General features: G+C 43.4%; 2 protein-coding genes across 2 annotated transcripts; both read left to right on the top strand.

Moving 5' to 3' along the window:
* The first annotated feature begins 38,543 nt into the window (after positions 1-38,543).
* LOC308345158 (methylsterol monooxygenase 1) lies at positions 38,544-40,350 on the top strand. Its single transcript, XM_080807111.1, has one exon. The coding sequence runs from the start codon at positions 38,648-38,650 to the stop codon at positions 39,527-39,529; it is 882 nt and encodes a 293-aa protein (XP_080663237.1). The 5' UTR covers positions 38,544-38,647; the 3' UTR covers positions 39,530-40,350.
* Positions 40,351-159,186: 118,836 nt separating this feature from the next.
* PLEKHG1 (pleckstrin homology and RhoGEF domain containing G1) lies at positions 159,187-287,219 on the top strand. The gene is made up of 16 exons (XM_080805229.1): positions 159,187-159,459; positions 197,721-198,229; positions 229,992-230,092; positions 244,106-244,175; positions 251,703-251,749; positions 255,740-255,890; positions 259,424-259,555; positions 261,982-262,164; positions 262,250-262,345; positions 262,537-262,623; positions 267,813-267,846; positions 270,458-270,553; positions 272,270-272,308; positions 274,377-274,399; positions 276,517-278,161; positions 283,697-287,219. Exons 1-16 carry the CDS (start codon positions 159,342-159,344, stop codon positions 284,758-284,760), a joined length of 4,395 nt encoding a protein of 1,464 aa, XP_080661355.1. The 5' UTR covers positions 159,187-159,341; the 3' UTR covers positions 284,761-287,219.
* Positions 287,220-288,358: the final 1,139 nt, after the last annotated feature.

Genomic DNA, 288,358 nt, shown 5'->3' with positions numbered 1-288,358 from the left:
GTGTTAGGTGTATTTTCTTTTACTTACTCTCCGCCCCCCACTCTGTGTGTGTGTGTGTGTGTGTGTGTGTGTGTGTGTGTGTGTGTTTTCCCCTGTTTTCACATTCATATAGAATTTTGACTCATTTGCTGTGTGGCTTTGAACTAGCTACTTAACTTCTCTGAATCTCGCCTTCTCTTCTGAAAACAGGATATATAAATAGTACAGACCTCACAAAGCTGTTGTGAGCCATAAATTAGGCGGGGCATATACAGTGTTCAGTATAGACAGTAACACAGAGTAGATGTTCATCACATATTAACTTTTTTCTCCTCCATCCCTGCTTCTCTTCCTTCTCCTCTTGCTTCTCCCTCCACCTTCATGATGATATAGCCTTTCTCAAATTGCTAACCTTATACCTTATAGAGTTGTGCAGATAAAAGGGATAATGACCAAAATAACATCTTTATCAACTGCAGGCTCCTGAATTTATTTTTGGCACATTAAATGCCACAGATTTACAATAAAGAAGACCAAATGTTTCCTCTTTCAAAAAACATTTTGCAATCACCACAGAAGATAGGTGGATTCTAGGGGGAATACAAAAGTATCTAACACTATCCCTTCCCTTCACTTCTAATAATTGAGTTCCGACATTATTTTAAGGGAAGATTCTGGATATCAAGTCATACTCTAAAATTAAGAAATTAAACACTGTCTTATTGGCACAGATAGAAGAAAATAAATCATCAGAATGCATTAGAGCATCTAGAAGCTAGCTCTCATGCATATGGGAATCTGGTTAATGAAAACCATGGCATTTCAATTCAGTGATGAAAGAAACTTCAATAAATCGTGTTGAGAAAATCAGCCATACATTTAGTAAAATAAATAAAAGCCCCTTAACTACCTCACCCCAGTCACAAAAATAAACTTTCTATGGATTAAAGAGTCAAGAACAAGAAAAAAATGTTCCAAGAAAACACAAGTGAATCAGGTATTTACTGCCTCAGAGCAAAGTACCCCCAAAGTTTAGTGCTTTAAGCTATAATCATTAGGGCGCCTGGGTGGTTCAGTCGGTTAAGCGTCTGCCTTCCACTAAGGTCATGATCCCAGGGTCCTGGAATGGAGCCCCGCACCAGGCTCCCTGCTCAGCAGAGAGTCTGCTTCTCCCTCTCCCTCTGCCTGCAGCTCCCCCTGCTTGTGTGCTCCCTCTGTCTCCCTCTCTCTCCCTCAAATAAATAAAATCTTAAAAAAAAAAAAAAAAAAGTAAAGCCGCTATCATTTACTATCGCTCACGTGTCTGCAGGTCATCTGGGCCATTCTGCTGATCTGGGCCAGGACCGGCTGAGGTCAGTCGGCCTCATTCAGGAAGCTGCCTTCAGCTGCGGGGTGGGCTGGGGCTGCGTGTCTTACGCGGCCTTACCCACAGGCCTCTTGGTTGCCCGGATACTGGCATGGGTTGAGGGCAACTAGGCCACACGTCTCTCATCTCCCAGTGAGCCAGCCCGGATTTTTCACATGGTAGAGGTAGGGTTTTAAGAAAAAGAGAAAACTGTGCCCCTTGTCACTTCGGCGGCAATCCACCAGCCCATGCAGGGCCCGAGTGGGGAAACAGGTCAACCGCTTGCCGGGAGCCGCAGACAAAGTGCTTTGCCGAGGACACAGATGAAGGAATGAAAACCTGTGGCCCTTTTTGCGATCTTCCACAGTATAAACTTCTTTCTTTTTATTTTTATGCTTTCGGTATTGATTTCATAAAAATGTAAAACTTAGGCACGGTAAAAGATTCCATAAAGTTAAAAGAGAAATGTCAAATTGAGAAAAATGTGAAATACAAACAGTGTATATAGCAGAAAAAGCTCCATTAAACTCTCTCTCTCTCTCACACACACACTCAATAGTTGTCTCAAAGAAAGACAAAGACAAATAAGTAGCAAGCAGTGGTGTTAATAGAGGAAACTGGGATTGATAATGTTTGAAGTTTTGTGGGGTTTTTTAAATAATTTTTTATAAACCTATAATGTATTATTAGCCCCAGGGGTAGAGGTCTGTGAATCCCCAGGTTTACACACTTCACAGCACTCACTGTAGCACATACCCTCCCCAATGATGTTTGAAAGTTTTTGATCAATGTTAAAAGAGACTATGAAGGGTAGGAAATACTTTCGCTTATTGTTTGGACTTTTTTTTTTTTTTTAATTTGGTTCATTGTCTTGTTTTGTTTCCTGAGGGACCAATCCCCTAGGCTAGGACTGTGTGGAATGCATCTCCCAGCAGATGCCTGAGAGAGCTCCGGGGGACACCGAGCAGGACACCGAGCAGGAGTCTGCGAGAGCCGGGTCTGCCAGATGCTGGAGTGTGGCCTTGAGGCCACTTACCTGCTGTGGAAGGCTGAGCCCCTCCAGAACACACATGGATTTATCTGGCATAGGAATTTTATTACTTTTATTTATATGAACTAATCTACTAAAGCTTTGAAGTTCCTTTAATTCATAAAAATTAGAAGGCACTTAGAGTGTGCGGGGTGGGGGGGGGGGGGGTAAGGAGTCTGTGTGAATTATGCCCAGGAGAATGGAGTGGGAACAGAGCTACAATTCCCTGGGGATGGAAAGAATAAAATAAGGTAACCCCTCCTCGCAAGAAAACCTGGTTTGAAAAGAAAAGATAATTTTTGTGAAATGAGGTCATTTTGTGTGACACAGAGAAAGAACGAAAGAAGGAGAGAAAGAAAGAAAGGAAGGAAGGAAGGAAAAGAAAAAAGAAAAGCAAAAGAGAGGGAGGAAGGAAAGGAGAGAGAGAGGGAGGAAGGAAGAAAATGGGACCACGTCAGGAAAAAAACACATATCACTCATTATATGTGCTAAATAACAAAAATTTAACCAAGTACCTTTGAAGATCCAATTTGCTTTACTAAGCAGTTCATGAATCTGGCAGCATCTCACCTAGCAAGTAGAGGGGAGCTCTGAGAAGTTGTATAAAATGGAAGGTTTTTATAGACAGAGGGTAGAGGCAAGAAAGTTGTCAGGAAAAGAAAAGGATTGTTCCAGAACGTGCTGTTTGCTAGGGGGGAAAGCAAGCTGTCTTATCACACAGATAACCTCATCTTTCTTCAGGGGATGGAGAGGACCCAGGTGACAGACTTGTGGACGCTGATGGAGAGACAAATTTTCCGGACTGACTGGTTAAGGCCACGTTTCTGGGGAGGGTGGAAACTACAATTAGATTGTATTTCAAGCACCATTTTGGAAACCCGGTCTAAGTAACACCATTTACGGCCTGGGGTTTTCTTTTTTGAACATACAGAAGTACAGAATTCCTGGTACACTGCAGTGTACAGGCTTGTCAGTGTCCTGGCTCAAAGTATGTGTCTGTACATTTCATTAAAGTGTAACCAGTATTACTTCCATATCACCCTACCTTGCAGTAGCTTGTATGTAATGGTTACATTTTAAATCATGTTTTCTCTTTTCCCCCACTAGTGAAAACCCAAGAAAATAGTTAAATGATTTTTCAAAGTACGATCATGCAGGAACTTGTATCCATTTCCAGACATGACACAATATTTTAAAACTACTTCAGGCATAATACCTATCAAATATGACACTGGTTTGCCTTTCAATTAGAATAATAACAACGCATGTAAAGTCTACAGTCTTTACTTGGCATAAAAGTTACAGAAGATTAACTAAAACATGCCAGCATTCTTTAAATTTTCTGAGAGCATAAGATTTCGTCTTGACACAAGAATGAACTTCTCCCCAAATGAAAGCACTCGTGATTTCTCCAAATCACACACATCAACTTAAGCTCACTGGATTACTTAAGAAACAGGTACTTTTTACTTTTAAATGCTACAGATTAGCTGCTGACTTACTGCTTTTTAAGGATTCCCAAAGGGTGGGGTTGCTATGCTAAATCCATATTTTCTGAATATTCCTTCTGAGTGTTCTTTCAGGGCTGAACTCTGCCTGGAAGGGACAGAAGCTGCATAGTTTTGGAAAGAAATGGAACTAGCATGGGGACTGTTACCTCCTGATTCGTGATTTAAAAAAAGGGGGGGGGGGATATGTTCCTTATTCTTAAGGAGTTGAGAAACATCATCAAACATCAGAACAGGGATCACACACACGCATCCAGTTCCTCAAAGATCTTACACCACTCTGCCCGAGTCTGCGTAGGGAATATTTCTGCAAAGAGCGACTTCAGCTTCAGCCTGTGCAGTAAATTCAGCAGCCTGAAAAGTTTTAAAGGATGGAGACGGAGTCCTTTCAGAGGTTTCTCAAAGATGGGGGTTTCCAAAGCCCCCATGGCCATGAACTTCCCATCAGAGGTCTGATCGATTTCATTGAAGGATTCCCATCAGAGGTCTGATCGATTTCACAGAAGGATACACCAGCGTCAGGTGGATGTGCTCTCTTTGCTGTGTTGAAATTGTTCACATCCCACGTGTACACAGCTAACACTCTGCACCTTCCATCCCATTTGCATCCGATGTGTGTCCCTTGCCAGATCGGGGACATTCAGAAAAAGCCATCACCACACCCACTGTTCCGAGAGCCCCTCCAACTGAGGAAGCCAAGAAATCTGGTGGTGAAATGGTTTCTCTTATTTGTAGCCAAATTTTGACACCTGATAAAGCCAGAAAGTAATATCATCCCCACTGTTTCGGGAATACTTACTGAATAAGTTCATTCCAGTAGAAACTTTAGCATCAACGAGTCTTGGATTCTTCTGTAGTATGTCCTCTAGCAAAAGCTGCCCTCTTCCCAGACCTCCTTGAGGAGAAAGGATCAATCAGCCCATCAGTCAGTCTGAAGACAAATTTTTCTCAAGGATGATGGCAGTTTCTGGAGTTTGCAGGTTTACAGCCAGTGAGCGCTTACCTCGATTCACAAATGAAGTATTTTGGTCCCAAACCATGGGAATCGCCTGGGCTCCAAAGGCAACTGGGGTCAAGCCACCGATGGGAGAAGGAAATCTCCCCGCCAACTCCGGTACCAGCCCTGTGCTCAAGGCCGTGTTCACTTTACTCACAGAGAGCTGGGAATAGTGGGGTTAGCTTCAAGCTTTGTTTTTAAATGGAAGCTCAGGACTTTGTGGGGAGGTACCAAAGAGAGAAAAAGCCCCACCCATCAAAGAGTCAATAAATAACTTTTAAAATTAACTTCATGGGCCGTCTTCCAGCTTCCCCTGCTTTTATAGCCGATCTCCTTTCAACTATTATGTACAATTACCAAATAAAGGCAAATACCTTTCTTCTTGAGAACATTTTCTGGGATCATAACAGTTCCTTGTCCTTTAGACGTTTAGTGTAAAGATAAATCAGAGACAGAGGTACCCTTTTATTAGCTAAAAGCCACCACTGGCTCCCTTTGAAGTGGTATGACCCTTCTGGGAGGGAGAGAAGGGTTTTCTGATGGATATTGCCAGAAGAGAGGAATCGAGCACAAAATTTCTTTTCCCATCAATGCCAGCGCCCGGTGATTGTCAAGTGTTGCAAACGCTCAAATGTTCTTGAGATCTATCCATCTCAATGGCATGACTTCTGCACGTATTAAGTTTAAAAACTAGGCACAGAATGTACTGTTAGCGTGCCACCTTTATCTAAGAAGGGGAGGGCATAGAAACGGTCTAAGGCTGAGCTTTTATTTTTGAAAAGTAATAGCAGAATAAAACAAAAACCAACGAAAATATAAACTATTTCAATAATATCTTACATTGGTTACATGTTGAAATACTAACATTCTGGTACCGAGTTCAAATAAAAGAGATTATTAAAATTAATTCCATCCATTTTTTAATATGGCTATGAGAAAATTTACTTACATATGGGCTTTCCCATTCATAAGAATATTAATAGGGTATCTCATGCTCCTAGACCTACTCAGTCCCCAAACCAGCCTCGGAGTCCCACTCTTTTAAAATAGAAATCAGGAGGGGCACCTGGGTGGCTCAATGGGTTGAGCCTCTGCCTTCAGCTCAGGTCATGGTCTCAGGGTCCTGGGATCCAGCCCCACATCGGGCTCTCTGCTCGTGGGGAGCCTGCTTCCCCCCCCCCCCGCCGCCACTGCCTGCCTCTCTGCCTACTTGTGGTCTCTGTCTGTCAAATAAATAAATAAAATCTTTCTTAAAAAAAAAAATAGGAATCAGGAATCAGAAAAAAACAAACAGTTGATGAAAGAGCTGCTTTTACTTCAGAAATTAGAATTCATGTGAACAGTGTTAGACTTGACAGTGGGGCTTTCAACCCACAGAGCGATACCTCATGAGATCTGCAGGCTCCGCCTGTTGGTACAAACCCGCCACACATCCCTTGTTTACAGGCACCGAATGTCATCTGTGGAAGGACCGAGTCTCTGTTTTTAATGTTGATGTCACAGAAAATGTAGCAATGTACCCATCACTGCTCACGTCAAAGATTAGCCAGGTTTGTCTGAACACTGGGGTTTTCCCTAAGAAGTGATCAACTCCTACCTGCATTTAAATGTTTATGAAGCTTTTTTTCTTTTTTGTTAGTTTTTTTTCTTTTGAATGAAGCTTTTGCTTTATTATTATAAAAATAATATAAAGTTGCCCCAAATTTTTATAAAATCCTCAGTTACATTAAAAAAAAATCTTCTGGAAGTCCACTGCTCAGAGGTAGTCTCCGTTAACATTTAGGAATACCGTTTTTGCTGGTAATTTTCTCTGCATATTGTAATAATTAGACCTAGAAACCTATTTTTTAGTAAAAGTGGTATAATAGGACCCATCTGTTTTCTATCTCATCCTGATGCTCAAGAACATATTGTGGAGATCTTTTCGTGACATTAAATTTTCATTCTACTCATCACTTTAATAGTTGTGTACTATTTCACGGAACAGATGATGCTTATTTATTTAAAGTGTCTTGTAAATGAACATTTGGACTAATTCCATTTTTTTCCTGTTATAAACACTTCTGGAATGACTTCTTTTCCATTGGTGTTTTCGTTGGTATTTATTCTCTCAAGTAAAATAACCATGTGACATGTTATTGTTTTAAGACTTAGGATACAATTGCTTTCCAGAAAGTGTTCCATCGTTTGTACTTAAACCAGAAGTAAATGCTTATGTTTGTTTGTTTGTTTGTTTGTTTTTAATTAGGCTCCGCACCCAATGTGGGGCTCAAACTCATGACCCTGAGATCAAGAGTCACATGCTCTACCAACTGAGCCAGATATCTTCCTATTTTTTGAAAGAGATGCGCATCTGCCCTGTTATAACATAGTAAGGGAATCATAAAATTTGCTGCTACTCAATGTTTGTTGCCTATAAATGATCACTTCATATGGGTAAACCTAAGAGCAGTTTCTAGAAACACACTTCATTATCTCACTCTTACATATCCTATTTTGTTAACATAAAGAAAGTAACTCAGGCACAAAGTCTTACAGCTTTGCCTTCTTAATAGCCACCAACTCAATTCCCTCCTCTCAACTGTAATTCCTGACCCCCCATTGTTTCTAGGATGATGTTCTTATAAACAAATAAAGTTAATCGTGCCATTTTCTGATAAAAACCCTTCGCTGTCTCCTTGGGCCCTGGTGGTGCCCTCTGCTGCAGTCAGAAACAACGGGGAGGATCGTATTTCTGGAGGTGGGAGAATAAAATTAGAAGTTTCATCGGGATGCTTTAACTCTGAGACAGTGTAAAGTATCCCAGTGGAGATGCCAAATGGCCAGTTAGATAGAATTCAGAGCAGAAGTCTTAGCTGAATATGAAGATTTGGGTAACATCAGCCTAAGGATGGTATTTATACCTGTAACCATACTTGTTCCTCTCTCTCCCACACCTCCTGTGTGAGCCAGCTCGGTGAACTCATCCTCAGCAAACCTGTGCGGAACCACGAAAGGCTTTCTCCTAGACTGTCAACGAGTCTGATTTCTTAAGGAACATTTGCGTGCACAGAGGAAAGGGAACATGCATTCTCCCACTGGAAGGAGACACAGTGATAGTAATTGCAAATTCTAGCTAAGAAGTTGGCCAAATCTGCAAGAAAAATCCTTGAAGAAATGTCCCTTGTATTCAAACTTCATCACTAACTTTTACATCTTGAGAGCCACTGTGCTTTAGGTTGGTTTGGAAATGACTCCGCTCTGGTTTATGAGAAATGAAGCAATGCTGTGTGTCAGGGAACGGAGAGATATTTGGTCATAGAGACAGCATGAATTCTCCATCACCTGTCCTAGCTCTGTGGTTTTGGACATTCCTACCTGCTCTGCACTCCTCACTTGTACACTCAGAACAATCTGCCTGCTCTCGTGGGTGGGTAACAGGTGTGGTGTGCCCACCACCGTTTGGGAGTAGGGGTTGAAGGGATCCTGCTTTTGAGGGTGGAGATGAACTATCCTCCTTCCCTTAGTCACAAGGGTGTTAAGAAAAAGTCTGCCCCGTCCTTGGGAAAGATCTGAACCAGGGAACAAATCTAAATGCAGGCATTTCAGACAGTGAGTGCTGACATGTGGGCAGAGCAAAAGATCTCCAGAGATTAGGAAGATGCCGGGCATCCCTCCCACTTTGGGCAGAGACTCAGGACAGGGACAAGGGACTCTCATTAGAGAGTCCTCTTTAAAGAAGTACAGCCAGGAAGACACTCCTGGGGAAGGCATGACTCACGGATTTTGGTGGTGAGACCTCATTTTGACTTGCTTTCCTTTTTTAGCAGTTCTACAAAACTGCTACCTAATCACCATTGACAGCGGTAGTTATAAAGGTTCACCCTCCTCAAATGCTGTTCTGAGCACGTCACATAAGTGAGCCCATGCAACCCTCATAACTCTAAGGGGGAAGGACTCTTATCATACCCATTTTTCAGATGAGAAAACCAAGGCATAGAGAGATTAAGCAACTTACTCTAGGTCACTCAGATAAGGTGTGTCTTTCCTGCATTATAATCCCCATATACATTAGAGCCAAGCCTTTGTTAAACTTCTATTAATGGCTGAGTCTACTGTTGAAGCTGAGTTTCAGGGAGCTGAGGTGAGACCTATGTCTACATTTTGTGTAAATCAGTGAAGGGCAAAGAGCAGGAGTGAAAAGGAGATGAATAGTTATAGAGAGAATAATAAGTATAGAATATTCTTTCCAGAAACCTGGGAAAAGGAAATGGGAGAGATGGGGCTATAGCCAGGGGGGCACAAAAGGTCAACTGATACCTTTTTAGGATAGGAGGGACTTGTGCATTTTTTAGAAGCTGAAAAGAAAGAGAGAGCAAAATGGGAGAAGGGTTGGAAATATAAGAGAGAAAGGGAATCATTACAGGATCTTCAGTTGGAGGCAGGAAGGAGTGGAATTTAGAGTGCAGGTGATAGAGCCCCTGGACAGGAAGTGGCATGGCTCCCCCAGGGGGCCTGCAGACAGGGAGCAAAAGAGGGTCCAGGGCCTTCGTAAGCTGATATGACTTTGGAAATTTGATCTAATTCACACCTGATGACTTCAGTTCTCTTGATAGGACACATCTCTTCCGAAGGGTAAAGACTAGAGTTTGGACAGGGAATTAGAGGACACATGTAAAGATTTGAAATGGTGACTGAGTGGTAAGAGCCAACATAGGTCAAGAAAAAAGACTTGTGAAATATGTTCGAGGTCCAACTGAAGGAGGAGACCAGGAGTTCATAGTGAATCCAGCATATTCTCTTTTGGTTCGCTCCAGTGACACTCAACAGCATTAGCAACAGACTGTCAGACTGGTCCAGAGGTTTTGCTGGGCTGGGCAGGGACTAGGAAGGACAGAGCCTAAAAGATCTGAGATAGAACGTAGTTTGGGGATCCATGCTGTGGCCCAGTGTAGATCAAGAAGTCAGACTAGGAAAGAGCTACTAGGTTAGGAGATGTGAAGGGATACAAAGCAGGTACAGTCAAGAGCAGGTGTAGGAGGGACAAGGCTGAGAGAATGTGAGCTTGTGGCCAGAGATGGGGGTACTAGAGCTTAGATTTCAGAGGTGAAACCATTCTGGGTGGTGATAGGGCCTGAGACGTGGAGACACACCGGGTAGCAGAAATGGAAAGGAGAAGAAACCACCGGAGAGAAGACCATCGTGACTCTGAGGATGCCGCTGTGCATGTGTTGTTCACACAGACACTGCAGTAACCAGGAACTGGTGGCAGGACCTGAGACAGAGAGAAGGCCTATGCTCTTCCCCTCTAGAAAGGCCGAGAGGGACTGCCACCCAGGGCAGCGACGAGCCAGGAGGCGGAAGCCACCAAGGAGGCAGTCTTAGTGATGGGAAAGTGGGGAGAGTCCAGCAGAAGGGCCATGTGGTAAGAGCATGGGTTTGGGAGCAAAGTAAACATGAGTTCAAATCCCAGTTCTGCCACTTAGATGTTGTGGGACTTGCGGTCGGTCCTTTGTTTCCTCACCCCGGAAGCAGGGATAATAAATAATATATAGTCTGGGAGTCCTTGTGAGAACCCAGACCACACGTGCGTTGCTGGCAGCAAAGTCCTGACCTATGATAAGCACCCGATAGAGGCAGCTTCCCACTGTCTGCAAGGTCCTGATTTTTCTCATTTATCGAAAGTCTGACTTTTCTGTTAGTTTTCGGTTCCAATGTCAATTCTTCTCTGGAAAATCTGTATTTCAGGAGTTCAAACTACTCCTTCTCCTCACTGAATTCCCCTAGAGGTCTCCGATTTCCCCCCTGCAACCAGAGTTCTTATAGCTCTTTCTGGGTGTCTTTTGATCCTACTAGATCACAAACTTCAGGAGAGAGGGAATAAGGGCTCACTTGTCTGTATTTCAACTAAATGATTCCTAAATACTTGTTGTGTTTTTCCTCTTACCCTGTCAACGTTATTCTGGTTATTCAACTTATATTCCAAAGCCTTATCAGTGATGAGGGAAAACACCAAAAACTTTTTTTTTTTTAAACATTATGAATAAACACCAAAAACTTTTGAAGTTGTGGACAAAAATCTTGGGGCCGTATCCTCTAAACACAAGGCCTAAGGATACGAAGAGAAAGATTGTGAGATCGTACCCATGAAAGCTTTGGGTGGTTCCAGGCTCAAAAGATTTCACAGGACAGTCAAGTCATTCATAACCTTAACCGACAGCAAAAATCGGTTCTAAAATCAGTCAGTGCATTACAACTCCACACATATGTTTTATTTTAAGCTGGTAGTTTAGTTGATTGTCCTGTGTACGTTAGCCATATAGAAATCTCCATTCACTTCAGACAAAGGAGACATTATGGAATTTTATTCTGTCTTACTAGGATCTGCAAGAAGCCCCTGAAAGACAAAAATCAGATCGTCACTAAAATCTTCTTACCAGCAAGTATGCAGTTGCACAAGGAAGCCTCTTTCCTCCTGTATACACATAAAAAGCCACAAAAAGGAAGGAACTGCTGATAGGACATGGATGAATCTCAAAAACAGCGTGTTGAACAAAGGGAGCCAGACACAAGAGTAAACACTGCATGATTGCATTTATAGGAAGTTCTAGAAAGGGCAAAACTAATCTACAGTGACAGAGAGCACTGGCTGTCTGGGGGCTGGGGAATGATTGCAAAGGGGCAAATGGAACATTTTGGGATGATGGACGTGATCTGTATTTCAATAGGAGTGTAGGTGACCCGGTTATGTGCATTTGTCAAAATTCATAGAGCTGCACATTTCTAATGAGTGAATTTTATTTTAAGTTATACATTAATAAAGGTGATTTTAAAATAAAATTTTTAAAAATTTGAGTATAAGTCATATTAACCAATTCTCTATGTCCCAGGAAACCCGAGACCTCGTGTTACTGGCAATGTTTGTAGATAGTGGAGGAAGCTTACAATGAATTAATTAAGATGTTCTAAAATGTTTATTTTAAGTGACAGTAACTTTCCAAGCCGGAAACTGTCCTTTCTCTTTCAATCAGACCAAAAAATAAAATGGAGGAAAGCAACTACTAAGGGTGGATGAGTGCTTTCCCCTAACAAGGTTACATGTATGGGTCCTTCCTCATCCACAGCAGGCCCAGGCTGGATGGAAGAATTCTGTGGGTGCTTTGGGAGCAAAACGGCATGGGAGGACCCACAAGTTCAAGAGCTAGAAACAAATTTCCAGGCATTCTGTAACACATTAAAAACAGAATGGCTGAACTGAGCAATAATTGATAACAGCTGAAAATTAGAAAGCTGGTTCATAACATCTTTGATGGGTGTCTCTTAAAATTTTTCTATATAGGGATCATCTGGCTAAATATAATAGAGACTTTATCAAATTTGACCTTAGTTGGTTTAACAAAGATTTTTTTTCTTTCTTTTTCCACTTAAAAAAAGTCCTATCTCACTGGTGGAAAAATTCTCTAATTCTGTGTCTGGAAGGAATCCACCTGTCTGGACCAGGAGGCTTTAGTCCAACACCACCAAGAGTTGCTACCCAGTTGGTGTAGACCAGGATGGATGGGCTTTAGAAAGATAACCTAGCAAGTCTTAATTAAGGAAACAGAATCATCAGACACATAATCTGGTACTTAACAAAATGTTTTCTGTGCCATCCAGTGGGCCTCATTTGTGTTTTATTAGTGTTGTCTCCTAAACTAGAGGGCGAGGACCTTACTTTGCGTCTCCCACTTACCACTCTCAAATTTGGCTCCTGGCCCCATTGTGCTCTCTTTTTAATGAGTAGTCTATGCATGGTGTCATCTCAAACCCCCTACCTGCTTACCTACCTCCAACCTTGGCCGTGTTGGTGTCTAACATCCTGAGAACACGCTTCTCCCTGATTCACCCAACCCTAGGACTCCACATTTCTACGTCGTCCTGCAGGATTTCCCCAGCCAGATAGCATGAGGCCCACATCTTTCCCTTGATGCTGCTAGTACTCCCTGTGTGCATCTTTAATTCTCCAAAGACTTGGCTTTGATAGACAGCATAAACGAAATCGGGTTACATGTGGCCCTGTGCAAACGTATGGAGCTGTGAACACCAGAGGGGGTCCCAGAATACCCACATACAGATTTAATTTTAAGGAAGGGATATTACCCGAGTCTAATGAGTGCCTGTGAGTATACTTACAGCGGGCGTCCATACCCAGGTGCGTTTGTGACCCTTTACGGCCCAGCAGTCTCCCCGTGGTGAACTGAATCACACCAGGCAGTTACATTCCTGCTTCCCAGAGGTCCTAGAAGATTTGGGTTTGGAATAGCTCTCAAGTACCCACACAGTGCAGATATGCTGTACCTGGATGGTTTTCTTTTTCCAAAAAGGAATCTTCTCTCACCTAATGGAATGGATTCCGAAATTGATTCTGATTCTCAGTTCTATACCGGCAGTCTCATCTACAAAGCAGATACATAATCATTTTCTCTCCTCAAAGGCCTCATTTCCACTAATTTTAAGGATTTAGGGAGTTGATAACCATCCCGAGAGAAGTTATCTTCCCTCTTGAAAAACAGTTAAGATGTTTTCTTTCTATAAAAATTAGAGATCATCAAATATTCTTTCTGCTCTATTAAGAACTACATGATAATAAATACTATATAAAATATAATATATAGTATGTATGTATTATTATTATGTAAATCATTGTTATGGAGCTATATATCTCTCTCCCTGAAATAGCTGCAATTCCAGAAAAGAAGAGACAAGCTCAGGTTCGCTATCAAATACAAGTGGGAGGCAGGAATCAAGTAAGAAACATCTCAAAAAGAATAGGTTTGCCTCCTTACAGTGTTTGACAATGGGCACGTGCTTACAAAGAGAAATGTGTGGAAGAAATTAATCATAAGGGCAGAGACCTTTGCCAAAAAATTTAAAACCATGGCATTTGGGGGTTCCTTCATGGGCTGGAGGACTTTAACTGAGATGTCACATCATTTTATGATGATCTTGCTAGCAGATATAAACCAAGAAAGAGGAGTCCTAACCAGCAATTGTAACCTAGCCATTCCTCAGGCTGGGGACTCAAACAAGTGCTTCGTGGGGTTTTTAGAAGACAGTGTGGCCACTCTCATCAGCTCACTGTACATGCAATTCACCACCAACCAGACAGTGGAGGAAGCTATACAATTGTTTACTAGAGCAGAAAAGAGAAAATAAGTTTCCTCTCCATGTGAGATGCCAAAAGCATGTGACTGTTCCAAAAGAAAACGGATTTTTAGTCGTTTCTCTTTTCTCTCCTATGAAGGAAGCATGCGTATGGAGAATCCAAACAAATGCAGATCGTTTACAATTATTTCCAAGATATTTTCTGTCTATATTCAAATAAAGGTGTGTCTTAGGTTCTAGGAATTCACATTTTTGCTTGCCATAATCATTTCCATACAGGCATAGAGCCTTGTTTCATCCAATCAGGGCTTGGTGTTTGACAAAGGCTACAAGCTACACCTTGTAAGAAGACATGGTTATCATCTCTCAAATATTAGGATTAGAAACTTAAAAGTACCCATTTTCCTTAATAATCTAACATGGCCCTGAGATTCTCCATATGCCCTTCCTCTCAGCCCCCATATCCGTATCATAAAGGAGAACTGAAGTTTATGACCTTAGTCCTGAACCATCATCTTTGATCCAAATGGTTCCAAGCTCCTGTCATTTTCCAGTCCAGGCTGCGCTTTCTTGCCATCTCCATTCTGACTTTATTCTTCTAATCTGACCTTCTGTACAACGTTCCTACCCCTATCTTATCTCCTTTCAACAGAGATTCTGATTCTCCATCTTGGCTGCCCTCCCTCAAAAAACACCCCTTCCAAACTGTCTCTGCTTTCGACCTTCCTCTTCGAGGTTTATCGTTGTCCTTTCTGTCAAAATAAGTTGTAAAAATATATTTATCTGTGCATTCTGGTCTTTTCTGGAAGTAATGAATACAGTTTATTTATTGTAGTATTTCAAGTGTATAGAAAATTACGTAGACTGAAACAATTGTATTTTTCCAACTTTCTCCCTAGTGATGTTTACTGTTTGGCTTTTTTTTTCTTCTAGTTCCAGCAGACGAGACAGGGTCATTTCTCTGTCTGAATTAACTTGCACATACCCACAAGCAAACTCAACCCTCCTCTTCTGGCCGCTCTGTGAGTCTCTGGTGATTTTCTGGTTTATTAACCTCAGATCAAAATTTGACTGTATAAACATGATTAGTACCATTTGTATACTTTGAAAATTTATTGTGCATCTTCTCTTTTCTTTCTAATAAATATGTGAAAAATTCTAAGGTTCTGTTCCAACATCATTTCCATTTTTAAAATCTAGCCTGTTCTTGGGAAAGATTCCAGTCCTTTGATCAAACAGTCAATCTACTAGAGTTTGTTGATAATGAGCATTAATGTGCACGGGATTGTGGAGATCAGGAGAATATTTATGTCTGACCAGCTCGTCGAGACTGGAAGTTTGAGTCATAGCTTTTGGCTCACAGGGTGCCCCTGAGTGCCTGCCTAGGGATATAAATAGCACCGATGGTTCAGCAGTTCTCTATGAAGCACAGTGTTCCTATAAGATTGAAACCGCATAATTTGGTCAATAAGTCAACAGTTTCATTACACCCCCTCCTAACGGTTTAATTTCACCTCTTCTTTTATTAGGTCTACTACATCCTTTTAATCCACTTACTCATTTCAGAAGACGATTTGGGAGTTAGTATCTCCCTCTAGCTTTTTCTCCAAGGGTAATTCTGGAGAAAAGCACGTTCCTCCTTGCGTTTAAATTAAAAAAAAAAAAAAGTCAGAAAATGAGCAATTAGCAACACCAAGTGCCAGCACTGGGTAGCTTCTATTCTTTGAACAGCCTTTTAGTATTATATTTGGATCCTGCTGAAAGACTATTGTCCTTTGGTAGGGAAGCTAGCCTGATTTCTGGTTGTTCCTGACTTGGAACATATTCAGAAGTTCTTTCTCGGGCCAACAAAGCATGGTCTCCAGCCTCCCTGGAGACCCTGACAACACCGGGAAAGCTCTCTGCATTTTCTCAGAAGGCGTTGTCACTTGTCCTCCACAAGAGCATTTCCAACTGAATTCCCTCTTTTACAGAGTGAAAACAAACTGCAGGGTGAAGTGGTGGTTAAGACTGTGGGCTCCAGAGCCAGGTTACCTGGTGTGAATCTGGGCTCCGTGTGACTTTGGGTAAATTAGTTAACCTATTTCTACGGTTCCCTTTCCTCTGCTTTCGTGGGGATATACTAATAGAACAGCTTCTCACAGGGCTGTTCAGAGGATAAAATGAGTTAATATAGTTAAAATGCTTGGAATACGGTAATACATAGCAAGTATTAATTGTTAGTATTAACTCGTATGAAAGAGAATAGAACATATCAATTGGAAAACCACTCAACTCCTGACACCAAACCAACAAACTAACTTGCATGCCCTTACATCCTTTTCTTTTTCTCCATTGTCTTCAGAGGTTCTTTTAAGTTGTTTAGATTAATTCTTCCCCTGGGCTGCAGATACATCCCATGACCCCTTACTTTCTCATGGACCTAATCCATTGTACCCCTCACCCTCTTTCTCACTTCACAGTGTGGAGGCCTGGGAGGTCTGGGGAGGGTTGTGGGATAGTCCTTCCTTAGGTGATGTTTTATGAGAGTGCTGTCTTATGTGGGCAGACAAGTCATGTTGGGGATCTTAAGAGGTATCCTTGAATGGATTTTAAAATTTCAACTTTCTGAACTTTCAGGCTTCTAAGACTGTAGATTATAGCTTCTATTTAATAAAGGAAATTTGTTTAATTAAAAAAAATTTTGTTGGGATTTTTAAAATTGGGGTTGAGATTGCATTAAATACATATGTCAACTTGAGAAAGACTCATCAGTTTTAGTTCTTCTTCTTCAGAACTTGTACATTTTGTTTCTTTATTTTCCCTTAACACACCAGCTTGAACCTCCAGTGAAATGTTGAATAGAAATGATGACAATGGGTATATTTGTCCCTTTCCCTAATATTATTTTTCTAATATCATTTCCTCTAATATTAATTCCTTGGTTAATTCCAAAGAATAATAGTAGACTTACAGCCTAATAGAGCTGGAAGAAGCTTTGAAGATCATCGGTTGAGATAGGAAGAGGTAAATTGAATTCCTTAATTGTTCAATGTGAGTGAACAGGGATCAGAACACAGATACTCTCACTTCTAGTTTAGTATTCTTTTCTCTATAGCAAAAAGCCTCTCCAGAAAAGAATACAATTAAGACAATTTCTTGTAATCTCCTGAAGTTAAGGAGTACTTGAAGTTAAAAGTTTTTAGAGTTGAATAACATGTGGGCTATGCCATTAACAAAGCTCCCACAGCCAGGCCAGAAACAGGGATACCTCATTGCCAAGTCCAGCTCCAGGCTTATTTAGCCTCCAGAGAGCTTCCAGAATGGGCAATGGTCCTATTTGATCTGAGAATCTCTAGCAATTTCACTGACCTGTCTTCTTGATCCTATGTCCGTCCACCTGTCCTGGCACCACAAGAATACTTGGTGTGAGCAAAGCTATTTATATACCGACTCTCCTTCAGTCTGATTTCCCATGAGATCAAAGGAAATGATTTTTTGTCCAGCTTCCTCTTTTCTCTTTGGAGTTAAATTCCTGGCAGAGCATGACCGGTGAAACCTCCACCTGTCCTCCTGCCATTGTCAGCACCTTCAAATCCGTGATTTCACTACTCCTCACAACCAGATTGATGGTGCCTGCTGGGACTTAGCATGTCAGTAGTGTGAACAACCGCGTAACTAATTGATTTCAAGATGTCACTGCAAAAGGCAGTATAGGTATCGTACGTAGTGCTAGACCTCTAAGAGTTTATAATCTAGTTGCAGAGACAAGATAAACTCACATGAATTAAAGAGCAATAAATGACAATGTACATATAATCTCTATTAGTAAACAAATACACAAGTACATGTATCAACACACAAATAAATAGCTCCAGCCACTGAACAAATTCAGGAATATTAAAGCCTGTGCCCACAGTCCTGACGTCCATATTGCAACTGCTCCCACATTCCCACACATGGTTACCCTTCTGTCATCTCAGCTCCACTTACCGGTTCTTTCTTCCCCTTCCCCCACCCAAGTCATTAAGGGAAATGTTTGCTCTGGGTATTCATGTTGGAACTTGGAATGCATTTTACTCTGGGAAACAGTGGTTAGGAATGATGTAAATACTTCAGCCACATTACAGGTTAAATGGGCTTTTGTGAATGGACTGTTAACTATTTCTTTGGAAAAGCTGTTCTAAATAGAAAGTGGCCTGCTTTCAAATGAAGTTTCAGAACACAGACTCTTCTCTAAATTCCAAATACTCAAAACTAAGCCCTCAGGAAGGATGTCCTGCCAACGTGCCACAATGCTCTCCTTCATTAGCAATGTTGATTGTCTTCTTATTGTATACAAGCAAAAGGATAAATGTGGATGTAATGAGCAATAAAACACATTCTTTGATTTCATGGAGACTAGCACTCTTCAGGTCCTCCTGCACAAAGGCAGGAGATTAAAAGCGCTGCTGGAGAACTGAGGATGAATTGCACATGCTTTGTATATAATCACAGCTCTCAAGTCTGTAAAATGAACATATTATCTTAGTTTGCACCCTTGGCCTTACCTGAGGAAAAGAGCTTTTAGAATAGATATTGTTCATAATCCTGAGGCTTCTAAATAATACAAGTCAGAACAGAGAAGGACAAATTCCCAGTGTGGTATTTGGCAGTGCTACTCCAAGTGTGGTCCATGGATCAGTTGTGTCCACCTCATTTGGGAGGTTGCTGGAAATGCAGATTCTTGAGCCCCCCCAGAATCAGAATCTCTGGGGTGAAGCCCAAATATCTGGGCTTTGACAAGTTTCCCAAGTGCTTTTATGTACAGCAAAGAGAACTGGTGCTAAGTTTGTCTTCTCTACATTCTGTGGGACTAGCATTGGTAGTAGATGCTAGAACATGTAAAAATCCCATAGCCCTCAAATGGACTTTATTGGGCCGTGATGGGTCCAACAGTCCCTGGAGCAAAGAGCGTGGCACAAACAGGCACCCAATACTTGTCAAAGAATAAATGTAGCACAGCTCCCATGTATGTTCTGCTTCTCCTTACACTCTATATACTTCTTGTAATCTGTTCCCCCGCCCCTTTCATCTGTCGAAATGCTGACTCCTAGGACCTCAGAAAGTAACCATATGTGGAGATGAAGTCTTGAAAGACGTAAATAAGTTAAAATGCACTCATTAAGGTGGACCCTAATCCAATAGACTGTGTCCTCATAAGAAGAGGACATTAGGACATTAGAACGTTAGGACAGACATACACAGAGAAAAGACCATGAGAAGACACAGGGAGAAGATTAACAAGGAGAGAGGTCTTGGAAGAAACTGACCATGCTGACACCTTGATCTTGAACTTCTAGCCTTCTGGAACTATGAAAGAATAAACTTCTGTTGTTTGAGCTATCCAGTCTGTGGTAATTTGTTACAGCAGCCCTAGCAAACTAATACATTATGCACCTCTGCCCTCACACACCGGGAAAGGTTTATACAGAGCTCTACCCAGAGCTCTAATATAGAGCTCTACAGAGCTCTGTAGTAACTGTTAATTCCTATAGCAACACATCATTGGCCTTTGGGGTGGGAATTGTGCATGAGATTTTCTGTGCTGGGCCATTTGTGCAGATCACCTCTGCCTGGTGCTGACTCAGGTGAGAATGTGTTCCTCTGGGCTGTCTTGTCCAGCTGGGGAGGGAGGGCATCATCAGCCCAACACTTAGGGTTCCAGGATTTACCATTAACTACACGTGTGTCTGAGGGCAAATGCCATCACTCTGGGTCTGTTTCTTCATATGCAAAATGGAAACATTCATGACCTTCATAATGTCAACAATTCTTTTACAGGAATGTTGAGAAAGTCAAGTGAGGTAACATGAGTGAGAGCATTAAAATGCATTGTTAATGGAAGGTGGGGATGTGGACTATTGTTTTCACTTTATTAATAGAGCTATTATTAGCAAATGTGCTAGCTCTACAGCTTGGGCAGAGCAACAGCTGGGAGCCCACAAAGAACCATCTGCTTCCCTGAACTCAGTCACCTGGTAGAATGGAAGGGCTTTCAGATGCAACCCAGCAGCCACATGTTGGAAATTTGCCAAAATGTCATGTAAACATCATTTCTGTAATGTTTGTCACTGCACACTTTTAACTCGACTTTAGTATGTGTCCATGTGCCTGCGTCCATGTTAACTTATCTATGATTGGGGCTCCATCTCACCTGTCTCCTTAATTTAAATCACTTTCCCACCTACTCTCATGAAAGAAGGCTTGAATCTTGGATCCTTAAGGGTACAATGTGATTGAAGATAAAGGCCCCTTATTTCTGATTTTAGTCATCAGAACAAAGAAATCATATCAAGGACTCTGGTCAGCCAAGATATGGAGCAGATTGAGTGCTAAATGACACCAGACAAAACAAGGGGATGTTTTGAGAGCTCATTGGTGGAGTTTAGACTCAAAGACTTCTATTTAATTCGAACCACATAACAAATGATGGTGATATCATTAAAATAAATATCCCACACGGGCCGTCCCTTTCCCTCCCATATCATAGCACTGACATCATTTTTGCATATTCTATCAATGGCATTTTCCATATTCTGCTGAAAGGTCACAATTATGTCAGTAATGAGATGCAGCCCCCAGTCAAGCTGTCCAAGACACCGCCGCCCATTTCCAAAACAATTTTGAGGGCGGCTTCCCAGCAGTATGAATTCCAGAGAGCAGATGTCTCCTTGGGTGTGAGCCACAAATTAAATTGGGGGAGTCCACCCCAGATCACTGTGGTCGTAGGAGCTGCAGCCAGGCCACCTAGGAGATCACAGAGTGGCATGCAACCTCCAGGAAGATAGATGGAGTGGATAGAAGGAAGCTGAAAGGGCCTCAGTGGTCCTATCTCCCTCAGCCAACCCCTAGAGTCCTTGCTAAATACAGTCTTGTTAGTTGTCAAACAAGGAATCCTTAAAACAAGACTGATAGGCATTATTTGTCTAAATATTGAGAGCTCTTTTAAGTGAAGAAGAATTGGGACAGAGACCTGGCCCTGTTCCTTGCATAGCTGTGTGGCTTTAAGCAAATTGTCTACCCTCTCTGAGGCTTCATTTCCCTAGCTGTAAGATAGGGATGACAATGATGTCTCCATCACAGGGTTGTGAGGATTAGCATATAATGCATGTAAGTCAGCCCTCCATGAATGCTGGCTGCTGTTATCACCATTAATGGGGATTTTAGGGTTGGGCTAAACTTGAACATCTGTAGCAACAGGGACCTAGCACCCCTCCAGTCCCTTGCTGGGGCTGAAAGAAGGGACAGTAAAGTGCATTTGACATTTGCTAAATCTGGCGATTTTTAGAACAGAAGGGGAGAGAAGGGCATATTTGTGAGCATGTATGGGAATCCTCAGAGGCTATGCAATCAGTTTCATGTCTTTATCTCTTTGTAAAGGTGGGTCTGTGCCTGGGTCCATTCTGAGCTCATTTGCTAAGTCAATAAGATTTATTATCATTCTCCATTCTGCTGTAACTACACACTTTCATGCTTAGATTAGCAACCCTCCCTTCACTTCCAGTATTTAGCGATTTCTTCACTCCCAGCTGAATCAGTTAGAAAGGGATCTGTTAGATCACTACCAGGTTACTGTGAATCAAGGCAACATGTTAGCTCTCCCGAGAGGGTTTGCCTTTCAAAAGAGAATGCATGGGAGAGAAGGGATCTTTTCATTACTGTATCAGGGGAATGATCTAGACATAGACTATCTGGATTTCAGCAGGGCAATTGACAAAAGCTCTCACAATATTCATTTGGAAGAGAGGGAGAAACATAGACCAGAAAAGAGCACAGTTCTATTTACAACTTGCTCAATGTCCCCGACCAAGGAATGCTTATTAAAGAAAGAAGGCACAAGAAGATGGTGTCCCTATAGAAGGTCACAGGGCTCTTTCTAAGGCCACATCCTGGCCAATATTTTTATCAGTAACTTAAAGTAAAACACAGATGGCGTGTTGAACAAGTTCACAGATGGCTGGGTTTGTGGCTGATATATTTTGATAATCAAGACCCTTCCATGCTCACATTTGACCTAAAAGCATGGCATAATGGACCCAGTTATTCTCAGTGATGGCCCACCTGCTCGGCCCAGGTGAGGTGCTAGGCAGTTTGCACATATTGTCTCTACCCCTCCAAAACAGAGACCACTTTCTCCATATTACAAATAACAAAATCGATGTTCATCATGGTCAAGAAACTTGACTGGATCCTACAGCAAAATGGAAGCACATACTGGAACTTGAATTCGGATCCATGTAACTCTCAAGTCGTCCATGACCTCACTCAGTCTAAGGTGAGTTGTACACTTCCCTTTAAGAACCAAGTGTACATGGTGTATAGTGGAGGCAAAGGCCATCTAGCACAGTGACGAGCACATACAGATGCAGAAATATTATGGGGAGAAAATCAGCAGCAACTAGGAAGAAGGGAAGGGGGAGGATAGTATCTGCTTTAATCAGGGCTGGTAATCATGACCATTGGGAAACAGCTGATAATATTTTGCTTGGTAGATGGAGACACACTAGTTCTCTTCAAGTATTTACAAGGCTGGGGCGCCTGGGTGGCTCAGTGGGTTAAAGCCTCTGCCTTTGGCTCAGGTCATGATCCCAGGGTCCTGGGATCAAGCCCTGCATTCAGGCTCTCTGCTCAGCAAGGAGCCTGCTTCCCTTCCTCTCTCTCTGGCTGCCTCTCCGCCTACCTGTGATCTCTGTCTGTCAGATAAATAAATAAAATCTTTAAAAAAAAAAAAAAGTATTTACAAGGCTGTTGCATGGAAGAAATATGAAATGTAAACCAGGGGGGTGGATTTTAATTCAGTGTGAACTGGAACTTTGTAAAATAATGAACATTGTCCACACAGCAGGCTCCCTCTCGAGGTGCTGCCTTGTCCCCAGACATCCCCCAAGCAGGACCAGGTCATGGCTCATTGGAGGTGATAGGGATGAGCTAGGAGCAGGAGAAGCAGACAGAAGGCATCTACTTTATGAGGGTTGGAGCAGTATACCAGATCCTTCAGCATTGGGGTGGGGGGAAGGGACACCTTTTGGAGCAGAGGGAGTTTTCTCCATCCTGATTATACCACACAGATTTCTGCCTCCTCCGTGGACTATGCAAAGATTATAAGTGTGAGATAGAGACTGCCCTTCCTTATGCCAAACACCAGCGAAACAGTGGCCTCATTTAGTTCATTGAAGGGAAGGGCTAAAAATTCCCTCAAGCAGCTTCTGGGGAAAAGAAAAACCCTCGAAAGTACAGCAGGGGTGCTTTGGAAGCACAAAATAGGCTTTGTTCTGCCCCCTCGGGCCTGGGCCAGAAGAGCAGTGAGCAAATGGAAAAAAGTCCTGACAGACTGTGTTTCTCACCCATGCCATCCTGCACTATTCAGATTCTTACAGACTTTCTTGCTATAAGAACTCATGCTCATGAACTTGAGCTATATGGAGATTTTTTTTTTTTTTCCATGTTCAAGGCAGTCAACCAGGAAGAGCTTGAGACATCCTCCCCGGTAACTGGAATACTAACAATGAAATGTACCAAGAGCACAGCCTACTTGATTATTTCCTAATTTTCTCTTTATGCTGGTTCCAGCCCGGAGACCCTGCCAGATGCAGAAAGCTTCCTTCATGGCCGCACAAATAGTTTCCATTTCCCAGCTGAGAGCCAGCATCCAAGAGAATCTTCTGATTTGGGACTGAATGAAACAAAAGATGGCCCAGAGCTCGACTGCAGCCAGGAAACAGAGGCTCACAAGCCAGAAACCTTCTGCGATGTCCCAGAAATCCCCATGAGGCAGAGAGGGCACACTGGCTACTCTCGCCAAGTTAGCATGCTTGCAGTCCGTTCCGCTTCTCACCTACTTTTCTATCAAAGGTTTCTTCAGGCTCTTGGTGGAATTTTGCAAAAATGCATCCACATTATATTCCCAATAGTATGCCCCCAGTCTGACTCTCTTCTCACTTATTGTTCCGGGACTTCATACATTCATCATCGAATCATTTGGTTTTTTATTTACTCACTTAACAAACATACATTGAGCGTCTCATTATTCACTCATGTCTTTGTTATTTCTTGAGCACCCCTCACTGGCAAGAATGGGAGTGGGTTTAGGAGATGTATACAACAGGGTTTGTACTCAGGAGCATTTCCCACACGCTGAAGCCATTACTAAGTGCCATGCACTTTCTAAGAGCTTTCCATTACATGCAAAATGTTCTCAATTGTGTCTTTCCAACTCTGGCTGCTTCCCAGAGTTGCCAGATTTCAACACGTCTGCTAGATTCAATCTCATCAGGAACGTCCCATTGACAGCCGCGCTTCGACATGGTCAGAATTGAACTCATGCCCCACTCCTCTAAGCCCGCTCTTCTTTGTGACTTTCCATTTCTGTTCAGTATCACCGTCTTCACACCGCATGGGCTCAGGCTAAGATACCTTCAAAGTTCCTCTTCCCTTTACCCAGGACAATAGTGACTTTCACCTCCAAAATGCTCTCAAATATTTGGGTTTTTTTTTTTTTTTCCATTTCTGTTGCTACCATTCAAGGACAGGACAGGAACACAGTAGTTCTTACTCAGACCATTGAAATAGCCCTTCAACTAGTCTTCCCACCTTCATATTACCAAATTCTGATTTAACGTCCCTAACGCCTATGTTCTCTGTGCCCACCCAAAATGGAAAAATGCCCTTTGCCAGATATTCTCTAGCCTGTCCTGCCTCTATTCCTTTTCTTATGCTATTCCCCCTAGCTAGTGCCCCCTTTCCAATTTCTGCATGCAGAACTTCTCCCATATGTAGCCTTCTAGTCCAGGTCCTCCACGAAAACTTAGCTGCCTCTCTGGTGATAAGTGCCTTGCCCTTCCTTGAACTCTATGGCATCTTGTGTCCATGTAGCACTAACTTAGATCCCATCTTCCCTTCTGGAGTCTGAGTTTCACGATGTCAGCACTCTGCTAAATAAGTCATTGAAATGGAAATGTCACTTTGCACAACGGGGTAAACGGACCATACCTTTATCATGAAAAGGAGTGAGTAGAGAATGAAAGATCAAAGGTACAAAAAAGGAAATGTTCGGAAGAAGAACTTCATAGAATAGAAAAGAACTGAATCAAGGGAAACAATTTTTGTTCATTTTAGACGAGAGGGGAAACTTCTCTTCTCTTCTGACCTCTCAGGGAAGGATGAATAGTGGAGGACATGTTCAGATGGTGATGAACAGCGCTCCTGTTCTGACGGGGGAGGGTACGACGGAGTCAGGAAAGAATGTGCTTCGTTCTGTGGTCTAGGCAAGTCACCCTCCAAGCCTATTTTATCCTCTGTGAGATGGGAGAAGAGTAGTGCCTATGCATTTGCCGTGAGGAGTATGTGAAATAATGTGAGGGCTTAACACGGAGTCTAGCCCCAGTCACGTTAACTGGTGTGGGTACTTGCTGTGTTGTGGCCCAAAAGCAGTGGAGCTGAAGGTTCTGGATTCTAGAAATGGAAGACAGTGTATAGGAGAGGTAAGTTACAAGCTGCAGTAGCAGATGGGAAAGTTGAGAAGAGGTATGATCCCAGGTGGGGGAAGGTGTGCTTGGGCAGAAAAGGGAATGATTGAGAACTAGGACAATCTTTGTCTGTATCTTGGGTGCAGATCGGGATTAGCTATAAACTACCACTCTCCCACGATGATCAGGGGGTTCCTATGGGCTTTCACTAGAAAAATGGCTATAGTTGGAAACTGTTGTAGAAAATGACACAAACAAAAGTGATAAGTTCCTTCCCTCCTGAATGCAATTCTTTTGATTGCATCATCTATACACCTTCTTTCTTAGTTCTTTCCTTCTTAGGATTCAACTCGCTCCTCTCCTATGGCCTCTAGGACTGTTATAAGCACTTCTTAGTGTCCGAGGAATAGTTCAAACGCCATATGTTCCCAAACACCTTAGCTTCTCCATTCACTCACATGGAACTCACACTTCTCTATAGCATGGTGTGACTTGGGGAGTGAGCAGAAGAATAAAGACCTATGCCCACCCAGAGGATGACATTCAGCTAAGCATTAGTCAGAAACAGGAATTCTAGGACATCTCTATAAAGGGTTATTGAGGTAGCCCCTAAAAGAAATTCCCATCAGTTTGTATGGGCCTGGCTCCTTGTTAGATTTTCAGCATTTGGGGGAGGTATTTGGGGGTGATCAGGTGGTTTTCTAACCTATCTTAGTACAACTTGATTACAGATAAAAGCTCTAAACCTGGGATTGTCTCAGAGACCTAAGTGGTGGCCTGATCTGTTGGCAGGGCCCTGAGAAGCCAGCAGACCCAGGATGGCCTTCTTTGCCTTAGGAAGCGATTCAGTACAGGACCCATTTTCTTGCTCTGACTCCCTTGTCAGGATCGAGAGTAGAAAACAACTCTGGGCAGTCACCTCTTTGTAAGTATTCTGGTTAATTGGTATCTAAGGCTAGACAGATGCCAGGTTTAGAAGGCAGCCCCCTTTCAATCAAAACAGGTGGCTGAATTAGGACTGCAAGTTGCTAAAGGGCTCATTATTTTGGCTTTCATTTCATAGATATAGAAGAAAGAGTAAATTTCCATGGACTTTAACCTAGAACTCCTGGGAGTTGTTGCAAGTAGCATATTCTTTCTCTCTCAGTTTCATTTTCTTTTAATATGTGCCCAAATCTTTTGTTGGAAGGTCAATAACAAGGAGCTTGTATTCTTTTCCTGTCATAATCTCTTGTCCATTTTTAAACACACACACACACACACACACACACACACACACACACACACACACACACGTTATATATTAGTCAGCTTGGGCTGCCATAACATCATAGACTGTGTGACTTCAACAACACCAATTTCTTTCCCACAGTGCTGGAGACTAGAAAGTCCAAGATCGGGGTACCAGGATGGTGGGCTCCCGGCGAACGCCATCTTCCTTGTTTGCAGATTTCAGCCTTCTCGTGGGTTTTCACATGGTGGGTCAGGGGAGGGCAGGGATGGCTCTCTGGTGTCTCTTCTTGGAAGGACACTAATCCATTGAATCAGAACTCTACCCTTAGGACTTCATTTAACCTTAATTTTTTCCATTAAGGCCTCCTTTCCAAATATAGTCATCTTGGGGGTTAGGGCTTCAACATACGAAACTGAGGGAGGGAGGGCACAAACATTTAGCCCATAACAATATATAAATTCTTATTATGAGTTAGGGATGCTGATAAGCATCTTGATTGTTAAGAGTAAGCTCATTACTTGGGCTCCTAGTACAGCTTCTCCTTCATCTCCAGTTCTCAGATAAAGACAAACATGAATAAGTCGTTAGATGAATGCAAATCCCAGTCTCACACATTTTTTCTTCCCTGATTTTAATGTGATTCTTTGTTCATTTGATGATTTGTCGACCTTATTTTATTCAATACATATCTGCCTGGCAACAATAACAACACCAATTTCTTTTTTATTGTTTATTTCTACCTTACCCTATTCCAAACAGAAGTGTGTGAGGAATGCAGAAATGCAGACAGGACAATAGAATTTTTCAGTGAAAGGATGGAAAGGGAAAAGCAGCATGGGGAAGGAGGACGGAGCCAAGGATAATGCAGGAACGCAAAATGGTTGCCATAAACTCGTGGGTAGTACCTGTGACAGGCTCCAATTTTGTGACTGAGCTCCCCACTAGTTAAAGCAAAAAGAAAAACAGGAAGACAGTTTTTTCTCTCTTGATGCTAAATGGTGAGGCCACGTTCTTCGAAGGTTGACCATGTTCTTTGAAGGTTGCGGGGAAGGGAAAGAATAGAGTGGACATGTCCTTATGGAAATTAAGAAACCGGGTCAGAAGAAAAACTAACCACAGGGGTCCTGAGAGCATACCTGTAGGTAAAGCCAAGATTTTCCCAGAGAAGACTGTCTTTTCTGACATAGTGTAGGCATTCTCAAGCTTTCACATGCAAAAGCATCACCTGGGATTGTTTGTGAAAGTGCTGAGCACTGTGGGACCCATCCTCAGAGATCTGGGTTTAGGAAGTCAAGGGCAGGACCTAGGAATCTGTATGTTTAGCAAGTTTTCAGGTGATGCTAATTCTGGTGGTCCACAGACCACATGGCAAGAAACATTACCAGGTAGCTCTCATCTGTGAAAACTTTGCCAAGACACTTTCTCAAAACAAAATGTACAAATTGCTTACTGTGCATAGAAGTGTACATGGTGTGTGTGGGTGGGTGTGTGTGTGTACACAAAGAGTCCATAGAAATCTAATCTTAGGCAGTGCTCCTCCTGGTTAACCTTCCAACATAAACCAGTTGTAAAATAAATCCCTAGGAAGTTAAATAAGTTGATTTGCTATACATGAATTTTGGATGGAAGCCAATTAAAACTCCCAGGTTCTTTTCACATGAGCTGCCCTTGAGTTATTGGGTCTTTTTTTTTTTTTTTTTTAAGCTCAAGCACAGAACTTTACATTTATTCTTGCTATTTTTCACCTGTGATTCCATTTGATTGGCTGGCCTGAGTCCACGGAGTTGGCCCCATTTACCCTATACTCTAAACTGCTGAATTCATAAAAGGAACACCCTCCCCTCAACATTTAAGCCCTTGGAATATTTATCAAAGCCAAATTTCTTGAATTGACAATGAACAACATACTCTATTTAAATTTTTTTAACTTTCTTCCTAAATTCAATTTCTTACTAGAGCAGTTAAGAACCAAACAAAATAACTTAATGCTTCCAGAAGTCTCTCAGCACCTGAAGGCAATAATTAGACTTTATTTTCTTCCATAGAACTTATCACCAGGAGACCTTTGGTTGCTGGTGTGTTTTCTGTTATTTCCCACTAGAATGAGTCAGACTCCATCATGGCAAAGAGATCTGTAATTTTGGAGGCTTCAATAGTGCCAAGCACTGTGAGCAATAAATATTGAATGAATGAATGAATGATTGGCACAGTGCAAGAGAAAAGTGCTTTGGAAAACATGAAGATCCCACCATCATAAATAAGTTCTACAAGTAAGTGGCGGACTGGGAGAAGTTATTTGCGACATGTATAATTGACCAAAAATATGACATCTATGCTATATTTCTTATAATCCTATATATTGGTAAGAAGAAGACCAGCAACATCATAAAAAAAAATTGCGTAAAGGGTATTAACAGGAAATTTATAGTAGAGGGAATGCTGTGGCCAATGACTTTGGCAGGCAACTTGATGTCTGGGTCTAGTTTTCCTAACCCAGTAAAAGAGCTTCCTGCCTCCTAGGATTGAAAGCATAAAATTAGTTAATAAAAATTAACTGCTCGAAAAGTGGCTGACACACACTGCTATGCAAGTGCCAGCAAGCATCATTGTCAATGGTGATCAGAGAAATATAACTGAGAATAGAATACCATTTTCCACTCATCCGATTGGTAAAAAAAATTCTAAACAGGTGATGGGGATTAAGGAGGGCACTTGTCATGCTGAGCACTCAATGATGTATGGAATTCTTGAATCGCTGTATTGTACACCTGAAACTAATATAACACTATTTAACTGGAATTAAAATAAAAACTTTTTTAAAAATTTACTAAGAGGGTAGGTCTCATGTTACATGTTCTTAGTATAAGAAAATAATTTATTTGAAAACAAAAAAAAGAAAAATACACATAAAAATGTACCGTATATTTTCTGGGCATTTATTTTATGTAAAATATGAAAATGGGCTTGAATCACACATACCAAACCCATGATACCATTGCATAGTTGAGGTGATGGGAATGACAAAGCTTTCTTGGACCAAGGATGGGAGTTAAAGTAAACTTTCACCACCTCTGTGATGCTTCAGTTTTTTAAAAAACAAAAAACAAAGAGGAGGGAGGAAAAAAAAAGCTAGAAGCAATCCAGTAAATATTAAGATGATGAAAATATGTGTGTGGTATTACATTATTCTTTGTTTTTTTTTATTTTGAGAACTCAAATTTTTTTTTAATATAAGAAAAAAACATTCTAAAGAGCAAAATTTTTAAATTAAGTCATTGCTAAAGTTGAGGGGAAATATTCACATGCTGTAGATGAGCCACAAACAGATGAAGTGATTTTTCTTAATCATTTTAATAAGAGTGGCATTTCTTTAAAATCTTTGTTAATGACTGAATTTGGAGAATAAAATGAAAGAGTAATGTTTGTTACACCCTTCAGCCCAACCACCCACTGCTACAGTGTGCCGCAAACATTCCCTGGACATTCACAATGTCATTTGTTCTATTGTTAGTAGGGAAACTGAAAAAATCTTGTTTTCTTGGAGGGACACAAAGATTGGAGCTCGTCCACTCTAACAGAGTTGCAAAAATTCAGATGCACTGTCTGCAGCCCAAGACATGGCTTGGCCCAGAGGATGCTCCAGCCAACACAATTGACTTCCTGGTCTCCTCACTGAGATAAAGCCATTCTCAAGGAAGGATGCCAAAAATGGGAAGTCTTAAAATACAAAGGAAATAACCACTGTTTTTTCCTGACATTGATCCTCTTGACGTGGGCCACCAGAAGATAAGTTATCCCCCCTTTAAGAGAACATCTCCCAGAAAAAGAGAAAACATTGCAGCTATACCTGTGAGCCATCTGATTTCGGGTTGGACATTCCTGGGACTCAGGAACAGCTTTGTGACCATGGTCAAAAACTCCTCAACAGCTGGATTTTCAGCATCAACCCTTTTTCCTGTGTCTCCAAACACCTCCATGACAGCTTTTAAAGTCTGTAATTTACAGCCAATAATGAAGCTTTTAATTGTTATTCTTTTCCTGTGTATTTGCTTAGCAGTAACAACTACGCTTCTCTTTGTCTACTTAGCTTCCTCAGCCTGTATGGGGAACCAGCCAAAATTGATCAGGGGACTCAACATAAGGAGGGGCAGATTTGTGATCAGGACCTTTGAATGTTTGTTCAGAGTCCCCTACACAAGGATGAACCCATTCTATGTTGGTCTGATGGCTTATGTTTTGTCCAGGAGTCTCTTCTTTGGGCCAGCAGTTGCTTTTTACACTAGTCTTAGGAGAGAGGAAACCCGTCGTCTAGACCCTCCCTCCTAATTCTCTATGGTTTCTTGGTCTCAGCCAGTCTCACACTCATTTTGGAAAATATGAAAATAGATATATCCATCTGCATCCAGAGAGCTGTTCTTTGTCAAGTGCTCCCCACTTCTCCAGGGTCAGGCCAGACCCTCAGTCCAATCCTCCACATGGACCTCGGTTCCACACCAACACCTGGGCAACTCACTTCTTTTAGGCGTCTGAGGGTGCCACAGCTCTGCTGGGCCCCATCCCACCCTGTAGCAGCCCAAGGCTTGGAACCCTGAGGGAGGACAGGGTCAACCTCACGGAGGTTGCATCCTATTTGATGATGCATGCACCATTTTTGTGCCTCTGAAAATCATGACTGAAAAATCCCACCAGAGAGTCCACCAGAAGCTTATAAAAGTCTTGTTGTCATAATTCATCCTCACATTTCAATCCGATAACCCTCTTGGACCTTAGACCCAACAGGCCCTTCTAGCTCTGGTGAGTTGGTGAAACATGAGGGTGTGCATTTTAGTCATCTGCGAGTCTTGGTCAAACAAGAATTTGGGGCTCTGGCTGCCTGGACCATTTCATAGAACAAGGGCTACTATGCTATAAAACCCTCAGTCCTAAGGGCCCAGCTTATTGGGGCCTTTACTCCCAGCCAGTCTCCTCCTCCACCTTGTACTATGACTTGCTGGATATCTGAGTTGAGAGGACCGCACAAGCCCTCCCACCCAACATCTCCTTTTCTACAATGACTTGAGGCTACCAAGTGGCACAGGGTAGCATGGCCAATCACACTGGATCAGTACTACACTGGTGAACTCCTAGACAGAGAACTTTTCTCTAGGTGGCATTCTCTGTAGCTTCTCTGAGGAAAATGTCCTTTGAGAAGAGTGGAAGCTACAGCCTTATTGTGATACTTCGCTGCTTTGGAGGATGTCCTAGGACTAACCTTACTGGAATACCTGTCATGCTTCTTCCCTCCTGCCTACATCTCTTGGCCCTCCTCCTCTTCCTGGCCCCCTCTGAACCCCTTCTTCTCCCATTTTTTGTCCTCACCACCTCTCCTTCTAGCTCAGCATCTCTTCTACCGGTTGCTTGCAAGAGATTTTGAAAGGGGGTGGGGTGAGGAAAAAGCAACAAACAGGCAAAACTAGGGAGTAAGGAAAGGGAGGAAGTACCTGGAGCTCCCCCCAAGCTGTCTTGGTATTATTGCACTTTGAATAAATGACCTCATTTCCCGGGGAGTCTGTTTATGTGAATTTTTCATCGCACTCTATAACAAAGTTCTCCACATTCCAATGGCTGGAAAGCCCATCTGGGTGCTCTCTCTTTAATTAAGTGCACTATTCTTGATCCACTTACAGCCTTGGAAAATTCTTTCGGAGTGACTATCTCTTCTTCGTTGAACCCGGCTGGAAGAGTGGGTGGGAGGGAGGATTGCAAGGGGAAGAAAATGCTAGGTTGCAAGCTTGTGCCTTTCCCTGCCCTGCTCAGGGCCTGATCAGGTCTTCCAGTGATGCCACGTACCACTAAGTTCAGCTCTCCTCAACTGGCCCGTTGCCCTGCCCTGGTGTCCTGTTACTCATTGCCCAAGGTCCTTGCTTTCACTGAATGTGGCCTGTTCCCTAAAAGACTGGCTTTTGACCTCTAATCTGCCCACAGATTGGTTTTGGCAACCCCTGAATTTCTTTTAGCTCGAACATTCTCTGAATCAAAGTAAATCTGTTAAGGGTGCTATGTGCGCACACACACACACACAGGCGCGCACATACCAGATCCTTCTTCATCAAATGTGCATCTAGCATTGCATTTTTCATATATCTATTTTTTTTTGTCTCACATACAGTGGCAATTCTGATAGTGCTCAGCTCAAGCCAGATGGGCAGAATCTCCAGTGCTGATGAGTCACAAGTACCCTTGAGCAGGTAAAACCTTGCCATGGGAATGTCCCCACACCACACCGTGTAGCCACTACACCGTATCTGGGCCAAGATGGGCACAGTACTTCTTTCTGGAGACTAACAGATACTGATGGCTGCTTCTGATCAGTAAGAATGTGCAATGTGGCCAAAGGACCATTCATATCCGCAGGACAAGAATTTATCTTTCTTATTTTCCCTTGTGTAGCAGCAGCGTGTCTTATGGAGAACAGTCCTTAACAATTTTTCTGAAGCTAGAACAAAATTGCAACCTGAGGAGCTGCAAACAGATTCTGCTTTGAATGCAAACGCTTGATTTTACATCCCAACAGAGTGTTCCTTTTAAGGGAAAAGCTGCTTTATTGGACTATTATTAGTTCATTAATTCAGTTGTCCACAATTGACTAAATGCCAAACCTATAGCTTCTAGGTTTATGGTGGTGAACAAAACAGAGTCCCTGCCATCTCTCAACTTGCAGCAGAGTGAAGTATAAATACAGTCAAATAACCAGACATTTAATTGCTCTGAAGTAAACAAATAGGATCCATGATGGATAATAACGAAAGTTCAGTTTAGATAAAGTGTTCATTATTCAGGGAAAGCAAAGACCTAAAGAACGCAAAAATGTCAGTTAGGCATACAGGGGAAGAGAGGATATACTGAGCAAAGGGAAGAGTATGTGTAAAGGGTGGGGTGGGGGAGAATATGGGGAAGATTTTGCTTGTCCGAGGAAAGGAAGGTGTGAAGTATTGTGTGTGACGTGAAAGGTGAGGTAGGAGGACATGACACTGGAGAGGTAGGCGGGGATTGGAGCATGTACGTCTGTGTAAGCCATGGGAATGGGTTTACATTCTATTCAAAATGTATGGGAAGCCATCGTACAATTTTAAACAGAAGGGCAACCGTGTTCGGTTAATATCTGGCAAGGACAACTGGCTGCTGGGAAGAACAGGTCAGAGGGAGACCAGGGTATATGATGGAGACCAGTGAGGAGGCAATTGCTAGGCCTGGGCAGGAGATGGTCACGTGACCAGTGGGATGACCAATAAACTGCTATGAGGTGCTTTGGCTCCTGAAGAAAAACACACAGTAGGATTCACTGAGGCATTAGATTGGGGCGCGGGAGCCGGGGAGAGGTGAGGGAAAGGAGGAACGAAGAATGAGATGCAGGTTTCTGGCATGACAAACTGAGTTCATGGAGTGTCATTCAGGAAAAGAGAAGCCTAAAGAATAGCAGTTGAAAGAGAGCCTAGGGGTCAGTCAGAATTTCTGTGAGGTGTATGTGAGCCATTCTATGTCTGGACTTAGCCTGAGCCTGTTAATGGATGCTTGTTTATGTGAATATGCCCGCTGCTTGAGCACTCCTCAGAAGAGGCGGGGCTGGGGCCAGAAGGAATGCAGAAGAGCCAGCTCTTCACCTCAGCAGACTCACTGTTGAGATGCCCCAGTGTGATTTGGTGTTTTACACAAGATGTGAAATCTGATATTTGTGAAGTGCACCCTAGGCCCCAACTACACCCTGTGGATGAGCTGGGGGAGGAAGACGGTCACTAAAGGGAAACACCAAGACCATTCAATGAGGAAAGGGCAGTCTTTTCAACAAATGATGCTAGGAAAACTGGATAGCCGCATGCAAAGCAATGAGGTTGTATCTTTACCTTATGCCATGTACAAAAATTAACTCGGAATAGATCAGAGACCTAAATGTAAAAGCTAGAAGCAAGATGGGATCGGGAGGGAGACAAACCATAAGAGACTCAGGACCCTCAGGAAACAAACTGAGGGTTGGTGGGGGGAGGTGGGTAGGGATAGGGTAGCTGGGTTATGGACATTGGGGAGGGTATGTGCTATGGTGAGTGCTGTGAAATGTGTAAGCCTGATGATTCACAGACCTGTACCCCTGAAACAAATAATACATTATATGTTAATTTTTTAAAAAAAAGCAAAAAGCTGTGAAATCTTAGAGGAAAACAGATTTTTTAAAGACTTTATTTATTTGACAGATAGAGATCACAAGTAGACAGAGAGGCAGGCAGAGAGAGAGAGGAGGAAGCAGGTTCCCCACTGAGCAGAGAGCCGCATGTGGGGCTGGATCCCAGGACCCTGAGATCATGAACTGAGCTGAAGGCAGAGCCTTTAACCCATTGAGCCACCCAGGCACCCTGGAAAACAGATTTATGACATTGGATCTAACAATAATTTCTTGGATGTGATGCCAAAAGTATAGGTAACAAAAGCGAAAATAGATAAATTAAACTACATCAAAATTTAAAACTTCTGTGCATCAAAGGACACAATCTGAAGAGTTAAAAATAACAACTTACCAAATGGGAGAAAATATTTGCAAATCATATATCGGATAAGGGGTTAAAATCCAGAATATATAAAGAGCTTCTACAGCTTAATAACAATAACAAAAAGCAACCCAACTTAAAAATGAGCAACAAATTTGGATAAAGATTTTTCCACAGAAGATATACACATGGCCAACAAACAAACACATGAAAAGATGCTTAACATTACTAATCATCAGGGAAATACCAATCAAAACCATGAGATATCACTTCACACTCATCAGAATGGCTACTAAATAAACAAACAAAAACAAACACAAAAATAGAAAATAACAGAATCACAAGTGTTAACAAGGATGTGGAAAATTTGGAACACTTTTACACTAATGATAGGAATGAAAAATGATGCAACTGCTATCAAAAACAGTATGTCAGCTCCTTTAAAAATGAAAAATGGAATTATCACATGATCTGATAATTCCACTTCTTGGTATATACTCAGTACTTTTGAGTATATAATTATATTATAAATGAGTTTAGTCCAAAAATTCTACAACCTAGATAAAATGGACAAATTCCTTGAAGTACACAAATTATCAATACTGACTCATGAAGAAATAAAAATCCTGACTAACCCTACATCAGTAAAAGAAATTGATTTTATACTTAACCTTATCACAAAGAAAACTCCAGATCTCAATCCTAACAAATATATAAGGAAGAAAGTAGCATATCTATCTCACAGGTCTTTTCCAGAAAATAGAAAAGTATTAAACACTTCCAAACTCATTTTATGAGGGCAGCAGTATCATGGTATTAAAAACTAGACAAAAATACAACAGTGAAAGAAAGCTACAGACATATATTTCTTATGATCATAAATGCAAAAATTTTTTAAATATTTTATTTATTTATTTGACAGACAGAGATCACAAGTAGGTAGAGAGGCAGGCAGAGAGAGGAAGGGAAGCAGGCTCCCTGCTGATCAGAAAGCCCGATGTGGGGCTCCATCCCAGGACCCTGGGATCATGACCTGAGCCAAAGGCAGAGGCTTTAACCCACTGAGCCACCCAAGTGCCTCCATAAATGCAAAAGATTTGAACCCAATATTATCACACAATTCCCAGAAATATAGGAAAAGAATAATATGTGATGACCAAAGGGGATTTATTCAGGAATTTAAGATTGGTTTAACATTTAAAAATCTATCCATGTAAAGTATCATAGTAACTGAATAAGGGAGAAAAAGCATATGATCACGTTAATAGATGCAGCAAAATTATTTAAGAAAAGTCAGTGCTTATTCATGATAAAAATTAAACAAACTAAAAATAGAAAGGAACTTTGTCATTCTGATATGGAGAAAGGCTTACAATTACCCAATCAAACTTAATCATAAGAGCCTGAATACTTTACTTCTATGGTTGAGTACAAAGACAAATATCTACTCTCAAAATTTTTATTTAACAGTGTACTGGATATCCTCGCCACTTCAATAAGGAAAGAAAAAAATAAAAATCAGATTGAAAAGAAAAATTTTAAACCTTCCTTATTCACAGATGTCATCAATATGTACATAGAAAATTCTATGAAATATATTAAAGATACTAGAACTAATAAGAGAATTTAGAAAGGTCACAAGATATTTAGTTAGTACATAAATCATAATTCTAGCCCAATAGTCTAGTAACAAACAAAACTTTAAAAACAATACCATTTATCTTGGCATCAAAAAAATTAAAATACTTCAGGATAAATTTAACAAAAATATGAACAAGACCTGCACAATGTAAACCACAATGCATTACAGAGAGAAATTCTGGAAGTCTAGTTAGTGGAGAAACATATTCATGGCTTGAAAGTCTCAGTATTATTAAGATACCAATTCTTGGGGCACCTGGGTGGCTCAGTGGGTTAAAGCCTCTGCTTCAGCTCAGGTCATGATCCCAGTGTCCTGGGATTGAGCCCCACATCGGGCTCTCTGCTCAGCAGGGAGCCTGCTTCCCCCTCTCTCTCTGCCTGCCTCTCTGCCTACTCGTGATCTCTGTCTGTCAAATAAATAAGTAAAATCTTAAAAAAAAAAAAGGTATCAATTCTTCCCAAATTGATTTACAGATTTGACATAACTCCTATCAAAATTTCTAGTAGAGTTTTTGTAGACCTTGATAAGCTTTATCTAAAATCTATATGAAAAGCAAGAGACTTAGAATTGGTCCTTAAATATTGACCTACTGATTGTTTCAAAGAACATTTTTGAAAACTAAGAACAAAGGTAGAGAGTTTACAATAATAGATTTTCAAGACTTAATATAAAGCCACAGTAATCAAAAACATGTACCAGCTCTGGCATAAGGATAGACAAACAGGTTAATGTATTACAAGTAAGTCCAAAAATATTACATACACATATAAGTTGTCAGTTGATTTTGACAATGGTACTGAAGGAATTTAATATGGAAAGTTTAGTCTTTTCAACAAATGGTGCTGAAAACCTGGCTATTCAAATAGGGAGAAAAATAAATCCTGACTTGTATTTCATATCATGCACAAAAACAAATTTGAAATGGATTATAGGCCAAAATTTAAGACCTTAAATTTTTTTTAATTCTAGGAAAAAATCATGTGTTAAGGAAAATTTTCTTAGCTAGGACACAAAAAAGTAAAACATAAAAGAAAGAAAGAATGATAAATTAGACATAAGCTAGAATTTAAAACTTCCCTTTCTAAATGCATGATTATGAAGATAAAAATCCAAGACACAGACTGGGGAAAACATATTGCAAAACATGTATCTGATGAAGGACTTGAATTCAGAACATGTAAACAACTCTTACAACTCAACTGTAAAAAGATACCCTACTTTTTTAAGGGACAGAAGATTTGAGTAACACTTCACCGAAGATGTACAAGTGAAAAAAAAAAAAGCACAGGAAAAGATAAATATCATTGAAGAAGACATAAAAATTAAGCCACAATGAGATACTAGTATGTATCTGATAGAATGGCTAAAATTAAAAAGACTGATAATACAAAGTGTTGACAAGTATAAGGAAGAACTAGAACCCTCCTACATTGCTGATGGGTTGCAAGTGATACAATCACTTTTGAAAACAGTTTGGTGATGTCTTATAAAATTAAATATACACTTAACATTACATTATAAATCAATAATTAGGCATTTACCCAAGAAAAAGGAACAAATTATGTCTACAACACATGTGGGCATGAATATTGATAGAAGACTTAATCATAATTGCCAAAAAGTAGAAGCAACCCCAATGTCTGTTAACAATGAATAAGGAGGGCTCCACCCCCGACGCGGAGAGGCAGGTTCCGAGGCTGCAGCACCTGGTGGAGTCTGGGTGGCCGTGGCCTGCAGTTCCCGCGCGGTCGTCCAGAATTCTAAGACTTTCTGTAGAGATTTGAAAAATGGCAACAAATGAAAGTATCAGCATCTTTAGTTCAGCATCCTTGGCTGTGGAGTATGTAGATTCACTTTTACCTGAGAACCCTCTACAAGAACCATTTAAAAATGCATGGAACTATATGTTGGATAATTATACAAAGTTCCAGATTGCAACATGGGGATCCTTGATAGTTCATGAGGTCCTTTATTTCTTGTTCTGTTTACCTGGATTTTTGTTTCAATTTATACCTTACATGAAAAAGTACAAAATTCAAAAGGATAAACCAGAAACATGGGAAAACCAGTGGAAATGTTTTAAAGTACTTCTCTTTAATCACTTTTTTATCCAGCTTCCTTTGATCTGTGGAACTTATTATTTTACAGAGTATTTTAATATACCTTACGATTGGGAAAGAATGCCAAGATGGTACCTGCTTTTGGCAAAATGCTTTGGCTGTGCGGTGATTGAGGATACCTGGCACTATTTCCTGCATAGGCTCTTACACCACAAAAGAATATATAAATATATTCATAAAGTTCATCATGAGTTTCAGGCTCCATTTGGAATGGAAGCTGAATATGCACATCCCTTGGAAACTCTGATTCTTGGAACTGGATTTTTCATTGGAATCATGCTTTTATGTGATCACGTCATTCTCCTTTGGGCATGGGTGACTATTCGTTTGATAGAAACTATTGACGTCCATAGTGGTTATGACATTCCTCTCAACCCTTTAAATCTGATCCCTTTCTATGCTGGTTCTCGGCATCATGATTTCCACCATATGAACTTCATCGGAAACTACGCTTCAACATTTACATGGTGGGATAGAATTTTTGGAACAGACTCTCAATTTGTTGCTTACAATGAAAAGATGAAGAAGATTGAGAAAAAGACTGAATAAGTATCTCATCTAAACCTTCCTGAAGGTACACACTTTTCCTGAATTGAAGCAAGTAGCTAACATTGCTTCTGCAGAGCAGAAATAAACATGTGTCTTGGCTGCTAAGTGATACAGAGAACATTAACAACCTTTAATTATCTTCCTGGTGGGAACTTTTTCTACTTTACATAAAAGCTCTGTATGTGTAGAAATAAGTAAATATGTATTTAAGTACGATTTTTCATGAGGAAGTGGTAAAGGCCATGTTGCTAACCTTCCAGAAGGGTTTTACGTAATGGAAGAAGTATTAATCTATGTCTTTCCCCGGTAATATCATAGGCCTGAAGTTGAAATTGGTCTTTAAAATCTTTTAAATATATAGTGGCCGTTTCAGAAACTCTCTTAGTAGGGTGTTGGCCTCCTATTGAACTTTAAACATTTTTTGGAATTGCCTGAACATCAAAGTATCATGGGTTGAACCATATCAGTTGACAGTGTGAGTGAGGCTGCCAGAGCAGGAGTAGCCAGCACGGAGAACTTCACTCTTGTCCTGAGCCAGCCGGTTTGGGGTGATTCTTTTTCTTTGAGAAGTCCTTTGGGATTGCACTGCAGTACTGGTGTCTATAAATTAAGGCATTTCTGAATTGTGAGTGGAATATTTTAGTCTAAAGGTTTTCGGGTTACTTGAATTTTTTAAAAAATCGAGCTTTATTTCTGCTATTTACCCTTTCATTTTTGTATATCAAGTTTTCATTATACTTAAAACTGTATCTTGAAACGTGAACTGACTTGCTGTATTTGCACTTTGAACTATTGAAATAAATGTGATTTTTTTGTCTGATTATCCGGGTTCAAAAAAAAAACAAAAAAAAAAACAATGAATAAGGAAACAAAAGGTGGTCTATTTACACACTGTAATAATATCACACAATAAGAAGCAACAGAGTATTGATAAATGCAACCACTCGCATTAATCTCAAAAGCATGATAGTGAACAAAAGAAGCCAGCCACAAATTGATATACACCATGTGGTCTTATTTTATGAAACCCTTGGACAGGCAAAATTAATTTATTGAAACAATAAGCTGATCGATGGTTGCCTAGTATCAAAAATAGGGAGCATTCACTTCAAGGAAGCAAAAACTTTGGGGTGATGGAAATATTCCATAACTTGATTAGATTGTGGTTACACAGATGTATACACAGAACTTAAAATAGGTACATTTTTATTGGAGGTAAATTGTACCTCAACAAGGTAGAATTAAAAAGAAGAAAAAACACACATCGAGATATTGCTACCCACTAACTCAAATGGCTAAAATTAAAAACTGGGACAACTGAATTCTTAGCCACTGCTGATGAGTGTGTAAACTGGTAAAATCATTCTGGAAAACCCTGTTGCAGTCATCATATGCATAGCCTTCGACACTCAGAAATTCCTTTTCTAAGTATATACCTAACAGAAATGTGTTGCATGCACCAAAAGAATGCTCATGGCAGCAATAGCTAAAAACTGGAAACAACGTGATTTACCATAAATAGAAGAATGACTAGTGGTATATTATATAATGGAATACTATACAGCAATGAAAATGAACGAACAGCTCCTATATACAGGAAGCATGAGCAAATCTCACAAACTTTATATTGAGGGAAATAAGGCTGATACAAAAGTCTGCATGCTTTATGATTCCGCTTATATAAAATATTTAATGTGTAAAATTAACGCAGGACATTGGAAATCAGAATAGCAATTATCTTTGGAGAAGACGGAAGAGGTCACCGCCAGAAGGGGGCAGGAAAGGAGCTTCTGGGAAAGTGCTAAGATTGATGAGAGATATTTTTGGATTAAAAACATTTCAATGGCCCCTATTCTGATTTATTTAAAGCCAGTGAAAGGGAACAATTAATGCTATAGGAAATAAATGGTTAAAATGATAAAGCACTGTTTTTAAAAATTTCTGAAGGAGAGATTCATGAGAAAGCAAAGAGGGTATATGTGGACATGCTAATCTTTTACAAGAATGACTTTTTTCCCTCCAAGTCTCAAGAAAATGATAATAATGGAAATCCACAAAAGGAAGGAGGAAGCATGAGAAGTTTGGGGAACAAAGCAGAGGGAGTTTGTAACTGATCACAAAGCAAAGTCAAATGTCCAGAAGTTGTGAATCAGGCTTGGGATCTTAAGAAAAAAGTCATCAAACTGGGCATATTCACCCCCCAAAACGTGAAGGGCTGCTGCTAGGGATAAATGAAAGGAAAACTGAGCTGTACTGGGGGCTCAGCTAAATTTCGAAATGACATGCTTCTCCCTCTGCTAATTGGCACAATCATTCTCTTGGACACCCAGGCAGGAGAGCTGGAAGTTACTGGTTTAGGAAATGTTTTATTCCTTCCTCTCACAACATTCTGACGTCTTCCCCTTCAGCTTCCTGCAATGTGGGTCCTACCAGAGACAACCTACACCACCAGCTTCTCACCAGGGGTCTCTATCTGCTGTCTCTACTTTCCATATTTGTATTCTTACTACAAATGTTTAGACCTTTGCATGCCCGTATTCAAAAACCTTCCATGGCTCCTAGCGTTGGATGCCAGTTAAACAAAAAAGCCTCATCAGCTAAGTCCACCTCACATTTCAGACCATAATGGAAGCCAGAGCACATGGGACCTGTATGGACCAAACAGTCACTCAGCAGATTTCTCATTACACAACCCAGCCTTCACCCAGCCACATATAAAAATACTAGCTGACATGGATGACCTATAAGTGTGACATATTGTCCTAAGCACCAGGTGTATGTTGGCCTGAATAGTTCTCATAACCACCTCTGGAGAAATTTCTAGTTTTCTCATTTGATAGCAGGCAAAATGAGATAGAGAGAGGCCAAGAAAATTTTCCTCTTCCAAGTCAACAAATGAGAGTGCAAGGATTCAAATCCCAGGCAGATGGGCTCCAAAACCATACACATACCTCCCCATGCTAACAACAGGCACTTACTTGCCTTGTAACACCTGTGTTTGGGTCTGCTTGTCCAAGTCACAATCTGGGCTCTGCAATCCACCTTCCCTCACCATGGCCCAAGAGAATGTTGTTGTTTTTTTTCTGGTTATGGAAGCTACATGCCATTTTGAAGCAAAACTCTCTCCTCCCCCAACTCCTTGTTGGGGTTCAACCCAACTGCAGCCTTTGTCTAGGATGTTTCTCAATGACGTGTTCATGCTTCTGTCTTCCTTGCTCGATAATGAGAAATGATTACTAATTTTTAAATGCTGGTTATAAGTATTAGGAAGTTTTAAAAAGAAGAAGAAGGAGGAGGAGGAGGAGGAAGGGGGGGAGGAGAAGAAGAAGAAGATTGAAAGGGGAAAGCCCATCCTTGTGATGGGTAAGTGGTTCCCTAAAAGATTATTTTCACCCTTCCCTGTACTTTGTAATTCCAGTTCCAACACAAAACTATCTTTATCTTATTAATATCTTAGCTTACCCTGTTCTTCTCATTTACAAAAAAACTTGTTCTTTTCTTCATCACTTTTCTTAAGAAAGTCATGGTTGGAAAAAAGAAATGTTTGAAGAATCGGTTTACCTTCCTCAGGAAGTTTGTTTCCCCTTTCAAACTCAACGGTTACCCTCCTTCCCCCGCCCCTGCCCCACCTAGAGATTGTTTTCCAGTATCTTTTTCAGCAAGCTAGAGTTGTGACCACAACAATCTTTCTTCTCCAAGACACTTTCAGGATTCCATCATAGATATAACCTTTATCGGTTTGAATATTTTACGACGTCATGTAAAATCAAAGATAAATTCTAGTATTCTCCACACTCAAATCCCGCAGCCTTTGGAAGTTTCTCAGGCACAGCTCCATCCCTCAAGACAGAGCAAAAGGGCTTGTTGTGAAGAGCGTGAAATCCCCACCTTCCCACGCTTCGATGCGAAAGCCCTATCTTAAAAACACAGTACATTATCCTAAAAACAAATTTCTCTCTGATTTCAGTGACACTAAAAGGCAGCGCAAACAATGGTTCTGGCGTAGTTCCAGCGTTCTGGACACTGCTTCTTAACATAAAGTGCACTCACAAAGGCTGGGGTTTTGTTTCTGAGGATAGCAGATACTTTAAATACTGTACACTTTTGTCTCTACGCATACAAAGTAAAGCAATGAACTGGGGCAATTATCCTTGTAATTCAAGTGCGCCCTTTCCTCCCCACATACATATTTTGGCTTCAATTATCTGAATGTTTCAAACAAAAAGTATCTTTTTACCCCCTTGGATAATTGTTTCGTTTCTCTCTTTCGTCTGTATAAATTCGAAGTATTCCCTAGTCTGTATCTACAGATGAAAGAAACGTGTGCAAATAAACGATCTCAGAAGCAACACTTCTCTTTTTTCTGATGGAGAACCATCTAGCACCCCCAATATGGTGCAACAGGCAAAAAAAACAGTTGCCTGTGAGGTTGGAATCCCACACAGGCAGGGCCATCCTGTTCCCCATCCTCCAGCCCCAAGGAGCAAGGAGGACGGGAGAGGACCAGCCACCCGGGATCTGACAGAAGCTGTCATCCAGTAGACAGGAACACCATTCACCTGTGGCCTGAGTGTTATCACCAGACGTGTTGACAGGCGCGGGGACAGGGGAGGGAGGCAAAGTCTTCTATGCCAGCTGGTGAAAGGCTGGAAGGTTCCTTCCCCTCTCACCCAATGGGAGTGAGAGACAGCTGCAGCATTGTTGACCGGCATGAGCCTTTTCAGTCTTGGACAGGAAGTCCCTAGACACTTGGTAGAGCCATTCTCAGGGCTTCAGGGTGTCAGTGGGGGTTGGGAAGTGGGGGAGAGAGAGGGGAGTGGGGGGACGGTGCTCACAGGATAGGATTCAAAATCATGGTCCTCAGCGTGTCAGAGAGCACGTACTATAGTATAAGCCGGTGACCCCCAGACCAGGATGAATTGCCCATCCCAATGCATTCGCATTACTTAAAGGGAAAAAATTTCTGTGCTTTGACAGGTGAACCAAGCTGTCCTTTTTTATTGTTGTCTGTCCTCTGAACTAGACTATGAAAGGAAATGTGTTGCTTTCTTTCAAAACTGTGTAGACAGAGATGAGGACTTTGTTTTCAGGAACACTTAATGGACTATAATTGAATAATAATAATTTAAAAAATGTTTAAATGACCTGGTAAGTTCAATCTCCGATTATACGCCGGAATCTCTGAAAATGACTGATTTTTGATGTTATCAAACATGGGACAAACAGGGAAGTGCAACCCTAAAAGATCTCGCATAATTGAAGGGGAAAACTGCATGGTTTTCACTGTATCATGGCTGCAGTTCCAAGGTTTTGGACTACAGGGGATTCTAAAATAGTCTTGGTTCCCTTGGTGCTGAGCTGGAGAATTTGTTGATTCCAAATGACTGCAGAGTGAGCAAGCGTGGGTGTATTCTGCTCGGAAGTTGATTTCTTTGTAAACCAGCTAGTAATGAGAACAAGATGCCCCGTTTCTGGAGAGCGGGAATCCACGGGGCCATATAACCAAGAGATGTCAAGAGGCTGGATTCATGAGAGCTGTGAAGAACGAGGTGACTGGTGGAAACCGTTTAAGATTAATGGCTCAAATAAGAAGTCTGTTACCCTGTTCTGGGAGTTGTCTGTGGCCACGAGGATGAAAGAAAAATTATTTAATGATGCTAAGGTTTTTGTTTTCTGGTCATAAATCAGTATTTTTTATGTCAGTTTACCTTAAAAGGAACATTTAGTTACATGGGATATTTTACCATAATTTATTATTGCTTTGGGCCACAAACAGCAGGAAGTGGCCGGAAATTCAAGGCCCTGTAGAGAATGAACCTTGCCTAGAGCTTGAATGGTTCAGCTGGGTGGTCAATGGAGTCAGCCACCCGCTGAAGGTCTGCAGCCCTTCCTCTCTTCCTCCATGGATGTGTTTAGGGAATTCCCAAAACTATCCCTTGATGAAGCTTCATCCCTATGTACCTACTTGCTATCCAGCCTCTGTCATTTTCCCACTAAAACCTTCAAGCCTATATCTGTCCATTCGGTCCCCTCTTCAACCCCTAAAATTTCTACCTCCACCATCCAGATGGGACCATGCCTTTCAAAGTCTTCCATGACCTCCCCCTCTTTCTTGCTCCTCCTCTACTTCTCCCTCCTCCTTTCTCTCTTTCTCCCCCCAGCCCCCACCCTGCTCAATCCCCTACCTTCTCTCCCAAATTCAAATGGAGGACACTGGTCAATGTATCCTTCTTCTTAGCTTTTTGATCTTGGACACTTTTGACCACTAGATCCTTCTAAAAATAATTCCTTTGACTTCCAAGTTCTCAGCAATTCTCTGTTTTATCCTGTGACACCTTGGCATTTCTGCTCTTCCTCCCCACCTTACCTGTGGGTACCTTCAAGTCTCTATTGTGTAGACATTCATTCCTCACCCCCCACCCATCTTCTCAAGAACTTTCATTCACTCTCCAGCTCCACTGAAAACCTCACCTCCTGGATTAATCCTTTTCATGCCTCCAACAGTCAGGCCAACCCACTCAGCTGGTATCAGGTACCTGTCTTATGTGTCCAGTTCCCTACGATAGCTCTCACTACTTTTCCTGATGGCATGGGAAGCCAAAAATATCCAAACTGAGCATCTTCCATCCTAAAACTCCCTCTTCTTCTCAATGGCCCCATTTCCAGTACCGCTTCTTCCTCCTTCCTGTCTTTGAAGCTAAAAACCCTGACATGTGATTCCTTTCTGTTCCTCAGTCTACACGTTTCTGACTTCAAGAGGGCTCTGTGTATAGCCTTTCCTCACTCCCTCTCCTTAGTTATCATTTCTCTTGGTTTCTTTCCTCTTTGACAATTATTTCTATGGGTCCTATACTAGTGGCTCTTTTGCTACTTCATCCCCGCACCAGGCTGGCCTTTGGTCCTCCATTTTTGTCCCTTTCGCCATCACTGCAGTAAGCCTGTGTGGCTACTATACCCTCTGCTTGGAAACTCACAAGTCTCCCTGCAGGCTGTGGCCACAATGGCCTGTATTACCCTAAATCTGTTACCCTAATTGTAACACAGACCATTTGCTGTCCATCCTTAAGAGCTGGAGATTTTTGTTTTGCAATGTCTCTGATACTGGTCTCTTCCTTCTCATGCCCCCTCTTACCACCTGAGTTCAGCCCCGCTCCATGGGCACCTGGACCTAGTCCTCATCCCAAATCCCCTTTTCTCTCCATCCTCACCGTAGTCTTCCTCCTCCTCATCATCATCCTAGCTATGGTGTTCTGTATCCCACTTTACCGAAGGTTTTCATATATATTCATATATATTCTTATCATGTCATCCTCGTAATAACCTTTTGCAGTGCAGAAAGGAGAGGAGCAGATGAAGAAACTGAAACATAGGCTGGTTCAGTGGTGGTCCAAGATTTCAGGGCTGGTGACTGTTGGAAGTAGGACCCACATCCCTCAAGTCCCAGGATCTGGGCCTGTGTTCACTTATAGTGCTTGGAAGCTAAACAACAATCATATCACTTACCTGCTTAAATCTTCCAACAGCTTCCTCACTGTCTACAAAATAGGGTCTAATGGCATTAGTCTGGCTCTCAGGATAGAAACCCCATAGCTTGGTTTCAGATTACTTCTCCAGGATTATTCCCTGAAGAAATTAATTTCTCCTGCAATTCCTTATCTGTAAACTCCAGGAAAAGATGCCCCCCTGCAAGTCAGAGCTCATCTCACAACTTTAGCCTAGTGTCTAGTCCTTTCCCCTCTCAACAGCTAGTGTCCTGTTTTAGAAATGGGAGGCCACGTCACTGCTCCATGTCACACGCAGGATAAAATACCTAGTTGTTACTGTTGCGCACATACATCACGTGGTCTACTCCCAATACTCTCTCTGGCCTCAAGTCCTGTAATTCGCCCCCTCTGAAGAACACCCCCCCCTGGTTCGCCTGTGCTCCTCAGACAATCTCAGTATGTTCCCTCTGCAGGCCCTTGGTACCTGCTACTCCCCTTGATGGGGTGTTTCAGCTGCTGAAATCTACTGAGAGCTGCTCTCACATCCATCAGGTTTCTGTTTGTCAAAAGGGCTTTCCCCATCACCTACCCCTGTCACTCTCTGCCCCGTTATCCTACCGTAGTTTTCATTTCAGTGCCTAACACCACCTGGTAGGTTACAGCCTTATTTGCTGGGTGTCTTTCTCCTGCCCCTGGAATGTAAGCTCAGTGAGAGTGGGGACTTCATGTGTCTATTTTATTCCTGCATGCCCAAACCCAGAACCATGCCAGCTGCACAGTAAATGACCAATTGCCCAACAAATCAATCAGTCAATAAAAATGAGGCCACTTGTCATTGACTGTCTCTGTGTTTTCTCCTGTGCTGCTCTTTCTGCCTAGAATTTGTGGAGTGCCCAATTTGTACAGAAACCCCGCAAAGGAATCAATGCCATCATGATCAGTCCATCAACACCCAATTCACCTCCTGAGCCTCCTTGACCTCTTACCTACAGGTGGGCTCACTATCCTCTGTGCTCCAATAGCAATGTCTTTGTGTCCTTTTTGTGACATTTACTGCATCCTACCTGTGGTGTGGGTACTTGTGTATGTATCCCAGCTATGGGATCAGACCAACTCTCCCAGGGGCAGAGACTCCCTTGTATCTGTAATAGCACCTGAAACACCTCTCAACACATCGTAGTTATATAAGTAGAGCAGTATTTTTAAATATATTGCAGGAGCATGATTGCATTTGTAATTAAATGCATACACAAGAAAGTAAATACAAATGAAAGACTAGGATGGTCTAAGAGCATCAGTAAAAAAGGGAAGAGAAATATGGAGGAAAACCCAAGAGAAGCATGGATTTATTATTCTACAAAAAAGAGCACCCCCTTCTTTGGGTTAACCCCTTTCCTTGAGAAAATGCCCTGGGCAACATAATTGGCTAACTTCAGATGACCTCGACTTCAATTTGTTCATTCAAAGTCTGTGGCGGGCCGCGGGGGTGGGGGAAGGTGGGAAAACCAAGATAAGGACAGATAACCATCAGTCCTCCGTGTCAGGGGCCTGCTCTGCACAAGTCCACCTTCATCAGCACTTTTCCCTGCTGACCCACTGACATTGTTCTGGCGAACGTGTGCGCCACCAGAAAGTTCCGTGACCCTCGGCCAGCAGGGGTCACAGGTCCCTTTCCCAGCATCCCCTGGGGCAACCCACCAAGGGGTTCGAGCTGAGCCAGAGTGGGGACCACCAGGGTCAAGAGGGGAGGCCGGAAGGGGCACGGCAGGGGAAGAGGCACAGGACACAGTCCAAGCCCCCCACTGCTGTCCTGCATGGTTGCTCAGAGGTGAGAACTTGGGAGCAGATGGAAGCCTCTAAGGCCCAGGGCAGCAGCAGCCACAGAGTCTGGTTTTCCTGGCCGGGGGGTCATGGGAGGCGGGCAAATTGGCGGGGCCTGGGACTGAAGGCAGAGCAGGAGAGCACAGTCAGACCCACCACCCTGCTCAGCCTGTGGGGGGGAGGGGCAGGTGGCTGACAGCTGTGCTGACAGCTGGTCAGCAGCTGTTCTGGCTAGGGCCCCTGCTGGCCCAGGGCCAGCACCCTCTGGATTCACCTTAAGCTCCCGTGTACCCCTCTCCCACCCACCTCTGTCCTCCACACCTCCCACGGGCAGTTTGAAACAGGCACTACAGGAATCTACAAAAATTCAAGTCTCGGAGAAGAGTCAGGTTCCCCCTGTCCCCCAAGTTTCCCATCTGTGGAATGGGTACAGGAATGTTTATCTGATCTGTGCCTCAAATAAAATACTTATGAAACATTTCCTGGTAAACTATTGTTCTTAGGATACTGACCCTAGCTTCTTTCAACCTCCTTTTAAAGTGTAAAAATATTAGTTACTTAAAATTGAAAGGCAGTCACACGGGTTTTATTTCAAATCACCTTTGGTGGGTACAGGAAATGGGGCTTGCTAAGCAAATCTGAGCACCAAGGGTGACTGTGACAACAGCAGAGTTCCAGGTTGCCCCTGTGGTGTGATTCTAAGAGCTAGCAGGAATTGTTCTGGACCAGCTTTATACCTCCCACCCAAAAACTCTCTCTCCCCCACTCCCTCTTTCTCACCAGTACCTGATTCCTAAAATGCCACCATCACTTAAGCCAAGGCAAGAATTTGAGGCTAAAATGAGAAACTATGTTAAGTCGTTGGAATGATCAAACCCTAACTTCTTTCTCACTAAGGGGAGGAGCCTTCCAGAGAAGGACACAGATGAAAAACAACTGTTTGTGCATTTGACATAGAAGAGGGCATTGTTATAAAAAGTGGAGAAAAAAAAAAAAAGAAAGAAAAGAGGCTATTAGACACTGCTTTTGTCCTCAAAGAATTTCTACAACTTTGAGAGGGTACATAGATGCTGGTACCCTGACTTCAGAATCAGAGTTCTGTCTGCTAAGGGCATCCCTGGCTGGGGGCCCGGGAGGAGAACTTCACCTGACTGGCCAAGTAGACAGCAGAGGGTCCTAAACATCCCAGAGGGTGGGAGGAAGGGATTTGGGGTCACCCCAAAGATAGGAAAAAGCACTCCCACGTCAAGAAGAATAACCTTTCATGCTATTCTTGTCAATAGCTGAATTTGGCCTGATCACACTAGGTCGGTAAGAAGTAGGACACATGATCTCGTATTTATTGTGTTCCGCTCCAGTAAACCAGCTACCGCTGATTGAATACTTACTCTGTCCAAGTGCTTTTTAACCACTTTACATTTAACCCTTTGCAGCAATTCTATGAGGAAGATCTACTTACTGTCCCACAGATAAGGAAACTGAAGCCCAGAGTTGTTAAATTAGCTGCCACAGGGCCCCAAGTCCTTAGGACACAGAACTAGGATTTGAACGCAGGCACTTGGACTTAGCCAGACGCCCGAGCAGCTTGTGCAAGGAAACTAACACAAGGCCAGTGGAAGGTTTTCCTTCTCTTGCGACACTGACCCAGCCAGAAGTACCTCCTTCTCCCCTCTGCCCTCACCTGCCGCCTTCCTGGGGCACAGCCCACTTCATCTCCTTTTTCTCTTATTCTTGTAAAGGTTAACGACGTTTTCAAGAGTGCCCACAGCAAGAAGCTAGTCCCGGAGAGGGCTGAATTCTCCATCTTCCCTCTGTAGGGAAGTACTCCTTCCCTACGGGACAGTTCTTCAATCCCCTGTGGCCAGAACTGGACCTCCAGCCCCCTCCCAGGGAGGAAGGCAAAGCGAGGATTCAAAGCATCATAGGTAACAGCAGCGGTTTCTCTTCGGGAGTGTACACAGGCGCATGCGCACACACAGGGGCATGCGCACACACGGGGGCCTGCACACGCGCATGCAAAAAAAGGCGCATGCGCAAACATGGACACGGAGTGGAGACCTCGCTGTGTTTCACGCGCTTCCAGTGATCACACGGGTAAGTAACTGCTTCTTCCGAGACTGAATTGCTCACTTCCGTGTATTTTCACGTTACTCTCTTCCCTCCTCCACTGGAAAGGGGGGCTCCCCTCAGGCGTTTCATCCAGGCCCGTTGGGTCCGTGCAGAATGAGCCTTCCTCTGTCTTGAGACATGGAGTTTTCAAGGAAGAGGTCAGGCGCCTGTGTTTGAAGAACGGCTCCAAAGGATGGAGATTGAGTTCGGGAGGTTGGGGGTCAATGTTGATAATTATCTGAACCTCAAACCATGAACTCCAAAAGAATAGGGACAGTTCCTTGACCGTATTTATTTCTCCAAATCCTAGACTAAAACCTGGCATATGGGAAGAAAGGAGAAACGGAAGGCGTAACTCAAACACCACCCTGCTGCCTTCATGGGGCACACCCTCTCTCTGCATTTCTCTGTAGGTATAAGGACACTTCAGACCATGACAGGGGTGAGAAGAGAAAGAAATGACATCTGGTTGGACAGATTCAGAAAGACTGGATGAAGACTCTGGCCTTGGAGAGGGACCTTGAAGGACAAGTAGGTTTTCAGTAGGAAAAAAAGGCATGAACAAGGCATGCTTCAGGAAAGCGTGGGAATATTCAGGAAACAGGAGGTGGTTTCCTTTGGCCAGAGCACAAGGTACATATAAAAGAGCAGTAGGAGCCAGAGTGAGGGCGGTGTTTGGACCATGCTGACAAGGATGTGCGCACCCCCAGCAGCACTGCGCTGGATGGCGCAGCAGGAAGGCCAAGGTGAAAGGGCCTGGCTGGCTTCCATGTTGTCCCACCTCCATTTCTCCACTGGTTCCAAGAATCAGTTCCTCTGGGTTAAGTGGATGGAGGGACTTTCCTGGACTCCTTTCTGTGCTTGCAGCTAGGACTTCGCAGAGCCTGCAACGGTGGCTTTCTATTTAGAACCAGAAGGTGGCTTTGGGACATCATTCTCCATTGGGTGGGGAAGGGAATGGATTGTTACTTAACTTGTGGGGAAAACTACCTGGAGGATGTAAAAATTCTACCAAACTCCAATAGTCTGCTTTCTTTATTAATAACAATTAATGGCACAAGACTTTGGTCATAGGTACTCATAGGTAGGGAGAACTGAAGTGCGAGAATAGTTGGCAGTTGGGGGCACCTGGGTGGCTCAGTGGGCTAAGCGTCTGCCTTTGACGCAGATCATGATCCCAGCGTCCTGGGATCAGGCCCCGCATTGGGCTCCCTGCTCAGCAGGAAGGCTGCTGCTTCCTCTTCCTCTGTCTGCAGTTCTACCTGTTTATGCACTCTCTCTCTCTCAAATAAATAAATAAAATCTTAAAAAAAAAATAGTTGTCAAGCCTACATCAGTTTCTAGAAATAAGGCAAATGAGTAAAAACTATTCTTCATGTAAAATGTTACAAGGCTGATGAGGCTAAAGTCCTGTAGAACCAACCCCTGCTCCAGCCTTATTCCTCCAACCGCCCTGTCCCCATGCCTCTACTAAGTCAACCGTTAGGATCATGCTGTTGTCTCTATCTGCAGAACTTTTCCCTATGCATTTACTTATTTAGAAAATTTATACTCATGTTTGGTGTTCACATACCTAAATGTATTGTTTATGTGGTTTCCAAATTAATTTTGAAAAGGTTGGAAGCGGAAGGTCAACAGAACACCGTACATGCTGCAGTGTAAATTTTATATTCCATAAATAAAACATTTGTCCCCTTCCACTGGATTTTCCTTACATGCTGAGGAAGATGCGGCATCCTAAAAGTGATACTGTATGTTCCTGCTTCGGTATCTTACCCACTTCTGGAAATCTCCGCCATATGCCCCACCTCACACAATCATTAGCACACCTAACAGGCATAAGCAGAGGAAGAAACCCACAGATGGATGGGATTGTCACCCATTCTGCTCACACAGAACTGAAGGGACCCCCACCCCTGATACATACCCCCCTCCTCCATTTCAATAGGGAAAATCTGTCTCAGCCTAAGGGCGGGGAAGTTCATCTCCTTTGCTTGCTTAGGTCTCTGGTTTGATAGCGATATTGTACAAGTTCTCTTGCTTTCTTTTAATCTGAAATTTCTTCTTTCACCAGGAGACACAGGGTTCAAATCTTGCAGATAAAGGCTTTCCATAGAGAAAAACAAACAAGAGTTAGATAACTCATAGACTGGAAAAGTTTAGGTGAATTACTAATAAACTTAACAATAAATATTCCTCCCTTGGATGATAAAGCACACATTTTGGGCACTTTTGAGTTCTTTTGCTTTTCCTGTCGCTACTGAAAGTGTTAGCTCTCACAGCATAGAACTTAGAAAGTTCGAAAGCATTCTCACATCACCGGTCCCCAAGGATCAGCTCTCCCTCTGTATGTATTAACTACTGATCCTTACTCTGCTCTCCTAAAGTGACGTGGCTTATGTCACCTATGAGGATTTCATTAGGGGACAAGCTAAGGGCACGCCATTCTCCCTGACCATCTGTCTTCCTCTTTATCTCCATGTGGAGCTCACATCCACATTGGTTATTGTCACATAATTGCAAAAATTTCTTCTGCTTTCATCGCAAAGGCAAATGATGAATTGCTTTGGGGTCAGGTTTTTATGAAGGTGATAAAATCCTCTAATGGGCTTCAGGTGCATCTTTACCACCAGCCATGAGGCCACCTTGAGGTCACTAAATAGATATTGTCATAGTTTAGGGATATGGACAGGACAGGTGCGCCTGACATTTTTCTCCCACCCTCTCTTATGAAGAATTTCCATTAAAATCTGGAAGTCTTAGATGCTGAGATTTGGTATATGAAAGGAAATGCTTTCACCTTTCAAACTTCCTCAGAAATTCTATTTCTGATGTGACTTTATAGTCATCAAGAGCAATCTCCCCACTGCCTGTCCTGTGCCATGAAGCCATGCATCTCTGCTTATCACCAAGCGTGGTTCCCCGTCAGTATATAAATCATGCCTGATGACGGTACCCCAGTGGCAATATTGGCTTTCCATGTCAGGCAGCCTTTTGCCTCCTACAGTCACTCTCTTGCGAGGGAGTGTGGATGCGGCACTGTGTGTTTGGGAATCTGAGGTCCAATCTGTCCTGGGAGCATCAGGAAGATAGATATTAAAGGAGGACCATTGTGCTATGCTAGTCTCGTAAGTTATAATGTATCCATTATGCTCAACTATAACTTTTTTCCAAGTTTTGAAATCTTCATATTAAGACATTCAAGATTTATATTAAAGTAGTTGTCTCCAAGGGCGCCTGGGTGGTTCAGTCGGTTAAGCATCTGCCTATGCCTCAGGTCATGATCCCAGAGTCCTAGGATCGAGCCCCATGTTGGGCTCCCTCCTCAGCAAGGAGCCTGCTCTGCCACTCTCCCCGTTTTATGCTCTTTCTCTCATTCTCTAAATAAGTAAAAATAATAATAATAATAATAAAGTAAAAGAGTTACCTCCAGGGGATCACAAGCCTGATGAGTGAAGGGAAGGGGTTTGGTGTTCTGTTTATCATGCCTCAGAATGACAAGCACATCCAGGGTGTGCCTCTTCTGAGGGGACAGTGTTGCCATGTCTCCTGGAACACCATCCCGCCTCAGGGATTCCATAGCTCCTTCCTGGGCAGAACACCACTCTGGTGCTCTACTCTAGTCTCCTGCCCACCTCACCTCACGCCAGGCTGAGGGTAAGAATGGGAACCCTGTTCCCAGCAGCTTACCCTAAGTGCTGCCTGGTAGCCCCTCTTTGACATCTACAGCCTGTAGTGACAGGGACTGTGGTGTCACCACTCCCCAAAATGCTGGGAGGGCCCCATCCCATCAGGAGCTGAGTCTCAACCAAGCCCCACTCCAAGGGTCACCTGGGTTACGTCACTTGTTCGTCTGATGTGGTTACCTCTTCTGAAGAAAGCCCCTTTCAGTCAGTTCCGTCCGCCTGCAGAGCAAGGCTTCCCTTCTCCCAGGAGGCTGTGACCCGCCATTACGGTGCTTACCATGAGGAACGCAGAAGGCAGTGGGCATCAGGGCCAGACAGAACCACACTCAAACCCAAGTCCAGCACCTTCTAGCTGGGTGGCCCCAGAAAATTCCCAACCTGTCTAGTGCTCCACTTCTCTATCAGGGAAACAGAAGCAAGGACAACGTGCTATCTTTTTCATAGGGTGCTTTGTTATATTAATGGAAATAATGCAAGCAAAGTACTTAGCAATATCTAGCAATAGAGCGATCTCTGAAAAAACAGTAGGCAGAATGAAATGTCTTTTCCCAACTCTCACGTTCTTTTATATATTCTGTAGCACATAGTATGTATTTTTATCCTTTCTTATTAAAAAATGCTAGACAGTAGGATGTTAAAGCTCATGTCAGTTATCCAGACACTAAATGGACCGCAGTTAAATAGATTAACTATATGTGTCCCATTGATGAAGAAAGCAGTAAACGGAAAGAAAACCAATTGGAGATGCAGACGTGTTTTCAAGTGACTTTCTATGATGAGACCCGAGCGTCCGTTCAATCTTCCCTTGGCCTAGTTGTCCCCGGCATTACACAGTTAGAATAAATACTCAGAAAGGTAACCCTGAGCTAATACAATATTGTGTCAGGGAGAAAAGCATCCAATCATTTTAAGAAAACCTTTTTAGGCATCAATATGTCTAGAGATTTTTTACGTAACGTGTTGCAAAAGAAAGGGAGTTCTGGTGATCTGAAAATTCAGTGAGTCCTGTTTCCTGAGATTTCATTTTATCCAAACTTGACTGAATTGAGTGGAGAACATTTGTGGGTCAGAAGATTTGGGGATGCATGGGGCAGAACTCGTATGCACCGTGTTTCTCTTCTCAGTCCTCCAACACTGTGTCATTCGTCATCATCTATGGCTTCAGCCTTGGAGTAGAGCATAGAAAATGCATAATCACCAGATAATATGCTCCACTCAAATCATGCTTTTTCACGCTATACCATTAACCCTAAACATACTTCTACAAGACAAATACTCATATGCAGAAATCATGAATTCCTTTGCATTGCTGGAGAAATGAGGGCGTGCAAGCAATTGAAAGGCCACTTGAAATTGCAACGGGAGCTAGTCTTCTCCAACTAACACCAGAATTTAGGTCCCTGGATCCTTTACCACCTACCACATTGTCTTCGGAGACTTGTGAGGAGCTACAGCTCTGACTCCCCCTAACCCCAACCAGCATATGCCTGACTTAGTGGAGAATGACCGTTTCAGGGAGGGGGAGCTCTGTCTCCTGGGCGGAAGCACAGTAGCCGGTTCACTGTGCTGATCTCCAAGTGACTCAGAATGCAGCTGCTCAGACTTATAGCCAGTTGTTGGATTTAAGGGCTCTCGGCTCTCTTATTGGAACTCATATTATTAAAGAAGGGAACTTTATAAGAATTTACGGTTGCATGGAGCGAATGTAGGAAGCATTGCAGTGCAAGGATTTTGAGGTCTTCACAACTCAAAAAGTAGGGTAGACCCACACTTTCTTTCATCAGTTTCTGCAGTCTTAAAAGCAAATAGGCTTTGAGGGAATTTACCCATAAAATTTGCAGGATAAGGTAAACTCTGGCAATTATATATAAAGCCCTGTTTTCCTCTTCACAACCGCCACTGCCAAGAAATTACTTTTACTGCCAAGACATATTTTTTTTTTTTTTTAGGATCAGACATAAACACCCCGAGGTTGAATTCTGGCAAGTTCTTTTCTTGTCCAAGTTCTTAATTTATGCCTATATGCAGCATACATCAGTTCTCAGCTACTTAAGAGAAACCAAATCCTGGTTATGTCATACAGTAGCATACAACTCTAAAAGAATTTTCTAAACCTGTAAGGGAGAGGACCCATTGCTCTTTTTGACAATAAATAAATAAATAAATAAATAATCTCATCTGGCATTAGGAGTTAGCCAGGCTCTTAATGTATAAAACTGAATGTGAGATATCAGGAAAAGACTATTCACATTTTTTACATATCTGTTATGTCTCGGCCCAGTGTCTATCTTATTTTACTTGTCAACATAATAATGCTTCAAGGTATAATTTCACTCCCTCATACAGATGATGAAACTAAGAGCAATACAGGTTAAATCGCAATCTCATCAGGGTCACTTGAGAAATTGCAGTAGACAGAATTCTGAACATGGATTCAGGGAGTCCATGGCTTCATCCCTGAAACCTGTAAGTGTAATGAGATTTCACCCCCATGGTTATGTCATAAGGCTCAGTTGACCTTAAAATAAGGAGATTATCCATGGGCCTGACTTAATCCCATAAAAACATAAGAGCAGAGAGCTTTCTCTGCCTGTCACTGGGAAAAGAAGTTGGAGAGATTTAAAGCATGAGGAGGCCTGAGGAACCACTGCTGGCTTGAAGATGGAAGATGGAGAGGGCCGCAGGAGGTTCCAGAGAGATGCTTCTAGAGGCTGAGAATGACCCTTGGCTGACAGCCAGCAAGGAAACCAGAACCTCAGTCCTACAATCACAAGAAACTGACTTCTGCCAACAATCTCAATGATCCTGGAAGTAGGTCCTTTGCCAAAAGCTCAGATGAGAACACAGTAGCCCACACCTGGCATGGGAGGTCTTCAGCAGAAGACCCAGTTGAGCGAAGCTGGCTTTCTGACCTTGGGAAATTATATGACAGTAAATAGGTATTGTTTTCATCTGCTAAGTGTATAAAAATCTGTTATGCAGTGATAGAAAATGAATACAGCAATTAAGTAGAGGAGCTGAGATTCAAATTGAGCTCCATTTGGTGTCAGCCAAATAGATAAGACAACTTCTAACCTACTCACAAAACCTGCTTCGATAGATTAATGTGAAGTAAAGAACTATCTCATTTCCGTGACAGTTTAGAAAATTTAGTTTAGAATTTGTGTCCTCCCCATCCTGGCTTCATCTTCAGGAACATCCACATTTTCTGGATGAACAAACTGAAATGCAAAGAAGTAGTTAACTAATTTTTGTAATAGTCACCTGATTAGTGAGTAAGAGGAAAACCACTCTTGGCTTTCTTCCAAAGGCAATCTGTTTTTAGAGATTAGGAAACCGAAACTCAGGGACATGCTTTGGGTTGCAAATCTACCGGCCTCATAATTCCTTGTCTTCATAGCACACTGACCTGGAATTCCTTGCACCTCAGCTATCTGACCCCAACTTCTCTGCCCCCTGCAGCCAATTACTCAGATCAAGCACCCACAGCCTCTGTTCAAGCAACAGCCTCTGACTTGGGTCCCCTCCTCACTCAGCATCCTCCAATCTTTTCCCTGGTGACTGACCATCCTGCCCCAGGGCCTTTGAATTGACTGCAAATGTTCTCTCTGCCTGGAACACTCTGTCTTCATCCCTTCCCCTTAACCATGTTATCTCCTACTCATTCTTCTTATCCCAGATCAAATAATTGGTTTAGGGACAACTCCTCTGAACCTCTAGAGTACATTAATTTCTCAGTCTACATCCTTTGGTTTCCACAGTTGGCAATTTATACTGATTTATACTCATTTGGGGATTATGTCATTGAAGTCTTTTCTACCCATTATATGACAATTCCATGGGGACTAGAATAGCATCTCCTTTGTTCACCTGTGTCTAGCATGGTCCTGGCACATACATGGGCCTCAGCAAATGTCGGATGGATTAATGAATACCTTCATTGATTTGTGCATTAATGCAATAATGTAGCTACTGTCTACATAGGCAGGCCAGTACATCACAGACTGGCCCTCCAAGGGGAAAGCCAGTGAAGGTACTTCAGCAATATTAGACCACATCATTCTGCTTCCACCATATCTGTGCCAACCCCAAGAAGTGAGTGAAGGGCTTTTCTAGCTAAACAACAACAAAAAAAAAAAACCCTCAAGACAAAAAACAAAATCTACTTCACAATCCTGTTAGGAAAGCACACTGTGCCCCAGAGTACTTCCTCCATTTCATGGGCTGGTATAGACGGTATTTCTCACCTCCTCACATTTACAGCTCTACTGACAGATCTGCTGAGAAAGTCCCCCACCCCCAACCACACCACCAGGCGACAGGCTGTAACCCAGCCGCATGGGAAGCCACTGTGTAGACCATTACTTCCATGATTGGGTCTATCTCTTCTCACAGCAGAATTCACTTATAAAAAGCTGTTCCACATATTAGTCATTCATGAATAAATTGGCATTTTTATTTTATTTTCTTGACAGGAGTTATTTGGAAAATTGTTTGAAAAGTGGCACTAGACCGTCTCCAACTTCTTTCCAGTTCTGGAAAATTGTCAGTCTGTGATTTTTCACTTCAGATGTAGCGGCCACAGATTTACAGCATCGTCACACTCATTAAATGAAACCGAACAGCCTCAGATTCCAGAAAGTTCTACGGCAACTGAGAGAATGCCCTCTTCTGTGAAGAGGGACCCGGGTAAGGCACTAAAGTTACTTTTAATCCAGTCTCAGCTTACGTATCCCCTACGCTCCTGCCAACTAGTTAGCTGTCTATTAAAAAACACTTTGGTAGAGAAGCTGTGGCTCTAAGACCCCATCAATAAATCAGTTTATTGGACGACGACCTTCAACTATGTCAATTTAAAAACAAAAATCATGTCCATGCAAGCTGACCATTATGAAATTCAGTGTCTCGCCCGCCTTATTCTATCATTGTCAATAATTACACTTAGAGTGCATAGTGGGTAAAGGATTTGGGTCCTTGTTGCAGTTTGCAGGGAAGGCAATAGACGCAGAGCACGTCCTGAGTGAGGAACTCTTCCCTGGGATTTTAGGAAAACCGGACACAAGAAGTGGAACTAGAGCCGCTCTTTGGAGGAAGAGTGCATGTCCTCAGAGAACACACAGGAAAGCACATTCCAGCCACGAACCCAGAAAGTCACATGCTAATGATACGCTCTGATGTGGGACCACTTCTTATTGGTGGATTTGGTGGACTGAAAACTGTTGATGGAAGAAGAAAAGACAATATGGTCAGGTAGGGTGCCAGGTGTCTCCGTCATTTGAGTGCCTGACTCTTGGTTTCGGCTCAGGTCATGCTCTCATGGGTCGTGGGATCGAGACCTTGCAAGGGGTTCTGTGCTCAGCAGGGAGTCTGTTTGAAGATTCTGTCCCTCTGCCCCTCCTCCCACTTACTTGTGCTCTTTCTCTCTCCCCCTCTCTCAATTAAATAAATCTCTAAAGATAAATAAATAAATTGTGTGTATGACAAAAACTCAGTCCACCATGTTGTAGCAAATCAGAAACTTGGTCATGCTAACTTGAAGAAAGTATCTCAGGGTTAGAAGGATACTGTCTCCAGTCCTCTCTTTCCAAGGAGTTCCGAGAGATGGAAGAGAAATCTCATCTTCCTCCCTCAGCCGTTCCATCACGCTTGCTCCCCATATTGTCCCATCTTTCTTCCAATACTGAGCACTATCGCCCTACTGATAACTTCTTCCTTCATCATTAAACTCTGTTTAAATTTCAGGTCTTCATATTTTCAAGTATTAGTATTCCCCAATCAAAATGAATCTTCTTTCTCTTTTTTGAGAATATCATGGGACTTAATTTTATTTTTAATCTTGCATTTGTCTTACAGGACTGGGTTACATTGAGCTATATTTCAAAGTTCATGTTTTAGCTTAGGATATGTGTAATATGAAAACCCAGTTCTAGATCATTCTATTCAGAAACACTTTGCAGTTGATGTGAGAACAACCTTGAAAGCCTGATTTCACTGGAACTTTTCCTTCTAGAGTTTTTGCTTAGATAATGTATATTTTATTCTTCAGGAAACATAACCTGCCACCACTTAAAATGGAAAGGAAAAAAGGAATAGCATTTTTTTTTAATATCCTAAGTCTCTAAATTTGCCAGTAGCTTCTAAAGTATTATTATAGAGACCTCAGTAGTGGCCCTAGATCATTATTTCTGAGATGATGGGGTCTGAAAGAGCACTGCCAATTTATAGTCTCAAAGACCTTTTATTTTTGATGTAAATGAATAAGAATAATTATGGGGCTTTTCCCCCTTTCTGCTGATCACTTTGTTTTTCATAATTATTCAGTTCCTTTTTTATTCCTTTCTACAATATTCGCATTCAGATCTTGGGTATAAAATTCCTTTCCTTACAGGTAGTGGAGTTAGCCTGAAGATTTAAAAAAAAAAAAAAAAGGAAAACTGGATAATCACTAAACTTCATTTGAACGTAGCAGTATAGAAGGGCTTCTTTGGGCTAAAAATCTTTTCCCTCCAGATGTATGTTGGTTCACGTACTAACTGAGCCTCCCATGTGCTCCTGCTTTAATTCCATATACTCCACACGGCACGTAAGGTTTAAACATCTTGCCTGCTTGAACACAGGAGGCATGGGACCCACGGAATCCTTGTGATTGGCAACATCGCGAAGGCTTTGCTCAGCCTCTGCACAACATTGCAGAGTCCCTGCATTTCTAGTGAGCTTTGGTGAACCATCTTTGCATGGTAAAACCTTAATCTGACCATTTTTCATATCTTCCTCTAAAAAAGAGACAAAGAGGAGGAGGAAGATAAAATTTACACCTGGACCTTTGTCACAACACTCATAAAACTGAGACTGTCCCAACCTGGTGGCGGTAATTCCTCACAATACTGAATTCCCTGGGGAGAACTTGGGTGGACATTCTAAGGCAATTCCATGGGATCTCCTTTTATTGATGCACCAATAAAATGCTCCTCAAATACATAACTTCTTATGCCCTTGTGTCTCCAAATTTCCTGCTGCATCTTACTTGTTATAAAACCTTGGCCACGTTACCCAAGCCTCTAAGCCCTTGTTTCCTGAGAAGTCTCAATCAATGCACTGACAATCCTGTTCAGCACTGTCGAAATCATCCCCAAGACAAAAAGATTGAAATAGTCTGTGAAAAATGTTTCGCTCCAGTGAAACCAACACTACATTTTCTCTTTGTCCTAGACTGCCCCTTAACACCTGCATGCAGGGAGGGCAGACTGGGAAAAGCTCACTGCGTGGCATTTCCCCCCCTTTCTCATCTCATCCCCACTTCAGCGGTGTGCTAGTGAAAGTTTAATAATGAGCTTCAGGGCAAGACAGGAGCTTTGGGGAGAGGCAGAGGAGGGAAGCTTGTTTTGTAGCATTTGCTACTTTCTGCAGTGCAAATATTCCTACCGTGGTTGATTTCTGGCAGATTTCAACTTGACATCCACTGGCTTACAAAATTCTGGAAATGTTAACAGCTCTTGCAAACTAGTACACGCCAACTCTAACATGCCACTGTTTCTTACCATTCAGGAAATAGAGTTTTAATAGTATCTATTCAATATATTATGTGGGCTTTTGGAAGCTCCATATTCATAATCTGTAATTCAAAATTTTAGGGGTTTTTTGATGGGAACTTTTAGAAAGGCAACACAGTGCATATACCATATATGAAATAGTAATCTTGCAGGAGTCTGGGATGGCACCCCGAAATCAATCACCCTCATATTTCTGCAGCTAACTGAAAAATTCATACCCAATGGAATTAAAAGCAAAAACTACAAATAGTCTCCAATCACTGAAGGTGGGTCTTTATTGCATAATGAGTTCAGGTTAGGGCAGGCTTTGGTACAAATGATTTAGAAAGATTTCCCATTTGCAGAGTTACTGGATTTCAGATTGAGGGAAAAAGATTTTGAACTGCAGATGTTTACAGTAACTCCTTATTGGGATTCATGTGTGCATTAGCCCATGAACTTCTGTGTAGAAGTCATGACTACCAGTTGTGAACTTGTAGAAGGTGACCAAAATGGGGAGATGAAGATGGCTGATGCACGGAGAAGCTCATCTCAATGGTACATGGCACTTAGAGCGGGTTTGGGATCACAGACCTGGTTCCAAATTCTGGCGCTGCTTCTTACTATTTATCAAGCCTTGACCACATCACCTGAGTTCTCTAAGCCTTGGTGTCCTCACTTATTAAATGGATAAAATACACTTAATTGTGAAGTTAGATAAGACACAGAGCATCTTGATGTAGACTTAAAAACATGGTAGGAGTTCAGAATCCAGTAGCCCTCGCTGTTATGTCTACTAACTTGTAAGGATTTGTTGTATGCCAGCAACGTCAGAAAAGAGGAGACACAGGAGGATGACAGAACACATTAGAAGCTTCTGTCATCAGTTTCTTATTTAAATTTTTCACTAACTCAATTTTCATGGTTAAAAATGGTCTGATTTCCCCCCCACTCATTTTATCACTTCAATTATAGCACTCATGGCATTGAATTCTTAAAAAAGAAAAGCATTTTCTAGTAATCTTTCCCCAAGCAGTTGCTTATGCCCTTAAGAAAGATGTGGGAGGAGATGGAGGAGGGAAGAAAGAGCCTTTCTTTCATTTTTGTCTGAAAAGTTATCCAAAGCAATGGAAGTGAAAGAGAAGGAGCAAACTAGAGGTCTGCAAGAAGCTCCTGGCTTTTGAGAGTGTATGTTTGGCCAAAACAGTGTTAAAGAAAATTTGAATGATATGCCTTAAGTGTGCACCACATTCTAACAATTTTTTAAACTGGCTTGGCCCCAGAAGGCGTTTAAATCTGTGATGTCCAATCTACAGGGACTGGGTCCTTCAGGAGATGCTTTTGGTGTTTAGGAGGGGACCACTCTACATGGTACAGGACTTTCCCAGCATTAAAGAAAGTTTATCGACCCTGGTACGCTACCACCAGTAGACGCTACCTCCCATAGTGACAGCCGAAAACACCCACGCCCCATACGTACATTTCTACAAGATTTCAAGGGCTATGGTAGTACTCTTATGGAGAACTTCAAAACATAATATTTCCGAGAAATAAAGTTGTAAGCAGCTCCTCCCTCGAACACCTCTGACACAGAGAAAATAGCTCAAAAAATACATTAAATTTTAAAAGCTTCCACACATGGACTGTTATAAACTTGAAAATACAGCTGATTTTGAAGCAGAAGCATGAACTGTCCAGTGTCACTTTATTGCATGTAAGACAATGAAAAGTGTTCTCTATTACAAAGATGTTCAGGCCATTTGCATAAAATAATACTAGATTTCGTTTAACCAAGACATATTAAAAGTTTTGAATTGGGGGGGAATTTTTTTTCCTGCAAATATCAATACTTAGAAAGCAGGTACACGTGTATCTGACGTTGCTATATTGGTCAAAATTGAGGAAATTTAGGCATTAAAGAGACAAAAGGATGATATTGACCGTGAGCAATTTACCCTGCTCACTTCTGTTCTCCACGCAGATTTCTGTTCTTTTTTGGCATTGGTTGGTGCCCCTTTGTTCTCTTCCCAGCCTAGCTGATATCTGGGGTCCTCTTCTTTTCCTGGAGCTTCTTTTACCAACAGGGAATTATGCTTTTTAAGATCAATAGACTAGTTCAATAATGGGCAGGATAATCCTTCACTAAATTATCCTTTGATAGATAATGAATTCGCGCTTGCCTCCTGGACGCCAGGTCTTAATCCACTCGGTTTCTAGGGAGGGGAATTTTGGAGACGGTGCTGCAGACCAGCAATGGAGATATTACGAAGTGTCAGGGTTTCCAAATGGCCTCAAAATCCTCCACCTACTTTTAGACCCAACTCAGCAGGCTTCTAATAATCGTGGATATTTCTTATTTTATCTTCTACTCTTGGAGATCAGCACAGTTTAATTTTTAAATCTTCTAGCTAATTTGATGCTTGAGAAGGATCAGATTGGGGATTCCGCAGCATCAGTATCAATGCTGGTCTCCACTCCTGGCTGGAGAGCATTTGAAGGAGCTTGTCACCCCATTGTGCACTTACACTCTTGGTTTTCTGTCTTCCCTACATGAGACTCCATACCACAAGACACTTCGCTCACCCTAATCTCTCTAACATGGCTAGAATATTCTAGAGCATTCCCTGAAAGCCTCACAAAATCAAATTTAAAATTGAAATAGCTTTTCCAAAAAAAAAAAAATGAATAAATGATACTCATGTTTTTCCTGAGGTGCTCCTGTAATCCAATGGACACAATGTTTCTGATCTTGTGTGATCATAAATTCAGCACAGCCATCATCGGCATCATTAAAATTTATCACCATAAGTCATAAAATGAAAGCAAGGCATGATCCAGCCTTTTAACTCTGTAAGCTTTGCAAACATTAACTCCCATATGTGCGTGGACAGGTGAACTCGAAATGTGATTCTATACAAGGTTGTGTATGATTAAGAGTGCTTTTCATTAGAAACAGCTGAGTTAGTGGGACATGCAGAAGAGCCGAAACCTGCTCTGCCACGTATGACTGTGTGGCCTTGACCAGATCACTGAAACTCCCTGAATCTCTGCGACCTTGTCTGTAATTTAGGAGTTAGAGTATCTATCACCAGGTCTGTATGAGGAATGAATGAGATGTTATGGGGGACACTCGGTAATATCAAAAAGCAAGAGCATTGCTTCTGCAGAAGTATCATTGGTAGATCCAATCCTATTTAAGAACGGAGAGGTATGCTTTGAGGGATATGCTAAGCCTGGGCTGGCTGTCCTCAGATCCTCCTGGCCCTTTTCATACTCAGCATCACAGGATCACGGGGGTGGCAACTGAGCACCCCTATAGGCTGAGTGCTCCAGGTTCCCCTATAGGTTGGATTCAACCCATGTTGGGTTATGGGGCAAGGAAAGGTAAAAAAACAAACAAACAAACAACAAAAAAAAAAAACACAAGGGTGTTTCTCTCCCTTTCTGCAAGTGGCTAAGGCAGTGGATTTGTCTCTGGCTCTCAAAGACACGTTCCATCCGTAACAACCCCTCTCCCTGCCTCTCCAGCCTGCGGTAGTAAGGGGTGGCTTTCTGCTGTTGATCATTCCTGGGCTGCCTCATCATCTCTCCTGGATTCCCGCTTCTTCCATCACGTGTAAGTCCTTGCATAAAAATCTCTCTTTTGTAAATACATTGAGTACTTTCTTTTCCCCTTTTTTGACCTTGACCGATATTGGAATTGATAATAAGAAAACCTCTCACCCAGAGAATTTTCCTGACACTAGATGTGCCATTAGAAAGTCATTTCATTGGAGGGGCCCGTGAGTGGCTCAATCAGTTAAACGTCTGCCTTTGGCTCAGGTCATGATCCCGGGGTCCTGGGATGGAGCCCCACATGGGGCTTTCTGCTCAGCGGGGAGGATGCTGCTTCCTCTCCCTTTCCCTGCCCCTCTGCCTACTTGTGTTCTTTCTCTGTGTCAAATAAATAAAAATATCTTTTTTAAAAAAAAGTCATTCCATTGGGTTCTTTTCCTTAAAGGGGAGAGTAGCATATTACTAACAAAGGCCACATAGTAGCATGTTCACAACTCATCCCTTGCTCTTTCTTTCATCCATCATTCATCGACCCACCCATGGAACTTCGTGTATCTATTGTGTTGGGAGTCGAGCAAAGTGCTGGGCACACACAGATGAACTAGACACACAGTGTGATAGACCAGGTGATTTCAAGATCTCTAGTGATCTGAAGGGTGAACTGCCTTCATTTGGGAAATCAGGAATGACAATGTAGATTAGGTGCGTCGTGCTGGACTTGGCCCTCGGTATCAATAAAAGCGATCTCATGCACCTGTTTACACTTCCTAGCTCCCACCTCTCACCTCATTAATAAACTGAGGTGAAGTGAATAATAACCATTCCATAGATAAAGAATCAAAGTCCACAACTGTTATCTGCCTAAGGGTGAGCAGCTAGGAAGCGACAGAGTCTGCGGCTGAGGGTCAGATCACATGGCTTCTCTAAGTCCTCTGTGCACACAAATGTGTGAGGATGTGAGGTCAGGGAGTAAAATAGCAGAGAGAGCATTTTCCAGGAATCGGGAAACCCTAGTTCTCGTCCCTTCTTTTCAGAGTTGTCCCTAACACCCTATCCAGCAGACACACACACACATCAATTAGCTTCTTTGAGCCTGAGGCTTCTTGAGTGTCAAGTGAGACCAGCACCCATCTCACAAGAGTGATAAAGACCGTCCATGTGATACTAGGTCTCAAATGTGCTGTACACGTGCTCACTTCTATTGCGAGTAACAACAGAAACAGATGGGGTAATAGGCACTGTTTTGTATGAGCTCCATGTACCGGAAAGGGTTGTGATTAAACACCTGTCCTGTCGACCTCACAAGGTTATTGCAAGAGCATCTGAAACGATGCTTTGAGGACTGCAAAGATCTGTTTTGGTCTCATTGCAAATCTTCCGTGGTAGTGTAGTCCAAGCATAACCCCGTCTCATCGCTTTAGGTAATACAAGTCAGTCACGGAGACAAAATAAATTGTAAAACTGAACATAAATTGGGCATTGTTGGGAGAGAACAGTGACACTGTGTAGCCTTACTGCACAAAACCTTATTTTGTTTCCAATCTTTATTTTACTCTCCATAATCATGTACATGCACAGAAGCAGATGAAAAGGGAAAGTAAGAAAAACAGTAACAGCTAACATGTACCTGGGTTTTATCATCCAGGCTTGGACTCCTAAGACTTTTCTGTGCATTACCTTGCTTAAATCACACACAGCAGCTCTGCGGTAGGCATTACTATTATTTATCCCCATTTTACAGATGGGGGAACTGAGGCACAGAGGGGGTAACTAATTTGCTCAAGGTCATATAGCTAATAACTGGTAACGCTGAAGGTCTGTAAACAAGTAATATGAGAATGCATCCCTACAAATTACAAAACCTAATGGAGTCCATAGGCACACACGATCTTGGATGGGACAAGTGTTAAGAAATCACTTCGCATGCCTTTGACCGTCATCCTAGGCACCTTTGACTGAAGTCATAATTCTACTACAGAGCCGGCGCCTTTAAACACTTATCAGGCTATTTCAAAGGTTAGTCGTCGTCTTCGCTCCTTTTCACTTTTACTTTCTCTAAGCAAAGGTTATTTGGTACATTAACTTAGGTGATTAGGGTAATAATGTCTGGAAACCTGAGCTTCTCCCCTCTTTTTACATAGTATAACCCCAAAGCTTCTGTGCAGTACTAGAATGTTGACTTAAAAAATGATCTTTGGTATTATTTTAAGGAAATTGTATGGGAAATTATCACGTCCAAGAGAAAGCTAGACCCGAGGATCCCGGAAAATGAAGAAAAATGATGTGTCTGCGAAAACGGTAGCTGGGATTTAAAAAAAAAAAAAAAATCCCCCAGGGGTTGTAATTTGACTGCACTCTTTGGCAACGCTCCAGGGACAAGTCCAAGTGCTTAATCTCGCTCTTGGGCTCTCCCCCTCCTCCTCCCCACCTTGCTCGCCCGGGGGCTGCGGGGAGGAGGGACCGAAGATCCGCTGCTCTGGGCGGCGGAGCCGGCATCTCCGCGCTGGGAGGGGCGGGCCCGGGCGCGGCCGAGCCGGGGAGCGCGGCGGAGCGGAGGGGCCGAGCCGAGGAAGAGGAAGTCCGAGCCGGAGCCGCGGCGCAGGGCGCTCGGCGGCCGCGCGAGCCGGAGTCGGAGCCCGGGCAGCGCAGCCGCACCTTCCCCGCGACCTAGAAGCTCGGCCCCCGCGCAGGAGCCGCCCCTCTCCGGGTAAGCGCAGGCTTCGCCCCGACACCCGGGGTCCTTTTCCAGGGATGGGACCGCTCGGCGGGAGCCCCGGGGAACGGGGAGGGGACCCAGGGACCCTCGGTCCGGCACCCCAATCCGCAGGTGGCGGCGAGCGGAGCGTCTTGCCCCGGCCCCCTCTCCCCTGCGCGCTCCCTCCGGGGTGGGAGCAGACGGTGTTCCCGGAGCGCGTCCCCGCCGCCGGGACGCGGGGCCGGTCGCTGCCTTCCGCCGCCTGGAGGGGGCGACCCGCGGCCTCCCGGGCTCGGGGCTCCGGGTTCCCGGGTCCCCGGGTCCCCGAGTCCCGGCCCCAGCCCGGGCGCAGCCTTGATCTGCCGACCCCGCGCTCCCGCCCCTCCGCCTGATCCGAGAAGGAGTTTCTGCCTGCACACAGGAGTGTTACAAAAAACCCAACCCCACAACTCAAACTGGATCGTCCGAAAAGGGGACGCGACTGCCAGACACCCGAGGTCAACTCCCCAACACCGGTCCCGGCGCCTGGCCTCCCAGGACCGGCGAGCTGCGGTGGGAGGAGGAGGCCGGGGCGCTGCCTTTGGCTTGGGGGACCCCTGCCTTTGTAGGAACTAGCCTTGGTGTCCCGGCTCTGCAAATAAGCTCCCGGGGGGGGGGGGTGTGGTGGCTCGTCCGTAATGGGGGTAAATGGCAGCACCTGGTCCGCTGGGACGCTGCGGACCTCCTGGCCTCGACAGGGTCTGCGGGGGATGCCCGAAGCCCAGGCCCTCTTTGTGTCCTCTGTTGAGAGTCTGTTTCCTAAACCAGAAGCCTGAGGAGGTTCTAACCGGGAGAAGTTAAGCGGTTACATTTCTTTCGGTTCCTTGGAAACAATGAGATGGATGACTTTTTTAAGCGCGCTGTGGAGTCTTGTTTGTAGAGCCGGCCTTGTGTTAAGTTCTGGTCCTTAACGCTCTGTTTGTACCGCCCTCAGGTGGCCCGGGCTACTGCACAGATTTGTGAAATCACTGAGTGGGAGTCCCGGGGAAAGGCAGTTTCCAGCAGGCGTCTAAGCGGAGCTGGGTGTGTGTGTTGGGGGGGAGAGGGGGGTCCCGCGAAGTGGATACCGAGCTACCTTGCGTTTCCTATTTAAACCAAGAGGCGTCCAGAATGTTGACTCGAGGTCAAATTTGTCATCTCACCGAATTCCAGGCCTAGAGAGGTCGTGTAAATGCTATGAAAATAGTTATCACGTGTGAAAATCAGCTCCTTCTGGCTTCTCAGTTTCTGGAGTTGGCTGACTTTTAAAGAATCTATAGGCTTTGGACTTTGATTAGACGCTGTTAAAACATTTTCAAGCCCGTCGTGTCCGGGGAATAAGAAAACTTGTCTAACTTGGAGACCTGAGCGGGCCGTTCCACTTCTGGTGCCCTTGGCTTTAACCCGATGACAAAGTGATCGACAGGAACCAGATAGTTTCTCAAGCTTCACGCTCACTTCTCTTCCCCCACCCTCCAGTGATATTTATTTGGGTGACAAAATTCAACCCTTACATAGAAAAGGGATGGTTTGACATAGGATCCTTTCCTGTCTTTGAATCTGGATTCCTAATTCTTCACTTTCCTTCTTGTCCTATTTGAGGCCCCTGGGGAGGCCGCTAAACCACTTGAAGATATGTCCCCAGAGCTGTCCCGTCTTGCTGACCTCATCCCTAGTAGGTCATCCACAGCCTGACGTTCCCTTTTCGTCCTACGTGTGCTCTGAAGCTCTCTGTTGAGGGGCAAAGTGGGAAAATCATCTGGCAACCCGATCCGTGACGGAGTCATGCTTTCCCTGATGGGTTTTCCCTGCTCATCTCCATCTTCGCTATGGGCGCCAGTTCCTGTAGTGACTTGAATATGGGTGATGCTACCAGAGACAGGCTTAACTATTTCCCTGGGAGACTCAGTCTGTGCTTCAAAGAGATAAAGCGGTCACTTTGAAACAAATCAATAGAAAGCAGCAATGTCATTTTTCAAAACCAAGAATAACCCGTACTCCTTTGTTCTCCTCTGAGGATGTGATTTTTGAGTGATTTAATTAAGATTTAATGGTTCGTAACCTGACATATACATATGGGGAAAGCTTGAGTAGCCCTGAGTCTTTTGAGCTCTTAGGAAACTAAAAGCGATTTCTGGATCTATGCTCTGAATCTTTTTTTTTTTTTTTTAAGATTTTATTTATTTGACGGGGCGGGGGGGGGGGTGGGGAGAGCAGGCTCCCTGTTGAGCAGAGAGCCCAAGGCGCAGGTCTCCATCCTCCATCCCAGGACCCTGGGATCATGACCTGAGCCGAAGGCAGACTCTAAACCGACTGAGCCACCCAGGTGTCCCTGTGCTCTGATTCTTAACGGTTGCAATCCACTTTTTGCAGACTTCTCCCTCCTGTTTTCATTGCTAGTGGTTGGTCTTTCAAGCAATGATCATCTTTTAATCCTTCTGCAGGGATGTTTAGATGCATGGAATGTTAAGGCTAGAATGGATCCTGGATGATCTAGGTGAGTCCCTACATCTTAAGGGTTTTGGAAAGCACAAGTAGGGAAGAACCAAGTGTCCTGGAACAAACTGACCTGTGAATGAAATTTGCCTCTCCGCAGCTCATTAGCTGAGACCTTGACCCTGCTAAGGAAATTATTTAGACGTAGATTATTTTATAACCAGGAAAATGTAACAATTATAGGTGGTCACTCTGAATTATCTCACCTTTACTCATTTCTTCCTCTGTAAATTTAGGAAATAATGACTCTCCCCTGGGGAGTCATGCTGAGCATTGATGATTATTCATGAGACAATCCATTGTAAGTGTTTGCCACATTGTATGCTTTAAAGGTGATTATTGTTGGTAAACCAAGCCCCAGGAGTGAGTGTTTTTTCTGGAGGTTGCAAAGCTCTCTTCTAGCAGAACTGTGATTTAAACCAGGTTCACTTGTCTTTGCCCCAGATTGTATTATCTAGAAATGATGGTGGCATAGGGATATATGTTTTATTAAATGCAATGGTTCATTCTTTCAGGAGCTTGTCTCTTTTGTCTTCAGAAAAACATGGTTCCTAAAGCAAAATGGTCACATATGTAGGCAGGTATGGAAATGGAAACATTTTCTAGAAAAAGACTGTAAGCAGCCGAGCACTTGCAGGTGGCAGGCATCTCAACTGCTAATGTTCCATCACAGCCTCCATCAATCTTAATAAAACGAAAAAGCCGACACCAAACCATTTGGGCAGTCAGAGCCATGGGCATCTGTGCCAAGTAGAACTTATGATTAGAGAGCCAGCTTTCAAGTAATTAAGAGAAGACTTCACATTCAGCTTTTCATTGCTCATGCTGATGAAAAGCAACAGATGTTTTAGCAAAGATAATAGAAGTGTAGCTAATCCTCCTAGTGGGGGTGGTGGTGGCAGGTCTGCTTGTAGGACAACAGAGCCACAGGTTACCTGGATGCTGTAGAACTTCCAGTATGCCTGGGTGATTCCTCACCCAGGGACCAGGAGTTGACAGTCTACCTAGAATAGTTTTCATGTTTGAGTCATGCTTTGCTGTCTTCTCAAACTGTATGCACAAGGGTACCCCCCAAAAATGTTTTTCTGATGAGATAGAAGCAAGTAGAAATTTCCAAGCCTGAACATCTTCTTCTGGTAAATATTGAATTACTGTTTGATGGAAAGCTAAAGGGTGTTACATTCATGGATCCGAAAACCCATAACCTTCTTCCTTCCCTCATCCCATATAATCCTGGAGGAAAAGTCCACTTGAAGCATGCAAGGTTAAGTTTTGAAAAAGACTGCAGCTATACCCGCTTGATGGACTAACCCGATGGGAGGAGAGTCAGGGTTTTCACGGGTCTTTAATTAAGAAAGTTGTTTTGGTAAGCTTTGATAACCAGGCGGCTGCGGGGCCTTCCGAAGCCACTTACCACCAGCATGAGGAAAGGTAAAACCATTACAGCAGTTGGCCAAAAGCTAGCAAGCCCTTGAGTGTAAGGAGGACATCTTCTTAAAATATCAAAGGCAAAGTTGAAATGGGTGTGAGTCTAACAATTGGCTAAAAATTTAGAATTCTCATAAGAGGAATTCCTAGAGCAATAAATTATCATACCATTGAATTGGCTTTCATTTCTGAGATGGTAAATGGGTCTAGTTCTCTACATGTCTCATCACATTAGACACTAATTCAGATGACCTGTGTCAGAACAGAGATGGAGGAGGATGATAAGAAGTTCTAGATTGTAAATTTTTTTCCATAAAGAGCCAGATAGTAAGTATTTTCTGGTACCTGTATGCCTATGCCACATACTTGTTGTGTTGGAGAGGGGAGTGTTGTCTGTTTACAGTCCTTTAAAAATATAAAAATCGACCTTCCCTTGACTGCCACATAAGACTGGCTGCAGGTTGGCCTTGACCTGTAGCCATAGTTTGTCACCTCTGTCCTAAATGAAATAAGCTATGTTTGTGGTATCCATCAGTATCTCTGCAGAAACCCAAAGCAACAAATGTAATAGGCTCTAAGCTGGCTCAGTAGAAATGGACTTAGAATCAAATCTCCCTTGTCATTCTTTTTCCAGTCATTCTCGATTTTCTCTTTACACTAGCCTTAGACGTCTGTTCCACATGGCCATCAATTGACGAGAGAATGGCCATGCCAAATTTCAATATTTTCCCTTGAGTTGGATGCTGAATGGAAGAGAATCTCGGCTGAGGTGGAGAAAAGCCCACACTGAAATGGGTTGTTGGTGAAGAGTACTGATCCTATGAAATGAAGATGAAGCCCCCAGCATGGCACGCAAAGCCCTTGTATTTACTTTTCTTCTAGCACCTCCCATGTATACTCTCTGTCCCTATCAGTCCAGGTAACTCACAGAGCCCTAAGTGGGCTATGCTGTCTCTCACCGAAGGTGGAACCCTTCCATTCTAAGTTGAAATATACATCACTTCCATGGAGACTCTCCTCGTGCTCGCTTCGGCAGCACACATACCATGGAGCCTCTCCTCATCTTATTAGGCAGAGATTAGACACCTGTACTTCTTTATTAACATAGGACCTTATACTTGAAGCACTTGGAAGGACATAGGGATGTGATGATCCCCAGTAGACAAATATTACTTTTCAAGGGTGGGAGTCTGTAGCTTTAGCGATCTTCCCATATAGCTCTGGACATGCACAGAAGTATTTCCAGGCTTTGTATGTGATGCACAGAATAGCATGGTGCCTACGGGTCTGGTTTTTGGAGTGAGGTTGTGCCGAGGTCTAGTCCTGGCTTCCAATTAAGCTACCATCTGCTGTCCCATCTTTAGAGTAGGTAATAAGAATGACCTCTAAATCACTAGGATTAAATGAGATTTGCCCCCGTAAAACATGTAGTTCAGGGTCTGACATGTAGTAATTGTTCAATAAATAGTAACTTTCCTTTATTCCATTCAGAACTTACCATGTCTAGGATGATGCTTGATCCAGTTCTGTGCATAGCGGTGAACATAAGAGATGTGGCCTCCATGGAGATAGGATACCAAGGGGAAGGAATCAGAGTGTTGGGTGGGCCACCTTAGACCGGGGCTCCAGGAAGCCTCTCAGAGAAGGTAATGTGTGAACTGTGACTTGAATGATAACAGTGAGTTCCTGTCTCATCAAATCCAAGATACTTGTGAAAGACACCATCTTTTAAGGTCCCATTAAGAGCAAATGGTGTCAATAAAAATTGACAACCCTCTCTATAAGGTCCATCCCTAAGTTGTGAAAAGTGTACATCTTAACATCAAGGACATGTATTGATATTTGATATGTATTGATATTTGTTGCTAAGTAACTATTCATGGAATACATTAGGGATGCTCTATGGTTGCATACAAGACTGGAGCCAATGGTTTACATTCTGAGTTTCTCTCTTCTGTTTCATAGCTCTGAAAGGTTGACTTGGATCCATCAAAGATAAAGACTATAGTAAATTAAGACATTGTGAGACACCTCAGACTTTTGTGAGCTGATCTGTTTTTAAAATAGTTTAAAACTTCCACTTCGATCCTTTAAATGAACAAATTGTATTAGAGAATCCTGTCTACGTGGAATTGACCTACACATACCTTGGGTAGGAGTGAAGTCTAGTGGTTTCTGCAGCTGGATAATTCCTTTTGGCAGCTGTCTGCGGGGATTAATGCACATAAGTGCCTTTCTAGGGGCAATGAAGACATTAGCTGGTGCTTATGTCCTTCAGTTTTCTAGAGTTAATTCAACATAAATACTCCTTCTCTCCGCTGTCTCCTGAGGGGCTAATCATTGCTCTGACCAAGTAGGTCCTTTCTGATAATGAAGTGGAAGGGGCTCCATTTAGAATCAGCCCCCTTTTCTCCTTTGGCAAGTCTCCAGGTTTTCACACTCCAAGGAATGTTCTCTTCCTGTATTTCCCTACCCTCCACCCTGTTCAGAGAGTAAAATGCTGCTGAAGTCTTTTCTTTCTGACCACCCTCTAACTCTGAGTCCTCCCTCGTCAAGGTCTTTTTCTGCACAGTGTGGACTCTTCCTGTCTCTCTTTCCTTGTCCAGCTCTCCCCATCTGTCCAAGATTCTTTTAACTCCTTGGTTTCTGAATGGATGACTTCTGAATGGAGCTTTGACAATACTTGGCTATTTCTAGCTGTCATGAAAGTGTGCTTTCAAGCTGTTTTGGTATGAAATTCATACCCAAATCCATAGCACTCAGTGGCATGCTGTTCCCCTGAGCATCGTACCTTCCTGGGATCTGTCCCTTTGGGCCCTCCCCTCTTCCCGTGGTCCACTGCAGCCCCGGTAAAGTCCCCTTCCACGCTCCGCCTGACCGGGAGGGGCAGTCACTGCTTGTCCAAGGAGGAAACAAAGTGCAGACCTTTTCCTCTTCTTTCCTCCACCTTCCTCGATGGAAGCCCTGGGGTTTTAGGAGGTCTTCAGAACCCACACCAACTCCAGCTGAAATCAAGACCTCGCAAACAAGTAGATGCAAAGGAAAGGTCATTCGTACGCATTCCAGGGATGCACATGAACCAGCCCAGCCTTAGGATGATTTAAGGCTGCCCCAAAAGCTGGCTGGGATGGCGGGGCAAAGGAGGGAAACGCGAAGCCATGAGGAAGGTGTGGGGGCACTGAACTGAGGCCATCACAGAGTTCAGCTTCCTGGGGCTGTGTGATTACACGCGGTCCTCAAACACTACCATCTGTGCTTCTCTGACGTGCCGGGCAAGAGGGAAAACTGTAATCTGGAGCATAAATATACCATCCTGTGTTTGTTCCCTTTAAACCATGTAAACCTGTCATTAGGTTAAGCATCTGTGTTGTGCTAAAATATTATCGCCGCCTCAAAGGAGGTTACGGTAGCTGGTCTGAAACAGCTTACAGTCTAAATATCCAGCTGTCTCATGCCTCTTAAAATGTGAATCGACCAAACACACGAATTATGGAGCCTAAGAGTCAGACCCAGGAATGTAGGATTACCTAGCGGGGGATAGCAGAGCATAACAGAGACGTAGACTCTAGAAGTTAGGTGTTTTGTTTTTTTTTAAGAAAAGCATTCTATTACCTTATGCCTTTGCCATCATAGATCAGACTTTTTGGAGAGTGCTGAGGAATAATGGGGGAGAGGCGCTAAGGGTGATGACGTGGGCAGGAGACAGATGGAAAATGGGCACGTGGATGGGCTGCCTGGGATTGGCTGTGTCTAGAAAGTGCTTGGGGAAATGTTTGGAAGCTTCTGGAATATCGTTATGGAGCAAAATCTTGGTGGTCTTGGCATTTTTCCACTATTCTTCCCTGTGTATATGAGATAAATGCTAATTTTCCCCTCTCTCCTTTAACAGTTGTTTGGGTTAAGCTCTAAGGAATGCCATTTAATCACAATATTTAATGATATCTGATCTTGAAGCTAAAATGGTAAGGAAAGTAATGTGAAAATAATGTCTTGTGGTCCAAGGAACCCTGTGGCCCCTGGTGTACCCTGTCACAAGACATCACCTCTAGCAATTTATAATCCAGATGACTTCCAGAAAGTGTCATCATTATAGAGCACTCACTTTTTTTGTTATTTCTTTTTAGAAGTTACTCTGCTATGAACGCGAATATCATGAAGTTCTAAAAATCGATTTGTCACAAGTCCCACAATAGCAATGCCTTTCAAAATCCGGAATTCCCCCGAGGAGCAAAAAGAGATTTCGCTTTATGGTCTACATATCGAGAGGTGATACTATTTAATCTAGCGCTGTAGTTCAATAAATTTCAAATAGGAAGCTAACAGGTATTTGTTTTTACTTTCTTATGTAAATGAAGAAGAGAATACCTGTCTGTAGCACCTAAAGACGTAAGAGCTAGCGACAGCTAGGCTGAAAGTCCCCTCGGTTTTGGATTGCTGATATATGCAATAAACATGCTTGGCAAACATTCAGGAACTGTATACTATATACCGATGAGAAGATTCGTATTTGATACTCCAAGATGCAATCAACTATCATACTCGCTTGCTCTCTTTGCTTCCTTATTGTGGTACTAGTTCAAACACTCTTTCTGTGGTGCTAATTATGGGGAAAATAGGTGTGCATGGAGAAGATTAACTTGTTTTTCTCAGGTTTGAATCCTCAGAGTTGAGATGGGGGAATAGCCTGGAACTGGGCACTTTACATGTCATTTAGAAGTTACTTGAAAATGCCTTCAGTAATGGGGATAAAACCATATAATGAAGGTGTTATGAGATTTAAACGTGCAGTGTGTGTGCGCTGCCTCATAAATAATAAGCCCTTGCTAAATAGAGGCTCTTTTACTGTGTTCGCTGGGTGTCACCTGTAGTTTTATTCCCCGCTCCTAGACCCTGGAACAACAGACCAACATGACAATGACCGAAGCAAAAGTCAGTGGTATGACAGAGGGAAGAACAACACATTTTTTTGGTTTGTTTTACTGTAGTAGAGACATGATATTCATTACACTTGAACATTCCGATGAGAATCAGTTTATTCAACAAAGATAATTTCCTAAACTCTGGGGATATGTTGAACAAAACAGACCAAATCTGGAATGAAGGGAAAACTCTTTGTGACGAGTGCTGTAAAGGAAAGAATATAGGAAAAATAAAGAAGAAGAAGAAGAAAAGAAAAGAATATAGGGAAAATGGGGTGGGGTGCTGTCTTTGCCTGAGGGCCTAAAGGGCCTATCTGAGCTGGTTACATTGAGCCAAGCCTTAAGTAACAAGTGACCCTGAGAAGATCTGAGGGCAGGGCATTGGTGGGGGTGGGGGTGGAGCGGTGAGGACCTAAGAGAAATAAGCTTGGTGAGTTCTAGAAAAGGAAAGGCAGGCTGTGTGTGAGAGATAGGAGAGCAGCCATGGTGGAAGCTGGAGGGGCAGGCAGGCAGGACCTGGATGGTATAGATTTTTCTATTATCAGAGGTCTTTACCATGGCTTGAAAGTGCAAAGCACTTCAAACCGGAAGGTTTGAAGCAGGGGAGTGACCTAATATGATTAATGGCCCATCATCACTCTGGCTGCTGTGCAGAGAAAGGACCGCAGCGGAAAGTTCTGGAAACAGGTAGAACAGTTGGGGCACTACCGTAGCGGTCCAGAGGATGCTCGCAGAGGAGGTGGTGAGAAGCGGGTTGATTCAGAGCTGGAGTGCCAGCCAAGACGGTACAGCTCAAGGAGAAGGAATTTATGGCGATTAGGAAGCAGCTTGTCTACTGTTACTTGTTTTGACCCTCCTGCTTACCAGTCCCCATCTTCAGTTCCGTCGCCCTCTCTTTTTCAGCTCCCCTGGGTGGGGACCCCAGAGCAGCGCATGGCTAGTGCTCTCTGTGAAGCCATTACCTATCGCCTCACCTCCCCCTAAACCCCTTCACAGCCACGTACCCCCTTCCTTCCGTCTCCTTAGCACCCTCATTATCTCATTTCTTGCACTTCTGGCGTGGTATTTTCGATAACCATTTAGTTAGTCTGCCTTCCCTCACTAAACTGTGAGCTCCTTGACAGCAAAGATTTGAACAAAATACTTTTTCTTCTACTGGTTGAAAGGAGCATCAAGAAATTTGGGCAAAAATCTTTGTTTTCACAAATTGGTGGGAAAAAGGAAATTCTGAGTAGGCAGTGAAATATTTGAAGGAGGAGGAGGACGAGGAAGGAAAAGAGAAAAAAAGAAAAGAAAATGAAAGGAGGAGGGAAACCCACTGGAGAAATGTGGAGGTTCTCCGATTTAACGCTTCATGAAGGTTTTTTTTTTTTTAGGAAAGTATATTCAAATGATTTTCTGCAACAGGCATCCGGTAGTTATTGGTTTGAAAGTTGCATAGGTCTGCAGTAAATGCGGTACTCTATAAATATGTAGGTTCGTTGCCTGTCTTTCCCTGGTTTATACTGTACTTGGGAGCTCAGCAGTGTTTATTCTGGAACAGAAACAACTATCAGAGAAATTGTAGTGGTAATAAGTCTCTAATGTTCCAGCAGTTGAGTGATGGATCTGCATTTCCAGACAGGATATTACCCTATGCCAGCTCTGTAAACACACTTCCTAATGCTGGGGGAGGGCACCTCAGACCTTCTGGTAGGTCGTGAATTTCCTGGGGTGTAGAGATTATGTCGTATTCATCCTGGAATTCCCCTTACGGAGAGCATGGTCAGTAGGCGCTCTTGACCTTTAATCAATTATTCGACTTCAAGTTTGGTCCGGCTCTTGATTGCTACTGTAAAGTGGGATTGAGAAGTCGGATGTTCAATGTTAAATGTGTGGGTTTGGGATGAAAACCTTAATTCTAGTTTACCAACTTTGAGATTAGACTTGTAAAAACAAGTTTGAGAAGTCTGTATTTGTTATTCTCATATTCAGAATTTAGCACTCTTACTGGAAAAAAAAAAACAAACCCAATATGACTTAATCACATTGTTTCGTGTTATTTTAAAGGAGGCAAGGATTGTTCTGTTATTTGCCAATTTAACTTACTAAGACAGATCTTTGAATGATCCTGTCATGTTAGAAGGGAATGGATTCTGGTAGCCTCGTTTTAGTGACTAGGTCTATTAGGAAATAATAAAATGAAATTTCTTTTAGAATATTCTGATTTAAATTTGCTGGGTCGGGAGGGAGGCCTTACAGTGTTTCAAAAGAAATCAAGAGAAAATCTGCAGTGGGCTTGTCCAAGCCTCCCACTTATTTGCATGCCTCCTGGGATTTATATGTTGGCTTTTGCACAATTGATTCAAAGTCACCCACCCAGAATCAAACTCATAATCTCTCTTTCCAGACCCACCTCCAACTTCCTGGGGTTGTTTTTTTCCCTCCTTTTCCAATTCTTAGTTAATAGCACTGTAACTCACTGGTCACGGCAAGCCATTTCCTTCGCTCTCCTGCCTTGTCCAATCAGTTAGCAGTGACTTCCTGAATAGCTCTCAATCCACATTCACTTATGCATGCTCCCATCCCATCCTATTAGACACTTACATCTTGCCTAGATGGTTCAGATAATTCTTGAGCCAGCATTGACTGATGTATCAAGAACACAAATTTGTCCAGTGAATACCTTGTCTTGGGGCACCTTGTAATGGCTTAACCCAAAGGAAGGGTTGATGGTAGAACTTAAGATAGAGATAAAAGTCCCAGATAGAGAACCTTTAGCATTGCTCTCGTCACATTCCCCCCATCTCAGGTCCAGTAGGATAGGCATACTCCGCAGGCTCTACATCCAGAACATCCAGAATCTTACTTCTCATAGACTTCACTGCTCCCACTGAGTCCAACTCCTTTGCCCTCTGTCCCTGGATTAGTGCAATAGGTTCTTAACAGGTCTCCCTGCTTAGATCCACAGTCTCTACTATCTCTTTTCTACACAGCAGCCAAAGTGATCCTGTCCATAGGTTGGCTAATGCAAACGCCCCTCATGGTTTCCCAACTCAATTAGAGTCAAAAGAAATCTGTGAAATAGACTCCAAGACCCTCACCAGTTGGCCCTTCCTCCCATCTTTCTCTCTGATCCCATCTCCTGCTCTTACCCACACACTCACACTGCCTTGGCTCACTGGCCCCTTTGCAGTTCCCATGTACGCCAAACAAGCCCCAGCCTCAGAGTGTTTTCATGACCTCGGCCTGGAAAATTCTTCCCTGGATATCAAAGCCTTACTGTCTTTCTGTTTGCAGTTCCCTGCTCAAGTATCCCCTTATCAAAGAAGTCTTCCTCATCATGCTTTAGAAACTAGGAACCCCCACACCTTGCAAGCCATATCCTTCCTACCCTACTTCATTTTTATTCTTGGCATTTATCAACACCTAACAAAGGATATATTTGTTTCTTATCTGTTCTTCATGAGAAGAGAGGCTTTGTGTTGTTTTCATTCTATTTCTAATGTTTTAGAACAGTACCTGACACAGAAGCTTATACATTTTCAAATAAATCCATATCACCATTGCCATCTCTGGCTTCTAAGAAAGGTAGGTTCTGGTTATCTGATACTGTTAGTCCCCATCCTAGAAAGAGGTCAGCAGCCGAAGGTGGTGTGTGTGGATGAGGGTGAGTGGGTAGGTGAATACTTAGGAGTAGAAATGGTGAGAACCTTCCCTGTGATTCCACTTTTTCCATTCCTACGCTCATGTTCCTGGGCTTCCAAAGACATTTCCTTAGGCGGTCGGTCCCCCTGGGCCAGTTGTCTGCCCTCTAGCGCCATCTTACCCAGAAAGCTTTACTCTTCGCTGTTCTCCCATATCTGCCCTCGACTCCACCCAGGTTGCTTCCCCACTCCCTGCCCCACTCCTCCACAGTGCCCACAGAACCAAATAAAATCTCACATGGTGCACACTCAAAAAATACCAAGTCACTGCTTGACATCTAGGTCTACTGGTTTACCCTTCATTATCCAATGCTACATACCCATCAAAACGGGCAGTGTGGTGTGACGCTTAAATGTCTAGATTCTGGAGCTGGACTACCCAGTTCCACACCGGGTTCCCCCACTCGGAGTTGGCATGACTTTGGACAAGCTGACAAGCAATCTATCTTTCCTAGCTGAGGGGCAGCACCTCACAGACAAGGAAAACAGCACCAGCCCCCAGGCTTGGGCTGAGGATCAGATCCAGGTCATTCTTTCTCATGCTTGCTTGCAAAGCCTACTTCTAGCGTCCAGAAAATGCTAGTAAATGCTAGAAAGCATAAGCATTTCTTTAAAACCGACATCTTCTGGAAAACCCAAATTGCTCTCTTTTTTCTCAGAAAACCAGATGCCCTTTAATTACCATGTTAACCAGCTTCATGTATATTAATGCCTTGGCCTGATATGGATTATCAACTCATCCATGTCTTATTAATTAATATATATGTATATATATAATATTACATGCATTTAGAAATATTTATCTGCCCTCCTCTCAGCATTTCCCTCCTCCCTTCCTTTCTTTATTTTTCCTGCATAGCACATCTTTCTGTCTGATTGACACATTGTAAATTACTATTTATTTTTTTGAGCTCCTCAGGGAGGAATCTCTCTTCTAATTAAAGAAATTTCCAAATACACCCGAGTAGAGAAAATAATATGATGAAACCCCATGTACCCATCTTGCAGATTGAACAATTGTAATTGCCAGTCTTGTTTCATCTCTTTTCCCATGAACCTTCTGCTCGGTAGCAATGAAAACAAATCCCAGATATCATGTTGTTTTACTCAGAAATATCTCAATATATATTTCCAATGGTTAAGAACACTTTTCCAGGGACACCTGGGTGGCTCAGTTGGTTAAGCGGCTGCCTTCGGCTCAGGTCATGATTCCGGGGTCCTGGGATCGAGTCCCACATCCGGCTCCCTGCTCCGTGGGGAGCCTGCTTCTCCCTCTGTTTCTGCCTGCCACTCTGCCTGTGCGCGCTCGCTCTCTCTCTCTCTCTCTAACCAATAAATAAATAAAATCTTTAAAAAAAAAAAAAAGAACACTTTTCCAGAATAGCCATCAATTAATTAATATGCCTACTAAAATTAGCTGTAGTTCCTTAATATCTGTTCTTTCTCCATTTGTACTCAAATTGCCCTGTTGGAGCAGTGGTGTTTTTCTGCCTGTTTTATTTGCTGCCACATCCCACCAAAGTACCCAACAGCTACAGCAGTATTGAACTGCATGAGTGGCTAAGTTGTATTCTTGAATTTTATTTTTGGAAGACAACTCCATTAAAATATTATACACGGTGATTGCAATCTTGGGCTAATGAAAGAAAGCCCACTTGACTCATAATGTAGCTGAGGCATAATTCTATCTTGTTTACACATCTCGTAGAACTAACGCCGGCGTCTTTAATGAGTTCTCAGTTGGGACGGGCCATCTTTGAACCCGCTGCTCTTGCCTCAGAGGATGTGAAATTCCATCTCTTTTCACCTTCTTGAACAGGGAATGAAGATAGCCTGGTTCACACTTCCCAAGCTGAAGGGACTGAACTGTACTACTTACCTGCGGTTTCTTCTTCCATAAAGTGGGCGATAAGGATAACTACTACATAGGATTGTGAGGACCGTGTGATGATGGCAGATAAACTGTGACGAGGTGCTTGGCCTTTAGCAACTGTTTAATGAACAGTCAAAATCTCTCCCTTGTCATGAAGCCACTGTTGTTGGCAGTCTCTAAGGCAAGAGTCCCCAGGAGAGAGAGGAAGGCCCCCAAGGGTTGACTGGGGGCAGGGGACTACTGAGTGGAAGGTGGCCCTCAGCAGGGCTTTTCCGCAGGACTTGCAGCCCCTCCATCCAGACTTTCTCTCTTTCCTATTCAGGTTCGCCCTTTAGGGTTTCTTGCTTGTGCTGGGGTCTCCTGCAGAATAGGAAATCAGCGTTGTACTTTCACTTCTGGGCACTTCACTGCCCTTTCAGGGGTGACTTTGAAGAGCTTTTACTGCTGACAATGAGATTGAAAGACATCCTCAGAGTTCTACCTTTTCTTTTGAGTAAACACTAGGGAAAAATAGTTGCATGAAAATAGATTTTGGGCTTTCTTGAAAGAATGACTAGGTTACACTATAGATTCCTATCTGAGGAAGATTATTTTCAAGCCTACTGAGATTCCTCATGAATTTGGGGACACAACTGGTCTTGTCAATGACATGTCGGCAAATCAGTTCTCTTAATGAGCTTAGCTACAAGGTCAGTTTTTCCTCTCCATCATTCATCTAATACATGGGCATGCCTTCTCGGTTTCATGATTCAAAAGAGCTTCCCTCTACTTCCAAGATTGTGCCTTGCTCTGAGGCAGATTAGGTTGGTATCTGAGGTGAACAAGGCTTTGAATAACCTACAATCTCTGCATAGCTCAATCTCTCTCCACAGCACAGAGGTTCAAAGTGTTAGATCCAGCTCTGATAGCTTTACCAGACGTACACCTGTGAGCCCTCTTCTGCATTCTGTGTCTGTGGCCCCTCCCCTCACACCAGCCCCCAAGTACAATCCAGAGTCTTCTGTTTGCTCTCGCTTGGCCAATTTCACCCTCTGAGAGCCGGCATTTGCTTTATTTCCTTCCTTCTCCATTGCAACGCTCCTCTTTTCCAAATATTAGTGGAAATTATGTAATATGCAAATATTTAAATTCTCACAACAGGGAAAATATACAGATGGAAATTCACAAAGGCTAGAATTCACTGTGAGAAGAATCCGAATGAAGAGGGATTACAGTGGGCGAAGTCTGCTGCTAGGAGGAGTAGAGTGGAAATTCTAAATAAGCAGTAGGAAGATGGGAAGGGACAGGGCATCTGCGGAGTGGGCATGGGGGGAAGGTAAGGCAGTGCAAAGGTCTAGGGTGACGGGGATGAAGTTTTGCCTTCTGAGTCCCATATGCCCTCCTGTTATAGCAAGGAATAGCAGACCCTGGAGGGATGGCCATGGGTGGAGGTGGCAGTGGACGTGATAGCTAACATGGACTGAGCACTTCCCAGCCCAGGCAGAGCTCCAGAGGCTTTGCATACATTTATTCATTTCATGCTCACAAGCACTTTGCAGACAATTGCTCCCATTTTGAAGAGGAAGAAGTGGGTGTCCTAATAGTTGGATGTCTGGTCCAAACACCGAACTAATCAAGGGCACCGCTGGGATCAGTGCCCAAAGGCCCAACTCCAGACCCCCTGAGCATTGTATGCTTGGTGTATGGGTTGAGATTGGATTCAACTGCCAGTGCAGGTGGGGGAGGGGGACGCAGGTCTGAGTAAGTCGAGGGCCAGTAGGTAGCTGTCTGCTCCTAGGGACTCCAGCTCCTTCTATCTTGTTGCACTGAAAGATACCATCTTAGGCCCAGGCAGCCTATGGCCAGTTAAAATTGAGGACTGCATTATTGTAGAAGAGTGACTAGTGGGGGGACAACTCAGCTGCTAAGAGAAAAGGAAGGTGACATTTGCAAGGTGTGGCATTCCAGAGGGAAGGAGCACCCGTGGCCAGAGTCACCGAACTCCACGGCTCCAGCATCTCGCCGAGCCATGGCTCACGGTCGCCATGAAAATACTTGACTGACAACCGGGCTATCTTTTCTAAAAGCCAGAACCGTGTCTAAGATATTTACCTGCTGGCGAGATGCCCTACTTAAGTACAAATAAATATTAGAGTCTAGTGTTTGATTAACAACTGGGCATTTCCAATGAACTCTTCATTTTGGCAAAGGTTGTTTACTAAGAGTCAGAAGCAGTTTCTCTGGGAGAGAAGGCTGCTAAAGATGCTAGTCACCATGGGATGTCAGTCATGGTGACAGCAGGAAACACCTGACAACTGATATGGTCTGCTTGCTTCCATCTGCTTAATGTCTTGTACGAACCTGTTTTTCTGTCCAAGAGCCAGACTAATCAGACACCTTGCTCAAAAGACTCCACATTTGGAATGAATTGATTAATCTTCAACATTCTCGATCCACTGTGATAGAAAAGAAACCACTGGTAAATGCTGCACTTCCAGGATTAAGACCTACGTTGAGGGTGGGAGGATTTCAACATCACTGAGAGGATTACAAAGAAAATCAGAAAATCGAGAACACGGATAGCACAGATTTTTGCCAAGAGGAGAGATCTGAAGAAGGGCAGTGGAGTTCAGTTGTGTATTTTCAGAAATGTAGGTTCTGTGACTTTTCTTCTATTGCATATCCCCAGAGAATTGCAGGAAGTCCTTTGTTACAGGGTATCCTGAGTTGGAGGGTTTGTGAAGTTAAAAACAAAGCAAAACAAAACAAAAAAGAAACATTGCTGTGGTGGCAGGCTTCTGGTGAAGATTATAGAATCCACTTACGCTCCGCTGAGTTTGAGAAACAGCATTCACTTTCATCACACTTGTGTGCACCGTGGCCCAGAGAAGAATGAAGAGACTTCCTTTCTGAAAAGTTTTTGCTAAGATAGCACTTTTATTTTCCAGTTGAGTCAATGAGATTGTCTTCTGTTGGAATTCCAAAATCAAACTTGATGTCCTACTGAGATTTAAAAGTCAATCGATGAGAAGTAATTAACTAGTTAATTACCAGTGTGGCAAGATAAACGTGTGCTTTAAAAGTGGCTAAACTGCTCAAATGGCTGGGATTTTCAGGAGAAGCCTATCTGTTGATGTCAAGGAGTCCTTGGCAAGTGTCCTTGGCGAAGTTTCCTGTAGAACTCAGTGAACATTTTTGGTCTGCTGTAGAGGGGTTTGTCTCTCTCCAAGCTGCCCAAGAAAGTCAAGAACGGTGATGCTGTTGTAAGTAGCGAAGAAAGCTGCCAACGGGCGTGAGTGGGCTTAGGAGGGGAGCACAGAACGCTCCCCAGGCCCTATGAAGGCAAAGGATTTCCTCCCATTCTCCGAGGCCCTCTGACAGACAAATGATTACAGCTCATTGATGGGCATATCAGCAAGCATTGTTTAGTGGAGGGCCCGGGGTGTGGGAACCCGTCTCAAGGGGCGAGGGGAGATATTCAAGCCCAGAAGGATGGAAAGCAAATATGGTGTGTGTGCTGGTAAATGTTTAACAGCTCCTTGGGGTCGGTGTGGGGGGGGCTGTGTGTGTCTGTGTGTGTGTGTGTGTGTACACGACAAAGTGTGTACAGCGCACACACTTTGCAAATAATAATACAAATGCAAAATGACTTTGACAGAACACTTTTGTTAACGTTGGCCAGCCTTCTACCCTGGCAAGCCACCTGCTAATAAGCGAATATAGTCTCAATGTGAATATTGTTATTTTATTTCACATTAATAAGACAAAAGTGAAACGATGAAGAAGTGTGTCAGAGTTTCACTCACTCACCAGTGAGGCGGGTGACTCCTCTCTCTGCTGGATTGGAAGCTCGATGACTATTTCCACATTTTTGTGCTATTATACAGTGTAACAACTTTTTGGAAGAGCCTTTCGTGTTTTAATTCCATATTATGATCGTCCCCTTGAGCGCTTTCTTGACAAGAAGAGAACAGATCAAGCCCAGATCTGTAGTGTTTGCTGACTTCCAAGGCGTAAATATCCCCACTGTGGCTACTTCCCTGCTACGGATGTGACGTCATTGAATGCAGACTGGACAGGAAGGGGCACGAGCCCACGGTTAATGTAGGATTTCTACCATACAGAGAAAATAGATGTCGATGACCTCAAAATAATGAAGTAAAAAGGCAGTAAAATAACTAAGAAAGGATGAGTTTGGGGCATTATATCTTTGTTTTTAGTACAACTTGTTTCATTTTAAGCTTATATGGTTTGTTTTTACTGCTGCCTTGAGCCGCGGGCTCACAACTTTCCTGAAGTTCCACACTGGGCTCCTGTGAGCTGCTAAGGAAGAGTCGGAGGAAAGCAAACCCTCTCCCAGCTGATGTGGACGTCTGGGCAGTTTGGAACCCGACAAAACATTTTGAAAAGCAGCCATGATTTCCCTTCAGGTGTGGGGCAAGCTAAACAAAGATGGTCTCTAAATTCCCAAGGGCAATTCAGATCCAAATGGGGTGCTGCAGCCTCTGCCCAGCCACTGCTAGAAGTTTCCCCACTGGTTACCCTAGGCTTTTTACTTAGGGGAGAGGGTGGTAGTAACCGCAGAGGAAGAGGAGGGAGCGTCAAGTTTGTGAAAAATCTACCAATTCAGAAATCAAAGGGAAGAAACTATGGAAGGCAAAAACACAGTTTAGACTTGCTTTGGGGATCGATTCTAGACAATCTGACTCAAGTGATGATTTTTCTCAAATTTCTACCTGTTGAGAGATCCGTGTGGTTAAAGACTTGGGGGTGGGGTGGGTTCAAAGGTCACCTCTGTTCCATGCCCAGAATTCCTTCACACTCCTGCTTGCTTTAGCAGATCTCACCTCCCCACACTCCTGCCGCCCACCCCCACCCCGGACCCCAAGAAAGTCTCTCACATTCTTGCATATTCTCTTCTCTTCCATCCTTGCAGACAGCTTTTTCTGCCCTTGTGTTGGCTCATACCTATCACTCAGCTCATAAAAAACCCTGAATTCGTATACCCTTGGAAGGCAATAGAAGATTGTAAAAATAGGCCTATTTCTGACACATTTTCGTTGGAATTAATTCAATGTGAACTGCTTTATTCCTAAAGCCCCTGAGACCCTCCATGTTAAGGGAGCAGATAGTTAAGTGGGAAGGGAGACTGAGAGCAGGGAACTTGGAGGAGCCAAGGGAGGCTTTCATGGGACAGATGGAGGGGTAAAGAAAATAAAATGCCTGCTTCTAGACGCTTTCTCTCCTCAGACTTGAAAGAAGAAATGTCTTTTTTTTTTTTTTTTTCCCCTCCCTCCCACTTTTTGCTGCCCACAGCTGCTCAGAGACCCAGGCTCCAAATACCACCACTTTCTTCTCAGAGTAACGAGTCATGAAAACCAGATCTGAGTTCTAGGTAGGATGACAGAACTTGTAGAGGAGGACCCATCTGCTGCTTGGACTGCTTGCGGTTTTTGGCATCAATTTGATTTCTTTTTCCCAAAAGATGTTTTTTGAGTTAAGGAGCGTGGTTTGTAGCATTAACACTAACATTGATGCCCCCACATCTTGTGTATAAATGCCACATTTTATTTGGACACACTCACACAATCATTATCAACTTTATGTTTTTGTGATGTTTGTTGATTTTTCTTTGCCTTTGAGTTTACTTTTACAGATTCTTTCTTGTGTGTATTTTTACAATTTCTGCTGACTTTTCAAATTTGAAAGGAGATTTTTATGTACGGGAAGGAAAGGAAAAACACTGGTTCAGGGTGGGTCATTAAAAGTCATTCCAAACCTGTACTCCTCAAAATCCTTGTCTGGCCGTTGGCAGGTAGCCCCAGACATGGGGCAGCCAGACCACGTTCTCATGCCAGGAAGACACCCTGACTCAGTTGCCCCTCTGCTCTGCCCACTCCTGGCCACACCCAAGCCAGACAGGGCAGGTCCCGATCCCACAGGAGTTTGCTGCAGCTGCCTGGTCTGTCCTTTGTCCCTCCAGACCCCTTCAGTATTTGCGCAAGTGGGGAAGGGCTCTATGTAAACACCGTCACTCCCTCTGTGACCACTGGGCTTTCCACAGCCATTTCATCCAAGTGAGGGTGTACGGAGCCAATTGTGTGTCCTATTTTGCTTGTCTTTTAAATTGCCAGATCTTTTTGACTGACTTGGCTATTTTTCTGAGGTTGTCTAGACTTCTGCTATAATGATGAGTGTGTGTGTGTGTGTGTGTGTGTGTGTGTGTTCATTCAGTAAATATCTGTGTGCCTGCTCCGGGCCAGGCATCATTACTCTGTTGTGTGGGTACAGGGGTGAACGAGGCTGAGGATCTGCCCCCTCGGAGTTTGCATTCTCTGCAGAAGACAGATACAAAGAGGTAAACATCAAATGCTATCAGGACAATGCAGAAAAGGAAGGCAGGGTGACAGGACAGAGAAGGAACATGGATTGGGCAAAGAGGGCTCTTTTTCTTAGTGTTACCCAAATAAAGCTCATTTGTCAATGTTAAAAGTGGTAGTCAGAGGAAGTAAATAAATTTGGGCAATTTATCCTGCCTCCATAAGGAGAAGACCCTTGGCTTTGCTTTCTCGGATCAAATTTCCAAGAATTTCATTTCTGTGCCTCCGTTTTCTTCTTGTGATATGCATTAGTAACACACCCCGGGGGAGCCTGCGAAGAGTAATTGAGTGAAGCCTTGTAGTGGGGTTGGAGTGGTACCCGACAAATAGTAAGTCCTCCAATATCACCTGTCATGATGGCATTTAGGGGGTGTCTAGCCTTGGGGTAAGGAGGCTCTGTTCCAGAAGGGCAGGACGCCAGAGCTCCTGCCTTGTTGGGGGAAGGAACCTCAGCTTCCTTCTTTGTAAAATGGGTCCACCGAGCCACGCAGGGGTTTGTTGGGCTGATCCATTGAAACAAGATGAGAGCACAGTTTGAAAACTGGGAAATACCATGAACCGAGGCAGTGGTAGTGGTCACTAACTGGAACTAAGAATGGCCTATTTGAAATACCTGATGAGGAATGCTACCAAACTATCCACCTGTCATCATTTATGCTCCACACCTTGTCCTCCTTACTTCCCGATGCCTATTTTCTATTTCACTCTCTGTCTTGTCACTTGAACACCTTACAGGTCACTCTGTGGAGGCAGGTCTTTGACCTTACCATGCTGGGCTCCTTGCCGTCTGTGGCCAGCTGTGTGGTGTTAGTGCCATTGACTCTGAGCTGTAGATGAGAGACACACATCTGAGTCCAACTCACGCTAGAGCCTCTGTTTCCCTGGCGTGTTCCTCACACTATCCCCTCCTCTGAGGAGTCTGTCCACCTCTAGCCAGCACCTCACACTACACTGGGTGGAAGGAAGCAAAGAGCTTTGTGAGACTATCATACGGGGTATCCAAAGGATACTTCTGTCAAATTAGCAAATCTCAGTGAAAGCAAAAATGGTATATGAGGGTTTATTACCTGTAAGGCACTATCCTAGCTACCATATGGTGAGTGGGAATTTTAGCCCAAAGGTAAAGAATAGTTGGTTAGGCTAACTACAGTAACAAAGGGGAAGACTTCTGGGTGACAGACTTCTTGGAAATTTGCAAAAATTAAAATAACTGGAGACATGAGGCTGTGTTCCAGTGTTGGGGAGCAGCTTGGTAGAGCACTCACCCAGATCCTGTCTCCTTGGCTCACCCCACCGACCATGAGGCAATTTTTCTCAGGCAGAATCTCCTCAAGACTCTTCCCCACTGTGCCACACTTCTTAAGTGGGGGGCCTGAGCCAGACCAGGGAGCCGCCTTCAGGAAGAAACAGTGAGGTATATATTCCTCAGAGGGATTCCACAGGCACCCACCCACACCCCAGCTCTCCTCACCGGAGTGTAGAGTCAGCAGGAACCCCTCTCTTATCCCCTCCAGATAGGTTTTGCTAAAGGGAGTTATTCCCAGTGGGTGTGTTATTGGGGGCTCGCATGGTGTTTTCTCACCATGAAAATTGGAGACTTTTCCCTTCAATTGAAATAAGAAAGCCACAATTATTTGTTTTAATGCCTCCCAAATGCCTCGAAGTGTAGAAGTGTCTTTTAGGGGATGGAAGAACAAAGGAGCAGACTTTTCTCTAAGCAGTGGACCCAGTCAGGGGCATTGGCTCGGCCCGTCTGTCAGAGAGGAGCTGGCATTTCCTTCTGTGTCCAGTAGATACGGAGTCTTCACTAGAATCTTTTTCTGTTGTTGCTCAGTAGGAAGTGACCGAGGAAGCTTGCTGAGGCTGCTTCTGCCGTTTGTTAGGGATCCTGTGTGTCAGGGACACGTTCTTACAGTTTCACTTCTTTTTACCCCAAACCTCACTCTGGTGTAATTCATCAAGTGACACTGAAGTCACATTTGATGTAATGGTGACTTGAGCCGCACAGGTGCAGCCAGAAAGAGGAAGACAGATGGGAAGATTTTCCCCTCTATTTTGTAAGTTAAATTACCTTGGTGGTGGTGGGGACAGGGGAATATTATATCATTTTGTGAGAGCTTGTGCTGTTGGGGTCAATGACAGCGCCATCTTTTGATAGTACTGTGTAAGGATGTAGGCACCGTTTTTTTGTTTTTTTTTAAGATTTATTTATTTATTAGAGAACGCATGCGTGTACGTGCAAGCACACATGTTAGTGGGGGGAGGGGTGGAGGGAGAGAATCTCCAACAGACTCCCCGCTGAGCATGGAACCCAACACAGGGCTCTATCTCATGACCTATGAGATCATGACCTGAGCAGAAACCTAGAGCTGGATGCTTAACCAACCCAGCCACCCAGGTACCCCTGTAGGCACCATTTCTTTTTTTTTTTTTTTTAATTTTTAAAAAATTTTTAAATTTTTAAAAATTTTATTTGTTGGAGAGAGAAAGCCCACGCACAAGCAGGGAGAATAGCAGGCAGAGGAAGAAGTAGGCTCCCACTGAGCAAGGAGCCTGATGTCAGACTTGATCCCAGGACTCTGGGATCATAACCTGAGCCGAAGGCAGACACTTAACCAACTGAGCCACCCAGGTGTCCAGGTGTCCCAGGTGTCCTAGGTGTCCCAGTGGTGTAGGCACCATTTTTAGTACTGCTTAGTAAAAACCATTATCAGGACATTTTAGGTTTTGGTTTTAGTCAAAGTTCCCCTACTCCCTGTCCCCTAGAATCATTAGGTTCTAGATTAATAGTATTCAAAGTATGGTCTGTGGTTCACATGTGGGTCCCTAAGACCCTTTCATAGGGTCCCCAAGGTCAAACTGTTTTTATAATAATACTAAAACATCATTTGCCTTTTTTACTCCTTTCTCTCACAAGGATCCCTTGAAGTTCTCCGGGGAGTACAAGCCATAGTGTATCACAATATATTGAATGCTAAGGTAGATATGAGAAGCCATCTCTCTTCTTTCTATTAAGCCAGACAATCCAGACACTTAGATGACTATAAAACAATGCCAGTCTTCCCACTAAATGTTTTTGTCTTAAGAATTTTTATGCTCCATTGAAATATAATTTATATCAACATGTAATGGGTTTATGAATATTATTTTAAAATAAATTAATACATATTTTGAAAATTGGTCGGGTTTAGTTTCCAATATGATAAATATTAGAATTCATAAGCCACACCATCAAGAGCTCTTTGGGTTTCTCAGGAGTTTTTAAAGCTATAAAAGAGATCCTGAGAAAAGTTTAAGAACCACTGATCTAACACAAGAGCTCTTACCAGAAGAGTTGGGCAGATCTATTTTCCATAGCCAACAGCGCCTAGGAGGCTTTGATACCGGTGTGAAATCCTGCGGTGATAGCCTGTGTCTGCAGAATGCATTATAGATTCTTCACTCCAGCCCTCAGCCCCTGAGATAAGAGCTTTGCGTCTCCTTCCAGCCCTCTCTCCCATCACTGCCCTGTGCTCCAGGTGGACTGGAAGAGCTGGACTTGCTGATGCCATCCTACTTTACCCATCTCTCCTCCTTGTCCTTGAGTCCTGCCCTGTGCCCCAAACACACCGCTGCAAGGAAACCCTCCCTCCTTCCCCATACTCCCAATTCCTGGACCTCAGTTTGCTTCCCTGTCACGTCCTATAAGGGGAAAGCAGTGCCCATCTCACAGAGTTGTTGCAGAGAATGAATGAGCTCCTTTCCAACGTGAGTGACCAATTCTTGGTTTGGGTCCAGGTCATGAGATCGAGCCCTGCATGGGGCCGTGCTCGGCACGGAGTCTGCTTAGGACTCTCTCTCTCCCTCTGGCCCTCCCCTCCTCATGCTCTCTCTCTCTCTCAAATAAATAAATAACTTTTAAAAAACTTTCCACAACAACCAGATCTAATGAGTGAAACTTGATTGAGTCATAGATCAAAAAACTATAAGATCATCTTAGGATAGTAACTTAACTTGTTAAGGCTGCCTTAAATTACCATAGACTCAGTGGCTTGAACCAACAGAAATTTATTTCTCACAGTCTGAAGGCTAGAAGTCCAAGATCAGGGTGCTGGCAGGGTCGGTTTTATTCTGATCTTAGCTTGTAGATGGTTGCCTTCTCCCCATGTACGTTCATCCAGATTTCCTTTTTACAAGAATAGAAGCCATATTGGATTAGGGCCCACCTGAATGACCTCATTTTAATTTAATTACCTCTTTGAAAACCCCATGGGTAAATGCATCACATTCTGAGATACGGTGGGGGGGGGGGTGTAGGGCTCGAACCTATGAATTTTAAAGGAACACAATTTGATCCATAACAGACAACCAATCAACTTCCGACATGGACTGGGTATCAGATGGCATTAGGGAATTGTTGATTTCCCCAGGTGCAACAATGGTCTGTAGTTCTATAGGAAAATGTCACTTGGGGGATGCAGGATGATGTATGTAGAGATAAGGAGTGACAGCTGTATATTACTTTCAGACCACTCAGCCACAAGAGTTGTGAGGACAATGAGAAAACCGCAACAGACTCCACAACAGGGGCCGACTCAGAGGAGTTGTCTGCGACACAGGTGATGGACAGGGGTGTAGTGTCCCAAATAGGTCACAACTCTTTGGGCAAATTTGCTCGTGTGTGCGCGCGCGCGCGTGCTCTCTCTCTCTCTCTCTCTATAAATATATATATATATATATATATATATATATTTAAATTCTTCCATAAAGTGGGGGATAAGGATAACTACTACATAGGATTGTTAGGAACATGTGATGATGGCAGATAAACTGTGACACTCTAGAGAGAGAGAGAGAGAGAGAGTGAGAGAGAGAGAGCAAATTTTCCCAAAGAGAGTGCGTTGTGCTCTCCGGAAGTCTTTAGGCAAAGGTTCAGAGTCCCCTGCGCTGACTGAGTGTCACTGTGGTCTTCCCTGAAGGCTAAGGACTGAACGTGGAGGCCTCGAAAGTTCCGTCCCATGCCTCGTGATCAGGAGTCAGTACTGATCTCCCGTGTGTTTCCAGCTGGGAAGGAGGTGATGGGGTCCTGGGAAGTCAGTTCTGTTCACTGCTTAGGCTTTCGAGTGAAGGGAAATGCTTCCACAGCCACAGCCTCCATCTTGACAAACTCACTTTTCCTGGCCTCGCCAGACTCAGATGTTCCCTGTTGGCAAGGGTTCTTTAATGTTTTCAAGGTTCAGCTGTGACACCAGCCAAGTATTATGGGATGTGACTAAGATAAGTAAATCTCTTTAAATAGGTGCTTACCATTCCATTTCAAAAGGTTCAAGGCCCAATATCAAAAAATCCAAGCCCGTATGCCTGAGGGATAATAGCCTATAGTATTAGGAATAGTTCCATTTTCATCCTGAAACTCTGTGTGTGTGTGTGTGTGTGTGTGTGTGTGTGTGTGGTATTTTTACCCTCATTTTAGGTCAAGGCTATAGAAAACTATTCAAAGTTAAATATCTTGGTGCTCAACTGTTAGCAAACTCAGGAAATCTTATGAAATAAAAATAGCAAATCAACCATGCTTTATGGTGAATGGGACATTTGAGAGGAAGGCAAGACAGAAAAGCCACTGTCTAGACTCCGTGACGTGGCAAGCTCCCTTGTAATAGATCAAGGAAAGGGTGTGCTCGCAGAGCCCAGTTCTAGAGATGTGATAGAACAGGTCAAATCAGCAAGCCCATAAACAGACATGTTTGTTTACACCATGTCAAATGCTGGACAAAATGTTTATTTGGAAAATGAAAAATATTTATGTCTTGAAAGGTGTTTTTGTGGCACACAGAGATGGAAAGAAAGTTTTTAATCATTTTTCTTCTCGAAGCTTCCCAAGCTCTATTGTAAGCTACAAAGTCTGCTCTTAAGTAACTTGCAAAAGGATCAAAGGCATCATTATCTCCACTCCTGAATTTTGCTAACATCACAACAATCCCTGTTCTGAACTGAAATTTTTCCTTTGGTCAAAAATCAGGTTATCGTGGTTTCTTCCATTAGGACAAGTGAACATTGCCACAGATTATTGTGGTGCAAATCTCAGGAGTAAAGAAAAATGAAACTTAAGTTTACAAATGATAGTGGTCTTTTTTTTTTTTTTTTTAGATCAATGCTAACATCATTTTTGAGACAAAAACTTAAACATCTGGTTTCCTTCTGGGAAATTGCACTGTTTTTTTGGTTTTCTTTCTTTTTTTTTTTTTTTGACCATCTTAAAAAAAAAAGTCTTTACTCAAATATAAAGTTAAAATAACTACTACTTACCTGAAAAATCCAATGTTGACACATAGATTTTGTTTATTAAGATGACAGGGTTAACAAGATTGGATAGAACATGCATCCTGCCTGGCAAAATTCAATATAAATATTTGTGTCAACATATGCTTGCCACAATTAGAAAAGATTTCCATAACACTCTTGCCTTTAGCACTTTCCGCAGAGCTGATTGCCACCTGCGATCATTAGAAACTTAAATCCCAGATTAGAGAGATAATAATGAACAATTGCCACTTTGTTGCCTCCCAAACATGTTGCTGTATGATATGCAAGTTTTATGGAATGCAGGCTTTATTCTGTTTTAAGTATAGACATAAGCCTCCATTAATATTGATTTTTAATGCTATCCTTGTAACCACATGATAATGGGATTTTTAAATAGAACCCGTCCTTGTACAGCATCAGTATTTGCAAATTTAACTGTTCTGATGTCTGACATATGGCAACCAGACTGAACTCAAAGCAAATGTTTTAAAGGTTTGGCAATATTGGAATGATGGAGGAAATGCTGTTTCTGGAGTGAAACTGAAGAGTGAAGCAATGATTTAGGCATTTGAACGCCCACTTTGGGAAGCTTGAAATGTAATATGTTTCTGGTTATTTTCTTCTCTGAGTGGGAGTTTCTGTTTGACTGTAAATTGCCACTGCTGTTTAATATGTGTGTATTTTTCTTGGGATAAACTTCAAAAAGGATGTTGACCTAGTAGAAAACCCCTCTCCTGAAAGAATGGCATAAAGTAGCAGCCTTCCACACAGAGCAGTTTCATCCTGGTTTCTCTTCAGATTCCTTTGAGATCAAAGAGCCCTCGGCAAATGGACATTGGTTTGGGGATGGTATGGCAGAAGGGACATACACACGTGCGTACCCAGACACGTGCACATGCACACACGTGCAAACACACGCACTTAGTTGTCCTTGTCCTGCTGTCCTGTTGTATTAAACCCTCTCTACCCAGATTATGCATTAACTTGACTCAACTGGAGGGACTTGGGGTTGAATTCATTTAGTTTGGCAGGGTTGGTTAATATTCTGCCTCTACCATTAACGACCTTACAGTCCAGCAGAGACGGTAAGATGACTGCATGGTTGTTGTGTTGTACTGTGGAATTACAGTTTACAGTTTACAGTTTACTGTGGTAAACAATATCCCACAGGCGACTGTCAGGCACAGAGTGGTAGAGAAGTTCTTCCACTGACAAGTGGGCACGGGGTGCCCACTTGCAGATGGAGATGTCTCAAAGGAGCCTGGAAAGCGGTGGAAATGGAGAAGTCAATCCAAGAGAAAGCATGTGTGTACATATGTGTGTGCACATGTGAGACCATCCTTCAATTTGAGCGGTACTGTCCATGATGCCCTCTACCTTGTTCAGCTGGGAGGCCACGGAAAGAGTGGGGCTCAGAGGACAGGTCCTAGTTTAGACCTTGACCTCACTCTGGGTGGATGGGAAGCCCTGGAGGGTTTGAACCCACAAGCGCCATGATCTGGCATATGAGTGGATTTGCTCTGGCTTCTGTGCACAAAATGAGGCATGAGGACAGCAAGATGAGCTACAGGAGGCTTGAAGCAGTCCAGATGAGAGAGGGTGAGTGTCAGGACCAGGGTAGGAGCTGTCGAACTGGTGAGCCATGGCTGAATATCTGCTTAGAGTGGACCTGGTTGGGTTTGAGGGCAGCTTAGTTGTGGGGCTTTGGAAGACGAGATTAAAGGATGAAGCCAAGGATCAAGCCTGAACATCTGAGTGCATTTGGCATCATTGGCTGAGGTGGGGAACGTGGGGAGAAAGACAGGTTAGCAATGGTGAAAAGGTAGGAGCCTGTGGTCATGCTGGACCTTAATGGGCACTTCAGCTCTAGGCAGTGATGTCAAGTAGGCACTTGGAAGTATGAATCTGGTATTCCAGAAAGAGGTCCAGGAAGGAGACATACATCTGGAAACTATCAACAAATCTATGGTATTTACAACCACAGGGCTATATGCGATCTCTTAGAGTAGACAAAGAAGAGGCGGGAAAGCTGACCCTGGAGCTCCCCAGCACCAAGGTTGGATGAGAAAGAAGATCCATCCCAGAGACTGGGCAGGAGCAGCCAGCAGGGGAGGAAAGCCAGGGGTTTGTGGTCTCCTGGAAGCCAAGTAGAGAAATGTAGATCATAATAGCTGCAGAGTCAAGCAAGATTCTGAGAGTGGATCACTGCATTTTGTGATAGGAGGTCAACGATTGACCAGGTTCAAGTTGATGAATAGTTTCAGTGGCATGGAGGGGGTGGAAGCCTGATAATTCCTCTTACTCACAAGAGAAGGCTGAAATTCTCAAAGATTTTACAAACTACTCTAGGAGAGTAAGAAGGGCAAAAAAATCTCATATGGCCAGGAATTCAAAAGCTCATGGAATACAGGTTTCTGGATCTTCTGTGGTTGTGGCTTCCCAAAGCTGTGTCTTCCCTCCAGCCTGTGATCACACCACATGTTGATCACCATGATTTCTCTCTCTCTTTCCCAATTAAAACCAGCAGCCTTCTTGCCAGGTCTGCTTTCGGGTGATAGACAGGACCACGGGGAGTGATGCAATGGATAATGTTACTCTTTCGGGAACACCCCATCCCCGATACACAGGCATCAGGGGACCCCCAGGGGCCCAGCACAACAGCCACACCTTACACCTAGTCTTGTCTGACCACGTCTCGTGATCACTCACACCGTAATGACAGCATGTCTAGGTCACCTGGAAAGATGCTCAAAGGAACTGGACTGCCAGGTGCAGAAAGAATCTGAGGTAAATACAGCATCTGAGTTTGCATTTCAGAACCCTTCTTCCCCTGCGACGGTGGATTTGGGGCTTCCCTTTCCTCTTGCAGCAACTCCTCCCCACTCGGCTGGCAGGAAGCTCACAGTTGCTTCAGAGCAGGGTGGAAGCTTCTGGAGACGGGGATGAAGGTAAACAGAAGATTTGGGCTAGTGGAGAGGGTGCCTGTAAGGCAAAGGGAACAGGGCTTTGGAGGGGTCAGCCTCCTGCTAGGGCTGCTTCTCGCACACGCGCTCCCAGGGACCGTCTGTCTGCTTTCTGTGCCACCTCCGCCAGGCTGTCCACCAGCTCCCCTGCTCCTGGGCCCGCTCAGAATTGCAACAGTCTCTCTACTCACAGCTCTCTGATGCCTAAAACATGTGTGTGGCATTTCTGATCTTTTCCGAGGAGTTTTTGCTGCAAGTGGCAAAAGGTCAACAGTTTAAACTTCTCAGAAATGTCTGTGTTACAATACTCAGTGGGGGAAACAAAAGGGGGGGAAAGGTCAGAGTGCCTTAAGTTATTTCATCTCCGTTCTCCTTATAAACAAACAACTAAACAGGCAAGCCGGGAAGGAAAGAAAGCACCCCGGGATTAGCCGTGATTGTGTCTGAGTCATAAGCGATGCCTTTTCCTCGTTTTTCTTTACAGTGTGCATCTGTTATTTGTGTAACTAACAAAATGGAAATGTAAAGCTCTCTTCCAAAGTTCAGTTCTCTGTTTGTACACTTTTACCATCTGCCTTGGCCACGTGGATGCCAGCAGGCTTCTATCAGAGTCTCGGGTGCTATAGCGGACAGACAGATGTCAGGGGACGCCCAGAGCTGAAGCTGCCGCCCAGGCTGGCTCTGCCTCTCCTCCCGGCTTCTCCTCCCTCTCCCTCCATGCCTCGTTCCCCACACGGTGGCAGGGGCATGTGCCTCTGGTAGAGAAGGTAGTCCGATGGCCATCATCCATTAGGGACACAAATGGCAGACTCACGTGCATTTCTGTCATGATCGCCAAGTAGTCCTGGAGGGTAGACGAGAAGGATACTCTTGCTTCCTGGGTACCGAAAAGGAAATGGACGTCTGAGGAGCTCGACCGCTGGTAGATTCCAAAGTCGGGACAAGACCCTCTGAACCCTTGTTTCCTCACGCTAGTCAACGACAGTCTTCAAGGCTCTTAAAACCACCAATCTATGTAGAAAGAACATTTTGCATGAAAAATTTCATACGCATGTAAAAAAACATCACATTGAACTGTCTGGAGCAGGACTGAGAAGTAAGGCTCCCCCTCCCCCCCAGGGAAGGGCACTTTGATTGCCAGTGCTCCGGGGAGCAGAGATGGAAGCCCGCTGGCCCAACCCATCCTGGGCAGGCAGGACGGAAAGAAAGAAGAAACCAAAGCCAGCAAAGGACTTGAAGAAGATAATAGCAGCCTGGGAAGGCCTCAGGCAGGTTTGCTGTCACATAACTCTAGAGGAAACTTTGGTAGGGCTCAGTGTTGGTAAAGGTACCCGAGGATAAAAGACGATTGACGCCAAGTAAGAGCTCACCTTGCAGTAAGAGGAGGCCCGGCTCTGGAGTCCCCGGAGTCTCTGGAGCAGGAGGCAACTGAGTGTGAGCAAGGGAATGGAGTCTCAGAAGCGTGTGCATTGAACATTCTCTGCTCGTTCAGTGCTTTCCTTCAGAAACGGACGGAAACGGGACTGGCCAGAAGGATGAGCAGCCATTAAGAGAGTGTGAGCCTGAGTCTGAAGTCTGAGTCTGAAGAGAAGGAGACTCCTGAGGGGAACCAGGTGAGGGACCGGGGGAGTCACTGGGGAGACAAGATGGCGCGTGTGTTTCTGTGGCAGGCATGCTTCCTGACTCGCCGTGAGGCGGAGAGAAACCCCTTCCTGTGAGGACACTTGTGAAGATACGTACAGCCGGAGGGTCTGTCTGCTGAGGCAAAATCCAGGGGGCCCTGGAATGATCTTGTCTGAAGTCAGAGGTGGACTCGTTCACAGAAGACGGGGGTGCAAGGGGAGACATTGAAGTATTGAGGCCTGAGGTTCCCCGGCATGGTGGGACACCCGGCACAACTTTCTTCAGCCCGCTCAGCCAGACAGAACTTACCTGCCGCTCCCCCCAGCTTGTCACAGCTTTCCTCCCGCCAGCCGCCGTCATCCTGGGTCTAGAATCGCCGCTGGGGGGCTGTGCGTTTGTGGGTGCCCCTGCACCTGACGCCAGGGCTGCTTCCAGACCTTGGACTACGGGCATCCTTGGCTCATTTATCCCTGACTCGGGCCCTTCCTGCTGCGTTCCAGATGTGGGCTGAAGCCACGGCCTGTTCCAACCTCCAGAAGCTATCCCTCTTTGAACTCTCAGCTGACTTTGTGACTCCCTGACCTGTTTTTGCCGCAGCTCTAAGTGCCTTCAGATACCTGATCTTTGCAGTGCCTGGCTTAATTAATCATCGCCAGTCTTTTGGCGTAGGGCCATGTTGGATGCCATAATCCTCAGTCTTGACTATGGTCTGACCTCTCCTTGCAGAACTCGCTGTGGCCACCAGGATCCCGGCACGAGACAGAGCCCAACAGGCCTTCTTCCAGGGGATCGGCACAGCCTGGGAGCCCAAGGGAGGCGGCCCAGAGCTGTGGGTTGGCCTTGCAGGTTTGGCACGAGGCTGGGTCCTGGCCGAGCAGCATTACAGAAAGTGGAAGGAAGCGGGGGAGTCTGTGAGGGGCCGTGTAAAGGGAGACGATTCTTGAGTTCTAGAAAGGAGAGCAAGAAGTTGTCTGGGTATGTGTGTGGTAGGGGTTTCTGTGTTTGGAGAGTCTGCTTTGGGCCTCAGGGCCACAAAGGAACCCCCGTCTCGTGTGGTGAGGCCTAGAGCAATACTTCTCCACTTGACCCCAGGTCAGAGGTGCCTGGGGAGCTCGGGGAAATGCAGGTTCCCATCCAGGGGGGCTGGGGCAGGGTTGAGGGCTACAGCTGTCGCTGCGGCTGACGACGCTTGTGCCAGATGACCCTTGGAGGACCAAGGCTCCGAGGGCACCCTGAGGCACGGCCTTGATGGAGGCCTGTCTTCCATGTGGGGGCCGAAGCTGTCAGGAGCCATGGCTGGAGCCAGGGCAGAGAAACGAGGGAACCTGGGCGCAGAAGGCAGGGGGTGCTGGCAGGAGCCCCTCGGTGGAGACCCGGACCAGGAACATGCATTTCCCTTGACTGGAGGGTTGTGGCAACTTTTTAAATACTCACATTCTTCGTTACAGTCACGATTCCTTTTTGACCAAAATCCACGCAGTGAAACTGCTTGGCTTGTGTCTGACTCTCCATTGTTTTGTGCAGAGTCACACTTCTGTCACGTGAGAGTGCGTTTATGAGTATATAGAGCCTGTTACTTGCTAGAGAGCAGCTCGTGCACACTGCCTGTCGGAGGTCCTGAATTTCAGACAGACCCCTTGGCTGTTTGTGTCTATACCATCACAGGCTTTGACTTTCAGAGAAGCCCTATATTTGCATATGTGTGTTGGATATAATATTTATATATGAAAATATTTCTACTTTTATATAAATATTATATATATATAAACCCTACAATATATAAATCCTAGCATTTTGGAGCTAAATAGTAATTTACAGATTAGTCCAATCCTCTTATTTTTATGGGAACCATTAATGTACAAGAAGAACAGTAAGTAGCAAGGGCACAATCATGTTTGGAAGTCTTACAGGCTCACTGATGGTATAAAGGACTAACTTGGACCGCGTTATCACATTCTATTCTGAATGGGATGAAGACGGTCACTTTACTTCTGAGAAGAGAAAAAGCGGCATAATAGGAAGGTTGAGTTTCCCATTTCCAAGGTCACCACTTGTGGGCGGCCCAAGCGTCTGGACCCCATGAACGGTCATCTTTTGCACAAATAGTTTATACAGGCTGTGATAATGTACTTTTTAGTATTTTTTAAAAATCTTACTATTCGTTCTTATAAATACTTTCCCACACCACCTCCCTTAATGATTACAAAACAAAACAGCCCTTTATTTGTGTACAGAATGGACATTTGAAAGCAACGAGGGATCTCCTGGCCCTGATTTGCCCTGGGGTTTGGGTCCACTCATGAGTGTCAGCTGCCTGGGGGGACATGACTCAGAGAACAAGGTCTGTCTTTTGAATAGTTTCCTTCTATTTGCTTGCTTTTCATTGATGGCAACAAAGCTGTTCATGGTTACAAGCACAGTGTAAAGTTGTTCTAATAAATATATTCAGTGCAACAAAATGGGTAAGTGAGAACTCCTGACTGTTTAACTGGTGGGGATTAGGGGGAAGTTGAGGAACAAGAAGCCTCTCTGACCATAGTTCTGCCAACACTGAGATGGGAATTGCCTGCCAAGCAGGTCCAGAAACCATGCAGGGGCTTCTAGTAGGCATCACAGGGCTTATGTAAGAAAGCAGGAATGGTGGCCGGCAGAGGCAGCCTGCTCAAGTGCCAAGCGCCCCTTGATCCAGCAGAACCTGAAGGTGTATCCTTGGCTAGGAAGACCACCCTGACCAGGGTTCTGAGGCCTGGCAGCTGCACAGTTCTGTAATAAGCCTTTGTCTTGCTTAGGTGAGATTTTTGTTCAGATGCGAATCAGTCCAACATATTTGAACGCTACCATGTGAATGGCACTTTGGGAAACCCCCAAATTACAGTTACAACACTGTTCTCTCACATGTATATAGTAGGATAAAGGATGTACCACACATATCCATAGTAAATTACACAAGGGTATGGAGGGGGCACACATGGTTTATAGGAAGTGTAGACAGTGTATAGAAAGTGAATTTTGAGTTAGATGGGAGAGGACATCACTGTTGATCTGAAGAGGAATGACATATTCCCAGCTTCACGGGTGCTCCACGTGAGAGGAGGGTAAAGACGGAGAGAATAAGGACAATAAAGGTGGTGGAGGAATTAGGCAAGTGGGGAACATGGGTTAGTCCGGAGAGATGTGTAATGTTCTTATTTGTGTCATGTCTTCATCTCAAACACGCTGTTTTTTTTCTTGCCTCCGACCCTTGCTGTCAACATCCTCTTTCTAGAAGTTCTTCTCCTTTCCATCTTGAAGTCCTGCATGAGCTTTCAGATACACCCCTTTTGCTGCCTTCCCGTGGGCATTGCTGGACTCACTCAATCTAACAACAAGACCTCCTGCTCATTTCTTAGGCCAGCATTTTGGGCATTCTGTCCACCTTTGCTTCTTGGGAAATAGGGTGGTGCCTACCCATAGTGGAAGGGCAGCCCCCCACTGCACCCAGGATTGAGCAGAGTACTCTATGTGGGCGGACTCATTCAGTCGGTCAATGCCTGTCGAACATCTACTACCACAGTTCTTGTCAGTTGATGAGCAAAAGAGTAGACACCAGCCCTTGTCACAGAGTCTAGTTGGGATAGAGACAGGAAGGAGTAAGTTACTGCAATACAGGGGAGGGAAGGGCCGGCTGGTAGAAGTGTGAAGTTCAAGAGCACATAGGAGGGGCACTTAGCTAACCCAGACTAAGCGGGAAAAGATTCCCAGAGGAGGTTGCATATGGACTGAGTCTTGATGAATTAGACAATAAGTATAGATGAAGAAATATCCGTTGAACATGTACAATGCTGTTAGCAAATCTTGCCAGGCACACGTATGCAAATCCCTGAGTTTCAATCCCTTTCCTGTATTATTATATTAAGCCTTCTCAGCCCAGAAACACTGTCTCTGTTTTCTTATGGCTCCAGCTGCGCTCAGACTGATCTCAGGCTTCGGGCTGATAGGCCTCCAGTAAATGGTGTGAGGAGGGCTCAGAGGGGATCAGAGTTTCTGAGGTCCGTGAAATACATCTCAGTTTACTTGTTACTTAAAAGGCTTTAAATAAAAATGTATATAAGTGATACATGATGACTGGGGACAGAGAGGGGGAAAAAAAATTCACACACCTAAATCCCACCAGCCAGAGGCAATGACGTGTAACAGTTTTGTTTTCCATCCTTCTAGATATATTCCTGCAAACATGGGACCCTACTATATTATACATTCTAGTCTGTAGTCACTATCTTGGGTCCACAATGAGCATTTCTTAGAATATAAGCTTGGTAATAAAGTATATTAAGTGCCTCATCCATCATAGTGCCTACATTTAACTCTGTGAGTCCAAATTCAGGAAGCAAATAAATGGAGATACCGAGAGTCATTTTGCAAATTTTTTATTCTGACATACACAAGGTGAGTGGTACGGACATTGGTGGTTAAAAGACGAGGCAGAGCAGAATAAGGAACCCCACCTCAAAGTGATGTTTTCAAGAATACTTTCCAAAAACATTTTGTAATGAAATGGTACATATCACGGATGGCTGGTTTTATTTACCAAAAAGTTCCTGGGGAAACTAACTGGCTGTAAGTTAGAGCTTACCACATACTAAAGTTTGCAGGCACTTCTGGTGTGATTTCATTTGAATTTCCTTTTTCCAACTTTGTTGATATTTTGCTAATGACCAACTTATTTATTTAGGCTTTTAAACCATTCTGTGCAAATACCTTATGCAATGCTTTTTTTTTCCCTCCAAAGTTTATTTATTTTTACTAAGCCAAAAAACACACTTCACATCTGGGAGCAACCAACAAATGGATTTGCTCTCCTTTGAAGACTCATAATTCAGCTTCGCATTTTTGCATAGTGACTCTGGGCCTGAGACCCCCCCTTCCCCCATGAGACCAGGTTTCTGCCCTGGAGGTTACAGTTCTAGTGAAGAGACGGAACAACAGTGTCCCTGGGAAATGCAGTGTTTGGGGGTATCCTCCTGAAGGAGGTCATTGGTGCTGGAGCTGAGTTGTGAGGAGGAGGGAGAGGAGGCCAGGCACGGAAGGGCGGGAGTGGCAGGGTGGGCTGAGGCGAGGGTGGGACAGAGTCCTGAGAGGCAGGTGACAGAGCAGCCAGCAGCCTTGGCTTCCGGCAATGTGGTCCTGCCAGTGTGGGTGACGCAGCGCAAAGTTCACAGGGTCTGGGGAAAAGCAGGCCACGGTCAGATGGGGGTCGGGGGGCTTTCCCCTGCCGGGGAGTTGGCCAAGACGCTGTCCTAGAACTGCTTGGTGGGCAGTTGGAGACGCAAGTCTGAGGGCTTTTCTTAAAGCCCTAAGTAAAGATCGGAAGCCTCTGTAGACCCTTGCCTCATCCATTCCTCTTTTGCTCATCTCGGTTGCAGAATGAGAGAATAGAAGCATAAGGGGGGTCAGTGAGAGATCAGGATGTAGAGGATCATAAATAGTGACCCTAGGGGCACCTGTTGGTTAAGCGTCTGCCTTCGGCTTAGGTTATGATTCCGGGATCATGGGATCGAGCCCCACAGCGGGCTCTCTGCTCAGCAGGGAGTCTGCTTCTCCCTCTTCCTCTGCCTGCTGCTCTGCCTGCTTGTGCTCTCTCTCAAATGAATGAATGAATGAATGAAGAAATGAATGAATGAATGAATGAATAAAATCTTAAAAAGTGACCCTATAAAAGTGTGGTCAAGTAAGGAAGATAATAACAGCTGGGCAGGCAGGGGTACAGGATCCAAAGGGGATTCTTTTTCGCAGAGTTGAGATGCCATCATATGCATGGCCCAAGAGATAAACGGGCGACAGAGAGAGAGAGAGAAAGAGAGTCAGATGCATGGGAGACAGTGAGGAACAGACAAGAAGGACAGGGACGATGCTGGTGCTGAGGGGTCCGTGCTCACTTCCGACCACCCAGTCCTCTGAGCCTGTGGGAAGCCTGCAGAGCAGAGTGAAGCCAGAGGTGGACGGTAGTGCAAGGCTCGGGAACCTGAGAGAGTTCATCCTTGATGGCCTCCTCCGTCTCAACGTGGGAGAGTGGGCTATGCTCTGATAGTAGGGGTTGGCATGAGCGACAGGGTCTGAGGGGCTGCAGAGAGGAGCCATAGAAGGAGCTGACCAAGGAGAAAGGCAGGAACAGCCTTTCCCAGCACAGAGTGTGACACACAATAAGTGTTCAATTAACAGTCAATTACAAAATAATATCAAGGGGCACCTGGGTGGCTCCGTGGGTTAAACATCTAACTCTTGATTTTGGCTCAGGTCATGATCTCAGGGTCCTGGGTTGGAGCCCTGTATGGGGCTCCATGCTCAACTGGGAGTCTGCCTGAAACTCTTTCCCTCTGTGTCTCCCCCAACTCTGTCTTTCGCTCTTTCTCTCAAATAAATGAATCTTTTTAAAAAAAAACGTCAGAAGAGCAGTGCCTGGGTGGCTCAGTGGGTTAAAGCCTCTGCCTTCAGCTCAGGTCATGATCCCAGGGTCCTGGGATCAAGCCCCGCATCGGGCTCTCTGCTCAGCGGGGAGCCTGCTTCCCTTCCTCTCTCTCTGCCTGTCTCTCTGCCTACTTGTGATCTCTATCTGTCAAATAAATAAGTAAAATCTTAAAAAAAAAAAAAAAAAGTCAGAAGATGGTTAAAGAGCATCAGGAACCCAAATGAGGTTGACAACCATGGATTTATCATGGTGTCATTGTGTGCGTGGTGGTTCTTCAGTTTTCAGCCTCGGAGATATGTTATTTAAAATAGGAAGATGGGAACGACCCCAGTGTGGCCCTTTTCATGGGCAGTTGCAAAATTCAAGAGTGGAAGGGAGTGGAGGACATCATTTGGGGAGTGGTCAGGGCTGAGCCAGGAAGGATCTGACCCACTAGGATAAAAGGGAGAGGTTCAGGGATTTCTGGAAATGGAGACATAAGGGCTGGAAAAGTGTGACCATCGCTTTTTATTACGTACGTATAATGCATACCATAAATACAAAAGTTTCCTCACTTCTTAAATGATGATATTTCTAGGTTGTTCATTCTAGGCTCTGTAAGACAAAATGAGAGGTAGTCTAAACTTTCAAACAACAAAATACAAGGTCAAGGTGGTAGTGAGAGAAGACCATACATGACATCTTTGGGAGTCAGTGACAGAGTCACGTTTGACTCAGGTAAATACACATGGCTGGGAGAAGTGCCAATATCCACACAGTATTGAAAATCAGACCTGGTGTTTTTCTGCCTCTGAGAGTCAAGGATTGTGCTGACTGCAGATTGACGGCTAAGATACGTTCTCACCCATTTAAAAATGTGAGGACCTACCATACGCCAGTCAGTGTATGGGGTACCACTTCCGTGCAGAGTGCCACGGGTAACGAGAAGCCATGGGAGAGACTCCCTGACCGTCAGACTGCTTTCTCGTGTGACTTAGGAGAAAGGGCCAACTAACCTATATGCCTTTTAAAGCAAAGCATGTGATCAGTGGCCGTGTGAGCGCTGGAGCGTAAGTAGTGTAGGAAAACTGCGTAGCCCAGGGCAGTCAGGAAAGCCTGCTGGATTTGGAGAAACATTAAACAGTGGTTGGAGGGAAAAAGGATGGGAAGCTCAGAAGGCACACAGCAGACCCTTGGTTCATTACCCTTTGCCATGTTGACTTCTACCACTGAACTACATTCTAGGCTAACTTGAGAACTATAGGGAAGCCTGAAACTTAGCTTTGGGATGAAGCTTTAAAAAAAAAAAAAGATAATAATAATAATAAAGTGGATAGGAATAAACATTTAAAGTATCTTAACTGAAAGAGCCGATCAGTTTTTCCATGACTAGATCAAGTGGTAATTTTAAATTCAGGCATATGGAAAAATTTAACTTTCAATTCCAGATTCGAAGGCTAATTCAGGGAGAAAACCCATTAAAGCGATGAAGCCATTGAACAATAAATCTTTATTTTGTAGAGAATACCGTGAGTGCTGGGAGGTACATCATCATTTCTGTGCCTTGGGATTATTACAAACACCAGCATCTTTCCCCAAGAGTTGCAAGGTTATGATTTGTAACTGACTTCAGGCAGGGCTGCGTAGGAATTTATGGGATGTTAGCCTTCCAAGAAGATTGAGAACAATTATTTTTTTTTGGATGAAGATTCTCAAAACAACCCAGGTTTTAAAATAGTTGAGTGACTCTTCCCTTGGAAAAATAATTAGTTCTCAATCCTGTTGAATTGGAATGTTCAATAGAGCTGTCACTAGAGATGGAAGGAAATGAAAATGGATAGTTACGCTCCCTTCCCAGGAAGGGTTTATAACAGAATACTTTGAATTTCACACAAATGTTTTACATTATTTCATTACGTTTACTCCAGTACGTTTCAATTTGCTGCCTGGAGTGTGAGTAAATTGCAACTTTCACTGCTTTAAAAATTGTTGTTGTTGTTTTGGGGAGTCATGGAGACTTAACGCACTGCAAATTTCACTTCTAACAAATGACACTGAAATATTTTTAATGCCCCGAAATAATTGGATGAGCATTTTAAGAGTCTTGTAATATAAATAAGAAATATGAAAGCCATGAGGGGACGTGGTAAAGCAATCATGGTCCTGTAGGGTTTTTTCTGCTGGAACTTGGGAATTAACTCTAGGTCATCTGTAGTTCCCAAGAACTGGGAAGTGTGTCTGTTTAGGTCTGATTTTCTCCTTTTCAGTATTTCTGATCTCAGTTGTCTTCACTTTAGGACCAACATCTCTGCTTATCTGGAGGTCTGTCTTTTTATATCCCTTTCATGGGTTCAGACATGTTTCCAGTGAGTTATGGATGGGATATTTTCAGACCTTCTCAGTTCTGCACTCTGGATTTTTAAGATACTCAGTAGATCGAACAGCTTCAGGGAGCCTAAGTAAACTCAGCCGTGTTAAATGTTCATGTTGATCCTAAGCTATGTCCTGATTTGGGGTATGCTTTTAAGATGTTAAGTGAATCTTAAAGTAAGGAAACTTGATAGATGTGGGGAGATTTGGCAGGTTCCCAGTGAATCTGCATCATGGGCCCTAGTTCCATGCACTGGGTGAAACTCATAATGGATTTTGATTATTGTGCTTGGTAGTTAGTGACTTATGAAAGGCAGGACTATGGGCTTTTTCTACTTTAAATACTCTTTGAGGTGTTAACAGAGGGCATTCTTAAGTTGAAGGGAATGAAGCAATCATTATCTTTCCGGGCTGTGTTATCCTTTGTAGAGAAGTCAACAGCTTTCTGTTAAATAATCAGCTTCAGCATACCTAAGATTTGGGTTCTGTTTAAAGACAAAAAAAAAAAAAAATCTATAGATATGAATCCCACTTCGGGGTCATTAGACAAACTTCAAAGTGTTAATGCTCAGGAAAAGAAGCCCGATTTTGAATTTTTTAAAAGATTTTATTTATTTGAGAGAGAGTGAGTACGGAGGGGTGGGGGGAAAGCAGGGGGAGAGGGAGAAGCAGACTCCCTGCTGAGCAGGGAGCTGGACTCAGGACTAGATCCCGGGATCATGACCTAGCCGAAGGCAGACACTTAACCAACTGAGCCACCCAGGTGCCCCCTTATATTTTTTATATGGGTAACAATTGGGGCATAAAAGAGCCAGATCATGGTGTATCACTGAGGCTTTTCTTTTTTTCTTAAGTTAGTGTAAAATATGACATCATAAATAGTCACACCTCTAGAGAGGAAGCAGAATATCTTTCGAGCATCTTTTAGGTGGAGGGACCAGGCTACGAGGCTACCACGGGATTACCACCCCCCGCCAGCAGCTGTAATGGCCTGTGCTTTCTAATGGCCTGTGACATGATTTACTCGACTCGGTCCCTTGTTCTGGTTCACTGAAGACTTCCTCCTCCTGCCCTTCCTTGTGACCATCCATCCTTCACGAGAGGACAGGTACTGCTTCTGGACAAGGGAACTGGTCTTCCTGTCCTCAGTTTTGTTGATACTCTTGCTTTCCTATCAGAGTTGGGATAAAAATCTGTTGTTTAATCATTTCTCGTTAGCTCCCCATGTTCAGAGCCTTAGTTTTTGCTCATTTTGAAATATTCTCTTTGTTAGAAGTTAGACGTCTCATGAGTAAGACTTGACTGCTTCGACTCTAAATGGATGTATTGTTTTAAAAATCTGTATCATTTGGAAGGGGTTGAAATCAAGCATAAAAACCTCATTTTCAAGTTCAACCCCTGCTAACAGTTGCTATATTGATGTTGTTTGTCACCAACTTCTTTTCTAAAGCCTTCATTGAGCCTTGGCTCTGAAAAATGGGGATATTTGTATCTTTCATTCACTCCTTCTCCACTATGATTACGGTGACAAACTCGTCCTGGCTTACCCAGGACTTGACCAGTTTTAGCACTGCATGTCCCACGGGAACCCCCCTCAGTGCCAGGAGGGTCAGCCCCTACCTAGAACCTCCCCCTGGGTGTTAGACTATAATTTTTTACAGAATGAGGTTTAATATTTCTGTTATACTTATTGTCACAGCATAACCATGAATGTTTATTTTGTCTATGGGTTGTTTCTAACAATCTAAAGCCAACAGACAAATATTATTCACTGGGGAGCCAAGTAATATTACCTAAGTAATATACCCAAGTAACATACCGATCCATAGAGAATGAAATTCCACTCTGGATCACTAATTTTTGCTGCTTGAAGATTTTTCCAACAGCTTCATGTCTATGTTCCTCTACTTTGGGGTTATATTCGGCTCCTATTTTTAAAATCCCATCGTTCTCATATTTAGATTCCCATCTTCATTGGGTAGACTAATCCTTGGAGTAACTTTTTATATATAATATGCATGGATGGTAAGCTCTGTTACTGCACGTTTGAAAATGTCTGATTTTGCCTTCACACGTGATTGATAATTTCAGTCTAGATTCAAAATGATAGTTCTTCCACTTTGAAAGCATTGCCCCTTGGATAACTACAATCTAGTGTAGCCAATGAGTCTGGTGACTGATTCTTATTACTTAGTTGATTGCATATGTATCTGTCTGTTTACCTCTTTGAAGCTTTTGGGAATTTGTGAATCTGGTAGTTCACCAATGATCCTTTCACCATGGATCTTTTTTGCTGACCTTTGTGAGCTAAAGTCCACTCAGGCTCAGGGCATTTTCTCCCCACCAATACTTACACAGTCTTCAAAGAGAACTCCGGTGCATGGGTTTCCGACCTCTTGGAATCAATTCTCCATATCTTTCATATTTTCCTTCTCTCTGTTTTGGCTATATGTTCTGGAGATTTACATTTTGGAGCCTACTGGATGAGTCTTTAGCCGTATGAATTCTATCATTTAGGCCATTGGTTTTCTGTCTTGGCTCTTATTTAATAATCTGAAAACTTTCCCATTCTTGTTCTTTTTTCTATGAAAAGAATATGAATATCTGTGAGTATTATTCCAACCCTTACGAAAGTATTATTCTTGATAATGATGAACTTGACAGATGATCATCTTGGGTTGCTTAGAATTTGTCCTTTCCAGCATCAAACACTTCCTTAATTTGTTAATTTTTAGATAGGACACGTTACTGTTTTCCATCCAAACCCTAGCTCTAGCTACGTTATTGATCTTGGTTTTTTGGAATGATCTAGGCTTTCCTAACTTCCGATGCTCTCCTGTAGCTTGTGAATGTCTTTCCTTCCATTTCCCCACTCTCCCTTCAACTTGCTCTGATTGCCCTCCCTCCACCCCATTTACACAAAAAGTTATGGGGCCCTGTCAGCCACAAGCAGTCTCCCCTTTCTCTTAATAGTCCTTGGCTCTTGCTTGAAACTTTCTGGTCATTGCCTCTCTCTCAGTCTTGCTGAGGGTCACCGCTGCTTCTGTGCGATTCCTGAAATGAAGGTGAATAAGGGTGTCACGAGGAGAAGCAAATGCCCAGGCACGGAAGATGGGGAGTTTTAGTGACCGGGTAGAGGCTGCCCCTGCCGGGTACCTCTTGTGTAAAAATAGCTAATCAGTGGTTAGGGGCTTACATTTTTCACCTCTCACATAGAAACTTAATTGTTTCTAACAGTTTTTCATAGTATTTTATGTTGCAACATTCTTTTAAGTAACAATTAGTTGATAGATGGCCAGAATAGAAACTATTAAGATTCTCTTTACATAGTTGAGGATAAGGTAAAACAACCTGGACGCATTCTTGAAATTTCCCAGTGGTTTGGCTTCAGTAAATTACCACTTTACATACAGCTTTTAAAATATATTTAGATTTAAGTTTAAAGAGCAAGAACCACTTGTGTAAACATCATTGAATACCATTCTTTTAATGAATGGGGTAATGTTATTTATATTCTTTCTTCACTTCCTCTGGAAAGCCCATTTCTTTTAGGAAGGCTTTAACTTATATTGTACTGACCCTGAAAAGTGAAAGGAATTCACTTTCGTATATTTGAACTAAGCCACAAATTCTTACTGTTGCTCCTGAGAAGTGTTTGGCCCAAATCTCTGCATTCCATGTTTCCAAATTGGACGATCTTAAAATAGCAAATGACAATACACGTGTCCCTAAAGTAGTGAATAGGAATGTTTAAAGGATGAAGAACCCTTATTTTACTTTCACTTTAATAGAAAAAATGCTCTCTTTCCTTCCCTTTCCTTTCCCTCCCTCCCTCCCTCCCTCCCCCCCTCCTTCCTTCCTTCCTTCCTCCTTCCCTCCCTCCACCCTTCCCTCCCTCCCTCTTTCTTTTCTTTTCTTTTCTTTCTTTCCTTTCTTCCTTCCTCCTTCCTTCCTTCCTTCCTTCCTTCCTTTCTTCCTTTCAAATCTATTTTGCAGTTTGTGTTTCAGGGAAGCTGTGAGTGATGCCAGAAGTGATGACTTGGGGTTTCCTGGGCTGCACTAAGGAATCTGGATTCACCCAGACAGCAGTGAGGGGACCTTTGGAAGGATTGAAGCAGAGAAGCAGAAGGTCACATGATCGTGTTGTACAGATGACAGGATGGAAGTAGGATTAGAGACAGAGCAGAGGGGAGGTCATGGTGTAATCCACACCAGAAAGCAATGAAGTTGTGTGCTAAGACACTAAAAATTCTAAATTTTTGTTCTGTGTTAATTACACAGCCATTAGACCATTTACTGGTTATTTTATAAAGACTTAGCCCTTTCAGAGCAGGAAGGGACCTTGGAGATCTTTATGCCACCCTGTGATTTTTACCAATGGCCGAAACCTAGGAGCTAAAGAAATCAAGTGATTCCTCTAAGTCCAGCAACTCATTCTAGCAGAGCGTGGGTACAGACACTAGTGTCCTGATGCCAAAACCAAGAGCTTTGAGGCTTCTTACCTACTGTCTGTGGTGCACATGCCCAAGCCAGCATCCTACCTAAGGTTTCATCACCTGGTGACTGATGACACAAAGTATGATACTAACAGACATGGTCAGCTCACACCCTACTCTTCCAAATGACTTATCTTGTCTTCCCTACTCTTCCCAAATACACTTTCTTGCTCAGCACTTTCAGAAGATGATTTCATCTTTTACTTCCCAGGACAAACGACAGAAATCACCTAAGACCATGCTGGTCACTGCCTGTCATCAAACCAAGTGACTATCCTGTGCCTGTCCCTTGTGATAACAGCCAAAGGAGCCCAACCTTATTTAACACTGCATCCCGAAGCCTTAGGACCCAGTTCTGCCTATCTTTTCAGGGAACTTCTGAAGATTTCCCCATTTCTGTATTTTCAACCTCTTCTTCAGTGAAAGATCTGTTCTGTTAACATGTGTATATCCTCTGGACGCTCCCACTTGAAACCCTGCTTGCCATACATACTCAGTGAGCATATTTTACTCTGTCATTCATTTCATAATTACTTGAGAGTTAGTACCCCGTGGTAGGCATTGGTGTGCTGTTGCACACAAAGGAAAATGAGATGTTATGTGGTCTAGTGGAGCCAATGGATGCTAAACAAGTATCTATAGATGCTGAACACTTAGATTGGAAAGTGCAATTCTAACTAACTTTATGGGAGTAGATACGACATTTCAGTATTTGCATCACTACTGTATTTCAGTGTCATCGTGAAAACTGGGGCAGTGTGTCCTGTCTAGTATGTCTGTGCCCTAGTAGCGTCCTGCCCTTTGTTCTGCACTTAATATCACGTGACCAAAGGCCCATGCTGTTACAGGCTCTTGTAGCTTGTATATACCCAAGTAGCTGGGCTAAAAATGCGTCAAAGCAGAGGCTGGAGAAGTATTTATCTGTTCGTGGTATTAAGTGCAGACTCTTTGAAGTGTTTCTGAAAGAGCATTCCTGTTAAGTTTGAACCTTTTAAACCAGTGAAATAACTGTCTAAGGGCATGCTACGTACGCTAATGATGTATTTAATAAGAAGACAAATAGTTTTCTCAAGGACAGGTTTAAAATGACAAGGTCTCCATGCCTATGTCAGTTATCAACCATTTATTTTCCTCATGGGCTACACAATTCAATTTTAGCATTTCCCCTCTTTTTAGAAGTAAAATCACCACATTTGCAAAACCAGAGATTTCCAGGAAGTTCTAGTTGCTGTAATGGCAAGGAACAAGTAGATGAATAAGTCACTGTTTGGTAGGAACTGTAAAATGTTTTATTGGAAGTCTGCCCTCCACAGGCATGTTTCCTTTTTTTTCCTCCTTGAACCTGAAAGCTCATTGAAATATCCTCAAGATGGATGTTAAATAAAAACTCCCTGATATATTTGGTAGTTCACTTTTTAAAAAAGCTGAAGTCAAAGCCTGTTTTTCCTGACTGATGTGGAAAGGTTTAAAAAAAAAAAAAAAGACCTTCAGTGAAAGGAAATTACCTTTCTAAATATAACATTCTGAAATGATGTAACAGTTTTTTCCATATGTTGCCTGAATAAAAGTAGTGTTTTTACAGAAGCCTGGTTTTAAAAAAAAAAAAAAAATTCCGTACTCCACCGTTAAATAAACAGGCAACCACAGTTCAGGTTTCTAAAGCTCTCTCTCCAAATACCAGATTTTGAATAACTGGCATAAGAAACATGGTATCTTCCGTTTCCTTATACTAAAATCAATTTTACTTATAAGATATTCCAGCGTTAGAAACCACAGCCATCTGAATTCTGTTCCTTTTGGGCAGTTTCTCTATGTTAATTAACGTCATTCATTTTCTCTGCTTGCTAACACATCTCAGTCACTCCAGTTACAGATCTAGATTCAAAGAGGCTCATGGACTCTAATCCATACAGAAGGTATTTCTTACACAATTTTTCTGCTTAGAAATGCTCATCCATTTCCCTGATTCCTCCATTTTATTAAATACAGAATCTGCCAAATCTTACAACTTTCTTAGTGACCTTCCTGCTTCTTATTTATGCCTGGACTTGAAGATCTTTGGCAATATTTGCCTTATCTGTAGTATCCCTTCACTGATGTGTTACCAAGCCCAAGTTTTAATATTAAAATTGTATGGCTTTCATGCTTTCGACAGCTCACTGTGTAACTGCAGCTGCCTCTGGGCTTTGATGTGAGCCGAATCGATGACCCTCCCTCCTCCCCCCCTCATCCTACTGGCTGGAAGGTCTGCAAGGTTAAGGACTGAATCTGTGCCAGTCACTGTGGACCGTCAGCACCTGTGCCTGGTCCCCAGTTGGTGCTGAGCTGTTGGATGCCTTCCAAGTGCTTCAAGAGTAGCATGGTTGCCGGGGTGATAGGGTAGTGAGTTGGGAATGTGTGGATAGCTGTACAGTAGCACTTGAAACATGGTTACCATCCAGTCTGTTCACTGATCCGCATCCCTCCGATGCCTGCCACCTCAGGCAAAGTCTCAGTATTTCTCTTTGTAACCCCAGTGCCCTTCACAGCACTCGAATGAAGGTCATTCATTCAAGAATCATTCACTACTTCACGTTTTTGCCCGGTGTCCCCTCTAACACTGAAAAAATAAAAGAGAATGATGTTGAAATCCCCAGTTCTGTTGGGCCAGCTTTCCTTATTCAGAGGTCCACTTTGTTCTAAGAATGAAAAAAAGAGAGGAACATAGGGGAAAATAGGGGAAGGGGTCACATGCTGGAACTCCTAATTTCTGACCAAGTATCAGAATTAACAATCTTTCGGTAAATAATTGTGCCAACTGTTGGTCTCTTCAAAAACAAAGGAAAAAAACAGGAAGTGACAGAATCTAAGGTCTGGGCCATCAAAATCTAGTATGCACAGTTTTGTTGTCTGTCTGCTTTTGGTTTCCTTAAAAAAAAAAAATTCACAGCCAACTTACCATGAAATCAAGCTCAGAGTTGGCGAGTATCCAGAATCAGCCTACTATATCTTCATAATGTATAAAGAACTTGAATCATTTCTGTCTAGTATTGGGGTGTGATCCTGTGGGTGCCAGGAATTGATACAGACTAAAAACTGAACTTGACTTAAGAGTTCAACACACTTCTAAATTTTATTTATAAGCTGCATGCCATGCCTGAGAAGATAGGCAACCTGATACACAACATGGGGTTGAGTGAGCGGAACCTTCATTTTGACAAATTGTTCCTGATGTATCTGTTAAAATGCCACTGAAAATAATTCAACCTACTCAAATTGCTTGATGTGTATAGTTTTCCCAAGAACACACCCATTCCGTAATAGGAGAAGATTTTCTTAGAGACGCTGTCCTTCACTCACTTAATAACCCTGCACCTGGCACGTGTCGGGTGCTCCAACATAATTTAATCAAATTGTAGGTAAGAGCGGTATACTGATGGGGGAGGAAACCAATAAATAGTAGCTATTGAAAGATTTTTACCCCTTTTCCATAATCTCCACTTCCAGAAACTCCTAAAGTTTCTCTAGGGTTTGGGTTTTTTTGAAGTGGTTGAGACTCACTGTACTTCTTTCAAAGAAAGGAATGACCGATTAGACATGTCAAATTAGAAATAAAAATTGACTTGAGCTTGCAAGGAAAGCTATAGAGTGTCTGTCTTTGGAGGTCTCTTTGAGAATAGAAGTATATGTTTTTACATAATAGATCCTAAACCCTTGTTGAATGAATGGCTAAAAATCAAGTTTAAGGTATTTAAGTTATTACCTGCATGAGTGAAAAATTCATGTGATTGTTTAACATTCTTACTCTGAAATATTTGATTATTTTAATTCTCCCCATTCTCTTCCCACCTTGATCAACCAGTTTCTACTGTGAATTCCATTGCTATTGGGTTTTCTTCCTTATGTCTGAACAAGTATGTGTACATATAGCATTTCAGAACCAAGACATGGCTCTATGAGAAGGCAAATATAATAAATAATACTTTTCTGTATATTTTCAAATACAATTTTTAAAAGATGTCTTCACCAGTAATAATAAAAAGAAGGTTCCTAAAAATGTATCTAATGAAAGATCTGTGAGACCTTTGTGTAAAAAATGGAATAACTTAAACTTTATTGAAAGATACATTTAAAAGATCTAAACAAATGGAGGCTGGGTAAAAGATGGCAATTCTCCCAAATACAGGTCCAGTACAATCCCAACCAAAATCCAACAAGTTCTTGGTGGAACTTAGATTGATTCTAAAATTTATATGGAACAAAGATCCAGAAATAGCCAAAAGAATTCTGAAGAAAAATCAGGTAGAAGGATTTAGAGATGTTATTTATATTGTTCTAAATCCATAGTATTTTAGACATGATTTTGACAATAGAGATAAACAATTAGACCAGTAAAACAGTAGCTCTGATGGGATGCATGGGTGGCTCAGTCAGTTAAGCCACTATCTTCGGCTCAGGTCATGATCCTAGGGTCCTGGGATCGAGTCCTCCATCGGGCTCCTTGCTTGGCAGGGAGCCTGCTTCTCTCTCCGCCTCTGCCTGTCACTCTGCCTGCTTGTGTGCTCGCACTCTCTCTCTCTCTCTCTCTCTCTGACAAATAAATAAATAAATAAAATCTTAAACAGTAGTTCTGAAACAGGCCCTTGCTTATATTGAAACCTTATATGTGACAGAGCTGAATTTGAAATTAGTGAAAAGAATAAATTAATAAATGATACTGGGGTAATAGGTTATCCTTATAGAAAAAAATGAAAGTAGATCCCTGCCTCACAGCATGCATAGTAATTTCAAATGCATCAAGGACTTAAATGTGAAATACACAATTTTAAAGTTTTATTGGAAATGTGATAGCATAGCTTCATGTCCTTGGGGGTACTGAAACAAGACACAAAAATCATTACACCATAATGAGATATATATTATAGCATCATATTTAAGAACTTGTGTTTGTCAAGAGAGGCTGAAGATAAGCCATAATCCAAAACAGGCATATCAATTTTTATATTTGGGAATATATTAAGAGCTCCAATAAATTCACTAGAAAAAGATAATTCTATAGTAAAAAGGACAAAATGCATGAACGAGTTTCTCACAGTGAAGGGAATATGAATGGCAAACATACATATGAAAATATATTTAACCTCATTAGTAATTGGGAGAATACAATTTTAAACCACAAAAATACAATTTCCTACCCAGAATAGCTATAATTAAAATATTTTCATATCAGGTGTTGGCCATAATATGAAGCAAAATGAACCCTCATATACTGTGGGCAGAGTGTTACAGTTACTCTGGGGAAAAAAAAAAATTGGCATTACCCAAAAATGTTCATGTGTTTAATGAATATCCCAGCAGTTCCAATTCGGATAAATACCAGGTAGAAACATGAAACCAAGGTGCATGTACAACATCGCTTATAAGAGGGAGGAAAAATTGGAAATAGTCTAAAAGTCAGACAGTGAAGCCTATATATATGCCACAAAGTATCCAATGAAATGCAATGAAATACTATCCATCCGTGCAAGCAACGGCACCGCCAAGTCAGCCAAGTAACATGGAGGAATCTCGCAAACCTAACATTGAGTGGGAGAAAGCATGGACAGCTACAGTACCTCTGGTTCTAAATCCCCTTGTCTGTGGCTGGTAGAAGCAGTTAAAAGTCTGTTTTGCTGGTGGTTTTCATAAAATACCCCAAGTTAGGTCTCCTTGACCCTGATTGGTCTGCTTGGGCCATGTCCTATTCATGAACCAAGGACAGTAACCGAGGGATGAAATAACGATGAACAGATTAGCCTCATTAACGTCATTCAGAGCACAAGAGCTGGGAGGAAGGTAAAGGAGAAGAAAATGTTAATGTGGTTGCTACAAGGAGGGTAGATAGATGTTGGGCTTCGGGAACACTCCACTCATTTTTAGCAACCAACTTAGGAAGGCTCGAATTACACTAGCTGTTGTTACTTGCTTATGGTCTATGAAGGATAAGAGGTAGCTCAAAGCAGGGCAGGTAGAAGCAAGAAAAAGTGTTTTATGTTGCTCGGACCAAGAGTCACAGGTTATCTTGCCTTCTCAAATCAGAATGGACAGATGTGGAGTGGCCCTCCAGGGAGGTAGTTCTGGGGCAGAAGGAGAACTCTAGTCCAAACGCAGAGATGCCCTTTGGATTTACATGGTTCCATTGCCTATCGCTTCAGAAATACTTTGTTTTTGTCCATTTGACCATTTGTGTTACTGATTCAAAAAATATTTTCTAGGGAGAGGGGCTAAAAAGGAATACTTTCTGGATACTTGAGGGAGGAACTTTGGAAGATTTGCCCTTTGTTAGCATTACTAGTATTAACTACATTATGGTCTACACTGGTCTAAAGTGTCATGGATTTCCAGTAGCCACTTACGTGTATCTCTTCCCTTACTTTGTCTCTTCTGTGAAGTTCATGTATTTCACCAAAGAAATAAAGATAAGAAATGTTGTGCTTATGTACAGATCTCTGGGGCTCCTGTATTTCAAATAGTTTACATTATAGGGGAAATATTTACACTTTGGGTCTTTGCAAAGTCATTATCATGAGTACCAGTGTTTAACCGACATGACTTTAAATTGTCCCTTGTTTAAGCCATGCCTACTCAGACCATTAAAAGCTGCTTTTACTAGTCACTGGGTATTATGGTTTTGCAAAGTGAATAGGGCTTTTATTGTGTCCTCCACATAAAGAGAGAAGTTGGCCCCTTTTGTGTATAATTTTTGTTCACATTCATTCTGATGAACTAGAATTGATTATGTAGTTGTTTTCAGGGCATTAAAATTTAGTCTCCTCACTCTGTTTAACATTAAATGTAAACTTATTTTAGACACTGTAGCTAAAAGGACATAGTGACCTATTTTGGACTTCTGTCTCCTTTTTATAAGTCTAATCCTGACATTTTATTTATTTTTATTCTCAAACTCACATTACTTGTATTTTGCCTTTATAGCTTATTCTAAACATCACCTCGCATGTATTCCTGAAGTTTAGCATTGTTCTTTGGCCAAAAGCAATAAAACGTGACCTGTTTTAGCGTGATTCAGTGACGTGCAATCAGCATTTTCTTTTCACAAATATAACATCAATGGCTATTTATAACCCTTCTCCAACCTTTGAAAGTGTAATGATGTGTTTTAGGTGTTTGGTTTTTTTTTAATATCAAATTCTATTTGTTTCTAATGCCCTGAGTGGGTTTTGCACTTAAGGCCGGATAATCAAATATTCTTAATGTGTTTTTTTTTTTTCTAGAAATCCCATCTTGAATTTATAGAACAGCCTCTGAGGCCCTCAAGTATTCACCTATAAATAAGTATCTCTGGTTGTAAAAGTCTCTTGCTGTTCTCATAGTCTCATACAGGCGGTCGACCATCTCAGACTAAAACTATAAATACATTGTTTTGCTCATATTGAATTTCCTGGCTAAGTACTGCCTTTTCTCCTTTCCTAAAAATGCATATTTGTGCTTTTCATCATTTCTCATGAGAAAACCATTGTCCTAAAGATTTCCTTAAATGTGCTTTATGTAGATTCTTTGCCGTAAGCATCATTTTTCTGAATCTGATCTATTTTCAGACTTGTCTCCATTTTCATTTATTTGTGACTGGTCATGACTGCAAATGAACACCAACAAAAAAAAAAAACCCCATTGCTTTTTATGCACTGTGTTTCAAATAATCTTATGGCACCTTCTCTATTTCCACTAGACTTTTTTTTAGATATTTCTCTTGACTTTTCTGGGTATTCAACCTTGTCACCTGCTGATGGTAGTAATTTGGCCTGTTCCCTTCCTTTCATATTGCACTGTGAGCATATTTTATGATTGGCTTTTAAACAAAAATGTTGTCATTTTTAGATTTTTTAAAAAAGATTTATTTCAGAGGGAGAGCATGCAGGGTTGGGAGGGACAGAGAGAGAGAGAGAGAGAGAATCTCAAGCAGACTCTGTACTGAGCACAGAACCCAGCCTGGGGCTCAATCCCACAACGATGAGATCATAACCTGAACCAAAACCAAGAGTTGGACGCTTAACCTACTATTACCCAGCATCCCTGTTGTTTTTAGATCTTTTTAAAAATCATGGTCAATGATCTTTTGATTTCTAGGTTACAGAGAGGTTATCAGATATAGGCATTGAGTTTAATCCTGAGTTTTGGCATCTTTGAACATATGAATATGTGTTGGTCTCTTGTGACTTATTGACAGAGCACAAGGGATCTATTTATATAATAGGGTTTCTAGAATAAGCCCAATTTATACCATGGTGTCATTATTTTAATATACTTGAAATTTTCTGAGCATTTTATTTAGTATTCTTCTGCCTTATTTATCTAAGTTAAACAAGCCTCTTCTCTCATTGTGTCTTACCAGGTTTGGTTATCAGCTTTATACTAGCTTCTTCAAACAACTGGGGAACCTCACCTGTTCTATGTGCTCAGAGCTTTTTATGTAGTTTGGGAATCATTAATCCTTATACTAATCCCTATTTATTAGTTCTGTGGCTTTTATGTTTACAGTTCAGTTTTAATAATTAAATGCATCTGAGAAACTGTTTCTATTGAGATGTTAAATTATTCACAAGGATATTTTTACATGTACTCAATTCATTTTTTAAAAAGATTTTATTTATTTATTTAACAGAGAGAGAGAGAGATCACAAGTAGGCAGAGAGGCAGGCAGAGAAAGAGGGGGAAGCAGGCTCCCTGCTGAGCAGAGAGCCTGATGTGGGGCTCGATCCCAGGACCCTGAGATCATGACCTGAGCCGAAGGCAGAGGTTCAACCCACTGAACCACCCAGGCGTCCCACATATACTCAATTCTTAATCTCTTCCATGTCTGTGATTTATTCCTTTAGTAATTCAGCTAGATATCTTCATGATAAACACTTAAGAATATTCCAGTTGATTGAGGGATGAATCAAAATAAAAAAGAGTGAAAAAGTAATCACATAGTAGCACTGGTAGAAAGTGTTAAAAGCAGGTAAACAAGGGGTAAGGTATGCAAATTATTCTAAGAATAGTCCAAATAGAGTGAAAACTTTTAAAGTTTTGAAAAGTTAGTTTTAAAAAACTTTACTATAATAATTAGCCCCATCTAAGTCTGAAGTTCTAGATAATGTTATAAAAAGTGGAGAAATAAGTGGGGGTAGATATGAAAGTGAGCCAATTTTATTTTGCATATGAGGGATAAAAAATGTGATTTTATTGTGGCACTAGTAACTGGTTGGGTTTTTTGTTTTGTTTTAAATTGGAGAGAATAAAGAAGTGAAATACGTATTTAGTTAAGCTTGAAATCAGTAATAAATATAATACAGGAAAGGCATAAATAGAAATAAAAACAGGAATTTGTGATTTAGATATTTAAAAAACAGTCACTGGTTCATTACAGAGTGAAATACCTCATAGACAGATTTCAGGCAAAGCCAGCTGATAGGTTTCTAAACACATTTGGTTTTTCCTTTAAAACTCTACAGACATGGAAATATCTTGGTTCCTTCTTTTTAAAAATAGTGACCAGAAAAAAAAAAAAACCCAAATTTTACCAGATGTAGATATCACCCCTGTGGACTTCCACCCCCACCCCAACTACTTTGCAGAGATAGAAAGGGGGACAAATTATGGAATACAGCCATAGAGAGGAATCAGGGATAGAGCAGCCATGACCTTAGAAAATTGTTCATCCAATGGGTGACTTGGGCTTCAGGGATAGGGATAGTGTGGTTGAGACTGAGTAGAACCACCCACTCTCCTCCTGCTTTCACCTCTTCTCCAGGAAGGAGAAGTTCCCAGCTTCTGGGAGGTCATTGAACTTAGTTTTTGTTTTTGTTTTTGTTTTTGAGTGAGAGTGCAATCGGGGGTGGGGGGGGTGGCAAAGGGAGAGAGAGAGAGAGAGAATCCCAAGCAGACTCCATGATCAGTGAGGAGCCTGACTCAGGGCTCAATCCCATGACCCTGAGACCATGACCTGAGCTGAAATCAAGAGCTGGACACTCAACTGACTGAGCCACCCAGGGGCCCCATGGTCATTGAACTTAGTTTTTAGTGCTATTGGAAGTTCCCATCTTTTTTTGAACTTTGTGTGGATTTCAAGGGAAAGGGAAAATCAAGGACTGAATATCAGTAACTTTCCTTATACCACATCCAGTTTTTGTTTTTTATTTAAATTGTTATGATTATTGTTATAGGTCTATTACAGACCAGTAGTGTAGATGTGGCACTTTCCTCAAAAAATGCTGGCCTTTTTGCAGCCAGTGTTCCTTCTGGCACTGAGAATTAGCCCTGACATGTCATCCATGTTCCACTGAAATAATTCTGGAAGAGTAATAAAAAGCAAGTTAATTTTTGTGTTTCTACTGCAGGTGAAGACAGACGTTGGGAGTCTTGAGTGCAGACACTGGAAAGGCTTCAACCGTAAAAGTGAGCGATTTTCTTTTTTTGTCACTTGATTATGAAATATGTTAAAAGATTAATATATTCATAACAGGTTTGTTAGGTATTTTTGAATAAGTACCCCAAGGGCAAAATTTTTCTTGCTTTCAACTATTTTGTGAGCCAGAATAACAAATATGGTAACCATAGGATGACGTATAAAAGAAAATGCAAACTTTGAATACACACACACACACACACACACACACACACACACACACGTGAACAATAAAAATAATGTCAGGAAGAGTAAGCCTCAGCATGACCCAATTTGGAGTCCTTTCTTCCCACTGGCCTTCAGCTATTCATGAGTTGGACTTTTAGGTAATATTTTAAATGTTTTTTATTGGCTAGAAAAGTGCTTCTTGTCCTTTTAACTTCTAGTCTTTCTTCAAGGTTTAAAGTCTCAATCTAATTTTGTCGTGGTAGTATTTGAAAAACCACAATGAAAAAAAAAAAAGAAAAGAAAAACCACAGTGAATAATAAAAGGCAAAGGAAGGAAGGGACAAGCTTTTTTTTTTTTTAAGTCAAGGCAATTATTTTACTTTGCTTCTTTCCTCAGTACTTGATCATCCTCTGACTGTGTGATAAGCTCTTGGTCAAGATGTGGAATGTTGAGCTAATGTTGCTCGATGATGTATCAAATGCTTACTAGAACCATAGGAAAGGTGAAGAAACTCAGTTGGCTAAGCATAAACATTATCATTTTTTACTCATAAGTTTATACTTCCGAGTTTTATACCAGGCCTTTTTTTTAACCGAATAGTTAAAAAAAAAAAAATTAAAAGCATCAGAGTAGCCATGGGTTAGAGTTTTGTTGCCTTTAACTAGCAAAATAATAATGCTTTATTGGAGTCATAAATATTTGATACACTGCATTACTCTTCTTGACATACTCATAGTTATTACAAGGACAAATGGTATTTTAATGGAGTAAAGATGACTTTGCTGTATCAGAGTTCAGAATTCATCAATATTTTGTTAACTGGTAAAAACAATGGTTTTCTTGCTGCGGATCTTCTTTGCTGGCAATCAAGACCCAGAAGATCTTTTGCCTAACTTACGGTAGAATGCTGAGCAGCTTAAAAATCAAGAGCCTGGGGGCGCCTGGGTAGCTCAGTAGGTTAATTGTCCAACTCTTGACTTCAGCTCAGGCCTTGTTCTCAGAATTGTGAGTTCAAGCCCTGAGTTGGGCTCCATGCTGGGCGTGGAACTTACTTAAAAAAAAAAAAATCAGGAGTCTGTGGTCCTGAGCTGACTTACTCATTAGGCACAGTGCCCAGGATCCATGATATTTTTAAAGGCCCATGAAAATATTTTAATTTTGGGCGCCTGGGTGGCTCAGTGTGTTAAAGCCTCTGCTTTTTCCCAGGGTCCTGGGATCGAGCCCCACATCAGGCTCTCTGCTCAGCAGGGAACCTGCTTCCCCACTTCTCTCTCTCTGCCTGCCTCTCTGCCTACTTGTGATCTCTCTGTCAAATAAATAAATAAAATCTTAAATTTAAAAAAAAATGTTTTAATTTTAATTTCTTTTAAAAGCAGGAGATAAGTGAATATGATAGTGAGTATATGATAATGGGGCTCAGCCTCGTTGATGTTTTTCTTTATAACAATGCAGTCATAAAATGCAATTTGGAGTCTTGTTTATTAAGGAAGGGCCCAGAGTGCCCACAAAAGTCTGAGTCACAGCCGGGCACCCTCTATGTACATGACATTCAGTCATTTGAATGCTCTTTTTTTCTTTTTTGGAAGAGAAGTAATTATTAATTTTTAGAAATGATTGTCTTCTCTGTGAATGAGTCCGTGGACTTGTCTGGTTATCAAAGGGAGACACCACTCTAGCTACAAAAAAAGAAGTGACATGTTGTTAGGTTGAGTAGCTGTGATTATTTGTACCATTTTTCTAGATTAAAATAAATAATTTTTCCCTCGAGAGTTTTGTTAATATTCCATTTGCTTTATAATAGGATACAGAAAAATAAGGGAAGGGAAAGCAAGACTTGACCCAGGCTTCTTTGGTCCGTTTCGGACAAGTGTTTTTGCCAGGGGTGGGAGGGCTGGTGTGTGTTCGTGAGAACAGTGGCTCTCCCTGCCTCCTTGCTGCCGTGGGGGTCTAGAATTTTAGTTCTTCCCTAGTTGCTGGTCTCTATTACTGAGTATACAACATTTTCAATTACCATGACTGATCCGGTTTTGTTTGTGTCTGAAGCCATGATCTGGTTCTGAAGAAAATATTTTTGTTAGCCTTCAACAGTACTGACTATATAGATTGTGTCCAGACTATCTTCTGAAAGGCACTTGTTGATTTAAAGTGTGTTGCATGTCTCAAGAACTTTTTTCAAACTAGGTCCTCACTCAAAGATAAGCTCCCTGACAGCTAGGACTTTGTCTGTTTGATCGTTGCTATATACTCTAGAAAAAGCCAGACATAAGAGAAGCTCAAATATTTGCTCAAAGAATGAAAGAGCTAATGTTCTCCTTTAGAAAAGCCATGTTGTACCTCAGAAGTATCCTGAAATTGCTTTGGTGTCTAATTGAGCTGCTAACCCTCCACTCCTCAGACTGGCCAGTGTCTGAGCATGCACACAAAAATGTACATAGCACATTAATATAAAATTGTAATCTACCAGGCCATCACCTGCTAACCATAGGTAAGAGCTGTCCTCTCGAGATTAACAAGCCAGTATATGCCACTGGATGCCACTTAATCACATGAAGCTAGGTGAGCAAGAGAATTCTAGAGAAAGGTGCTCCTCTCCCCAGCTGTTGAAAACGTAAGTCTAGGGTTATAAACAGAAGGAATCGACCAACTCTAATTAATAGTACTTGGTTAGATGGTCCTAGTTTATTGAAAAATCAGAGGAGTGTGGGTCTCTTTCACAGGGTTTGTTGACCAAAGGAAACTGGAATGTGTTATTTTTCTGTTGATGTGACATGAATGTGTGTGTCAGAGAGAGAGAAATTCAATGTCAAGACTACATTTTAAAGTCACCCCCCCAAATATACGCACACACACACACCCACATGTACATAACTTTTTTCTGAATAAACTTGCCTCTGCATTTCGTTCTCTGCGCCTTCTTGCCCGGGGTTTCACCCGCCCTCTGATGCAGGTGTGGGGGGCAGAGCTGCTGTGAGGCATGCCCAGGGTAAAGCCCAGGACAGCGGGGTGGTTTTTGGTAGAGACACCAAAGACCTGACATGGGAGATCTCCCCTGCCAGACTCGCCATTACCCAGCACTGCTATGAGGGTGCCTTTGGGACCCGCCGTGTGGTCGTGCTCTTCCCGGGTGGGTGAGCAGCTCTCCTGTCCAGCTTCCCCGTCAGAACATTCTTCCTGCCCTCCCGGGAGGCACGCATATTGAGCCCAGGTCTGTAGCTGTTTCTGTGGGACCTCAGAAGTGTCGAGTCTTGAAGCTAAAGGCTTTCTAGGATTGAAATATCGGGCTTCTTACCCCTAGGACCTACAAACAGTACAAGGCAGGCATGCTCAGGGAGGGCTCGGCTCTGCCTAATCCTTCCGTGTCCTGCCTGTGTCCTTGCCATTGTGTACCCAAGGCCCGGTAAGTGTCTTACTCAGGGCCAATAGATTTGTCGAAGGCAGCTGATAGAAGGGTCATCAGTGGCTGCAGCATAAATGATTCATATTGTGAATATAGAACTTGTTGCCCTGAGGTAGACGGTGTTAATAATACACGCATCCGGCTCAACTCTTGGCACGTTGCTAGAGGACAGGGACTTAATGCAGTATGGGATCTTTAAAAAGTCACTGAGATGCTCTCCTTCCGTTTCTTCCATTGCAAAATCCCCTGAATCGGTGTCAGGAAAATGATTTTTTAATGCATAATCGAAGATTAAATGTGTTATCACTAAATATAGTGGTTACAAAAATAGGCACAAAATTACAGCACTCGGAAAGAGGTACCGATTTGATTCTGCCCACAGAGTGGATATCTCTCCCCCATTAAAAAATATCTTCTATTGAAGAATTCTCGAGGTTGCTTGCATTACAGTGTGAATGTGCTTCACACTACCAAACTGCACGCTTAAAGACGGTCAAGGTGGGAAATTGTACGTTAGGTGTATTTTACCACAATCAAAAATTTAAAACTGTTTTTTTAAAAAGTATCTCCAGGAGTTTGCGTAGTTTAAGCTGGTATAGAGATTAGACACCGTTTTAGGGGTGAGGGGAGGGTGGAGGAGGAAGATCTTTCTTGTAGATCTTTCATTAGAGATGGTGAAAGGTATGAGAGGCTCCCCAACCATTCTCAAGAAAAAAAGGATATTAGTTTAAAAAAAAAAAAAAGTACTTGTTTTCTCATGAAAGGATGACCTTTGGAATGAGGAACAAGTTCCTCTTCCTGGCATTGAGCATTAGGGGATTCTCAGGACAGTATGACCTCGATTTTGTAGAATTATGGGAATAGGTTCCTGTCAAAAATAAGGAGGGGGTGGGAGGGCTCTGTAGTCAAGTAAGTTTGGGATTGAAACGACATTTATGAATTCCTTTTTCTTCAGAGCCTTTACCAGGCTGCTCTGAATCAGCTGTCTTCAACCAGGAGGGACTGCAGGCAGGCTTTCTCAAACTTACTGAGGCCATTGAATGTCTCCCTACAGCCCCCACCTGGCCTTAGGACTTTTAAATCTATTAATTGTGTTGTTCTGTGGAACGTAATTTGGTAAATACAGATGTAAAGTCGAGTATGGGAACACAAACACAGAAATCGGTTGTAGAAAGAAATACAGATGCAGGGCGCCTGGATGGCTCAGTCGGTTAAGCATCTGCCTTCAGCTCAGGTCATGATCCCAGGGTCCTGAGATCGAGCCCCACATGGGGCTCCCCGCTCAGCAGGGAGCCTGCTTCTCCCTCTCCTGCTCCCCCTGCTTGTGTTCTCTTGCTTTCTCTCTGTGTCTGACAAGTAAATAAATAAAATCTTAAAAAAAGAAAAAGCAATATAGATGAACTGAAGTCATGACTGTGACCTGTCCCTGTGGGAGGAGCTAGGAGAGGGGACATTTCTGGAGCGCGAGGCCTGCACCACAGCTCTGTACACTCCATCTGCCTATCCAGTAACCGAGCCAGACCTTGGGTGTGCTCAGTAGGGATCCCTCCTCACCTTCTGCTCTCCCCTCAGAGTGACCTGAATGTCCCAAGCATAAAACTTGTGGGGCATCTTGAAGCATTTAGCCAAGCACTGGCCCATGGTTCAGCAAAGATGACATTCAGTCATCTGAAAGTCTAATGTGGAACAAAGTTTCCTTAGATCTTTCACTATTAAACTACCACCAGTCTAATAAGATTTGATAGATCCTAAAGGACTCCTTATGTAACACATTATTGGAAGTAGCATACAGTGACTTAGCCGAAGTTGTAAGTGATACGTTGCTGAAAGGGACCTGTGTCCTGGTGATCATTTCATAAATGAGTGCCTACTTTGTATGGAAACGCCACGTATAAGACGATGAGCATTGTGAGGGGTGGCAAGGCAAAAAGACAAGGCTTCTGCCCTTGGAGAAGTTATAAAGTGAGGCAGAGAGGGGGAAGGCATGTCTAACAAATAATCTTTCTGTGAAGCAACATGTGATAAACACTGGTATCAGAAGTGTATTATACCCAAGAGGTTAGAAATGTGATCCACAGAGATGTCCTTCCCTTATAAAGCATTCACTTGTGTATGTTCTGTGCCTTTGAAAATGGTGCTTATTTGTTGTTGGTTGGGTACGAAGTTATTAATTAAAATTGTTTTCGTTGTTATTCAGATCATCAGAATCCTCCCTTTTTTGCTACTGGGCCTGTCATTTTCTGAGAGAGCTGTTCTAGAGTTCTCACTGTGTTAGTGGGTTGTTGGTTTTTCCTTTGAACTCTATCAGTTTTTCCTTTATATATTTCAAAGCTCTGCTTCGATATATTAAGCTTCCTAAGTTATTTACTTGTTGTATAGGTCGGTGCAGGTCACTGTTGTATTTTAGAAAGCAGATAGACCGTCAGATCCCCAAGAAGTCTGGGGTCACGGAGGATTATGAGAGGTTTCATGTTCTTAACATCTGCAGCCGATGATGAACCTCAGCCAGGCCTGCCAGGGGCTTGCCTAGGGACCATCTAATAGGCATGAAAAAGCTGTCACATAAAATGTCAAAAGAACCAGATGCACTCAGTGGTGCCAGATCTGCTTTCAGCAGCTGGAGATAATGAATCCAGTGTCTGGAACAGACAACTCGTTTTCGAATTTGAGAACCTTGTAGAAGCACTGGGCCAGGCTCGCCTAGTGTAAGAAGTCAGTAAAAACAGAATTATCCACCATGACTGGTGGGAATCAAGGCCCGCATTCCTGGGGACTGCATGATGCCACCGACATCCCCTCCACCTCGGCCGCGGCCCCTTTCTTCCGGTCTCATTCCAGACCCCAGCCATCTCTACTGCAGTCACGTTTTCCAAGATACACGCCCTGCTAGCAATGTGTGTTTTATTGTCTTTCCCCACCATGGCTTTTCTACGCCATCTGGAAAGCTTGTTCTGGAGGAAGATTACATTCATGATAAAGACTTTTGAAAGTGAAGCTGGGTATTAAAGCAGTTATTGTGTTTTGAAATTGAAAGACATGGAGTTGCAATTGATCTGAAGTCCTGTGTTAAGTAGAGTATTTTCTTTTAATATTCTTTGTCTCAAAAAAAAGAAAAATGGGATCTGGTTTCTTAAAACATTATAGCTTCATATATGTTCCTTTGATTTTTAAAGCATGGGCATTCAAAGAAAAACAGTTGAGCAAATTCACAGGTCCTCAGAAATGGAAGAGTAGAACAACGAAGCTCTTGGGCAAATGACCGCCATGTCCTATTTCCTGCTTTCCTTGTTCTTCCTAAGCCCTGTGCCTTAGTTCTAACTCTTCTTTGGGTGTTTTCAATGGGGGATCTCCCAGTCAACTTCCTAAAACTAACTCCTAACTCCTACTTAAGGAAATAAAGGTATTTTTATGTAGGCTTTTCATTTTAAATGCACGTTCAACACTTCCTTCCCTCCTTCTCCCCACTCCTCACCCCAAGCCCCCATATCTTGGTCACCAAATCTCACAAAATTTACCTCACCAACTATTCATCCTTTCTTTTCCACTTCCACAGCCCTCATAAAGGAAAAAAAAAAAAAATGAACACTTGACCATTTACCACACGCGACACAGTGCAGTTGACCCTTGAACAACATGGGTTTGAACTACACGGGTCCACTTACACGCAGGCTTTTTTCAATAAGTACAAGACACCACCGTAAACATATTTGCCTTGTGATTGTCTTAATAAGATTTTCTTTTTCCCAGCTTACCTTATTGTAAGAGTAGGGCTTTTTGACTCCTTCAATGCCTCATGCACCCTTTAATCCATGCCCCCCATGACTCGACTGCATTAAAGAGCCTGAAGAAAACTTTACTATACGAATACAGAATATAACACATATACAAAATATGTGTTATTCAACAGTTTGTGTTATCCCTAAGGCTTTTGGGCAACAGTAGGCTATTGGTAGTTAAGTTTTGGGGGGAGTCAAAAGTGATAAGCCAGTTTTAACAGCTTGGGGAGGGGATTGGTACCCTTAACACCCACATTGTTCAAGGGTCAGCTGTATATATTTTTTTTCTTAATTCTTTTAGCCTTGTGCAAGTTATTATCATAAGCTGGACTTCACATGTTAGGAGACGGAAGCTCTCAGAAATTTAAGTCATTGCCCAAAGTCACAAATTTAGGAATTTTGGAAACAGGACAAATTGTAAATACCCTGGTACAAGGCCAAGTCCAGTATCTTCTTGGCTGCTGTGAAATGCCACCCAACATCCCAGCCATGCCATGTGCATCTGTGTTGCCACATCAGGGCAGAAGGACCAGATTCTCTTTCTCTCTCATTTTTCTGAACTGGTGAGCCCCCTACTCCTTCTGTCTACCAACCTGACCCACCCAACATGCTGGGTTAATTATGTCAGGTGTCGGGTCTAAAATTCACAATGACGGGGCGCCTGGGTGGCTCAGTGGGTTAAAGCCTCTGCCTTTGGCTCAGGTCATGATCCCGGGGTCCTGGGATCGAGCCCCGCATCGCATTGGGCTCTCTGCTCAGCAGAGAGCCTGCTTCCCCCTCTCTCTCTGCCTGCCTCTCTGCCTACTTGTGATCTCTCTCTGTCAAATAAATAAAATAAAATAAAATAAAATAAATAAAATAAATAAATAAAATAAAATAAATAAAATCTTTTTAAAAATAAATAAATAAATAAAATAAAATAAATAAAATCTTTTTAAAAATAAATAAATAAATAAAAATAAAATCCACAGTGACATGTTGCTTGCTCTGTAACATCTGACCTTTTTTTTTTTTCATCTTTAAGTCACCTGTTCTGGAAAAATGTATTTTGTACCACCCAGAACTCTCTGCTCCTGGGAGCTGGTCTGCAAGAAACACAGAGGGCTCTGGGTCAGCAGGACCTGGGGGTGTGTCTCTGCTCACCTCTTCCCTCAGACCTTGAGCAAGTGTTTTGCTATCCTTATCTCTAAAATCATGGCAATAAACTCACTTCAGTTTCATTGTGAGTCTAGAGAGTGCATGTTCAATGCCAACTGTAGTGAGAGCCTGGCCCTTGGCAGCCTCTCAAATTAGAGCTGGAAGGTAGTAGCAGTAATACTATTATCTGGACCTTATCTATCCTTTTAAAATTCCTTCTCCTTTTTAAATTACTCTGACCTGATTTTATCTTTCCGCTCCTCAAAGCTACTATATGTATCAATTAGACTCTGAACAATGCATTTAGCAATTTTAATTATGTGACGCTGCTTTGTGATCTTAAAAATCTGTCTTGAAATGCCTTCTTGGGCATTTAATTCCTGCTCTAATGGACTGAGGTCATTCAAAGGCAGAACTAGGTCTTACACATGGTACATAGCCTGGTCCCTGACATGTAACTATTCAGAAACTTTTTTCATTCAAAATTAAGAAATTTCACATATATTCATAAGAAATCACTAAGCTGGGTTAGTTTTAAATACAGAGATATTTAAGACCAGGTCAATGCCTCTATTTTACATGATGAACCCAAATTACTTTGTCCATAGTTCTGAATGTGAAGACGATCTCAGGTTAAAGTTTAAAAGTCTAAGCCATTTTACTATCCAATATTTCTGATAAAACTATCTTTTCAACCCTTAAAACCTGGATGTATATGTGGTCATTTGTGTTTCTTGGAATAACTCCAAATTAGGAAATATTCTAGTTTTCCCCATAAATGTTATTTTCCAGGCTTAATCTTTTTTTTTCCTTAGGCGCACCTCCACCTTTCTTCTTTCGAGTCCAGATAGCTTTTTCTCCCCTCCCCCAACCAGATTTTCCCTGGGGAAAGTCTAGTGGGAAGGACCATGCTGTTCTTTATGCCTGAGGAGGAGTCTTAGAGATGAAAATCTGGTGGCACTTTCAAACTGAAGGGACAGCTTGGTTAATTATGGGCTTTTTAGCATCACTGAATCACCTTAAATTCAGGGCAGGTTTTTACAACTCCATACTTTATCATTTTAACTGGAGGATTGGGGGCCCCTCGCTAGACAACATAAGGATCGGTGAAAGAAAAATCATTTGAAACAAGACATAGACAAGACATGTGTTCCATCCTAAAATCCCATTTCAGTGCGGTTGCACAAAGACGATTTCCAAACAAGATATATATTACTAATTTGAGTGATCTTTTGCGTACATAGAAAAAGTTATTTGTTAAAATATTTATTTAAGGATGGGGCGCCTGGGTGTCTCAGTTGGGCAGCCAACTCTTGGCTTCGGCTCAGGTCATGATCTTGGGATCCTGGGATCGAGCCCTGCATCAGGCTCCATGCTCAGTGTAGAGTCTGATTGAGATTCTCTTTCTCCCTCTCCCACCCCTTCCCTGCTCATGCTCTTGCATTTTCTCTCTCTCAAATAAATAAATACAATCTTAAATATATATATATATATATATATTTTTTTTTTTTTTTTTTAAGACAAAAAAAGTCTCCTTGGTCTGCCAGGTCTAAAGTTGTAAAATTGAACAGTGTGAAATCCTTTGGAAAAGCCCTCCCTGGGGAAATGGCCTGCCTTCTTGGGTTGAGGAGTGGGGTAAAGAGTTAGAAACTCCTCCCCCAGCTGCGCAGATGGGTCATCTCCTCAGATGCCTGGCTTGGTGAGTGATTCCTTTCGTCTGTGCCCTTGGTCTCAATGGCTGCTTGTGAGGCGAAGCTGAGAAAGTCTCAGAGGGAACAGAGGCATGGGCTGGCTCGCCCGCACCACTATCAGGATCTAGCAAGATCCCCCTCTTGCCAAAATGCCCTTTCCAAAAGCTTTTCAAAATTTCTGAAGAACATTTGAACATTCAAGACTAGGATTCTATAGGGAAAGACTGGGAACTAATAAGGATTCAGACAGTAAATTATGTATATACACAGCATATGTTATATGCAAGCAATCTTCAATTTAAGCCAGGGTTGTTTTCCACAAGTTCATTTGAAAAATATTTGGGAGTGTATTTTGTCCTCATTAGACATAAAACTATGCCTAGGAAGTCCTCAAGCAGACAGAGCCTTGTTAACCCCTACTATTCCTGAAATGCAGTTAGGGCCATTTGGAGGACCACTTCCTGTTACCTATATTCTTCCCCACTGTTCCCACAGACAACTGAAAGTCCAGTATTTGTAGACACGCCTCACCTCCAGGAGAACTTCTCACCTAGAGAATGTGGCGTCTGCATTTTGCACTAGGTCACGTATCTTGATATTGGAGTTTAGAGACAGGCATATGAGCTGTAAAACCGTAGTGATACAGACATGAGTCATCGTGTATAAGAATGAATTAGGAGAGCTTCAATAACACATCAGAGCAAGAACAGGAACACATTACAATTGTATAACACTTTAAAGTTTTATGCATCTGCATTTTATTCCAATTTTAATTTTGAAACTCTAAGACCCAGGCATTCTCATTTATTCTGTAGCAGGGGCTTAGGTGGAATGCATTGGAATGAACAATAAGATAGGGTCTTGCATGCTGAGAGGGGAGTGAACAGATGGTGAGGAAGGTGCCTGTTTGAGCCTTATGGGGGGTACTGTACGTATCATGGAAGAAGAAAGGAGAACCATACCTATTGGAAGAATACATCCCTGGGGATTTGCTAGTCATGGGTGATGCAAGGTTGAAGGAAAGAAGAGAGAAGATAAAGAAATCTTTGCCTTTCCTCCTCCTTTCAGCTTCTTGTCTTCCCAGCATGGGTTACCCCCTGGCCTCCTAGGCATGTTCTTTCATAAAGACACAGATAACCTACAGTTGGATCCCACAATGAGGATTATTGTGTGTTAAAAAGCTTTTATGTGGCTTTTTGTATGGCTGGGACCCATATATACCATTAGAACCTGGAACGCATTTTCTTGTAGAAATAAACAACCATTTACCAGGAGTCTTTTGGAACGTGCTCCCCTTTTAAATTGGTTCTGCCTGTACGTGTACTGTTGAGTGAGCCTGAGGACAGAGTAGCAAAGCACTGGATTCTCATGGGAGATGGAGGGCTTCTCTCCTCTAGAACTCAATGAGCTGGTCTACCACTTGGTTCACCTCGAGACCAGTCTCAACTATGTATTTCTTAGGCATAAAATACAATTTCAAAAGTTTTCCGTGTGATTTTTTATGAACATGAGCTTTCCTATCTGAGAAACTTTAAACATTTAAACGAGATGATTATGATGCTCATGGGGTCACTTATGAGTACAAAAAACAGATGGTAAGAAGGTTTGTTGACATGACCAGCTGACCTGCTGTGAGATATTGAACACATTAATTTATTTTTCTTCCTCCGTGATCGTTCTTCTGACCACCTTGAAAGACAGCCAAGAAAACTTTTTTCTTCTAATTATTTCCAACCACTTCTCGGCAGCTCATTCAGACTTACAATTAAACAAATCTTCTCTGCTGTGGGAGCACCAATTTAAACATCAAATGTTTGCATTTACATTGCAGAGAGAGGATTAATTCTCTCTCCTGCCACCAGATTTTAGCCTGAAAGGCAAGTTATTTACTGTTGCTCACTCTTGTTTATGAGCAATTGTTGAGTAAATGGATTAAATACTATGGTGTCTTGATTCAGGAAAATGTGTTTCCCAAGTGAGCCACTTAGAGAAAATGATGAGCACTATGTATTCTAGATTTATAGCAAATTGAAGACTTATCTTCTCAAGAATTTTGATTTTAGTAGATCAGTGTATGTTCAGGGAGAAAATATGAGAGATATGTAAGGCATTTTCTTCCCTAACATTCAAAGCACATTCACATTTATTACATCTTCTGTCCCCCACTATCCCCAAGGTTTCATATTTTCCCTAGTTTACTAGTTTCATTGTTCTTTTCCCCCATTTGTTTTTCACTTTATGAGATAAAACATTTTCAACTATGATGAAGACTCCAATTCAAATGTGCTAAAACAAAAAGAAATTACTAAACTATTCTTGCGGGAGGATGTTCTTTAAGGTTCATTGACTCAGTGACTTAGAAACTTTCTTGGCTTGCCATCTTTCTTGGCTTCTTTCTCTGGCAAGTTCCCCTAAATGATCACAAAATGGCTGCTCTACACAAGTGGATTAGCAGATAGCCTTGTCCGTCTGCACCAGGAGAAAGAGAAGGGTCTCTCTCTAGCCATGGAATACGAGTCCCTTCTTCTAATCTGGTGAGGCCTCTTACATCTCAGAGAGGACTAACTTTACTACAAATGCCATGACCTGATTGACTTAGATTAATTGGAATCCACCAGTACAGCTGGGTATGGGATATGCTGCCCTTATACCATGTGACTGTGAATAGAAGAGTTGAAGAGGTAGACACCGCAACAAAGCAAGGGGTTGTTGGGAAAGGAGAAGTATAGAGTAGATGTTGGGTAAGCAACCTACAGTGCCCATGAAAGTGTGGCTGTTGTACTTAATTGTTGCACTCTTATTTTCTAAATAAAACTTCATTCTGAGTATAATCTGTCAACCTCTGGCTCTTATCCCTTTGCAGACGGTCCTTTTTTCTATAAAGTTGCTCAAGTTATTTTTTGGCACCTTGAGGAAAGGGGAGAATGTCTCCTATTACAAACAACGTTAGAAGATGTCCTCATCTTCTGGTCTTGAGTTGCTGAGGTCTCCATGACTAGAAGGTGCCCACAGTCCAGCCAACCACACTGTCCAGAACTGCTCAAACACAGAACCCACCTTGGGCCAACTGGTGTTTTGTTTTTTGGACCATGTGCCAGAGTCATACTATATTGTCTGCAGAACTGGAGATGTTTCCTGGGTCTCATGGAGTTTTACGTGAAAATTATTCTGTTAGAAAATACTGTCTGCTCTCCATTCCTCTATCTTTAGGACTCAGAAGTAGACCATAGGGCCTGTCAGGCCTGAGGACAGGAGACCAATAACTGAGCTGCCGAGAGTGGTTTCTAGGCTTCTGGCTTGGACAGCTGGGTGGAACTAGGTTGCAAACAGGAGGGCAGGCTCCCTGTGCTATTCAGTGCCAAGGTTAAATCGGCCAGTGGAGGCAATTTCATTACCTATTTATCTCTTAGGATGTTATGTCCATGGGAAAATGTGTTCCAGACTCCAGACTCTAAGTCTGGGCTCAGAATGATTTAGAATGCAATCTGTTTGTAGGTTGCAAGTTACTTAAATAAACTGTGGTCCTTTGTGCCACTGTCCCTGGGGGACAAAATTCCTCATTCTCCTCCTTTTCCAACAACATTAAGTCATTGCAAGAGAAAGTGGTAGGGGGGAAAATGGAACTTTTTTTCTGCCTGTGTCAAGGTTTTAATGATTTGATGTAATAATTAATGTCAAGGCTAGGCACGGGGCCTTCTTCCTGCTGGATCGTGTTTTTCAGTTCCTTAAAGGCAGCAGCACAGACCACTAGGGAAAGGCGGCTGTTTCTCTCAGCTAGGAAACAGATGGTAAAACCCCTAGCTGCTTCTGGCTTGTGTTTCTTCATTCCTTAAGGTTTGTGGAGCCAGGAAAGTCAGTGAAGGTAGCATGGGGAGCCCCACTCTGGAGCTCATGTCCAGTTATGACCAAAGATATTCGTCATCTATAAACTCAGCCTCACTGGGCCTGTCTGCTGTCCACCTCTGGAGTGGAAATGGTTATCTGACAGATGATCTGATGGAAACCCTACTTTCCACAGTGGAAATGCTCTTGTTTGAGCAAGAATTCCTCTTTTAAAGCAACAACAACAAAACATTGAACAGAGATGCATGATTTTTTTTTCCCGAGTCTACCTTCACCCTGGCAGTACTCTGAGTAAAAGAGGCAAGTTATATAAATATGATGCAGGCAGACTGTGTTAGAAAGGTCAGATGTTCCACTCTCTGCATTTGGGTGGAGTTGTAGTTGTCTGAAGGAAGCCAGTATTTCAAATTGGAATGCTGCCCAGAGAAGAGAGCTTAGGAACAGGGTAGACTTGGCCTTCCTCTCAGCGAGCTGAGGTCACCACTATCTACCACTGGCTCCCCCTTCAAGGGCTTCTACGGTCTGGCTCTGTCCAGCCGTATCTCCGGTTACTTTCCCATCCCAGATCCCTGTGCTAACTTGAGTCTGTTTGTCTTCTTGCCCCATTCATGAAACACCCTTCTTCTCTGCCTCCAGATAACCCAGGAGTCTAGTGTGTCTCTAGCACTCTGTGCTCACTTCAGCTGTGTTGGGTATTAATTTTAGACGCCAAAAGACCTAGTCCTAAGTATCTCATGTTACTTATGAGAAAACTGAGGCCCAGAGAGCATTGATGATGCCACCAAACGTGGGCAGAAAGTACCGTCAGAGAGTGAACTGGAATCAAGATACCCGGTCTTCTAGCTTAGCGCAGTTGCCATCAGACCAAATGTGGATTCTTTATTTTCTACACAAAGGATGTGTGTGTGTGTGTGTGCGCGCGTGTTGTGTATTTATTTAGACATACACACACATATACATATATACACACATATTTAAAGTGATGATCAACAAGAAAGACGGATTTTTTTAAAAATTAGCCTGCTAGATTAGCCTGGAGCTGGCGATGCCAACCCTTTCAATCTCACAATGTAAAAACTGGGCCTATTTAAACATATATTAAGGCTGGGTTTGTATCACCTTTGGTCACCTAACTAGCAAGATTTCAAGTTTCTCATATTCCCTAATTTTTTGATCACTAGCCTTTTAAAATATTGTATTTCTTCCGTATAACTTCTTAAAAGAACTTCCATACAGGACATCACAGATACTCAGTCTCTGACTGAGGAAGGCTGCTTTCTTCTACTGTCCATTCAATTGAGTTTTGTGCTTTCAGCAAATTTACAAGAGACGGCATCATGTTGTCTTAATACAACACTAAAATGGGGTTTGTGCAGAATGGGTTTCTGTTTGCTACATAGAATCTAACATTATAAAGTATCTTGGGAAAGAGTAATTTGACATGCAGAACCAAGTGACAACCTCCAATAATAAAATTTTCCCTGTTCACAGCAATCTAGTTTTTCCTATTTGCAACAGATGTGTCTAAGCGATACGCTTCAATAATTCAAGCAGAAATACTTTCCTGCATTATGGTTACTGACTATCACATGGTTTTTCTTCTACAGCCTCTATTCTGCTTAGGAACTTTTAGAGAAAGTGAATTCAGAAGTACAGAAATTAATGGAGAAGTGAAAAGCAGCATCAACCCTCCCTTAGAACCAATGGTGTTATTGAATCCAGCAATAACAAGAAAAAATACTATCTTATTGTTGTCGAGCGCTGCTCGTGAAAGGTTTCTCAGTCAGTCAGCAGGTATAAAAGGTTTCAAGACCTCTTGTCTATTGATGAGATGTGTGTCTAAAGAGACATAAAGAGCAGAGATATTTGGAAAATTGACTTATATACAAAAGTGGCTAAAATGCCTGTATACAAATAGGTCTTTCTAGGAATATCAAAGATTGATTCTAAAAGTCTACCTGCTGTTTGTTTGGTTTCCTTTTAAGCTGATTTCTCTTGGGTGTGAGGGCTTGTCTGTGAACTAGAAGCTTTTTGTGCCCATGCGTTACTGCGTCCTGGTGCCAGCACATGGCCTGAATGATGACCATGTTGCCATCTCTACCAGCCAAGAAAAGACATAGAGCACGGGCTGGCCTATCATAACTTTCCTAAACACATAACAAAAAAATTACCACAGAAACACAAAACAATCACAATACCTTCTAAACCAAATGCAAAATGATTGGGTTCTTTACGACTCCCTCAGATATTTTCAGCCTCTCCATAGCCTAGTTCGAAAGAAAGAATTATGGTTTTCTTTGAAAGCCAGCAGTTCCTTTCGTAAATTTCTGGATTTGGGGTGATATTTTGAGTTCCATAATAAAATTTAATGGTCCATTTGAGAAATTGTACCCTTATTGAGTGCAGTTTCTATTATTGGGTTGTTTGAGGCAATTCTTGAGTACTAAACTCTTCTTTGATCTGTTAGGACTCACTGGTTTCCATGGAGTCTTGTTGGCTCATGACCAAGGGAGAGCTCAGTGTTCCTGTCAGCTGGGGTCCAGTGTTCCTAATCGGCCCTGACCTGAAATACTCACACAAAAGACTTGAAGATCAGAATGTTTTATATGGGATCATGAAAATAAGTTGATTATTTGGGGGTGGGGGGAGGAATACAATAAAGGCTTAAAAACTTGTGTTTCATTCATTTAGTAAAATTTTGATTTGTTTCTGGAAAAATCATCTTCTAATGATAGAAAATACATGGTTTTTCTAGTCCTCCTACTTTGTACAGAATAATACAAAACAGAATGTCTTATTTGACCTTAAATGTAAATAAGATGAGAGCTAAATTATTGTGCCCGATATATTTCATACATCTGGCAGTAATCTTTTTATTTCATGCCAGTGACGACTCAAAGCAATTGCTAATCCTAATTTATTTTTAAACGTTTTAACTTCAGCTTTCTTCTCAGGGCTTCTTTGTTTCTCCCCCACCTAGTTCTGCAGGACCGCTAAAATAAGATCACTGTAAATACCGACATTCGTTTTTTTAACTCAAACATTTGCACAGCTACACTGGGGATTCAGGAGAGACAAAAGGAGATCCGTGGCTTAGATGTAGCCCTCAAATAGAGGGAGCAAAAGCCTTCAAGGCTCCTGATTGTACAGAATTGGGATGTGTCTTTATTGCACAGAATCCATAGGACCAAAGCAAAAGAAAAGGTGACTTTTGCCTGCGCGGACAGGGATTGAAGAGGCTTCTGAGATGGACTTTGAGCTTCTACAGAGGTTCTCTGACCTAGTTTGGTACCTGACTCCCTTGCAGTTACTTCTGCTTAAACCCACAAGACTATAATATAAGGGGAGAATTAACTCTTTAGTAAACATATCAGATCATGGGATGTTCTTTGGGGTAATCTTTTCCCTCACTTACTTTCTTTTTTTTTTTTTTAATTTTTTATTTATTTTCAGCGTAACAGTATTCATTGTTTTTTCACCACACCCAGTGCTCCATGCAATCTGTGCCCTCCCTAATACCCACCACCTGGTTCCCCCACCCTCCCACCCCGCCCCTTCAGGTTGTTTTTCAGAGTCCATAGTCTCTCATGGTTCACCTCCCCTTCCAATTTCCCTCAACTCCCTTCTCCTCTCCATCTACCCTTGTCCTCTATATTATTTGTTATGCTCCACCAATAAGTGAAACCATATGATACTTGACTTTCTCTGTTTGACTTATTTCACTCAGCATAATCTCTTCCAGTCCTGTCCATGTTGCTACAAAAGTTGGGTATTCGTCCTTTCTGATGGAGGCATAATACTCCATAGTGTATATGGACCACATCTTCCTTATCCATTCATCCGTTGAAGGGCATCTTGGTTCTTTCCACAGTTTGGCGACCGTGGCCATTGCTGCTATAAACATTGGGGTACAGATGGCCCTTCTTTTCACTGCATCTGTATCTTTGGGGTAAATACCCAGCAGTGCAATTGCAGGGTCATAGGGAAGATCTATTTTTAATTTCCTCACTTACTTTCAATGCCATATTCCTCGTCAAAGTTGCTTGAACTCTTGATTTTAGGTCCTTAGGCAGAACCCTGTGAAGCAATTGATCCTGTAAAAAACGACCCTGTACAGAATTGTAAAGACTGATTCTTAGCTCAATCAAGTTCTTACCAAAGGTGTTCTTCATGTTGGCATTGCCTTTACCCAGATTTTGACCTTAAAATGTATTTCTAATTTCCTTTTGAAACCATGCCTGGGATTACTGAGGGATTTTTATATCTAAGGAAAGCAGTGGCTTTATTAATTTTTATCCCTGCTCCCGCAATGAAATAGACATTTATTTTTCTTCATAAGCCCCATGGATCTTGATGGAAATTTCAAGAAAAATAATCAAGAAAAATATTTTATATAATATTTTCATTTGTGCTTCTGTTTTCAAAGTAAATAAACAATGAGGAATTAATGTTCAAAAATCGGTAATGTTTGGGGGTGTTCTTCTAATAAAAAATTGACTTAAGTAGATTCTCTTTTCATAGCCTCTCACTGACTTTAATTTCAGTCATAATTGAATATGATCCATTTAATCATATTTGTAAAGACCCATATAAGATAAATGTTGGGTTTGCAACAAAGAATAAACCTAGGAGGAAAGCATAGAGCTGGAAGAATAATTCAAAATGAAAACATTGAGTAACAGAACAGAGCCACCAGCTAGGGCCACAAAGACCTGCTCTACCCAGCGAGTTGATCACAAAACCCTCTGGGAACAGAGCTCCCTGGAGTTGTGCCAACCTATCAGTCTAGAGCAAAGGGTTATAAAAAAATATTTTTGTATTCGTGGGTTCATTTGATAAACCTTGGGGTTCCCTAATTATCCTGGGAATGGGGGCACCCTGGATCGCATAAGCATTCATAGCTCAAGGACCTATTAGTTGTCAACTCCAAATAATAGTCCATTTAGCCGAGGGAAAGGGCATAATGTTCTAACTCTCAGGTTGCTTCCCTTTTGTCCATCTGACAGAGTGCTCTGTGAAAGAGCAAAAGGCAGAGCCAGTCAGGGTGAGAAGGAACCAAAGCCCAAAACTGTTGAGGAGTTGGTCAGGTCAGGAGTCCTCTCACTGCTCACTTGCTTCGGCTTTCGTGCAGCCAACACTTATGCAAAGGCTCATGTGCCAAACCGTGTAGTAGGTGTTGCAGCTTAAGAGGCACTCACAGGCTGCTTAGAGCCTAGAGGAGCTGAAAGATCACTTTAAAGACCAGTAGAGTGTATAATTACAAATCATGGTGCGTGCTGCATGAAGAGAACAGGGTACTCCCAAGCATATAAACTTGCATTGGCAGAGGGAGATTGGGGAAGGCCTGTGTGCAGCTGGACTATGAATGAAAGAATGAATGAATGAAGAAGGCAGAGACACTCGTGAGCAATGGGCACGGGTGGACAATGAGGTGCGATGGGAGGGATGGGTGGGGGCGCTATCACCTGTGGCCTTGAAGGCCACATTAAGCAGTTTGGCTTTTATTCCAAATGCAAAGAGAATATATTTCCAGGTTTTAAGCTGGGGGAGTGATGCAATCCTGTTGAAGTTTTTGAAGACTGACTTGAGCTTTTGGGTGGAGATTGAGCTCTTGGGTAGAGATTAATGGCAGATAAGAGTGAAAAAAATGGTAAGCAGTTAGGAACCTTTTGCAGGAGGCTAGTCAGGAGCTAATGATCCCTTGGGCTGGGGGTGGGGGGTCCCCTCATGCTAAAGAAATTACCCTCTAGGCCACACAGAAGATGTGCAGATGCTATCAAGGAACTGCTGTCTGGATAATGGAAAGGGAGAGTGATATCAGAATTCTTCATTCCAGGGGCACCTGGGTGGCTCAGTGGGTTAAGGCCTCTGCTTTCGGCTCAGGTCGTGATCCCAGGGTCCTGGGATCGAGCCCCGCATCGGGTCTCTGCTCTGCGGGGGGCCTGCTTCCTCCTCTCTCTCTCTGCCTGCCTCTCTGCCTGCTTGTGATCTTTGTCTGTTGAATAAATAAATAGAATCTTTCAAAAAAAAAAAGTGTCAGCACTTTTTAAAAAAAAAAAAAAAAAAAAAAGAATTCTTCATTCCAATATCTCTCTTACCTAACTCACCACGGAAGGGGTGCGGGGGCTCCCGGGGTCTGGGTTCTCTCTATACTGTGGAGAAAACGAGAGCCTGATGCCATGGGTGGCCATGTGAATAAATTTATGTTACCAGGTGCTTTGGGGTACTATGTAAATTCTAGCAATTGCCCCTGCCTCCTCTGCTTTCCCCGCTGCTCCTTTAAGTTCCTGGGAGAAGCCAGAGGGCATTTATATTGTTTGATCTTAGAGATGTGCACGGCAACATTAAGGATCTTCAGTTGTCTTAGAAGTTGAACCCTTTTAAAAAGATCTAATTAGTTGTTCATTTTAACTAGAAGCCTATGTTAAACGGATGCTCTATTTCACCAAGAGTAGCATTTAGGCGAAGTAAGAGAACACAAAAAATTTTAAGTCATCATCACTTTGACATGTGTAATATAATTAATATAAACTAATATATAAATATACATATTAAATTATATTACATATACAAGATATAATCACTAATATATTTGTACTTATTATAATATATTTACACATGATATGCATACATTAAATTATTTCTAAGATACAAGGCTTATTCGGGGAATGTTTCCCATTATTATTTTAAGTAATATTAAAGCTTTGGTGCTTAGTACCTTCAGCTCTTTGCTAGTGTGCTATGATTTTTCTTCTGAATGTTAGAACAGAAAATCATACCAAAGGCTTTGGTTTAGAAGGAAGGAATTTTTAAAGATGAGTAGGTATATAACCTCCCAGTTTGGGGTTTTTTTGTTTGTTTCTTTCTTTCTTTTCCAGAAGTAAATGACACGTAAGCACTTCTTTATCCTGGGCATTTCCTTATCATGCTCTTCCCCTTCCCAGAAGAGAAATACAGGCATAGTCCGATGATCCAAATTAAGTAAAATTTTAGTTGATAACTAATGAAAAGAGAAAAATATGATCTGATTTTTTTGTCCTTGCAGATTTTTATTTGCTGTTCATTTCATTTCCACACCGGTAGCTGTTCATTTCATTTCCACACTGGTAATTTTATAATAAAAAGAAGATAAGAACTCTTCATTTTCCAGGTTTGGGTTGGAAGAAAAAGCACCATTTAGAGATAAAAAGAGAAGATTTAATAACGGAACTGGCCCTCCTAGGCTCTCCTTTCTCTTTCAGTCTTTCTGCAGGTAGTTTGAGTGTCTGCCTCTGAGTAGCATGAAATAAATAATTCAGCATTTTCTGCTACACATCAACCCTCTGCTTATTTCCCCCCTCAAATTACATATTCTGGCAAGATTTCTCCCTTGCTAAAGCATTTAATTATTGTGTTTGGCAGTCATGGTTGGTTGCATTATATAAACAAATGCCTACTTCAAACATTGAAACTGATTTTTTTCATGGTCTGCCAGAAAGCGAGACCATTTGATGTGCAGTTCGAATGCTCTATTTCTGATTATATAATTTAGGTCTGGGAATAGAATTTTGGCATCTGTCTGCAGCCCTTATGCCATAGAAAATTAACCTTTAGCATCCTCTTTAAAAGGGCAGATCATCATGCATACAAGTTCCAAAAACACTTTTAAGGTGAGCTCTATTCTATTAAAAGATCCTTTTATCTTTAAGCATATGCGCATCTGTCTGGGGCTGCATTGTTTTTAAAATGTTCAGTGTAATCCGTAACCTCAGCAAGTCAGTCCCTGCTTCTAGTCAGCCTTTAGATGGAGAGCCTGGGAGACAAAGTACATACTCTTCTGCCTCTTGATATCCAGCTGCTGCTATCAGGCGCTTAAATATATTCAAGAACACTCCTCGGGGCTTTACAGACACCTGTAGTCCAGCAAAATGTAGGTAAGCCAAAGCCCTTAATGGACTATTTCTTCTAAACTCAGTTTCTAGCAGAAAATCTAACCCTCCCTCTCTACAGTGCACACAAAAGTACTTAGACGTGAGGAATTTGTTTCAGGAAATAAGATAATCCTCCAGAAACGTTATCGTGTTATCGTAGGTTTCCATTCAACCCATTTCACTCATCTTCCTCTTCCCGGAGACTGTGGTGTTGGTCCTTGGGCAGAGCTGACCCCGAGGCAGAGCGAGAGACCAAATCATCGGAGGAAGGTTAAATGATAGTTTGGACCCCAGACTTACAGTGACAGGAACTTGTGTGACCCAGTTTAGAGAAAAAGAAATTTCACAAGGGTTGAAAGAGGGTTTTATTGTTAACCCTGAAGGGACCAGAAAGTTCAGTTAGGTAGAACTTCTCATCTCTTGAGGAATTTGGATAATTGCTGTTTTACTCTAATAATCGTGACAGAACAATGACCTGAGAGGTCGAGCTCTCTTCCCCATTTCCTTTCCCAGGGGCAGCTTGCTGGGGCCTGGGGGTGGGGGTCAGGGGTTGATAAGCTCGAGAATGACACCCAAGGTGAGGAGCAGAGAGCAGAGAGCCAGCCAAAATCAAGCTGTTGTTACACACTTTTGTAGACCTACATTTATGACACCCAGGTTTCACTTTGATTTCCAATCACATAATCCCAGGTTATACCTTGCGTATTTTCTAGAAGAGGTGACCACAAAGTGGAACTCTTTCCTATTTGCAAAGTGAAGCACTAAACTCAAAAAGCTTTCATAACAAGTGATGATGTGGCCTTGCTGATTACTGTTCAGCAATCACGAGCGCCATTTTGGGAGCTGACTGGATAGCAGCAGGTGGTAGGGGGTAAGTGCTTCATGAGCACTCCGTCATTTCATTTCATCTCTACCGCCCTGTGACAGCAGCTCCTGCCTGGTCTTCCTGTGCTCATTCTTGTCCCCGTCAGTGCACTCTCCATGATGAGATGTGGGGACTTGCCTAAGGTTACACTGCTGCCAGGAGGCAGAGGCTGGACTCGAACTCAGATCTGTTGGAGACCAAACAGGTCTTTTTCCAGGTTCTTCTCTAATGCTTTCCAGGTCAGGTAAGGGGTTGGGGGAAGGGAGGTCCTACCCCTACAACCTTGTCTGTCAGGTTTTCAGATTTCCAAGATATTTGGGGATCTTGAGTCTTTTACCCCCTTCCTGAGATAGTTTCTTATTGGCCTCTTGTCTTTAATGGTAAAACTTTTTTTCTTAGTGGGAGAATAAGCATGAGGATTATGTATATCTAAGATAAGAGTAAATAACAAAAATGGATCTACATAAATATTTCTTACAGATATCATGATAAAATATTTATAGACAATAGATGAATCAAGTAAAAAACTGGTAAAGATAAAGTTACAAACCACAAGATATAAAAGGAAAAATATCCAAGATTCAGACCACATGCTACAAAATATATAACTCAACCGACTCCCGATGGTTAAGGAATCGTAGACTTGGTTTACAGTTCCAGCTACAAAGGAGGGAATTTGGTTGAAGGGAACAAACCTGAAAAGGGAAAGGTACACAAATGTATTTATATAAAATTTTCAACCCTTCTAAAGTGGAGACAGAATAAAAGCAACAAAATGGGGAGTTACACGTAGCAAAAATTAAAGACTTGATAACACACACTAACAAACTGTAGCTAGGTGAGTGGTCCAAGGATACAAACAGACATTTCACCCAAAAGAAAACAAATAGGAAACCATATCTGAAGATTTATCCAACTTCAATCAATTTTAAAACAAAAACACTTTACACCAACCAAGGGAAGGGATGTCAGAGGCCCATGCTGGAAAGGCTGTAGGGAAAATAGGTATCCTCGTGCGTCGTTGTTGACACTGTAAATCGATTCAGTCTTTCTGGAGAAAACCTGGCACATATAAAAGAATTATTAAAGCCTTACCTCTCTAAGCCTGCAGTGCTCTTTCTGGGAATTTATCCTAAGGGTCTCATGCAATAAGCACTTCTTGAGCAACTGCAGTTTTAGAAAGTGCAAGAAATGGGATGAAGGAGATAGATTTTGATCTGTGGGAGAAACTAATACAATTCAAAGGCTCTACAAAAGCACATGTTCAAAAATGCTTTCAAAGGATTAGCTGTAATGGAGGAGAAAATACTAGAGTAGCCTATATGTCTAAGAACGGAGAACTCACCATTTACCTGAACCCCACCCCACCCCACCCCCAGTTCAAACTCCTCTGCTCTTGTGCGCAGACCCCTGAGAGCCGATGGCGGTGCCAGTCCCAGAGTGTCTACACCACAGGCCTCAGCCCTCACCCTGACCCCTCCCTCTCCTTCACCCCCACCCCAGTCTAATCAGCCCCAAGCTATAGGTGTCCCCACTCGGAGCCGTCATCCTCTCTTTCCCCGCTGGCCTCTGCCTTTATTTCCTCATCTGTTCTCCAACTTCATCAAGAATCTTCTTTGCAAAACACAGATCTGATCACAGTATTCCTCAACCAAAAACCTTTCAAAACCTTCCTGTTGCTTTAGGATGAAGTCAGACTCTTTGTTAAGATGTATAAGGCCCTGGGACGCCTGTGTGGCTCAGTTGGTTAAGCGGCTGCCTTCGGCTTAGGTCATGATCCCAGCGTCCTGGGATCGAGTCCCACATCAGTCTCCTTGCTTGTCAGGGAGCCTGTTTCTCCCTCTGCCTCCGCTGCCACTCTGCCTGCCTGTGCTCTCTCTCTCTCTCTTTCTCTCTCTCTGACAAATAAATAAAATCTTAAGAAAAAAAAAGATATATAAGGCCCTTCGTGGCCTGGTTCCTGCTTACCTCTGTTGTCGTCCTCTTGTTACTTACTCTTCATCCTTACAACTCCTACACGCACGTACGAACCCACGGTTCCTGCTTCCTGTGTTGTTTGCACTTCCTCCAAAGAGGAACCTGGGTCTTTGCAATTGGCATTCCCAGTACCTGCTCCTCACCTCATGTTATGGCTCCCGGTCGGCTGACTCCTATTTATTCCTGTTTGTTCTTCTGGGCTCAATTTATATATCATCCCATCAGGGGACATCTTCATGACACACACAGACATAAGACCAGCTTAGGGAGGGACCCACCTATGTTCATCCCAACACCTAAAATATGCCCCTCATGTAAAATATTCTTTCTTTTTTTTTTAAAGATTTCATTTATTTATTTGACAGAGAGGCAGGCGGGGGGGGCGGAGGGGAAGCAGGCTCCCTGCTGAGCAGAGAGCCCGATGTGGGGCTCAATCCCAGAACCCTGGGATCATGACCTGAGCCGAAGGCAAGAGACTCAACCCACTGAGCCACCCAGGTACACCTTCATGTAAAATATTCTTAATTGGGAAAGAAATTCTAAATTCTGTTGTCTGAATAGTCTGTTTTTTATTTAATTATAGTGGGGCAAAATATATCAGCCAGCTTAATCCCTAATATGATGTAACACTATCTTTTACTTTTTGTTATTCTTTTTTAAGATTTTATTGATTTATCTGAGAGACAGAGAAAGAGAGAGGCGCAAGCAGGGGAGCGGCAGGCAGAGGAAGAGGGAGAAGCACATTCCCCGCTGAGCAGAGAGCCTGATGCAGGGCTGGATCCCAGGACCCTGAGATCATGACCTGAGCCAAAGGCAGACACTTAACCAACTGAGCCACCCAGGTGCCCCTGTCTTTTCCTGGTTATTGATAATAGTTGTTCCAACCACTTAAAATTATGTATAAGAACTCTATTCCTATGCTCACTTCCTTGCTGTCTGCAGAAGCAAGAACAGATTTCTGGGACTGCTGACTAGGGAGCCTTCAGCAGAAGAGGAAGGAGAGGAGCGATATACTTCCGATGGCATCAAGGAAGAGGGTTAGACCATGGGGAAGTAAAAGAGAGCTTACTACCAGGAGCTAACCAGGGTGAAGGTGCCCTGATCTGGGATTGCCCAAATTCCATTTGGTAGACCATCCAGTTAGCCGAATGTTAAAATGTCTAATGCCAAATGTTTTCAGCAAGAGTAAAAGAAGAGCCTGATAAGGTCTTGTCAGTGTGTTCCCTTGTCTTTAATGTAAATGGTATTTATGACTCCTTAAATGTTGGTATGGGTAATATCCGATACTTAAAGACAAAATGTGGCCAAAAAGATAAATATATTTCTTCACTTTTTCTAGTCAAATGTTTTAAACCTGTTCCAAATGAACACCTAAATTCAGAAGTGCCTGAATAAGCTTTAAAAATTCTATAAAGTGAGCATGGAGAAGTTTAACTCCTAGTGCCATCAATAATGCCCCGTATAGAAACAAGTATTATTTCTTAACAGAAATCATCCATGTTAACTTCAGATGCCTCAGTAAACAGAAGTTTTTATATGAGGTTCTGCCCGAGTTATCCATCTCGACCCAATCTAATTGATGTAAGTGGTAGGAATTAATTTTGTGTAGACAGGGATCAAGACTAATCCCGGTCAATCAGCACCTTATAATTAATCCACATACTCTTTTTATAAGAGAGAGAGAAATGTTGGCACGGGCTCTGGTTTAAGGTTCTGCACCAATCTAATATAGAGGTCTAAAATTTTATGGGGTTCAGGTTTCAGGGTGGAATCACAAAAAAACACAGGTTTTGCTAGAACAGATGGTTATTTTCAACCGCCAAATGTTGAGGTTTTCTTGGGACTCTGTTCTAACCATCCATGAGTGAATGAATGAGGATGTGAATTAAAGACAGAACATTCCTGGGTCCCCCCCTTTTTTTTAAAGATTTTATTTATTTATTTGACAGAGAGAGACACAGCGAATGAGGGAACACAAGCAGGGGGTGGGAGAGGGAGAAGCAGGCTTCCCGCCAAACAGAGAGCCCAATGCGGGGCTCTATCCCAGGACCCTGGGCCACCACCCAATGACTGAGCCACCCAGGTGCCCCATCTAGATGCCTTTTAAATAGAGTTAGAAAGCCTGGGTTTTATCATCTGGGCTAGAGCACTGATATTGTAGTTTTTAAAGCCTGAAATCTCCAGATACTAAGTAATTATAAGCTGGAGTTCAGTCCAACCCTATCGCTTTCCCCCTCCACCCACTCACATGCTCGCCCTCTCTCTCTCTCTCTCTCTCTCTTTCTATCTCTCTAAAATAAATAAATCTTTAAAAAAAAATAATAATAATAAGGGGCACCTGGGTAGCTTAGTCAGTTAGGCGTCCAGCTCTTGATTTCAGCTCAGGTCATGATCTCTGGGTCCTGGGATCAAGCCCCACGCTCAGCACAGAGTCTGCTTGAGATTCTCTCTCTCCTTCTCGCTCTGCCCCTCCCCTCCAAATAAATCAATAAATCTTTAAACCTGTCGCTTTTCATGTCTGAGACTATAGATAAGTCCCTAAAAAATTAGAAGGGAAAAAATATTAAGGGATGATTTTTCTGCAAAATCAATGTGTTAAACAAATTCTTAGTAAATTGTAGTTGTAAGTGAGGGTGCCATGGTACTGTAGGGTATAGCCTGCCTTCCTTTGGTATAGACCCCACAGCAGCATGGGCTGGAAATACATGGGTCCGCTGCCTTTTTTTTTTTTTTTTTAATAAATATAGCACAGTCCGGTAAATGTATTTCCCCCTCCTTACAACTTTCTTCATACCATTTTCTTTTCTCCAGCTTTATTGTAAGAATAGAGCATATAATGCATGTGACATACAAGGTATGTGTTCATCAGACTCTTTATGTTATCAGTAAAGTTTCCCATCAGCAGGCAGCTAGTAGTAGAGTTTTGGGAGTCGGAAGTTACGCATGGATTTTTTCCTGTGAGAGGAAGAGGAGGTACTCCTAACCTCCCCGTCATTCAAGGGTCAGCTGTAAAAGCAAAAGTCATTTTTGCGGTTTATTAAGAGTTAGACGTGAGAAGGCTCTGCAGCCTTCATTTTCTTAGTTGTTAGCTTGTGAATGGACTGCAAGTTTCACAGGCTTTTTTAAAAAAATATGGTTTAACTTCGGTTTTAATCTTAGAATGAATATTAAGCTGCAAAGAGATGTTTAGTCCTTGGTTAAGTTTCTGGAACTTTACAGCTATGGACAGCAATACAGATAGGATTCCTAGGGGCACAGACAATGTGAATCTTAAATAGACAATCTAAGTAGAGACAGCCCACTTTGCACCAAGTGCTCTTGAAGAACTCATAAAATAAGGTAGGTATCATGAAGTAGATCACGCTTTCCCACGGGAATGATTTTATAATTATGGGCTGCTTTCTTGAACAGAACTTAGTTTCTAATTATAACAATAGCCTGTTTTTTTTTAATTACAACAGCTGGGATAGAGATATCATGCACACTAATTATACCAACGCCCCAGTGCACGAGAGTTGTTCATTCATTCATTCAAGAAGTGCTCATTGAGTATGTACTATGCGTCAGGCACTATTCTGGGGTTTCGATGTGAGCAAACTCATATGACTCCCACCCCCAACACACACACATCAATATTACGGAGTGGGCTGGTAGGGGAGATGACTGTAAACCAAGCATTCATTGCAAATTATAAATGCTAGAAAGGAAACACACACAGGCACTGCCTTGAGGAGGTGGCCACTGGACCGAGACCAAGCATAGCGGCAGCATAAGGTCATCCGTGGCAGGAAAGCAATGTGTCCGGACCCTGACTCCCTAGAGGAACTCAGAGAAGTGTGATGATGAGTCTGTCGCTGTCCAGGAGAGAATCCAATAAGTTAGCAAGGAGGCGGGGACTAGGACATGCCAGGTGTTAGAACTGTGTGACAGGTTTGATCCTTGTCCTCAATGAAGTGAAAAGGCATAGAAGAGTTTTCAGCGCAGGAAGCAAGGATGGACGACATCAATCCGCAGTTTGCAAAGCTTGTGGCGTGATGAGCCTGGGCCCTCCAGGAGAAGGTTTCAGAGAATATTACACCAGTAGAGGTGAAAGACAACCAGGGCAGCGATGGAGAAAAGGGAATGACATTGGAGAGTGAGTTACGAAGTAAAAACAAACAAACAGAAACATGGGTGGGGGTGTCCCTATTTGAATATCTGCAGCAAAATGGTGGAAAGGATGCGATTTCTGGCTGGGGGATCCACGCAAGTGGGATGGCATTCCCTGGAAGAGGACCAGATTCGGGAGGAAGGTGGCATTTCGTTCTGAGTGTCTGAATTTCAGCTACTCATGAATTCTCAGATATCAAACAGTCCCTTGTAGGTGCTGGTCTGGTGCTCAGATCTTGGGCCACAGACAAAGGTGAGTCCTTGGTGATCCAACAAAGGAGACTGAAAAGGAAGTCAATACAGGGAGGAGGGAAAGCAGGAAAATAAGGACCGTGGTCCCCAAAGGAAGACAGTGCTTCAAGAAGAAGGGAGGGACCCAGAGTGTCAGGCACAGCCAGAAATTCCATGAGAAGGCAACTGATGAATGCCAGCTGGGTTAAGCAACAGAGCCATTCCGATGGTTGGAAGCTAGATTGGCGTGAGTTGGGAAAGAGATGGGGAGGTGAGTGACTTTTACCCTTGAAGAGAAGAGAGCTGCCCCCCGAGAAGCTGGACCCCGTGAGAGTCAGGGCAAGGCTTCTTAGATGGGCAAATTTGACCACATTTTCCTATCCCTAGGGTGGATAGAGGAGAGATGTCTTGGCAGTTAATAAATGTTCCTAGACTGCAAGACATGCTTGTGTATGTGAGAATCCAACTGTATATGAATTTACGGCGAAGTTTCTCAGGGATGGACTTCTGTCAACAGACACCAGCCATGTTGCTGTTTTCCCCATCTGTGAGCACTACAACACCGAGGTCCATAGATACGGCGTCTGGAAGTTAGGGTAGTGTGGGCTGAATCTTGTATGGGATCCAGGGCGAGCAATTCAGCCTGGGTTGTGCTTATTACTTCGAGAGAAGAAATGACCCAAGAGCATAGTCTTTTTCTTCTCATTTTTTATTTCTTTTTTTTTTAACTTTAGGATTTCTTCTCTGTTCTCCATGTTGAGAACTAAACAAACACCAATGACTCCAGGTCCTCTACATTTAGAAAATTGTTTTATTTCCCATCCCCTGGAGCAGTTAGTGATCTTCCCAACATGCAATACTTTGGCGCAAAGACCGTTGCCAACTCCAGAGCAGAGTCTCCGTGGTATGTGAGTGAGATGACCGGTTGATCTGGAAGCAACTTAAGGCCCCATAGCGCAGGAGACTCTCAAACCTGTGCATGAGCCACCCGAATCCGAATTTTGCCTCTCCCAGCCCCACTTCCTCTTGGCCTTGAAAACAGGATGGAATTTAGAGCAGCGAACTTAGCACTGCCTGGACAGTCCTGGCGGTAAGCACTTGAGACTACACCCTAGTCTAGTCGGCAGTGCATACAGAACCGGCTGCCTTGTAATACCATTCCACCCTAGATGTTGAAAAAGCCTGTAAACAAGGACTCTCCTTTTCCTGTTGCTGACTCTTTGCCTCAATACACCTGCTTCAGAAACCCTGCACCTGTGTAGGTCAAGGGCAAGCAGCGGTAGCCCACCTCCCAAAGCTAAGCTGGCTCTTGCTGGGACCACCTGGCCATCTGCTTGGGGGAGTGGGGCCTGAGCCCTGCTTGTGGGGGTTTGATGCCTGCAGGCCTGTCTGTCTATTTTGTTGATATATGGTTGACATACGATGTTATATTAGTTTCAGGCGTACAATATAGTGATTCGATCACTTCAGACTTCATGCTGTGCTCACCACAAGTGTGACTCCCCTCTGTCACCAGACAACACTCTTACAATACCATTGGCTAAGTCCCTGTGCTGTGATTTTCATCCCCATGACTTAACTCATCTCGTAACCAGAAGCCTGTATCTCTTGCCCCCCTCCAGCCATTGCGCCCATCCCCTCACCTCCTCCCCCTACCCCCATTCTGGCAACTGAGAGCATGTTCTGTGTATTTAGGGCCTGTTCCTGCTTCTTTTGTGTGTTTATTCACTTGGGTTTTGGGTTTTTTTAAATTGCACATATAGGGGAAATCACACGCTATTTGCCTTTCTCTGACTTATGTCACCTGACATAATACCCTCTGGGTCCATCCGCATTGCCACAAATGGCAAGATCTCATTCTTTTTTGTGGCTGAGTCAAATCCCATTGTACATCTACACCACGTCTCCTTTCTCCATTCCTCCGTTGATGGACAGTCCTGATACTCTAGGAAGAGCCCCTCACCTGTGGGCAAAGTCAACTTAAGCTGACTCAGGGGCCAAAGTAAGCACCGCTCATGGTGTAAGGCTTAAAGCTCCCTGCCAAGTTACAGCAAAAAGTCAACTGCAGGACCCAAAAAGCTAATGGTGGCATAAAACAGTTCACTAGAAAATGCCAAATCAACACCCATGGCCTGCACTTAGGATGTGGGAGGACAGGGCAATAAAGATGCTGTCCTCCCACCCAGGTTCTGAACCAATTTGAAAACATAGAACAAAGGGGTGGGCACAGAAGGGCTGCACCCTCACCTCGACTCCCTATAAAGCTGACTTTGGAGACTGTGCCTTCTGTCGGAGGACAGGTATCATCTGCATCCCAGACTCAGGATCACAAGCTTTCCCAGGCAGCAGGGTGAGCGGGGCAGCCTTCCCCTCACAGAAGCGGATCTGGCATATGTCACACTCACGACATCAAGAAATACAGCACAACGTGTGTGACTTGTGGGCAGTCCTCTGCCGAAAGAGCCAGAACGGGGCTCGATTACACCTGCCCAGTCTTCCCTTCTACAGTTGCCAATCAAATTCCTGATTTCCGCCCCAAAGAGAAGTCTGTGTGGGGAGTCAGAAAGACCAGAAGCTCCTGGAAGCCCACCCAGATGGACAAAAACCATGAGGAGCTCGCAAGAAATTCCCCGCACACAGCCCTGCCCTCTGCCCCAGCAGCTCCCTCCTGACATCATAATGGGGGAGCAGACATTTGCTGCTGAGGCAGAAGACGGACTTAATCCGGATGGCTTCATGCACCTTTTAACAGTTGACAGCCACATCACAGCCTGACATGCTTTTACAGAGTCCGCATCTGTGAAGAGCCCTCTGTGGGCCCTGCACTGTGGCAGGTCCTAGGAGATAACAAAGAAGCAAACGGCCGGAGTCAGCCCCCATCCTCTATAGTGGGTGTGTGGGGACACTATTTAGGTTAAGGAAATTTCTGGACTGCGTGGGGACTCAGAGTCACGAGAGGAAATCAGAGGCGAACATTAATGAACTAAAGTTCGTCGTGAGCCATATTGGCCTTAAAAGAGCCTTCAGCAAGATTCTGGTTTTCTAGAGCTCTGCGTTCTGAAGAAGAAGTGTGTTTCCTTCCTCCGTGTGTCCTTTCTCGTGAAGTGGGGGAGGGTAGGTCCTAAGAACTAATTTGGAGGAAAATGACCTCACGGACTCGCAATTAAGCTGTTTCCCTTTGCATCGTGGTGGAAGAACTCCACGGGCTCCAGCAGGCCTGGCTGAGGAAGTATAAGTGTATGAATTAGGAAGGGTGGGGTTGACCTACACAGGCAGGACATTACTCTTCTTCCTCTTCCTGACCACGTTTCCCACAGCAGTCATGGCCATTGCTCAACTTCCTGTTGGGGAAAACCTTGGCTGCTGAGCGTCCACCTGCTCCAGCGGACAAACGAAGGACAGCTGAGTGTTGGCTGCTGCTGGGAAACCTGAGTTTTGAGCTTTTGCCTACAGACCCCTTTTCCGTAGTATCTGAAGCAAGACGGAGCCGTTCTGCATGGGGCGGAAGGGACCGGAATCTGCAGTCTTGACAGCTTGTCACTGCTTGGAGTCAAACGTGGCGGGCGCATGAAATGGGGGAATTGGGAGGGGCCTGGGGGGGTGGGGGGCGGAGAAAATGAGCGGTGGTCCTAAGGTAGCCCCTACAGCCAGGGAAGCGTTGGCCATGGTGACAAGCCATAGGTGGGCTGGAGGACGGGGCATGGGGCCACCCGGCCATGGGGAACACCGCTGGGCCCCCGACCACAGGGCTGATGCCTTTCATCCAACAAACTGTGTACCGGCTACAAAACTGTGCTGGTAAGAAAGGTCGTGACCCCTGGCTTCCAGAAGCCCACAGCCTGGTCAGTTGATTCCATGGCGTCCTCAGCTGGATTCCAGGGTGGTAAGGGAAGAAGGGATCTGGGGGTGCTGGAGGAAACACAGCTCCCACACAGTTCTTAGACCAAGTGGGGCAAGCCCTGGGAATCTGCCTTTTATGCAGAACTCTTGATGCACAGTGAGGTTTGCAGGGAGCTGGCTGCATGAACAGAGTAAGTAGAGTGTGGCAGGTGCCAGGCTCGTGGCCTCTGGGAACCATGAGAGCCTAAGGAGACAGACCGACGGGGAAAGTTCCGGTGTGGGGCTCAGGGAATTTTATTGGAATGAACAGTTGGTTCCATTTACCTCCTTTTTTGCCTTGCTGTCACCCTGGTGGCTGATAACAGCACCTGTACAAAGAAAGTTCTCAGAATTTGGGCTTCTCGCTGGCTTCAGGCTCTGGCCACCCTTCCCACGGCTCTCATCTTGCTTGGACTTCTGGTCTGCCCAACGGAGACTGATGTCTGTGGTTTATGGGGATCTCAGACATGGGGCAGCCGTAACGATCAAGGAGAGCTCCGTTGAGAGAATGTTAGTTCTCTGTCGTCTTCACAGTAAATCTTTTGCTTTTTCCACATCACTGTGTTCTCTCCGCCACCCCAGCCCAAGAACGGGGCGAAGGTGGCCTCTGCTTGTCTTGGGAGAGCCTCTCCTGGAAGTCCCACTAGGCCTCATCCCCAGCCCACTCGGTCTCCTGCAGCCCGACACAGAGTTCTGAAACAAAATGATTCAAGGTAACCAGCTGCACGTGCTGTGTTCCCACCTCCTGGTCCTGTCCCCTGATGAGTGACCCTGGACCATCCCGAAGTTTCCTGCTTCATCCCCCACCTCCGAGCCAGAATCAGACCCCAGGCTTGAGCACCTGGTTCTGCTTCTCTCTACCCTGGACGCCACTTCACGCCCACAGGCAGTATCCCCAGCAAAGGCATTTTCAGCCCGTCCTTGTGACACTGGAGGTCATGGGAACTGAGAGACCATTGAAGGCCTCTTTCGCCTTTTCCCTAAAGGGCAGATCGTGTCACACCCTGAGCAACTCTCTGCTGACCCTGTCAGAGCCCAGCTCAGCCCCCTATGGCAGCAGGCCTGCTCCAAGTCAAAGGAAGTACCTCCTCTGGGCTGTACCACAAGGAGAAACAGGACCCATACCTATCATCAAATGCTGCCTGCCCCCCATGATCCCACACTGTGTCCCGGCCTCTTGGCTGAACCCCACCTTGAGGTTGGGATAAGGAGGGACGAGTGCCCACAGCCTCCTACTCTCATACCATTTCAAGCCCCCCTCCCCCATTTCTACTTTCCCTCCATCTGCCATGATACTAAAATTTGTCCAAATTTGGGAAATGTCAAAATAATGAGCAAATGAGGGAAATTTCAACTAAATGACTGTGTAAAGGGTGTGTCCTCAAAACCCTGCTGCTCTTTAGTAAACTGTAGGCAATTTTTTTTTTATTGTGAAAGATATGGAGAAATTGGGGAAATTTGCCTCTTGCAAAAAAACAGTCTACAGCTTGTTAAATAAGGTGATACTGGGAAGGGAGGAAAAAAGTAAGGTCCTGTTGGATATGGGTCATTGGCATAAGCCACAGAAGTCATAAGACAATGAATAATATCAAAGCATCTGAGACTAGCTCCAATTAATTCAATTTTAGTACCACTAAGGGTGAATGAACAGAGCATCCAGAGACGTTCAGGGGATTCTAGAATTTTCTACCACTTGCCCCTCCTACAACTTTAATGCAATCATTGGTCTCCAACCAATGTGCACCTGACATCTTGACCAGTAGGGGGCATGAGTGAGCAACAGGCTAAATGAGTGGAGCTCAGGTCCCACCTCCTCCTGGGTAGGAGGCAGCTCTGGCCAGCTCATGGGGAGAGAGAATAGAACTAGGCCATTGGAATCAATTCATTTTTAAAAAGCCTTTGAGAGTTTACATGATTGTCAGTTCTTATTAAATTGCCTTAATCAACTTTCCTCAACCACAAAAGCTGATAGAGTTCTGTGACTTGAACACTCAGGACACTAGAAGTGTTCTTCATAGATAGTGAATGAATTCTGTTGATCTAGAAGAATGATTCCCTTCCGAAAAGCAACTGCCCCAAAGCTGTTGCAGCTCAGAAGAAAAACAGGACGGAAAAAGAGAAACAGACGCATCGGTACATGCCTCCCACCTCCCCTCCTACACACACATCATCATTTTTAAATTGTAAAAAATGAGGCTCGTTTAAGTGAAAAGGGAAGATTTAAAAACATGTTCCCTCCCGGAAAGAAGGCGGGACCATCCCCTCCTATCGATTGGCTCTATTTGTCTCCCTCATCTTCATCTGGGCACCGTCTGCTTTTCTCATCCCACCTCCCAAGCTCTCCAAGGGCCTCCTGAGGGAGGGCAGACAACGCCAGCCAGGGAGAATGTGGGTGGAGGACACAGGCAGCCGAACTGCCCGGACCTGTCTGCCTTGGGCGTAGTACCTCGTCCTGCCCCGGCTGGACATGGTTCTCCTGACGGCGGCAGCCTGACAGGACTGTCCACCCCTCCCCGTCGCCCAGGAGGGCCACGGCTGCCGGGGGGAGCATGCTGTCCACGACCATGGTGGGGACCCTGATCCGCGGGTGGAGGAATCGAAGCGCCCCTCGAAGGCCTGAATCCAAACTCCTTATTCCACGGAGCCAAGATGGACCTCAGATCCAGGGTATGTCTGACGCTCGGCTATGACCCTGTGATTTTTTTTTTTTAAGGGTTCAGGAAGGCGATGATGAGTGCCCAAGCTTACCCCCACTTCAGACAGAGCTGACAGTCCAGAGGCTGTTTTTCTTCTCAGGTTATTATAAATTATGGCTAGCTTGCTTGTGGACAGTTCATTTTCTATTTTCCTCGTCAAAGGCATTGGTGCCCTCAGTGGTCACCCAGGAGAAGGGCATTATTTCCATGTTGTTTTCCTCCCACAGCTTTTCTTTTCAGATGTCATCCTTGTTCTGTGATACTTGTATTTGACCAGTAGGACAAAAGGTGTACTGGCTTTTGGCAAATTCTAGTCTAAAGCACATCACTTGATTAACTCTGGGATGGAACAAGGTAAAACAGAGTTAGCTTCTGGGTTTCCCCATTAATTATTTTTCTTTTCTGTTACAATTGTTTTGAGGCGACAATAGAACTATTAACCAAATCCTAACTTTCCTGTGAACTGAGTTCAGAATGTTACTGTGGCCTTTTCTGAAACAAATTTTCACTGGAATGAAATACTATTGAAACACCTGACCTCGTTCTGTTCTGTCTAGACCTTGAATTTTTTAACAATACGTAGTTAGAAAGGAACTCTTTGGTCTTGCTGATGATTGACCTAGGAGAGAAGCTCCGAGCCAGGAGAGGAAGCGAGCATTGAGCCCAGAACTCATAAACTCCCAGGGGCTTTCTGATCTGGCCTGCAGCCCCTCAAAATGCTTTTATCTGACCCATGGTCCTGAGAGCTGTCTGAGCAGTAAATACAACTGTTCTTTCATTTCAACAAATATGTGTTGAAAGTCAATAAAGAAAATGCCAGAAAGGCATTTTTCTGGATGCTGGCATGCTCTGATCTGTAGCTAACCTACGAATGAGCGGTACAAAAACTCAATGTTGTCATTTGTTTTGTTCTGAGGGTGGTTTCCAGCCCTACTTTTCAGGCTGACTGTATTCAAGAATCAGGCCAAGAGATTATTTTGAAAAGAGTCCGATAAGTATTCGTTGCCAGATAGAAAAATCAGTTATTTAACCCAGGTATGCAAAAAATAGAAGGCTCTTCTGCGTTCTGAACTGCCAAAAGGGTTAGTGATTATTTGTAGAACCTAGGTATTCAGCAAGAAGGATGAGTCATAGTATTTCAAACATTGATCACCTGGTTCTGCTCCTGGTAAATTTCTTTAACAATACTCAGAGCTTTACGAGATGACAAAGTAATAAAGGGATGGTGTGGTTTCTTTAACAGGTTTCTTGAGATACAATTTATACTTTTACAATGTAAATTCACTCAGTTAAAGGGTACAATTCAATAGTTTCTGGTATGTGACATTATTCATTTTTTCAGTGGTAATAAAATATATATAACATAAAATTTGCCATTTTGTCCATTTTTAAGGGCACAATCCAGTAGCAGCTGTGAATTACAGTCACGATTTTATGCCACCATCACCACATCATCTACTCCCCAAACTTTTTCATCACCCCAAACAGAAGTCCCATAACCATTAAGCAGGAACAACTCTCCCTTGTCCCTCTACCTCTGGTAACCTCTCTTCTACTTTCTGTCTATAAATTTGCCTCTCCTAGGTATTTCATATAAGTACAATCATACAATATTTGTCTTTTCGTGTCTGGTTTATTTCACTTAGCAGAATAATGCTTTTAAGAGTCAACCATAGCGCGTATCAATCTGTACTTCTGTCCTTTTTACGGCTGATGCGATACTGTGTTTTAATTCTCTCGTATTTTATTCTCCCTCCCTTAAATATACCTTAACTTCTAACCTACTCGAGAAGAACTCTTTTTCTTTAAAGGCAAGGGCCATAGATTAATCTTTTCAAAAATCTTTTTATCCTAATGCCCCATCCAGGTCCTGGTGCAGAGTAATTATTCAACAAATTTCTCTCGAGAGGGATTGATGAATGGTTTTTAAGGTTTTACTTTTAGGTACCGGGAAAGACACTTTAAATAAGAAAGAATATGGTTTTGATGCTTTAGTTCTTAGTTCTCTAGAGCAATGATGTTTTCTTTTGATGTAAAATTTAATAGTTGCCATTGTTTCACACGCCATAGAATCACTAAGTATGAAGAGTAGATCTGTTATGTGATACAGATATTTCACTGGTACATGGTAAAAGTTAACTCAGGGAACGTGACAACCCCTAGTTCGTGCCTTTCGTGAATGTTTAGTGACTGTTTTTTTTTAATGAAAGTGACCGGAGTGTCCCAGCTGCTAGGCAGTGTGACCTGAGACAAGTCTTTTCAATTCCTGACCGCTCTTGGCCTTGCCTACGTGGATGTTCTTTCTCAACACCCAGCTCAGAAATGGACAGGAAATTGAAGCAGAAGCCGATGCAGCTCAACGAGCCCTCTTAGACCTCACAGGGGTGAGGAAACTAAAGGGGAAGGCAGATTTGGGTCACTTTACAGCTTCAGACTTAAAATTGTAACTATGTCGCTGCCAGTTCTGCCCAAATGCAGTAAGGATGGGTATTTTATATAAGGGTAGCCCCAAATCAGCATCCTAAAACCTGCTGTAATTGTGCTTTGACTGCTTCAGAAGTCGGCAAAGACAAGGGCGGAAGGTCGAGGCACGCAACATGATGCCCTTGATCAGGGCTTGAAAACCGTCAAAGGGCATCTCTGCTATAAGCAATTTCCCCCACACACTTTCTCAAGACCGAATCAAGGACGAACACTTGCAAATTTTAAATTCCAACTAAGTTATTTGCTTTGTTGAGTGAAGTCATGTTCATTTTAGCACATGGGTTCTTTCAGAATTTCCACGCTTTGTTGAAGCTTCTGGGAACACTGAAAAGACTTGGCTGTGAGGTAGCATATATCTCTCGTTCATTCACTTTCCATGTGGTCCTGCCTCCTTATCCAGATGGTGAGCCCAGGTAGAGCTCCGTGGCTTGCCACCCTCTGAGTCCCCCATGCCCGATGTCCTAGTCGAGCAGGCACTCAATGACTACATGCTAACCAGTGACTTCAGAACCATGAAACGCAAGGTCTTACAAAGCAAGGGGCCTGGTTTTCCTGTATGACCAGTGGGATCTATCTTGATGTTTTTGAAAGTCATACCAGGTACTTAAGTTATTATTGCTTTTTACATTTCAAAGGCATATAGACTACCATTGGCCTAAATATAAAATAATAATTTCTGTCTGTAGAGCTATGCACCCTGTAGTCGAAAAGAAAGCTCTTCCTTCCTCATTGCTCAGTGACAGCCTGTAATCATCTTTGAGTAATTTTTAAGATTCTTTCTTAACCACCATTTCCTTATGTCGGCCAGGAACAGCTTCTCCTTGTATCAATGAAATGATTTTCATTCCTCCCCAAGCCCAACCACCCACCTAGTAAGAAGAGGTAGCTGTAAACTCAGCCAACTTTCTTTTTCAACAATTGTGCTGGATGGAAAGTCAGATGATAAAGTCAGATAACCCACCAAATATTTCTTGAGGACCTGGGAGGAGTTTCAGGTAGCCATTAGAGAGGATATGAGTGAGTTCTACCCAAACCTGATTTCCTCATTCAGGTCTAGCGTAGGCTTGAAGGAACAGAGACCGGGCTGCATCTGGGTTCCTTCCAGCCAGGTCATGGCCCATTTCTTTCTTTAGGACCAGAAAGAGTTTGAAGAAGCCTGGTTAGACTTCTATAAATTCCAAGTGGAATTGTTAACCTTACCCCGTATTTGGCCTAGCAACTTCGGGCATGAGTAAAATGCACACAGGGAAATTACATCTCACAGGTGTACGGTTTGTTTACAAACAAAAAATTCTTTTGTCTTTGCAAGCCTAAATTAGTATTAACCCCATCATATAATTAATAGTTATGACTAAATATGGCAGTAACACTTTAAAATAATTTTTATATCATCACTGTTTTCTGATAGAATTTAACAGACTCTTATACTCTGACCTGTACTAATTATTCTTCATGTAAATGAGCTTGTATAAGCCTTATCCCATATTTCTCCATTATTAACTATGTAATTAACCACTTGATAAGAGTCCTTTATTTTAATTAGAATAATCACAGGGCTTATGATTCAATAAATATTCACGGAGCAGCTGCTATGTGTAAAACTAATGGGTACGCCTGAGCAAAGACAGACAGGTGTGAAAAGCTGTGACCTTAGTGGGCAATGTCAAGTTGTCCAATGTGGCTGCTGTTCTGGGCCAGACCCTGGAAGGTCTAACTGCCAAGATAAGGAGCTGGACTGGATCTTTAGACCAGAGGGAACAGTATCAAGCTTTCCTGGCAGAGGGGGACCTACATCCTGAGTTTTAGAAGAGAGGCATCTAAAGAGATGGTTTGAGGAAGCAAGAGATTGGATTTAGCAAGACGTACTCAGGAGGTTGTTGCGATGATTCAGGTCAAAACCGCGAAAGTAACAGGAGAGAAGGGATGGAGAGAAGAGACATGAACAGAACTGATTTATTTTATGACCTGTGGGAAGGTTATCGTGGCTGTTGTTTACTGGGCTCTGTTGTCTCAATGGTTGTATGTGTGGGGTTTTAATTTGTAGAAGCGACTGAGTGACAGAAGAGACAGAATCATGGCACTCAAAGGAGATTTTTTATTACTTACGTTTCCCAAAAGGAGCTGCGTGGCCTGCCACCCAGGACCGCAGGCCAAAGCACCAGAGTCAGTCGGGAGGCAGAAAAGAGCAAGAGGAAAGCCTAGGCTGAGCCTTTATTGGGGTTTCCATGGGGTTGCCCATGCAGGGCAGATTAGGCTTGGCTGGGCTGAATAATACCAGCAGGCCCTGGGGCATACGGCCATGCCCAGTTGTCTGGTCCCTGACCCTGGGATGAGTAGGGCAGGGAAGTATTGGTTAGGTGCATATGAGTTAGGTAGAGGTGGTTCCAGCTAAGGGCTCTGGACCACAGGGGAGATGTAAACAACTTTGGCTATTAGTTTGGCCTCATAATGAATGGATATCAAATAAACAAATACGGAAGCTAAAAAAATGCGAGTTAGAAAATCTATGTACCGGGACTCTTGATTAAATGCTTTATGCCCCTTTATCTCGTTTAATCCCCTCAACAATCTGCTGTAAGTACTAAATCATCCCCATTTTACACACGAAGCAACTGAGACCTAAGGCAGGTTTAGGTGAATTTAGGTGAATTTACCCAAGTTCCCATGAGTAGTAATGATTTTCCCAGCTGGATTCAATCCTAAGCTTTGCCAACTCCAGCCCCCGCTACCATCCACTGTGTTCTAGTGCCCATGGCCTTCTCCATCTGATTATTCTTCCTCAGTCTGGGCTCAGGACGTGAGATGAGCCCTCCTGAAAACAGAGCTGTGGAAACTCACAGAAGCTTCCCCAGAGCTCACTGCCCCGAGGGACAGAAGTGAGTTCACTTGGTCCACCGCCTCTCTGCAAGTCTTTCCGTTTCTACCTGCTTTGTCAGAACAGTGTGAAGATGGCTTGCTTTGGATACCGGCAGCCCACCATGCAGCATGTTAAAATCAAATAAATAAAATGGGTGACTTAATCACTGTCTTCTCCCTTCCTGGAAATTGCTTCTTGACTTTTGGCTTCTCTCTCTCTCTCTGATCATTCTAACTCTGGGACTTGGAAGCTCTCGTGTCAGCAAACAAAGCCCTTGGCAGATTGCTTCCTCCCGGGTGTCATCGGCCAGTGATCCTAATTGCCTACGGAGCGATCTCCAAATTCCCCGGAATAGGCTCTGAGGTCCCGCATCAGTAACTGCCCTGTTTGGTCACAGTCCAGCCCAGTTCCTTGGTTCACGCCAACCACTCCCCAGGAGTTCTGTCTCTTCACAACCACTGTGGCTGCCTTCTCACCCCTTCTTTCCATGTCTCTTCACACATCACTTCCCTGAGGACTCAGCTCAGGGCTCAGCCTCCGTGGGAAGATGTCCACAACACACATAAATCATGCAACAGCCTCTATGAAGCAACTGCTTGGTGCAAACTGGAGTGGGGGTGCGGGGGGATACAGAGCAGGAGCAGTCCAGGGCCGGAGTTCAGAGAGCTCATGACTGGTTTGAGAGGTGGGGGTAAAATGGAAGAAGACGCAAAGAACATGTCAAGAAAATGGAGGGTTAGAAGCCGTCTTCATCTTTCTCCCTGCTTCTGAGAGTTCGCCCGGGAGCTCTGGCGCGCCCACAGAGCTGTCAACCACCAGGGAGAGGCACCACAAGTCCAGCCCTAAGACGCTCTACTGGAGGAACATGGCGGAAATTCCTGTTTTCTCTCCACAATTAGTTCAGTTCTGTGGGGACAGTCCCTGTCCTCGTGGGCAGGGCTTTGCACGGCGAGTTGTCAGAGACGAGGGAGTAAAATTGTCGTTCCCCGACCAGCTGGTTCCAATGGTTCCAGTTTTACTACTTCCGGGTTGTATGACTGGGCGTGTTACTTAATCTCTCAGTACCTCCCTTTTCTCAAGCGCAAAATAGGGCTGGAAGTAATACTTACCTTTTAGAGATGTGAGAATGATGTGAGTTAATTTACATTTTTTAAAAAAATCTTCAAAATGGCACCTGACGCATCGTGAGAAATCGAAGGTGTTAGCTGTCCTTATTAGCCATTACTGTGTGGTCATGACTTCTAGATACAGTCTTGTGACTTCCTAGTAACCGGGCCTGCCTGTCCTTAGACGTCATCATTTTCCATCAATCTTCCTTGCTAGTAAATTTTTATAAAACCAACGTTTAAAATCTTCAGCATAAACATTTCCTCTGGAATACTAGAGTTATTGGTATTTTATGATTTCTACATTGACATTTTAATAGGCAACGATGGCTTTTAAAGGAATTGAGAAGACAGGCAGCATCTGTCCGTCTCCATATTGGAGTTCCTGTTGTGTTTTTGTTTCCATGTGAACCTTATTTTTTCAGGAGTTTATAAGCCTTTTGCTCCATGGTGAGATGCAGCAACAAGTTTCCGTTCCAAAGAACAATATTTGTCCTACTTGAAAATTGACCCTGGTTTCCATTTTCATTACAAAGAAGTTGCTCAATGCTTTATGCTCCTAGAACTTGAATTTAGCTTGATGTTTTTGCATATGTAACTTTTCATATTTGACCATTTGGAGAAACTTCTTGAAAGCTGTAAATCCAGCTCATTGTCCTTTTTTTTTCTTTTTTCTTTTCTTTTCTTTCTTTCTTTGTTGTTGTTGTTGTTGTTGTTATTCTTTGGTTTTTAGATGCTGTGTTGCCTTTAGTTGGTCTTTGTTTGAGGTAAGGGTGTAGAAAGTTTTGGGAACTTACTAGAAATATCTCTTTGTTGTACAGACTAGGATCCTAGACTGCCAAAAGTATTTCTTCTTTACACAGAAAACTACTGATTCCCCTTCCCTTGAAATTTTCAAGCACAGGGCAGTGGTTGAGAACCTAACACTAGAGTAAGCAGATCTGGAGAGAACTGGCTTTGTGCTTAGCAGTTGTGTGACTTGGGATGTGTTACATAGCTTACGTGAGCCTCAAATTGCCCATCTTTGAAATGCGGATCATCAAACTCTTAAACGAACTGAATGGAACAGTGCATTTCCAGTACTCACAACCATGCCTAAGAAACACAAGAGCTCAAATGTTCGTTGCTATTGTTTTGCATAGATCTGACCCTCAGGTTTCACTGATTAATTATATCTGGCTGTTGAAGGTTTCTTGAAACAAAATGTGTCCTCTATGAATGGAGGGAGATTTTGTATGAAAATGTCTGTATGGTGACCAAGTGTACTTATTGTAGTCACAGTATTTAGGAAGAAAGAAGGGAGAAAAACCATTGAAGTTATAATTCAAATTTAGAATTTTCACCTTAAAAATGTGAATTTAGGGGCACCTGGGTGGCTCAGTGGGTTAAAGCCTCTGCCTTCGGCTCAGGTCATGATCCCAGGGTCCTGGGATTGAGCCCCGCATTGGGCTCTCTGCTCAGCGGGCAGCCTGCTTCCTCCTCTCTCTCTCTCTCTGCCTGCCTCTCTTGTGATATCTCTCTCTGTCAAATAAATAAATAAAATCTTTTTTAAAAATGTGAATTTATGGTTTTCCTGGCCACTTTCACAAACAATCAGGTAAACTTGGGGTCCTCTTTATGTAAGTTATGCAGAGAGTATGGAAAAGTGGTTATCAGTCTAAAATGGTGTCCAAAGCCCCGGCTATTTTTCCAGGTTGTGATGAGGGAGAATTCAGATCACAGAGACTATGATAGAACACCTTCCCTCTATAAAGATTTTTTTTTTTTAAGTCTATACATCCTTTAAGTGATTCCTTTGATGGTTTAAGTTGAGGGTCTAGGAATTCTGGCCATGGAATCCACCTTAAAACCGAGAGACCCACAGTAGTGTGGTGGGCGGGAGCAGCAGAGTGTCCCATAACTGAGACCCCCTTTCTCCCCAAAGCCACGAGCCACTTGAGGCCTGTGGGGATGGCAGGCTGCCAGCTTGGGAAGAAAATCTACAGATTCTAATTTGAAATCAGAGGATGACACTTGGACACGTTCATCTTGCACTAAAGCACTCTGAATAACTAGTTACACGCACACACACACAAATGTGTGTACACTGCCCTGTTTGGGGGGACGCATTCATGCGCGAGCCCGCGGTCTGTTTTTCTTCAGCCCCATTGAGCTCGCTTTGTGGCTGTGTTTCTGAACAACGGCACCTCTGTGCAAACTGCACAAAAGGAATCTGAAGCCAACCAGTGTTCAGAATCTGAATCACTGATTCATGAGCATAGTTTTATAAGCACTTTTTAAGTCCAGGGATCTAAAAACCTGTGCAGCAGAGAAAGGTCTCCAGGTAAATGGTTTCAGGGTCTTCTTCGCAGGCATGAAGCTGAGTCCACTGATAGTGTGATGGTGATTTTAGAAATCAATTTGAAAGCTTTTACAGAGGTGGTTTTCTCTCTCTTTTGTGTTGCCTATTAAATAGAGGACATTGTTGTATTGCAAAGAATAAAGTTATTTTTTATTCTACTTTAACAACTACAAAGAAACATGCTATGGTCAATGAAAAGTTCCTTGGTTTTGATTATTTTGGTGGTTTTTAATTTTTTATATGTATACGTTTGTATGTATATATGCACACATGCGTGTATACACACACACACACAGGGTGCTACATTTTGCTGAAGACTGATTGTAAACCATAGGGGCGCCTCGTGGCTCAGTCAGTTAGGTGTCTAACTCTTGATTTCAGCTCAAGTCACGATCTCAGGGTCATGGGATCAAGCCCCAGGTCAGGCTCTGCACTAAGTGTGGAGCCTGCTTAAGATTCTCTCTCTCCCTCTCCCTCTGCCCCCCACTCCACACTCTGTCTCTCTAAATAAAAATTTTTCCAAAATGTTACTATCTGAAGTACTTTTAAAAATTTTTAAATACTTTTAAGCATTTTAAAATTTTTCCGGGACCCGAAATAGAACATACCTGACGATTTGATTCTGAAGAAATAAGGACCACCACAAACAATTTGTAAACTCTTGAGCTTAAGAAAAATGAATTAAAGAGTCAGTTTCCAACTACTTAAGCCTACAGAGCCATTCAACACACTGTAGGCAACGGAAAGAGCATAGAACTTGGAGTCAGGCGTGCAGCTCTCTCGCTCTGTGTCTTGGGCAGGTTATTTGAGGGCACTCCCCATGTCCTTGGAATCTTTGTGAGGTGGCCAAGCCTAGGGAAGCAACCCTGGAAGGAGAGAGTTCCAGGTGGGCAGGGGTGGAGGGAGGGGAGACCTCAGGACACTCGACTGAGATAATACCTGGGGGAGGGGAGACTCCACCAGTGTGGTCCAGAGCAAGCTTCTCCTACTTCAGAGCCTTGCCTAGGGCTGGCCCTAGAAGGGGTGAGGGTAGGGGTGGGGGGTCTGCAAAAGTTCTGCTTGGTCATTTAGAATTCAGATGACCCCAGTGGGGGTCATCAGCTCTGTGTATGCAGTGGAGGGGAATTTGGCTCCTCCACGTAATGAAACATCTGTTTATTCTGGCCAGCCTGGCTGGTGGGAGATCCACACAGACAACTCCCCACCACGCAAAAGGAAAATGCTGTGTTTTGTTTCCTAATACCAGAGCAGCTTTCTTAGGGTGAATAATCAAAAAGGTTACCGCGTCATTACCTGCTTAGGAAAGTACTGCTGGTCTTTTTTGATAGACCTGGACATTCTGCTTCTTAGGAGCTTCTGGAGACATCGTGTTCTTTTGGTGGGCTGCTGCTGTTCTTTTAAAAAGTATTTCGGCTAAAGACCAAATATTGGCAAACGCATCACAGTGGGAGGTCCCTTGTCGATGACCTTGCATTACATCAGTTTTGAAAGAAGTTGTTAGTTAAGGAAGATGCTGGAGTATTAATGGTTTGATGTCCTAGTCTGACTGTATATTATGAAAATGAGATACAGAGGAAAACCTTAATATTTAATAATAATAAAATATTCCATTTTAATATTTCCAAATATATATATACATATATATATATGTTTCATACATATATGAAAACAAGAATGCTCAGGGAAGATTATTTTTGAAACCTTTAATGACTTGATAAGACTAATTTATAATGGGTACAACAATAGGGGCTTCTAAAGATTACTTAGGGAAAGTAACAAAATCCAAGTGCCTTCTACATGCTATTCCAGGCCTGGCGATATATAGCAAGTTCTAAACTCCTCATGTCATCATTTTATGAATTATACAGATTGCGAAGATTGTGTGTGAGTTTGGAGGGGACCAAGATCTGTGTAGAGTAACCCCCCTTATCCATGGGGATACGTTCTAAGACCACAAGTGGGTGCCTAAAGCCAGAGGTATTCCTGAATCCTACACCTACTCTCCTAGACGTACGGACCTATGATAAAGTTTAATTTAAAAATTAGGCGCAGTAACACATTAAATATCAATAACTAAAAATAAAATTGAACAATCACAACAATAGACTCTAATAAAAGTTCTTGGAAGGTGATCTCTCTCTCTCACAAAATCTTATTGTACTGTACTCATCTTTCTTCTTGTGATGACGTGAGATGATGAAATGCCTACATGATGAGATGAAGTGAGGGGAACGACATAGGCATCATGACCTAGTGCTAGACTTGACCTTCTGACGCAGGAGGGTCGCCTGCTTTGAGGGGCCATGGACCATGGGGAAACTGGAAGTATGGATAAGGGGGAACTACTGAGTATCAAATCTCACATCACTAATAAGTGTTCCCATCTACAGAGGATTTGAAAAACAAGTTAATTTCATTATAATTGTTATGCTTAATCTCTGGGGGAAAGAAATTTTAAGGTCTTTTTTTAGGGACAGTCTTATTTATCTAGCTCATGCACTTACCATTTATCTTCTTCTCACAACAAGTGAAAAGACAAATTTCCAAAGTAACATGGGATGATTTGACACTGCCCGCTGTGTTCATGGTCTTTACATCTCCTTTGTGTTTCTTCTTTTTGTTTTTGTGTCTTTCACAACCAAAATGCCCCCTGTCCTTGAAAACTGATGAGGTTCAAATGTACTTCCTGGTCTGGACTGATATCAGTGTCCTGGTTTTGTGTCTATACCGTAGTCACACCAAGGTTACCATTGGGGGAAACTGGGTGAGGAGACAGGAGATCTCCTGGTCCAGTTTCTTGGCTTTTTGCAGCTTCTTACAGATTTATGCTTATTTCAAAAGAAAACAAGTTAATGAGAGTGTTCTTGAGCACCCTTACCTAGAATGTCTGGAGCCTAGCAGGTGTTCTGAAAAGATGCTTTCGTTCAGTGATGGACGACCCAGTATTAAGTCCTGTGAGGTTTCGTGGGGGACAGATGGAGACACCCCATAAGTGCGTCTTGGGTATCATGCTCTTTAAATCCCTTTGCTCATGGGGAAGAGAGAGTTCTGATTATGGGTCTGTCAACTTGCTCAGGTCGCGCCACTTTCAGCCCACCTGCTTGCCCAAGCAAATGTGTGGACCCCTGGGCTCTCTTAAATAACAGGAGTGATGATCTTTGGAGCTGGCTGGTACTCTGGACACACTCCCTACATGCCAAGCTCGCTCATCCCTGATGCTCTTAAAGCAGTTGAGCTGCAGAGCACCCCGTGACAGCACGAACACTAAGCAACGTTCACTGTGGCAAGTTCGAACAGTAATAGTGTCCCTACTTCCAAAATAGTTCACTCTACCAGGGACCCTAATGAAAGGCAAGGGATCCTCTTAGCTAAATGAACAAGCCAAAAATTTCCTTTATAATTATAACGTAAACTAAAGAAAACTTTGAAGTGATCTCATCATCCTCCTCTTCCAAGGATAAATGCTGGCAGATAGTTCATGACCCCTGGTCCTTTTGCTAAAACTCCTGCTGTGTTTGGCCTTCAAAGAGCCACATTTTAGAGGATAAGTTTTGGTAAATAGCTCAAAGTAAGAATAATACTTACAGTGGGCGGTAAGCAGGTCTGTGTTGTTTCAGACTGGGTATGTGCAGAGGTAAGTGGAGAAGGTCATAGTGAAATACCAGCGTTACAGAGAATCATGATGTCATGAGCCTGTCTGCTGTGAAGAAGCTTCTAGATGTCTCAGCTAAACTAGGAGGAGGAGAGCATTCTGTGCCTGGGTCCAGCAGGCTGCCCAGTCTCCCTCGGAATTCTCATTGTTCCAGAGCAGCTGATATTCACTGTTTATGGGGAAGATGCAAAGTGAGGGGAGTAGAAGCTTCGTTCTGGCTCAGACAGGGAACGAAATAGGACGCTGGTTCTTAAACAGTATTCCCAAGACCAGCGACATCAACCACATGTGGGGACCTGTTTGAGATTCTCAGGCCCCACCCAGCCCCGCAGAATGAGACTCCGGGGGCGGGTCCCAGCAGTCTGTGTTGAGCGAGCCTCCGGGGTGGTTCTCACTGCTGGGGAGCCACTGGCCTAGCTGACCTTGGGTGATGTTCTTTCCAGTCTCTGGAATTCCTTCTTCTGTAAAATGAAAGATTTAAAGTAACTTTTTCTTTTTTTTTTTTTTGAGATTTTATTTATTTATTTGAGAGAGAGAGAGAGACAGCAAGAGAAGGAACACAGCAGGGGGAGTGAGAGAGAGAGAAGGAGGCCTCCCGCCGAACAGGGAGCCCGACATGGGGCTCTATCCCAAGACCCTGGGATCATGACCTGAACTAAAGGCAGATGCTTAATGACTGAGCCACCCAGGTGCCCCTTAAAGTAACTATTTCTAAGGCCCCTCTCTGAACATCCAAGGCACACACCCCAAGCTCTCAAATTCTGTAAATCTGTGGCATAAATGTACACACCTGGCAGAATTGCATACTGAGTAAGAGCACAGACTTGGAAATCTGACGGCCGGGCTTCACATTCTGGTACCCTCACTTGGTAGCGTTGTAGATGCAAGCAACCTACTGAAAGTTCCTGTTCATTGAAGTCTTTTTCATAAAATTGAGATAATAGCGCCTTTGTCCTAACGGGGTTGTGAGGAACTGACCCAAAGCATGTAGAACTGCACATTGCACAGGGGAACTTACTCACACGTTGGGTACTAGCAGACCCATCCCTCTCCCTCTAGAAAATTTTGGGGCTCCGAGGATGGGAATCATAGCTCGCAGAGCTTTATTCCCTATATATGAGCTATACATTAAACACTTGTTAAAGAAATAAGATAATAAATTAAACCCATCAAAAATGTTTATTCCTAGGAAGTTTCCCCGTTACGGCTGAGCTAAGGGTGGCACAGAAACTGAATTTTTAAAGGAGCAGAACTTCTTCAGGAAGACATTGGTGGTGGTTACAGGAGCACGTAACAACTGTGACGGCATCCACGTTCTGACTAGAGAAAACAAATACAATGAGTTTCGCTTACTTGTGTTTTGTCTTTTTATGCCATTTGACAGTTGCCTATCCATAATGGGAAGGAAGCTAATAGGAGTGGATGCCTGTTGGTGCCATGTACCATGGTGGATTTGAGTGTCCTATCACCGAAATCAAACCATAACCCTGTGAAATAAGATGGCCCCTGATTTGATTTTATTTTTTTAGGTTTTATTGATTTGACACAGAGAGAACAGAAGTCGGGAGAAGCGGCAGAGGGAGAGGGAGAAGCAGACTCCCTATTGAGCAGGGAGCCTGATGTGGGACTCGATCCCAGGACCCTGAGATCATGACCTGAGCCAGATGCTTAACCAACTGAGCCACCCAGGCACCCCTAGATGGCCCCTGATTTTAAAGGGACCAAGGTTGATTGGAATTCAGGTCCATGATCCTACAGTAAGTTATAGGTTCAAGATTTGAAACCAGGTGTATTCCACTCCACAATTTACCCTTTGGCATCCCTAGTGTAGCCATTATGTTTCTAAAATATAAACTAAATGTTCAACACATGAGACCCAGGCATCTTTTGCTACTTCACAGGCAAACCTGGACCACACAGGGTTCTCGAGAGCTCTGGTATGTGGAGCACCTGCTGAAGGTCATTGGAACTTGTGACCATCAACCACGCTTCTCTCATTTGTGCCTACAAAAATCACAGGACCGCACCTAGACCTATGTTTGGCTCTTTGTCATTTTCCCTCTGTCTGTGTGGCCTTCAGATGAGAAAATGACTGGTGTTCTCGGAGAGATACCACGCTGCCCGGTGGGAAAGCCACACGTAGGCTTTCAGGCTTACAGGGCAGAAAATCACGCTAAGTCTCCTTATGGACTCCATTCCCATGATTTTAAGACCAAAGCAAGTTAGGATACAGAGATTACCTACTAATGCCTGTTAGAGTTTTGTTTTTTTGGTTTTTTTTTTTTTTTTTTTTGAGAAAGAACACACACATGGGGGTGGCAAGAGCTGAGAGCGAGATCCCCAAGCAGGCTTCACGGTCAGCGCAGAGCCCAGCACGGGGCTTGATCCCACAACCCTGAGATCATGTCCTGAACTGAAATCAAGAGTCGGGTGCTCAACTGATTGAGCCACCCAGGCGCCCCAACAGGGCATTTAGACTGTGACTCAGTACTTAAAGTATAATTTTATTCTGTCCATTAGAAAAGCCCTATTCCACTTAAATTGTACTCCTTATAGCATTTTTTCAAAATCTAGAAAATTTTCTGCTCTTTGGTTAAATGTTGCCTTAATTTGGAGGTACAATAACATTCTCAGAGTACAGCCATGACCTCTGTCTTGGCAATAAATAAAAATCACTTGAAGAAAAAAAAAATCCTAGTGCCCTGGGCTTACCCTCCAGAGACTAGGCCATTTAAAAAATAGTGTTTGCTTGTTGTTTAATGTCGTGATTTTTGAAGATTTGCAGGATTTTGTGTGGCATTTTCACATAGTCAAATGTACTTGTTCCCTTTCAATTTGCTTATGTATTATTATTGCTAACACTATCACTCAATTTCAAGTATTTTCAGTTTGACTGACTCAGCAGAATCTATACTCGTGATTTTTTATGAGTGAATTTTACAAGAGTATAACAATAACCAGTATTTGTTTTGTCTAGGCCCCTGAGTTTCAGAGTCAAAAGTATCCTCAGTTTTTGGTGGTTTGACCCCATTTTTTACCTTTTAGGATGTCGAAACACAATCTTAGTTGATTCTTTAAGGAAAGGGAAGAGACCGCCAGGGTCCCAAGCCTTAACCCCTAGTATCCAACCAGCCACCTCCAGTCTGATGCCTACAGGCCAGTGTGACCACTGCACAAAGTTACTCTTCACTTTACCTTTGCTTCCCACCAAATCTTTCTGTGGTCTCCTACAGTGGAATTGGACTGATCTCATGTGGGTCTCAAGGGCCTCTCTTGTGCTTCTAGAACTAACCCAGGTATGAAATGGGTGTGGATTTTCCTACAAAGTACTTCACCTCTGACTCCAGCCTGATTTCTGACAAGTTCTATTCATAATATTCTGTCCCTCTTGTGGGGAGCCTAATTTTAAGTGCTTGAGGGACGCCTGGGTGGCTCAGTTGGTTGAGCGGCTGCCTTCGGCTCGGGTCATGATTCCAGCGTCCTGGGATCGAGTCCCACATCCGGCTCCCTGCTCGGTGGGGAGCCTGCTTCTCCCTGTTTCTGCCTGCCACCCTGTCTGCCTGTGCACGCTCTCTCTCTCTCTCTCTCTCTCTAACCAATAAATAAATAAAATCTAAAAAAAAAAAAAAAAATCTATTTAAGCGCTTGAGATGTCTATTTTATCATTGACCCCGTAAGCTTTTCCTCTTTGGGATGGTGGAATAGGGGAGGCTGAGGGAGGGGTTGGGGCCTGGTGGCAGCCATGAGCTCCCTCCCCGCCCCCCACCGAAATAATGATTCTCAACCTTTACCATGACAACTCTCGCTCAGGGAGTTAGTGACCAATGCCCATTCCAGGTTCCCATCCCTAAAGATTCCCCTTTAGCATCAGGGGCCCAGCACTCCAGTTGCTTGTTGAAAATTCAAGCTGATGGTGATCGTATTAGTCTGCTCAGGCTGCAGACAGGATATCCCAAACTGGATACCCCAGACTGGGTGCCTTAAATAATAGGCATTTATTTTCTCCCAGTTCAGCAGGGTCGTTTCTGGTGAGGCTTATAGAGGGCTGCCTTCTCTCTCTGTCCTCACATGGCCTTTGCTTTGGATGAGAATGGAGAGAGAAAAAGACCTCTGGTGTCTTTTCTCCATCTTAAAAAGACTCCAGTCCTGGGTGGCTCAGGCAGTTGAGCATCTATCTGCCTTTGGCTCAGATCGTGATCTCAGGGTCATGGGATCAAGCCTGCATGGGGCTCCCTGCTCAGTGGGGAGTCTGCTTCTCCCTCCCCCTCCACGCCTCCCCTTGCTTCTGTGCACTCTCTATCAAATAAATAAAATCTTTTTAAAAAAGAATAAAAGACACCAATTCCTATCAGATCAGGGTCCTACCTTATGACCTCAGTTAACCTTAATTACCTCCTTCAAGGCCCTATCTCCAATTACAGTCACATTGGGCTTCTTATGAATTTGGGGGTAGGGCGCACACAATTCAGTCCTTATCAGTGCCTTAGGAGGGGCAGTGCCACTCCTGAAAAAATGCTGGGTTAGGGTTTGTGCTCACCGACTCCATCCATCCATGTATTTGGTTTACAACACCATTATGGTAACTGATGTAGTAAAATATTGAAATAGACTAAAATATCTAAATGTCTACAAAAGAATGAAATGCAAAGTATATCTGAAAGGTAGGCCATTAGAGCAGTCATTTTCATGAATTATATATGGGTTAGCTCATCTTCAGAAGAACATTTTTTTTAATAAAACCATGGAATGGGATTTATTGACGCAGAAGAGAGAGAGAATCCTGTGCTCCCTAACACTTTCTCGTCACAGAGTTTCCAGAGAAGCATCCCAGAAAAAAAGACACAAGTACCAACCTGTCCTCACTTGGCCTGGATTGGAGTTTTTCAGGCCTTGCTTGGCTCTGGCCCTCACCATGTGTGTCTAGGCCCACCTGAGCCTGAACCCTGGGGTGGTGGGTGGGGGGCTAAGCCAGGAGGTGTGCTGAAAATGCGTGGCCTCGTAAACACATTCCAGAATTGTGCAGAGAAACGTCCGCAAGTTAAGTAGTCTGAAGTCTGTCACACTTGCTTGATCTATCTCTTGTCTAGAGTAGCTTTTTCCCTCAGGGCAGCTTTTAGCTTTCTGCTTTTCAGCCACATCAGGATTAGGGGAAAGGAGCTGGTTTTGTTTTCCTATCCCCCTCACCGGTTCCCTCCTCCTGGTACTCCTGAGGGAAGATATCACATATCAGAGACATTTCTTCTTCAGAAAGACTCGGGGTATGCACGCAAATCCTCACTGAGACCTCTGTGTATTAAAATTTCTATCTCCAGGGTTCAGAAAGAAATAAACACTGGGATGGGGTGCAGGATGGGGTTTCTTCCCCTTTCTAGGAAAAATGCTGATGATTAATGCCTCTGGGTGTCTTCTTAAATGCTCGGTGTCAGAATGCACAAATGCTCTTCCAAGTGAGGGGGACTGTTTATTCCTTGGTTCTTCTTGCCCGTAAACCCAATCGTACAGCCTTCGTTTATTTTGTTGGGGCCCGGATCTCCACTTCTAAGCCTTAACGTCTCCCCTCTTTTTTTTTTTTTTAAGTTACAACCAAACTAACGTTTTATGAGATGAGGCTATGATATGTTAATCTGGACGTTTATAGCTGATCTTGGCTTGTTCAGAAGAGTATCAACCAACAAATCTCTACTTCCACCCTTGGGGGTCTGTGGAGGGCTAAGACCCCCACGTGTTGCCAGACAACTCAGCGTGTCATTCTTCTGGGACTGTGGCTTTTGTCTTACTGTTCCAGGGTTTTTAAATGTCAAAAACTCCCATACCAGTTACTTGGGTGTTTGGTTTGGTAGAATTACCCATTGCATTGTTTCTTCTGTTGTGATTCCTTCATAAAGACCCTGAACAAATTCTAAGCCTTATTGATCTGTTGTAGGCTTGTGAAAGACCTAAGAGGATAAAGAGTTTGATTACTAGGAAGCATGGAAAAACAGAAACAAGAGCTGAGAAGGTTAAGCAGAGAACCTATTCCCCACCCTCCGCTGGAAAAGTTTTCCTTCACTCCCTTCCCTAAATCTTTCCATGGTGCTTTTTGGTCTTATAGTGCGCCTTTCTCTCACACCCTCCCCCCCACCCAAGCTTTTCTAGAACACACAAGTGATAGTTTAGATTCTCTATGTTTCATTTTCCTATGATTCACAAACTGTAGAGAAATACATTGTTCTCACCAGATTATTTCAAGTCATAGGGTCATTCTAGGACTATTCACCTAGTGTACAGTGTAGCCTCCAAACATGTCCAGAGTCAAATGGCTCCAGGCTCCAGGGCCAGGCGGGTCATAGAAAGGAGTGAAGGGATGGGTAATACTAAAGGGGGTGGTGGGGACTGGGGCAAACAGGGAGAGCACACGGTCAGAGTAAAGGAAGCAAGCTCGGCTCCCCCATTGTTGCTAAGAAGGAAGGTCCAGCCAATGGTAACTCATGGTAATTGTTCCCTTTATTTGGTACTCTCCCTCCCCGAGCAAAAAAAAAAAGGAAAAAGGCTGGATTTTAACAGGAAATATGCTGATGTTCAAAATTTGGTTCATCAGTTCAAAGAAATTTAAAGAAAGTCTTCAGGTCACACTCTGCCTGCTCAGGCTCAGATCCTAACTCCTGGGGGTGTCACACCAGGCCTCACCAGCCCTGGGGTATGGGTTCAGTCACATTAAAAGACTAAACTTTGCCAGTTCAATGTCCTTTCCCACTGGCATAGGGACAAGAGCTCACTCCCGTTCCTTCTACTCCCAGGCTGTGCCTCCCTGTCTCTCTTTGTCCAGGATGCCTACCCTCCCCAGGACCCCGGCCCTGAGATAGTTGAAGTCCCCAAGATCCCTATGGGGGTCCAGCTGGTTGGCCACCCACCCCCCATCCCCAGGCTGCTGGTACTCACCTCTCTCTCTTTGTGGGGAAAGGGCTCCCTTCCTCTTCTCTTTTCTTCCCTTCAGTAGAACCCCATAACTAAGTTACCTGAGATGTTACAGCTAGCCTCTCCCTCCCTCCCACTCGTTCTTTCTCTCTCTTTTCTCTCCCCCTTTGTCCCCCTCTCTCCACCCAATTTCCATGGAGGCTCAACCATGACACCCATTACAGTGAATTTGTTCTAATCACCATAATTACATGTGTATAAACTATATGAGCTCCTAGGATAATTTAGAACTAGCCATAACTTTTCATTATCTGTGTCTTATAAGAGCGTAATTTTTGCAGTGGTACAGTTATATTGACTTTTATGTTACCACTATTCCAGGGGTATATTTGGGCTGGTACTTGGTTGGGATGCAACCCCAAATTATATCCCTCTATGGTGAAATGAGCTCTTTCATAAGCTACATCCTAACCTGGTTTCCAGAATGCAGTTTTGCAGAAAGTAGAATGATGTCAGTGAATAAGTAGAACTCATGAGCTTGAGGCTAGACGTTGATCTACTGTCAGATGATGCCGTTAAAATTTTCTGTGGGGAATCTTTCTATTGATAATAGTTGAGTTAAGGTGTCCACACAGTTCTACCACATACGGGATTCTAGGTAATTTAAGGTAGTTTCCTTATACAAATGCCATATGCTCCTGGTTTTTGCATCAACTCATGGTTATCTGACTATAACAGTGGGACCATATTTAAGATCCTCAGGTTATATAACTCTTACATAACTGTATAGGAGCTTCAAGAGAGACTGTCAAAGGGGTCAAGAAGGGGGTCATGATGTCAACATATCCCCCCAAACCATGGAACCTTAGGCTTTTAGATTTTAAAGTGTTCTTAAATGTCATCGACTCCTGAGTTCTCATTTTACTAATCCAGAAGGAATTCAGAACGTAGAGAGGTTAGTGACTTGCCTGAGATGACACAATTGTCCATAGAGCTAAGACTCCACACCTGTTCAACTCCGGGTATTGTGTCCTTTCCGTACATCACCTCATGAACAGTAAATGGTGGTTGAGATTGAACAAAGTAAGTTCTGTTGGGGGAATGGCGTTTATCATTACATCACTAGGATGATACTCAGCCATCACTGTAAAAATCTGATTCCCCTGTACTCTCAGAGCAGCTTCATCCATTGGGGTCTGCCATTTTGTTATGTCCTAATTTACACAGACTTCTAAACAGATGTCCTGTCTGGAGTCATACGGGCACTGGGAAGTTGTCCCTGGCTTTGAATCTCCTAGGAAAGGTGACCACGTGGCCCTGGGAAGTTCTCAAGGCTCAAATGCACACAGTCAATCCTTAAGTCCCCTGGAAGTAGTAAGACAAATTGAGTGGGCTGACCCCCCTCCTCCAGTCTGTCCTTTGGTGACCCTTCCCATTTTAGGACTCCTCTGATGTTTGCTTTAATCTGATTATAATTTGGTGAAAATGCTGGGCAGGGAAATTTACATGGTGATGCGCTGTAACCATCTCTTATAAGGGGCCCCATCCCAGTGATTGCACAAGAAGAGAGTCACGGTTCCTGCCTAAGCAGCTCTACCCAGTGTCTGGAGGGGGCAGAAGAAAAAAGAAGAAGAGAGAGGCTGACACATTAGGATTGGAGGAGGAGGTCACCCCAGAGTAGAGAAGTGAACTAGAAGATACTTTAATAAGGAGGCATTGTTACACTTAAAATAGTTATCTAACGCAGCAGTATATTTGCAAATAAGATTGTCCTGGGAAAACTCTAGGCTCAGCGGTGACTATGGGGGAAATGCAAGATATACCAGCAATCTGCATTCACAGGACGTAAAACCACCTGGACGGCCTCTGCTCTCTGCCGGGTTTCCCCAAGTTATCTTCTTCTCAGCCTTCAGATATCAGTTCACACATCCCTCCTGCAAGTAAACTCTCCCTGAGCACCCCAAACCAGGCCTGGTCCCCCCTTTATATGTTTCCATAGCACCCCATGCCTTCCTCGCATTGTATACATTCCACATAGGGTTTAGCACTTCTTCTCCCATCCAAGTACTAACCAGGCCCGACCCTGCTTAGCTTCCGAGATCAGACGAGATCGGGCGCGTTCAGGGTGGTATGGCCGTAGACGGATTTAGCACTTCTTCATGTGATGGTCTTGTGTCTCTTCCTGGCCACAGCGTATCTTTTGGGGACAGGGTGACTTAAGAGGAGCAAGGAGACCATTTACTTTCCAGAGGAATGGTGTCTTTTCAACATTTTTTCCAGTAGTAAGTTGGTATAAAGGTGAAAATTCTGAAAAGACTTTGGTGGAAGACACAGGAAACCAAGATCTTGAGACACGTCAAGAAGGTGGTCACAGGATGGCGCCATTTTTAAGCAAACTCCCCACAGCACAAGGGGCAGACTCCCACTTTCCACACCACTGAGCCCTAAGCCCCAGGAATCTTCTACAATAGTTACTCGATAACTATCGGGATAAAGAAGCAAATATGTATGGGCGACCTGATAGCATCTCAAATATGTAATGAAATTCCAAAAGGAGGTGAGGGGCGATTTGTCTTATGTTTTCCTGAAGTGGTCCTTGAGGAACTTCCGCTAAATGTGAGAAAATACTCTGAGATTCGGGCTGCCCAAAGCGTGATGGACCATCTGAGCAGGGATCAAATCGCAGGACCCAAGCAGAGACTTGGTGTATCTGGTGAGCTACCATGAAGTAGTGATTTGAACACCAAGTAAGGAATTAGATTAGAAAAACCCAAAGTAGCTGTCCAGTCCTAATAACCTGCTGTCCTTGGATAAAATCCATATATCCCCCACTCAAAAATAAATTCCATAAAGGCAGGAATGAGTAGCTGTTCACTGGTATATCTTTTGTGCTTAAGAGTGCCTGGCATATAGTAGCTACTCAATAAAGATAGTTGCGGGAATAAATTATATCAGTAGATATCAAATTCAAAAATATGTTTCTGGCTTAGAAGAGGTTCTAATTAAGTATCTATTTCATTGACGAGCGTCAAGCCAGCCCTAAACAAAACAAAACAAGCTAGAATTTGGCAGTATGCCTCCCAGTAAAAAAATGTGGTCTATATTCTGACTAAGCATGTGAAGTCAAACTATCAGCTTTTCAGACCAGGGATTCTGGAGTGAGTATGAAATTGTCACAGACAGGGATCTGACAAGAGACGGAACTAGTTCAGTGGGCTCAAAGGGGGAATTTAATGAAGGGGTTACTTCGTGAAAGGCGGTATGGCTAAGGGAGCCAGCAAGGAGTGTGACGCACCCAGGGACTGAAGCAAAGGCAGGCAGCCTTAACCAGTGCTCTGGGGGACAACCCATAGGGACCCCCAAGGGACAAGAGGACCCAATGAGAACTGGAACCATGGAGATGGGGCTGTCTCTGATGCAGCCACTGCTGAACACCAGGTTTCTTGTCAGCCTGCGAGTGGGTGGAAATGCCCCTTTTGCCATCTCCTCCTACCCCATAACACTGGGGCTTCCCAATAGCCAAACCCAGCAGAAAGCCGGGCAAGCGGACCTGGGCAGAGTGGAACGGAAAGTGATGGAGGGGTGGGGGACAGCTGTCAGCTCCAGGGGAGTAACTATCACATAAATTAAATTCGTCCTTCTTTTTTTTTTTTTTAATTTTATTTATTTGAGAGAGAGAGAGTCCACGAGTCGGGGGGAAGGGGCAGAGTGAGAGGGAGAAGCAGACTCCCCGCTGAGCAATCGGGACCCCATCCCAGGACCCCGGGATCATGACCTGAGCCAAAGGCAGACACCCAACCGAATGAGTCACCCAGGCACCCCTGGTTCTACTTCGATGACACAAAGAATACATATTCAATAAAGAAAATGTAGAGACAAGATCGCAGTGGGTCACGAGGGGGTCTCCTCCCTCATCCCACCTCTCAACTGCTAGGATATTTGGGCTGTTTCTCCTTCTTTTTCTTTCATGTACTTGTATAGGATTCGAAATTTTCGACTCAGAATCAACCAAAGTAAATTGGGTTACACTTGTTTCTCGGCCTAATTAAGACTAAACCTCTAGCCTGACGGAGAGCTCTGTTGCCCTTCCTTTGTTCTCTTAACATAAACAAGTTACTTCATGTATCTCTGTGGGAACTGGGAAGTAGGCAAGTGTTCAGACTCACAAAAACTTCCAGCAAATTTGGCTCTCAGCTTGGTTACCTTGTAATTAAATATGAGATGAAAGAGGAGTCCAATGGAGCTCACTCGTCGAGCTCACTCGCCAAGACGGAAAGGGGAATGGAAGCCTCGCGTAGCTCGATTTCACTGTCACCATAAAGTTACTATCCACTTTTAATACTACTTGAAGGCCAGCTGGAATAGGAGGAAAGACAGTTTAGGAAAATAGAGCAGATACATAGATATATCTTTCTGTGACATCTGATTCATAACACGCGTCCCACTTGTCACTCTCTGACACTTGTCCAGTCCCACTAGGCAGGAACGTTCAGAAGGCACAGCCAGTGCCCACTCATTCATTCACTGAGCCTAGCGCAGAACCTGGCGTTGCGTGGGTTCCCCGGTTAGTGAGGGGGAGTGGCCGGTGCTGTTAAAGCAGAGAAAGATGTAAAGGGAGAAGAAGGGTCAGCAGGTTGTTGCTGGGTGTGTGCCAAAGCTCTAAAAGGCAAAGATCGGTACACACGGTAACAGATGGGTGTTTACGATCATTGTAATAGTATATACACGTCACCCGGCAGCCCTCTTTGCCTTCTGACTGCCCCATGCAGCTGGGCCGTGTCTCCCCCACAAGCCCAGTACTCACCTCCGCTGTTCTTGTTAATCGTGTCTGTGAACCCACCGTTGCCTCACTGAGTCTACAGGCTAGGGGTGCCACTGGCGATGTCTACCTGGCCGCGTCCTTCCCTCTCACTCCATCGCCCTGGAGCCGCGGGGGGGAAAGCCGGCCAAGAAGGTTTGTCTCTGCCAACAGGTGAAATGCTTTTGCAAGCTCATGTAAAGGTTATGAACCTCCATGGTTGTTACTCTGAAACGAGAATCAATCCTTGTTCTAATTATTATTGTGGGAATAGTGCTGCAGGATATCAATAAAGTATCCAAGCCCTTTCTGCGAGTTCAAGTGCATTTTTTAAAAGCGTGTTTTCAGAAGAGTAGAGCGTGTTGAATGCCTTTCGTTTTGAATGGATTAGATGTGTGTTATCTCCTGGAGAAAAATGTGTCTGGAAACATACTGCATTCTTAGAGGGATAATTAGTTCATTGTGCTCAGCACAGCGAGTCCTCCCATGGTGTCCTTAAAGATGGGACTGATCTAGGACTGAAAGCAAGAGACGATTTGTAACATATTGCTTGTAACATATGATATCTAAAAATTGTTCAGAAATAACTAAGACTTGATTTCATCGTCTCTGGACAATAAAGACCACAATATCCTTATAAAAGAACAGAGTGAAAAACAGAGCTAGTGACTGTCACAGAGTCAGAGGAATGAGCCCATGCAGGAACTCCTGACAGAGCAGAATTTTAGTCCTGGAGTATGTGCCCTTCCTTCCAGGCGATCTCAGCTGGCTTTCACGGCTGACTGACATATGATGGAGAAGTTAAAGTTAAATGCTTTAACCTGATTGCAAGGTAAGGGTTGACTGTCAGAAAGTGATGTGAATAATGGGCTTTGTGGGTTTGTTTCCTAAAATTCTTATGACCATGACTCGATACTGACGTTTTAGTGCAGTGGGGGGTGACAAATTATGTTTTCAGTTGGATGATTTGAGTCCTGGAAACCATTTATTATTTATAGTTTGGTTTCTATGATTAGATTCAATACTTCAGGGCTAACAAAGAAAGAAATACTGTAATTTCTCCTATACGCGAGTGCTTTTGTCTGCCTTAGATCTGAGTCTTTTGTCGAGAGCAAACACTTTTTAAATCTGCAAAGACAAACTCACTTGCCATTAAAATTATTTCACTTTGAGAAGAGTCTTTGAGAAAGAAAAAAAAAACAGATTAGCTTTTTGTTTGTTTAACAAAGTATATAGCTTGGTTTGTGTAACAAAGCAAGGATTTATGGTTAGTGACATTTTCTGGGTTTAGAGTAGGCTGTCTGGAGGAGTGTATATAGATTTTTAATAAACATCTGTGATGCAGAAGGGTGTTAGTACATTACGACTCACTTTCAGGAGGAAGGTCAGTGTGTCTTCTAAGGGACATCAGTGGGGCTGTGTAGTACCTCTTGGCAGGTGACTGACTTTAATGTTTGTCATATTTATTCTGTCGCATGAACTTAGGAAAAGGTAATCTTGTGCCGTGTTCTTTCAAAGAAAAGAGTTCTAATAGACTACAAATACTAAGCATGTTTTGCCAATGACCTGTGCTTCAGAAAACGGTTGGTTTTATCATCTGTTTGGGGAAATGTGTTACAATAGCAGTATCTCAGATCGGAAGATAACCAGGCCCCCGCTCCAGGATTTCAGTTGTTAGGTTCTGTGTATAAAATATTAATTGTGTTTTGAAACAAAGCCCCTTGGGACTTCTAGCAACGTTGTATCTGAAAATGGGAGATTATTTTCTAAACCTGCCTTATCCGGTATTGATTATATAAAGCAAAATCTTTCCCTGAATTTAAAAAAACAAAAAAACAAAAACAAAAACAGTGTGTGTGCCTTTGTCTTTCTTCCTTTCTCCAGGACATTCTGTCACCCTTTGTCGCCCAGCGTCTTGGAGCTGTTGTAATTAGGTCAGACCTTGTTATGCCCCTAGAACTGCGTGCTCTCTCTGCTTCCCCATCAGCCTCTCCAGTCCTCCCTCCGACAATCCCATTCTGGCTCCTTCTGAAAGGCCCATAAAGTTCCTTGGGAGGATGCGGTGGCCCCGGCTAACTCTCACTACTGTGGCAATGACTCCCTAACCCTTCCCAGGTAAGATGACAGTGTTAACTGACAACTTTTACCTTAAACCAAAAGGAGCTGGTTTCTCAGAGTGGATGTGCAGGTCCTGTGGCAGATTTCTGGGAAAGGATGTTTTTAAATAGCGGGGCTTTCTGGTCCTTTTCCAATTAGGCCACAAGAGCGGACTGCACTGGGCTGGCTGGCTGGCCGGTCGGTGCCCGCTGGCCGTAGATGTGGCCTCTGTGGGTGCCTGTTCTTTCACGCCTGGGCCCCCACCCCTGGCGGGGATACTGGGAATCGTTCCTGCTCTTCCTGATTGTGTAACTAGTGCTGCCAGTGAACCAACAAAAGCCGCTTTCCAGTAAGAGTATCTTTTTCGCCCAACAAGGCATCAGTGTGCGGTTCATCTGCGGCCATCTGACTAGCACGTACAAGGAGACTTTGCTGAGCAGTCTTTTTCCGTGCTGTTAATACTGGCAGATCAACGACACGGGAAGAAGCAGCAAGGATGCTAGTGTTGGTGCCCTCTGCCTGCCCTGGGATGTATCTCGGTCCATGCACGGAAGCCCGGTGGGGAACCTGTAAGAACCGGTACCGGCCGGTGCAAGCGATGCATGGGCGCCGAGGTGGGAAGGACTGGAAAGCGAAACCCTTGCAGAGGAAGGTGAGGCAGAGAGAGGCCTTAAGAAAACACGGAGGCCCAGAAAGGCTCCTCTGCTCGCAGGTGTGAAAGAGCCTTGAATGTCACTCAAGAAATCTTCCCTTCCCTTCCCTTTTCTCTTCCTCTCTGCTGTTAGGTCTCTGCATTGTCCTTCCCGGGGCCTTGTGCTCTGTTCCTATGTTAATTCATTTAGCAAACATGTGGTACTGGGATAAATAGAAAGGCAAAAATTGTGTGTGTGTGTGTGTGTGTGTGTGTGTGTGTGTTCCCCTGCTCTGAAAAAGCTAGATTTGAAAAGACTAGATTCTTAAATTCCTATGAACCACACCATGCAGGTGCGATGGAAACCGCTTCCAGTTACTTGGGAACGATAGCAACGGTGTTTCCTTCTTAAGTTGATGATTTTGCTAAAACAGAAAACACGGGTGAAGTGACAAATGACTGACCCATGGAAAAAAATACGCCCTGTGCTGTTTCCGTACAGCTGTCTTTCAAGTTGGGTCACAGAAACATTTACAGACCACCAGGTATCCCCAGTGGATATTTTGTTCGCTTATAATGTACGTAGCATCTTTCAGAAGTGGCTTCTAAGAAATGTTTCTTGGCCAGGTGCCTGGGTGGCTCAGTGGGTTAAGTGTCTGCCTTCGGCTCAGGTCATGATCTCAAGGTCCTGGGATCGAGCCCCGAATCGGGCTCTCTGCTCAGCGGCGAGTCATCTTCTCCATTTCCCTCTGGCCCTCCCCAATTCATATTATCTCTCTCTCTCTCTTGCAAAAAGACATTAAAAAAATCTTTTAAAAAATGTTTCTTGGCCAAAAAAAAAAAAAAAATCCAAGTACAATAATACTTTAGTGGAAAATGGAAACTAAAAATGATAACTTGGGATGTGAAAATGTGGACCCAAAAGAAATGAGTCAAGGAGCCTCAGCAGGCTCCAAGGAGCTCCCACCAGGAGCCTCTGTATATCCTACCGTATCTAAGAATTTAGCTCTTGGTTTCTTCCACATGAAGATCAAATCTACAGGAGAGGAAGGTTCCCTGCTCCCCAGGCTGACAATCCTGGGAGAAGCAAGGCGATTAGACAATAATTAAATAGGAGACCGCATGAGGCTCTACGGGTACCACAGAGCCATTTAACGAGTGGAAGGCACAGGGGGCTGGAGTGACTGTGGAAGACTCGGTGAAGCTTGCTAAGATTTGAGCTGACTCTTAGCTAAGCAAAAACAGAGGTCTTGGGTGTGAGTCTAGGGGAGGTCGTTTGGGGGGCAAGAGAGAATGCCATGGAGGTCGGTTTGGAGGCTTAAGAGAGTCCCCCTCGCCCCAGCCCAGGGAAGGACCCTGCCCCACAAACTCCGTGCCAGCATCTGTATACAGTAATTTCCATCAAACCAGTGAATTTTGTGGGCGAGAAACCATTCCAAGAGTTGTCTTCCGAACGGGCTGATCAATTTCCATCAAAATGGCTTACTTAAGTGGTCTTGTATATGTTCAGCCTTATTGGAGAGGAAATAGGCATTCAAGATAATTATCCTATTATGTTGTTAGTTTGAAATCACTTAATAGGTATGAGAGGAATAGCTATATTAAAGATGATCAGCTAATGTTATTTTCCATAACCACCAACGAATGCTTTAAGTGAAATGTCTATTTAAAGGACTTTGATCCTTTGAAAGAGTTTAGATTTCCGTGTCTATACATGGGCATAATCCATAATTTGAGTTTTAACTCCATGGTGCCGTCATTTCCGTTTTCAGTAACATTTTGTACTTTTGAAGACCCTTCATCTAAAGAACTCAGTATCTTTTTCAAATATGAACATTTTGAGTCTTTCTATAAAAATACATATAGCGTTTCAAGGACATGTGGCCTTAAGGAGATCGAAATCCAAAATAATTTGGAAGTCTCTTGGAAGTCACTAAAGTGTTGGAGTTCATACATTCTGTCTTTCCTACTGCGTATTTATGAATTATAAGATCACGGAATTTGACTGTTTTTCTAAGAAATGCCTACGAGTTTACTTTTTAGGTGTTTTTCTTTAGTTGGATTTTTAAACGCGGTCTTTTAAAAAAATCAAGCTTAACTATATTCATGTTTAACTTCGCCTACTTAAAACTGTATTAAATACCTCGTTAAAGGAAACAAAGTGCCAGGCTTCCTCCAACTGTGTAATCTGCTGCCACCAACTTCACTTTAAAACTCAAGTTAGAGATGTGTCCGTTTACTTTGAAACATACTTATAATTCAGGAAGTGAACTTGAAAATATCAGCGCTCCCCAGATCTTGCTGCTTTTGTGGAATTTAATGAGAATGGTGGCCAGCGCCAGGAAGGTAAAGCCCAAGCAGCTTTAGGCGAGCGCGGGTTGTATTTGATGTTCACAAAAGAATGGCAGGCCCAGGGTGGTGCTCAGCGAAGTGTGCATTTTCAAGTTACCCACAGTGGTGTCTATTGTCCCGTTTCTCAATTGAATGATGTCATGTTTCATTTAAGGCTCTCGGTGATGCTGAAGTCTGTGGTCTGCACACCAGGGGGGAAAAGGCAGTGAGAAAGTTGCAAATCAGGTTTTTGTAAAGCCTTTGTGTGTTGGGTTTTGAGAGATAAAAGCTGACTCATGCAATATTTCTACGGAAGGAGCTGCACGGACTAGTAAAGGCTTCTTGTTTTACCTGACTGAGCTGCCGGTGAGGTCACCGCATCAGCTGAAGGCAGGCGATGCGGCTCAGCCTGGGGAGAGCACAGGTAGGTGCCCACGTGAATGTCCCCAAAGGATCCATGCTCTTGCGGGGACAAACTCGTGCCTTCCCTCTTGGAGCAGCCGGAGATGGTCCGCCGAGGGGAGAACCGGTCCCAGGGGCTCTTCTCCTCCGCGCAAGGACCTCAGCTAGCTGGGATATGTTACAACAGTTCTGCTCTGAATGCGATCTATGGAAACAAGTTATCCAACAATGGAATTAGTCCAGAAGGTGATTTTTTTTTTCCTTTCCTCCGTCTGAGCTGGGGTCTGAAACGGTTTTTGCCTTGTTTGGGTTGGGGTTTCTGATCTTTACTTAAAGTTAGGTTGAAATATCTAGAAAGCTGATGTTCGTGATTCTGGAGGGAAAAGGAAAATCCCAGGTCGTTGTGCATCGAATGCCCAGCATTTTAATGTGCTTTTCTTTCTGAGGTTCACTGCAGGCTGAGCAAGGGGGTGAGGTGGGGGGGCGGGGTTGCTGGAATAAATGTTTGCAAATTTTGGGTTTAGCAACTGTAGTGGTGAAATGTAGTCTAAGTCTAGTGGGAACCAAAGTGGACGAAGTAAATGCAATTTCCATTTTGAGTATTTATTGGTAAGAAATATTTTTGTTAGGAATAGTCAGGGTAAAGGAGGCATGCGTTGTACTCAGCACTGTTGCATGTTGGAATCTGATTTTATTTTTATTGTTTTAATAGTTATAGTGATTTAATAGTGTTTTAAAGGTGATAGTTATATATCTCAAAGAAGATATATGGTATTCGTTTCCATTAATCACATTGAACATAAAAATCAATTATTTTAATATAAAATGTTTAAATATTTGTTACAAATTCAGGTTGCGGTTTTGATTTTTTTAAATAACTTTTTTCAGAGTATAAAAGCAATACACATGTGGAGGAAAGTGACATTTACAGATAAATATGAAAGGGAAAAAAATCACCTGTGCCCCTACTTGGTAAAACCAGTTCTAATACTTTATTATACCTTTCAATCTTTTTTCTAATGCGGCATTTTAAAGTCCAAAATTGGGATCACGTTGTATGTATAAGCCATGCATTTTACCAAACTGCATAGTTTGACCACATTTTCTACACCCTTCAGCATTTGAAAGGACATGACATTTAATAGTTTTATATTGTTCCTTCTAGACGGAGGTATTTACTCAGATCTCTATTGTTAACACTTGGAATTCTCTTCCTCTTTTTCTCTAAGAAAATGTTCAGTGTACTTTGTGGATGGATTTCTTTATTCAAAGTGCTATTGTTAGTCACTTGAATTTCTCCTCTTCTTCCTCCTTCTGCCTACCCCCCACACCCAGAAAATGTTGTTTAGCCTAATGCCTCCTTTTCAACTGTGCGGAAATGTTTTGGGAACTGAGTGTGTTCGATATGGATAGAGCCTTAATATAGCTACCCTCTTTTAGTTATTGCCCTAAAACCAGTATTTCCACACTAACAGGACGGTGCTATTCAAAGTGAAGCTGAAGCATAGATTTTTTAATCCACATTAAAAATAGAGATTTTTCTTAATAGCCTTGGCAGAGTCAGTGAATTACATGTTAGTATCCAAGACGTGGCGTTAGTAGGATGTCGAAGAAAATTGCTATTTTGCATTGACTGTATATGCTGTGATTCCAGCTAGGAAAGGACTTGCTGTTTATTTTAGGGGTGGATTCGCACCCCGAAGGTTGGCTGGGACCTGGGAAATCATGTAGCCTGGCCACGTAACTTACACGTGAGGAAACCTGAAACCCAAAGACTGTAGTACCAACCTTGATGGTACAGAGCCAGGGCACATATGCAAACCCTCCAACAAAAAGAGAGAGTGTTATGTCATAAACTAATTTCTGGCTGGTCCTCTGAGCTATTTCTATACACACGGTTGGGTACATACTCATTTTCTCTCTCTCTCTCTCTCTCTCTCTCTCTCTCTCACACACACACACACACACACACACACACACACACTGTGTAAGCCTTTTTGGCTTTTGGCACATTGGTACCTTGTGCTTTATGCAAGGAGCTTATGTTTAAGTGTATTTCCTGATCTCTAAGCACCTTTTCTGCGCTACTGTTTTAGGCATCTATATCCGAGCACAAAGGATAGTGGACTAGAAATCAGAAACCATAGTCTCTGATTCACAGTCCAACTTTGAGCCCTCTCTGTTTCTTTTTCTCCCCTATAAAATTTTAAGAATTTTAAGAAGTAATGACACATGTGAATGAACTTTGAGGCTTTAGTTTGTTTTGATTTGGGGTTTTTTTTTCTTTTTTTTAGGATAATTTTGATGCCAAGTTAAAGCCATGGCATATTATGGCCAAGCTAATCTGTCATAATAGAGAGAGTTCAGGGGGCGCCTGGGTGGCTCAGTGGGTTAAAGCCTCTGCCTTCCGCTCGGGTCATGATCCCAGGGTCCTGGGATCCAGCCCCACATCGGGCTCTCTGCCCTGTGGGGAACCTGCTTCCTCCTCTCTCTGCCTGCCTCTCTGCCTACTTGTGATCTCTGTCTGTGAAATAAATTTTAAAAAATCTTAAAAAAAAAAAAAGAGAGAGAGATAATTCAGGTTATCTCTTGCTATGCAACAAATATTCCCAAGCCTAGTGGTTTGGAGCAACGGCAATCATTTATAATCTCTCCAGGTTTTGTGAGTCAGGAGTTCAGAAGAGGATTTGCTCTGGGTTCTGAATCCAGGACTCGTGAAATGCAGGCAGACATGACAGTGCTGAGGTCGCCTCGGAGGCTTCTCAGCCACACAGCTGGGACCTCAGCTGGACACACTCACACAGAAGGCCCCCAGAACAGTTAGGGCTGCTCGAACATCTCTCTCCCTGTCAATGTGGTCCCACCACATGGTCTCTCCAGCTCTGCCATATCAGCTCTGCCATACTGTGCCATGTTCCTGGTTCAGGCAATCTCCTTGCCCCAGCTGGGTTCCCGTGGAAAGGGAAGGAATGTGGAGGAATGATGATGAATGCTTGAGAGACAGACCGCCAGAGGGGCACTTACTTCTTCTACTGGTGAGGAGAACTTGACCGCCATGCTGTTATGTATGGTGGGAAGGCTGGGAAGTGTACTCAGCTGAAACTCTACTCGTTGAAGCCGACTGTGAAGGTAAAAATAGCTGCATTTGTATCAAAAGCCTTAAGGGAATTCCCTTTTAACCCAACTGGCATGCCTGTGCCCTCGAATGGAGAAATTCTAGAGTCACCACTTAGCGGAGGCACTTTGCAAATCAGCCGCATTAACTATCAACTACAGTAGCCACTGTATCCCTTAGTTTCCATCCAGTGGCCTGGGAATCCATTCGTAAATTCCCTGAATGTTTGGTAAAAGACCTTAGAGAGCTTGAAAGAATCTCCATTTTTGTTCTCTCATTCAACCTCTCGGCTCTTATTTGAACACGAGCGTTTTTGCAAAACATCTTTTCCCGTTCTTGATCTTCTTGTACAAGTACTGACTTAACTGACTCTTCTATGGGAACATGGTTTTTTAAACTATTTACTTTGGGAAATTTTTGAATTTACAGAAAAGTTTCTGAGATCGTCCAGAGTTCCTTTGCGTCTTGCGTCCGGCTTCCCCTAATGTTAGCATCTTGCATCGCCGTAGTTCTTCGGTCAAAACTAAGACACTCATGTGGTAGTACGATTTTTTTTTTTTTTCACTTCTTTATTACCAAAGAACTACAGAGAAGTACAAAAATCATGTTACCAGGAGTAAAGACTCTGAGCGTTAAGGAACAGGTGGAATTGCAGCCCTGGCCTTGCCATTAATGCAAGAAACATGTTGGTATTTTAGAAAACCAAGAGGTAGAAATACATGTTGCTTTCTGGGGGCTTTTATTTACTGAGCTGTCCATTATCTCCGAGGTATAGAGCAGAGGACGACTCTCCTCAAATACCAAGTATTGTCTTTGACATATAGAAATGGGTATTTCTTTTAACTTCAACTCTAAAAAGTTTTTTTTTTCATTTGCTTTATTTGTCTATAACTCTGAGGCTTTACCTAAGACTGGCTCTGGATTAAATGAGAGAAGAACTTTTCGCTTATACATTAGTGTTTCTGTCGGTTTCCCCTTTTTGAGAAATTCACGGGCAGTATGATAAGGAACTACATAATTTTAGATATTCATTGGTCTTGAGCACAACACGTTCTCTTGATTTCCGTGACTGCCCAGCCAAGGAACTCCGAGTAGGTATTTGAAGTCTAGAATAGCAATGAGCAGAACTTGGAAATCCTGATCACGCGTCAGCCCCCACTGTGCATAGTGTTCTGCTTTGCCTTGTAAAGCTCCCCTTGGGGGTTACGACAGGGAGTGGTCGGCAGGGGACCCCTCTGTCCCCCCCTTCAACATGTAAACCCGGTCACCGGAAGCCTGGGCTTTACTTGCCATGGAGAGTTCCGCCTCCGCTCTAAATCAGCCTGAGACAAGTTAGAGCCAAGACGTCCTGCCTTTGATTCTGACAGTGACATTCCGAAGGAGAGCAATTAAAATGATGGAAGTTTGAGGAGCAAACAAAGAAGAGCCAAAGAATTAAAGCTCTCTCACCTAGGCCTGGGAATCCATTCGTAAATTCTTAATTAAATTCGTAAATGTTTGGTAAAAGACCTTAGAGACTTTAGAGACCCGTCACAAAGTAAAATGTGGGAAGGCATACCTACGTGGAGCTCTATAGGCATTGTTTTCTTTTTCTTGAGGATGACACAAGAAAGAATACTGTCTGTTAACGGCGTTGAGGCTGACAGTACTTCTGGCTCCAAGAATCATGAAGACTCCAAGACCTTGAAGTCCATGAAGACCCTCGACTTGGGCTTCTGGCACCACCACCTCTGGGTTTACCAAGGATCAGATGGATCAAGCAAGGCCTTCCAGGCAGCTGAACAGGCTTATTTTAGAATATTCATGGTCAGAAGACCCACTGATGGGGCCATCAGTAATGGTGGGCAAGTTCTCAGAGGATGCTGTGAGATCGCCCAGGGTTTGGGTTTTGGTAAGAAGGAAGAGAGGTTATAAGAAGAAAAACAAAGCATCACGTTAGCCAAATGTTAATACAGCCTGTCAGCATCCTTCCCTCAGGTAGAGAGAGGGGCTTGTTTGCTCTGCATCTTCCGTCTAGGGAATGACTACCCCAGTATCTAGTAGAGACAGCCTTGCAGCTCTGTTTTTACTAACTCAACAATATGGTGTGTTAATGAATGGAGGGAAGAAAAGACAGCCGGGAATTGTATGCACCTCTCCATTTGCTGTTGTTTGCATGATAAGAAAGTAAATTTAGATCTTACAGAACAATATAATGATCTAGAGGGCCTCCTTGTACAACTAAAATGCAGTGCAGGCCACATATAAAATTTGTAATTTTCCAGTAGCAACATTAAAAAAAGCAAAATGAAACCAGTGAAAATAATTTTAAGAAGATGTTTTCTCCCACCCATTATGCCCACCTATTATTTTACCGTGTAACTAATGTAAAAATTATTAAGGAGGTGTTTTGTACTTTTTTGTTTCGTACTAAGTCTTTGAAATCTGGTATATATTTTATGCTTATGACACGTCTCAATTTGGACTGGTGGCATTTCAAGTGCTCACATGGTCACATGTGGCCACTGGCTCCTGCGTTGACCAGGGGTGCTCTGGAAAGAAAGATCAGTAACTGGTGTGCCGTGTTCAGAAGAAGAAGCCAGACAGGGTGGAAATTTTAAATTATTTCAAGGGAGGTGAGAACAAGACTAGGCAGTTTTTATGAGGTCCATTTCCTCGTGCGAGAAAACTATAATTATCTTCTAAGCAACGAATCAACATAAAAATGTGATCCATTAGCAAATGTAGTCTCATATTAAGATACTATTATGTGACCTAGCATTAAATGTTTCACTTCTGTCCTTGGTAATTTTGGAAGGTGCTTAATTTGGGGCAGTTAGCTTGGTTAAATATTACAGATGCCAAATATCTTAAATAATCTATTTTTTAAAAAAGCCTGGTTGGCAGTCTGAAAAAGAGGCTGGCCCAGTGGTCTAGAATACATGGCCTGGTATTAGAATATAGGAAGGCTTACCTGGAACAAGGCCCAGATTCATGCTGCCATTTAAGATTCATCCATGGGGGCACCTGGGTGGCTCAGTGGGTTAAAAACTCTGCCTTCAGCTCAGGTCGTGATTCCAGGGTCCTGGGATCGAGCCCCTCATCGGGCTCTCTGCTCAGCAGGGAGCCTGCTTCCCCCTCTCTCTCTGCCTGCCTCTCTGCCTACTTGTGATCTCTCTCTGTCAAATAAATAAATAAAATCTTTTTTAAAAAATTATTTTCCATGAAGGGACCCCTGTTGATCTGAGTTTCATATCCTACTTCTTCCTATCTTTGAAAGTGTAAAAAGCACTATCATCCCTCGCTGCCCAGCCTGGCCACTTTTGTTCCCCTTTAATCCCTCAGTCTCAGTACTGGCTGGCTATCTTGGCATAAAAGGAAAGAAATGAGTCTCTATTATGTTCATTTGCACCAATCCTGACAATGGATATGTGCCAAGAGCTGTATAACTGTGAAATTCAGTTTTCCGTACTGGAGAGAAGGTGTGTCCTGATGGAAGGGGAGTAGGTTGATCTGAACATTTCCAGACGCCCTGGCTTTCGTGGATAGTATATGCAGTTTATTTTCAGTACTAAGTCATTGCCTTGTTGGACCTTGGAGAGCTTAAGAATAATCATATACCTCTCAATGTAGTGCCCATTTCTGAAAGTGAGATCAGCCTCATGGTTATGGTTATGATGGATGCCATCATGAGGGGGGGAAAAAAACCTTGCTGGGTATGCTTCTACTTTCAACTGCCTAGGACTTTCTTAACGCCAGTCCCAAGTGTGGGCAAGTGTAAGCTGTAAGCACACCTACATGCCTGGCTGGTCCTTGGATTTTTGCCATAGTCAAGTTAGATCAGGCTTTTTAGGGCAAGTGCATTTTAACTAGTATAACCAATCCATATTTAATAGGCCATAAAGTTGTTATAGGGCAAGCAGAAAGAATATTGCAAAAGCTTTAAAAATTTGTGGCAAGTTTATACCATGTGGTAGTGGTTATGCTGATAAATTACTCATTTCCTACGCATTTCTTACCATTCCTGCTTATTGACCCAATTTAGTTCTTTTATTTTATATTTATAATTGTCCTATTTGCATTATAAATTGGCACTAATATTGGCCATGAATATAAACTATCTAGAGAAAGTCAGGATGTGGCACAATACAGACCTGATGTACAGATTCGTTAGATTCTAGAAATATCGCTACCAGCTGTTTGACGATCTCTATTATAGAGCCAAACCAAATTCATGTTCCTTTTGAAAAATGATCATTCATCTATATTCTTCTTATTGTGTGTATTTTGTTATAAACTTCCAAACATAAGTTGCACTCTTGTATTTTTCTAAGAAAACCCATAAACATGGATCCTGGTGGTAAGATAAGCTAAGACAAAGCCATCGTCTTCATTCATCACACTCTTCATTGCAAGGTATATTGTTCCATAAACGTGGGGTCTCATTAGGGAAAAACAACCTTGGTCCTGCCTCGCAAATGAAGAGGACCTGAACTTTGTGTGTTTCGCCAAAATGGCTTCTGTGAGTTTCAATTTCACGCAGGGCTTCAAGATTTAAATGCTACATACATTAAATGACCTTTTGACTTTGCCCTTAGTCTCTTCTTGTGCCCACTTCTAAATGCTAACGGCCCTATCTCTTTAAGAATATGTCATTTTTCTCATAATAGAGTTTCTACATTATTTAATTGTGTATTCACACTGCCACGTTGTCTAACTTTGTGTGGGGACTGTTGTAGTTAATCAGGTATCCTCTGTAATAGTATAAATTCACGTGCACCACAAATGGGATGTTGGCTTGCAAGTAGAGACTGAGAGTAATGTTGTGTTGAGAGGGAAAATTTGAAAGAAGGTATGGGTGTTAATAGTTTGGCTTTTGTTGCCCAGTATCAGAAAGTTATTGTCCACGCAACACTTTTACTTTCCCGTCGTATCCAAGTAAAACGTGAACTTGTCAGCATCCAGTAAGTAGTGGGGGGTCCAGGAGGGTAGGTTCAAATTCTGTGGAATGGGAGTGCAATACTTCTAATGCAGATCAGTGCTCGTGAGGTTCCATGGGAATCACGAAGTGTGTGTATTAAGCACAGAAGACTCCCTTGTGCTTGTTAAAGCTACAGAGCCCTCGCGCCCTGATGGCTGAGCCTTTGATTGGGCGGATCTGGACGGACCTGCAGGCCGCAGTCTTTCCAGCTGATCCCGCTTTGAGGCCGCGCCTACGCGGCCTCTTGTTCACTCGGTGCGCACACGGCGCTGGCGTCTTGTGAAAATGCGGAGTGAAGTTCGGGAGGTCTGGGGTGGCGCCTGAGACTTGGCGTTTCTCTCATGCTCCCAGGTGATGCTTGAGGAACTCTGACTTGGCAACCTGACCGGTCATGGGTGCCTTTGCATTTCTTTGTGTCATGAACTCACTACTTTTTTGCTTTGGACCGTGTATGCATTTGGGCTAGGTTTTCACCTCCTCTAAACCTGGTCTGATGTCATTTCAAACTACTTACCTTGTCCTTTTTTTTTTTGCCTTTTTTTTTTTTTTTTTTAATGACTACAGATGTGCACCTGTTGTGTCCTGAAGTGCCATCAGCTGTAGCAGGAACTCCCGACGGCAAGACCTCCGCCAGGCATCCCGGCGCCCAGGAACCCAAGGCTATGGAGCTGTCCGACAGCGACCGGCCGGTCAGCTTCGGCTCCACGTCGTCCTCCGCCTCTTCCCGGGACAGCCACGGTTCCTTCGGCAGCAGAATGACCTTAGTCTCCAACAGCCACTTGGGCTTGTTTCACCAAGATAAGGAAGCCGGGGCCATAAACCTGGAGCTGATTCCAGCCCGACCGTTTTCCAGCAGCGAGCTGCAGCGGGACCTCCCCGCCGGGCCCCGGAGCGCGGACCAGGGCGCAGCAACTCCGCCCCGGGCCCCGCGGAGGATGGAAGCCCACGGGGCGAGCAGGACGGGTGGCCAATCGTCGGCCACGAGCCCCAAGCTCCTCTATGTGGATAGAGTCGTTCAGGAGATTCTAGAGACCGAAAGGACTTACGTGCAGGACTTGAAAAGCATCGTAGAGGTAAGGCAGACTTTTTTGTTGGGTTCTTGTAAAGCTTGTCATGCAGGAGAAATAGGCTTGCAAAATAATGAACAAAGCCAGGTGCCGGGGATGTTTTGTCTCCTAAGCCGCAGAAGTGGGGTGAATGTTGAAACAGATCATCACGTAAGAGGAACCCGAGGGCCATATTCGTTGTGTTTAAAAAATCCTCTTCGTATTTGCAACAATGCACTAATTTTGCGTTGGAAGCAAGAGTGGGGGTGCCCATGCATCCACCAGTTGGTATTAATAACTCCCCGCCCCCAGCCCCAAGCTGGAGCAGGACTTGAAGCGACCTGACTGGCTGAGGTCAGGTGTATCCATCCAGACGAGTCCCTCCGGCTATCTTCACCTTAATCACAATTGTCTGCTGGTGTCTGGGAGCTTCCCAGACAGGTACTGATACCTGTGCCCCACCTCCGGAGACTGTGATTTCGAGGTCCTGGGGTATGGCCCCTGCAGAGGGATGGTAGAAGGTCCCCAAGGGATTCACATGAACTTGGGAGCCACTGTTCCATGCTGTTCTCTGTTGGCTGGTGTTTGGGGGACGGTGGGGAAAGTTAGGGAAAAACCATGGGCTTTGCCTTGCCTCTGGCATTTACTTTCTGTTCACTTTGATAGTAAAGAAGTTCGCGATTATTATTTGACTCCATATGAATCAGGCTCCACTGATGGGCCCGATTAGGTACTCTGGAAAATGAGTTATGAGTCGACTTTGAGTTATAGATAGGTTTTTAAGGATAAAGTAAAAATCACCAGAGCAGCTCAGATGTTAATGCATTCTCAATGAATGATGAAAAATATGAATATTTCAAAGGCAGATTTACATATTATAAAGCTGGACCCATGTTGCCGCCTGGGACTATACCAAGTTCTTTGAGTTGTTAGTACCCACTTCCTGGGTTAGATTTTTAATCTAAAATGTTTCAGAGTAGAGTGGAATATTTGCTGATGAGTACATTCTGCACCAAATACATGCATTCTTAGAGCTTCAGAAAAAAAATCCTGAGGCATAATTGTATGTTGAGTTCCATAAATGACAGAACCAGACACTGTCTACTAAAAATAGTTAGTTATGACATAACTTCCCGGTAAAAATAGAAAAATCAATGGATGCTCAACCAAAACAATATGTGATACCAAATGTAGGCTACAGAAGGCCAATTTTCTTTTTAATTTCAACAATGATGTCATTTGTACTTGCGAAGAAATACCTGTGAAACTGCCAAAAATGTTGCAGCCTCTCACGAAATTCATGCCTGTCAAAGCTTTCTTTGGGCTGTTCTTTCTCTTTTCTTTCTTGGAACTCTCTCCACCTACCGAAGTTCACCATTCTGAGAGAGAAACAGTAAATTACTGAATGCATACTCCGTGAACCCTGTTGTATTCTGAGGCTGGGTGATAAACTTTGGTGAGAGGAAATGGGTAAGATCTGAACAAAAGGGGACCGATAAAGACAGGATATTTTTTGCTAAGAAAGTTTGAGTCAAAGTTCTATTTCTTGCCTTTTTTTTCCCCCCATGATGGGTGAATTAACCATACTTCACCCTGGGGGTTGGTGGACTTTTTCTATAAAGAGCCCAAAAGTAAATGTTAGGGTTTCTGGGCCCTAAGGTCTCCCTTATAACCGCTCAGGTCTGCTGTTGGAGCTCTAAAGCAGCCACAGACACTACGTCAATGAATGGGTATGAGTTTTCCAGTAAAACTTTAGGGCTAGGTTTGACCCAGGGGCCAGAGTTTGAGGCTATGAATTGGTGCCTGTGTTTCATTGACTCTAAAATGAGACGAATAAATAGCCACCTCATAGGATTAGTGTGAGAATTTAAAAATCCATGAAGAGCTCTTAGAACAGGATGTGGCCCACAGTAAGCAGTTAGTGCCTGTTATTACCAGATGTTCATATCCTCATCACCAACCTCCTCCGAATTGGCCGGTTGAGAGGGGCCGCCCTTCAGCTACGCCGTGTTTTACCCGAAGTCTTTCACAGAAATAAGCAGGTTAGTCAGTGCACTACGGCAACTGATTTCATTAGGAAAAAAATTTAACCTGGGGATCCCAGCATTACTGTTTTGAATGCAGTTGGATTATTTCCAATGAATCCACCGAAAATCTGAGGTGACACGTCATTAGGGAGAGGAAAGGTGAAGAAGGGCATTAGGAGGAAGAGTACTCAGGGGACAGAAGTCCCAAACGTCCTGCGAGGCACCCATGTAGGTCGAAGTAAATGCCGCTGGGTTCCAGAATTCACCAGAATGCTTTGGCTTTTTTACCCTCTCCACCTTGAAAATGCCAGACTCTTCAGATGAGGGATTAGTTGTCACAGGATTTTCCACACATACTTTTGTTATGGGTCCACCCCTGTTCCTCCAGAGCACAGTTTTCACAGAACACTTAGACTCCTTTTATCTAGTTCTTCGCTTGATGAAGAACAACCAATTATTTTTCCACACGCAACAACTCTACCCGATGAAGGCTGTGAAAATCATTATTCTTTTAAAATACGAAGTGTCCATGCCATTCAAATGTGTTTTCCTTGATCTGTTTCTTATTTTTAGAGTTCTGTAGTTGACTTCTCTCCAATCCTCAATTTTTTCAAATGCAGAATTTTAACATGGGAAAAGAGCTGCTCAGTAGCAAACCTGCTAATACAGGTTCTCACCACACCTAAGGGGTGGAACTCGTTAGTCGGCTCCTTGTCAGCAAGAATTATTTCTGAGGGGGAAAAAAAAATCTAAACATTTATGGAGATACTGGTAAGTCCCGTTTCATCCATGCAGGAGCACATTTCTGATTTTCTGCTCACTGCCTAACTGAATCCCATCTAACCAATGCGCCTTGACAGCCATCTTCAACTTAATCGATTCCCCCTGTAAGTAGCGCATTTTATCCTTGTACCATGTTCATACATCATCTCCACAGGTCAGGTTTAGAATTGTTTGTAGGATTTATAAATGGAAACGCTTTTGTGAAAGATCACTGATATAGACATAGAATTTAAGAGACATTTATACAGGAGTGTCCAGCTGGCTCGGTCCACAGAGCATGCAACTCTTGATCTCAGGGTTGTGAGTTTGAGCCCCACATCGGGTGTAGAGATTGCTTAAAAATAAAATCTTAAAAAAGTTTAAAAATAAAAATAAAAAAATAAAATCTTTTATTAAAAAGAGAGAGAGAGAGAGGCATTAACACCATGTGCTTTGACCTGTTCAACTTGGTCCCAGAATAACTGATTTTGGAGAAGAGGTCCTTCCAACCTTATTTAGGCAAAAGAATCCCCAGATGTTGGTTACACCTACAAAGGTTATCTGACTTTTATCCCATATGTAGAGAGATTGTATTAATCCCAAATATATAGGTCTTTTTCCTTTCCTATTTCCTGAACATTAAAAAAATATTATTCTTATCCCTATCGCTCTTTATTTCTCCTCCCCAGAGCCTTTGCTGTGAACCCTCTGCTCCTCCCTCCCCACCATGGCTACTCCCACCTCTGCTTCTTCACCAGACCTGCTAGTGATCTAATTTTGTAGTCTTGACATTTGAGAGAGAGAGAGGAAGAGGGAAAGAGAGGTGAGACCTTTACTATCCCCCCTTCTCAAAGGAACTGTGGAGCTGTTATTTCCATTTCTATGTGTGGCTCCTAATAGCATTCATAGATAAAATGAGGTAATAAATAAGAAAGCAAGTTTTAAAAGTTAAAAGTAAAATAGCCAATGAGACAGTTCATGAAGAGACAGAAATCCGTGGTTGGAAAGTAGAAAATAATATCTCTTTCATGTTTAATGGAACTTTACAATGACTGAGTGGGGACTCTCATGGGTAGAGGGGGTTTCTTTAATCTTCCTAAATGATCTATAAAAAGAGCCTTTGAAAGCCTCATAAGATTTGGCCCCAGATATCCTTTATGGCCTGTTTTAGCCTTTTAGGAAAGATTTTAAGTAGTCCATAATGTTATATAATGCTGTACAATTAGAAGTTAATTCCCTACTACAAAATAGCATCTTTGAACTGTAAGAAATGCTCCATTAAATCATCTCTTGGAACACTGAGGACATACGTATTTAGTAGAAAAAAGTGGGTAAAACACTCAGCGTAACATGAGTTTGGTTTTTTCTATCATCTTCGAGAGAGCTAAAATTCTTTTCAAGCACCTTCGTCCACACACTGTTTTAAAAAGCTGAGAAGTGAGTATCCCAGCCCTAATGTTTAAAACTTAAAGAGCCAAAGCCTTAAGCATAGCTTTGTCGAGAGCATTCAGCATTGTCCAAAAGCCGTAGCTGAACAAGGATTAGAATGTTGATCTCCGACCCCCCAGCTCTTGTGTTTACCAGTCTACAGGGACTCTTTGTTTAGTGTGTAATAGTGTACACAGTGTCAGGGCAGGTGGAGGAAAAGAAGGATGCTTTTCACACGCTTGGTGACGTGGAACACACTGAAAGCTGTTCTGCCCCATTGCCATGGCTTTGAGAAGAGGTCGCTCTTGGTACTGGAAGCACCACGTCTAAGTTAGAAGAATAACCTTTTTACACTTGGGAAGCAAGCCTTCTCTCAAATCTGCAGGGGGGGAGGAAAGAAACCTCATAACCAGGCCTGAGTAGTCTGGAGGGCCTGTCCACCATTTTCTCTGTCTAGAGACTTAGCTAGAGACTCCGACTCAGATAGAATGGAATCTGAGTAGACTTTTGTCCAGGGCCACCCCGTCCTTTAGGACACCGCTGTGGATTTGGATGTGGTTTTCTGATAAGTCTGGCTTTCTTTGGACCCCTTGGAGAAACAAGACTGTTTGGTGTGGAAAGGGAGCAGTTCGTGTCTCTGCCGCTCTCTTCCTTTAGCCGTGAAAATAGGATTCTCTGTGGGCACTCCCTGGACCAGCCATAACTAACTGCTTAGGACCCTGGAGAAGAGGAAAAAGGTCTTGAACCAAGGACGAAGGCTGTTGAGAAGAGGTGAACTGTCATGGCTTTTACTACCTTCTTATTTGCAGATGTCCTCACTCAATACTTTCCCTCCAGTTTAAATAACATTTATTATACTGACACTTTTTATGAGGTCATGTAGAGTTTTTTGAATACTGGAAGAAATATGTGTTCAATGCTGGAGTGTAGGACTTGGCAGGAATTGTTTTTAATGAAGGCTTGTTATGTGGGTGGATTTCATAAAGAACTTACACTGTGGGATTTGGCACAATTTAATGTACTTTTTCTTTTACGTGGCATTTGAGTACTTTTATTTGAATGTCTCTATTTGTTTTTTCCCTCTAAGGGCTTTTATCATAATGGGTGAATGAAATCTTTCTTAAAACCGTTTAAGATCTATGATAATTTAGAAGCAAACCTGTTAAATAGTTTTCTGCTTGTGTTGGAGCTATTCCTTAAATAGCACATCTAATCGCTGTACTTAATCCCCGCAATCTCACTTCGACTATGCATGTCCAGACCTCTTTATTATTGTTGTTGTTGTCATCGAGTTCCCCTCTTCCCTGCCCTACCTCATTCTCCTCTCCTGCCACCTCAATGACAAAAGAAGGTAGAAACATGGTGATTTCTTTCCACTTCTCTTTTTGTTTGTTTTTATTGAAGCATAACTGACATACAATATCCTGTTAGTTTCATGTGTACAGTGTGGTGGTGATTTGACATTTATAGACATTGTGAAGTGATCACAATAAGCCCATTTACCATCTGTCATCATACAAAGTTAATACAATATTGTTGACTGTATTTCTTGTGCTGTACATTACATCCTCATAACTTATTTATTTTATAACCAGAAGTTTGTACCTCTTAATTCCCTTCACCTGTGTCGCATCCCACCCCCAACCCCCATTCCCTCTGGCAACAACCACTCTGTTCTCTGTACCTGCACGTCTTGGTTTCATTTGGTTTTGTCTGTTTTGTTTCTTAAAGTCCACTTATAAAAGTCAAATCATACGATATTTGCCTTTCTCTGACTGACTTACTTCACTTAGCATCATGTCCTCCAGGTCCACAAATGGCAAGATCTCGTTCTTTTCTGTGGCTGAGTAGTATTCCATTGTATGCATAAACCCCGTCTTTATCTGCCCATTTATCCATAGTTGTTAGGTTGTTTCCATATCTTCATATCCATATCTATTATAAATAATCCTGCAATGAAAATGGTGCAGATATCTTTTCAAGTTAGTGGTTTCATTTTCTATGGACAAATACCAAGAAGTAGAATTGGGGGATCATATGGTAACTCGATTGTAAATTTTTTGAGGCAACTCCATACTGTTTTCCGCAGTGGCTGTACCAAGCTGCCCTCCCACTCTGTGTGGGGTTCCCTTTTATCCACGTCGTTGCCAACACTTGTTGTTTCTTGTCTTTTGATAATGGGAGATAATATCTCCTTGTGGTTTTGATTTACATGTCCCTGATGATGAGTGATGCTGAGCATCTTTTCATGTGCCTATTGGCCATCTGGGTGTCTTCTTTGAAAAGTATCTATTCAGATCATCCGCCCATGTTTAATCAGATCGTTTGGTTTTGTGTTACGGAGGTATATGTGTTCTTTATATAGCTTGGATATTAACCCCTTATTGGATATATGATTTGTAAATATTTCTCCCTTTCAGTACATTGCCTTTTTCATGTTGTTGACAGTTTTCTGTGCTTTGCAGACACTTTGTAGTTTGATGTAGTCCCATTTGCTAATTTTTGCTTGTGTCGCCCTTATCTGAAGAGACAGATCCAAAAAAGAATCACTAAGACTGATGTTGAGGAGCTTACCACTTACATTTTCTTCTAACAGTTTTGTGGTTTCAGGTCTTATATTCAAATCTTTAATTCACTTTGAATTAGATTTTGTACATGGTATAGGAAAGTGGTCCATTTTCATTCTTTTGCATATGGTTGTCTAGTGTTTCTGACATTGTTTTTTGGAGAGACTATCTTTTCCCCATTATATATTCTTCTTTCTTCTTTTGTAAACTAATGAACAATATATACATGGGTTTATTTCTGGGCTTTCTGTTCTGTTTCATGGATCTATGTGACTGTTTTGATGCCAGTACTCTAGTGTTTTGATTAGTATAGCTTTTGTATTATAGTTTGAAATCAGGCACTGTGGTACCTCTGGCTTCTTCTTTTTTTTTTTTTTTTTTTTCCTTTTTCAAGACTGCTTTGGTTATTTGGGTCCTTAGTGGTTCCATACAAATTTTAGAATTATTTGTTCTAGTCCTATGAAAAATGCCATTGGAATTTTGATAGGGATTGCAGTGAATCTATAGATCGCATTGGATAGTACAGACATTTTAACAATATTAATTCTTGCAACCCAGGAGCACAGACTATTTTTCCATTTATTTATGTCTTCTTCAGTTTCAACACAGTGGTTCTGAGTGTTCATCTTTTCTACCCATTATAATGTAATGTGGGAGGGAGGGCAGAGACCTGGGTTTTCACTTTTTTTCTGGTCCTGATGATTTGGCCCATGTTGAATGTTCTATTTATTTGCAATCCATCAGAAGGTATTAACAATGCAAATGTTCAAGGCGGAGGACAGCGTTTAGTGACAGCAAAGTGAGTAGAAGCTGGCAGAGTTGATATGTAAAAGTAGCCTAGAAAAGTAGCTATTGGCTCTTCATAAGAGTTCGTGTGTGCATAATGACACTGCTGGTTTAAGATTCTCTCCAAATCATTGTGGTTAGATCTTCAGTGAAAACTTAGGAACATTATTTAATATACCTATATTGTTCAGATTCTCCTGAGCGCATGTAGACAGTGACGACATCGATGTGACAGCCTTGGGCTTTGTGACCATTTCTACCATCTCACTGGTTCCCAACAGCTGTGAACACACTACGTACCAGACGCTTCTAAATTTCCTAAATATGCACCTTGATAACAACAAAAATACTAAGAAATAAACGTGAACAGCAGTTAATATTTACGGGCTTACCATACATATACCAGGCGCCCGCTTGAGCCCCACCCTCACTCACGGCCCCATCATATGGGTATTATTATAATTTTCTTATTTTAGCACAAGAATATTGAGTGTACAAAAAGTTAAGTGAGTTGTCCAAGGCCACATAGTGGTAGAAATGGAACTGAAACTTGAGTCTCTTTCCAGAGCCCACTCCTTTTACCAGTAGTCTACATTGTTATTGTAAATTTCTCTTAGAATCTAGCAAAAGGTTCAACGTTCTTGCCCTCTACTCACTCTCTCTGGAGCGGAGTTTTGCAACAGGAGCACCACAGACGTTTTAGATTGGACGATTCATGGTGTGGGGGACAGTCACAAGCATTGTAGGGTGCTTCCCAGCAAACCCACTAAGGGTATCTCCTTTTGTAACCACCAAAAGTATCTTGAGATGTTGCCAAACATCCTCCGAGGGACAGAATGCCCTCTGGCTGAGAACCTCTCCTCTACAGATTTGGAACATATCTTCCATGTCTGTGTTAAGGGTAGGCTAAGCCACAGTTACAAAGAGAAACTCCCCAATGTAGCGGCTTAATAGAACAGAAGTATATTTCTTTCTTCTGGAACAGTCATGTGTGGGTGTGCAGGTTGGCAGGAATGACACTCCTACATGCACTCATTCAAGGACCCCAGCTGACAAGGCTCTGTCGTCTTCAGGATTGCTGTAGCCTACCCCATCTTGTTTAGCTGGAAGCACAAGGAGATAGGGAGACATGCATGGGGGAGGTTTCTAAGACGGGCACAGGACGGGCTTACCCCCCTGGCCTCATTCCCCAGGTGAGACTCTTCTCGGCTGGTCATGACGAGCTCCAGATGGAGTCTAGCTGTGCGCCCAGAGAAGGTGGGAAGCATTTGGGGAACAACTGGCAGTCTCCAACAACACATTGTATAGAACAAAAACATTCTTGTTGTGAAACTACACTCTGTGGTTACCCCCCACACCCTGCTGACCATCACTAAAAATAAAAATGAACAAGGAAGAAAGCACGAACGATGTTGGTGATGCTTCCTGCTGAAATGATGACGACTCCCTCTGCCGAGTGATGCTACAGAACGTTTTCAATGACTCCTCCATTTTGGTCTTGGAACAGGCTCTTCTCTCCCTTCTCACATACCTTCGTCACCCCTTTTTCCTTTACCCTTTCTCCCATCGTCCTCCTCATTCCCATCCACACAACCAGCGCATGGGGCTCTGTGGAATTACTGAACGCCGTGGGTAGGATTCCAGTTTAAAAACAGGGCTGCTGGCTCTAGCAATGGTTCCAAAGCAGGGTTTGTGCTTATCCTGCTAGTGTTCTGGGAAGCTTGGGAGCAGAAGGCAGTCGATGAGGATGATGGACTGAAGCCACTAACTGTAACAGAAGGATGCTTAGGGTCTATCTGCAAGTTTATGGCCAGACTGATAAAGTTTATACGAAAACTGAATGCTCTCCTTTTTATCGCCCTGCCCTTCTTTAAAAAGCTTTTCTTAGCCATTCTGAGAAGCCAAAATGAGAATTATGGGTATTTGACCAAAAAACAAGCCCTGAAAGACCAAACCGTGAGAATTGTTTTTTATACATCCTTAGCTTCGTACACCCCAAACCAACTGACGTTATTATGGATGCTTTTCTGTAAGAAGTTGAAGTCAATTTGCATCTCTCCGGAGACGCCCTTCGAGAAAATAAATGTAGCATTGACAAACGGTGGTCTGCTTATATTGTTAACCTTCACCTGGAGTACGGTTTTCAAATTACTCTGTAGCAATTGTGTAATGATCACCAATTGTTATTATAATTATGGGTGCAGCCATGATTCTCCTTGTCTCCCTGAGAAATGCTGAACCTCAGGTAATGGAAAGGTCATCCTTGAGTTCCTGACAGTCCTGATTTTGTGACTTGCTTCTTGAAATGTGGGGCGGGATGAATAGTGAAGATCGGTCTAAGGATGTCAAGGGTCCTGGGGCCATGAGTCAGACCTTGTAGCGTATTTTTACTGGGTTACCAGAGTCTATAATTTGAGAACAGATTATAGATGGGGATTGTTTTAATGCCTACATCAAATATCTAAGACCCGAGAGAGAGAACATACAGATGAGAGAGGGAAGAGCTATATACATGTGAAAGTGCCTACAATTGGTTCCACTATAAGGTGACATGTGACATGTGTGTTCCTAAAAATCCCTCCCTGTGCAAAATCATGTGGGGGAAAAAATAAGGTAGGAAAAATGAGTTTTGAGAACAACATACAAAAACATCCTCTGTGATACATTAAAAAAGATAGGACTCTGAGGGGAAAAGGGAGACCGTTTTAGACCTGTGAAATGGTTAAGAAATACGTACCTTGTATGTAGACATGACAGTTGACCTTGAAGTTGCTTGTGGAAACCCCCTGGTTGCCACACCCACCCCCTCTGTAAGAGAGGACAAGTACGAGAGGGAGTGAGATGGAAAGAGTGAGAAAAAAGAACAGTAGAGAGGGAAAAAAAACAGAGACTAGGGAAAATACAAGGTAGACTAAGAGGAAAGAGAATTAAAGAGAGAGGATACCATCCAGAGGGTTGCCATTTAGGAGTTACTTTGAAGTGAGGTTACCTGACGTGGATGGGTGTGGCACACAAAGCTGGCACAGGTGGACTGAGTTCACTTGGAGGCTGGTTTGGGGTGAGTGTGAGCGTTTCTGTATTCCTGTGCAGCGCCCCGGAACTGGGGGCATTTTTTGCATTCACCTAGTGTTTCTCATGGATGAAATCCTGCATAAGCAAAGGCAAAGTAAGGAAATTTGAATTAAGTGCAAATTGTTCCTTTGCTGGATGCCTGGGTGGTTCAGTCCGTTAAGCATCTGCCCTCGGCTCATGATCCCAGGGTCCTGGGATGGAGTCCTATGTAAGGCTCTTTGCTCAGCAGGGGAGCCTGCTTCTCCCTCTGCCTGCTGCTCCTCCTGCTTCAGCGTGCTCTCTCTCCAACAAAGAAAATCTAAAAAAAAAAAAAAATATATATATATATATATATATATATTCCTTTGTATTAATCATGTTGGGAACAAATTCAAGTTTTCAAAACAAACATTATAGCAGAACTGACTACTTATTCTTTGAAGTACTATGACCTTACTCTGACTTACTAGGACAAGTCAGTCTCCTCACCAACCTCCCCCACATCTTTGCTCAGAGTGTAACATTGAAGAACAGTATTCCTGCTGTCAAAAACCATGGCCCTCCATTTGTCTTAAATGAGACTAATAAAGACTATGACAAATATCCTTAAGGACCTTTTCATTTCCATCTTCTAAGAAAAGATGGTTTGAAAGAATTTCAAATTCACTTAGCAGTTGGACAATGCATTCATATTTCTGGAAACTAACCAGTGGATTTTTTGTTTACCCTGATCTCAAACCAACAAATATGATTACTTATAAACACAAATAGTTGTAGGAACTTTTACTGAACAGATGTGCACAATTTGGTCGAATGTTCTTACACAGAGGATAACATTTTCTTGGTCTATGAAACTCTTCGTACACGAAGGAGATTTAAGGGGTAAATGTTAGTATGTTTCTGATGTTAAAATTAGAATGTTATTTTCTACCTACGCTTGCCCATTCAGTTAGACAATGTATTAAAGGAAAGTATAGCCTCACCATGCAGTTGGGGGTTGGGGGAAGAAAACAGAAACTATCCTTTTCACAGACCTGAGTACATTCATTTTTGTCGCATGATCAAGCACTTCTAGAAATACCTGCAATCAAAAAGGTCCTTCCCGTTCTATTAGGCTTTTTTTTTGAGGCAACATTTTGATTTTTAATAAAAAGGCATTTCAGAAACTTGAGTTAACTCAAGTGATTGAGTAGCCATTATTACTGGTCTCCCAAAAGAACTGCTCATATATTTCAAAGACCGCCTGTGGGCAAAATTCTATTGAAGATTTGCTAAAACAGGTCCTGTTCAGTTGGGTTAGGATCATGCTGCCTTTTGGATGTGTGCCATCTTGAATATTCAATTAGACTGAGTGGGTAGAAAATTACAGAATTCAGGAAATTATGCTCTAAACAAACCAACCTTCAGTTGGAAGAAGTTTCCCATGGCCAGAAATATCTCCCAGAGATGTTTGCACCTTGGGAAACTCATCCCATAGACGAATTTACCCAGATTATATGATAAGCCTAAAGCCAAGTGCAACCCTGCTCTTTAACACCCAGAAGAAGAAAAGGTAGTTCGGGCCGATGCCCGACTTGTCAGCCCAGCACAGCGTAGTAGTTCACTGTTTTCCCGTCATTCAGGTCTTTGGTTTCTCCTTTGTCTACCAAGATTACTGTGCCGCTTAAGGGGTGTAGCATTGCTCTGTATAATAGCTTGCTTAGAGTTTTTTTTTAATCTCTTTTTTAAATTGTGGTAAGAGATACATAAAATTTATCATGTAAACCATTTCAAGTGGACAGTTCAGTAGCACTGGGTACCTTTACATGGCTGTGCCAGCATCCCTATGATCCTTCTCTAGAACTTCTCTATCAACCGAGACTGTGTACCCATTGAACAGTAACTCCCCGTTCCATCCTCCCTCGGCCTCCAGCAACCCCCATTCTATTTTCTGTCTCTGAATTAGACTACTCTAGCTACCCCCATGTAAGTGGAGTCATACAGCATTCGTCCCTTTGTGATTGCCTTATCTCATTTAGCTCATGTCTTCATGGTCTATCCATACTATACAGTCTGCGGCAGAATTTTATTCCTTTTTAAGGTTACGTAATATTCCGGTGTCTGTCTAGACCACATTTTCTTTATCCATCTGTCTGTTGATGGACACTTAGACTGTTTTCAGTTCTGTAGGATTTATATTAAGTGCAGGGGCGCCTGGGTGGCTCAGTGAGTTAAAGCTGCTGCCTTCGGCGCAGGTGATGATCTCAGGGTCCTGGGATCGAGCCCGCATCGGGCTCTCTGCTCAGCAGGGAGCCTGCTTCCTCCCTTCTCTCTCTGCCTGCCTCTCTGCCTACTTGTGATCTGTCTGTCAAATAAATAAATAAAATCTTTTTTAAAAATTAATTAATTAATTAAAATAAAATAAGTGCAATCACAGCAAATTACAGAACCAGGAAATGGGTGGTCTAACTGACCGTGGATTCTGCAAGAGGTGGGGTGTGTTGGGATGTTTTGCTCCCTTTCCTTTCCTCTCCTCTCAGCATTGTATCTGACCCTCCCTGGACCATCCCTAACTAGCTGCTGAAGGAATGATCTCGTTCTACCCAGTCATTTTTATGGGTGAGGAAATAGAGATTTGGAGAACCAAGTGATTTCCCCAGTGGGATGCAAATCCTAGCTGTCACTACCTTTGATCTTAAGCACTTACTTAACTTCTGTAACCCCACAGTTTCTGCATCTTGAAAAGAAAGTGATATTGGATACTTCTGAGGACGGAGTGAGGATTAAATGAGGTAAAGCTCATAAAATGCCCAAGTGCCCCACAGCTGATAGCACTCAAACCCAGACCCTGAGGCTAAGTATGGGCAGTGCCACAACTGTACCCAGGTTCTGTCTCCTGGCCATTTCACTTAGAAACAACTGGAAAACATAAAATTTAGCGAGTGTCCCCTTACAGAGCAGCGAAGGAGAGTTCTCACACGTGCTTGTTAATGACATTTTCTAGAGACCTCTTGCTTTAGGATAGGAAACTCCCCAGTTTTGTAGATCTTGGCCACTGATGGGCATAACATCAACATGGGCACATGTGAAGAAAGGAGCCAGCCTCTTCTGTGTGTAGCCACCACAGAGCTGAGGCACAAGTGGCAACAGTTAGAGTCCCCTCCTTAGCAACTTCTTGGGACAAGTCTAATGCAAGGGGTGAAATGGCCCGTTCCCCCCCAGAACAGATGGCGGGGGGCTTTGGAGGGTCTCCTGCAGCCCCAAGAGCGTGTCTGCGCTGGTCCCCTGGTGCTAATCGTCCGGCTGGTACTCTGGGATCCTTTTTGCCCAACTCCTGTTCTGAAGTAAAATCAGATTTGAAGTTTGCATCCTAATTTTTTTAAAGTATAAGGTAAAGAAGACTACTGATTCAATGTATAAATTTACTTATTATTCAAACTTAGCGAGACTCCTCCAAAGCCACTTTTATCAAGAAGAGCCACTAGAAGAAAACTCCTACTTCAAAAATAGGAAAAAATAAAATGGAATGAAGAGTCTTTATGAGGAACGCGCAATTAAGAGGTCATCGGCTAGATTTGTACCAAGGATAGGAAACCTCATAAACAGGTTCAAAGGGGCTATTATATAAGCAATTAAAAGCTATCACCTCAGAAATCTGGTTAGGAAGAGCGGTTAAAATATCGGGGTTTTTCTAAAGCAGAGGCTGCCCTAGTACCCCCTGGGGAACAGTTACCTGTCTTGTCCCTAGCTACACCACCCCACCCCACCCTGCCCCGGGCTAATGAAATTCACTTCTCTGGGGGCAATGTCCTTCTTTTTGAAGCTCTCCAGATTCCAAAAAGCAATTGATGTTGAGGTCTACAGTCCTAAAGGGAATTTTTTTCCCATTATTATAAAGCAAACAACCGACATTTAAAGACACCGTAAATTACCACCCCCACCCCCTGCAAAATACAACAAAATGAGGAAAAGCTAAAATCTGTGAGACTTGAACCCACATCCCAACTCTGCCATTTTCCTGTGTCATCTTGGACGCCTTACTGAACTTACCTACGTCTCTACATTTTCACCTGTAAAATGGAAATAATAGGGTCATTATGAAAATACATAAGGCTTCCCCCCGACAAAGTGCTCAGCACGATGCTAGGCACACAGTAAGCCCTCAAATGAGAGTTGTTATTATAGGATTAGAAATATAATTGGCATTATTTGCAAAGGCCAGGAATTTCTGGTAGGTTTTAAAGTATCATCAGTTGTTGTGTTTGTTAATGTATGTTATTATTTCTGAAAATTGTTTTAACTGTGCTGTTCAAGAAAGGATAGGTTCTGTCTCATTGCAGTTTGGAGTTTACCTGGAGCACCTACATGGGGTTGGAATTCATCTCCAGTAGAAAGGGTCGCAACGGTAGAAGGAAATTATCTTCAGAATCTTGATTTGAGCTAGGTCAGACTGAGATTGATTTAAGGGACAGAGTGTTGGCCTGGGCCCTGGTCCCAGAGCTGTATGCCCATGGGCGACCCACCACTCTGACCTCAGCTTCATCCTCTATAAATGAGTTTAATTCAAAAAGCTGAAATCTAAAGATGACTGGAGATCTCATCTCCTCCGGTCTCAGCCCTCAAGAATGTAACCAGGAAATAAGCAAGTCCTTTGAGCAGCCCAAATAGATTATTTCAAACGCCAAACAGTAACTCCTATGTCTTTACCCCAGGAGAGGCCTTCGGTTCTCACTAAGAGCCTGCTTACCCTACATGTTTAAAATAAGCTTAATTATTTGGTTTCCTCACCCACGGCAAGGGGCGGGGGGCTGACAGCACCAAGGAGCCAGAGGAAGGAACTCCTTAGCAGATCAACTAATGTGATGCCGTCTAGAACTCACCTTGGTCCCCCTGGTGAATTTCATTTGGAAATTAGAGCTTAGAGCATAACCAAAGTCCTTACTGATGTTCCAGAAAAGCAAGAGAAAACTTTCCTTGTGTTTGGTAGAGCATCTAAAATCTACCATCGGCTGCCCGGCCTTCATAAACAAAGTGATTTTCTAATTACAGTAATTGACTTTTTCAGCATCTTCTGCTCTAGTAAAAATATACATTGCATAAAATGTACCATTTTAACCATTTTTAAGTGTACAGTCCATGGAATTAAGCACATTCACAATGTTGGCAGTCGTCACCACCACTCCTTTCTAGAACTCTCCAAGCATTCCAAACAGAATTCCGTACCCATTAAATGATGACTCCCAGTGTTCCACTTCCCCCAGTCGCTGGCAACCTCCAGTCTGTTTCCTATGAATTTGCCCGAATTCAACAATTTGTGTCCTTCTGTGTCTCACTTATTTCGCTCAGCCTAATGTTACTGAGGTTCGCCACGCTATAGCGCGAATCCTAATTTCATTAACTACAATGAACTTTTCACACCTAGAGAAGATTCTCGTACAACAACCGATCCATTAACAAAAGTGAGGTGACGCTTCCTGAAAAGTGCAAATTAGCCTTGCTCTGCAAGGGGAAGTATTAAGCAAATAATAAAGGCGTGATGAAAAGTTGTAAGCATCTGTCCCACCCAAAGGGAAATGGACCGCTTGCTCTAAATGTTAAGATTCTCTCATTTTGTTAAACTATTAGGAAAGAATCCATAACGAATCTCGTGTTGGAATCACTGACACCGTGCTTCCCTAACGCAGGCCCCGGAAGGAGAGAGGCTGCAGCCTACATCTGTGGTTGCAAATGGCAAATGGCAAAATCAAAATCACATTGAGGCAAAATTACTGTTCAATTTTCTCTTTTCTCTGCAAGCTGCCTAAAGGACATTATGGCGGGGGGGGGGGGCGGGGGGGGGGAGGTGTCTTGGGAGGAGGCAGAACAAACCATTCCTTGAAACCGCACTTTAAAATATTTTCTTCTGAAACAAACCTTTTTTTCTCTTTGGCTCAAGGAGAAATGTCACAAGAGTTCCTTCAGTTTCATAATGGGGCTTCAAGTTATGCTGTTAACCTTTCAGAAGCTTCAAGTGGGAGATGAGCCGGGAGGGGCCTCAGCACAGGGGCCAGAGCCGCCGCCTGCAAACACAGATCTGCTGAAAAGACACAGCTTTCCTCCAGTTTTCCAGAAAGCCGGGGATAAATCATGCAACCCAGGGGTCCCTTTGCGACCTCTTAAATGGCGTTCCAAATGCAAATGTAGGTAGAGCAAAGGGTGTGAGTTAATCTACTTTGGATTAGGGGAGCGTTTCTTTTCTTGTGCTAAGTGGGTGGGAAGCTAGTTGAAAATGAAATGCATCTTCAAGAGGTTGGTGGTAAAAATCGCAGTCTGGGGGACAACAAAGGGAGGGGAGGGAGCAGTAGAGGAATGCCGGGTTGGGTTACAATTCAATACAACTTCAGCCTTAGGGAGTTTAAGAGCAGCCTTGACTCCTTAACCCTTTCCTTCCTGGCTGGGCTTTTGGAAGTTAGCAGACAGACTCAGCGTCAGGAATTGACCGCCCTTCTGCAGACAGTCGGAGCTGGGAAAGCTAAGGGTAACACCTGCAGATTGTGGGCGTCAGTTTTGGGGGCGAGCAGGAGCTACAAAGGCATTCCTGCAGAGCTGTGTGTGTTGCTGACTCTAGCCTCCCTTCTCAAGGAATTATAAATGCAGATGCTCCCAGTTGCACCTGACCCTCAAGGGGTGGGAAGGATCCAGAAGGATTCCTGGGAAGAATCTTAGCCTGGATTTGCCAGTAGGAGGGGCCATCTTGGCAGCAAAAATAGAATGTGTAAAGACAGCAAAGCCAGGAGACGGGGGACATTCCCCGGAAGTACCAGGAAAGAGTGCCTATGGGCTGGGGGCAAGGGCAGGAGCGGAAGCCAGAAAGTTGCAAAAGTTGAGTCTGGAAAGGTAGACAGGGGTGCAGGCCTTGGAGGACGTCCCTCCATGCTGAAGACTCTGGGAAGTCATTAAAGCAGTTTTTGCAGGAAACAGAACATCAAATTTGAGTTCTAGAAAGATCACCTTGGCTTCATTCCAGAAAGTTGGTGGGATCAAAGCCCCACAGAGAGATTAGTGAGGATGCGCACACAGTGGGCATGGTGGGAGAAAACCAAGACCAAAGCAGGGATGGGAGGAGTGGTCAGTTTCAAGACAGGTAGGAGAGGCAGGATTTATTGTCTGGGTGGACAGAGCAAGTGAGAGGGCCAGGGTCTGGGAAGCTTCTGGGTGTCCTGGAGACCTTGTAGGCATGTGTCTCCTCTAACTATCTTCAGACTCTGTCCCCAAAGCCATGGTCAATAGTAAGTACATCAGCCTTCCTATGGCCGATGAAAGGGGGTAGAAATTTTTATTATAATTCATCTGTGCAGATAGAGTTAATTCGCTTTTGAACCAAAAGGGGTTCCAATCCGGCTCCTTCCCTGTGCTCCTGAGGATGGAGCAGGCACGCTGTGCTGGGCAGCCCAGGCTGGCAGAGCTCTTTGAATGGGCCTGGGGGTTTAGCTCACAGAATGAAGACAAGGTACAGATGTCGCGTCATCCCTACTCAGAGGTGTGGTGTCTCAGCAAAGCCGGTAAACCATCGGAGGAGCCGCTCCCAGCCCCCTGCTGCCTGCCCTTGTTGTCTAGGCACTTTCCACCATGCTTAGCATCTGGAGCCCCCACCCCCACCCCCCTGTATGTAGCAGAGGCCTTCGTGAGGAATCAGCTGCCCCTTTTGCTAATGTCATGCTCCGTCCTCCTCTAAATCTCCTGTCTTGGGAGAGCAGCTTTGCAGCTGATGGAAACTGCATCTATTACAAGAGAAAGCACGTGGTCCACTTCCGTTCAGATTGCAAAGGGCTGCTGTAGAAATTCATTCTACACCATCTCTTGACAGTTCATTTACGGAAATTTCATCCTAGGAGGTCAGTCTCCCTCCCTCCCTCTTACTTCTAAGTACCAAGATGGCCATGGACATGGTGCCTGAGATTTGGGACAGGAGAAAAATTCGTCTTCCCCAAATCTCATAGTTCCCCCTGTGGGCAGCAATGGAGATTGGACCCCTAGGAGGACAGAAGGAGACCACTGGATTTACCCCATTCCGGGGGCCCGGCACTCTGAGCAAGTCGGTTTTCTGGGGAGCGCCCCATCGTGCTGGCCCACCTGCACCCGCATTCTACCCTCTGTTCTGCTGCGAATCTCCCAAGCACGGGCTCTTTCCGTGTCAAAACAGAACTTCTGGTTAAGATTCTACCGTGATGAGATCAACAATAGTGTCGCCAGAGAACCAATGAGATGCGTCCTTGGGGCTACTCACTGTTTTTGGTACAATGAAGGAACAGTTTAGCCTACGCATTTCCATATTTAGCCCTTGGATTACCTAATGCCGCCAAAGACTAATCACATTCGTCCACGTTGAAAAACTGCCCATAGAGAGATCAGTCCCTGTGCAGCTCTTTATTTTAACATACACGGGCTCGGCACCTTGCCACTTCCCGATAGAATAGCTTGACCTTGAGGGTCATTATCAAACTGTGTGACTCAGTCGATGGGAAGTTGCGCTAATGTCTTCCAGCTTTTTGAGCTCACGACTTAATACTGCTCAGGTACCTCCAGCCTTTTGGCCCAGTGGAAACCCGGCTTCAGGGTTAGAGTGCCAAGTAAAGTCGCACCAATGGGACTGGGCTTTGGTCTTGTTTCCTCTCCCTCGACTGCACGCTCCTTGAGCACCTACTGTATACAGACCCACTACTATGAACATTACCTATATTATAGTTCCCGTTCCAGTAGAAGAGGGTAGAAAAGGGGCACCTGGGTGGCTCAGTGGGTTAAGCATCTGCCTTCGGCTCAGGTCATGATGTCAGGGTCCTGGGATCGAGCCCCATGTCGGGCTCTCTGCTCGGTGGGGAGCCTGCTTCCCTCTCTCACTCTGCCTGCTTCTCGACCTACTTGTGATCTCTGTCTGTCAAATAAAAAAATAAAATCTTAAAAAAAAAAGAGGGTAGTGTTCCAACTCATCAATAAATCATATAGTTAATTACGTCCAATATGTGATCAGGTTACGCGTGCAGTAACCAGCGATGTGTCCGTGGCAAAACTGGCTCTCTGTTTTCACCGACCATTATTCGATGTCCTTATTTCACAATTTCTGGTCCTCTAGAATTCTGAGTGAGGTGTGGGCGGTGATTTGATTTGTGAACAGGAAATGTTTTTGCTGCCCAAAGCACCCATATTTTGATGTTGAGTGAAGGCTTTGCAGCCATCAGCGTGCTGACGGGATGTGCAGAGCTCAGGGAAGGAAGTCAGAACCCCATGATGATGATCCAGGCTGACTGTCTTGCAGAGGAGCATGCCGGAAGTCCCCCTCATTGAGACGCGTCCCCAGCTACAGCCCTAGAACAGCGGCCACAATCACTTGAGTGCACCTGTGAGGGAGCTTGCTTTCCTCCACGTGTCCTGCACCTCTGTGTACCCACATTCCGCTTCCGTCCTTTGGCCTCGTCCTGTGGCAAAGCCCATGCTGGCAGAGCTGCTAGTTCTTTCTTCATTTCTGATGGCTCTTCATGTTCTAGCGATTGCCAAATCTATAGCTTTTAAATGCTCTGCGTTCCAGGCTCTCCATCATGTGGAGTTTAAGAGACTTAAAAAGTAACGTGGTACTGGGAGATCTGGGAGGATTCGTTGGTGAGGTCTGCGCATGACTTGTTTGGAAAGGCATGTGTTCCTCTGGGGAGAGCTACCCCGAGTCATGCCTCTAAAGAGGAATGCGGTGTCGGCCCTGTGGGGTGACTGGCAAGGAGGAGGGGGACGTTTCGAAGGAGAGGGAAGGAAGAGACCTTGTGAACTGAATGGGACAGGAAGGTGTGCGGCAACGGTAGAAGTCAGAGGCCAGTTGGTTGAAAGCTGGTGTGCTTGGCTGCTGGAAAATCATGCCCAGGGATGCGTGTTAATGAACATGGGAAGGAGATAGGCTTGGAGTGTCAATGGACGGATAGTGATTTGCATACGGTCTGGATCCTGGAGAGTGGTTGTCTTTGGAAGGCTCCTACTTCAAACCTAATAAAAACCACATTGAGTCCCCAGATGAAGTCAACAGCAAACATTGCTTGTGGTATAAAGATACTACATTAAGAACTAAAGCCTGGGGATGGGGCACCTGGGTGGCTCAGGGGGTTTAAGCCTCTGCCTTCAGCTCAGGTCATGATCCCAGAGTCCTGGGATCGAGTCCCGCATCGGGCTCTCTGCTCAAGAGGGAGCCTGCTTTCTCCTCTCTCTGCCTGCCTCTCTGCCTACTTGTGATCTCTCCCTCTGTCAAATAAAGAAATAAAATCTTAAAAAAAAAAAAAAAAGAACTAAAGCCTGGGGAGCAATATTGCAGGGGTCCCTGCCAAGGCTCTCATCGGCTGGTCCCAGTTTGAACGGAACTGAGTCACTCATTCTCATTGTGACCTTGGGAAACAGTTAAAATTTTCCAAACTTACAGTAAAATGGGACTAATAATGGGACCTACCCCCTAGGTTGTAGTGAAGATTAAATGAGATAATACATATAAGGTGGTAAGCTCAGTACCTAGCGATAAACATAAAGGTAATACAACTCGTAATAGTAAATAACAGTGAAGAGGCGTTAAACTTCAGATGCTCTAATAACATAAATTTATTTTACTGATCTTTTATTTTATTTTCTTTCCCATATACAAAATCCTTTGGGCTTTATTTAATTTTCCTTAATTACCATGTTTCAAATTATACCAGCAGTACTGTGAGTATAATTGAGATGAATCAGTTCTCATTTTCAGGTACTTAAAGCTTTGCCAAGACATCACATCTCTTTGCTGTTTTCCTTCTTATGGATTATAGACACATCTAATTGTCTCTGTCTGCTTCCTTCCCTGGCATGGGACCCAGAGAGTCAAATTTAGCAGTAAAAAACGATGCTGTATGAAATTAGCCCAGTGAAGAGGAAGACCCAAAAAGAGAGAGTTGGAGAAAAGTAGGGTGATGGGGGTGGGGAGGAGCTCCTTCTCGAGGAAGTATGCAATAAACTTCCTTCAGTTTCCCGTCCCACTGGCACCGGCTGGGATGTTGCTGGTGCGCTTCATTCCAGATGGTTCTGGCAAATTCTTTGGTTGCTCATTCTGAAGATGTTCAACGTACATTCCATGAATGCATACTCAGTAAGCACGTGGATTATCCCAGAAATGCTTTACTCTTTTTTGGTTGTTAGAAATGATGATGGGAGGGGCACCTGGGTGGCTCAGTGGGTTAAAGCCTCTGCCTTCGGCTCAGGTCATGATCTGGGATGGAGCCCCGCATCATCGCATCATCGAGCTCTCTGCTCAGCGGGGAGCCTGCTTCCCCCCGCCACACACACACCCGGCCTGCCTCTCTGCCTTCTTGTGATCTCTCTCTCTGTCAAATAAAGAAATTAAAAAAAAAAAAAATGATGATGGGATTAAAGAATACAGCAAAACAGAAAGCAATGGTGGGTTTCAAATAATTATGGAAAGCTATCTCGGTGTGAGTAGGACTCCTTCATGGGCATGTGTCCACCTCCCCTCTTTTAAGAAGAGCTTTTACATAGGAGAATGCTGTCCATGTGATTTGAAAACCCTAAATGCGGTTTTTAAAAATAAATATTTAACAAAGCTGATTGAAAATTAAGTTTCCCGCCATGTTTTTGTTATAGAAGTGACTCTTGTGAGAGCTTTTCTGTTCTAACTTGGTACAATAAGAGATTAATTATAGCACTATATTTGCACCAAACTTTTTAAATTTTTATGACATTTTTAGATTTGTTTACACTTATATACATCAAATTCTTCCTCTGCATGTCTACATGAAGTAAATAAAGATTGTTGCTTTTCATAATAGTTGTCAGAAGCACAGGGAAAAATGGGCATCCAGTTTCTTCAATCATTTGATTCCGGTAGACTGCCAATTCATGTGTATTTTCTGCTTAAGGTCTTTGGGGAAAAACCAAACAAATATACCTTTATGTCTTTAAGCGAAGACCTATTTCTCTTTCTACTCAACATTGCTGTTTTTAACAGAATTCCTGTCTGCCCCCAATAAGTTTCTCTTTCTGGGAAGACCAGCCCAGTTCCCTCCCCCTCTTTTCTTGGGCAGGCTGGTCCATCTCCTTCCAGCGAGGAACCTCCTAGCTCCCCTATCTCAGGAGGGAGACGCGAAACAATGGAGGGGACAGAACGGGCTGTATCATTTGTCACAGCTTAGCAAGAAAGGCCATTCCTGACATTTTTTACTGATGTCTTCTGTGTTGAAAGTATTATGCTGGGTAAATGAGGCTGAAAGCTTCCAGTTTTTTGTTTTTTGTGTTTTGTGTTTTATGATTCTTTTACTCAAATATCTCAGAGCCATTAATTCTGACTTTCACATATCGCCAGTTAAGATCAGCCTCTATACCATCAGTTAGGAACACCGAATGAGAACCGATATCACAGCAGGAACAGAAGCTGCTTTGAACTCTCCCCGCTCGGCTCCCCCGCCCCTCATCTCCCTCGTGCCTGTGGGTCTTCCTCTCTCGCTCTCCCCCTTTCTCTCCCCATCTTCTTTCCCCTCTTTTATTTTCTACTGCCCTTTTTCTTCCCCCTTCTCTTCCCCGCGTCTGCTCTCCTCCATTCATTCTCCCCCCCGCCCCCCGCCATTCCCGTCTCTGCCTCCTCCCCCCACCCCCTCCCCACCCCCAACAAGGTTGGCAGAAAGAGTTTGCCTTGACGGTGATATATTGCATTTTCGGTGCCATTCTCCGCTGTGTGCGGGCTCCGTTATATAGACTCCGGGAAAACACTGTTCCCACAGTAAGAGCTTTGTTTCCAGCTTGATGAAGTGGCCAGAGACCCCCGGCTCCCGTTTCTTTGGCTGTACCTTCCTCCCCGTGGATGTGGACAGAGAAATAAGAGAAAGGAGATCAACTGCAAGATTAGACTTCCGATCCTTTATCTGCAGGCTACAGAGGGAGATTTTACTATAAACCCTGATTAGTGGCTGCTTTGGAAGAAAGAGGAAGGATTTCCTTCATTATAGCAGCCCCTGTAAATAATTCCTATAACCCTCACATTGTCACACTCTGCATGACATACGCATGTCTTTCTTCTGGAGCACAGGGATCACATCTTACCTGTTTCCGGATGCACCTGCTTAATACGGAAACCCACACGTAGGATGGGCCCCCGAAAGTCTCCGTTAGGTACATTATAGTAAGCTATTGGATGGAATACAGTGCGGCCACTATAGAGAATGAAAAAGAATTCTTTTGACATATAGGAATCATGTGCATTTATACACATTAAGTAGAAAAAACAAAGTTGTGAGTCAAGCATCGATCTCATTTTTTCTTTTTTTTTTTTTTAAGATTTTATTTATTTATTTGACAGAGAGAGACACAGCAAGAGAGAGAGGACACAAACGCAGAAGTAGGAGAGGGAGAAGCAGGCATCCTGCCGAGCCAGGAGCCCCATGCCGGGCTCCATCCCAGGACTCTGGGATCATGACCTAAGCCAAAGGCAGACGCTTAAGGACTGAGCCACCCGGGCGCCCCTCGATCTCCTTTCTGACAGATGTAATTATGTGCCAGAGCGTAGTCGATAACCCACATACCACATCATTAACCACAGTTACTGCTGGAAAGTGACATCTGGGCAGAACAGAAGGTCCTTGAGGGGGCAAAGGGAACGTTTTACTTCATATGCTCTGAATCCTTAGAATTTTGTTTTTCTATGGAGAAAAATGAAGCTGAGCCATGTCATTTGGGCCCCTCCGTGCCCCACTCAGAAAGACCGTGTTCCCAGCCCGGACCCCCCAGGAGTTGGGTTTATCTTCCTCTCCTCCGCCTCTTATCTCGTCCCCTGACCTGGCTCCAGTCCTCACCCTACCAGAAATTCTTTGCTTGTCTACCAGGCTTCCTCCCCCTACCTTCTACCTCCTACCTTCTTCTTCCCTTTACCTTCCCTCCACCCACCACCGTCCTATTCACAGGTGCATGGATGCATGTGTGGGGTGCAAGGGGGGGGTGCATGGGTGGGCGCGTGTAGGCATGGGATGGGGGTGTCTGTGTGGGGGAAACAGACCCATCAGGCGATCCTCCTTGGCCCTACATCTCTTCCAGTCACTGCTCCTTCCTGGGTAGCCCAACGTCTCAGAACGGATATTCCTCCCACCCACTTCCATCCAACTCAGTCTGCGGCTCCGTCCAGTTCCTGCACTCAGGACTCAATTATCCTCGCTCAGTTTCCCTGAGACTGTGGGCTCACCAGGCTCCGCCCTCCGCGATCTCGGGACCCCTCCGCACCCCCTCACTGCCGCTCCCATTCGGCTGCGGTCTCGTCTGCGTGAGCCCCAGCACCCCGCGCCGCCCCTGGCCTGGCACCCATCACTTAACTCTTCTCGTTTCCTTTGCAAGGGCCCTGTGGTGCCCTCAAGGCCGCAGGAGACTTCCCAGGGGTGCCCTGGTCTGCTGACCCTCACCCAGCTTGCAGTTTGCAGACACTGAGCTACGTCAAAGCTGCTTTCGTGTGGTTAGCTGCCTGGCGTGGCCATGGGCCTGAAAGAAGCACAGGAGAACATTCTGGTCTCCCCTTTTCTGTCAGTGTCTCCGAAACCAAAGGCTGACCACAGAGCCACGCACTGCTAGCTCCCCATAGAGCTTTCCAGGCAAACTGCTGGTTTTCTTCCCAGATTCTGTGCAAGACACTCCTCTCCTCAGAGCTGTCCTACAGTTACCTCTGTCTTCACACACCTGGAAACCGAGGCCGTCTTTACGCCCACACCGCCACCTGCCTCTCAGGTCTCTCAGGAAGGGGGAGAGGAAGTGCAGGAGTGGGGCCGGGGGCGGGCCGGTGATTCAGAACCCATCACATCACATCACATCACATCATGATGTGCCCGTGGGCACTATTTGTGTCCACAATGGTTGGAGAATAAAACCCATATTTCTTCTCAGAGCTTTGACCCTAAGAGGAACCAAATGAGCCGGATGGAGTCGCGTGAAGACCTCCTGTCGCCATGAGCAAGGCCAAAATGTATTTGCCTTGTCTCCTCTTTACCACAGATCCTTCCAGGTGTTTTCCAGAGTTTTATCTGGGCATGAGGCAGCTCCGTACAAGGCGTACCAGGTGGCCAACAAGGCCTAGAACCGCCCCGCCAAGGCCTCTACAGGCTCAGCCAGCAGGAGCAGCCCTGGGTTAGTTTTACCTCACGAGCCCCCTGACAGGGGAAGTCAGAAGGAAGGAGGAGAGCTGGTGGGTCCTCTCCCCGGAGGGAACATCCCCGGCTCTCTCCATGCCGACGCCAAATGGATGGGGAGAGGAGGGGTTGGTCTTACTGCCTTTTAATTCACGCACTGCCAGCGAGGATAAGAAAAGGTCTTACTGGGAGTGAGGAGAGCAGTGCTGCCCCTGCTCCGCGTGGAAGATGAGAGAAGGCCTAGACTCCCTTCTCTTTGTCGGGGAGCAAGAGTTCCTGTCCCCTTCAAGGTCCTTCCAGCCAGACTAAGAGTCAAATTGACATGAAACAGATTAATAGGAGGAAATCAAATTTATTAGCATATGTACAGACACACGGAAATTCTAAAGACAGGCACAACTCAGTCTGTAAGTCATCCTGAACTAACTAAGGAGAAGGGGGCAAGGGTCTGGGACTTAAGAGGAAAGGAATCCAATTTACAGGAAGAAGAAAAAAGGGAAATGTTTGGTAAACAAATGTTTTCGGGGCTGCTCTGAAACAATGGGAGGAGGAGAGGACTTTGCTCCAAGTGGCCTAGCTTAGGTCCCTCCCTGTCTACCACACCTAGTTTCTATCATAATGGAGTTATCTATGGCGATAGCTCTCTTTCTGGAGCGGGTCCTCTCTCTAAGTTCTTTTTAGGCATTTGAGGGGGTGCGGTAAAGAGCTTTTCCTCAAACTGCTGGGGTTTGATTGCTTTAAAAAAATAAAATGTTTTATTTATTTGAGAGAGTGAGAGAGAGCATAGGAGCTGGACTGAGGTGGGGGTGGGGGGCAGAAGCAGACTCCTCGCTGAGCAGGCAGCCTGCACGGACGCAGGTCTCAATCCCTGGGACCCTGAGATCAGGACCTGAGCCAAAGGCAGGTGCTTGACCGACTGAGCCACCCAGGCACCCCAGGTTTTGATTGCTTTTTAACTCAAAATAGTCTTCATGCCAAAGTGCCCATCTTGGGGCAGCCAGCCATTGGCCTCTCCATCCTGAAAGCCAACAATGTCCCTCCCTGTATGACCCTGTGTCTCTCACCCTTGACTGGCTTCCTTTCTCTCCTTCATGCCTCTCCGGAGGACCTGTGGAGGGCTTGATCTGGGTTTATCCACCCTGCTGAGCTGGTCTTACTGCCCCCCCCCTTTCTCCCCCACTCCTCCCATTCTACAGCTTCTGTTCTGTTTTCTTCACACGGACGCTGGGATGGTCGGTGGTCTCCCTCCGTCCTTCAGTGGTTGCCACCACCAACAGAGTATGGACCGTTCCCCTCCATCAGCCCTGTCCTCGCAGTGCCTGCAGCCTACCTCCAGGGCCCGAGTGCGCATGCACCTGGGGCGGGCTCCCCCAGCCCAGCTCTGCACCTTTAAGGGCCCTGCCCACAGCCCGCATACCCAACCCTGTGCCTCTGTCTGCACTTTTCTACTTCCTGGATGTTGTCTCTTCCCTTGCCCTCCATCCAGACTGCCGCTTCTCCTCCAAGGCTCAGTGCCACGCGCACCTCCTAGAAAGCCTCTCCCAGCCCAGGAATCAACCGCTTCTTTCTCTGCCCACCCCCCTTTCTCCCAGTGCTGAATATTTATCAGCCAAGTGGCCTAAACACTGTATTGTACTTACTTGTTTACACTTGTCTTTCAACTACACAGGGAGCTCCTTAGGGGGGAGGGATCATGTTTTATTTATTTATTTTTTAATTCCTATCTTGTAAAACAGAACTTGGCACACATTCTTAGGTCCTCAAAAAAGAGGGGGGTGGGGAAAGAGGTTTTGTATGAATGAACGTGAAGGCTTTTAAACTGTGAATTGATAGACAAATGTAAGTCATTGTGGTGTCAGTGGCATCCCAACCTAATACATGGCATTTGGAGGGCAGGTTTGGGGATAAGCAGATGACTACATTCTAGAAAAGGTGGAGGGGTTGGAGAAACAAGAAAAAAAAATGCTTCCTTCAAAATAAAAACCAAAAAAAAAAAAAAAAGAAGTCTTACATAGGGGTTATATCCAAGGCCTTGGAATTTGGAAGCGCTAAAAAGAGAAAAACCAACCAAAAAGAGTAAACTATAAAACCTGTAGGGTCGAACTTTGACATGTCCACAAGAGGATTTAGGAATGGAATCTTTTTGTCTCCACAGCGGACTCTCGGCAAGAAAGGGGGGCACGGGAAAGAGTCAAAGGGATGTGAAGTATGAAGAGACTTAGAATTCTAAATCGGTATTTCTTTCCCTCTTGTGGTTTATCTTCATTCTGTCAAACAGGTTATAATTTAAAAACGTCTTAAATGTTATTTTAGAGGAAGAAGGGAAAAGGGGGCAGGGACGTTAATTTAATTCTCTAGGCATCTCAGAGAAATAAGGCAGACTACCAGGAACATTGAATTTGAGTTTAAATGTGAATTTGAGCTCTGTCCATTTCTCCAGCATCTCTGCCTAGACCAGCGCTTCTCTGTGTGTGCTGAGGGACAGGGACGTGTGTGCGTGTGTGTGCTTGTGCGTTCTCCGTCAGCCAGCCACACACTGACACGTTTGGAAAATACAATAAAAAGTGAATTGGGAAAGGAAATAGAAGTAATAGAAGAAATCAGGCGTGCAAAATGCGAGCCCAAATTGATCAGTAGAGTCAGCAGATCTCATTCTGTCAAAAGTCTGTAAGTTTCCACGCACTTACTCTCAGTTTCTGCACTGAATTCGTTGTAATTCGGTGACACTTTGCAGACTGGCTCCTTTTCCATTTGCCACACTTGAAATGGCAGCGAGTTAGTCTTTACTTGGATGTTTTCAATAACAGACATTACAGGCAATGAAAAAAGTTAACGTGAGGAGGACACCCACGCACAAATCTTGCAATCTTAAGGAGATCCTAAGGACAGAAAGAGATTAGAAGATAAATAGGCAGAACTTAAAATGGCATAATAGGTATTTTTGTCCACCAGTGGGAACCTCTTTCCCGTGTGTCTCTCCCCACCTCATCCCTCTCCCAGTCGCGTGAATTCTTTGATCTTCTTGGAGAATAATTGTTTTCAATGCAAAAAACTTTTAAATTGATCCTTCATTGTTAACTGTAGGGTAGCCACAGATGCTGACATCAAGCCAATAAAATTAATAAGCAGTGTGACAGGCTCTAATAAATTTCATGGGTGTCTTTACTCTGTTATTTGAGCACAGACTCAACTGTCATTATCACTGAGCTTCGAACCTCTCATTTTGGCTGGAAATGATTACAGCTGCTAATGTCGTGCACGCTACAGTAGTTCTTGGTAACTGGTTTAGGGTTAAAGTATCATATTTAAAAGACTTAATTATGATCAGTCGGGGGAACAAGTTGTGGCCGTAGGACTTTGATCTGTTTTCTAGAGTGGCCTACAAAAGTCTGGACTCCTAACGATCTGTTTTCTCAACAATTTCAGAAAACGAGCAGCTTTTAAATTCTAGTTTCCCTGCCACGGACTGGGGGATTTTGAAACTCTTTCATTTGGAGAGAGGCCATTATTTGTTGGAAGTGGGCCACGGTTCTTTGTCTCTAACCCCAGCTGAAATTCCTCAAGCCCCTTAACTCAGTCTTTCCCTCACATGAAGAATTTAGTATCAGGTTTCTGCAAATGAGCAAGCTCTTCGCTTGAAACAAGAAAAAGGGTGGTTCGGTTTCTCATTTAAACTCCATGGCAGCCAGCGAGGTGAATGTGGCATGCCTACGTCATCTCTGTCCTGCCCTTTAGCCTGCTATCTGGTGTGGCTTACGCCTATTCATAGCTTCTGTTTAGGTTCACGCCCATCTAGATCCTTCTGTGTCACTGCCTTAATTTTGCATATGACATGTCCTTTTTTAAAATGTTGGTCAAAGGGGGTACCTGGGTGGCTCCGTGGGTTAAGCCTCTGCTTTTGGCTCAGGTCATGATCTCAGGGTCCTGGGATCGAGCCCCACATCGGGCTCTCTGCTCAGCAGAGAGCCTGCTTCCCTCTTTCTCTCTGCCTGCCTCTCTGCCTACTTGTGATCTCTCTCTGTCAAATAAATAAAATCTTTTTTTAAAAAGTTGATCAAAGTATAAACAGCTATCAAACATAAGCCATCAGTGAAAGTTAAATACCAGCCCATCTTTTTGTATTATGTGTAATTTTATGTAAATATCAACGACAACAGTTATGTTTTCGAGGAAGTATAGGTTAGGTTTACGTGTTGTTCAAAAGGCATTTATTTCACTTCTAGTTTTCTCAAGCATTTTTTATTTAGGCATTAACTCTATTTCCTCTGCAGATAACTTAAGCTCCTTTTAATTGTTCCATTTATTAAAGTAAGGAGGCTCTGTCTTGCTCTTGTGGGTTTGGGGTGCCAGTCCCCCTTAAACCTGATGAATTTAACTTCTTATTGAGATGACCTTTGTCTTAAGGAGAAAAGATGTTCCCACAAAGCTTGTTAGAGGAGAAAAAAGGGGGGATACCTGGGTGGCTCAGTCGGTTAAGCGTCTGCCTCCAGCTCAGGTCATGATCCCAGGGTCTTGAGATCAAGTCCTGCATCGGGCTCCTTGCTCAGCAGGGAGCCTGCTTCTCCCTCTGCCTGCCACTCCCCCTGCTTGTGCACATATGCACATATGCACTCTCTCTCTGACAAATAAATAAATAAAATCATTTAAAAAATAAAAGAGGAAAAAAGGTTTCTAAACCTTGGTCCATGCATGCCCGTGATTTTAGCGTTAAAGAGCCAGGATGGTGAATTATATGATGTGGTCTGTGAAACGTGCTCCTGAGAATGGCGACAGTGACGCCTGTTTTTCCGTTGAGGAGCATAGTGTGAGAGAATGATTGGGGCTTATTAAGAGGGAGAAGGAAGAATTATCTGATGGTTCTCTAGTTTCAGGCTCCCCCCAGCTGGTTGCACCTATCTGCTCTTGTGCCAGGGATGGGACACCCTGGGATGCAGCTGTACCCTGGGATTTCCACAAGTTCCATTCCTCTCCGGGCTGCACAATGCCGTGTGACGTTTGGTCGAAGGCCATAGCACATTGTACAGCCCAGGGCAGGGGATTGTATTTATTTTTATTTTACGTTATTTCAGCTGTTTTCACTTTTTTCTTTATTGTTTTCCTGCCTCCTGCCGAGTTCTTTTTTCAAGCATTGCTGGAGAAGGGGGAGCACTCAGTTAGGAACTCTGACACCCAGGGTGGAAAACAGCTTTCTCTCAGCAGCTCGAAGCTTCCAAGCCTCGGACATTTAACCCACTGTGGCTCTGAGCCCACATTAGCTCTTCTTGGGAGCAGTTGCTGTGTTAAAAGATAGAAAACCATTTCAGAGTTTTCCAAGGCTCCTTAACATAGCCTACCAGAGAGCGTAAGTGAATTATGTGCTATTAAAATAAAAAAGGGATTTTTTTTCTATAAAGTGGTGTTTGAGAAGAATTTGATTCTGCATTTTAACAATCAATAGCCTTCTAATTTCAAGGTTACGTTTAAACAACACTTTCTTTCCCCAGTTTATTGTGATATAATTCCCACAGAACATTGTATTAGTTTAAGGTATCTAACATAATGACTTGATGCTGGTATATAAATGTGAAATGAGCACCACAGTGTAGTTCATGGCCATTATCACACACAGGTACACATTCTTTTTCTTGTGATGAGAAATTTTAAGGTCTGTATTTCTGGCTTTCCATTAAATGAATTTGAGTATCTTTTTATCATATAAATCAGTCAAGGAAACAGAAGATGATGTTGTTATGCCAAAAATTTGACATTTTGAGAAACTATGTTCATTATGTTACCCATCTAGGGAAACTCTAATACATTTGGGGGGTATATAGCCTAATATAACACCATACTTCTTCTTGCTCAAACTCCCCATTCTATAAATGGGTGGGCATTGTCAGCATTAGTAAAAGTGACATTCTGTATTCCATAGTACAATTAATGAGCACATTAATATCATAATTACTTAAAACTGATATGAGAGATTCATCTTGCAGAGTGAACAATGACTTGGAGAACGACAGGAGTGTTTAAGATATCCTTCTCATTGATTTCCCAGGATTACCTAGACTGCATCAGGGACCAAACAAAACTTCCCCTGGGGACAGAAGAAAGATTGGCCCTCTTTGGAAACATACAGGATATCTACCACTTCAATAGGTAAGTTCCTACTCAAAAGATCACCGTCGCTTAGGAATATTATGACTTTCTCTCAAATGAATGCAGCCTAAGAGAACTTAACCTCTAATCCTTGACTCAACTTCATCCATTTCTGTGTGCTTTCATGCCATGAAGTCTTCTACCTAGAAGCACCCTTGTTCTAGAAGAGTCTTACATCCATTTAATATTCTATCCCAGTCCATCCTCCTGGCTCAGAGTAGAGACCTATTTTCCCTGACAGAGCAGTGACATCGTTCTTCTCCAACAAAACATGAACAGGGCATCCCAAAACGCATGCATGCTTCGTCTGTGGCACCCCATCTCCACTGAATTTTCTAGAAGTTTTCTTCTGCCTAGGGAGTGGGCAGGACCCAGTAAACACACAAATACTTTAAGTCGTAGCATACTAATGAAATTAATTAATAATTTAAATGATTAACTCCAACATATGTTAAGTACCTACTACATAAAAGACACTGGGCTTAGGAAATTTGCTGAAGGGTCTGGGACAAGCAGATCAGTTAGCATATTATTTGTTGTGAAACTTCTGCCAGGCAGTAGGCAAGTTAAGAGCACAGACGCTCATTTCCAACATGTCTGGTTTTGCATCCGAGCTTAGTCGAGTAGATATCCTTGGGTGAGTCTTGAAATGGAGTGCAAGAATTAACTCCCTCCCTACAAGTCTGTGCTCATGTCTCCCTTTCTCAACAAAGCTTGCCAGACACCCACAGAACACCTCACCTGCTCTGCCTTTTCTTTCCGGCATTTATCAAATTCTGTGTGACACACTCTACGACTGACTTTTGGTTGACATCAGTCGCTTCTTTCCTCCCCACCCCCACTCACAGAACACTCCCCGAGGCCTGGGGTCTGTTTTGTTATTGTCCAGGTGCCTAAACTGTGCGTGGCCCATTGGAGGCATGCAAGCTTTTGTGGAATGCATGAGTGGAAATCATAAGAATATCCATCTCTATGGTCATTGTGAAGCTTCAGGGTGCTCAAACACCGGAAGTGCCTACCTAGCTCAATGCCAGCCCAGAGGAAGTGTCAAAATATCAACCAGTGATGATGTTGATTTTGTTATAGTAAAATCCCATTATAAAATTCTGCAGTGCAAAAAAAAAAATAAATAAATGAAAATTAAAATAAATAAGTAAATAAATAAATAAGTAAAATTCTGCAGTGCCCTGTCATTGCTTGACTCAACCATAATGCAAATTATACATCATATCCCTCTTTGCTTAATGAAATTGGTGTAAGTGACACCTTGGGGGCACGATCCATATCTCCTTTGCTACCTTTGAATCCCTAACACCGAGCACAAGCCTGGCCTCTGGGAGATCTGAGTGTAGAATTGCATCAATGCCTCCTTTCATTTTGAAAGCCTGGGATGTAAAAACTGCCTGTGTTGCAACATCTCCCTGATTTGACTCAAGAGACTTTGGAAACTGCATGTTCCAAGACTGTGATTCTCACCCTGAACTACACTACTAGAATCATCTGGGAAGCTTTTTTTTTTTTTTTTTTTTAATATGATGGATCCCACGCCCAGAAGTTCTAATGAATTGGTTTGGGGTGGGGGTAAGGCATCAGAAGTTTTTAAAAGCTCCTCAGATGTTTGTAATGTACAGCTGTGGCAGAGAAACACCATCTATGTAAAATAGACACACTAATAAGAATATAGAGAAAGGTCACCAAGAAATTGAATTAGACTGGGGGGCCCGGGTGGCTCAGTCAGTTAGGCATTGGACTCTTGATTTCAGCTCAGATCATGATCACAGGGTCTTGAGATCAAGCCCTGCCTCTGGCTTCTTGATGGGCATGGAGTCTACTTAAGATTCCCTCTTTTCCTCTCCCCTCCCCCTCCCTACCATTCATATGTGCTTACTTTCTCTTAAAAAAAAAAAATTAAATTAGGGAATTTAGAGTCTATGTGTTCGTTGGTATTAAAACAGGCTCTTTAGCAGTCGCTGTTAGTAAAATTCCATGAACCTCCAAGGGACTTCTCATTCCAGAGGCTACCAATGGCACTGCAACATGGGGAGAGGGTTGAGGCTTATATGCTGGGCGGCCCCTAGCCTAAGCCTCTGGTGGTTTGGCTGTAAGTTGGTGGTAATGACTGTTTGTCTTCTGCCTAGTTCATGGCAGAGGCCATAGAGCTTTATTCGCATTATCACTTTATATCCCTCATCTGGACTTCTCTGACCCCAAACCCCAGGCATTCAGCCACATTCCCTCTTGCCAGAGTGGAGCCCTGCTTTCAGGCCACGGGATGTGGTAGCATAGTCCGGAAGGGGGTTTTTTTTGTTTGTTTGTTTGTTTGTATTTTTTTACTCCCTGGAGTTTAAATCTTCCTGTGTCTCTTAATTTAAAGATAGGTAAGAATGACGTAGCCCCCTAGATCAACAGGAGGGGAACTTGGCGGTAGAACCCATTCTGCTAAAGTCAGAAGACTGAGAAGACCTTTGTATTCCTGAATTGGTTCTCTGTTCCTTTCTCTTTGGTATTCTCTGAACAAGGAAGTCAGACCTGTCAGCATGAGTCAGAGTGAACAAGTACCTGGATGACGATGTGTGATCCGTGTGGTGACACGATGGGCATGCAGTGAACACCACGTATCCATGCCTGTCCCTTTTGGTGATCATACTTGTCTATCCCTGGCACATGCATGAGCTCCTGTAATCCTCTTAACAGCTTTGGGAGGCAGATAGAACACATATTGTATGCACATCTTTTAGATGAATCAGGAGTGCAGTATGGAAAGTTCTTTGCTCAAGGACGTAGAACTAGATGAACAATTTAGCCTATTTTGAATACCTGGTTTTGTCACATTTCTATTGTATTCTGCTTATTTTATTTCATTTTTACTTTCTTTTTCTAAATTTTATTCATTTATTTGAGAGAGAGAGAGAGGGAGAGTATAAGCAGGGAGGAAGGGGCAGAGGGAGAGGGAGAAGTAGACTCCCCACTGAGCAGGGAAGCCCAACATGGGGCTCAGTCCCAGGACCCTGGGATCATGACCTGAACCGAAGACAGACACTTAATTGACTGAGCCACCCAGGTCCTAACAAGCAGATACTCTTGAAAATAATAATGAGGGACACTGGGTGGCTCAGTCGGTTAGGTGTCTGTCTTCAGCTCAGGTCATGATCCCAGGGTCCTGGGAGCGAACCCCATGGCAAGCTTCCCTGCTCAGCGGAGAGTCTGCTTCTCCCTCTGCCCCTCACCTTTCTCATGCTCTCTCTCATTCACTCTCTCTCAAATAAATAAATAAAACCTTAAAAAAAAAGCAGAATAATTCTATTAAAAAATAGCATCTGCTTGTTTAACTTTTACAGCTGAGTTGTCTATACTATTGTGTCCCTATGTGTTTTTATTTCCTTTCCCTTAGATCTGGAGTCTGCATTTAGAGTTCAAATATCTTTGCTGTTACACTTGGTTAAGTAAGAAGTATTGATGTGACTTTTTATGTTAATGCCTCTTATGAATCTTTTATTATATACCCTACATCAGTTGATTTCAAAGGTCTGACTCTGGCAAATCTATGGTTGGGGCTTGAACTAATTTTCAAGTTTCTGTTATTAGTTCAGATCCAGGTTTTTCAACATAATATAATATTACTGTGACCAACTAAGCGAGATTTAAATCTCTAAAATTAAAGAGGGGCAAAAGAAAATGGTTTTATGCTAGCCCAAAAACCTCTGCTGACTGGATTTTATTTTCAGGGTATATTTTATATTTCCAAAATACAGAAAAGTAGCATGATAAATACCCACGAACCCTATCCCCACCCTATCAAAGCCTTTTCTTGTGCCATATTTACTTTATAAAATTCTTTAAAGCCTAAAGACATTACAAATACTGTTGAAGTCCCTTATGTATCCCTCCCAGTTGTGTCTTGCTCTGTGGAGAGTGGCACAGCAGTGTGCTGGTCAACCAGTTCTCCGGCATTAGGACAAGAGAGGGGGAATCTGGGATTTATATTGTTTGCTGATTTCTGTGGTATAAACATCCCATCACAGCAGATTTCAAGCTATTAGCAAGACATCACTGAACATGGAATTAGGAAGAGGTACACAGAATTGGCTCAGGCAAGCCAGTATAATCCGGTTCAGTATACCACTAGGACTGGAACTACTACTATCCAAGAGTAAGTGAAACACTGGGAGTGTTTCACTCCCCAGTATGATTTTGTGGCCATGACTATATATGTAAGCATTTATTTAAAATATATAATGTGCTTTCGCTTTATTTCAAATATTACATGAAGTGTGCCAACCTTTCACAAAATTTTTTTCTCTCAACATTGTTTTTGAGATTTATACTTCTCCCTTGTTTAACTGTGATGTAATATTCCACTGGGGCATACAGTATTTCACATTTTGCCAGTGACAATTAAGACTGAGAATCTTTTCTTGTTTGTTGGCCACTTAGATTTTTTTATGTGTGAATTGTGAATTTCTGCCTTCTATTCCCTGCCCATTTTTCTGTCAGGATGTTTCTTTTTCTTATTGCTGTGTAGGCATTCTTGAGGAATTTTGGCTAGTGATCTTTGTGGATTGTTTGACTTGCAAATCATCTCCTACTATATGAGGATTGTCTTTTCACTTTCAATGTGAAAATGTTTCTTTGAAAAGTAATCATATAATTTATAAGCTTGACCACACTAAATAAATGGACATTTTATAATCTGCAGATTTTGTGTTGCGCCTAAAAAATTATCTTATGGGGCACCTCGGTGGCTCAGTCGGTGAACCCGTCTGCCTTCAGCTCAGGTCATGATCCCAGGATTCTGGGGTCAGGCTCCCTGCTCAGCAGGGAGTCTTCTTCTCCCTGTCCCTCTGCCACTCACCTTGCTTATCCTCTCTCTCATGCTCTCTCTTAAATAAATATAATGTTTAAAAAAATTATCTTGTACTCTCTGTTCATAAATATGCTGTATTATTTTTCTAAAAGTCTTAAAATTTTGCCTTGTCTTTAACCTTACTACAGTTGTTGGAGAGATGGCATATGGTAGGAAATCCAAATTTTTGTTTTCTTATGTCTAGCCAATAGCCCCGTCACCGCGGTTTGAAAAGTACATCCTTTCTGTGAGGATTTGTACCTCCACATTCCTCCCATGTGAAGTTTACATGTATGTATGGGTCTGTTTCTGAGCCCCGCATTCTGTTTCATTACTGTTTGTCCGTCTCTGCCCGTACCACATTGTCTTCATTGTTAAGCCCACATTACTCTTCAACTTTGGCTTAGCTTGCTTTTCTTGACTCTTTGCATGGTCAAGTGATTTTTTTTTTTTTTGGTCAAGTTCCCTGAAGAACTCTTTTAGGATATTTGTTGGAACTACATTTAATAGAGATTAATTTGGGCAGAATTGACATCTTTACAGTATTGAGTCATCCCATCCATAAAAATATTTCTCTTCAATCACACCTTTTTAAAATGTCCTGTAGTAGTGTTTTAGAATTTCTCCATCACATTCATATACACAACTTTTAAGAACTTATTCCTTACGATGTTGACTAGAATATTGGTTCTATTTTGAAACTGGCTATTATTGTCCTCTAGGAATGCTATTGATTGTTATATGTTGATAATGTTTCCAACTTTCTGAGTTTTTCCATGAGGTCTAAAGGTGGTTTATAGATGCTTTTGGGTTTTCTGTGTAAACACTAGTATCTGAAAATGAAGAAATTTTGTGTCTTCCTTTATAGTTCTTCCACCCATTATGTTTTTTCTTATCTTATTCTTTGTGTAAGTCTTCTCATACAGTGTTGATTCAATGTTGGTATCCTTATTGTCTTTCTGACATTAGCAGGAATGCTTTAACTCTCTTCACAATAACTATGATATTTGTTCTGGGATTTACGTAACACTTTTTCCTATTTTGCTAGTATATTGTGAATGAGTGTTAAATTTCATTGAACGCTTAATCTACCTTCAAGAAAATTAACGTATGATTTTTCTCTTTCTATTCATAATATGTTAAATTATATTAACATGTATTAACATCCTGTTTGAATCATACATTCATTACTGAAATAAACCCTACCTGGTGATGATGTTTTATATATTTGCACCCTGATAAGTTTGATTCATTCATAATTTTTTAAGAAATGTTTCATGCGTGTTCATAAATGACCATAATTGATAACTTCTTTCCTCATACTATCTTTGTTTAATTTTGGTATATGACTAGGTTTATATTGTTATTTCTCAAAATCTTCCAACATAAAACATTTTGGAATGCAGTTGATGCTTCATTTTTGTTTTCCTTTTTGTAGCCAAATCTCCCTTTCCTCTGGTAATCCCTGCGATAGCCTAGAAATTTAAATCTCAGGATTGGTGTCTGGAAGAAATCCCTAAATGGTCAGGAAACTAGGTCAGTGGAAAGAAACCACTTTCCCCTTTGAATGGGTCCCTAAAATCCCAAACCTTTTGTTTGTTTGTTTCATTTCCGATTAAAGAAGAAAATACCAACTGTTTTATACACTCCTCCTTCTCTTGGAATAGAGAAGAGTTACCTAAACTGTAATTTGAATCTTTCTTTGAAGAGAGAGGAAAGAGAGACCACTCATTTTTTTTTTCTCAAGATTTTATTTATTTGACAGAGATCACAAGTAGGCAGAGAGGGAAGGGAGAAGCAGGCTCCCCACCGAGCAGAGAGCCCGATTCGGGGCTCTATCCCAGGACCCTGAGACCATGACCCGAGCCGAGGGCAGCAGCTTAACCCACTGAGCCACCCAGGCGCCCCGTGAAACCACTCCTTATATTGAATTTCTATTTTAAAATTATTAGAAAATTAAAATCATCTAAGCTCTCTTCGTTCTTCAGAAGATGAGAGTAAAATCTCCCCTTTCCCTTTAACTCTTTCCCTTTATTCTGTATATGTCAAGTCACTGCTTATAAAACACTCCGCTAAGTCTAGTCTTCGTCTAAAGAGAAAAATGATTGGGGCCGTCCTTTTTTCCTTCCCTGAAGTGTAATTTAGAAAGTGAATCATGGGCTACATAGAATATGAAGGCGGTGAAAAGAAGGGGAAGTTATCTTTTCTTTTAGTACACTTTGCCACCACCAAAATCTCTTTAACTTCTGCACAGTGGTAGAAATGTTTTTACCCGCGGGCTCTTTGCAAGTGGACTTTCAAGGCCAGTGTTAATGTATCTGTGAAATTCGCGAAACATTTGGTGCTGTTAACCTCATTCCATTTTCTGTTCCCACGCACACATGTGTCTGTGTGGTTGCAACAGGTTAAAATGCCAGCTGACCTAGTTAGGTAGTTGCGGAAGGAAAGTGGTGCTCAGAGTCTGTTGTAGACCAGAAGGGGAGAAGCCCCATTCTTAACTCTTAACCCGTGTGAGGCAGTAGAATCTTCCAGGTCAAACTACAGTTTCTGCCTTCAAGTTCACATCACTGGTCAGAGAAAATTTTACATGTAATATGTTCTGTGAAAGAAAACATTGTTTCCTCTAATTGCACACCCAAACAAGTAAGAAATGTAAGTAAGTAAGAAACGTTTCCTTCTTTTTCATAGTCCTACTCAAAAAGGAAGAAATATTTGGAACTCAGGGAAAAGGGAGAATACCCCAACCCCGAAGGTGGGGTGATTCTAATCTCAGCTGTGAGTACAAAACACAATCTAGGAATCACTCCCTCCTGCCAGTGTACAGAAACGGTTGTTCATTAGACCCACGGAAGCCATGAGAAACCTGGTCCCCACCCTTAGGCTGTAACTCTAGAAGGATGGTCCTGGTCTTTCTGGAGTATCTTTAGGGGCTGATATATCCCATTCCGTGGCCACATCTGCGCTCCCCTCATACAGGGCATATTATTTTGTAGTTGCTCTTCTTCCTGTATCTCCCATACTCCCATTTTCACCAAACTCCAGCCACGGTGGCTTCCCTTCTGTACCCTCACACAAGTGAGCCCAGAATGAACTTGGTATGCTCAACTGATCTCTTTAAACGACTTTCTCCGTCAGCCCTCCCCCACTCCAATATCACCTCCTTCCAGAGCCTTCCATGACTGTTCCAGGGCTCTTCCAGCCCCACCCCAGCCTCTGCGTTGTGTCACATAGCATACCGTCATATTGCGTGGCTTTGTTTCATTTTTCAGTGAAACCAATGTTTTATTATTTTTCACATAAACGTTTCTCATTAGGTGATAATGTGTTATGGCATGCGAGTTTCTATTGTAATTTCATTTAGGTTTTTCTGTTTTGAGCAAAATGGTGCTTTCAAATTTTATTGTATTATGTGAGAAAGCTTAACGTGAAATCTACCCTCTTAACAAAATTTAAAGCATACAATGCATCATTGTTAACTTGGGTACTATGTCGTATGGCAGATCTCTACGATTTGTTCATCTTGTTTAACTGGAACTTTTTGCTCATTGATTAGCAACTCTTTCATTTCCCCCCATCCCCCATCAAACCCCTGGTGACTACCATTCTACTCTCTGATTCAATGAATTTGACTACTTTAGAGTCTTCAAGGACTCTTCATGCTGTTTGTATCTTTTGTGACTGGCTTATTTCACTTGGCGTGATGTCTTCAAGGTTTACCCATGTTATCGCAGATTACAGAATTTCCTCCCTTTTTTAAGGCTAAATAATATTTCATTGCATGTATATACCACATTTCCTTCATCCATCCATGGATTAAGTTGTTTCCACATCTTATGGAAGTGTTGTGACTAGTGTTGCCATGACCATGAGTGTATTAATATCTCTTCAAGATCTTAATTTCAGTTCTTTTGGATACATACCCAGAAACTGGATTCCTGGATCGTACAGTAGTTCTATTTTTAGTTTTTTGAAGAACTGTTTTCCATAGAGGCTGCAGCATTTTGTATTCCCACCAAAAGTGTACAGGGGTTCTAGTTCTTCCCATCCTTTTCTGCTTATCTTTTGTTGGATACTACGTTCTTTATGGATTTAGTTATTAACATTTACCACCCCTGATCAGAGCATAAGCACCATAGCACAGTGAACCCCCACGTTCTTTATCCCATACCTCCATACCTATAGCAATGCCTGACATGGAGCCTTGCAATAATTATTGTAGAATGGAGAGCAAACAAGATGGCGGGCCAAATACAGTAGGACAGTGGCCCTATGACAAGAGCACAAAAGAAATACCATTACTTCCTCCTCACTGTTGCCATCCTTGGTGTTTGTCCTGTTTTAGAAAATGATTATAAAGGAAAGCTAGCCAGGTGACTCAAGCTAGGGCTCGCAGGTAGACAAGGTCTCCCACCGAAAACACCATAATGCAGAGTCCAGCCCTTGGCTTTCTTGAGTCGGTCAGGAAATATATCTTTCTATAGATGTGTTTATAAGAGAGTGTATGACTGGGATTCAACAGCTCTGATACTAACCCCAGCTGTAGCCATTAATTATTAGTCGTGTGAACTAAGGTAAGCTCCTTCCCTTGTATGAGCCATGATTTCCTCCCTTAAAATTAAAGGTTGGACTGGAGGGGTTTGAGCTCCATCCCACCCATTGCCATTGATTTGAACAATGAATGCTAGTCATTCATTTACAGGTGAGCTATACCTAGAGCCTGGGTGAGTCCCCAGAGACACTTCCTCCTACCAGGTAGTCCTCTCTGGAGAGGAAGTTAAAGCTCAGAGAGGGCTTGATTAGCATAAAATACAGGACACAGGGAGTTGACTATCGTCAAGGAGGATTGTGTGAAGCCATGCTGAATTCTGCTCAAAATTCTTTTCTGACCAGAAAGGATTTGCATGAAAAGACCAGGACACAAAACCTAGATCTTGAACACTCTATCTTCCAATAATGGAAATTACTGGCTCAGAAATGTTGCTTCTTTGACTATTACTTTTCTTCAACCGTTTTTCTTCATTCAGTGTTTAGGTCCCAATGATTAGATTTCAGCTATCTTTGATTTATTCATACCCATCCATCTGTAACAGATATTGGTACGAATATCAGAATTGTATTTTCCAAAGGAAAAATAATCTTACAAAAGGAATGTTTTTATAGGAATATTAAGGATGAATATTTGAAATTGGGACTAGCCCAAAATCATGCATTAGTAAAAGATCCTTTCGATGTATAAGAAAGACCAATGGATTTTAAAGTAACAGGTGGGGTATAGTGTGTTGGTATGGTTTCAGACTCCCAGCAGATCTCTAAGAAATTATCGTATGTTCAGTTTCAGTGTAATATCAAAGAATACCCACACTTTCCTGAATAGGTATTCAAAGACTCCTCTCTTTTCCAGTGACATATCTCTGGGAGGCTAGATTGTTTTCTGTGTGCTTCATTAAACTAACAGGGGCGCCTGATGGGGGCTCAGTCAGTTAAGCATCTGCCTTCCGCTCAGGTCATGATCTCAGGGTCCTGGGATGGAGCCCCATGTTGGGCTCCCTCTGCTCAGCGGGGAGTCTGCTTGTCCTTCTGCCTCTCCTCCTCCACTCATACTCCCTTTCTCTCTTTCTCAAATAAATAAAATCTTTTAAAAAAAAACAGATTGCAACAGATTGAATGTAGAAGCAGATATGAGACTCCATCCGTGTTCCATGAAGTTCATTAGAGATTTGCAAAAATGTAGAACAACACTACTCCTCTCACTAACTTTTGTTTTATAAAATCTGTTTTTTGCAAAAGTTATTTATATTAACATGTATTAGATTTATTAAATGAACTGACCCATTTCAAAAATATTTAATACTAATTTCTAATAAATATGAGTAGATGTAATCTACGTACAGAATTGTTTATAGAATATACAGGTCATAATAGCATAAAGTTGGAGAACAGCTGCCTTGCTTGAACAGGACCCCATGGAGAGCTCCACTTCTCACACAGTTTACAGTGGGCATTGTCATCGCTCACTTTCAGATAGGAAAGGAAAATGGAAGATCCCAGATATTTGCGGAGAGCATCTAACAAGAATGACAGAAGCCAGAAGGATCAGACAGAGTAAAGAGAGCTCAGCAGAAAACAAAAGGCAGGAAAGAAAAGCCCCAAATAATTAATAATAATAGTAGTAATATCATCATCTTTAGAGAGAAATTTTGCACTCATAAGAACAGAAACCTAAGAACCATCTAAAGAGTATATTTTAAAAAAACACTCTGAAATTAAAAATCAGATAGTAGAAAGGAAAACATTTAATAGAGGGGACAGAAAATAAAACTGAAGTCTCCCAGAAAATGAACAGTAAACAAGAAGATAGAAAATAGGAGAGGAAGAATAAGAAAAGATTAGAGTATCACACAAGGAGATCTAAAAATGTGAATGATAGGAACTTCAAAGAGAGAAAAGAAAATGGGGGAAAGGAAATATCAAAGACCTAATTTCGGCATAGATGTTCCTTAGCTATTTGATTCAAGGATCTGTACATACCTCAAAATTACTAAGGACCCAAAAAGCTTTTTTTAGTTTATGGTGTATGATGTTTTGTTTGCCATGATAGAAATTAATACTGAAATTATAGATATGATAGAAATTAAAATTGAAAAATCATTAAGACTTCAATTTGTTCAATAATAATGAACCCACACATTTTTAGAAAAATAATTTTACGACTTTTTCCCCCTAACATTTGTGTATATATTGGAATTGGTTTACATTTTTGCAGATTTCTTTATTGTCTGACTTAGTAGAAAATCACTGGATTCCTAAGTGAGCTTCTACTTTCCATCTGTTTCCTCATCCCGAGTTATGTCACCTCTGGAAAAATTGTCTGTACACTCATGAAAGAATGAAAGTAAAAAAGCCAACATTGCCTAGGAATCCTTATGAAAATCATGACTTTACAGATTCCTAAGGGGTCTCAGGAATCCGGGGACCACCTGGAGAAGTGATGCTCAGAAACATTTCCCAAATAGTCAACTTGGCTCTGTGCCCGAGAAGATTCACCCCAAAGTCAGCCATCACAGAATTTCAGAATTATGTTAACAAAGAAACAACTCTAAGAGCTTCCAGAATAGAAAATCAGGTCACACAAATCCTGGATCATGGATCAGAATGTTACTGGAGTTCTCAGCAGCACTGGAATTCATAAGGCAACAGACATTTTCCCGAAGACTCAGAGAAAATTATTTCCAACCAAGAGTTCTATATCCAGTGATATGACCAGCCAAGTCGGAAGGGAGAACATTCTAAAACAGGAAGAAGAGTCTCAGAAAATGTATCACCTTTGACCTTGACTCAGACAACTACTAGATATTGTCATCACCCAAAGAAGAATACATCTGAAATGGTAACTAAGAAACAGGGCATCTAACACAGGAGCCAGGAGAAGTACTTCATCTGGATGGTGTTGGGAAAACCCAGCAGGTGTGGAGAGCAGGTTAACCTGTTCAGGTGAAGGCAGGAGGACCGAGGGCTCCAGCGGGAGATGACCAAGAAAATACAACCAATGGCTGATCGGATGTTTGAACACAGGGAGGTGAAAGTTACACTTCCAGTGCAAAGTCTGAGGATAAATGAGTGGTGTGTACTTAGAAAATGAAGCACAAAAAAAAGGGTTGGGGGGGGGGTGATTTTAACTCCAGGGAAAACATGGTTGTACAAGAAAGGAAATGTAATTATGGTGTACTCCCAAGCTCAGCTGAGGATATATCTTTACAGTCTTCAGAATGTAAGCTCTGACTTTTAATCTAATCAAATTTCATACTAGAAACCGTTGAGATCAGACGAGAGGAAGTCTGGGAAATTAAGAAATAAAAATTATCTCAAATTGAAAAATGCTGAAAATGCTGTATCGGCATGTTTTGAGCCATGGATAGAAAGAGCAAGATGTTGAGAATGCTTCTCGAGAGTGGCAGTAGAGAACAGGAAACAGAAAATAAGAGACTGCTTGTTTTTATTATTTAGCTTTACTATTTGACTTTTTTTTTCTTTTTTTAAAGTAGGCCCCACGCCCAGTGTGGGGCCTGAACTCATGACCCTGAGATCAGGAATTGCATGCTCTACTGACTGAGCCAGCCAGGCACCCCTATTTAACTTTTTCTTAAATATGTAATATACCTCTAATTAAAATAAACATTTAACGTAATAAAATATGTATTAATACGACTTATAGAAAGTGCAATTTGGAAATGCGTTACCATTTAACTCTGGGATTCCCTTTGACCCAGGAATTCCATTCATGGAATTTTACCTAATGGGAAGTGGGTTACATTAATTATACTGTATCCACGCGATGAAATAGTATGCGGTTCCGTAAAATAATGCTATTGCCATTAAAAAATAAGATAGATTTTCATCTGAGGAAAGATCTTTCCTCCCAGCATATCTTTCCTTTAGAGCACTATCCCCATTGATAATTTTGTTTTGTTTATTTTTTTTATTTTTTTAAAGTAAGCTCTATGCCCAACATGGGGCTTGACCTCATGACTCTGAGATCAAGAGTGCCATGCTCTATGAACTGAGCCAGGCAGGGACTCCCTCTCTGTTTATAATTTTACATTTGTTAAGGTGATCTTTCATGGAATTCCAGTGGATGCCAAGCTCCAGGCACTCAGGGACCGTATCTCCTTTGGCTCACCGATGTGTTTGTTCTTATGCCTTGCCCGGCATTTGGTACCTAGACAGCTATTTGATGAATGAATAAGTAAGTGTGTATGAACAGGCATACAGACAATGCCAACAATCTAGAAGACTTAAATGGCAGGCAGGGCTTATCTCTAGGTGGAAGAGTTAAAGGTCAGACCTGTGTTTAAATCCCTGGGGTACCATGACCTTGGGCAAGTCCCTAATCCAAGCCTTGGCTATAATAACAATAGGTCCTCAGTTATCCAATTAAATATGATTCCTTGTAGCAGTTGCCACCTCTGGACCTGCCTGCTCTCCCACCTCAAGAGTGTACTTTGGCTTTGACCATCATTAAACCCTTACTTTAAAAAAAAAAAAAAAAAAAAAAAAGATTCCTTGTAAATGTCATATGAACCTGTAGACCTCTGAGTCACATAAAATGTTCTCAATCATCAGACTATAATCTAATACTTTCTGGCTGTTTTTTTGTTTGTTTGTTTTTTTAGTGAACTTCTACAAGATTTGGAAAACTGTGAAAATGATCCTGTGGCCATAGCAGAATGTTTTGTGTCCAAGGTAAGCAGGGTTCGTTTCTCTGGGCCAACCAAGACAGATGCAGATTGCAAATTGTTTTCATTTTCAAGTTAAAATGACTGGGTTATTCCATACTGGATGAAGTTAGCCACTAATCTCTCTTACTCTTTTTTCTTTTTTTCCACTAGCAAGGGGAAAAAAAAAATAGTGTTACTGTCCCCAGTACATTAGGAAATGCTAACTTAGTAGTTATCTTAGAACTTGTATCATTACTGAATGGTGTTTATACATCTTTCCTAGGAAAGAAATTTGAGCATGGTGCGGAGGAAAATCCAGAATAGAATAATGTATGAAAAATAAATATACACAGAATGCCTCAAGACGAGCTACAAAAATATCTTAGAATCTAGGTATTTTATCTACAATATATATGGCACTAGACTAGGCTGTATAATTATCATGGAGGGGGTAACTAAAGAGAGGCAGATCTTTAATCTTCATTTTTAAGCTCTTCTATCTTAAAAATGCATTCTCATTTTCCTACATGTTTCTTAAGCTGATTCGATGGTTCAGAAAAGTAGAAGGATCTGATTTTGAAGCTCATGATATGATCAGCTCCGACCCTGCACCAGCATTCTGAAACATACAAGATAATCCTTCTACCTTCTCTATGCAGAATCTTTCCAAGTTTCTCTTAAACCTACACCAGCTTTTGTTTGGAAAAGGTCTTGTGGAAATTATTTTGCAGCAAAACGTCATGCGATTTCCGCAGTTGTGCTTCAAGGGTACAAAAGCGTGAGCGAGGTTCATCATGGTGCTAGGGATCAACCAGGCACTAACACTCGTTTAGAGCTGCAGAGTGCACTGTGAACTTTGAGAGGACGTGGCCCAGGACTTGTTTCAGGGTTGTTTCCTATAGCCACAGAGCCATCCAGTGGTTTCGAATCCAAACATAAGGCTCCGGGTTTTATTGAAGCGTAATTCCTTAAGTGCAGATGACAGGCTTGGGCATAAAACCCTCGTGACTGTGGGCAGGGTGCGGGGGTCCACGTGTTACCACGTGAAATGTACATGCGTGCTTCCACACACAATTCTCGTCCTATGTTGCCTGTGTTATAATTCATTCTCATAAAGGGCAGGAATTTCAAAAAGAGAAGGAAGAGGGAAGAGGGAGGAATGGGTAAAAAGATGGGCTGTGTGTATCAAAGAAGATACGTTAGCAGAGCCACAGCACGTAAACAACATGGGAGCGATCGGAAACGCTCCGGCTTTTACTGGTAACTGTAATCACAAGTTGATTAAAGACGGTCCAGCATAGGCTTAGCTCCGGCTTAATTATTCACATAAAAGTCTGTTTATGTGCCACGTTGCCAACTCCCAGATCTTATTTTTTCATTGTAATAGTGCCAAGTTTAATTAGAAGACTGACTTCAGCGCGCCGCACTTTCACATGGAGGCCGGGCTCTGCGAGAGGCTGTTTGGGGCTGGCCCAACCTGCCTCTCACTCAGCACCCTGAAATTTAGAAGATGTTACGTTTTCTGTAGCACAACCAGCTGCTCGACTCTGGGGAGGAATGGAAAATTGCTTTAATTGAGAGGCCATTAATGAAAGAGGGAAAGCCGGCGGTTGACTCCTGCTTTAATCTGAATCACTGGGGCTCACACACGGATTCATCTTTGACCTTGCTTTTGTGGCATGTGGAGGTTACAGAAATCCTTCCTGACAAAAGGAGACTACGGTCCTTCTTACCTGCTGCTTCTCAAAGCACAAGGGGCTGCAGGGGCCACTCTCGAGAGAGACAGAAGTAAAAGTTCACCAGTGGGCAGGCCGAGCTGTCTCACAGCGCATCGGGCTCCCATGGGTCTGCTCGGAGGGCTCCGGGAACACCTGGAACAGGTTTCCTCGCTTCCCTGCTTAGCCTCCACCCTCATTTCTGTCTCTTGTCCTGGCTCTCAGCTGGGCTGACCCTGGGTAGCATTTAGGAGGGAGACAGAGTTTATCTTCAGGGACTCAACCTCTCCTGAACCTCCTCCTCCCCCCTCCTATCGGTGCCCTTCTCACTTCAGTGCCCAGGCACGCACACCCACGCACACCCACGCACACACACACCCTACCCACTTACTGAGATTATCCTCAAGAAAGTGCGACATTGAACATTTGTATCATTGGTGTGAATTCACAACCATGTAACCTCCCCCAGGTGCTACTTATATACTAAGCCTTTCTCATGTGTCCAGGGAAAACTTCTCAGGAATCAGAATGTGTGTGTGTGTGTGTGTGTGTGTGTGTAGGATGGGTGTGTTGTGAGAGAGACAGAGAGACAGAGACAGCGAGACAGAGAGAGAGATGGACCCTGTAGCAGAAGAAACCCTACAATCATACAGATTTCCTTACAGCAGCTACTCAGCCAATAAACAGCTGAGCGCCCCATGGGCCCAATCGGCCCACCCTAATTACCTCTTTTATTTGGTTCTTTCATAATTTTTGCATCTCTAATTACAATTTGGCAGAGTTAAATCAGAAAGAAATACCTATTTTTATATAATTTCTTTATCATTGTCTTCTTTCCCCTATTCTAAAAAGGATTCGGGATAGTAGATATATTGAATAAAAGGCATTTAAGGATTAACTAAGGGCTATTGATTTTTGTATAAAACCATTGTTTGGATTGTCCACAGAGCTTACAAATCTAAGCTCAAATATGCATTTGATTCTACATTAAGAACATAGAGCTGATTGAAATCAAAACAAGTTAATATTGGAATAAGCCATGAGATCACAAAATGCACAGCAATTCAATTGTGCAGAAGTCTTGGGGCTTTACTGGGGATAGGTGTATGTAGGTCAGGTATATGATGTAATTTAGATATATTTTCATTGAAACCTTTTTTTTTTTTTTAAGATTTTATTTCTTTATTTAGAGAGAGAGTGTGTGAGTGGCAGACGGAGGAGGGCAGGGCAAAGGGAGAGAGAGAGGGAGAACCCTAAGCAGGCTCCATGCCCTGGAGTGGAGCCCGACATGGGGCTCGATCCCACAATCCTGAGATCATGACCTGAGCTGAAGGCAAGAGTTGGATGCTTCACTGACTGAGCTACCCAGGCGCCCCTAAAACCATTCTTTTTCAGTTTGGCACTTCAGATGATCCTCAAGGTCCCTAAACGTAAGGAAAGTCGACCTGAAATTAGTCAATCCCATGTTTAGTGCAGCGGGAGGCAGGCAGGGAAGAAGCAAGAAACTCGGAGTGTGTGAGCAAAGCTCAAGAAAGGCTCCATCTGACTTTAATTTACTAAGGACCTTGGGCGAATCACTTTGTGGGTCTTGTCCACAAAGCCAGGGCCGGACGCTCCAGGGCCTTTAGGGCTCCACAGCTCTGTGGAGTGTGTGAGTGTGGCACGTGTGTGGGCCCAGGGGGACCAAGAACAACCTAAGACACCGTATGGTGAGAGTCACAAGAAACTGGATGCCAGGCCCTGGGGACCTAATACTTTTCTAGGAGAAACCAGAAGTCAAGATATTTTGATCTTCCAACTTTTGGAAACTGGCAACTAATTTTCATGAAGTACTGTGTTTGACAATCTGGCAGCATACACAGTTGGCGAGGCCGTGGGGAAACAGGCTCTCCTGTAATTGTGGAAGAACAGAATGGCACAGGCCCCACAGAGGAGAATTTGAGTGTATCTAGCAATATTACATTTGAATTCATCGTATAATCCAGCAGTCCTCTTTCCAGAAAGCTGCTCTACAGGAACAGTGACAAAAATGCAAGTGTATGTAGGGGTGCCTGGGTGGCTCAGTCGGTTAAGCATCTGCCTTCAGCTCAGGTCATGATTCTGGGGTCCTGGGATCGAGTCCCGCATCGGGCTCCCTTTGAGTCTGCTTCTCCCTCTGCCTGCCACTCCCCCTGCTTGTGCTCTCTCTCTCTCTGACAAATAAATAAATAAAATCGTTAGAAAAAATCAACTGTAAAATTAAAAATTGATCACTGATAAAGAATGGAGGGATAGACCAGAATGGAGAGGAATAAAAGCTAGGCTTCTTTGAATATGCATTTTCTTTCTTTTTTTTTTTTTTTAAGATTTTATTTATTTATTTATTTCTCAGAGAGAGAGCACAAGCAGGCAGAGCAACAGGCAGAGGCAGAGAGAGAAGCAGGCTCCCCGCTGAGCAAGAAGCCTGATGTGGGACTCAATCCCAGGACCCTGGGATCATGACCTGAGCCGAAGGCAGAGGCTTAACCCACTGAGCCACCCAGGTGTCCCATGAATATGCATTTTCTTATAGAGTTGACCCTGAAACCATGTAATTATTATTTTTCATCATTATAAAGCTTAAGTTCAAAAGGCAGTCTCCAGGGGCGCCTGGGTGGCTCAGTGGGTTAAGCCGCTGCCTTCGGCTCAGGTCATGATCTCAGGGTCCTGGGATCGAGTCCCGCATCGTGCTCTCTGCTTAGCGGGGAGCCTGCTTCCCTCCCTCTCTCTGCCTGCCTCTCTGTCTACTTGTGATCTCTCTCTGTCAAATAAATAAATAAAAATCCTTAAAAAAAAAAAAGGCAGTCTCCAAAAATTGAGAGCAAAATGATGAGTGTACTGATACAGCCACTTTGTGGCATAATCACACAGAAGAAATCCCCGTTGATTTTAAAATAGACAATGGAGAAAACACAGCAAATGCATTTTTAACCGTTGTCAGTAATGATATCAGATATGGTGGTGTTGGTATTATTATGCTGAAATCGAGTGTAATGTGGGATAAAGCAAGTGAGTGTTTATGTTCACGTCATTGAACTGGATTTGGTAGGAGACAGAAAACATAGGGTAAGCATGACACAACGAAAAACACTGTAATCCCGAATTGAATTGCATGTTTGAACCAAGAATGTACTTTATGTTTAAAAAACACAATCTGCCTAACTCTGTCCACTGAAAGGGCCTAGAAATAATGATTAACCCAGGTGCGAGACCATCTCTAATACCCTGACTGTGGTCTCCAGACACTGCTTGCCCCCCAAAAGGAATCAGGGCCCCATGAAGAAAGAGTGTGGGGCAGGAAATGTACAAGGTGATCTGGAACATCTTGTCATTCCAGAAAACAAGGACATTCCTGGCGTCTGTACATCAGGTCGTGAATAGAAAGAAGAGGCTCCTGCTGGCCCAAGCGGGATCATTTCAGCATCAGTAAAGATAATTAATGAAAAACAACGGAACCCCACTAAATATGTTTATATTCATGAATCATGGTGCTTAAAAAACCCAAAATGGTTGCTAGAGAACCAATGTGTTATCTTGAAAATGAAGGAAGGGGCAAGCGCCTGGGTGGCTCAGTAGGTTAAAGCTTCTGCCTTCAGCTCAGGTCATGATCCCAGGGTCCTGGGATCCAGCCCCGCATTGGGCTCCCTGCTCAGCAGGGAGCCTGCCTCCCCCTCTCTCTATGCCTGCCTCTTTGCCTACTTGTGATCTCTCTTTTTGTCAAATAAATAAATAAAATCTTTAAAAAAAAAAAAAAAAAGGAAAGAAAGAAAGGAAATGAAGGGAAAGAATCGAGCCTTCATCCGGCCTTTCCCATACCAACTATACACTGTAGGGTCACAGTTAATAGAAGGAAGTTCCTTTTTTTGGAAGGATTCTGGCTAGTGAATGAGGAAGGAATAGTGCAGTCAGAGATAGTCACCATCTGGCAGCTCCCCATGAATTAATGGGTCAGGCAACAGTGACCAGTGGTAGTCAACATCACAGAAAGAGAGATGGCCAGATAGTTCTGGGCCTCCTGATGGAAGCACAATACAATTATGGTATATTCTGGCCAAACTATGGAATCTGATCTATTCACATCTCCCCTGAACCACACCAGTACAGGGGAACATATGAAAGGAAACTATAGGGATAGAACCGGCAGAACAGACCACAAGAAACTGTAGGACAAACTTCTGGTTTCTTCAACTAAATTGTAAGGGGAAAGAGGATAAAGGGAGGAATTTGTAGATTAGAAGAGTCTGAAGAGATACCAAGTGGTTGCTTTGTGGAGTTATTTGGACTCCAAACCAAATAGATCAACTATTTAAAAAAAGGAAAATTAAGAAGATAGGACATTTGCATAGTGACTGTTGAATATTCATATTGTGGAATTATTAAATGTGATAATGGCATTGTGGTGATGCTTCTTTGTAAAAGTCCTTATACTGGAGATAGATACTGGAGATAAGTGCAGTGATCTGATGTCTAGAATTTGCGTCAGAGGGATGGGGAAACAGGAGTATGTGGGTGGAGATCACAAGTTACTGTTGAGGTCAAGTGATGGATACTTGGTGATTCCTTATACCACCCTCTCTACTTTTATATGTATGCTGGAGACTCTATAATACAATATTTTAAATCCAATCCTAGTTAAGTGAACAGAAAGGATTCTAAGTAGACATTCCTTTTAAATAAGAAAAAAATTAAAGCATTAAAATTACAAAAAAAAAATCACTCTCTTGGAGTCACGTGTGAACCTAGCATGAGGTAGCTTAAAAAACAAAAAAGAGGGGCGCCTTGGTGGCTCAGTGGGTTAAAAGCCTCTGCCTTCAGCTTAGGTCATGATCTCAGGGTCCTGGGATCGAGCCCTCTGTCGGGCTCTCTGCTCAGCGGGGAGTCTGCCTCCCCCTCTCTCTCTGCCTGCCTCTCTACCTACTTGGGATCTCTCTTTCTGTCAAATAAAATCTTTTTAAAATTTTTTAAAAAGAAGTAAAAAGAGCAGAATATGAAATATCACCAATTAACCTAATGTCTCTTTTTCATACTGTAATTCCATGTTCAAGTTTACGAGAACAATGAATCCTGCTCTCAAATAATTTTCAGTTTGGTAGAAAAGCGGGGTATTCCACGGTTCAGCAAGCAGTATGTGCCAGATGAACACAGCACGGCCCCTACCTTGCAGGAACTCACCGCCTAGAGCGGGAGACACAGGTGCAGAGAAAAGGTCGCTGTCCTTTGGTAAACGCTGCCAGAGATCTGGGTGTTGTGGAAGCCTAGAGTAGGAGCAGTTGGCTCTGCCCAATCTCCAGGGAGGCTCCTTGGGGGAAACAAAGCCTCAGTTCAATAGACCCGTAGCAGCTATCCAGTGCAAGTGGTGGGAAAGACAGTGGGCAGAGGTAATTGTACCTACGAAGGCCTGAAAGTATACAGCGGTTTTCTTGTGTTGTGCCCTGCACATACTTCCGCCATGTTCTTACCACCATAATTAAATTATCTACCTCTATTTCTCTTTCCCTTTGTAAATCCACTGGAGGACTGTAAGTACCTGGGGCAGAAACCTTACTTTCCTCCTCTTCCTTTTCACCTTCAGATTCACCTAACACAGCAGGTGCTCAGCAAGTGTCTGTTGACCTCCAGTGAGTTCAAGTGTAGGGGGATTCTAGGACGAACCAAAGTAGATAAAAAGGCATAGGTAACTGCCACAGGGGCTCAGACGGGCCTGCATGATGAGAGAGCCCAGTTTATGGTTAGGAACAATATTTCTTTTTTATTATTTTTAAATGCCTATTGATGCCTGTGCTTTTTTGCCTCTGAAAGTCTTTTTTGTGTCCTTGCAGAGTGAAGAGTTCCACATCTACACGCAGTACTGCACCAACTACCCAAGGTACACATTGGCCATAAGCAGTAGTGCCTCTGGGCATTTGAATCCAGAGTCAGGTCGAGGGGTCCAGCGCGTGCTGGTGGCAGGTGGTCTGCACCCAGCACGGCACTGAATGCCATGGGGAGATCGCACGGCATGCTGAGAATGGGTGACGGGGTACCCAGGTGGGGATCCATTCAGCTGAGGGACTCCCGGCAGAGCCAGTGGGAAGGACATTGTGCAAGACACTAAAAAGATCGGGAGGCATCCTTCAGGGGAAAACTAAGTGAACCAGTTGTGTTCAGCTCGAATTCTTGCCTGTTCCCCCCCTTGCCGCATGGCACGCTTTGAAGAATTTGAGAGGCACATAGAATGAGTTTATATAATCTAGCTGGGGATAAATTATCTAATATTTTTACTATAGAAGCTCTGAGAACTACGTAAAAAGGACTTCTCATCTCCCCTGGATCGTGGCTTCAGTTTTGCTGACCTGGGGAGCCACACAGGAGGGCAGTTGAGGGAATGCCGTTATGGACAGTATCATTACCATTTCAGTAATGGTGCTGGGCCAAAGGTCAATGTCATCATTTCTTTTTTTCAGCAAAAAACTTTTATTGAGCATCACTGTGTTAAATGCTACCAGTGAAAAATGTTGTTGAATTTAATTTGCACAATAATCCAGAGATGTCAAGGGATTCCAGAAAACTGAAGCATGCATCCCAGTGCGGGCACGTGAGGATAGGTTCTCAACGATTGCTTCCTCATCGTCACCCTGTCCCACTCCAGCATATGCACAAAGGAATAGACTCCCACAGTTTGCTGATTTTATAAGGACCACGCAGGTCATGAGTGGCCCAACTGGGATTTGAATGGAGATTTCTCCAACCTCGGACCTCATGCTACTACATCCTTGTTAAGTTTCTCAGCAGAACTTGAGTCATTCTCTTAGGGGCCAGCCGGGAAGATAAGAGCAACCTACTCTGTTGTCTGTCTTGGTGGAAACATGTCTGTAAGTCTAAAGGGGGTGGCAGGATCCACCCGCAGGCTGCCCTCCCCACCCCCACAGCTACCACAGCAGGGAACAACAAATGGAATGCCTGCTCAGAAGTGGCCCCAGAAAGCCAATTTGGACCCAAAGGCATGAAGCCAGAGGCGGAGACTTATGTACAAATACTTTCCACTGAAGACTGTAGTCTTCCTCTCTAAACACTGGTCAGGATGTTGTGCTGTGGGGGTGTGTTTGGTGAGTGGCCAACCGTGCTTTTCCCAGGTTTCCCTAAAAACCAAAGAAAAACCACAAAAACCCACATGCCAATGGGTACAGCTCTCAGCATATCCTTATCAGTAGACACACCCGGAGTTTACACAGTTTCACTCAAGCAATGATCTCTCCTACAGTATTGGTTTCCACCTCTGTGCTGAAGGCAGCAAAAAAACCGTCAGATGCCCCAACCAAATCCCGTGAACCAAAAGCTAAAATCCAACATGGCACCACGTCCTGATCCCAAGAAACCACAGACTTGGCCCTCAACGTCTCCACTCCACTCCAAAGGGAAAGGAAAACAGAACAAAAACAAAAACATTCAAACTCTGAAGAATCAACCCATTTCTGGACCCCATTATCAGTGTGGGAGACACTGGAAGGGCTTGTCTGGGGGAGTATGTCGGCAGAAGTTTCATGATACACCAGTCATCTGAAGAAACGACTTCTGAATTTACAATTTGGGAAGTTTATATTAAGAAGAGTTTTCAGATTTAGTAATAAGAAAGGAGAGTACAAAACAAAGGTAGATTTTTCTCTATGAGGCTGCTTCAGGGTCAAAGGACAGGCAGAATGGTTCATGCAAGAGCACCAAGGAGTCTGGTCCCAAGCCCGCTGTGTGTTGGCAGGAAATGGGAACTAATTGCTAGAAGTTGCCTTCTAGCAACTTTTAGGGTTTTTTTGAGCATCAGACTAAACTAAATGCATACGTGGATAGGGTGTTAGGGAAGACCAAATCAACAAAGACAAATTAATGTAGTATGGACTTAATTGTGTGTCCTAGAAGCTAAAGATACATGAGAGAAAGGAGTACGAAGGGGCGTCTGGGTGACTCGGTTAAGCAACTGCCTTCGGTTCAGGTCATGATCCTGGAGTCCTGGGATCGGGTCCCACCTCAGGCTCCCTGCTCAGCGGCGAGTTTGCTTCTCCCGCTGACCTTCCCCCCTGTTGTGCTCTCTCTCATTCTCTCTCAAATAAATAAATAAAATCTTAAAAAAAAAAAAACAAGAAAGAAAGAAAAGAAAAAGAAAAAGAAGGGAGTAGAAAGTCCCAGGGAGTAGAGTTTAGACCAGTCTCCTGGCGAGGAAATGTTTTCTATTTTGGGTTTTACAGTATTTTCATGTTTTCTTTTCTTTTTTATTATGTATCTTCAACTTTGAGGAAGGAAAGAAACAGGTTAGCCGAGAGATGCTCGCAAATCACACTCAGGGAAGCAGGCGTGCCCGGTTCTTGCCCGGTTGTGTGATTTTCATATTCACAGAAAAATATTTTGCTCTTGGCCCCCTGTCTCCAGTTTGCTTTCTGAAGCCCCAGTCTGCTCCCCCCCACCCCCACTGTCTTACCAAGCTAAGAGTGCCGGCTGTCACAGCCCATCTGACAACATTTCTTCTCCCCTTGGATCCGGGCTAGAGATACTAAATGTCGCCGGCACACCTTGACAGATGTCCACCTTCTTCATACCAGTCACGCCCCAGCAGTTTCGCTGGGAAGAGACACAAGCCCTTCCTCCTTTCCCCAGGGAGGGGCCCAGGCCCTGTCAGGTCATTGTCCTCAGCTGTCTCCCTGGGCCCTGAGCCCAGAGTTCAGTGAACACCTCCCAATCTGTTGCAGGTGTCCTGTCCTTGGGCAGGAGCTGAAGCCATCAGCTGGCCAAAGGACAACTGGGCAGCTAGTTCTGGCTCTGGAAGAACCTTCAAAAAGACCCTTGGCTACGTGATAAGGAGTCGTTTTGAAATATCAGCTTCTGGAGGAACTAAACCTGTTTGGACAGATAATTCTCAAAGCACATGGGCACAAAAGCGATTCTAATAGGTTCATTAGGAGACCTCCATCTCACTTCCTTCCAAGGACTCTTATTTTGTTGTTTGGCTCTAATTTTCTAAATTAATCCTGAAAACATATTACTGACTTGGGGAGAGAGGGGCCAAAATCACTTCCACCTGCTTTCTTCTAAGTTATGAGACCATATGATTTTAATTTACATGTGTGTATGAGACTCCACGAGCTCACTGGCTTTCATGTACAAGATACGAACACCATTTCAATTATTCCCCTGGGGTGTTAGGGGGCTATACTTACCACCTTCGGGGGAGCTGGGGTGCAGAAGGAACTCTGACCTGCTTTCCTAGTCCATTGAGGCACACTCCCTAAGAAGAAGGGTCTCTCGCTGTTTCAGAAACTCTCTTTAGAGGGATCTGTTCAAAGATTCTCCAAGGGGAGTTAACCTATGCGCCACATTCTCCAAAGATCTGCACAGAGTGTCCGGCAGCATTTGTGATTTCTACAAAGGCAACCAGCAAAAGGGGTGACAGATGTCCAACACGGGGCTGGGCCTCCTGAAGAAGGAGCTCCTTTTTCCTGGTACAGAGGTGCCCCGTCCTTGCAGTCTGACCTGTGGAGACCGAATACGGATGTGCGGTTCAAGCACTGCACCAATACCCACATGGAATGCAACCAGGGGCTATTACCCGACTCAGATCCCCTTTGGGCCAAGCATGTGTCGTGGCTGGGGATTGCTTCCCTAGAAGGGAGGAGGACCTTGCCGCTTAGCAGCCACATGTCCACGCACAACCAGCTTTCTCTAGTGCTCTTTTCTAATCCATCCACCCAAAGAGACACCTTTTTCTAATTTGTCCAGGGGCATTTTAGTCTAAATATAGCTCTGTTGCTCCCTGACCTACTTTAGGGCATGTAAAACTTGAACACCCATCTTAGGACTACAGTTCAGATAAAAACGTGGATCGTGTTCACAGGTCGGTGGCTGTGCTGACGGAGTGCATGCGGAACAAGATGGTGGCCAAGTTCTTCCGGGAACGTCAGGAAACTCTGAAACACTCACTGCCTCTGGGGTCCTATCTCTTGAAGCCGGTTCAGCGGATTCTCAAATATCATCTCCTCTTGCACGTAAGTTTCTGCCTGCCCTTGAATACGTTCCAGGGGATGGCGATTCGGTGCACAGCTCTATTACGCTGAGGGGGAAAAACGATCAGAAAAGGCTGTGGACATATGGAAACGTTTTCCACACTCGTACTTTACAACGGACTAATCTGCTTTGAGGAATTAGAGATATTTATATTCTGGGCCTGCAGCCCCATTGACACCAGCCAAGTGAAAAGATTCATTTTAGCTCTGATTCTGATAGGGTTTAGGAGTGTCTCATTCTGGGCAGCGGATGGTTTCAGGCAGAGAGCTCTCACCTTAATGAAAAGCAGATTTCTATGTGTTTTATCTCCACGAGCCTAGACTCAGTAGGCAGTTGGGCAGGGGCGCTATCTGTCATAGACTGGCTTTTGTACGAGCAAAGAGAAGGAGCCGAAAGAGGAGAAGACCGATGAGTGGTGTGATGAATGATCTTTGAACTGGGCTTAGCATCGCTCCATTGTATTGATTGCATTTCCACGATTTGTATACAACGCAAGGAGGCTTTAGAAACGAGGGTAGACATAGCTCTCACATTCTCATGTCTTCCCTCTAAGGAAGTTGATAAAATTGGCGAAAAGTTTTCTCACAAGTCATTCCCGTTGGGTTAATAGGACTGGACTGCCCTTATAACACAAGGAAGACCTAGCATGGTGGTTAGGGGCCAGGCTCTGGGTTCAAATCCTGTAAATTGTCCATGTTCACTGTAGCTCACAGGCAGTCCATAAAAGTGAGCTATTGCTTTGTTTTATTATTTGATTATACTACATTAAAATCTTATGACTTTAATCCAGAGCTTTTATCTGTATCACCAAGCCTGTAATTTATATGTATCTCTTTTTAAATGATTCCAGGTTTCCAACTTGGATAATCATTCCAGTTTTGCTCTGTTCACACACATCAACAATTTTAACAATGCTCATGGTCCAACTTTGCTAGAAATTTCTCAGCTTTGTCTGTTTGGCCGGGTGGCTCATGTTTGGAGAATCTTGTGTCCTGTGAAACTACACCAGAGATATCATTTTAATTGTTAAATTAATACCCATGACCTCTTAGATTAGTGGGATTAATCTGCTAAACCAGTGTCCAGGTAATGCTGACATCATACCTGACCTGGGAAAGATCTCTCCTGGACAGTGCTAATATGGCATTTAAGACTGGTATGTCTCACTTTTAATCTCACAAAACAAACTGAGGGTTGCCGGGGGGAGGGGCGTAGGGAAAGGGTGGTGGAGTTATAGACATTGGGGAAGGTGTGCGCTATGAAGTGTGTAAACCTGGCAATTCATAGACCTGTACCCCTGGAGCTAATAATACATTATATGTTAATTAAAAAATTAAAAAAAAATTTTTAAAAGACTAGTGTGTCTCAGTGATCTCTAAACTTAGCCATCTAGATCGTTAGGCGGCCATCAATCAAAAGCAGTCTAAGATGGCAGTCGCTTAAGCATGGGAGACATAGCAAGTCAAGATCCTTACAAAAAGGCAATTGATAGGGAAGCATAGCCCTAACCCTCTAAATTAAGAGCTGGTGTCTTGGTTTAGGCTGCGCTAAGAAAATCCCATAGCCTGGGTGGCTTCAACAGCAAACAGTTATCTCTCACAGTTAGACATGGGAAGGCCAGATCAAGGCGCCAGTCCGGTCAAGTGCTGATGAGGTTGCTGCCTGGGTTGTGTTCTCACTTCCTTATGAGGTAGAAAGAGGCAAGAGAGTTCTATGAGAGCACTAATCCCCTCCATGAGGGCGCCATCCTCATGACCCGAGTACCTCCCAAAGGCCCCACGTCCTAAGACCAGCACAATGGGGGGTTAGGATTTCCACATGTGGCTTTGGCGGGGGGGGGGGGGGGGGGGGGACACAAGCATTCCGTGCATAACGACTGGTAATGAAGAACGGTGGTTTGATTAATCAAAAACTAACTTCTGGTTGCCTTTGAAGTATTTTTGCTTTGAAGGGTGATTTAGAGGGTTCCTTCTGTGTCGTTTACATCACTTCAAAGCTGTGTAGCCATCCATGAAGGTTTGCACAGGACAACACTCTGTACTCGGGAGTCTGTTTGTTGTTGGACAGGACTGCGTCTCAGACCAGAAGAAGAAATTAGTATTTTTTCTAATCTGCTATAGATCTGTAGCTTACCTGGGAGCTGTCAGGAGGTATAGTTTCATAGGGCCTTTCTAACAGCTGGGTCTGAGTGTGGAAAGAAAATGCAAATACCTTCCCAGTTTCTAGCTAGATGGAAAACTTCAGTATGTAGTAAAAGCAAACAGAGATTTCCGAAGTAGGATTATAAAATAATAACCTTCATAACTTACCATAAGAACATAACTTTACCATAAGAACTAACCTTCATAAGTTACCATAAGATTCAACCTCCATCCTTTGGCTTAATGATTATGTACATCATTGATGTCCCAGAAATGATCTAATTGACTATAATATCTTCTTATTGTTTTACATATTTGTAGAGGTTACTGTTATTGTTTTAAGAAGACAGCGCGTCAACTTAATAAGCCATTATTGACCCCTAGCTCTCTGATCGTTAGTATCGAGTAGATAAAGAATTAATAAATGATACAACAGTCCCTCTCCATAGGTTCTTGAGGGGTCTAGGGACATGTGTCTTCTGTGCTGGAAAGAATTAGAGCAGAGCTCATGTCCCTGTCGTGTCCCTGGGGTTGTGGAACTCCAGGGCTGACCTGAGTCAGCGATCAGCGATCGCCGGAGAATACGTGAACCATGAGATCATTCTCAATACTCTGAAGGCTTGTATTTCATGAACTTCATTTGGGGCTTTAAAGCCTTGACTACAAGGAAAGGCACTTGCTATAGACATACTTTTAAAGATAGTGTCCAGGGCACCTGGGTGGCTCAGTGGGTTAAGCCTCTGCCTTCGGCTCAGGTCATGATCTCAGGGTCCTGGGATCAAGCCTGGCGTCAGGCTCTCTGCTCAGCAGGGAGCCTGCTTCCCCCTCTCCCTCTGCCTGCCTCTCTTCCTACCTGGGATCTCTCTCTGTCTGTCAAATAAATAAATAAAATCTTTTAAAAATAAAAATAAAAAATAAAGACAGCGTCCACTCTGTGGTTCAGTTTGTTACATAGTCCTATGTTACACATTATATTTCCTCTGGGAGGAAAAGGAAAGTATGTTTTCTATCCTGTAAGGGTGAGAACTCTATTACCATTGGCCACCAGGAAACTCCAAAGTCTCCAACCGTAATAGCAAATCTTGTATCTATTGTAACTGTTGCATCCTTACGAGACTTAATGGACCATAGAGTGTTTTTTATCTTCCTTGTCATGAAATTCTAATCCACTCCTATTTTTCCTCCCCCCATTTTCATTCCCATCTTACCATTTTGTTGCAAGTCTGTTCTGGTAAACTATCTCAGATTCTTAAGCATGATGGTAGCGTGTAAGTAGAGGCAAAAGTGAAATATGGGGAACTCATCGTGTGTGTCACTGGCTATATGAGAAAAAAGTAAAAATAACTAGTTGTCTTTTTTTTTTCTTTTGAAAGGAAATAGAAAATCACCTTGACAAGGACACCGAAGGCTACGACGTGGTGCTGGATGCTATTGACACGATGCAGCGAGTGGCCTGGCACATCAACGACATGAAGAGGAAGCATGAGCATGCGGTCCGGTTGCAGGTGAACTTGAGACGGCGGTGTCTGGCGGTGCTGCAGGGCATGGACTTGTTACCATTTTCTTTCTTTTTTTTAAAAGATTTTATTTATTTATTTATTTATTTATTTTTTTTTTTTTGAGAGAGAGAGAGCATGAGCAGGGGCAGGGGAGAGCCGCAGAGAGAGAGAGGGAGAAGCCAACTCCCCACTGAGCAGGAAGCCTGATGCGGGACTTGATCCCAGGACCCTGGGATCGTGACCTGAGCCAAAGACAGACACTCAACCCACTGAGCCCCCCAGGTACCCCTACCATTTTCCAAATCAGATTCTAAGGTGGCTCAAGTATTACATTTCCTCCACCGTCTTCATTGGAGGTCTCCTTGAAGGAAGATTAGGATGTGGCTAATTTGATCACTTTTAAGGTGGTATTTAAGAGAAATTACATTATAGCTTTAAACGAACAGTTTGTTCATAGCCCCTTCAGTTACCCAGGTTGAAGTTGGAGTCTCCTGCACCCTTAGCTTATGTTAATTACAAATAAGTCCTTCTTCTCGGAAGCAACTTTCTCTAAGCTGTTGGAAGGGTTTTTGAGTCTTACTTCCTGTCTCCCTATTGAATGCAGAACTGTGGATTGGTACATGTGTGGTGTGGGACAGGGACTCAGAGAAAGGAGAGCTAAGTCTGGACACAGGTTCTCTCCTGCTCCACTTGGGAAAAGGCTCACCACTGCATGTTAGAGTCCTCATTTCTAAAATAAGACAGACAAGAGATTTGCTAAGCCTCTTTCCAGCACAAAGACATTTGATAAATGCTAACCCAATGATCATGTCCCAGGTTCACTATTTAAAAACAAAAGGTCGGGGCACCTGGGTGGTGTAGTCTGTTGAGCATCTGCCTTCGGTTCAGGTCATGATCCCAGGGTCCTAGGATGAGTCCCACGTCTGGCTCTCTACTCAGTTAGGAGTCTGCTTCTCTCGCTCCCTGCTGTGCATGCTCTCTCTCTCTCTCTCTGTCAAATAAATAAATAAAATCTTAAATAATAAAAATAAAAACAAAAGGTTGGGGCACCTGGGTGGTTTGGTCAGTGAAGCATCTACATTCAACTCAGGTCATGATCTCAGGGTCCTGAGACCAAGCCCCGTGTCAGGCTCCTGCTCATCTGGGAATCTGCTTCTCCCTCTCCTTCTGCCCGACCCCAACCCTGATTGTGCAAAAATTTTAAATGCTCATATAAATAAATAGATTTTTTTAATTAAAAAAATAAAAACAAAAGGTCATGTGGGCCTAGAAGCTGGTCACAGACTCCTCTGTGTCCCTGGAGTGAGACATGAAAGCCCAGAGGGACTCCATGCTGTGCGGAGCCCCTATGCCCAACTCAAGAAAAAAGATACATTATTGAGCTCAAAAATCAAAACAAAACCCTAGGATTCATCTAGAGGCAGCCAGAGTGTGGTATGAAGTCACTGATGCTCAGAAATCGAGCGAAGGTGACATTCTAGTCTTCCAGGCCATGTCTGGTTTTTAGAATAGTCAGAAAATCTTTCATGTGTCGTCAGCTGCATGTTCTGCGGACATAACATCCATCGCATATTCAGAAATGGCTAAATGACTGGTTGGTTTTTCACATCTTAGAAATCTGTTTGGCATTCTGAAAACACTGTTAAACCAGGCTCTGGCCCAGACTTTTATCTCCATTCCTATCCATTTCTACTTTCAACCAGTGAAATTTGGGGCTCTCCTCTGGGCTGCTTAATTAAATGCTGTTTGCAAGTATTTTCATTTTTCAAAACAGCAAAATATCTGCTTCCTTAAAAAACATTGGTGTGGATGTACAGCACATCCCAAAGACACTTCAAAGTCCTATTCTCAGTTTATGTTTATCAAGTGCCATTAAAAATGTGGCGGTGACAACTTCATTTCCCTTCCCCCAACAAATGGGATTAATACCAGGAAATTTCTAAGATGCATCTTCCATGGCTTCTCACTGCCCTTAGTTCTGAGTCACTTGTATATAGTATGGATTTCAGTTTCTGGAAGAAGGTTTGCCCGTCAGTAGCTCTGAAGGTTTTTATGCAGAGAATATGGGTGAGAATGTCAAGAGAAAGACGCCTTTTGGAGAAGGTCACATACCTGTGTCCTCTTTACCCAGCTTTTGAGAGTCCTAAGTGTTGTCAGCAGCCCTAGGAAAGGATTATCAAGGAATGGAAATAAGTAATTGGCAACTCAGCAATTAGCAACTTGATTCATTTCTGTTAACCCTTAAGTGACAGCACCCATATATATGGGTTTAGGTCATGGATCGTTCGACACCATTGGACACCAAACAGATCCCTTAGACCTCATCAGCGATGGTCAGACTCCATTCTTGAGTCTGCATATGGGCCACCATGTCCTTGCAGCCACGTGTTCCCACCTCCTTGCTTAGTCCCCCGGAATGGTCACTTTTCCAGGAGATACAGAGTCTGCTGACTAACTGGAAGGGGCCAGACCTGACCAGCTACGGGGAGCTGGTGCTGGAAGGCACCTTTCGCATCCAGCGTGCCAAGAACGAGCGGACGCTCTTCCTCTTTGACAAGCTGCTGCTCATCACAAAGAAAAGAGACGACACGTTCACGTACAAAGCCCACATCCTGGTAGGTCTGAGCACTGGGCGGGGGCGGGGGCCTTGCTCCATTCTCTTCCAAGCGTGCCTCACCCTCCCTCTGCTGTCCTGCGCAGTGCGGCAACCTCATGCTTGTGGAAGTGATTCCGAAGGAGCCGCTCAGCTTCAGCGTCTTCCACTATAAGAACCCGAAGCTGCAGCACACAGTTCAGGTAACAGCCGGGTCCTCCCGTCCCTGCGGGGCTCGCCCTTGGGAAGGAGGAGCGCCGTGTGTTGGCCGGCCTTTCCAGAGCCTTCTGGCTGCACAGCGTGTTGCCCACCTTGTCAGAGGGTTATCAGAGGGTCTAGTCTTGTGTGTTGGGGAGGCACGAGTCGTCTGACTGTCCACGTTGCCTTCTGGTAGGCTAAGTCCCAGCAGGACAAGCGCCTGTGGGTTCTGCACCTGAAGAGGCTGATCCTGGAGAACCATGCGGCCAAGATTCCGGCAAAGGTAAGACGATGAGGTCAACAAACAGGGAAATGTGAAAGAATTCAAGTCCCACAAGGCAGCCTGCCAGGAATAAATGTTCACTTTCCAGATAAAGAAAATTGAAAGAAAGGATACAGATGGGATCAACTCAACCCGTCAGGTACATTAAGAAGATTCACATATAGGAAAATTGTCAAAGGTTGTTTTTTTTGGTTTTTGAATATTTATTAATATACTTTAGAGAGAGCGAGAGCACAGTAGGGGCAGGGGGAGAGGGAGAGAGTCCTCCAGGGGACTCCCTGCTGAGCTTGGAGCCTGACACGGGGCTTGATCCCAGGACCCTGAGATCATGACTTGAGCCAAAACCAAGAACCAGATGCTGAACTGACTGAGCCACACAGGTGCCCCAAAGGTTTTTGTTGTTGTTGTTGTTACATTTTCTTTGGGGGCTTGAGCAAATTAAAAATAAGGAAAAGACTACAAGAAAATCTTTAGAGGACTAGTAGAATACACTTGTGAGAAGTATTCAAAGCTCCACTAAGCACCCAATGCGATCAGAACTAGCTTAGGTTCTGTGGGAATGCTAGGGAAAGAAGATACAGACTCAGTTATGAAGGAATTTGTCCATGAGAGAGTCAGCCATATAAACAAGAAACTGTTTGCTAAAGAGGATAAATTAATAGAGGTATAAGCCAAGTATTCTGGAAGGATAAAGTGTTCAATTACAGTCGAATGGGGAAAGGAAGGAAATGACTCTCACCTACTTCAGTCTTGAAGGATGAGGAATGTTTTTATCAAGTGGAAGAAGAGGAAACCCAAGCTGAGGGAACAGCATGAACAAAAACAAGGAGATGTGAATGGGTGCACCCTGTTCGCAGCCCACAGATGGTGCCTCGGTGGAGGGGCTGGGTCCTCAGGAGATGCAGCAGGCGGTGAGGCTGGAGAGGCGGAAGGCAGTCCGCTGGGCGGCGAAGGTCTTTGAAGGCACACACCAAGGAGTGTGACTGTCTGGGTGGCAGGAAACTATTGAAGGCTGTGGATGAAGGGGTTGGCCTGATCTCCCCTGTGTTCTGAGCGTGTAACTGCAGGGACAGGGTGATAAATGAGCTGCAGGAGGGACGCTGGCGGGAGGAGAAGAATCAGCAAGCCACCGCGGTGGTCTAGAAAACAGGCGAGGGGCACTTCCGGGAGCCCCAGCAACAGAGGGGGAGCGGATGCAGAAGCTCTCACCGAGGCAGAGGGAACGTAAGTTGCGCACGAGGTGCATGAGGACAGAGAGAGAAATAGGAGTCAAGGATGAGTCAGGGGTTGGGCCCAGGAGACAGTGCTGAGTCCTGAGACAAGCTGCCAAGGGGAGGAACCAGTTGGGTGGGAGCAAGGAGGAGCTCTCAGGGTAGCGTGTGCGGAGGCGAGTCAGCCCAGGTGGAAATTCAGGTCTTGGAAGCTGCGGATCTGGAGGCTCTCGACACAGTCACTGACGCCCTGAGCTTCGCTAGGACGGCCCATGAAAGTGTGTACAGGAGAGAACCCCTGGGAATCCCATCTCAGTGACCTGCAAGCCGGTGGGGAGAATGAGCAGGGAGGTAGTAAGAAAACCGAAGGAGACAGGCGTAGGGACAAAGGAAAGAAAGGATCTCAAAGAAGAAGACGGTAGCAAGAGTCTCAAATGCCACAGACGGGACGTCACAGCCGATTCAAACAGGAGGGTCAGAGATTGGGTTTGGCAACTAAGAGATCAGGGAGAGCTTGCAGGGCGTTAAAGAGAAATGCGGACCTGAGAAGCCGCAGACCGAATGCAGACTGGAACAAACGCAGGAAAGATGCAAGGTGGCGGCTTGAGCGGGGGCAAGATGAGAGCGAGGCATCGACGTAGGCAAACACCGTGGACGCGACAGTGGGCGGCGGGAAGGAAGTGAACCGATAAGCCAAGGGGTGCTCTTTGGAACCCCCCCCTGGGAAGCAGGGAGGGTGGGGTCAGGAGCGCTGGGTGAGAGAGTAGTCCGGGAAGGTGGAAACCTCCCTCCCAGAGCTGGGGGAGAAGAAAGATGATTCAGGGCCGAGAACCTTTGAGATGGACTCGCGTGAAGATAAAGAATTTGATTTCCCAGGAGTTGGCGATGATGTCGTGTGTCGGGTTGAGGGAGCCCAGGTGGGGGGATCCCAGGTGGGTTTGGGCGCCTGAGGGAAAGTGGCAAGGCTCAGAACACTAAAGGAAATGGACCAGTCTCTAAGGATGACTACAATAATTTGTTCATCCGAGACCCGACGGAGGGGGGTCACCGTGGATCAGTGTGCTGAGGTCATGCGGAAATCTGCTCAGCGGCTTGGAAACTAGCATCAAGGAACCAGGGCACAGGGGGTGAGGCCCAGCAGAGCCACCAAAGGGGAAGCTTAGCAGCAGGGAAACGTGGGTGCCAGTCGGCACAGGCATTGAGCATGAGCTCCAAGCTGAGTGGAGTGTGCAGTCAACAGAGAGAACAGGCATGGCTTGAAGGACCGCGGGCCTCAGATCCCACACACCGGCTCAGCAGGAGTTGAAAGGTGGGGAGATGGAAATACAGAGGTCTGTGGTTGAAAAGGGGACTTGGAGAGCTTTGGGCGCTGCTAAGGTCCTGGGGGCCGCTGTGACTGTGTGTTGCTGTTCTGGAGTGGAAGGAAGGGGCGATCAGAGATAAAGCAGCTAGGAGCTAGTGTGCAGGTAGAGAATGGATCGTCCTATGGATGGTGAAGGGGCCCTTGCTGGGCTGGGGGAGGAGGGAAGTGGAGCAGAAGGTGGGGTGGTGGTCATGAGAATCGGTCTGGGGGTGGCAGGGTTGCAGAATTAGGAACAGGGACATTTCTGAGCAACGAGCGCCTGTTTTGCTCTGTGTATCTGAAGCTCGTTCTCCGGGGCTGTCCGCCTCGATTTGGTGCCCGGGAAATGAGTGTGCATAGGTGTGTGTTGGAGCGAAGCATGAGTCGCATCTCATCAGGGCGTTGTGAGATGTGAGGTAAGTCAGGCAGAGAGGTGACTGCGTTTTCTTCGTGGTTAGTTACCCGGCTGCTGGCCCTGTGCCCCGCACCACCCTGAGCAATGACAGAGTGGCTTTGATAGGCCCCACCCACGGTTCACCTGTCTCCTGGGAAAATCAGAGCTGCCAAAGGATTCCCAAAGGCCATTACAAAACCAGACCGGCTTGCGTACCTGTCCTCTTTCTCCCACACAAGACCTGTGTGTTCCAGGCCATTCTCCCTTGATGCGTTAACATGGTTCCAACAGTCACAACAGAACTGCACTCTTTTACCCAAATTCCTGACCTTTAGAATCTAAACATTATTTTTTTCCACGACGACGTCTTGAACACACCTACAGTGGGCTGACCACTTTGTATTTCGCCCTCAGCAAAACACCTTCTAATGAAGGTCTTACTCTCCCCATTCTAGAAAAGTCAGAACAGAAACTCAGCAACGTGTGAGTTCTCTGCCCACATTTATACAGCTCGTTCGTGACTGAGCCTGAGTCAGACCCAGGTCTGTCTGGGTGCACAGAGCAAGCATGAGCCCCATTCCACAGTGCTCCCAGGGGCAATGAAGATACATTTATTTAATATACTTGATCCACTGTGATGTAATAATAATTTTCTATTTTATTTAAGCAGGTTTATTACTAAGTTGAACTTTTCACTTCTTTCTTCAAGACTTCTTCTTAGATCTTTTTCTCCAAAGCTTTCAAAATCTGTTTATTCCTAGTAAACAAAAGAAATGCCTAATGGGAAATTTTTGTAAACATCAAAAAAGCCTTACCGTCTAACGCGGTTGCCATGAGCTGTTGGAAATTCATTCCTGAGACTCCCAGCCTCCTTCCGGTCTTTCGATTCAGTGATGGTCCCTGGCTGACTCCTAGAGGAAAATGTAGGAATAGTACTTTTCTGAAATTAAATGTCAAGATGGGGGGTGGGGGAAATGCTAAGTCCTTAAAGCCTAAGTCTATAGATACCAGGAAACTTCTTGGAAATAAGCATTTTCTTTATTCAAATACATGATAGTCACACTCACTCTGCTCTAGATTGAGAATAAAGATAAAAGTAGAGCCTTCTGCATTTCATTTTTTTAAGATTTTACTTATTTATTTGACAGAGAGAGATCACAAGTAGGCAGAGAGTCAGGCAGAGAGAGAGGAGGAAGCAGGCTCCCCGCTGAGCAGAGAGCCCCTTGTGGGGCTCAATCCCGGGACCCTGAGATCATGACCTGAGCCGAAGGCAGAGGCTTTAACCCACTGAGCCACACAGGCGCCCCACCTTCTGCATTTTATATATCCCCCTGGTTCTAGAAACGCACTTCACAGAAATTGAGCTCCTATCTGTGTTTGAAATTAGTTCCAACTAGTAACCTCAAACTGATTCTATAATAAAAACATCAATGTCATCAAAATCTAACCATTTGTTTTCTCAAACTTATGGTGGTTGCATCCAGGTTTTTTTTTTTAACCTCCCTCCTGTCCTTTTTTTTTTTTTTAAACTAAATATTACCAGTTACCCTAAACCTTTTTACTGCACTATCAGTGCAGTGTGACAAAATACAACCAAATTATTTTTAAGGTGATTTTTCGCCCAATGTTTATAGGTTAAGTTACAGGACCCTTGAACTATGAAAATGACACAGGGGGCAAGATAGGCTACTTAAAGTAATTTTTTTTCCCCTCTTTGCATCCTCAGGCCACAGGATTCATGTTAGGATAATTAACTATCTTTTTATAATTCCCTAAACGTTAATATCGTTGGCAGCAATAACAATGAAAAGAAGCCTTAAAGCTTTAAAGCTGCGAATTTTGGGGTGGAGGGGAGAAGAAAGCCAGAGGATTATCTGGCCCAGTCCCTTGGTGGGCAGGTGGTAATTCCATTGGGTTGAGTGCCTATCATGTGCGTCTACCAGCAACCCTGAAGGGTGGGTCCTGTCTTGCCCTTTGTGGCTTCCTTCCAGATGGGGGCTGTGAGCTTAGCGCTGGTGCCTCCATTGCATAGCGTCCGCTGCCCACCGGAGGGCGCTCGTCTGCTTGAAGCCCTTGAACTATGCGTTAGTGCCGCAAAGAAATAATGAGTTGTTTAAAGCTTTTCATAAATCCCTTCTTCAGGTAGGATCTAGAGGTAATATAGGTCTTCTGTATGACGACAGGTAATTTAAAGAAGAAACCAAAAGTAATTGCAATTAAAGCGATTCTTTCTTTCTTTCAGGCCAAGCAAGCAATACTTGAAATGGATGCCATTCGTAAGTTTCATTCTCTTAATACAATTTGAAATTTTGTCTCCTTGCATCTATCATATTTTCTGCTTAGAATTTATACAAATGTCAGTTTTAAGAAAGGAGCAGCTCTCTGTTCACTGTGGTAACAAACAGAGCCAGCAGACAGCATGATCTCTTCCTCACACATTGGTTTGCTTGTATGTTGATTTCACCTGGTTTATCTGCACCTGACGGCTGGCCACGTGTCCAGATCTCTGTATCAACTAAGAATGTAAGACCTGCTGCCAGGGTCAAGTCTCACCCTCCCTTCCAGCACCACCAGGAATCAGGGTTCCACACACTTCCCACCACAGCCCCTCAGAGGGAAATCTATGTTGTTTACCTGCACGAATCACACCAACAAGATCGTTAACAAGATCGTTAACAGTTTCCCTGATGCAGATTTCGAAATTACAGCAGCCCCACAAGTGTGATTGTATTTCTAGGCTTAGAAAACATGCAGGAAATAAATAGAGGTGAGGTCTGTCCTATAAAATTAAAACCTCGTTCAACAGCATTTATCACATCCTTGTTCTCTCCCAGATTAAACAGAGTAAGAAGAGAATTGATGGCTTTAGACTTAACAACTGGGTCTAACAAAAACTTTCCCCTACAGCGTTTGAAATAACTTTTGAGGACTCTTGCCCCAGGTATGAACACTGATTCGTGTCGCCTCCATGCAGCTGGCAGTTAGCTCTGCAAGGGAAACAAGAAGCATTCATGAGGTCGAAAGATGAACATCCCCACCACGTGGCTGAGACCCCTGCCCCCATGTCATGCCCCACAGCTCCTGAGAGGTGACCCCTACAAGAGGGCTAGGCTGGGACCCGCTGCCCTGACTTCTTGAAAAGCTCCCATTTCATTCAGGGGAAAGTGTCAAGGTTTTTGTTTTTGTTTTTGTTTTTAAATAAAAACATTCAAAGAGAAGGTAAGGTCATGGGTGAGCATGTTCGATTTAGGAGAAAAGACGGAGGAAGATGGTGGTCTGAAGCCGCCTGCACCAAGTCCTCATTCCCAGCCTCCGGGCAAGTTCGTGGACACCAGGAAGGTTCTGTGTGTTTGTAGAATGATTTTGAGCCACTAATTGGTTCGATGTCCCTTTCTTCCAGGCCCAAGACTAGGCCGGAGCAACCCAGCCTGGGAACATCCCCTCCTTTGCCCTGCCTTGACTTTGGACTTGGCTGGGTATGAGCAAAGCAGCCAGTCCATTGGGCCAAATGACCTCATTTATGTAACTTTGCCACTGTCATTGAACAAACATGTGTGGTCTTTACAATCCTCAAAACTCTCTGGGGTTTTGGACACTCTTAAAACCCTAGAATTGTTTACCCTCAGGTTTCAGATGATCAGTGAAAGGGCTAGAGTACTTTAGGATTAGACCCAATTTTCTTTCTTTTTCTTCTCCCCTCCCCTCCCCTCCCCTCCCCTCCCCTCCCCTTTCTTTCTTTCTTTTTTTTTTTTTTCCAAGTAGGCTTCATGCCCAACATGGAGCCCAACAAGCGGCTTGAGGCTACAACCCTGAGATCAAGACCTGAGCTGAGATCAAGAGTCTGATGCTTAAACAGCTGAGACAACCAGGCATCCAATTTTCTTAATCTAAACTCTGTGTACCCTTTAGATAGGTAGAAAGACATAAACTGTGAAATTAAATGAAAAACCTGGAGTGCCTGGGTAGCTCAGTTGGTTAAGCATCTGCTTTCGGCTCAGGTCATGATCCCAGGATCCTGGGATCGAGTCCTGCATTGTGCTCCTTGCTTAGTGGGGAGCCTGCTTCTCCCTTTTTCTCTGTCTCTCTCCCCGCCAACTCATTACTCTCTCTCTCTCTCTCACTCACTTTTGCTCTCTATCTCAAGTAAATAAAATAAAATAAATGAAAATCTCTTTTCTGGTAAGAGAACTTGAAGCATTCATCAAATGTTCAAAAGAACAATGTCTAGAAAAATATTAACAGTCCCCGCCCTGGAGGACAGCTTCCATTGGGGAAGAATAGCTTGACATCCTCCACCAGCAGGTGGGGCACAGTTGCCTGGCAAAACTGGACTGGGATGGAATTCTCCAGATGGCTCCACCCTCCCTGACAGAGCCTTTGCTGCGGCGGGTCACCACAGCCTGTCCGGTGCCGTGTGACAAGTTCAGCTCCAGTGACATTTATTTTAATAGAGTTTTCTGACCTCTGTGACTCATCAAGTTGCATATGATCCTGGGTGGCAGTAGGAGGTTAATGATACCTCATATGTTTTAACTAACTTCCTACAAAGGGTAAAGACAATGGTTATGGCTCTTTCTAGAAGCTAGTGAGGGGGAAAAAAGAGTACACAGAAAGAGCTTGCATGTGTGCATGCATGTGTGTGTGTAAGAGAGAGCCTGAGAGCACACACGTGTGCAAAAAAGGCAGCTTACCTTGCTGACAGATTCCTGGAAGTCCCAATGTAACCCAAAAGTCCCGTGATACCTACTCAACACCAGTTATGGGAAGGAGAAATTGTAACATGTCTGATGAAAAAGAAGAAATCCAGAGAGAGCCGAGACAAGTTTTACCCATCTGGGAAGTCACAGAATCCCTCCTTCTTATCGGTGTGTGTGGTTATCTTTTCAGATTATCCTGGGTTCTGTTATAGTCCTGACAGGGAGACGAAAGCATTGTGTGGTTCTAAAAACGGTTCTGCTCCATATCGGCTGAGAAGAAAGTCAGGTAAATAGGGGGTTGTGATAAAAAATTTAATAATCTAGGGGGACAAGTAATGAAAGATCCTTTCAGTCCGACTGTCAGGCTTTCATTCTAACTAAAAAGTTTAGAATGAAAAGTTTCATTCTAAACTCTCTATTTTCTGCAGAACATAAAACATACCAATCAACTAATTTTGCTTTGCATAGCATCTTACCACTAGCATGCAGGTACTTAAAACTTGTTGACTACCACTGGGGGGAAATTGTATCCTGTCAATGACACATACGAAAGACTTTTCAAGCCTAAACTTGTAACATGTGTTTGCTGAACCAGACTCTGTAGTATTCTCTCAGCCCTCAGATCTTTCTTTGACTTGAATCAGTATTTAGTGAGTCCCTACCTAACCCCTTGCACTGTGCTAAGGACCAGGGATGCAAGAAGAAATAATACACCTGATTCCTGCTTCTGAGAAGGTTATAGTCTGGTGGGAGAGTCAAAAAAGGGTGAATAAGTACCAGTCCACAATAGACTGTGGTAGAGGCTAAGTGAGCGAAAATGTGGAAAGACAAAGGAGAGAGAGGGGGGCTAACTGTGTAGGAAGGAGAGAGAAGGCTTCTCAGAGCAGAAAACCCGGGATGGAGTCTGAGGGCCAAGGAGCCAGCTGGGACAGGACTAGCATGTGCAAAGGCCCTGAGACTTGAGCCAGCATACGTTAGATCAGACCCCCAGTGGCAGTTGTGCAACCTGGCTGGAACATGGGATGGAGGTAGAGGCGCGCAAGGTAAACCAGGAGAAGCGGCTAATGCTGTGGGAGGTATGAGCTTGACCATGCACACTACAGAAGGATTTTCAACAATGAATGTTTGCCTTTTAAAAAGGGAATTCTGGGGCGCCTGGGTGGCTCAGTGGGTTAAAGCCTCTGCCTTTGGTTCAGATCATGATCCCACGGTCCTGGGATCAAGCCCCACATGGGGCTCTCTGCTCAGCAGGGAGCCTGCTTCCTCCTCTCTGTCTGCCTGCTTCTCTGCCTACTTGCAATCTCTGTCTGTCAAATAAATAACTAAAATCTTTTAAAAAATAAAAATAAAAAGGGAATTCTGCCTTCATGTGGAAACTGAGGGAGGCTTTCCATCTAGTTTGGGGAGAGATATAAAGGCCTGAATTAAGACAGTGGGGGGAGGGGGGCCATTATTGGGATCCCACAGAACTATGATGGATCAAAACAGGAGAAATTTAGAATGATGTCCCGACGGCTAACTTGAGCTGGTAATGTCAGTGACAACCGGGATGAGAACTTGATTAAAGAACAGTGATGGGAGGAGACTGGTGAGTTTGAGGCATGTTGGGTTGCTTGGTCTGGGGGCACATTGGGAATCGTCAGATGGACAGTTAGCATTAGAGGTCTGAGGCTTGGGAGAGGAGTGGCTGAAGGACATAAAATTGAACACTGTCACCTTATCGGTGGTGGTTAAAGCTAAGGAAATGGCTCTACTAGCTGTTGGGAGGGTAGTTTTCTGTTATGTGACCCCCCTGATTGAGCAACTTAAATCTTACCCTACAGCTTTGTCAGAGTGGATGTCTTGCCGTTAAGTATCACTAAGTGATGGGGATTTAGGTATATTTGATTTAAAAAAAATTTCTAGAGCTCATATAATTTGCCTGTAAACTAATAATTCATTTATAAAGAAAAAAACCTTGATTTGGTCTTGCAAATGATGGCGGCCTTGTTTTTCCTCCTAGAACCTTCCTCAAGGTCACATAAAGTTTTGAAGACCAGTGGTAAGTCCTAACATATCTTTTCTTTTTTCATTCTTACTGCTTTCTACTCAGTCAAACCATACAAAAACATAAACACCAAATAAATTACAGATTGACAGATTTTATTAATGTCTATAATAGTACCCCATTATAATCGAGCCCTGCATCGGGCTCTCTGCTCAGCAGGGAGCCTGCTTCCTCCTCTCTCTCTGCCTGCCTCTCTACCTACTTGTGATCTCTCTCTCTCTGTCAAATAAATAAATAAAATCTTTAAAAAAAAATAGTACCCCATTATATAATTTAAAGCCAAATGATGTAAAATGTCTGCAGTATAGATAACTGGCAGAAAAAGATTAATATCCCTATTATGTAAAGAAATCCCACACATCAAAGAGAAAAGACAAAGGACTCTTTTAAAAGGTAGAGGGGTAGGGCGCCTGGATGGCTCAGTGGGTTAAAGCCTCTGCCTTCGGCTCAGGTCATGATCCCAGCATCCTGGGATCGAGCCTCGCATCGGGCTCTCTGCTCAGCAGGGATCCTGCTTCCTCCTCTCTCTCTCTCTGCCTGCCTCTCTGCCTACTTGTGATCTCTGTCTGTCAAATAAATAAATAAAATCTTTAATAAAAATAAAAATAAAAGGTAGAGAGGTGCCTGGTGGCTGAGACCCTTAGCATCCAGCTCTTGGTTTCTGCTTAGGTCATGGTCTCATGGTCATGGGATTGAGCCCTGCATCAGGCCCCATGCTCAGGGCGGAGTCTGCTTCAGATTCTCTTTCTCTCTCAAATAAATAAATAGAATCTTTTTTAAAAGAATAATAAAAATAAAAGGCAGATAATATAATTGGGCAGTTCCCAAGAAAAAAACACAAACCGTCAATAAAATTCATAAACAGTCATCCATGTTAGTAATCAGAAAATCTATACATTTGAAGGAGATAAATAGAGGAAAGCTGTAAGCTCCACCAAAAAATCTAGAAAAACAGGCACTCCAAAACAAATGGTGTCTAAATTTCTGCAACCTTTTGAAGCAAAATTTGGAGCATTTAAATTTAAAATCCACATCTGCCCTTGACTCAACAATTTCACTTTTTTCACTTTTGTAAATTTCACAGTATACACTTCCTGTATAGAAGGGCTCACCCAGGTGTGGCTAGATCAAATTGCGTATGTGTCTTCCTTGCAGCATTTGTAAGAGGACAGCCCATAAAATGCCCATCTAGCGGGAAAGAGTTAAATTGTAGTATATCTTGGATTGCTACGTGGAACATTCTGGAAATGTCAGAAAGAATGGAGTGCCTCCTTCCCTACTGACAAGCATGTCCATGCACATTTAGCAGGGAATGTAATGCTGTATTGCACCTTTATTTTACAAACAAAACCGTGCATTTTGGTGGGCTGGGGTCCGTGGGCATGGGAGCTGGGAAGAAGACCATCAAACTGCCAAGTATGATAACTTCCACCGGGTGGGATCTATGGAGAGGATTCGATCACTGTTTACTTTATATGCTTCCATAACTGAATCCTGTTTAAAGGTGAGCCACGCATCATCGAGGTATCTGCAAGGATGTGGCAATATTCAGGTCCCCTAGAAACCCACCTGTATTGCTGCTTAGTACAGCGCCAGGGTGACCCCCAGTGATAAATGCTGTCTGTATCGTTCAGGGAAGGCCAATAAAATTATTAAAAATTAATAGAAGCATGGTCTTGTGTTTAAGTGATTCTCATGGCTTAGGGCATGTATTTCAGGCAAAATACATCTTTGGGGGGAAAACTTTGAAACTTCCTAACATACATTGGTCTGTTGCTGTCAGGGATTAAGAAAGGAACTTGACCCTCAGATGTACGTAAGGTTTTGGGGTTTTTTGGTTTTTGTTTTGTTTTGTTTTGGTTTGGTTTTTTACATACACTGCAGGATATATAATGAGGAGAACTGAGAGTTATTTTCTGAGAATTAGGTCTAAAAGACCCAGAAACCTCTCAGGCTTCAGTTATTAACAAGTTTTAAGATCCTATAAAATAGGGGTGCTTACCTATGTATGAGAACTATTTTTAATCCTCAAAAATTCTTTTAAAACCCTTGTATTTTTCAGAAACAGCACAAGACATCCAAAAGGTAAGCATGATTACATTTCTTATTTTGAAATACTTACTTAGGCAGCCCTTCTAGGTACCCTTCTATATCTCATCCCCAGCCTATATTCCAAATGTAAATAATTGTTTCACATTTTGAGATGGACTTAAGTAAGGACTCAGCCTTATAACCACCTCCCTCCCCCAGCTTCATTTCTCAGAACTAAGGCAACCATATCTTCATCCCCCTTTCCCCCCAGCTCTCACCTCAAAAGCTGTAAGGTTATCTAGGAAGTAACACATGTACCCCACTTTGCCACAAGACCAAGGCTCCTGCCTCCCGAAGGTTGCTCGCTTCTCAAAGCATTAGCCTTCGGTCACAGAAATCCCCTTCTAAGAATATGGTCCTGCTGCTTGTAGGAGAAGTAGGAGCCCATGTCCTATAATGAAACTTCACTCTATGAAGTTTGGACTTTTCTTCGTCTGATAAAAGCTAGGAGAGGGGGCATAAAAACAGTACACTCAATTGGAAGAGGTATATCCAAATGTATTACCGCTGAAGAGTCGATACTGTATCCTGACCAGAGTAAACCATGTCCAACTGTCCACTGACCAATTGTCTAAGTTAACAACTCTTAGAGAACTGATTATGGTTTCTTGTTTAATGTCCTATATCTGTTAGGACGTAGTTATGAAACTCTCTCCCCACAATTCCACTGCGCCACTTCTTAGCACAGGGCCCAAGTAACCCCACTTGTATCTCCAATATATCCAGTAAAATGTCTAAAAATCAGCACTCTTACCTCAAAGTAATTTTCTTAAAATTAGAGCATGTGAATTTCTTTCAGGAGTACATATTTTTGTTTGGAAGCTTTTGAAATTTATTAGTTCATTATTGTCTTGAAATAGAGCATGAGATTTTGATTTTTTTTAATCTACATTGTTTCCATTAACAAACACTGTGGAAGGTGCCCGGCTCTTCAAGGCAGCCAAACCAGGAGCACGGAGCTAAGCCCTGCTTGGTACCATGTGGGGGATAACTCCACTAGCCCTAAAGATGGAATCTCAAGAGCTTGATGAAACTTTCGACACTAGTGATCAAGCCAGGTCTCCATATGGGGATTAACTAAACCTCATAAAATTAGAGACAAGAAAGAAGTGCAGAAATGTACTTTTTTCTTAGTGGTCAAATCCCATCTCCTATAACACTAACGAACAATACTGAATGCAGGAAGAAGAGATGTACTAATGGTCAAAGAGTTTATAAAAGGAATAAACTCTTAATAACAGCTTCACATTTCTCCCAGAATACATATTCCAAGGCCACGCATGTGTATGTGTGTGTGTGTGCATGTGTGTGGTTTGGTTTTCTGATTAGAAATTAACATCACTCATATTTTATTTCCTAACAGGCATCTAAATACTACTTAATTAAATGTATTTTGAAAGAAAGTAAAACGTTCATTAGCTCACTAGTGGATTAAGTTACATGTCTGCAACAAAGCCTCTTCACCTAGAATCCATAAACCAAGGCAATGCCAGTCAGGTACATGGCAGGTCCGCAGGTCCCAGGGAAAGCCTTAAGGTGCGCAGTCGGATTACTGACAGAGGCTTCTGGTATACCAGAAACCACAATAAAACTCCTTGCGTCAAGCCTCAAATAGAAACCAGATACAGTGGCCCTTGATACCTATATATGTTCATTTATAGAATGCTATTTACCAAGGGCACATCAGAATTATTTGAAGTATTTAAGAGTTTTCTGAATTTTGCTGATTCCCTGCGTTGGAGTGAGGGATTTGGAGTCAGACTTGGTTTGTGTCCTAGCCTTTCTACCCACGGCGGAGAGCCTGGATTTCCTTACTGTGAAATTAGTACAATCTTGTCTAAGTCACAGAGCGATTACGAATGCTAAGTGTGGAGAATTTCTGCACGTGGCCCAGCCTATTTCTAAGTAAATATCAGTTCCTGTCCTCCCTGCCCCTTTTGCAAAAAATCCGAAGTACGTTTCAACTCCATTAAAATCAACACTATTCACCGATCATTTGCTTTAAGACTATTATAGGCCAGTGGGAGAGACAATGTGTAAAACCAGAGGAGTGTCATATGGTATGTGTCCATGTCGCCGAAGTTCAATCAGTATGTTTCTACCCACCTCAGGTTTCCAGGGAGGAAGGGTCTCCCCAGCGGACCTCGACGGGACCATCTCCCGCCCAGAGGAACAGCCAGCCGAGCAGTTCTGCCCTTATCAGCGTGCTTCGCGGGGGAGGAGCCATCAGGAACATCTGGACGGACCACCAGATCAGACAAGCCCTGTTCCCGAGTCGTCGGTCCCCTCAGGAGAACGAGGATGACGAAGATGATTACCAGATGTTCGTGCCATCCTTCTCCTCCTCAGACCTGAACTCCGCCAGACTGTGCGAAGACAGCACTTCCAGTCGCCCCTGCAGTTGGCACATGGGACAGATCGAGCCCGCAGAGCCCGCCAGCTCTGGCCACCGGGTGGTCAGGCGGGCCAGCAGCGCTGGCGAGAGCAACACGTGCGCTCCTGAAATAAGAATTAGGGACAGTGGTGGCTCTCAGTACAGCCCCCGACGGGAACGGCAGGGTGACCCTAAAACAGAAGGGCAGGACGGAATGACTCCCTTTGGGTCATCTATAGAGCTGACCCTCGATGATATAGACCACGTCTATGACAACATAAGTTACGAGGACTTAAAACTAATGGTTGCTAAACGGGAAGAAGCTGAGGCCACGCCCCCGACAACAGCCAGGGACCCCATTCGCCCCAAGAGCACGCCAGAGCTCGCCTTCTCGAAGACGCAGCCTGGCCCCGAGAAAAGCTCTCGGCATGCGGAGAGGGACGGAGCTCTAACGGGTTGCCGGGCCCCAAACCAAAGCACACATGAACTCCAGATGGTTGAGGAGAACATCTATGACACCATAGGGCTCCCAGATCCGCCCTCCCTGGATTTCAAATGCAGCAGCCTGACGCGCCCCAAGAGGAGCACCTTCCTAGGCCTGGAAGCCGACTTCACGTGCTGTGACAGTCTGAGGCCCTTTGTTTCCCAGGACAGCCTCCAGTTCAGCGAGGACGAGACCCCTTACCCCCAGGGACCCTCCGACAACGACTACTTGAGTTTGCTCTATAACTCCTTCAGCTGCAACCTGTCTCTCGGTGATAAATCTATCTCTGACAAACTGTCTGAGGAAGTGGACGAAATCTGGAACGATCTGGAAAACTACATCAAGAAAAACGAAGTCAAAGCTAGAGACCGACTCCTGGCAGCCTTTCCCGTCAGCCAAGAGGACGTGCCGGACAGGCTGCACTCCGAGAGCACCCCCGAGCTGGGGAGAGAGGCCGCGCGCTCCGCGTCTACCCTCTCGCTTCCCGAGGGCCACGCTTTCCTCACGCCACTGAGAGACAAGCCTGGCAGAGCTGGCCGGACCAACTGCGCGTTTGAAGAGGACCTGATTGCTAAAGAAGGCTCCTTGATGAGCCTTAACCGGCTGTCTCTGGCCAGTGAAACACCCGCCCTGGAAAACCCTTACGACTTGGCCAACAGCAGTCTCTCCCAGACAGACTTGGAAAACCCTGCCCCTGGGATGGATGCCACAGATAAGACGAAAAGCAGGGTATTTCTGATGGCCAGGCAGTATAGTCAGAAGATCAAGAAGGCAAACCAGCTTTTAAAAGTGAGAAGCCCAGAGCTGGAGCAGCCACTGGCCAGCCAGCAGCCTAAATCCTCGGACAAAGACCTGGCGGCCATCTTGGAAGAAAAGAAGCAAGGGGGTCCCGCCATCGGTACGTTCCTTCTCACTGCTCTCCCTCCTTCTTGAAAGTAGCATGTGAGGAAAGCTTTCAGGTTCTAAAAGTCCTTGAGACGGTGAGATCATTGCCACCCAGACGCTCACACTCTCCACCTGAGACCACAGCCTCACCAACAAGCACCGACGAGGCCGTTCCTAATTCTTTTCCTACCTTAGCCCACAGAGTCACTCAGGTTGGAGCAAGATTCGGTCTCGGAGGCTTTTGTTGTTTGTGTAACATTGTCATTACCAGACGTGACGGTTTAAGGAGTTTTCTCCAATCTGAAGTGTGAAAACTAGCGATCCGTTGAATTCGTGGCAGGTAGAGCTTTTCCATGTGTGTGTTGCTGTGTTGGGAGGAGTCGTGGCTCGTGTCAGCTTTGAAGATGTGGAAGCACATGGAATAGGGTTGCTCCAGAATCCCAGCCGACATGCCCCAACTCATCCTAACAGATGAAAAGGAGTCTTTTCCCACTTTCTAAATGCTGGTCATGCTCTATCCTTAGGCGTTTCCTCACATATTTCTCTTACCAGTTGACTTTTTGTTTAATAGTTGTCGTAAAATAGCCGGTGTCGTGCACAGGCTTGGTCCAACAGCCTCGGTCTTCTCGGGGAGCTTCCAAAAAGTGTGATTCTTTCGGTCAAGCCACCTTTGTGGGGCAGAAAACTGGGATCTCTCAGGTATGATATTGGTATGATGAGGGCTAAAGATTTGACCTCTTTCTCTGTTACAAAGAAGTGCAGAGACAAAACTTGACACCAAGACCCCAATCGCAGTCGAAGAACACGGGTGCGAGTGAGACAGGATTGTCATGGGGAGAAGAAATCCCAGGGCCCTGGCTCTCCCCTCAGGAGCTTTTCACCTCTAGACCCAGAGAAATTTCTGGGGTTAAGCCCTGGGATCTGCAATTTAAAACAATGTGGCCTTTTGACCCTATTTTAAGAATCCCTGGCCTAGATTTTCTGACAGAGGATCACCTTGATATCAGATGAGAGGAGACCTTTCTCCAGTTAAAAGTAAAACCCAGATGATCAATCTCAAGGCTCACTGAGATGGTAGCAGGACGGTGACATGGCTCATTGGGCCAGATGGATGCCACTAACCCCCTTCCTTTGAGATTGATGTCTTGATCTCTGCAAAAAACAGAGAATAAGAAGGGGATATCCAAATCCTAAATGAAGCCACAAATTAAAAGTTACATGACAAGAATCTAGAGGGAATTTTTTTTAAGTTTGAAAGTATTTAAGAATTGTCTAAAGATTTACTCTTTATGTAGAGCTACACCTAGAGTAAAATTTCCTATCAAATAGGGAAGGTAAGCACCGGAATTGGCTACCTGAAAGATTTTACAATCTCTCTTGAGTTCTTCTTTTTAAATAAAGGTGAAAAGTGAATTTTGTATTAATGTAAGAGGCCTGATGGCATATATTTTTCTTCCTGCAAGAATATGTCGGAATTAATTCATGTCCCTTTTCCAGCACCAGGGCTGCTAAGCTGGTTTGTTATGACCCATGGAAAAAGTGACTGAGTTCCACCTGTAAAGGAGTATTTGGGAGCATAGATGGCATTGGAAGCAGTGGTATGTGGCCCATGCCTCCACTCACTGAACCTAGGCTTCGAGAGAATAGAACAGGGTTTCTGATGGTAACGGATTATGCCAGCAGACTGTTGTTTCAAGGGTGGTAATCACCTAAGCCTGGTTGTTTGAATTTGGACCATCCATTAAAATGCAGAACTCAAACCTCCAATGCTGAATCATTAAGGCTTATAACTACCTTGAGTAGTCTTCTTTTTACCCACCTTTTAAGTATTCATAGGTGTCCCTTTGGGGTTTTCTTTTGCTTCTTTTTACCTTTGGTTTGTTCTCCTTTTGGTGTTGCCTACTGATGTCTTCTTGGGATCCCATGGGATCTTTTCTCAGTTCTGTGTCTGGGTCCTTTCTTGACATGGTGGGCTACTACCAACATTCTCCCCAACCAAGAGGAGGAGATCTCTCCAAAGTCATCTTCTCAGAGTGGGGTCTCCCCCGCTGTCTGGCAGGAGCATGTCCCTAGGGCCTGCCATCTCTCGGACCTGAGGAATCTTCCATCTGGGTGGATCGAGACCGCTTCCTGTGCCCATTAGGCTTTCAATCAGTTGACATGATGACTCCTTTTCTCTCTCTTGTTTATCTGGGCACAGGACGTCGTAATCGAACGGACCGATTCTCCAGACTTCTTCGTATGGGCCTTGCCACTTTGCCAGGAGCTTGCTCTCGGTGTTGTACGGAAGGAGGAGCACCCTATTCACCTGCTGAAACTCTCGAGCACCTTTATTGAACTCTCTGGCGGGGGTTTACAGGCCCCGGGTCAGATTTCTGCCTCTAAACCACCCGTCCAGGTCTAGTCACTCCCACCGTCCAGAGCCTGCTGTAGTATGCCAACATTCTTGTGCAGTCAGACCTCCCTCCTCATAGTCTTTGAGGCCAATGAGGCCTTTGGGTTCCCTTTTTTGGTGATGTTTTACATGGGGGGAAACTCCATACAGGCTTAAGGGATTTTCCTTTTTGTGTAGCGAAGGCAAAATCACATTTTATGCTTTGGTCTACATTTCAAGCAGCATCAGAACTTTGATTTTAATCCTCTGTCTTGAAAACAGTTTATCTCATACTTTTCTCAGCAAGGATCACTTTTAGTTTTTATCTGGAATTCTAAGAATGCCACACTTTTAAACTTCCAAAAGAGTAATAAACCTGAGACAGCCCCGAGGTTGTCCTGTAATGAGAATATACGTATTCTATAAAGGATATGAATGCCAGAACTGGGATGATGGGCCACTTTGATCCACCTGACTAATACTAAGGTTTTTAGACCGGAGATGTCCTCTTGGGCTGGCTAATTCCCACCCATCTGGTTAAAGAAAGCTAATGACAGCTGTTGCTTTGGAACCGTTCTCTTGTTCACGTTGCCATCAAACAAGTTATGCCAAGCTGAGACAAAAAAAATCTCTAAAACTTAGATAGACACTGTCTATTATCTACCCATGAGATACTTTTTATTCCAAATTAATAAGTGGCCAACTTTTTATTATCCAAAGATAAACTGTACCCATTATGCATTATCCATGGGAAGCATTTTAATCAAAGACTGCTTTCCTGCTTCCTCTTCTTTTATTGCTATGCCCCTGATTCTCTAGGCTGCCTGTCACTCTCTGTGGTATGGTCTTACGGAAAGCACATCCATTTTTAACACTATGCTTAAAAGAAGGAAGTCCAAAAATTATCTCAATAAGTAGTTCTTGAGACCAATTCGTATCTAGAATTATGCTTGGTGCTCTGTATGGATTGTTTTCCCAAGAGTAAACATAGACTAGCGGGAGTGATAAACTAGTCCGTGTCACCAAACAAGCAATACGAGATTGTGTGCATGTTTGCATGCATGCCCGTGATCGTGTGTGCAGCCAAGAGCCTAAATGTTGTGGTCCACACTAAGTACAGAAGACTTCAGAGAAGTGGGTTAGAAAATGATTCATGGAAAGGGAAGGGCTTAGAGAGGGTCTTGAGCGGCTAATAGGATTTGATGAAGCAAAGGAAGAAGAGTGTGATTAGGAAGAAAGAGGCATGGGAAATATTGTGGCTATTTTGAGTCATGCATGGTTCCAGATCATCTGGGCTATCGTCTGAAGTCAAAAGCTGATTGTTCATACACGACTCTGTGGTTACACTTTTGTACTGAAAGAGTTGAACCAAATGTTTCAATCAGCTCTCATGGCTTTCTCCAAAATTGCCATCTTATTGGAAGCTTGTGAAAATTCAGGGCCTTCCTGACTTAGTTGTGGGATCGCGCGTGGGGCCATCATATAGATGAGAATGGTCTGGGCAGGGGTAGCTGATGTTCAGATGCGACGGCTACCCATGACTCTGTCTCAGGGTACAGCTGCCTTTGTCTGGGCTTCGTACTTAATGGAACAGTATAGGCTTCAGAATGGCTAACACAGACACTTTGGTGCTCATGTAGACTTTCCGTCTCGTAAGGGGTTGCCAAACTTAATTGGTATTGAGAGTTTTTACTATGCCAGTCAAGGAACAATAGCTCAAGTTCTTGTTACTAGAAATTCTGAACTAATATTCTCTGTGCTTCCAAGGAATTTGGACTTGAAAGCCTGAAGGATCTGAATGTAGGCTCTATGAGAAGTTAAACAGATGACTTTACCCTGATTTGGGGGATTTGGGAGGCAAACAGTCTGAGAAGGTTGCAATTAAATGCACACAGAATAACAGCGCTTGTCATCTGTCCTCATAGAAGATAAGAGTCGAAAGAAATGGCAGAAACCCAACTAAATTTTTTATTTAAATTCAAGGAATAATTTACTAACAGTAGGTCACTAAAAATATAAATAGCTTAAGAAGAAAGTGCATATCACTTGCTGGTCATCATATATGGAGAGATTCCCTTTGTGGAGACTGTGGAGACGTGGTCTAGGCAATTTATAGGATGCATGGAATTTTTTGGTTCTAGGGCAGTTGTGTGGATACCTGGATTGGGGTGATGGTGGTGGCAGCGGGGAGGGGACAGCTCTTGAAATAGACATCTCTGGGCTCTGTCTCTTAAATCATTCCAGACCCAAGAGAATATTCTATCCATAGCATGATTCTGTTAATGTCTTTAGAAATGTCTGTGTACTCCACTGTTTGTGTACTCCGAAGTGGAGCAGAAGGGAGACTGGCCTCATAGCTGAATCTGAAGTGGCAGTAGCTTTCATGGACATAACAGTCAAATTCTGTTCTGGACAAATACTAGAGAGCATTACACTCTCAATTATACACACAGATGATTCATTCTCAATACCTTGGGGGCCTAGACCTCAGTGCCTGGCTTCTTGGGGATAGGAAAGTAGACGTGGCTCAGTCAACAGACATGGTTCTGAAATCCTGGAAGGGAGGGCCTCCTGTAGACACCGGTTTCCCAGACAGTGGCATTGGATGGAAATACAGGAAAAGCCACCAGGAGCAGACTCTTCTGGGAGTCCTTGTCTGAGAGCATTTAAGACTAGTGAGAAGCCAGGGGCAGCTACTTCTTGGTGGATTGTGTCATCTTCCTTTTACTGACTACTTGAGTTATTTGTCATTGGTCAGGGTTTAAGTACTGACCTTCTTGTTTTTATGATGCCTGTTTTTTTTTTTTTGTTTTTTTTTAGCACTGACACAGTTTCATGCTTATAAAGAACACTAGGAATTTTCATTACAAACAGCGAACATTGGCAGACCTAAAATAAAAATAATCCAGAATTTGATCAGATTAAATGAACCTGTAGGGGACCTTTTTTTTTTTTTACATTTTATGTTTTATTAAACTATGGATTATTTTATTGAGTTCGCATTGCTTAGTAGTCAGTGATGTAGTAGTCAGTGATGACTCATCCTCAGACATAAAGATCCTGTCTATTTATATTTTTAAAATCGGTCCATTAGGATGTTTGATTTTTTTTTTTTAATCTTTGCGTGTGGAACTAGTCCTCTGTATGTTTATTGTTTCCGTATTTGCCTTCCAGGTGCCAGGATTGCTGAGTATTCCCAACTGTACGACCAGATCGTATTCAGAGAGACTCCCTCCAAGACTCAGAAGGATGGCTGGGCCAGCCCTCCAGAACCTCGCAGCCTCAGGTCCCCATCACCTTCCCAGGCCCAACAGAGCAGCGAGGACTGGCTTTTGCATTCCACCTACAGTAATGGAGAATTAGTGGATTTCTGTCCCCGGCCGGAGCCAGACTTGAAGTCAAAACATCCCACTCTAGAGATCAATATGAAAAGCATCCCGAGACAGCTGTCCACGGCTTGTTCTGTGCCTTCCCTTCAGTCCTCCGACCCTCTGCTGGGCTCCGTGCAGAGACACAGCGTGATAGTCAGTCAGCCCAACAAAGAGCACTCTCTCCAGGGCTACCTTTACAACTCTTTGGGTCGGACAGGCCTCAGTGGTAAATGTCAGCCTTACAGCCGGTCCCAGTCTTCTTCCTCTATCCTGATAAACAAGTCGGTGGACTCCATCAACTACCCCGGGGAGGGGGGAAAGAAACAGCTGCTGTCTTTACACAAAAGTTCGAGGTGTGAGAGTCACCAGGATGTGCGGCCCGGCCTGGCTGACTCCTGTCAGCAGGGCACTGAAAAACGCTCCGATCTCACGCTCCGAGACTCCCAGAAGGTTCTGGTAGTAAATAGAAGTTTACCCTTAAATGCCCAAAGAGCGACACAGAACTATTTCTCCAATTTCAAAGAGACTGAAGGAGACGAAGACGACTACGTGGAAATCAAGTCAGAAGAAGACGAGTCGGAGGCAGAGCTCTCCCAGGGCCGGAGGAAGACGTCTGACCCACGGATTGTGGAGGCCGACTTTTCGGAGGGCGCCTGCAGCAACGACGCCTCTTACTCCCTGAACAGTCCATGCTCTCCAAAAAAGCCAGTAAGCGACAAGCTGGGGATGTCCCCCTATCTGGCGTCCTACAGCGACCCGGACAAACTGAGTGACTATCTCTGGAGGGGGCCGTCTCCCAACCAGCAAAACATCGTCCAGTCGCTGAGGGAAAAATTTCAGTGTCTCAGTTCAAGCAGTTTTGCCTGAGGCTCTTTGGAGAAGTCACCCGAGTCCACGTCACGGGGGGCTCGTGAAGGACAGATCCCGGGAGGTGTTTTCTACGTCCCAGATTAAAACAATTTTGTAATGTCCCAGGAGTGTCAACCATGCTTTCTTCCACGGCACAACTTTTAGAAACGGCTGCCAAGGCAGCCGGGGTTGTATTGTCCGACCAGGGTCAGCCTCTCACGGGGTGTCTTCCTGACACTGACTGTCTTCATGTTTCATGTAAGTCAATCTTACTTGAAAATTTTTAGGTTATTTTTTTTTTTTTTAACATGGTGGCCATGATAGTTTCTCCTGTGTCCTGGGAAGAGTGCCCAGAGTCTAAGAAAGACAGTAGTAGTCCTCTCCTCTCCAGCAGCCACGAGTAGTTGGATTCTAGGACCCAAAAGCAGCAAGGAGGCCTTTCCACATTGTTTGAAAGAGGAAGGGAAACTAAAGCTGTTCAAAGGATTATGCTCATTACACCTGCCATTTTGGTTCCATTCGGGACAAGACCCTAGAATCACGTAAGCTAGAGATCTCTGGTTGGAGTGTACGTGCACCCTGCCCGACCCACTCTGCGTGGGTTGCTCCTACATCTGTTCACTGTATCGTAGAAATCGGGTAGCTGTGGGGACGTTGGAGGGAGCAAGACCGATTCTCTAGAAGCAAAGATCCTTCCCTGTACTCCTGGACACATTTTGGAGAATGTACTGCTTGTTGTGTTTAGTTTTAATGGCTGGAGTCGAAGGAACGATCTCCTCCAGTGCTCCAAGGAAACTATGACCAAGAAAATGCAATTGACTTAACTGTTAGAAAGCATGGGGACAGCTTGGGGCTGTCCTCCTGTGAATGCCGAAGGCAGGGGTGGAAAAAGGAGCTCTCCGTGCAGTATTTTTGTGCGTATCTTTAATCAACACAAAGTAAACCATGAGCTAAACTAAAACGCTTTAGGGCCACCCTTTGCAGAGCAGTTTTTCATGTGTACTTTCCCGAGTTCTGTACCTCAGACCAATGACCTGATCCCCGCCTTGAGGATTTTGTTGGCTGCGATGAAATTTATTTGCTAAACTCAACATAACATGGGGGCCTTTTCTCATTGTTTTGAGGCACATAAAAGAATTGGATCTTTGGCTACTAGGCTCTGACTAATATTCTTTGATGTTGTCATTACGGTCTGCAAACCACAGTCCGTTGTGATAATCAGGGACCAATCTAAGGATTTATGGAAGGGAACAGAAAATCAAAAGCAAGGCCTTATGAGTAAAAAGCAAAAATCAAAGAACCAAAAAAGAAAAGTGAAGGCCGATCTGTTGCTATTTCATAAAAATGTTCTGTTTTATGGAAGACTCCTGTCAGTCCAACAAGGATGTTTTCTCAAACAAGAATGTTGTATTCTACTTTCAAGCAATTTTACATTCTAGAACCCCTTCCCCAGCGAGTTCAGTTTTCATTGATATCAAGGGGATCTGGGCTTTCTATTTAAAGGGAATCTCTGATACTGATTTCAATCGGTGACCTCTAACCATAATTCTTTTCCTCTTCTTAAAGTCCTGTGCCTCTCTTTCTTAACCATGAAACATCAGATGTGACATTCTGGCACTTGTTTTTTCCTTTTAAATAACAAAAAAGAACCCCGGTTTCTTGCTTCTCTATACACTTCCTTCTTCTAGCAGCTTATAAAACCAAGTCCATGTTGAATGGCATGGTTCTAGAAACATTCCTGCTTTCACTGCCTTTCTTTAAACTCAATACAAGTTTCCAAGAGTAAGAGTATCAGAAAAGACAAGCCCTGTAGGGAGAGTATGTTCTTAGACTTGCAAGAGGTAGTCACAGGTGGGTTTGCAAAACAAAGTTACCTGATTCTTCTTGTCCTAAGAATGGAGTTTCCTGTTTTTGCCTTTTAGTTTGTATGAGCCCCAGTTCTATATCATCCATATATTACGGTGGTGTCTTACTCTCAGACATTATTAATTCATCACACCAGTGTCTCATTACACGGCTTCGATGTTACCTACAGGAGTATTCTCTGCCGCATGAAGGTGGATATCTTGCTGTATAAAATATCGGTGTGGTTGTCTTTACGTTCTAGGACAAGGCTTCAGCTTCATAGACCACTTCTGTCAACCAGGATGCAGATTTTGAGAGCTGTGTGTATATGTATAATCATGTTTGTATTTTTCCTCAAAGTTACCAGTTAAATGTTTCTGTTTCAGATAGTTTCATTTGGAGGTGGGGTAAGATTGTATATAATTGGGGGGGGGAGTTATATGTACTTAAAAGTATGGCAAGTTCTTATTAGGGCTCTGTACTGAAGGTTCAATTTTTTTTTAAAGTTCACTTTTCACCTACTCTTTGTGCAAAAAAAAAATGCATCTAGGAAAAGATAGTTTAAATATTGTATATAAGATAATGAAAGTTAGTAATGCTCATTATTTAATAAAGTTTGTAAAGTACAAAGTAAATTACAGTGTGAATTAGTGTGTTTGTTCTAGGAATGTCAAGATTTCTCCAGACTACATTGTGTTGTAACTGTGTCTTGTCTTATAAGCCAGGCAGACAATGGGTCAGGGTTAATGACGATACACCATGTTTCAGTGACAGCATATTTTCTGTGTCTTTGGGTTACTTTTAAAACACTGAATTTAGTGTCTGGGATGGTATGTGTTTTCTTGATAGGTGGCTAAGTTAGATCAATCACTAGATTATCCTTTTTTTTTTTTTTTTTTTTTTACTCTGTAGTAACAGAAGACATCTTTTTAAATATTTCATTATTGAATCAAAAAAATTAAAATTTTGGGAGCACAAATTCAGATTTTGTGTGTGTGTGTGTGTGTGTGTGTGTGTGTGTGTGTAACTCCATGTTCTAAGTTTTTTTGACAAAAATTGTACAGAGAACAGAAGCATGTTAATATAAATTGGTAATTATAGGCCATGTTTAAGCAATTCTATTTCCAAATATAAGCATAATATCCTATCCCAACATAGCAAAAATATATATTGCCTAACTTTCTTTATACAGAAGAAAATAACTTAAATTTTTCTTGAGAGTGTTTTAAAGTGGAGAATTTCTACACCTCACACTGAGGATCCGTCAGATTTATCTTAACTTTTCCACCCTGAGACTGAAAGTAGGTGGGGTTTTCTGGAAGTTGTGGAAGGTCGATTTTTTTTTTTTTAAAGGATTTTACTTATTTGATAGAGTGAGCAAAAGAGCACAAGCAAGGGGAGTGACAGTGGGAGAGGGAGAAGCAGGCTCCCTGCTCATCCGGGAGCAATGAGGGGCTGGATCCACAGAGCCAGAGGCAGACAATTAATCACCCGAGCCACCCAAGTGCCCCTTGCAACGTCAACTTAGAGAACCAAATGAGAGTAGAAAAACGATGCCCTGTGTAAATTTCATACATAAATCCTTAGGGGAAAGGCAGAAAAATATTAAAAATCAGGCTTGTGATGAACTATAAACACAGCCGTTAAACATGAATAGTTATTAACATTTGTAAAGTTCTCTTCTGTTAAAAAGAATTTTCTTAATCTCTGTTTTGAAGAACAGACATTAAGACTTTAAGATCTCTTCCAGATGCCTGGGTGGCTCAGTCAG

Source organism: Martes martes, assembly GCF_963455335.1.
Source record: "Martes martes genome assembly, chromosome: 6".
Taxonomy (NCBI): domain Eukaryota; kingdom Metazoa; phylum Chordata; class Mammalia; order Carnivora; family Mustelidae; genus Martes; species Martes martes.
This window is presented reverse-complemented; position numbering and strand designations above follow the sequence as displayed.

Bases quoted from the DNA above. Each gene is read 5' to 3' on its own strand.
- LOC308345158 (XM_080807111.1), top strand. From the start codon at position 38,648: ATGGCAACAAATGAAAGTATCAGCATCTTTAGTTCAGCATCCTTGGCT.
- PLEKHG1 (XM_080805229.1), top strand. From the start codon at position 159,342: ATGCTGTCCACGACCATGGTGGGGACCCTGATCCGCGGGTGGAGGAAT. The intron at 255,891-259,423 runs GTAAGTTTCTGC...TTCTTTTGAAAG, and splicing joins AATATCATCTCCTCTTGCAC to GAAATAGAAAATCACCTTGA. The intron at 259,556-261,981 runs GTGAACTTGAGA...TCACTTTTCCAG, and splicing joins AGCATGCGGTCCGGTTGCAG to GAGATACAGAGTCTGCTGAC.